The sequence below is a fragment of the Antechinus flavipes genome, chromosome 2, assembly GCF_016432865.1.
Source record: "Antechinus flavipes isolate AdamAnt ecotype Samford, QLD, Australia chromosome 2, AdamAnt_v2, whole genome shotgun sequence".
Classification (NCBI taxonomy): Eukaryota; Metazoa; Chordata; class Mammalia; order Dasyuromorphia; family Dasyuridae; genus Antechinus; species Antechinus flavipes.
The window spans coordinates 415519895-415808252 of NC_067399.1; positions in this window are offsets into that span (position 1 = coordinate 415519895).

A 288358-nucleotide genomic window follows, 5' to 3' on the forward strand; every position below is an offset into this window, starting at 1 on the left:
ATTAGGTAGAATTCAAAAGGGAAGGAACGAGAAAAAGAAACACACACAGAGAGACACAGAGTGACAGACAGAAAGACAGAGACACAATCAGAGATGCTGAGAGAGATAGAGAAATTCAGATAGAAACAGGGAGACAGACAGACAGATGGACAATCATAGAGACAGAGTCAGAGAGAGACACAAAGAGAGAGACAAACACAGAGAAAGATAAAAAGAAAGGAGACAGGCAGATAGATAGACAGATGGACAGAGACAAAGAGACAAGACAGGAAGAAAGAGACAGAGATAGTTGAATCAGTTGAATCAGAGACAGAGAAAAGGAAAGCAGAAGTACAAAGCACAGAGAATAAACTGAATAAGAACATAGAGGCAAACATAAAGACTCATTTCAGAGACCAGAGAATAAGAATTGTAGTTTGGCTAGAATGTGTGCAATATGCAGTAGGGTGATACCAGATAGAAGTTATTAAATACAAAGAAATTTGTACTTCACTCGGTAAATAATAGAGAGACAGTGAATATCTTTGAGCAGAGAAAATAACAAGACCAGATCTATGTATAAAAAAATTATTTGGGGGTAGTTAGATGTCCCAGTGGATAGAGCATCACCCTGAAGTCAGGAGAACCTGAATTCAAATCCAACCTCAGATATTTAATATTTCCTAACTGTGTGACCCTGGACAAGTCATTTTGACCCCAATTGCCTCAGCAAATATATATATATATATATATATATATATAATCTGACGAGAGCATAAAGAATTTATTAATTGAGAATAGAATGATGAGAATAAGATGCCCTTTTAGTAGTTGAAGTTAATGGTAGTGATAGTTTGATGGTAGCAATGGTAAAAGAGATAAAAGTTTACAAAGAAGAGATTTTTGAGGAGAGATTTTTTGAGGAGAAAGAAGTCCTTGTTGATCTGACGGTTAAAAAAGACAAAGGAAACAAAGATAACTTCCAGGTTATAAACATAAGCAATCGGGGTAAGAGAGAGAGAAAGAGAGAGGTAAATGGAAATAGATACAGAGACACAAACGAAAACAGGAAAAATTCAAAAGAATAAATAGTTTAGGAGGAAAGCGAATGGGTCACATCTGGACTCAAAACATTTTTTGAGATGTTGGGACATGGGGGCACTATCTTATGGACTTTAGATTTAGTGCTCAGAAGGGAATTTGGGATGGATATAAAGATTCAGAAGTCAATTGCAGAGAACTGGTGTTTAGTCTTTCATATATGGGTTGACCTGGACATCCACTGAAATCCCTGGTAACCCTCAAATACATTTTGGTGATTCTGTGAAAGCAGGGATTGATTATAGTTGTGAAAGGAGAGAATGGGCAAGAAAGAAAAGACAACCTAGAATATAGTCATGTTTGGGTCAACAAGGGGAAAGAATAAATATTTTGACATGTAGGAGGTAACCTAGAATAGAAATGGAGTCTATTATTGATGACAGGACAAAGGACAAAACAAAACTAAACAAAACTAATCTTGACTACATTCTCACACACACACACACACACACACACAAACACACATACAACACACACACACTTTCACCTATTACCTCAAATTTCCCAAATGTGATCTTCATTTGCTTATATTTCTAATAGCATTATCTGACTTACAGGATTTAGGATTTAGGTTTCTCTTCTTATTAGGCTGCTTAGAGTCACTCAAGGACAACCAACTGGGCAAATTGTGCTTCTCTAAAATCTGCCAATGTAGGCAAGGTTCCCTTAGGTTCAGTTCTATCAGGGACATTTGCCTTCATTTTGCATTGATTTTCAGTAACAACCTGCTGGCAAGCACCTGGCGGTGATTATCAGTAGAAGTTGGCCTGCAGCCAGAGGTATATTTGGGGACAGCTTAGTTTGGGTTGCTTTATGAGGAAGATCAAGATCAAATTGTGTTATCAGAACTGTGGACCAGTTACAATGGGGAGCTATATTAGATCTTTGTATGCTATGTTTCTCTCCTCTGATGCTGAGTTGCTAGTCTGCAGGTTTCATCAACTTCATTTAGGGTTGAAACTCACTCTCCTCTGTCTACCTGTATGGTACTTTTGCCTTCAGCCTGTGGTACCAGGTGACTTCCTTAGACCAGAGAAAAGGAACATGGTGAACATATATAAAAACAAACAAAAAAACACAAGAAGAGAAATAGAAAAAACCCACAAATCCATTGAGTATTAGAACTAATTGAAGGAGAATTTAAATCTCATATAGCTTATCCTCTGGGTTTTACAGAGATGGAAGCTGAGACCCAGAGTAGGGGAAGTAATTTACCTAAGGTTATATACCTAGTAAATGGTGGAGCCTAGGGTACTGGAAATCAGATCTTATAACTTTGAGACTGGCTTTTTTCCATTCTATAAGTACCCTCTAATTTGGTGGGGGTGGGGGTGGGGGTGGGGACTAACAGAGTATACAATCTTTCTTAATGACTGACCAGACAGGTACATTTGACAACAGGCTGAGGAAGAAGAACTGTTTTCTTTAAATTGAAAGTTAATGAAACAAAACAACAACAAAAGAACTTTTTTGTTCTAGGTGTTTGAAGAGGTAATCATAGAACTACTTACAGGGCAAAAACAAAACATATCAAAACATAGTACTCTATTGGAGAAAGAAATAGTTCTGAAGCAAACTTATGGGTACAGGTCTGTCGCAAGCAGAGCAAGGTAGGTAAGTCTGTCTCCTGTCTCCTTGCTTGTCTGCAGAGGAGCAGCACAGCATATCCTTGCAGCTCTTTTCTAGGGAATGATGTGGTGCACTGGTTCGGGGCTTTGTCTTTATTCACAACACATTCATGTGGCTCAGCAGGGGGGTGGGGGGTGGGAGAACTGCACGGTTGCCTGCCAGCCGGTCCTCTTCCACTGTGCGCAGGATAAGCCGAATGATAACTCTCAGAAGAGAGAGAGAGAGAGAGAGAGAGAGAGAGAGAGAGAGAGAGAAGAGGCAAGAGACACAGAGATAAAGAGGGAGTGAGAGAGCACGCAAGAGAGGGAGAGAAGGATGCTTTCTGGCTCATTCATACATTAGGTCTCTTTGCAAAGGCAGGAGGGAGAAGGAGCTGCATCAGCAAGCTTTCCAGCAGTGATTGTAACTATTCCCCATTAATACCATGGTCAGAGCTACTTTGAGGAGGCAATCTATTACTTAACCATAGAGCTCTTCAGCTCTGCTCAGAATTGGAAGTTCAAACACCCCCCCTTGTTTTCTGACTGATAAAGATTTTGCAGCTTTTACAAGCAGACCAAACACTATCAAGACAGACTCTGCCACGACAGGTAAGACGCAGCTAAGATTTATCCATTTGTGACATCATTATAGGCAAACGCCCTATAACAATAATTACTTTTTAATGTAATGCCTGCCTCATGTAGAAGTGCTGTGTACATTTATCTTCATCTTAGTCTACCTGCAAATAAGTAATTTTATAAGAAAACTTGCAATTAAATTAAACACCTACTAAATCTTGCCTAAGCAGAAAACATCCGTGAGTATTTGCATTTACATAAGCTTAGAGTTCACAGCTGGCAACTTGATCTCAAACTGTGACCCGAAATGCATGTCTTGATGTGTTTCTATTCAGAATGTATAGAATAATTTACCGTTATTTTAATAAGCTATAATCATTCACTGGCCACTCTATTAGGTCCAGTGCTCAGTAATGGGTTTTAACTTTTACAGTTTGGGGGCTCCAATGACACCATACTTAACTTGGCTTAGTTTGGGAAATTCATCCCTGCATGGCGGTAATGCACCTGCTTCAAGAGCATAGGTGATGTTCATCTACTTTATGTGCTAGTTATTATGGACATAGGGATGAGTGATCAATGTGAGCAATGTGGGATATTTTTGGAAGAGAAAAGCTACATGTAGTCAGGTTCATATTCTGTAATGCACCTTTGAGATCTGAATTATTTTACTACATGATTAACTTGGTTTTTTCAGTTCCAAAGAAATCTTTACATTTCAATAACTCTTTATCAGGTTAGCTCATTACTGAGGTCATACGATATTACTGATTTTGCTGGATAACAAGCCCTCCAACAAACATATTTAGAATGTATTATCTGCATGACCTGAAAGAACAGGAGAGAAATTGGCAACAGGTTTGTAAAATTGTGCTTTACTGAGTTTTGACAGGAGCAGCTGTTGCAGTTTAAGCCACTCATATGTGCCTAATGTTCAGGTATTCATATTTCACTTTCCTGATCTTTAAAAAAGTAGGCTCAAATTGTTTTTTGGGATGAGTGCGAATAGCTATCCTGAGCTAATGATGGAGCCATTCCTGGGGTTCATCCCTTCTTTTAACTTAAATGAACTTAGTTCAACTTAAAAATAAATCTCTCCCTGTCCACAACAGTAACGTGCTCAGTGACATTTTTTTCCTATTGACAAACACACACACACACACACACACACACACACACACACATACACACACACACATCCGTGTTTGTATATTCATGCATAAATACAGTTTTTTTCTGGTCTGTTCCTCTGATATAATTATTTCACAGCAAATATTTAAATGATAACAATCTAAAGACATGAGGATGATACTGAGTTGGCTTTTGGATATAATACAGACAGACAATAAACTATATAGACAAATGATGAAAGCAGTTTCTAGCAGGACACATGTTTAACTATCAAATCCTGCAGTGAAATATTGTGAAAACAGAAAAAATTGCAAGCAAGGATCCTTAATTATTTTTTTCTCCTTATGCTTTGCTTATTTCATTTTTTAATTTCAGTTACAGAAAGTTTAATTCCTTGGGTAGCTTTTGTGCCATTTTAAAATACTCCATTGAATTAGCATGGTTTGGTTTGCTTGTGTTACATAATTTTGGTTTGGACTCCTCCCCCCCCCAAAAAAAATAACCCAATAAAATTCTTTTAGAGCTTTTAAAGATTGAGAAAGAGAGAAATAAAATATGTGAATGGATACTCTTTGAAGCTCTTCAAGTCATAAAAACGAGTGAATCAAACTGTGAAGATTATAAAGTTTATAACACAATTCTTGTCTTTAAATATGGAAGAGACTGGATTGACAGGGACCCTTCTTTGACAGAAATGATTAGTACATTTGATGATAACATTTCACAGACACGAACTTCAGTTTTTACATTATCATTTAAAATGAAACTCTAGCCTACAAATACTGCATCTTGCTGGATTAATTCAGTTGTCTACAAAGGAGAGGAACAAATATTTAAAGATTTACTGAAATGTTTAAAAGTTCAATAGCTCTAAAGATATATTGAAATGTTTAAAACTTCATCAACTTTAACTTCATCATTCTGGACTTTTTTATTTATTCATTCATTCTTGTTATTTATTTATTTTCCTACCAAGGTCAGAATGTTAGGACAATGGTGAATAAGTCCTTGCACAAAGACTTCTTTTCAAACTAGTTAAATGTTTATCAGTGTTCATCCCCAATCCTCCTTTTCCTCTTCACCACTTCATGTTCCAAAAAGCAAAATAATATTAAGTATGGCAGAAATTAATGTTGCTGCTTAGATTCCATGAAAAAAAATAATTTCCAATTCATGGAAATATATTATAGAGGTTTAATATTTAGGCTTTACTTATTAATAATTATTGTTATAATTATATAATTATTATAATTAAATGTTATTGTATATTTAATTTCTCTTTTATTGCCACAATTTCCCCTCTATATATTTTCCTACAGATATGATACAAGTTTAGAAGTCTCATATGTAAGTTCAAAATTAAAGACAATGATTCTTCCATAGGTCTTAGAAAATAGGAATAAATACTATATGAATGTATATGGATGATCATGAAGCCTGTGCTCATCAGTGTTATGTTTGCAGTGATTACTCTTAAATAACATAAAATATATTGATAGATATATCTTGCCCTCAAGTTGCTTACTACAAAATTTTCTTTTAGTTATCATCTATTCTCAAGAAATCTTAAATTGTGGAGGATCCTTTTGAACATTGTGAAGTTGAGACTTTGTTAGTTGACTTGTTATCCATGAAATGATTGTTATATTCAATAGGCATTTCGAATGATATTTATTTATTTTTGATGAGGAATGTTGCAAAATAACATATATGATGTTTTTTACAGGAAAGGCAAAAAAGGTTAATGATAATTTTATGAGGACATTTAATAATTACCATTATATTCTACTTGTTTTTCACTAGAATTGGCTTCTGGCACTTTTTCTGTATTAAATGTAATGACCAAATTTTGGAATAAATTTCTTAAATATATTTTTACTTCCACATTATGTAACAATTGCTTTAGTCAGACTTTCATATTTTTTATAAGAATTTATCTTTTTACCACTTTGATATATCCCAGCAGTATTTTTATGAAGGTCACATGGAAATTCCCTCTACAAGAACTTGAAAGCAACAACAATAAAAATCCAAAATCTGTCTGTATATTAATAGTGATTTTGAAGTTGGAATAGTACTAGCAAGATATAAATATTTCTAAAACAAGAAAAAATAAATAGTGAGAAAATTCTAGGTAATTTCTAGACTATGAGTCCCATTTAAGAATACTCTTAATGGTTAGATCTTTATGGGGATCTTGAAATCTCTTGCTTTCTCTGGGAGTATATCCATATGCTATTCTACTGTTGCTAATCAGTTTACCCATGGGGATCATTCCTTGAGTTGAAATGGATTTTTAGTTTAGTCATGTTGAACCATACAAGAAGAAGTGATTGCCCAAAAGAGTAATGAAGTATCATCGATTTTATTTCAATATTTTAGATGAAATAAGTACATATTCAATTCTATATCATCATACTATAGTCATTTGAGTTATTCATAGGGGTACAAATAAAATGCATATCTTTAATTCTTTATTGAATTTCATAAACTTTTCATATTTTTTGTACACGTATTTATATGAAAATACAGATATATATGGGGACATAGACAGAAAATCTCTTTTTAAAGAGCTTCCCTAGAGCACTTGAAAATCTTTTCTTTCTGTAAATTTGAAAACTTTTCAAGAATACAAATATTACTTAAAATAAACATGGGCATATGGACTATGGGTTTATATGTACAGCAATTCACTTATTCACCAACAATCACAGTTTTATGAATAGACATATGTATGTATATATGTGTATGAATATTCTTGTACTTTTCTTGGTACATGTGTAAAGGAGTCAAACATTCTAATTTTAATATTTCATTTTAAATTTCATAGGGCATAGAAATATGAATAATAGAGAGGTATACTTGAATGTGGGTGTAGAAAGGTTAAGTTGATAGTTTTGTAGCACATGAAAAGTCAACCAGAGACTAAAGAGTTTTTTTTTTTTCTTTCTTACATGAACTTTCTTTTTCAGATTAAAGGGTTCCTGACATTTTAGAAAAGTTCTGTTCAAATTAGCTCACTGTTTTTTCTTTTAATCTGCACAGGCACATATTCTTGGCTTTAAGGTTGCTCTGAGATGGTGACAGATTCCAATTAATTAGGTCCTACTGTCAGATATGTATATTGTAAATAAAAACCATAGGGTTCCAATAAGGAGGCTAATTCAATTCCTACAAAGGAGAATTAAGATCAATATTCTCTTTTAAGTACAAAGGAAAATAGCCCAAACACCAGGAAGTAATTTAATGAATGCAAAATTTACTAATTGCTGTTAACAGGAACATTGTACTAGCATTTACTGTAGCATTCTACACACATAGATGATTTGGAATTCTTGAGTATTTTACATAAATCAAAATAATCTTTTGGCTTTGTGTATATAAAATCATTATTTTCTTCTAGAAATTATGAACTTATAAACTAGATTGATTGACATAGAAATTAATTTGCTCTTATTTATGTTCAAACACCAGTCATTATATTTAATTACTTAAACTGAGGAGAAACCAAATTACAAGAAATTACCACTAATACCACCTTATATAATACACTCATAACCTTTCCATCACAATGTTTGCCATAATAGCCACACTCATTGGCTCAGTGCTCAGTTTTCCCACAAACTCTAATATATCTTTGTATCACTGCCTTTCCTTTCATTTTCAAAAATAATGATTTATTTAAAAAAAAAAAAAAAGACAACAACAACAACAACAACAACAACCAAAAAAAAAAACATGTGGTGAGTCCAGATGTTCAAATACAATGGCTCCCCAAAGATCTACAATTACAAGTTGACTCAAGTATGGCTATGTCTAAATATACACATCATTTAACTAATTTAAAATGAGGACAGAGGGTATGAATGCAGTAAAAGTAGTTAGACACAATGTTAAGCTGTTGGAATATTTTGGGGTAAATAGAAAATATGTTCTTTACTTCTAGTGGAACACTCAGTTTTCCTATCTATAATAAGAGGATTAATGATCATCACACTCTTTACATAACAATGTTAATGAGAACAATTTTTACTATCATGATAAATATCACACTTATAATAGAAGATATACTAGGATACAGCTTGTTATAGTAATCAATAGTTATTAGGGAAAAATTGTAATGTCCTGGTTAGCTTTCTGGAGTCTAGGGACTAACCTTGGTTTCAGCAGAATATTCACCAAGAGAATAGTCAGGAATAAAATCCAAATATTTATTATCTCCTTAGTCTGTCTCCTTGACCTGGGGCCCGGCTAGCTTTCTGGAGGCCCTTCAAATGGGCCTTGGTTTTTTAGTGGAGGAATGCAGGAGGCAGGAGAGCCACTGGGAGGCTGCTCAAGTCTTCTCTTCTCTCAAGTGCAGGAGGAAGGAGAGCCACCATGAGGTTGATCAAAGATGGAATGTCTGTAGCTGACTTTGTCCTCAGTTTAAATACCCTATTACAATTACATCGGTTGTAGCCTCATGCAATAGTCTATTTCCCTAAGTTGTTAACCCTAATATTAGCAAGAAAAAAACACTTAATTGTTTTCTAAGAATGGTCTTGCATTTTTTAACTAATAATAATTTTGTTGCCTTATTAGCCAATTTAACAAGTAAAATCTAATGTTATTGAAAACATACAGACTGTATGAATGTTAAGATGACTATACTGAGTTTTGCTTATGGGTGAATACAAATTTAAGTAAACTTTTCACTTAGCATTCAGTTTTAGAGATCCAATATATTTTATGCCAATTATTTGTCATTGCTTATTTTCTGTCTTTCTCCCCAGCTTCAATTATCATTCATATACATTATAAGGTTCTAAATCACTCTATTATTTTTATTACTTTTATTTTAAATTCAAATCTTTGCTAGTTTTAACATAACTAAAACAAACTCCTTACATTCAGCTCTTGTAAATCAGAAAACCTATCTCAAGTATTTATTTCTGGGCTAAGAAGAAGAAAAAATAAAGAAAAAGCAAACATTCTAGTTGAACAGTGTGAAAAAAAAAAAAGAGCCATGTTTTAGTTTCCTCAGGTAATTTGGTAGTAATGGAAATGAAAAATGATAATGAAAAATCAGAATCCAGAGCTTCTACAAAATCTCATGTTAGCCAATGTCTTATGCATTCTTTTTAGGAAATATAAGATATTTCTATTTTCCCCTGGCACGCAAAGGAATGGAATGAAGGTCACAAGAAGAAACAATTCACTTCTCCCTACTTTCTAAAGGAGTACACATTGAGACTAGAATACCTGAAACATTTTAGAGCACATACTGTGTCAACCTTTGAACTAGTACAACTTTTAATGAGATTGCATTATGAAATAGTGAAAAATTTCACAGCACAGAATCATTATAAGGAAATATAAGGAAGTTTGGTAATTGTCAAACTAGATCATTGTTCCAAGTATCAAGCCCTGCTGGTGAACATAATCACATTTAGGCATAATTGCCATAGTATAAAGGAGTCTGGTCACATTTTTTTTTTTTTTATTTTTATTTTCTATATGTGATACTGGCCTAGTCACTTTCTTTCTCCAGGGACTCATTTTCCTTCTCTGTAAAATAAAAAAGTTGGACAAGACAAGACAGCTCTAAACTGATGGTGTTTTGATCTTTTTGACACTAGTTTATTGCAATACCCAAATAGTCCACAATGAAAACAAAACAAAGCAAAAAAAAAAAAAAAAAAAGTACACTTCAGGTTCTTTTAAAGTATCTTTCCCTGTTCCTTTTTAGAATTTGTTAAGTTCTTTCCCTCAGCTAAACTCTCTATCCTGGAAATGTCAGAATGATATGATTCCTTCCATGTCATCAAAATGAGTATTTGTAACCCCTTTATTTTAGGTAGTTTTTCAAACCAAACCAATCCAAAACAAAACAAAACAAAACAAATTAAAATAAACCAAACCAAACCAAATCAAATCAAACCAAAACAAAACAAAATAACAACACAAACATGGATCCAGCTTGCCCCTTCAATTCATTATTTTATTAGGTGGAAGAGTCACTGGTCACTCAAACATTAGCATGATTTTTGTGCCTGACCTGAATAAAGGCATTATATTTGTTAACACCTCTGAAGCTGGGGCTAAAATAACTCAGGAAAGTGTTCATCCTCATTTCAGATTGTGCCACTTGATTCAATTTGTAAATCAAGTTACCTGATTGTTAGCAGTTATTAATTGAATCACCTCTATTCACTGAATAAAGCAAATATTTTTAGGAAATTATAAACAATAAAGATTCCCAACTACTTCAGGGACTTAGCATCAACAATTACTACCTGCAGTAAAATTCTACTTAACTACAAGCACTATGATTGTATTTAAGAAGTAAAGGGGCAGGATCTTTTTTGTCAAGTCTCAAAAAATTTGTTATTTGTTTTTATAACCACAAAAAGTGAGTGCTATAAATATTCTTGTACATATTAGATATTTATTTATTTTAGGTATGGCACTGTATAGATAGTCATAGAATCAAAAACTGAATTCAAATGTGAAATTGTGTGTCTGTGGGTAAGGAACTGAAGTATGCTAAAACTCTTTCTTTTATGATAAAATGGGGATCAGAATAGTTCTTATCTTTTAAGGTTATTGTGAGGTTCAACAGAGATTACACATGTTGGGAGCTTTGTAAACTTTAAAGCATTGTGTAAATGCTAACTATGATCTATTTATTTACCTTAGGGTCTCAATCCAATTTAGCTTGTTTGCATCTCTTGTTTTTAGGTGACAGAAAATATCATAAGGCCTAAATAATATTGTTTAATCTAAGTCATTTAATCATGAGATCATGTATTTAGAGAAAAGGAGAAAGAAGCAAGATAAGGGAGAAGGGATGGAAGAAAGAAGAGAAGAAAGGTGGGAGTGAGGGAGAGAAGAAAGAAGAAAGGAAAGAAGAAAAGATGGAAGGAAGAAAAGAAGGAAGGAAAGAGAAAGGAAGTGATGGGGTTAGAGCAGCATCTCCTAATTTGAAATACAAGATGCAAGACATATATGACTGATTCACAGGAGCATTCTCTGTCAAAAGATTACTTTTTTTTTAAGAGAAGAGGTTATAGACAAAATGAAGAGGTAAAATAAGAACCCAGGAGTGTTAAATAGAAATAGATTTGAGAAAGCCATAGAGTTAACAAGAAAAGGGGTTTGAAGAGGCCTTTAAAAGAATATATCATGAGGTTTCAGTATGCCATTGACTGGCAGCATAAATTCAAAGAAAAGTTTAGCAGAATAACCAGAGTTAATTATGTAGTAAAGAGAAAGATGTCATTAAGGGAAATCACTATGAGGAGACGAGGAGTACCTCATAGTGGTCTAGTCCAGAAAAAGTCCTAGCAAAAATTTTCATCATAAATACATACATATATGTCTGTCTGTCTGTCTGTCTGTCTCTCTCTTTATATATATATATATATATATATATATATATATATATATATATATATATATATATAAATACCATACCTCTAATACTACTATGAGCCATATATTAACATATCAACTTAATCTTTGTTTCTCTTTCCCATAAAATTATCTCCTTTATTCTGAATCTTTGCTAAATATACCTGGAGTTTCTCAGGGGAGGAGGAGAAGTACCAGGGAAAAATTGGGGAGATAAAAGATATGTATTAATATTGTGACTGTCTTAAAGATATTCTGGGAAAACTTGATTCTTATCTGATAGTAACAAAATAGTCTGGGGAGTTTCCATCTTAAAGATGCTAATGAAGGCAGTCTATTCTATTTGTTCATTCTATTGGTCATGAGAAATCAATATATTGACTTATCATTTTCTTAACTATGGTAATAAGACAGTCTGGCAAACCAAGTCCCCAGAATTTTAGCATTTCCTGAAAAAGAGAATAAGCTGATTTCAGGATTCACATCAGAAGAAAGGAAAGAAAGAAAGAAGAAAAGAAGAAAGAAACAAACTCAAGAAGGAAGGAAAAAACAAAGAAAGGAAGGAATGGGAAAAGGAGAAAATTAAGGGGGGGAAGAAGATAGGAAGGAAGGAAGATGGAAGGAAGTGATGAGGTGTGGGAAAGTATTAATTCCTGAGAAACTCTAAGGCTCCTGGCCTTGGGAGTACCATAAATAATGCTGGCCAATCTGTTGGTCTGTAAATTGTAGAATTCAAGTATGGGAACTTCCCCCATTGTACCTCTAAGCCACAATATTACCATATCAATCTAATCTTTGTTTCTCTTTCCTATAAAATTATCTCCTTGATTCTGAGTCTTTGCTAAATTCCCTTGGAATTAGCCTGCTGTTAAGCAGCATAATAAATCCTTGCCTCTTTACTTGGAGACAGTATGCTAATACTTTGGCCAAACTCACCACACTGACCAAGAGGGTCCCTAATCTTGTTGGAGTGTTATTCTGCTTTAACATTTTTGGTATCCAAACATGGAACCCCTACCTCCAAATTTTATGTCCTCTTTATCAGAAAGAAGAGAGAGGAAAAAGGAAGGAAAGAAAGAAAGAAGCAAATTCTACTCTCAAGGAGCTTATAAGAAAGGTAGGAAGACAGGTAGAAAACATTTATTTGGTACCTATTCTTTGTCAGGTAGTGTATTAAAAGCAAAGCAAAAATAATTGAATGCAGTAATAATTTTTCCTGATTTTTTCCCCCAAACTTTTAATTTTTTAAGCTAAATAACCCAATTTTTATATAGCATGAATTTAAGGAGGGAAGATAAGAAAAGGGAAGGAAAGAGAACAAACATTTATTAAATGCCTATTATGCTAGGCACTTTATAAATATCATCTCATTTGATCTTCATAATAGCCCAGGGAAGGAGTGCTATCTTTAACCTTCATTCTACACTTGAGAAAAGTGATTCAGATGGAGTTTAAGTAATTTGCTCAGGGTCACACAGATCATAGAGTATGAAACTGGATTTGAACTGAAATCTTCCTGACCCCATGCCAAGTACTCTTCTCTATCCACTGAGCCAGCCTCTAACACCAACACCTCTTTATAAGATCATGAATTGTTAGAAATATATTACAAAGATAAAATATACTTAAGAGTGTATAAAGTAAGTTGGTTTATTCACAGTTCTTGCAAGAAACAGGCATTCAGCCCAGGAGTAGATACAGCACTTTATTTCCTGTCCTGAATAACAAGGTCCTTCCTTCTTCATTCTACTGGATGAAGGTGACAAAAGAACCAGACTTCCTGGTCCATTTCTTCCTCCCCAGAGCACCAGCCCTGAAGTCAGGAAGACCTGAGTTCAAATATGGTCTCAGACACTTAACACTTCCTAGCTGTGTGACCCTGGGCAAGTCACTTAACCCCAGTTGCCTCAGGGGGAAAAAAAAAAAAAAAAACATTTCTTCCTCCCCAACCCCATGGATTGAACCTACAACCCATGTTCAAAAATGGCAGAAAACTCCTCCTTTGGGGAGAAGTTATTATTAACTAACTTATTAAGCATGATAATTCAGTGTTTGAAGATATCTTTTATCCACTTCTTGTTTGGGTCTGATTTTTATGAGCTTATCAGTTGATTGGCTCAATATTTTGCTTTGTACCACTAACTTGGTCAGCTGACATGGCCTTTCTTTAAGTCTGTGTCCCTATTTGTAAATACAATTACATAGGTTGCTCATAGAGCTAATAATTAGCAGAGTTAAGGATATAACCAATACCCCTTGATTACAATGCCAACATTTTCTAATAACTTTTTAGTAGAATCTCTGGGATTCTCTAAGAATACCATCATATCATCAGCAAAGAGTAATGATTTGGTTTCCTCATTGCCTATTATTCCTTTAATCTCTTTCTCAACTTTTATTGCCAAACCTAGCATTTCTAATACAATATTAAATATTGTAATGGTGATAGTGGGCAACCTTGTTTCACTCCTGATCTTATTGGGAATGGTTGCAGTTTGTCTCCGTTATATATGAATGATGGTTTTAAATAGATGCTGCTGATTATTTTAAGGAAAAGTCCATTTATTCCTATATTCTCAAGTGTTTTTAAAGGAATGGATGTTGGATTTTATCAAATGCTTTTTCTGCATCTATTGAGATGATCATATGGTTTTTGTTAATTTGGTTATTAATATGGCCAATTATACTGATAGTTTTCCTAATATTGAACCAGCCCTGCATTCCTGGTATAAATCCTACTTGATCTTGGTGTATTATCCTGGGGATGATTTTCTGTAGTCTTTTTGCTAATATCTTATTTAAGATTTTAGCATCAATTCATTAGGGAGATTGGTCTATAATTTTCTTTCTCTGTTTTCAACCTACCTGGTTTAGGTATCAGTACCATGTCGATGTCATAAAAGGAATTTGGTAGGACTCCTTTATTCCCTATTGTTTTCAAATAGTTTCTAAAGCAGTGGGACTAATTGTTCTTTGAATGTTTGGTAGAATTCACGTGTAAATCCATCTGGTCCTGGGGATTATTTTTTAGAGAGTTGATTAATACCTTCTATTTCTTTTTCTAAAATGGGACTATTTAAGCAATTTACTTCCTCCTCTGATAATCTGGGAAGCCTATATTTTTGGAGGTAGTCATCCATTTTGCTTAGGTTATCAAATTTATTGGTAATGCCAACATTTTCACCAAAACACCCTGTGTGTTTACAGATTACTGGTTCTTAATAGAGAATTTTTTATCAGAAAATTTCAAAATAAATATGCTTAGAATGAAATAAAATTGGAAATAAATTAGAAATGAAGATTAAAATATCCTAGAAAAATAATTTCACAGTAATGACATTTCATTAACAAAATTTAAATTTTTATTTTCCTTTTCAGATACATGTCAATAGAATGTGAGAAATATTTCACATTTTCAAAACTATTTGACAATCTTAGAGTTATAGTCTTAGAATGAAAAGGGGCCTTAAAGGTTCTAGTTCTCATTTACAGATTTTCTGGGGAGTAAGAGATCACATAGTAGTAAACGGCAAGGCTAGGCCTTGAACTCAGATACTTTGATTCAAAATCCAATTCTCTTTTCATTGAACCAAAATATATTTTTTCCTCTTATTGATCTTAGGTTCTAAAACACTGTGGACAGTGGTCAAAATGCCCCCATCAAAAAATACAAACTTGCCACTAGAAAATCTTGCTCAACAAAGACCATTGAGAACAATTAAAAAACCTTTCTTATACATTATTCCTTTCACAAATTTAGTTTTTCTCTGTCTCTGTCAGTCACTGTTTTGTCTTTCTTTCTCTGTGTATATACATATACACCTGTATTCACAAGCACAAAAATAGATGTGTGACTAGATAGGAATATACATATACATGTGTATAAATTTAAAGTTTTGCTTCAGCTGAAGGCAATGAGAAATCATGCTGAATAATACAGTTACCAAGCTGAGCTGAAAGACAACTAGGGAAAGCTATAGCACAAGAAGCCTTGGGAAAACTGTAACATAAGAACTAATCAATCAACAAAAAATTATTACATATCTGTTAGGTGCTAAAGAACATAAATGCAATGAGTGAACCAAACTTTACTTTTGAGGAGCTTGAACACTGAAGTATCTGGATAGCAATCGGGGCCTACAGTAAACCTGATGGAAAATAGAAAGAGATCTTGGAAGTCAAGGCCCTATTGGAGAAGAAACCGCAAGGACATTTTCTGCAGGTGGATATTGGCATGGAGCAAGATAGATCTTAGGTTCACTCTTTAACAATAGAAGAATACTCTCAGGGGATTGAATAAGGGAAAATCACAGAATTTCCTAAGGACTTTGGAAGGATATGATCTCAATTAAGATTTTGATTCCAGCCCTTTCCAGTGGTTAACTCACTTTCAGGGAAGATAAGTATTCATGAAAGGCTGAAGTCTTAAGGAGAGCTAGAAGGTAGGGGGGTGGAGGTGGGAAGAAGAGAATCATACACTTATTATGTTGACTACCTACTTATACCCAGTTACTGCTCAGGGTACACACACACACACATATACACACATCATTACTGAAAAATGTAGAGACAATACCTTGATTTATTTTGGACGAATGTCAACCTAGTTTCTTAGAATTACAGGAAAAAATCTAAGAATCCTACCACAGAGCAGACAAGAAAAATAAAACAGTAAATCACCACAGATAAGTACAGATAATAAAATAGTTTTGAGTGAATTGAATGCATGAATGAACTCAGAAAACTTTTATCAAAATGAAGATAGTAATTTCATTTAGTGCCTGGTACCCTCTCTTTATGTCGTTGTTCTTAATTTAAGAGTCTTTCCTTCCTGCTATTGACTTGATCTTCCCTGAGGCCAAATTTGAGTCTCTTTCAACCAACATTTATAGCACTAACTGGAGGACTCTAGTCATTACCACTGGGATAGTTCTAATAGCTAATTTGTTATGCAATACTACCACATTCCAGAGTTTGACATACACCTGGCAATAACAATAACTGAACTTAGTCTGTCAATAAAGTGAAGCAAGAGAAAATGTCCATTAGCCAAAATCCAAACAAGTGAGATAGAAACATAAGTATTGGGTTATTTATTTACTACATTCACTAACTAAAAAGTAACTAAAATCCTTTTTCTCTATCTATTATTGAAGCACAAGGAATAAACTAAATTATGTGTCCCTGAATAAGTAATTTTTTTGTATTTTCTATGTATTTAAATCTTATTCCCTTAGCATTTTAGTGACTTTTCTTCTCTACTATACTTCATAATTTTTTGTACTGAGATAAATGTTCACTTTTTTTTTTTTTAACTGCCAAAAGATACTATACCAATGTATTTTATTTTCTACTGATGGAAACTAATTTTCACAGCTCATTGTCAAATCAGAAGAATCTCCTACTTCAGGAACTAGATCATCCCTACAGCCATGCTGCAGAAATAGCTATTTGTGCCTTTGGCTTTAAAAAGAGTGTCACCATCTCCACTGGCCATTTCTACTTAATTCTAGTTGATTTTGATTTAAAGAATCTTTTCTGCTTTTCTCAAAGAATAATCAGAAAAAAATAATAGAAGAAAGACAAGGCAAGAGATAGCCATTTGTTTTAATTTCACCTCTTGTCCCTCTTTTATCACATCGTTTGATTTTTTTTTAATAATTAAAACTGGATGTCTACAGGACAAAAAAGTAATCTCCAAAGAACAACAATAGTATTATAGGAGAGACATTTTTGTTGTTTGAAAAATGATATTGAGAAAACAACTTTGAATTATTACATGTATAGAATTATGCTATTCCTAGGTTCAATGATTTAAGATAATTAACCTTTTGGAAAATGAATATCATATTTCAGTAGTGCAAAAACATGACCTATATATACATATGTATGACATATACAATTTAATTAGGAAACTACTGAAGTGCAATGAGCAATCTGATTGGTTAAAAACTGGTACAATAATCTCCTATCAGCAAACTGATTTTTCTTTTAGCTCTTTATATCATCCAAGCTGAGAATACAAGAAGTATAGTATGGGAGAATTTTGCTATCTTGGAGTTCAAGAATCATTCTTTTATAAAACTATAAAATTGATTATAACAGGGTAAAAGAACTGCTGAAAAACTGAACACAGGCTGTGTTAGCTTTAGGTTAGCTACCTATATCACAATCCAAATGTGGAAATACTTGAAAACATAAAATCATTAAATAACTTGTGGATTTAAAATTGAATTTATGAATAATGTAACCAATTCAGTTGAGCACCCCCAAATGTTTGTATGTCGCAGTCATCTTGGGGAGCTGATATGAAAATGTATATAAATTTATAAGAAAAAAAGACTTTATTTGTGAAACCAGAAAAGGTAAATGACTTTTCTAAGCAATGCAAATATGTGTGGATGAAATTATGTTGTCATATGTATTATCATGCATTTTCAGCACCAGTGAATGCATCAAGATCTATAGTTAAATTCACATTTTAAAATATTTTCACATTTATGATACAACTGTTTGGATTTAGTTCACATAAGCCCCATAAATTCTAAATGATAATAGTGTCTAAGGCAAAGCTAGAGTTGTCACAGTAAATCAACAACTTTCTCTGTTGTTACATAAAACCATGATTCCATCATTTAAGACTTTGTCATCAATTTTGGTGCCCCTGACAGAAAAAAAAAAAAGCTGTTATTTTAAATCATGGCAATAACATGAGGTAAAGTTTGCCTTCCATAATGTAAAGTATTTTTCAAATAAAATCTTCTTCTTATTGATACCATACCCCTTTCAAGCCTCAAAAAGGCAACTCTAATTTTTTTCTAATTATTGAAAAAGCTTAAAAAATGGGTATTGTATGGAAATACATTCAAAGGAAATTGCCTTTCCTTTTCAAAAATTATTTATGTAGAAATAACATTTTGATAAAAAGCCGCTTTTCTTGAATGATAGTATATAAGCTATCAGAGCTCTCAAGATAACTGATATTCTGGAGATTCACATATATTTAAAAATATATCTTATGTAGAAAATATGTTTTCTTAAGAAAAATATTAGTAAAACTAAGATTTTGAATATCAGGAGGTTTTGAATGCCCCCTAACTGAAGATCTTCAAATGGATTTTGGATAACTAATGGTTTCAACTGTTAGAGCAGAGGTTTTTTTAGGGGGGCCAGTCTTTTCCTAAAACTCTAGGTTATAATTTGTATTATAATACAGCAATAATTCAATTAAGTAAAATTTTGTTAAATGCCTACTATGTAAAAGTCCCTGAATTGATTTCCAGTGATGCAAAGATGAAAAATGAGTATGTGCCCTCATGAATCTTACAGATAAGACATGTACAAGAGAAAATATGAGACAAGATAGAATAGAATAAATATAAATGGAGACAACATGGCCACTTAAGATAAATGCAAGGGAAAGAATCACTTTCAGCTGTTTAGAAAAAGAGAGGATTCACCCTACAAGTATATGGCACTGGCCTGAGTTGGACTATTAAAAAAATTATTTTTAGGGGCAGAAATATTTAGAGAGTACATTTTAGACAAGGGGCATGGAGAGATGATCTCACAAACTCATTGAGACAGAAGAGGGAAAAATAAAAGTAGGAAACATCTAACAGTGAAGTTTGTCTATACCTAGAGTACATGAAATATATTCATGAGGACTAAGGATGGCCTCAAATATCAGTCTAAAGAGTTTGTCTTTTATAAGACACCTTAGAATATTATATTATATCACCTAGAATAGTTGGTGGCCTGTAGTACATTTCCATTAAATTCTTCTTGATTGGAGGGTTTACACATATCATGGGATGAAATCAGAAAGAGAAGTTTGTTACTTGCTAGGAAATATAGAGGAAAGAGACTGAGAGTCATGGAAGATTTCTTATCTGAGAACTGATATGAGCACAATTGCACATTACATATTATATCTATGGGTATATACAAACACATGCATGTATACATATATATATACACAGACACACAATATACACACATGAATGCATATCCATACATATCTATACATACCCATATAGATTTTTAAAAGCAGAGAACTGAATCAGATTTCTCCATAAAATAGGTCAGTGGAGAATTAGTGTATATATAAATTGTTGATGATGATGAAAATGATGATTTGTATAAATGTTATTTCAAATTTAATCTCCTTTATTTTTTAAATTCTGTAATAGCATTTAGCTATGATCTCTTACATTGCAGCTTACATTGTAAGCATTTAATTTTTTAAAATTGAAATATAATTTGTGATAATATATTTGAAGTAACTTGTTTTATATCATTGGACAATAAACAATAAATTCCATGGAAAATAAGCAATAAATGTATTCAAATAAAAGTGTTGTATTAATAAAAAATTACGTGCAGGATCTGCAAAGAGTATTAGTGAGTAGCCCTGTGTAAACAGATTCAATCCATCTTGACCTAAGATTGTAATGTTCTTCTGACAGAGAGCTAAAGCTGCAGATGAAACAGTTTGTAAACAAATTTGTAAGGAATTAACAATGATACTGAAATTGTATTAAGTAACAAATTAAGAAGTATCTGGTGACATCTGTGTGTATATGTGTGTATGTATGTACATATATATGTATATATATAAGTGTATTTATATATATATATATATATATATATATACATATGTGCATGTATAAGCATATTTGTATAAGCATGTACATGTATACATGCAGGTATCAATTTGTATATCATATGCATAGTTTAATAATTGGAAATAGTGAAGTGATTGAGAGTACTAGTGAAAAAAATATAGTCAGTAAAAAACAGAGACTTGAACAATATTTATCAAGGGATTCAGATAATCTAGTGAAGGGTTCCTTAAAGGAATAGTAAGAAAATTAGAAGACTTGGAGAGGATTATGTCTTGGAATGGGGAGAGAGAAAATATAAAGGAGAGAATGGTTAATAGTGTCAAATTATGCAGAAATAAGCCTAAGAAAGGTCCATTTGAACTTGTCTATCAAGAAATCAATAGATGGATGTGGAGACCAGAGTATAAGAGGCTGAGCGGTTGAAAGAGAAGGAGAAAACAGAAATAGCAAATACACAAAACTCTACTAGTGAAGATAAAGAGATGTTAATTTGAGGGCATAGTGAGGGAAAATACTTTAATAGACGAAACAGTAATGCAATATGCATTTATTAAATATCTCCTATATTCTGAGTGCTGTGCTGTAGAACTCCCTTCCCTTCATGATGTTATAATTGACATAAACATGAGATCTCAAAAGAGGCAATGATAAATAGAAAAGCTTAAATGCCATGTCTTGATGAGATCCTTTCCTGATCTCTCAACTATAGTGCCTCCTCTCTCAATTCAGATCTACTAATTATTTCCCCTGTACATATATATTTTAAGTATATATATTTTCCTGTATACTTGTCTCTCCCTAGAAAATATAGGCTATTTGAGTATTTAATTATCATCTTTGCACAGTACCTAGAATAATTTTGGTGGCCTGTAGTAGATTTCCATTAATTTTTTTCTTGATTGGAGGGTTTACACATATTATGGGATGAAATCAGAGAGACAAGTTTGTTACTTGCTAGGAAATATAGAAAAAAGCTTCATGGGGGGGATTTGCAATCAAATTGGGATTTAAATAAGGTATAGAAATTCATTAGTTAAAAAGAGGGAAGAGACATTTCAGGGAAAGGGAACAGTGTAATAATCATAATAACTAAAATATATTTAAACTAACATTTGTTAAGTGCTATATTTATGTTCTATCAATTGATCCTTACAATAACATTTTTGAGATAAGTGCTGTTATTTTACAAATGAGAAAAATGAGACTGAGGAGTTAAATAAGGCAGGATTTAAACATGGGTCTTTGTTCCTTCTTTAACAAAGACATGGAGACATGTAATCATGTGAACACCCATTCTTTTTTAGGCAGAAGACAGTTCTCTAGTCTGCTACAGGAGCCACGGTAAAGGCATAATATGAGGTAAATCTAGAAAGACAAGTTAGAACCACATTGTAAAGTCTATAAGAAACATACTCAATCCCCTAAAGGGAGAGAGGATACAGCAGTAACTAAGAATTAGTTAAGGCTAAGAATGACACATATGCCCCATCTAGATATGGAAAAGGAAGAGGATGAGGAGGTAGAGAAAAAGACAAAATAGGAGCAAATAAAGAGGTACTAGAATGATTGAAATTGACAGAAAGAACTGTTTTTGACACTGGTTTCTTCAATCCTACCCAAGCTTTAAGTCAGAGAGAATTTGAGGGGTAGGATTATGAGAATGAGGGGACTTAAGATGGATGATCTCTATCTTTTGGGCATGGTAAGAAACAAGTCATTGTGTTGATAAAGTTGGAAGTAGAATGATTTTTAAGTCTATGGATAGAAAAGAAAGTTTAGAACAACATCTGTGGATAATGTTATAGGGAGTTCATCAGAGATGACCTTAAACACAATAAATTTCAAATCTTCATTTTGTATAGTAGTTCTCCATCATGTTTGTTTTCACATGTTAAGGTCCCTTAATTACTTTAACTTTATACATAATTAGGTATCTGAAATTGTGGAGTAGCGTGAGGTGAATGGTAGAGAAAAAAGGGGCAGAAAGATGCAATTAATGCAATTCTGTGGAAGATCGATTAGAAAATAAGATAAAGTGCCTCTGTAATACTAATGTATGCCAATGGAAAATTAACAAATACCTTTTCAGTAATACAACTATTGCTTAAAATGAGTTATGTTTTCATTCACTCTAAGCATTCTATAGTTAGCATATTACCAGGTCCTTCCTAACATGTACACCTAATATAATTCCAGTATCATTAATAACTCTGAATTAATGTGTTTATAGATTATTTCATTTACAACTTTGGCTTTCCATTAGGAGAATATTAAAAGAATAGGTAAGGGTGGATTGTATCATTTATACAAGGTCATTCACTAACACCCACTGCAGATCCTGTATTTAAATGTGTGTTAAGACAGCATCTTTATTTGAATAAATTTATTGTTTATTGTCCTATGATATAAAAAAGTGACCTCAAATATGATATCAAAATAATATTCAATTAAAAAGTAATAAATGCTTACTATGAATAAGGCAGTTCCTAAGTGCTATGATACAATTTTAAAAAGTGTTTCTGCCCTGAAGAGATTATATCTAACTGAGACTATAATATTTACACAAGTCATAATCTTCATCATCATTGACAATTAAGTAGCACTTTAAAGTTTGCAAAATGTGATGCAAATTCATTTCAGGAATAAATGACAAAAATCTGTGCTTTTTATTTTTGATCTTTTAACATTTTAAGTTCATTATGGATTGTAAACTATTTGAGAGCAGGAACTATATTTATCTATGGGAAAATACTGATTAAAACAAAAAAGGAAAACAATAGAATGAGTTGGTTTGAGAAGAAAGTTGCTGAGTTAATTTGGGACACACTGTTCAAGGTTCTGGGGAGAAAATCTTTATTGGAAATTGTGAACAGAAGTAGTTGTTTGAATGGAGCTAAGGAATTACGACAGAGGAAATTCAGTTTTGGCAATCATGACCCCAATAATAGTTGAAAATCTATAGAAGTAGAAAAGAACTCTCATGGAGAGAGTATAGAGAAAAAATAGAAATGGAAAGGAAATTGAAAAATGCCTACATGTAGATAATGGGAAGAGGAAGGTAATCTAATGAACAGATTACAAACCTCACAATGTAGATGAAAGACAGGGACTGGTTCAAATACAAACTCCCTAAGTCCCAGATCACAATTCTATGTACTCTAAGTGGGACTCAATAAATGATTGATGATGATGATAAAATGGTCTCAAGCACTCACACAGTGGGCAATCAGTAAATATTTGTAGAACTGAATTGAATTTAATTGCACTCAACTAGACTGATCTGAACATAATTTGATCTCAGTTTTCTTGGGGGAGTATATCATATTGAATTTATGGATTTGAATTTTAAGTACTCAGAAATCCCTAGCAATTATTGTGAAATATTTTCCTTGATGTAACTAACCATTCTTGGCTTGTGAAAGAGTTAAAGATAAATTTTCCTCATTAGCCACAGAATTAACCAGTCAATGTATGAGATAAGGGAGAAAGAAGAGTCACAATGTTGAAGTTCATAAAGGAGACCCCAAGAGGTTGGGGTTGCAGACCCATATTGTGAGGTGTATCAAAATAATTTGCAGGCTTGAACCCATCTCCAAGTCAAGGGACAAAGTTTATTGTAATTGTTAACACCAATTGAAGAGGGATGAGTTCTAAAAGAATTTAGCTAAGAACAAAGAAGATAAATTTATAGGATAAAGTTAGAGACCAGAGCTTCATGTTACTTATTTGCTAATTTTATGGCTTACAGGTAGCATTGAAGGGTGGTTTGTTCACTATTATCTTAGGAACTTGGTTATTACTGCCCAATAGATTATCTATATAATAATAAGTAATGTTTGTAAAACTATCCAAGGGCCAAAAGACTTTAAAATCACTGACAGACAGATTGTTAGAACAATACAGCTCTAAGGTCAGGGGACCTTAGGATTATTGCTATATTTCCCCTAGAAGCTGTACTCTATCAACAAATGATTCCCAAATTTTGAGCTGGATAACTGAGAAAAAAAATGATTTCCATTTATAGAAACCAATGCTCTGTTGCTGAGGCATCCATTACTTACTACTGCCTAATCTATTTTAATAATATTATGGCTTCAATATGTCAGAAATCAAATTTTGTTGCCTGATCTCTATAATTCTGTTTTATTAATACCTGTTATTGTCCAGGAAAGAAGCAGTGATACAGTATAGAGAGAATTGAATTCAGAATTTGATTTCACATCCTACCTTTAATATGTCTGCTCACAGTATAACTCTTAGAGTTTTGATACTCATAAGCAATTAAAATTAAAAGTTGCAGAATAGTTGCTGATCTATACTGGTAAAGGAATTTTCCTCACTGGAAATTTTCTATACTAATGAAATCATTGATCTGTCTCAAAATAAACTTTTGGTAGATACTTTGCGAGATCCTAGAGAAAAACACTACTTCTTCCCTCTCCTCCCTGTCCCTGCAAAATGCCACCCCCCTTCATCAATCTAGTGAAATAGCATAGTTAAATACTAGAATAAATACCTTCATCCTATATCCCAAAGCCAGCATTATAAAGGAATACCATTGAGTCTTACAGAATATTTCAATTTTTCAGTTTTAAAATAAACAAAGGGCTTATACAGACCTAGAGCACCCTTACAAAACTAGGCCAACTGTGGCTAAAAGTATGATTCCAACTCGACTCATAAGAACTGCCTTACAATTTTATCATAGTGATCAAAATAGTGATTTTCTTAATATTATATTCATATTTTTAAGAAAGGAATACTCGGAGGTTGGCCCAGAGCTAATTATTTTGGTGCTTACTGGCCACAGTTAACAAGGGAAGGATTGGGGCAATTAAATGAAATTTGGAGCCTAAGATGTTTCATGCATAACTATCTCTGCTTTTCTTGTAAAGAGAGAAAGAAAAAGAAGCTGTAAACAAGAAAGTAGGGTTTTATGGTTACTTAACACACATACACACAAAATAAGGAGGCATTGCATACAGAGCAATCTAAGAAACTTCAATAAATAAGCAATAGTGCATATCTATCAAGGGAAAATTCATTGCTTATTAATTATAAAGCAGAGTTATAATGGTTTGTACTTGTTTTAAAGTCCAATTTTTCTAAATCCAAAGTTGGCTCTTTTTCCCTAATTAAGTTGGATTTCTTCCAGTACAGCTCAGAGGAGTTCCTAAGATTTATTCTACTTATTTTTCCTCACATGGGCAGGACTAATATAAATAGCAGATATAAAGATTTTCTTTCAGCTTTAAGATTACAGTGGATGAGACCCTCCCTATATTAATGTATTTCAGCTACTTGACAAGATAATGTTCCTCTGATGTTGTATCTGATCTAACCTTTTGTCTCTGTCAGTAAAAGAAAGAGATTTATCACAGAAGCATATTAGTTTAAAAGAATACAGCTTGTCATTTTAATAATAGGTCAGGGCATTGTGGTGAAGCAGTGCCATGTTTTGGCACAGTCATATAATACTTAAAAGTAAGTGCTTCCTTTATAAATTAATGAGAATGGTTATTAATTTTTTGTTCTTATGTGTAAAAGCAAAAGTCCATTAAAGGTTGTAATGTAATAAAAAAATCACGTTTGGAAATATTGATCTGCTTTTGACATTGATTGATTTGATTGCCTATCATTCATTAGTCACAGAAAGACTTAGGAAGTTTCTGAACTTAATTTCTTAAATGGTTAGAATCATTGTCTATTTTTCATTATACATGCTTGGCTTGCATCTCTGATTGGTAATAGTCCTTAAAGCAAGTCTTCAATAAAAATATGATATTTTACTTAATAGAAACATTCAGACTATGATTCCACTTAGAAGTTAAAGGCTCATCAATTTCTTTTCTTTTCCCACCTTAACTATTAATAAATTAAAAGAAATGGTCATATTAGCTCACTAACTGAAAAGTGGAGGAATAATCCTACACTTTAATGGAAGTAATTATCTCTTTTTCTATCCCCTGTTGTAAAACAAATGCTGGAGATGTTCTCATACTGATGCTATTTTATGCTATGTATTCTATTCTAATAGTCTTTTTCTATCACCATGGTCTTCAAGACTTATATGTGCTTGTTAATTATAATTATAAGGATCCTCTACTTAGAAAAATGTGGCATAACAAATTTTGGTTTTCATAAAGCTAGTATTGCCTTTAAAACAGATTTATTTTTTAATTTCCAGTTTCAAATTCTTTGTGCATTCATCCTGTTCACCACCAATTGGAAAGGCAAGAACTATGCTGTACATGTTCAGGTGCACAAGTGCACACACACACACACACACAGTTATTCAAATATATTTCTTCATTAGCCTTTATCTGGGGGGTGGGGAAGCAAAAAATACAAGGAAAATACATAAATTTGTACTGATTCCATCAATTTTTTATCAGATGGCTAAAATTTTAAATCATGATTACTTTTGAAGTTGTGGTAGATGATGGTATTGATCAGTTACTAAGTCTTTCAGAGTTGATCATCTTTACACTATTGCTGTAATTGTGTAGATTGCTTTCTTCTGGCTTCACTTCACTTTATAGCACTTGATACAAATTTTCTGAAGTTTTTTTGAAACCATTCTTTTATATGTGTATGAATACATATATATATATATATATATATATATATATATACTATTATACTATAAGAAATTACATATATATATATGAAAATTTTTATAGTATAATAGTATTCCATTCACATATCGTGGAACTCAGCAAGATTGGAGAACAACCTGGGATGAACTGCTGCTATCTATTGCTTCCCCAGCTGCAAGCTAATCCAGGAGTAAAGTTACAACCAACATCCTTTTAGAGTGAGAGAAGAAACCTTTGTTCAGAGATTCTCATGAGAAGTGATATACACTGAATGGGACACACACCAAACATAGAAACAGGAGCAAGCTTTATAGTGTTAGTTCAGTTCCTTACCTCTCCCTTCAAGGTTTGTATTAGTTGGATTTACTATCAGAGCTACAATTGGTCCTATTTGCAACCAGAATTACAATCAATTGGATTTAAAATTTGAGTTAAAATTCTCCTTATCAGCCCATTCCATATGACAGAAAATGATGGTTGTCTCCTCTCTCAAGGTCTGTCAGTTAGTATGTATGAAGTAATTGCAAATGGCTTGTGCCTTGTCATTGATCTTAGCCAATTTGCACCAGTTTTAGGCCTGAGCTCTTTTATCAGGAACTTAGTTGTTTAGTCACTTTCTCAACTCACAAAATGTTGGTTGGAGATATTTTAACCAGATATTCCATTTCTCCCTTCATCCTAGTTTGACAAAATCCATGGAAACTCAACTTTTCATACTCTTAACATATACCATACATTTATATGGTATACACTTATATACCATAACTTGATCAACCATTCCTTAAATAATTCAGTTTCCATGTCTTTACCAGCATGAAAAGAATTACTGCAATTTTTAAATAAATATAATATTTTTTAAATGTAGTATTTCTTTAAAAGTACAGGGATAATTCTAGTTTGTTCTACTTAGATAATTGTGATTATCTAATACACATGTATAACATGTATAATTGTTGTAGTACAAATTGCTCTTTTGGCACTGTTATAATTTATTTTCATACCAATTATTCTCTTTAGATCTCTCATCCAAAATTAAGATCCTTGACTTTCATATTTTTAACAACTGAGATATACAAAAAAATCACCTGATATAAAACCCTTATATCAATAATTGACACTAGCATTGGTTGCAAAATCAACATATGCTAATTATGTTAATAGTTGCTCTGTATCAAATTTCATTTGAGGATACAGAAGACATTAAGTACTAATAAAAGTACCACTTTTCACTTGAAATACACCCCCACATACATGCACAAATTCAAGATACAGATACTAATATTTTTATAACTTAAAACATTTTCTTCTCTTTTAAGTGATCATAATGAAGGTCTAAATGTGTAACTTGGATTCAGATCACTGGTTTTGTTAAAGGCTTTTCTATTTGACGAAGTTAAAAATTTAAATGTAATAAAAGGGAAAATTAATACATTTCCATTACTGGTATTCTTGAAAACAAACCACCTACAAAACAGACATAAGGAATAATATGATTAACATCAGTATACCTATAATTCTTGAAGAAATGTTCTTGCCGTCAAGTGAATAACCACTGTGGCTATACGAAGAATATGTACATAAGTATTCAGAATATTTAAGGAAAAGTCTGCATTGGTTAATTGAGTATTCTTTTGTTAAAACATTATTTCCTAATAATTAAAATGTGATATGTATACATATCTATCACAATGTTATATATAAAAAAGGCAATTCACTAAGATTATATATTAAAGAATTATTAGTGTTTCTGCATGCATAGAGGGAGTTTCAATACTGAGATTTCCCCACACTGATGAAATCACAGGCTCAGAACTTGACTGCTATTATCCTCCAACACTGAATACCAAAACTATACTTAGTATATTAATTCATTAAGACATTGATGGTCTTTTACTGAGATAATGCACAGTAAGCATTATCAGATATTACATATATATGTTTAATTTCTGAAATGAAAGGAAGAGAAGAGAAGGGAAATAAAATAAGGGTTTTATGTCAGGTGATTTGTCTACATTTTCACTGTTCAAAACACAGAAGTCAAGGATTTTAATTTTGAATGAGACACCTAAAGAAAATAGCTGGTATCACTTCCGGCCAAGATGGCGGAGAGGAAATATACTGCTGTGTAACCTCCGTGTTTTTCTCTCACTATTCATTTCATTTCATGCCTCTGAATTAATGCTCGACTGAAAAAAAAACTTACAATTACTTACCAAGAGAAACCATCCTTGAGACTCGTCAAGAAAGGTCTGTTTTTGCGCGAGGGCGGGGACGGTATTTGGAAGCAGTCTGCGGGCAGCAGCAGCTGCAACCAGAGCACAGATAGCAGCTCAGAACCGGGTAGAGCGGAGAGGGGGTGGGGCGCGATCGCAGCCGTCTCTGCGGGGAGAGCTTTGCTACAGCAGCAAGTCAGCAGCCCAGCAGAGAAGCTAAAAACACCGGGGGTGAAGAATACAACCCCAAACAGCTGGAGTCTCTCGGGACCTGGCCAACCCTCCCCCACAGTGTCTCAGAGCACTTGGATCTCAGAGCGCTCGGATCTCAGAGTGCTCGGATCTCAGCGCGCAGGCGCCATAGCACAGTAGGACCCGTGCCTCACGTCTACCCTGCCCCTCCCCCAAAGAAAGCAGCCTCCATTCAAGGGGTTTTTTTCCTTCTGTTTCTTTGATAGTTTGTCTTTGATAAATAGACAGAATGAGCAAGAAACTGAAAAAGAATTTAACCCTGGACAGCTTTTATACAGATAAAGAGCAGACTCCAAACCCTGAGGAGACTAAACACAAACAGTCCCCAGGTGAATCCCCGAAGGAGGAGACCTTATGTCCCTCAGCACAGATGAATCTCATGGAGGAAATTAAAAAGGCTCTCACAAGGGAGCTAGAAGAAAAATGGTAAAAGGAGAAGGAGGCTTTGCAAAAGGAGAGGGAGGCTTGGCAAAAGAGCCTGGAGAAGTCAGTTAAAGAGAGAGTGGATAAAGAAACCAAATCCTTGAAAAATAGGATTGGTGAACTGGAAAACAAAATTGGTGAAATGGAAAAAAATTCCACAGAACAAAAGAACTCAATTGGACAATTAGAAAAAGATCTTAAAAAAGTGAGTGAAGAAAATACCTCACTGAAAATCAGGGTCGAACAATTGGAATTGAATGACTCGAGGAGACAAGAAGAATCAGTCAAGCAAATCCAAAAAAATCAAACAATGGAAAAGGATGTGAAATACCTTCTGGGGAAGACAACAGACCTGGAAAACAGATCCAGGAGAGACAACCTGAGAATCATCGGACTTCCAGAAAAGTATGATGAAAAAAAGAGCCTGGACACTATTTTCCAGGAAATTATCAAAGAGAACTGCCCAGAAGTCATAGAAACAGAAGGTAAAATAGACATTGAAAGAATTCATCGATCCCCTACTGAAAGGGATCCTAAAATCAAAACACCAAGGAATATAGTGGCCAAATGCCAGAACCCTCAGGCAAAGGAAAAAATATTGCAAGCGGCTAGAAAAACCCAATTCAAGTATCAAGGAGCCACAATAAGGATCACCCAGGATCTGGCAGCATCCACATTAAAAGATCGAAGGGCCTGGAATATGATATTCCGAAAGGCTAAGGAACTTGGTATGCAACCAAAAATAACTTACCCAGCGAGATTGAGCATCTTTTTCCAGGGAAGAAGATGGACATTCAACGAAATAAGCGAATTTCATCTATTTCTGATGAAAAAGCCAGAACTTAACAAAAAATTGATCTACAAGCACAGAACTCAAGAGAAATCTAAAAAGGTAAAGATTAATCTTGGGAACTATATTTCGGCTGTAAAGATGTATAAAGAATACATGTATACCTTGTTCTAGAAACTAGATGTGGAAAGGACATTGTACTAGAAAAAAGGGAAAGTGGGGGTACTACATTTCATGAAGAGGCAAAGAAAACCTATCATATCTGAGAGAAAGAATGGAGAGGGATGAAAATAGTGAGTATTTTACTGCTTTCAGAATTGGCATTAAGAGAAGAATTTTAGACATATTCAATCTATGGTGAAACTTCTCCCACCTCATTGAAAAGTGAGAAGGGAAAAGTGAAAAAGGAAGGAATAAGCTAAGTGGAAGGGAATACGGTAACTGGGAGGGAAAGGAGCAAGTTGGGGGGGGAACTCTAAGGCAGGGGGAGGGATACTAAAAAGGGAGGGCTGTGAGAAGCAAGGGGAGCTCACAAGCTTAATACTGGGAAGGGGGGTAAGGGAGTAAGAAGGGAGAAAAGCATAATCCGGGGTTAACAAGATGGCAAGCAATACAAAATTGGTCATTCTAACCATAAATGTGAACGGGGTAAACTCCCCCATAAAGAGGAAGCAGTTAGCAGAATGGATTAAAAGCCAGAATCCTACAATATGTTGTTTACAGGAAACACACCTGAAGCGGGGAGATACATGCAGGTTAAAGGTAAAAGGTTGGAGCAAAATCTACTATGCTTCAGGTGAAGTCAAAAAAGCAGGGGTAGCCATCCTGATCTCAGATCAAGCTAAAGCAAAAATTGATCTAATTAAAAGAGATAAGGAAGGGCACTATATCTTGCTAAAGGGTAGCATGGATAATGAAGCACTATCTATATTAAACATATATGCACCAAGTGGTGTAGCATCTAAATTCTTAAAAGAGAAACTAAAAGAGCTGCAAGAAGAAATAGACAGTAAAATTATAATAGTGGGAGATCCTAACCTTGCACTCTCAGAATTAGATAAATCAAACCACAAAATAAATAAGAAAGAAGTCAAAGAGGTAAGAAAAGTTAGATATGATAGATCTCTGGAGAAAATGTAATGGAGACAGAAAGGAATACACTTTCTTTTCAGCAGTTCATGGAACCTATACAAAAATTGACCATATATTAGGACATAAAAACCTCAAACTCAAATGCAGTAAGGCAGAAATAGTAAATGCATCCTTTTCAGACCACGATGCAATGAAAATTGCATTCAACAAAAAACCAGGGGGAAGTAGACCAAAAAATAATTGGAAACTAAATAATCTCATGCTAAAGAATGATTGGGTGAAACAGCAAATCATAGACATAATTAATAACTTCACACAAGAAAACGATAATAATGAGACATCATACCAAAATGTATGGGATGCAGCCAAAGCGGTAATAAGGGGAAATTTCATATCTCTAGAGGCCTATTTGTGAGAAGATCAATGAATTGGGTTTGCAAATAAAAATGCTAGAAAAGGAACAAATTAAAAACCCACAGTCAAACACTAAACTTGAAATTCTAAAAATAAAAGGAGAGATCAATAAAATTGAAAGTAAAAAAAAACTATTGAAATGATTAATAAAACTAAGAGTTGGTTCTATGAAAAAACCAACAAAATAGACAAACCCTTAGTAAATCTGATTAAAAAAAGAAAAGAGGAAAATCAAATTATTAGTCTTAAAAATGAAAAGGGAGAACTCACCAGTAACAAAGAGGAAATTAGAGCAATAATTAGGAGTTACTTTGCTCAACTTTATGCCAATAAATTCGACAACTTAAATGAAATAGAAAAATACCTCCAAAAATATAGCTTGCCCAAACTAACAGAGGAAGAAGTAAATATCCTAAACAGTCCCATCTCAGAAAAAGAAATAGAACAAACTATTAATCAACTCCCTAAGAAAAAATCCCCAGGACCAGATGGATTTACATGTGAATTCTACCAAACATTTAAAGAACAATTAACTCCAATGCTAAATAAACTATTTGAAAAAATAGGGATCGAAGGAGTCCTAACAAACTCCTTTTATGACACAGACATGGTACTGATACCTAAACCAGGTAGGCTGAAAACAGAGAAAGAAAATTATAGACCAATCTCCCTAATGAATATTGATGCTAAAATCTTAAATAAAATATTAGCAAAAAGATTACAGAAAATCATCCCCACGATAATACACTATGACCAAGTAGGATTTATACCAGGAATGCAGGGCTGGTTCAATATTAGGAAAACTATTAGCATAATTGACTATATCAATAACCAAACAAACAAAAACCACATGATCATCTCAATAGATGCAGAAAAAGCATTTGATAAAATCCAACATCCATTCCTAATAAAAACACTTGAGAGCATAGGAATAAATGGACTTTTCCTTAAAATAGTCAGGAGCATATATTTAAAACCATCAGTAAGCATCATATGCAATGGAGAAAAACTGGAACCTTTCCCAGTAAGATCTGGAGTGAAGCAAGGTTGCCCTCTATCACCATTATTATTTAATATCGTATTAGAAACACTAGCCTCGGCAATAAGAGTTGAGAAAGATATTAAAGGAATTAGAGTAGGCAATGAAGAAACCAAACTATCACTCTTTGCAGATGATATGATGGTATACCTAGAGAACCCCAGAGATTCTACTAAAAAGCTATTAGAAATAATTCATAATTTTAGCAAAGTAGCTGGCTACAAAATAAATCCCCATAAATCCTCAGCATTTTTATACATCTCCAACAAAACTCAACAGCAAGAGATACAAAGAGAAATTCCATTCAGAATAACTGTTGATACCATAAAATATTTGGGAATCTATTTACCAAAGGAAAGTCAGGAATTATATGAGTAAAATTATAAAAAAGTCTCCACACAAATAAAGTCAGACTTAAATAATTGGAAAAATATTAAGTGCTCTTGGATCGGCCGAGCGAACATAATAAAGATGACAATACTCCCTAAACTAATCTATTTATTTAGTGCTATACCAATCAGACTTCCAAGAAAATATTTTAATGATCTAGAAAAAATAAACAACAAAATTCATATGGAACAATAAAAAGTCGAGAATCTCAAGGGAATTAATGAAAAAAAAATCAAATGAAGGTGGCCTAGCTGTACCTGATCTAAAATTATATTATAAAGCAGCAGTCACCAAAACCATTTGGTATTGGCTAAGAAATAGATGAGTTGATCAGTGGAAAAGGTTAGGTTCACAAGACAGAATAGTCAACTATAGCAATCTAGTGTTTGACAAACCCAAAGCCCCTAACTTCTGGGAAAAGAATTCATTATTTGATAAAAACTGCTGGGATAATTGGAAATTAGTATGGCAGAAATTAGGCATGGACCCACACTTAATACCATATACCAAGATAAGATCAAAATGGGTCCATGACCTAGGCATAAAGAACGAGATTATAAATAAATTAGAGGAACATAGGATAGTTTATCTCTCAGACTTGTGGAGGAGAAAGAAATTTGTGACCAAAGATGAACTAGAGACCATTACTGATCACAAAATAGAAAATTTTGATTACATCAAATTAAAAAGCCTTTGTACAAACAAAACTAATGCAAACAAGATTAGAAGGGAAGCAACAAACTGGGAAAACATCTTCACAGTTAAAGGTTCTGATAAAGGCCTCATTTCCAAAATATATAGAGAACTGATTCAAATTTATAAGAAATCAAGCCATTCTCCAATTGATAAATGGTCAAAGGATATGAACAGACAATTTTCAGAGCATGAAATTGAAACTATTACCACTCATATGAAAGAGTGTTCCAAATCATTATTGATCAGAGAAATGCAAATTAAGACAACTCTGAGATACCACTACACACCTGTCAGATTGGCTAAGATGACAGGAAAAAATAATGATGAATGTTGGAGGGGATGCGGGAAAACTGGGACACTACTGCATTGTTGGTGGAGTTGTGAACGAATCCAACCATTCTGGAGAGCAATCTGGAATTATGCCCAAAAAATTATCAAATTGTGCATACCCTTTGATCCAACAGTGTTTCTATTGGGCTTATATCCCAAAGAAATACTAAAGAAGGGAAAGGGACCTGTATGTGCCAAAATGTTTGTAGCAGCCCTATTTGTAGTGGCTAGAAACTGGAAAATGAATGGATGCCCATCAATTGGAGAATAGCTGGGTAAATTGTGGTATATGAATGTTATGGAATATTATTGTTCTGTAAGAAATGACCAGCAGGATGAGTACAGAGAGGACTGGCGAGACTTACATGAACTGATGCTAAGTGAAATGAGCAGAACCAGGAGATCATTATACACTTTGACAACGATATTGTATGAGGACATATTTTGATGGAAGTGGATTTCTTTGACAAAGAGACCTAACTAAGTTTCAATTGATAAATGACGGACATAAGCAGCTACACCCAAAGAACGAACACTGGGAAACAAATGTGAACTATCTGCATTTTAGTTTTTCTTCCCGGGTTATTTATACCTTCTGAATCCAATTCTCCCTATGCAACAAGCGAACTGTTCGGTTCTGCAAACATATATTGTATCTAGGATATACTGCAACATATCCAACATATAAAGGACTGCTTGCTATCTAGGGGAGGGGGTGGAGGGAGGGAGGGGGAAAAAAATCGGGAAAGAAACAAATGCAAGGAATAATGTTGTCATTATAAAGTAATCATTAAATAAAAACAAAAAAAGAAAAAGAACATGTCAGCACAAGGATTATCTGTAAATATTTTCAAATGTTTGTGTACTTAAAAAAAACAGAATTTTTGCTGAATTGCTATTATAGTTTGTCATCATATTTGCCAATGGAAGAAAATGCCACATCTATTCCAATGGAAAAAATGACTAGGTGCCTAAAAAAAATAAATCTTATGTTAAATGTGAAAAAAAAAAGAAAATTCATAGATATTGAAAAATCAACCAACACATATTCATTTATTAAATACCAACAATGTGGTAAGTAGATAAAAACTAAACAGCCCAGTCTCTCTCAAGAAACTTACATTATGTCAGCAATTTGATTTTATTAAAAAAAGAGACATGGATATATATGTGTACATACCTACAAGTATTATTCCATTTTTATCCTGATAATATCAATATCCAAGTACAAGTGAATTCAATGTATTTTTAAAGCATCTATTCTGTTCTAGGCACTGTCCTAAGTTCTGACATATAGTAGTTAATATAGTACTTTTGATGTTTAGAAAGTACTTTGTAATGTTCTTCTCTTAAATATAATGTTCTCTGGGAGCAGGTTTCTTGGGGAGCTTCTGGGAGCAGCCTTTCTTTCAGTTCAGTGTAATAATGATCTCAAATGCAGCCAGCTGTTAAAGTCCAGTTCTTTATCGTCTCCTTCAAAATAGTCTAGTTAGTTTTCTTAGAGACCTATCTCTCTCCTAGGTTCTGAGAGTTCTTGTCAGTAGTCCTTTGTGTCTTCCAGCTTCAGCCTCTAGCTCCCTCGGAATCCAAAGCCTCCTGCTTTGACACAAAGCTGGAAGTTGGAATGAATCTGACTCTACCTCTCAGAGAATGGGCTTGTGGGTTTCCAATTTGTGAATCTCCCGAAGTCTCTAGTAGGTTTGTCTTTTAGTGGGCTCCTCCTTATATATGCCTTCTTAAAGGTGTGAACTCTAATGTGTGAACTCTCTTAAAGGTGTGAACTAAATACATAAGCATTGTCTCTATCAATTCCAGTTACTAAGCACCTTGTTTCAAATTCTGGCCCATAACAGTACTTTACATTCATTATCTTTTTTTTTTTTTTTCCCTTCAAGAAACTTTAAAGGATAGGGCTTTTCTGAATTTAGAAGGGAGGAAATTGAGAATCAGGATGGTTAAATGACTTTTCCATGGTCACAGTTACTATGTAAAAGAACTGGGATTTGAATCTAGGACTCAACTTCAAATGCAGTAAGTATTCTGCACTAAAGCAGACCGTGTGTGTGTGTGTGTGTGTGTGTGTGTGTGTGTGTGTGTATGTATTTCTGGTTGGTATCTATCAGTATTTCTTTCATTTTGACAGCATACTGTTCTTTTTTTAAGTGCTTGAGCATAGTATAACTATTTTTATGTATATATGTCTAATCTTCTAAGAAAACTAGTTTGTGATCATTCCCTGAAAATCCTACCCTTGCCAATTACTATTACTAATGGAAAAACCATATCTATACCTGTTAAATAGCTTGTTGGGGAATCAAAGATTCAAGTGGGTTAATTGGCTTCCCCTGGAGAATGAGAGCTGAGATTTCCCCACCAAAGGGGTTAGTTTATTGCTTGGTATATTTGACAACATTTCTCAAGTGATTATTCAAATAAAAGTGGCCAGGGATATTTCATATGGTAAATTTGTAAAAATTCATTACTGAGGATTACACTTAATGAAAGACTTCTTGAGCAGGCGACTATGTAGTAGAGTTTAATATATATAAATTAAATCTTCTCCTGGAAATATACTAATAAAAACAATGAATTAAACATCAGGACTGAGAGATTCTGGCTTATTAATATACTGTAACCCTATTTAGTGAACTCTAATTTGCTGAACACAGATGTTACCAGTAAAATAATTAGTAGAGAAAATGTGTATCCTGCAGAATATCAAATGTATTAAATATTAAATATTAAAATTTAATAAAGATTTAATATCCTATTAAAAGTTAGAAGAAAGAGACACGTGATAACCATTTTAAATAGGTTTTGTGGAATTATAGACATATAAACTCCAGGAAAAGTATTTTACCAAAGTTTAACAGTCAAATACATATTCCTTTACAAGTTTATGCTCTACAAAAATGTCCCATTTCCAAAATATATGTCTTATTTCTTTCTATTTTTTAAAAAGATTTAACATATTGTATTTAAAACTCTCCTAGGGACAAATCTAGTAAGAAGCAAAACACTAATTCCTACCAATAAAATTAAATATTTCTGTATTATAATAGGGCAATAATAATGATTATGATAATAATGAAAACATAAATTTGTTCTCATTCTTCTTTTCTCACCTTTTCTTTTGATGTTTTGTCTACTGATGATTTGAAACTTTATTTGTACATGATGACATGTTCTAGTGTATATTAACATATTAACCTATTCTTCATCTAATCATTTCTTGATATTTGGTCATGGAATTAGTGGGGTATCCCTGTACTTTCTGGCTTCCTACAATAATGAAGAAAATTACACAGTCCTGAAAAACTAATTTTATCATATATTGGAAATTTATACTTCCTAAGCATGGTGTAGAATAAATTAAGTCAAATACATAGAGCCATAAATTTCACATAACTAATTTATTTGGATATCAGTATTCAATTACAAAGTATTTTTATATCCAACAATATGGATTTCCACTAATACTTTTAAGACTTTTGAGAAAAAGTAGATTTGGTGTTGTTCAATGAAAAGACTGATGAATTGGGAATCAAAGGCCCTTAGTTCAAATCACAGTTCTGCCATTTGCAAAGTGGGGAATGAGTCAAATCAATTTATTTCCCCCTCTATTCCAATTCATATTCCACTCAGCTATCAAAGTAAACTTGATGGGTTCTCAGCCCTTGTCTTCAGAATTCCCTCTCCCCAAAAAACAGAAAGGAGGGAGATTCTGGGTCAGAGCTGATGGTCTACTCAAAACTGCACACTTAGCTAAGGAATGTGAGCAATAAAACTTATGTGTTGCTCCTTATTTTGTACTCTGCAAAAACCTCATGTTGTCTGATTGATAATAACTTGCTAAAAGACATCCTGTCTCCTTACTTATCTTCTTATCTTTCTTTTACAAACTTGTAGCCGTTAACCTGTTAGCTAAGCCCTAAAATTTTCTTTATATATAGCCCTCCTGAATTATTTCTACTTTGCTAGACTTCCTTTTGAGGCTAGCCTGTACTATGGAGTAAATAGGTTCTTTTTTGATTTTAAGAGAATCTCTTTGAATTCTTTCAAACTATGAACCATGACTCTCACATACTTATCTTATCACAGCACAAATCTGACCATGTCATTTTCTTATTCAATTAACTCCTGTGGCTCCCTATTACCCCTAAGATCAAATATAAAACCCTCTCTTTGTTTTTTAAGGCATTCATAACTTGGCCACTTTCTATTTTCCGAATTTTCCTTACACTTTACTCCTCTCCACATATTCTGCAATATAATATCTTTGTCCTTGATGCTGTTATTGACAAAATATGTCATTATCTGACTCTGCATTTTTCCTTTGTCCCCTTGTCTGGAAAGCTTTTCCTCCCCATCACAGCTTTTTGAATTGCCTGGCTTTGTTCAAGCATCTGCCTCAAATCTAAGTTCTGGAAGGTTTCTTGGCCACTTTTAATGCTACTTCCTTCTCTCTAAGGTTACTTACAATTTGGCATGAATATATTTTATACATCCATATTTGTCTGTGAGCTGTTTCCTAACATTCTATCTTGAACTTTTTGAGGGAAGTTCTTGGTCTTGTATTTCACTTTATCCTCTGTCATTATTTTTAAAAAATGCATGTTGATTTAATGTGACTTTGCAACATCTCTGGGTCCTTGGTTTCCTCACCCATAAAATGTAGTAGTTGGCTTCAGAGGTGACAGACATGCCTGTAGGCAGCAAATACTAGAATACTTTGAGTAGGAAAAATTCTGGAGCAAATTACAATGTAGTTGGGAAATGTTTAACAATATAAATAAAAACACAGTACAGAACTTCTAGGGGTGGAGCCAGGATGGAGAAGTAAATCCAGGAAGCTGCTAAAGCTCTTCTTGTTTCTCTCAAAAATCACATGAAATCAAGCCTCTGAACAAAGTCTGACAGAATGAAATTATACTCCAGCTCAAAACAGATTGGGTAATCTTCAAGAAAGGTCAGTCTTACTGGGGTGAGAAGAGTGTTCAGCCCAGCTCAGATAGACTCTGAGAAAGCTGATGAGAGGGTCTTAATCACAGCGAATCAGCAACTAAGACCCTCAGTGTTGGCTCAGTAGAGCAGCAAATCAGTGGGGCAACTTTTAGTCCCAGCTCAGAAGACAAACTCTGGGAAACTAGGCTTCTCCCCCCCCCCGCCCCCCGAACAGAACAGGCAGAGTTACCCCTTGCAAATACAAGGAGTCCCTGTCTTCAAAGCCAAGGCTCAGAACTCTACAGGAAGCTTGGGACAGTGCCCCCTTTATCCCAGAAACAGAGCTCGACCAAAAAAAGTTTTTTAAAAAAGAGCAAATGCCAAAAACTGTGGTGTTTTTCTTCTTTATAATATAATGGTTCTTTCTGGGAGAGCAGGTTACTTGAGGAGGTTTTCTGGAGGCAGCCTTAGTTTCAGTTAAGATCAATAATCACTCCAAATACAGCTAGCTGATAAAAGTTCAGATCTTTTATTGCTTCCTCCAAAATAGCCCAGTTAGTTGAGGCCTATCTCTCTGCTTGGTTCCAAGAGCTCTTGCATCTTTGTCTTTTGCTTCTGCCTCTCTTTCTTCAGCCTCCAGCCAGCACCAACTTGAATCTCTCTTGCCTCCTAGAGAGGGCTTCTGGCTCTCAATCTCCCAGAATGCTCTGTGTCTGTCCCAGCGTACTCCTCTCCAATCTAATTCAGCTGAATTCCCTTGACTGGGCTTATATATAACTCTTCTGAGAGAATGGGATTATGGGTTTCTTCCCAGAGTGCTCTCTGGCCCTAAGAGCTTCAAGGGAGGTGTGAATTCACAAAGTTTACTTTGTGAATCTCCCATACTTGTGAACTCCAATGAGTAAAGGTGTGAACACAAGCATTGTATCAATTAGTTCTACTTAGTACCTTGTTTCAGGTTCTGGCCCAAAACATCTTCTTATAAGATCAGATCAGTGATACTGAACCATGCTAAATTAGATAATTATTTTCTCTATCAACTCTAATGACTTAACAATTTGTAAAGATTCCAACAAAAAACAAAGGAAAGAAAATGAGCAAAATCCAGTAAAGAACCCTGACCATTAAAAGATACTAGAGTGATAGGGCAGACCATAACACCAACTTAATCGTGGACAAAATGTGATATAAATTAGTCTCAAGCCCAAAGAGGCTTCTTAGAGTGTTCATAATAGACTTTAAAAAGCAAATTAGTGAAGTAGAAATAAAAATGAGGGGCATGCATGAGAGAATCAATAGTTTGGAATAGGAAAGAAAAAAAAAATGAAGGGAAAAACTCCTTAAAAAGTAGAATTAACCAAATGGGAAAAGAGATACCAAAAAAAATTAGACATTAAAAACTAAAACAGGGCAAATGGAAGCTAATGATTCTGTGAGACAGCAAAAATCAGTCAAATAAACTGAAAAGAATTTTTTAAAAATGGAAGAAAATGTGAAATACCTCATTGGCAAAAATAGCCAACCTGGAAAATAGATTCAGAAGAGACAATTTAAAAATTATTGGTCTACCTGAAGGCCATGACTAAAAAAAGAGCCTGGATATCATTCTTCAAGATATCATTAAGGAAAATTACTTCAATATTCTAGAAACAGAGGTGAAATACTCATTGAAAGAATAGAGAAAGAGATCAATGAACTGGGCATGCAACTAAAAAAGCTAGAAAGAGAACAAATTAAAAACCCTTAATTAAATACCAAATTAGAAATTCTAAAACTGAAAGGAGAGATTAATAAAATTCAAACTAAGAAACTATTGAACAAAGATATAAAAAATTATAATTGGCTTTATGAAAAAAAAAGATAAACTTTGATCAGAAAAAAGGAAGAAAAAACAAACTAACAGCATCAGAAAAAAAAATGCCACCAATGACGAAGAAATTAAAGCAATAATTAGAAGTTGTTTTGCCCAACTATATGGTAGCAAGTCTTATAATCTAATTGAATGGATGAATATTTATAAAAATACAAATTTCCCAGATTAACAGAAAAGGAAAAAAAAATACTTAAACAGTCCCATTTTAGAAAAAAGAAATTAAATAACTAATTTATGAACTCCCTAAGAAAAAATCTCCAGAGCCACATGGACTCATAAATGAATTCTACCCAATATTTAAAAACAATTAATTCCAATACTATATACACAATTTGGAAAAAATAAATAAAGAAGTAGTACTGCCAAATTCCTTCTATGACACAAATATGGCACTGATACCTAAATCAAAGAACCAAAACAGAGAAAAAATACTACAGGCCAATCTCCCTTTAAGTATTGATGCAAAAAATGTAAACAAAATATTAACAAATAGATTACAGAAACTTATCAGCATGATGATACACTATGACCAAGTGGGATTTATACCAGCAATATAGGATTTATTCAATATCAGGAACACTATTACCACAATCAACAAACAAAAGAAATAGAATTTATATGACAAAATATAGCATATATTCCTATTAAAAACACTAGAGAACATAGGGATAAAGTGATAAAGCTCTCCTTAGAATAATAAGTGGTATCTATCTAAAACCTGCAGCAAGCATTTTTTGTAATGTTGAGAAGCTAGATGTATTTCCAATAAGATCAGAGGTGAAACAAAGATGTCCATTATCACAACTGTTATTCAACATTGTACTAGAAATGTTGGTGGTAGCAGTAAGAAAAGAACAAATTAAAAAAAATTAAAATAGGCAAGGAGGAAATAAAAACTATCACTCTTTGAAAATGATATAATGATATACTTAGAGAATTCAAGAAAATCATCCATCCAAAAAGCTACAGGAAAAAAAAATTAACAGCTTTAGCGAAGTTGCAGGATATAAAATAAACCAACACAAATCATTAACATTTCTATATATTATTGGCAAAGCCTATCAGCAAAAGATAGAAAGATAAATTCTATTTAAAATTCTTAAGATTATTCTAGACAAAATAAAATACTTGGGAGTCTATCTACAAAGACAAGAACTATATTTACAGAATTATAAAACACTTCTCAAACAAATAAAGTCAGATCTAAATAATTGGAAAAATATCAATTGCTCATGGGTAGGCAAGCTAATATAATAAATATGACAATTTTGCCTGAATTGGTCTATTTGTTCGGTACCATTTCAATTTACCTACCAAAATTATTTTATAGAACTAGAAAAAAATAATACCAAAATTCATCTGGAAAAACAAAAGGTCATAAATATCAAGGGAGTTAATGAAAAAAAATACAAAGGAAGCTTAACAGTCTACAAACCTAAAACTATAGTATAAAACAGCAGTCATCAAAACTACTATTTTAGTACTGGCTAAGAAATAGAATTGTGGATCAGTGGAATACCTACAACACAACCAAAAAGGACTGTAGTAATCTAATATTTGATAACCCCCCGAACTTTAGCTTCTGGAATAAGAACTCACTATTTGACAATAATTGCTGTGAAAACTGGAAAATAATATGTCAGAAACTCAGCATAGAACTATATCCTACTCCCCATACTCTGGGCATAAAGGATACCATAAACAAGTTAGGAGAACAAGGGACAATTTACCTATCAGATTTTTGGAGAAGGGAAGTACTAGAAAGTACTAAAGAAGTACTAGAAAACATTATGAAAAGTAAAATGGACAACTTTGATTACATTAAGTTAACAAAATTTTTTGCAGAAACAAAACTAAGAGAAACAAGATTAAAAGGGGAGTATAATTATTTCAAAGTCCAATTCTTCTTATGTAGCAAAATAACTGTATGGATATGTATACATATATTGTATTCAGCATATACTTTAACATATTTAACATGTATTGGTCTGCCTGCCATCTGGAGGAGGAGGTGGGGATAAGAAGGAGAAAAATTGGAACAAAAGGTGTTGCAATTGTCAATGCTGAAAAATTACCCATGCATATATCTTGTAAATTAAAAAAAAAAAAAGGAAGTACAAAGTTGGGGGAAAATATCTTTACAGACAGTATTTCTGGTAAAGGTCTCATTTCTAAGATAGATAAAGAATGGTGTCAAATTTATAACAGTATGAGGCATTCCCCTATTGGCAAATGCTCAAAGTTTATGAATAGACAATTTTCACAGAAATGCAAATTAAAATAACTTTGAGGCACTACCTCAAACTTCTCATATTGGCTAAGATGAGAGGGAAACTGATAAATGTTGATGTGGGATGTGGGAAAGTTGAACTACTAATGCATTGTTGGCAGAGTTGTGAAATGATCCAACTCTTCTGGAGAGCAATCTAGAACTATGCCCAAAGGGAATAAAACTGTGCACACAGTTTGATTCAGCAGTGCTAATACAGAGTCTGTATCCCAAGGAAATCATAAAGAGGGAAAAGGACCCACATGTGTAAAAATGTTTGTAACAGCTCTTTCTGTAGTAGCAAAGTATTGGAAAATGAGTAGATTTTAATTAATTGAGGAATGACTGAGCAAGATATGGTATATGAAGATAATGGAATATTATTGTTCTATAAAAATGATGAATAAGCTGACTTTAGAAAGGTTTGGAAAGATTTATATGAACTGATGCTGAGTGAAACAAGCAGAACCAGGAATACATGGTATAATATAGTAGCAAGGATGTGTGATGATCATCTTTGAAAGACTTGGTTCTTCTCAGTGATTCAGTGATCCAAAGAAATCCTAATATACTTTGAATAAAAAATGTCATCTGCATCCAGAAAAAGAACTATAGAGACTGAATGTAAATCAACACATGCTATGATCATTTCTTTTTTCTGTATTTTTATTATCTCTCCCATGGTTTTTCCCTTTTATTCTGATTTTTCTCGCCAAACTTGATTCATAAAGCAATGTTTTAAATAAATTTACTAGAAAAATAAAAAAAATTGACAAAAAAGTTGTTGTTAATTTATGGTTTTCTAAATGAATATTCAAATCATGACAGGCCATGTCATTTGAATTTGACATTATTAATCTAGATGAACTCTTAGGCTCCTTCCAGCTCTTTTCCTTTTTTTTTTTTTTTTTTTTTTTTTTGGTGAAGCAATTTGTGTTAAGTAACTTGCCTGGAATCATTTATTGGGAATGCAACAAATTACCAGCAGAAGATAATTTTGAAGCTTTCCAGAAAAGGTCTGTTTCAGTCAAGCATGGAGGCAAACAGACCATGCACAAGCAGCTGGAGCATGGACACTGAATGCAGGCAGTACAGACCCAGGACAGTGTGGGCTCTGCATACCAGAGAATTTATGGGGAGGGATCTACAGCAGTGTTGGCTATTCTGCCCTGGTTGCAATCCAGTAGATCAGCAGAGAAGTTATGAAACATCCAACACAAACACAAAAGGTAAATAGATAACCCTGAAAGAATTCCATGGAGACCTGGCCTCACTTGAAATCAGTGCAGTTGTTGCTGCTTGCAGAGCAAGCTTGGACAATCTCCCTTGCCCTAAAAGCACATTTCAAAATAAAAAAAATGAGTAAAAATGCAAAAAGAGCTCTGACCATAGATAGTTCTCATGATGAAAGAGAACAGATTTCAAATCCTGAAGAGACCAAAAACAGATTGTCTCCAGATGAAGCACCAAAGGGTGATATAAGTTGGTCTCCATCACACAAGACTTTCCTAAAAGAAATCATAAAAGATCTTAAAAGAGAGCTGGAAAAAATGGGGATAGAAATGAGAACTTTACAAGAGGGTTTGGAAAAGAAAACAGAAATTATCTGAAGAAACTTCACTAAAAATAGACAGTGAAATGGAAAAAGCATATAACTCTTTAAAAACTGATTTGAGAAAATGGAAAAAGAAAACAACTCCCTGAAAAACATAATTTGTGAAATGGAAAAAAAAATCCATTGAACAAAACAATTCATTTTAAAATTCAATTGGAAAATATAAAAAGAACAAAAAAAGTAAGTGAAGGAAATAATTCACTAAAAATCAGAACTGAACAAATGGAAATGAATGACTCAACGAGATATCAAGACTCAGTCAAGAAAGACCAAAAAAAAAAAAAAATGAAGAAATAGAAGAAAATATAAAGTACCTACTTGGGAAAACAACTGATCTGGAAAATAGATCTAGAAGAGAAAATTTAAGAATTATTGGACTTCCTGAAAACCATGATGAAAAAAAAAAAAAAGAAATTGTAAACTAGTATGACAGAAACTAGACATTGACTCACACCTAATACCGTATACTAAAATAAGGTCACTACTTGACCTAGGGGTGGTTGTGGGGAGAAGAGGGGAAAATTGGAGCAAGAGTTAATGGTAAAGAATTGTCCACGCATGTTTTAAAAAATAAAAAGCTTTAAAAAAAAAATAAGTGTCTGAAGCTAAATTTGAACTCAGGTCCTTCTGATGTATTCTATGCACTCCATCAATCTAGCTGCCCCAACAAGCTCCAAATATGTGATCATTATTTTACAGGTTAATGAAGTCAGAAAAGTTAAATTAATTACCCAGGATTATTTAGTTGTTGAGACTCAGAGGTAAGATTTGAATCTAGATTTTGTTGACCAAATTAAATGCCTATTTCTTGAAGGTATCTATCTAGCAATTTACTTAAGACCATATAGAACCTAGTATTTGAAGAAGGCAGTGCTTAACTTTAGGCCTTTTATTTTTGAGTCAAGTGCTCTTTCTATAATATCATCCAATTTTTATTCAATAGTATGATTGATTTTAAGAACAAGGGCCAGAATTAGGAATACTGGCTTTGAGACTGATTTATCCTTGTATAAGCCAGCTTCTATGTTTGCAGTTTAATATTTCTATCTGTAAAATGTTAATAATAACTCCTACTTAACTTAATATTTATTTCCTAAATTTGAGGCTCTGTGATTGAGATTTCATCTTCTGCTTACCCTGATATATGCCTTTATACCTTAGTGTTTCCTGTGTAATCATCTTTTTTATTATACAGTGTTATGGAAATGCTTGTTTTGTGAACTGAAAATTAAATATATTAGTTATATAACTAATTAGCTAAATAAATAAATATAGGAGAGCAGTATGGGGAAGACTGAGAATACAACAGCAACTTGCCACTTAGCAATCCAATCTTATGGCAGGGAACACCTTATTTCAGTCTAGACTAGTCTTTTAACAACAAATAATATTGTACATTACCAGATTTGTACTTGGAGTCTTTCTAGTGTGGTAGAATCTCTTAATGTCCAAGGTGATTTTCAGACTACTGTGCATCACTGAATGTAGAAATAGTCAGAGGATCAAAATAAATAAGCTTCTAGGGATAGGTTATAATACAACAATTAGAAAGATTGGATTAAAATATAATTTATTTTATTAAAAAATAATAGACAAACAGAAAAATAAAACAAAACAGAACATTATTATGTGCCAATAAAGTCCAGGCTAACTCTCTAGAGGGCCTGAGGGTCAGTCAGAGTCTGGATCAATCAAAGTCCTTGGTCTTTAGGGGGAGAAGTGAAGGAGGCAGGCAGGTATGGCAGCTTGCCATGAATCCTGGACTCTGGAGTCCGGAGCATCAAGCTTCTCTCTTCCTCATCCTGCAGCTGAGTGACCCTGACCAGGGAGTATTCAAAATATGTAACAATATATTACCAGTTCAAGAAAGGATATTTAATAGTAGAAGAAATTATATTCATGAGTGTCCATCTTTTCTTTATATCCTTTTAGGTTATTCTTTTGTTCTCTGTTGCACAATTGTTATTATTACTTTTTTTTACTTTTACTTTATGCTTTTTTCCCCTTTCATCCCCAAACAGGATATAGTTAAGTAAGGATAGATTTATGTACACATATATAGATACATATGTACACATATAGATACTTTCTGCCCCCCATCTATCTTTCCTATCCCTGCTCCTTAACTTGTTTTGGTCATACTTAACTTCCTCCTTCTACCTACCCCATGATTCCCTCCCTTATCTTCTTCCCCTGACCTTTGCTATGGAAATAGGGAAGATAAGGAAGGCCCAGGATTCATCTTCACAGGATACTGAAGTAAAAACAAAAAAAAAGGTTTTTTTTGTTTTTTTTTTTAAACTACAAAGTGTAAAATTAAGTGGCTTCTGGCCCAGAGAGAATTTACTATAATAAAACAAACAAACAAACAAACAAAAAAAAATCTGGTTTTCCCTGTTTCCCTATTTTACAGAAACCATAGTTTCTATGGTTGGGTTCTTTCTTTTTTGCCAGTTCATTTTTTTAAATGAAAAGTTTTAGAGTAAGCATACTAATTTTTAGGTGGAAGGATGGTGTATCTGGCTTCATAAACCCTAGAAACCTTAAACTTAGAGCTACCCCCTCCAGCAAGTGCCCAAAGCTAGCAAAGTCCCTGCCTCTGGTGCAGGTTCCTTCTCTCCCAGGGTTGAGTCTCTAGAGCATACCTGGGCCTGGCGTTCCTAAATCAGTTCTGGTTTTCTCAGTCTTCTTGAACTTCAACACCTTAAACTCCACATACAATCTGGGAAGTGAAAGTTTCTGTGGTTCTTGCTGAGGTTCCAGCCAAACCCCAATCTCCTCAGGAGTCTCTGCTTGGTGTTTCTGAGGACCTAGCCTAGAAGTATTTGTGTTTCACACTGGATAATCTCAGTCTGGAGTCTTTCTTCAGATCTTCTTGGCTTGTATCAGGATGACTCTGGTTCTGCCCTGTCTTCTTGTTTTCATCTGTATGTTCACTCTGAGGCATGATTTTTTTTTTTCTCTTTATGGAGGAAATCTGGAGAAATTGAAATTTACTGAACTACTTGCCAAATTCCCAGAATCCTTCCCCCAATTTATGAATATTTTTATGTTGTTGTAAGGCTTTCTCTCCCAGTGTAATGGAATCTCCTGGAGGGCAGTAGTTATTTCACTTGTAGAACTTTTTCCACTACCTAGCACAACACATAGCACATTATAAATTTCTAAGATATTATTACTAATTAGAATCAGTTTAAATTGAAAGTGAAATTGTTAGCTTAGTATCTATTCCATATGAAGGGTGACAGAGAATGATCAAAACAATGAATAAATATGAATGAGATGAAATAATATAAGTGCTTCCTTACTATGCTCTAAGTCCTATACAAAGCACAAGTAATACAAATACTATAGAAAGATAATTCCTGCTTTCACAAAGCTGACATTGTAATTGGAGGGAGTAACACATATAGGGAATTACTGGCCAAGAAAGAGCACTTTAATTTGGAAAATTATAATAATGGTCAGTTGAGCAACAAGGGAAAATACTGACATGCCCTTTTGAGCAGCAATAGCAGTATTGCCTTTTATGTGGTTCCAGAATTAGACGAGGGGAGGAGAGAGAGGTGATCAGAGGGAATATGCATGATGGAAAGACAGTTGATGAAAAAATTGGCTGGAGAATAAGATGAGACATTACTAGATTCCCTCACAGTGTAAACCATATGAAGCACTTATCCATCAAAATAATGGAGCCTCAAGAGAGAAGTAAAATAACAAAGCTGAATTCTGCAATGACTTAGTTTCTGGATCCTAAGTTAAGATAGCTAGTGAGCCATGAAAAAAGAAGGTAATCCATGGAGGGTAGTACCAGGAGGTAGGAGAAGGCAGAAGCTAAGAATGTAGGGAGGGGCTAATGGGGCCAACAAAATACTAGGCTAATTAATGCCTCCTCTGGTTACTGAAGTGTAAATGAATAAATTGAAAACAAAACACAATAACAATACCAAAACATAACTATGCTTAGAGATATCCCTAGATACAGCATTAGGAAAGTTAAAAAAATGTGTGTGTATTTGTGTGTGGATGTACATATATATATATATATATATATATATATATATATATATATATACAGCTGCCCATACATATATGTACCTATCTATCTATCTACAAAAAGTTAACATGATGGCAGTCTCTCTGCCATATGGTTACTTGAAATTCTCTGACTGTTTCAGCTATGTTTGCTATTTTATAATCACTTAGGCTATTATTGTACTTGGGGAGTAGTACATACCATGTCAATGTCCAGGGATTTCTTATTGAATTTTCATTTCCATTGTTATTTCCCATTCTTACTCTTCCTTTTTAAAGAGTACATGTCTGATGTTTCCAGTTGTTGCTAAAATGATGTGAATGTTATTCTGTTCTTTCTCACAGGCAGCAAAGTGCACACATAGGAATGTATATATGTACAAATGTATGTGCACATGTGCTTACATATGTACAGACATATGCATACATGCCTATTTTGTTTTCTTTTCTGGAAGCATTTCTTTCTCAGAAACATCTGTGCATGTGTTTTCTTGCAGTTTCATTATGTAAAAATATAGCATCAGTTTGCTTATATTTCAAAAGATAGTGAAAAATCCCAGTTGAAACTGTGGGCATGGCTCATGAAAGAAGATGGTTTTCTTTTTCATAGATACTTGAAGATACTGATCATTGAACCTTTCTAATGGGTTTCCCTTTATTCAGTGTCTTCTTCCTCTGATAAATTTTGCATATTGATACCAGATTAGTTTTGCCTCATCACTTATTAAGTCAGTTTTCTCCCATATAATCTTAAATACAAATTCCTTGAAATAATTATCCTGCCTAGCTGAGCCTAACCTAGTATTTCAAATTTATTGGTCTTTATTCTCATAAAGCACTGTTTATTAAATACATTTATATATGTTCCCTTTCCTTCCCCATTCAAATCCTATTCTGCTTTTGGGCTGAAATGAGATTTACTTTCTTTTCTCCATTTGCTTTTATTGATTTGACTAAATATTCATAGGATCATGTATTCAAATCTAAAAGGAAAATTAAAGCTCATTTAGTTCAATAATTGTGACTTAAAAGAAGAAACGGAGGTGATAGAGGTTAAGAAATTTACCTAAGATCATACAAATAATAATGACAGCTAACATTCACATATAGCATTTAAGCTTTTTAAGGACTTGCATATGTTACCTCATTGAATCCTACCACACTGCTATAAAATAGGTACAATATTTCCCCCTAGAAATGAGGAGAGTCCAACTGAGAGAACTTAAGTGGTTTGACCAGAGTCCTCAAACTAGCAAGTCTTAAACACAAGATTTAAACTCATATATTCCTAATTTTAAAACTACCACAGCATTACTATGTCATTGTACTACTTACTTAGGGGCTTCTTATGTGATAGAGATATAATTTTAATCTAGGCTCTCTAATGCCATTTTCAGTTCTTTCCACTGTGCCTTGATGCCTTCACTGGTCATTGATTCAATGCTGCCTTGCCTTGTAATATCTATTATATTTTTATTAAAATTCTGACCAATATGTGTCCTTTCTTCTTCACTGAATCGTAAGGTCTTATTGGAAAAGAATGATGTATGCTAGAACTTTCTATCTCCCACAAGGCTTAGCATAATAAATGTCAAACAGTAGACATTAAGATGGGCTGAGTATAGATTCAATGAGGATCACTCTAGTTAAATTAAGAGAAACACAATACTTGTTTTGCCAAAGAGGTAATGGTTTTTTCAGCTACAAAACCTCTCAGAGACTATGAGCAAAATAGCATATTTTATGTCAGAATAGCATGGAGTAACTGACAAAAGCATGGATACTTGAAGCATTAAAGTATTTAGGTTATTAAAATATTTCCTTAACAAATGAGTAAATCTCAAGATGTATCTCAAGATGTAAGAAGTTTTCCTCTCATTGTAGCTCTTTAAGTGAAAAGTACATGCACAAGTGTGGGAAATTTTTTTCATAGGTACACACTGGGCCATATTTCTATATACATCTCCAAATGAAGTGCATTTTTTATGATCTCCCTTTCTTAGATTTTCTTTCTTACTTAGATTTTAATATGATCTCATATCTTTCTTAGCTTTTTTGGTGTCTATTTTATGTTTTCTAAACGTGAATATCCTAATAAGTTGAACTTGTAAAACTCCTAAGTTACAGATGAGTTGCTATTCTGTTTCAGAAGAAGGAATTTCCACATCAGGAATGCTTCACATTGATGAAATCACAGATCTGCACCCCAAATAAATAGAAACATTTTTCATGTCCTTAATGAAATTTTCCCTAATTCTCTCATTTGAAAACAAGATTTCTTCCTTAGAAATGATAACATGCTTTGAGTGCAGTTTTGAAACACTTGCTTTGAAGCACAATGCTAGATCTTAAAAAAAAAAATCTGTGTTTAAGGTCTGCTTCTAGCACATAATAGCTGGGTAAGTCCTCCCAAGAAATTCTAAATGATTATTGTTATAGATGAAGTGATACTCTCTAGGAATTCCTACATCATATGATATCCACATTGATGAAATTACAGGTCTGAATCCAAAACAAACAAACAAAACCTTTAGCATATATTATTTTGTGCTATATATTTGTCAAATAATCTTAGTAGATTGAAAGGTGCATAATGGGGGACTTCCGGCCAAGATGGCGGAGAGGAAATATACTGCTGTGTAACCTCCGTGTTTTTCTCTCACTATCCATTTCATTTCATGCCTCTGAATTAATGCTCGACTGAAAAAAAAAAAAACATACAATTACTTACCAAGAGAAACGATCCTTGAGACTCGTCAAGAAAGGTCTGTTTTTGTGCGAGGGTGGGGACGGTATTTAAATCGGAAGCAGTCTGCGGGCAGCAGCTGCAGCGAGAGCACAGATAGCAGCTCAGAGCCGAGTAGAGCGGAGAGGGGGTGGGGTGTGATCGCAGCCGTCTCTGCGGGGAGAGCTTTGCTACAGGATTAGATACTTTGCTCTGACAGTAAGTCAGCAGCCCAGCAGAGAAGCTAAAAACACCGAGGGTGAAGAATACAACCCCAAACAGCTGGAGTCTCTTGGGACCTGGCCACCCCTCCCCCCACAGTGTCTCAGAGCGCAGGCGCCATAGCACAGTAGGACCCGTGCCTCACAAATACCCTGCCCCTCCCCCAAAGAAAGCAGCCTCCATTCAAGGGTTTTTTTTCTTCTGTTTCTTTGATAGTTTGTCTTTGATTATTAGACAGAATGAGCAAGAAGCTGAAAAAGAATTTAACCCTTGACAGCTTCTATACAGATAAAGAGCAGACTCCAAATCCTGAGGAGACTAAAAACAAACAGTCCCCAGGTGAATCCCCAAAGGAGATCATATGTTTCTCAGCACAGATGAATCTCATGGAGGAAATTAAAAAGGCTCTCACAAGGGAGCTAGAAGAAAATTGGGGAAAGGAGAGGGAGGCTTTGCAAAAGGAGAGGGAGACTTGGCAAAAGCAGAGTGAGGCTCTGCAAAAGGAGAGGGAGGCTTGGCAAAAGAGCCTGGAGAAGTCAGTTAAAGAGAGAGTGGATAAAGAAACCAAATCCTTGAAAAATAGGATTGGTGAACTGGAAAACAAAATTGGTGAAATGGAAAAAAATTCCACAGAACAAAAGAACTCAATTGGACAATTAGAAAAAGATCTTTAAAAAGTGAGTGAAGAAAATACCTCACTGAAAATCAGGGTCGAACAATTGGAATTGAATGACTCGAGGAGACAAGAAGAATCAGTCAAGCAAATCCAAAAAAATCAAACAATGAAAAAGAATGTGAAATACCTTCTGGGGAAGACAACAGACCTGGAAAACAGATCCAGGAGAGACAACCTGAGAATCATCGGACTTCCAGAAAAGTATGAGGAAAAAAAGAGCCTGGACACTATTTTCCAGGAAATTATCAAAGAGAACTGCCCAGAAGTCATAGAAACAGAAGGTAAAATAGACATTGAAAGAATTCATCGATCCCCTACTGAAAGGGATCCTAAAATCAAAACACCAAGGAATATAGTGGCCAAATGCCAGAACCCTCAGGCGAAGGAAAAAAATACTGCAAGCGGCTAGAAAAACCCAATTCAAGTATCAAGGAGCCACAATAAGGATCACCCAGGATCTGGCAGCATCCACATTAAAGGATCGAAGGGCCTGGAATATGATATTCCGAAAGGCTAAGGAACTTGGTATGCAACCAAAAATAACTTACCCAGCGAGATTGAGCATCTTTTTCCAGGGAAGAAGATGGACATTCAAAGAAATAAGTGAATTTCATCTATTTCTGATGAAAAAGCCAGAACTTAACAAAATATTTGATCTACAAGCACAGAACTCAAGAGAAATCTAAAAAGGTAAAGATTAATCTTGGGAACTATATTTCGGCTATAAAGATGTATAAAGAATACATGTATACCTTGTTCTAGAAACTAGATGTGGAAAGGACATTGTACTAGAAAAAAGGGAAAGTGGGGGTACTACATTTCATGAAGAGGCAAAGAAAACCTAGTATATCTGAGAGAAAGAATGGAGAGGGATAAATATAGTGAGTATTTTACTGCTTTCAGAATTGGCATTAAGAGAAGAATTTTAGACATATTCAATCTATGGTGAAACTTCTCCCACCTCATTGAAAAGTGAGAAGGGAAAAGTGAAAAGGGAAGGAATAAGCTAAGTGGAAGGGAATACGGTAACTGGGAGGGAAAGGGATAAGTTAGGGGGGGGAACTCTAAGGGGGGGGAGGGATACTAAAAAAGGGAGGGCTGTGAGAAGCAAGTGGTGCTCACAAGCTTAATACTGGGAAGGGGGGTAAGGGAGTAAGAAGGGAGAAAAGCATAAACCGGGGTTAACAAGATGGCAAGTAATACAGAATTGGTCATTTTAACCATAAATGTGAACGGGGTAAACTCCTCTATAAAGAGGAAGCGGTTAGCAGAATGGATTAAAAACCAGAATCCTACAATATGTTGTTTACAGGAAACACACCTGAAGCAGGGTGATACATGCAGGTTAAAGGTAAAAGGTTGGAGCAAAACCTACTATGCTTCAGGTGAAGCCAAAAAAGCAGGGGTAGCCATCCTGATCTCAGATCAAGCTAAAGCAAAAATTGATCTAATCAAAAGAGATAAGGAAGGGCACTATATCTTGCTAAAGGGTAGAATGAATAATGAAGAAGTATCTATATTAAACATATATGCACCAAGTAGTGTAGCATCTAAATTCTTAAAAGAGAAATTAAGAGAGCTGCAAGAAGAAATAGACAGTAAAACTATAATAGTGAGAGATCTCAACCTTGCACTCTCAGAATTAGATAAATCAAACCACAAAATAAATAAGAAAGAAGTCAAAGAGATAAATAGAATACTAGAAAAATTAGATATGATAGATCTCTGGAGAAAATGTAATGGGGACAGAAAGGAGTACACCTTCTTTTCAGCAGTTCATGGAACTATACAAAAATTGACCATATATTAGGACATAAAAACCTCAAACTCAAATGCAGTAAGGCAGAAATAGTGAGTGCATCCTTTTCAGACCATGGTGCATTGAAAATTACATTCAATAAAAAGCCACAGGAAAGTAGACCAAAAAATAATTGGAAACTAAATAATCTCATACTAAAGAATGATTGGGTGAAACAGCAAATTATAGACATAATTAATAACTTCATCCAAGAAAACGATAATAATGAGACATCATACCAAAATGTATGGGATGCAGCCAAAGCAGTAATAAGGGGAAATCTCATATCTCTAGAGGCCTATTTGTATAAAATAGAGAAAGAGAAGGTCAATGAATTGGGCTTGCAACTAAAAATGCTAGAAAAGGAACAAATTAAAAACCCCCAATCAAACACTAAACGTGAAATTCAAAAAAAAAAGGAGAGATCAATAAAATTGAAAGTAAAAAAACTATTGAATTAATTAATAAAACTAAGAGTTGGTTCTATGAAAAAACCAACAAAATAGACAAACCCTTAGTAAATCTAATTAAAAAAAGGAAAGAGGAAAATCAAATTGTTAGTCTTAAAAATGAAAAGGGAGAACTCACCACTAACGAAAAGGAAATTAGAGCAATAATTAGGAGTTACTTTGCCCAACTTTACGCCAATAAATTCGACAACTTAAATGAAATAGAAGAATACCTTCAAAAATATAACTTGCCTAAACTAACAGAGGAAGAAGTAAATATCCTAAACACTCCTATCTCAGAAAAAGAAATAGAACAAACTATCAAACAACTCCCTAAGAAAAAAAAGCCCAGGACCAGATGGATTTACATCTGAATTCTATCAAACATTTAAAGATCAATTAACTCCAATGCTAAATAAACTATTTGAAGAAGTAGGGATTGGGGACTTCCGGTTAAGATGGCGGAGAGGAGGCTCACAGCTGCATAAGCTCCACGCTTTCTCTCACTATCCACTTCATTACAAGCCTCTGAATCAATGCTTGACTGAAAAAAACCCACATATAGTTACCAAGAGAAGCCATCCTTGAGATCTGCCAAGAAAGGTCTGTCTTTACTGGAGGGCTGGGGCGGTTTTAGATCGGGCGCAGGCTGCGGGCAGCGGCAGTGAGAGCACAGGAGCAGACTGGAGAGGGGGTGGGGAGTGATCGCAGCCATCTCTGCGGGGAGAGCTTCGCTACAGGTTTGGATACTTTGCTCCGGCAGCAAGTCAGCAGCCCAGCAGAGAAGCTAAAAACACCGGGGCTGAAGAATACATTCCCAAACAGCTGGAGTCTCTCGGGGCCTGGCCGCCCCCCCCCCTCCCCCTTGTCCCCCCACAGTGACTCAGCACGCTCTGGCAACACAGTCCTGCTAGTGCCTCACTGCTGCCCCTGCAGTCTGTAGAGGAAGCTCGATAACACACCCAGCCCCCCCCCCCCAAAAGAAAGACTCCAGTTTTTTCTGTTTTTCTTTGGTAGCTTGTCTTTGATTATTAGACAGAATGAGCAAGAAGCTGAAGAGGACTTTAACCCTTGAAGCTTCTATACAGATAGAGAGCAGACTCTAAATCCTGAGGAGACTAAAAACAGGCTGTCTCCAGGTGAATCCCCAAAGGAGGAGATCATCTCTTCCTCAGCACAGATGAACCTCATAGAAGTGATTAAAAAGGCTCTCACAAGGGAGCTAGAAGAAAAATGGGGAAAGCAGAGTGAGGCTTGGCAAAAGGAGAAGGAAGCTTGGGAAAAGGAGAGGGAGGCTTGGCAAAAGAGCCTGGAGAAAGTTAAAGAGAGAGTGGATAAAGAAGTAAAATCCTTGAAAAATAGGATTAGTGAACTGGAAAACAAAATTGGCGAAATGGAAAAAAATTCCACAGAACAAAAGAACTCAATTGGACAATTAGAAAAAGATTTTAAAAAAGTGAGTGAAGAGAATACTTCACTGAAAATCAGAATTGAACAAGTGGAATTGAATGACTCGAGGACACAAGAAGAATCAGTCAAGCAAATCCAAAAAAATCAAACAATGGAGAAAAATGTGAAATACCTTCTGGGGAAGACAACAGACCTGGAAAACAGATCCAGGAGAGACAATCTGAGAATCATTGGACTTCCAGAAAAACATGATGAAAAAAAGAGCCTGGACACTATTTTCCAGGAAATTATCAAAGAGAACTGCCCAGAAGTCATAGGAACAGAGGAAAAAATAAACATTGAAAGGATTCATCGATCACCCACTGAAAGGGATGCTAAAATCAAAACACCAAGGAATATAGTGGCCAAATGCCAGAACCCTCAGATGAAGGAAAAAATATTGCAAGCAGCTAGAAAAACCCAATTCAAGTATCAAGGAGCCACAATAAGAATCACCCAGGATCTGGCAGCATCCACATTAAAAGATCGAAGGGCTTGGAATATGATATTCCGAAAGGCTAAGGAACTTGGTATGCAACCAAAAATAACTTAACCAGCAAGAATGAGCATCTTTTTCGAGGGAAGAAGATGGACATTCAACGAAGTAAGCGAATTTCATCTATTTCTGATGAAAAAACCAGAACTTAACAAAAAGTTTGATGTACAAATATAGAACTCAAGAGAAATCTAAAAAGGAAACAACAAACTGGGAAAACATCTTTACAATTAAAGGTTCTGATAAAGGCCTCATTTCCAAAATATATAGAGAACTGACTCAAATTTATAAAAAATCAAGCCATTCTCCAATTGATAAATGGTCAAAGGATATGAACAGACAATTTTCAGATGAAGAAATTGAAACTATTACCACTCACATGAAAGAGTGTTCCAAATCACTATTGATCAGAGAAATGCAAATTAACACAACTCTGAGATATCACTACACACCTGTCAGATTGGCTAAGATGACAGGAAAAAATAATGATGAATGTTGGAGGGGATGCGGGAAAACGGGGACACTGATGCATTGTTGGTGGAGTTGTGAACGAATCCAGCCATTCTGGAGAGCAATCTGGAATTATGCCCAAAAAGTTATCAAACTGTGCATACCCTTTGATCCAGCAGTGTTTCTATTGGGCTTATACCCCAAAGAGATACTAAAAAAGGGAAAGGGACCTGTATGTGCCAAAATGTTTGTAGCAGCCCTGTTTGTAGTGGCTAGAAACTGGAAAATGAATGGATGCCCATCAATTGGAGAATGGCTGGGTAAATTGTGGTATATGAATGTTATGGAATATTATTGCTCTGTAAGGAATGACCAGCAGGATGAATACAGAGAGGCTTGGAGAGACCTACATGGACTGATGCTAAGTGAGATGAGCAGAACCAGGAGATCATTATACACTTCGACAACGATATTGTATGAGGATGTATTCTGATGGAAGTGGATTTCTCTGACAAAGAGACTTAACTGAGTTTCATTGGATAAATGATGGACAGAAACAGCTACACCCAAAGAAGGAATACTGGGAAATGAATGTGAACTATTTGATTTTTGATTTTCTTCCCGAGTTATTTTTACCTTCTGAATCCAATTCTCCCTGTGAAGCGGGAGAACTGTTCGGTTCTGTAAATATGTATTGTATCTAGGATATACTGCAACATATTTAACATATATAGGACTGCTTGCCATCTTGGGGGGGGAGGAGGGAGGGAGGGGAAAAAACCAAACATAAGTGATTGCAAGGGATAATGCTGTGTAAAAATTATCCTGGCATGGATTCTGTCAATACAAAGTTATTATTAAATAAAATTAAATAAATAAATAAATAAAAAGAAAGGTGCATAATGGATAAGATCAAGTTATTTTTAAGATTAAATGTCTTTTACTTTTTTCAGGATGTCAATGCAATTTTGCATAATCATTCTTCTCTGATTCTCTTTATATGGTATCTAGCTGATTCAGTGACACATATAATTAGGCTATTGAATACTTATTGATTTCATTTTTGTGAAATTTGGAGTCTAGACACTAAGAATGCTTTTGAATCTTTACATGTCCTTGAAGTTTTTTGACTAAAATTAGAATCCTGAAAAGCACATGCAATAAAAATAGGACAGCCATCAGATGAACTGATTTTTGTTTATGAAATTTGTATGGTGGAATATCTGTGGAGATTTAAGATTCCCAAATCTCTACAGAATGTATTTTTGTCTGTATTCAAACTTCTATGTGGCTTGTCTGATATGACTCTATTAGACCTTTGATTGTGAAGTAAAATGAGTAAAATCAATGTTAAACCATTCTAATGAGCTTTCTTAATAGTGCATAGATCACAAAGTTTTGAGCAGGACAGGATTTGTTTTATAGAAATTACAAATGGATATTTATTAGATCATATTCTTCTCTGTGATCTGTGATGCTGCTTCAGTTTCTTTATTAATGCTTTCTGTTTCTTTAGAGGATACATGAAGTAAGTAATTTAAAAATCTGGCAGAGTTAATTTAGTTTGTGTCTGTGCGTGTGTGTATGTGTTCTAAGAATAACATAAGTAGCTGGGGCAATATAAGTATGTTAGATGTTGTCTAAGAGGGATCATTGAGCTAGATATGCTCACACTGGTTCAATGAGGATGAATGTGTGCTCTGGTTGATTGTTGAAGGACTTCAACTCTAAACTGACATAGTTATCTTTTTATCTCCCAAACTTACCCATTTCTGTCAAAAAACATCAGCATGTTTCCAGGATAAGAAATTCATAATTTTGTCATTATCCTAGATACCTCAATGAATGTCATCCCACATATCTAATCTGTTGACAAAACTTGTTCTTTTTACCTTTAAAACATCTCTCACTTTAGGTTTATTTTTCTCTAATCAGTTATACTCTACTTATTTTTCAATCATATCTGATCTTCATGACCTCATTTGGAGTTTTCTTGGTCAAAATACTGCAATGGTTTTTCATTTTCTTCTCCAGCTCATTTAAAATTGTCTGAGATCAGATTTAAACTCAGGAAGATACGTCTTCCTGAATCCAATCTTTCTTTCATCCACTGTGCCACCCAGCTGCCCCATCTACTCATAAACTTAGTTCAGCTCATTATCCCCTCTTGCCTGGATTACTGCAATATCCTCCTGAATGGCATTCTGAATAGTATTCACATTATATTGATACCCTATATATCTTTATAAGTACTTGTTTGTCCTTTGTTCTGGAAGAAGATCAATGAAATAGGGAAGGTGATGTCTTGGCTTTCAAAGGAATGGGATTTAAATGATTAAAGGCTATGTAAAGTCAGCAGTGTCACTCCTCTAGAGCTATTTGGGCCCAATGAAAAGGTATAGATTAGGATGACTAGAGATGACCATGGATGTAGGATATGGGAGACCTTGACCTTGTTAAGCTTTGCTACTTTTAAGTTTGTCTGAGACAATGTCCACTGAGTGATTAAAGCTAGGGAAGAAATGAGGCCTCCTTAGCCAAAATGACCTCTTTTAACTAGCCAAGAACAATCTATCTGGGAGGGTAAGATCTTCAGTATTTCTGGTCAAAACAGCAACAATTGCTATTTACACTTATTCTGAGAAATCAAAACTCCAGCAATGATCAAATGAGTCTTAGGCTGGGACCTATTGTTGATCAATCAATGAGAATCAGAATGATATGGATTTAAGTATAGTGTTGTTATTGTTTTAAATGATAGAATAATTAAGTAAAGAATAGGGGGAAAATAAATATATAGTCTGTAAGATTTCTTGAAAAGTTTCAGTGATCAAAATGTATATTCCTTTGAGCAGAACAAATATGAGCATAATTTTCTATGTGGATAGAGGGAGAAGAGGAAGAGGAGATCAAAGAAAGAAGCAAGGAGGAAGGGAAGGAAGGAAGGAAAGAAGGAAGGAATGAAGAAGCAACATTACCAAATTGGAATTGGCTAGTTGGGTCCCTAGTGGAGCAGTTACTATAACTCACAGATTGTTTTTGTCCTTCAGTCTTGTAAAAGACCAATGAGGGCATCAGGAAGTTGATATCTAAATTGCAAGTGAATTTGATTTATATGAGTTTGGGCTATGCTAAGTCACCAGTCTCACTTTCTCCTCTGGAATCCTCTAGATCCAGTGGCAAATTATAGATCAGGCTGGTTAGAAATGAGTATGGATAGAATAGAAACCCCTGGTCTTTTTAAGCTAAGGTCTTTCCCATGTCTTTTATATGTTCTTACTCATATTGTGTATATCTATATCCATAGCTACTTTTCTGTTATATTATCATGAGAATTTTGGATATGGATTAATTTGTTCTTTGTATTTGTATTCCCAGTATCTAGGACAGTTTGTAGCACAAAGTAGTCTCAATAAATTTTTGTCGATTGAATGATTAGGGAATCAGGAAAAACTTCATGGAAAAAGTACTATTTAAATTAAATCTTGAAAGTACTATTTAAATTTTTAAAAAAGCAGGAATTTCAAGAGGTAGAAGAGAGTGGGAGAGTGGGTAGAAAATTGTAATCAATGAGGGATGCGAGTGGAATGGAATGGAATGTGGATGGAAGATGAAGCATCATGTATGCAAAAGAGCAAATAAGTTAATATGGTTAGTGTACAATTAGACATAGAAGTGGAAGGGAGTGATGTGTGAGAAAACAGGCAAGGCAAAAAAGTAGATATATACTAATCCAATCTAATTCTAACACAACGATAAATTATTGTAAATATTGGTAATACAAACACAAAATGAAAAACAGCTTCTACCCTCAAAGAAACTATAGTTTATTAGATTTGGGGAGTTTATTTTCTTTTTCCTGAATAAAACGGCAAGTTCTCACATTTGCATAATCTGTTATGAAATTCATATTGGTCATTCTTTTTGTCCAAGTGGCACTAAGTACACTAAATACTAAGTTCCTTTAAGGTCTATAATACCTCTTTTTTCATTTGGTGGGAATAACTTTAATGCTTTAAAAAAAGAAGTCATGTGTGTCTTTCCTCTGGCTGGATTTTCTGAGTGCAAGACCTATATATTTCCTATATATTATCACATTTTTTTTCTTTACCCAGGAATTGTTTGCTCATATATTTTCTCTCCTGAATGTAACACAGAATTGAGTATATAGTAGTTATCCTTTAAATACTTATTATTGTGGAAATAGGATAATAGAGCTTAGAGAAATATTAGATAATAGTTTATCCAGTAGTGTTACTTGACAGGTGAAGAAAACACATAAATGCAATGGTTTTTCCATTTAATTCTGTAGCAAACCCAAACTTAATTGCCTAGTTTTGTGTCAAACATGCAGTGAGTGTTTACTAAAGTTTATTGACTGATTGAATCAAACAAGGTGAAATTTGATTGAAACAAATCAAAATCTGATAGTTGTGTTCAAAAGTCAATATATCATATATAAGATGAGTGATAATTAATGGATAAATAATGTTGTTTTTTTTTTTTAATTTTGTTTTGTTTTGTTTTTGTTTCTGTATGAACTTCAAGATCAATATGAATTAACCAGGTGCTATGTCAGTTTACAAGCAGTTCTTTGAAGCAATCACCAGAAATAAGGAAATTCAAAATCCCACATTTCCATGAGTAGTATTTTGTTCAATTTTTGCATGAAGTTTTAGTGAAGGATTTGCCCTAAAGGGCAACCAAAATGGGGAACAGCTTTTGAATTCATACCATCTGAGGACTATTGAGGAAATGAGAATGTTTAACATCGAAAAAGAGAAATACTAAGAGACATAATAGCTATTTTATGTGCTTAAAGAATTGTTGATTAGACTTATTCTGTTTGTTTCTAATGGGCAGAACAGGAAATAATGTTGAAAAGAGGAAGAGGTAGACTTAATGTATTAGAAAAGCCCTTTAAAATAAAACAAATTAATAAACAAGCAAACAAACAAAATCAACTCTTCTTATTAGATCAACCAATAAATAGAATCAGTTGCTTTAGGTGACAGTGGATTTTCACTCATTGGAAGTTTTAAAACAAATGCTTAATTATAATGTGTTAGGCATGGTTTAGAAAAAAAAATAAATTGTCCATATACAGATTAAGCTAGATGGCTATTGGTGTCTTTTCCAACTTTGACTTCTGCTATTCTTTGAAGAAAGTAAATTTTGATGTTTAGTGCTAGATTTTTTAAAGTCAGACTTGCCCAATTCAATTTAACAAGCATTTATTAAAAGTACTTAACTATGTAACAAGCAGTAAGAACATTTTTTTTAAGAGCATAATTCCTGCATTAAAAATCTACAAGAATCTTACAAGAAAATTTTCCTCCAACTTCTATACCAATGAGAAAATTCACTTGCAAATTCCCAATCAGTCTGCCAAACTGAGAGTCTCTTAGATAAAAAGTCAATCAAAAAAGTTTAATTAGCTTAATTACATTAAAATATGATTTTTGAAATATTTAAAACAAAATATATAAAATAAAATAGGTTATAAATAATGTTAATATGGAATTTTTATTCCAATATATAGCCCTCAGGGATACTTATGTGCAATTTATGTATATATTTATCCTTTGTACAGCTGCCATTTCTATTTTATTTTGACATCACTGACATATAACATTGCCCATTTATTTTGTTGTTACTCATAATAAAGGATCTTGGATGTAAGAAAGAAAATATCTTATCATAACTGCACTGAGTCGTTGAAGAATGTAGGAAAGATTTCTTTTACATTCTTGAAAGGATGGGTACCTGAGTAGACACACCTTTGAAACTCCAAAGGCAGCATTTTATTTTCTATCTTGAAGTACAAGTTCCTCCCCTGATTCCCCATTAACTGGATGGTACAGAAGTTACAGATATGAATCTCCATCCCTCATTACATAGCTAGTCCTGTTTCCAAGAAGCTTACATTCTAGAAGGGGGAAGGCAATAGAAAAAGGCGAAAGACAAAGAACAAAAGATTCTTTTCAAATCTCAGGCCACTACCCCTGACCACAAAAGTCTGTGTCTACCCCAAAAGGAAATTACATTATTTTGGGGGAAGATAACCTCCACTTTTGATTATTTTCCCCAAGTCCTATATCTAGGTGCAGATGGTTCTCATCATTACAAAATTATTGGAACTGGTCTGAATTGCCTCATTGATGTGAAGAGCCACTTCCTTCAGAATTGATCATTTTACAATCTTGCAGTTACTCTGTACAATAAAATCCTGGTTATGTTTATTTCATTTGGCATCAGTTCATGTAAGTCTCTCTAACCCTCTCTGAAATCATTCTGCTAGTTGTTTCTTACAAAACAGTAATATTTCATAACATTCATATACCATAACTTATTTCAGCCATTCTCCAATTCATGGACATTCATTCAGTTTACAATTTCTTGCTACTACAAAAAGGGCTGCCACAAACATTTTTGCACACGTGGGTCCCTTTCCCTCCTTTAAAATCTCTTTGGGATATAAGCCCCGTAGAAAAACTGCTGGGTCAAAGGGTATACACAGTTTGAAAACCTTTTGAGCATAGTTCCAAATTGCTCTCCAGAAAGGCTGGATCCATTCACAACTCCACTAACAATGTATTAGTGTCCCACTCACCTCCAACATTCATCATTATTTTTTCCTGTCACTTTGGCCTATCTGAGAGGTGTGTGGCACATCAGAGTTGTCTTTATATGCATTTTTTTTTCTGATCAATAGTGATTTAGAGTACCTTTTCATATGACTAGAAATGGTTTCAATTTCATCATCTGAAAACTGTCTGTTCATATTCTTATGCCATTTATCAATTGAAGAATGGCTTGAATTCTTTATAAATTTGAGTCAGTTCTCTATATATTTTAGACATGAGATCTTTATCAGAATGCTTAATTGTAAAAATAGTTTGCCAATTTATTGCTTTCCTTCTAATCTTGTCTGCATTAGTTTTCTTTATACAAAACCTTTTAAACAATATAATCAAAATTATCTATTTGATGTTTAATAATGAATTCCAATTCTTCTTTGGTCACAAATCCCTTCCTTCTCCACAGATATGAGAAGTAAATTATTGTATGTTCTTCTAATTTGTTTATAATATCACTTTTTGTCTAAATCATGATCCCATTTTGACCTTATGTTGGTATAGGAAGTTAAGTGTGGGTCAATGACTCATTTCTTCCATACTAATTTCCAGTTTTCCCAGCAGTGTTTGTCAAAGAGTGAGTTCTTATCCCCAAAGCTGGGGTCTTTGGAATTGTCAAACACTAGATTGTTATAGTCATTGACTGTTTTGTCCTGTGACCCTAATGTATCTTAGCCGTTACCAAATGGTTTTGATGGCCACTGCTTTATAATATAGTTTTAGGTCTGGCAAAGCTAGTCCACCTTCATTGGCATTGTTAAAATTAATTCCCTTGAAATTCTTGACTTTTTGCTCCTTGAGATGAACTTTGTTGTTGTTGTTGTTGTTGTTGTTGTTGTTGTTTTTCCCTAGATTTATAAAATAATTTCTTGGGAGTTTGATTGGTATGAAACTAAATAAATAGATTAATTTAGGTAGTATTATCATTTTTATTTTATTAGCTTGGCTTACCCATGAGCACTTGATGCTTTTGCAACTGAGTAGATTTGACGTTATTTGTGTAGAAAGTGTTTTGTAGTGTTTACATAGTTCCTGACTTTCCTTTGGCAAATAAATTCCAAAATATCTTATACTATATACTGTTACTATAAATAGAATTTCTCTTTGTATCTTTTGCTGCTTGACTTTTTGGTAACATAAAAATGCTGATGATTTATGTGGATTTATTTTGTATCCTGCAACTTTGCAAAAGTTGTGGATTGTTTCTAGTAGTTTTTAGTTGATTCTTTAGAATTTTCTAAGAATACCATCATATCATCTGTAAAGGATGATGATTTGATTTCCTTATTCCCTTCTCTAATTCCTTTAATCTCTTTTTCTTCTCTTATTAACAAAGCTAGCATTTCTAATACAATACTAAATAGTAATGGTGAGATTGGGCAACCTTGTTTTGTGCCTGGTCTTACTGGCAATGGTTCTAATTTATCCCCATTACATATGATACTTGATGATGGTTTTAAATAGATGCTACTGATCATTTTATGGAAAAGTTCATTTATTTCTATACTCTCTAGTGTTTTTAAAGAGGAATGAGTGTTAAATTTTATCAAATGCTTTTTATGCATTTATTGAGATAATAATATGATTTTTGTTAGTTTGTTTTATTGATATAGGCAATTATGCAAATAGTTGTCCTAATATTGAACCAGTTCTGCATTCCTGGTATAAATCCTATTTGGTCAAAGTATATTATCCTAGGGATGACTATCTCTTTGCTAATATTTTATTTAAGATTTTTGCCTCAATATTCATTAGGGAAATTGGTCTATAATTTTCTTTCTCTGTTTTCACCCGATCTGCTTTAGGTATCAGCACCATATCTGTGTCATAAAAGGAATTTGGTAGTATTCTTTCTTTCCCTATTTTTTTCTTCAAATAATTTATACAGTATTGGAATTAATTGTTCTTCAAATGTCTGCTAGAATTCACATGTAAATCCATCCAGCCCTGGAGATTTTTCTTAGGGAGTTGATTAATAGCTTATTCTATTTATTTTTTCTAAAATGGGACTGTTTAAATAATTTATTTCTCTTCTGTTAATCTGGGCAATCTATATTTTTGTAGATATTCCTCCATTTAATTTAGATTATCAAACTTATTGACATATAGTTGGGCAAAATAACTACTAATTACTGGTCTAATTTCTTTTTCATTGGTGGAAAGTTCTCCCTTTTCATTTTTGAGACTGACAATTTGATTTTTTTTCTTTACTTCTTCTAATCTAATTTGATTTAGTTAATTTACTAAAGGTTTATCTATTTTGTTGTGTTTTTCATAAAACCAACTTAGTTTTATTTATTAATTGAATAGTTTTCTTTCAATTTTATTAATCTCTCTTTTTATTTTTAGAATTTCAAATCTAGTATTTAATTGGAGATTTTAATTTGTTCTTTTTCTAGTGTTTTTAGTTGTAATCTCAATTCACTGATGTTCTCTTTCTCTATTTTATGCAAGTAAGCACCTAGAAATTTAAAATTTCCCCTAATAATCACTTTGGCTTCATCTCACAAATTTTGGTATGCTATCTCATTGTTGTCATTGTCTTGGATGAATTTATTAATTATGTCTATAATTTGTTGTTTCACCTATTCATTCTTTAGGATTAGATTATTTAGCTTCCAATTAACTTTTGGTCTGTTTTCCCCTGGCCTTTATTTACATGTGATTTTTATTGCATCAGTTCAGTAAAAATGCATTTACTATTTCTGCCTTTCTGCACTTGATTTTGAGGTTTTTTGCCCTAATACAATGTTAATTTTTATATAGGTTTCCTGAACCACCAAGAAAAAAATATACTCCTTTCTGTCTCCATTCAGTTTTTTCCAAAGATCTATCATATGTAACTTTTCTAAAATTCTGTTTACCTCCTTATCTTCTTTCTTATTTATTTTGTGGTTGGATTTATCTAGTTCTGAGAGAGTGAATTTGAAATCACCCATTTGTATACTTTTGCTGTCTATTTCTTCTTGAAGCTCTCCTAACTTCTCCTCTAGGAATTGGATACTATACAACTTGGTGTATATATGTTTAGTGTTGATATTACTTTATTATCTGTGGTACTCTTTCGTTTCCTTCCTTATCTCTTTTAATTAGATGGATTAATTGGAATTAATCAACTAATTGATTAATTCTCTCCACATTGATAGATCTATCCTGGGAAACAACACAGTCAGTAGTGCTATCTTCAAACAGGTAATGATTCAGAATTTTCAAACATTTGACTGAAGGCCATAGCTATTTCTAAATATATGTAGTTTAGGGACTAAGTATTAAAATTTTCCATTAAACATCCACTTATGTCTACTCTGATCCTCATATAGCTTGAAATCCTCATCATACAGGTGGTTATATATCCATTCTTTTTTTTTTTTTAACTTCCCCTGAAGCATAATAGATTCTGCTCAGCCTTTTGCCTTTCTTCTGTATCTATCACTCTTCTTTACATGTGTTTCTTGTAAACAAAATATTATAGGATTCCAGCTCATAACTTACTATCCAATTCCATTTTATTGGAGAGTTCATCTGATACACATTCACAGTTAAAATAACTAATTCTGTATTTTCTGCCATCTTATTTACCCCGTTATGCTTTTCTTTTTCCTTTCCCTCTTCCCTCCTTCCCAGTATTTTGCTTCTGACCACCACCTCCCTAAAACAGTCCCCTTTAACAGCCCCTACCTCTTTCTTACACCTTTCCCCTACTACTTCTGTTTCCCCTTTTTTTTTTTTTTGCCTTCCTCTTTCTTTTCCCCTTTCATCTACCACTTTCCTATAAGGTGAGACAAGTTTTGTAATGGGCTGAGGCTTGAGTTGAAGCACTGAGGTCCCAAGCACGTGATGCTAAATAGTAATTGGACCATATTCTATTAATATTCTATTAATTCTATTAATATATATGCTTATATCCTTTAATACTCAATGTCAGACAATCACAGAAAGAAGAAATAGGGACATTAAGACGCTGCTCCAAAAACAAAAGAAAGGGGGAGCCACAGGTAACCCTAGAGAACTTCTACATCTAACCCTTTATACTATTAACTTCTTGATTTTTGACAAATATGCCCTAGCTCTGGCAGACAGGTTTTATAACCCACCGGAAGGGCAGTGTCCAGTGGGAGCAGCTCCACTATTTTTAGATAATTGCCAGGTGATGTGGAGAGACCCAGAAAGTAGTGAATGGAAGGGACCAGATAGGCTAACTGCTTGGGGGAGAGGGTTTGCTTGTATCTCTACAGGTGGAGAAGGAATCAAATGGGTGCCAATGAGCCATATTCGCCTTATCCATCACAGAGAGATTAAGCAGACCCTTGAAACGAAGGAGAAGACCCATGAAATATTGGGTGGTTCTGTTGCTGATTGTGTTCACCATTGAAAGAGCATGGCAGTTATGGCATTTGATTCATGGACATAGAAAATTGTTGGACTTCAAAACCCTCAGGAATCATTGGATTCTCTGAGACATAAGATTGTTGTAGGGCTTGAAAACCTTCAGGAATCATTGGATTCTCGGAGACATAAGATTGTTGTAGGACTTGAAAACCCTCAGGAATCATTGGATTCTTTGAGACATAAGACTTGAAAGCCCTCAGGATTCATTGGGATTTTCTGAGAAATGATAAGACTCTTACAGGACTTCAAAATCTGCTGGGATCATTGGATTCCCTAACACATAAAAAGACTTTTGCAGGACTTCAAAAACTTGGGGGGATCATTGGATTCCCTGATATGTGAAGCAATGGACAGTAGATTGGTTTTGGACTATCTCTTGGCTGCTGAAGAAGGCATATGTGTGACTACTGCTGTTCACATGGAACCCTTCTCCACTTCAGCCTTCAAAGTTCTCGTTTGAATATTTGCTACTACCACCAAGATCTGCACCCGCAGTGGCTCCACCCGGGCCCATGCCCTGGGCTTCCAGGCCCACCTGGCAGCCCTCCTACTTGTCGCAGCCTAGCCCCCAAGGGTCCCTTCAGAACGGCGCTCGCCTATGTCTCAGGACTGACTGACCTATGTTCAACTGCTGTTCACATGGAACCCTTCTAGGACTTCTAGCAATCTTTTACAACACTATGTTGATTTATATTGTTTGTTATACTGTTACTTGTGTGTACAATTCATGACACCACATCAAGCCTGCACTGACTGTGGGGAGAGTCATCACTAACAGCCTACGTGTTATTGCTATGTGCTTGTGTAATACCTCCCGTGCTGGTGGGTTTGTACATACCTGTTTCTAATAATTCCCTTCAGCCCAGAGACCTGCTAGCAACCCCCACTTCCCTTTGGTGCTTTTCATCTCCCTTCCTGAGATGTCAGGGAGGATGTGATTATTTCCTTTCAGTGCTTTCACCTCCCTTCCTGAGAAGTCAGGGGGGTGTGATCATCTCCTTTTTGGTACTTTCACCTCCTTTCCTGAGAAGTCAGGGAGGGTGTGATCACCTCCCTTTGGGTGCTCTGACTCCCTAAGGAGTCAGGGATGGCATGACCACCTGTGTTCTAAAACAAAAGAAAATGGGAGATATAATGGATGCACTGAGTCTCTCTACAGGTGGAGAAGGAATCAGATGGGTGCCAATGAGCCATATTTGCCTTTTCCATCGCAGAGAGACGGAGTAGACCCTTGAAATGAAGGAGAAGACCCTTGTTGCACTGAGTTGATCACTGAGGTCCCAAGCACGTGAGGCTAAATAGTAATTGGACCATACTCTATTAATATATATGCTTGGAGAAAAAATGGCCCCCACCCACTCTTTGTGCAAGTCCTGATGTGTTGTATAGCAAATTATGTTTTTGGTGGGTGGAGGCAGGGGAGAGGAAAGGGAAGCGGAAAGAGAAACTGCTGGCTGGTGTCTTGTCTCAGCTGCTCGCATTGTTATTGCAACCACCCTTCACCTCTGATCCCCCTCTGCTAGCTGGTTTCCTGTCACAGCTGCCCATATTGCTATTGCAATCCTTCTTCACCTCTACTGAGAATAAAGATGGAAGATATTTCCCTTAACCTGAATTCCTGTCTCTGGCTGATTTTAAATACGCAGTCATGACAAAGTTTCTTTGTGAAACCAAATATGCGTCTCTTTGAGGCAAATCTGATGAGAATAAAATTCACCCTCCTCCCTTCTTTCCCTCAATTATAATAGGTCATCTTCTTTGCCTCTTCATGAGATATAATTCCCCTCATTTTATCTCCATTTCCCTTTTTTTCCCAGTACTTTCCAACTCTAGTTTCTTTTTCATATTATCATAATAAATTCAAATTCTACCTGCACTCTCTAAGGCCAAGGTAGGCTAAGAACCTTACAGAAGATTCCTGATATGCAAATGCTACAATGCTCTGGCTTCCTGTTCCAGCTTCTTTCCCCTCAGTCCCTATACTGTGAGTCAGACAGCTTGGCAGAATGTTCCCTTGCCCATTGAAACAGACCTGTTCTGAATTTCTTCCAAAGTATCTTCTTCTGGTTATTGTGCTCCAAATATTTGGGAGTTCTATCATTTCAAAACCAGTTCAGAGGTTTGAAAGAAGGTCAGAGGAGGTCACAGGAAGTCGTGTATGCTCTCTTCCATCTTGGCTCTGCTCCCCCAAATACTAAGGTTTGTTTTAAAGAGCATAGTGGGAATGTTTGAATCACACTACTATAAACAAATGCAAACACAATTCTTTCCACATTGATAGAGTTGTCCTGGGAAACAACACAATCAGCGGTGTAGGTAATGATACAGAATTTTCAAACATTTGACTGAAGGCCATAGCTATTTCTAAATATATGTAGTTTAGGGACTAAGTATAAAAATTTTCCATTAAACCTCCACTTATTTCTACTCTGATCTTCATATAGGTTGAAATCCTCATCAAGCAGGTGTTTATATATCCATTTTAAAGCAAAATTGCTACCTCAACAATATGTCTTAGAATATAACTCCAAAAATATCAAGAAACTAAATATTATCATTCCCAGAACAATTATAACTTTTCCCCTTGTTCACATTTTCTCATTTATGTTTTCACTTTAGATAAGATACAACTCAACTGAATCTTTTTTGAGCATTTGTTTTTAATGCAAATTTTGGAGGAAAAAAAAAAACACTAATTTTTATTCTAAGTCTGAATAATTTCCCAAAACTTTCTTTAGCAAGTTTGTGGTTGTTTTTAAGATAAAACATCAATGAGACATAAGGAGTCTAAACTTACAAATTAAATTTGCCCATACACAAATATTCAAATCTCATAGGTAAATATTTCACAAAATGTGATTTCCTTTCTTTTAGGAATGAGAAAAAAATGTTGTAATTGTCACCCAACTCTACATTAAATCCTTAGATATTATTATTATTTTTTACTTTTGTTGTATGTGTGGTACAGTAGCAATCACAAAAACACTCAGAGACTCTTGAAGTAAGAAAAAGCAAAACGGGATTTATTACAATCTCATGAAAAAAAGGCAACTGCTAATAAACAAAATCTCTTCAGTATAGGAGTGCAAAGCACAAACTGAAAAACACAAGACTAAATAGACCAGAAGCCCCCACCTCTATGAACAAACTAAACATGAAAATCTAAACTAGAATTTAAATTTCCCTAGAGAACTGCTATGCAACCAAGGTACTCTGTTACATGAATTCTTAAAGACATCATCACCTTTAAAAGAAGTACTTAAATACTAATTAAGAGGTAGTAGGAAACAGGAGAGGAAACTTTCATCCAAGACAATTTAACACCTGCAGCTTTTTAGCTATAGCTCAACTTGTTATTGCAAAGTTTCAAGTCACAATTAGAGTATAGCTCAAAGCCACATTCCCATGAGAAGTCTTCACTCAATTTATCACATACATTGTAAAACTTCACATTTTTTTATATGCTTAAAAAGACTCTTGACTTCTGCATGTGTATGTGCAACAATACCAGTTCCCAAAAGGTCAGAGCAATGAATTCACAATGTCTTTGTACAGAATTTAGCTAAATCCCAAAGCATCTTTATGATTTTAGAGCTCTGTCCTTCAATGTGTGAAATATACTCCAAGAAATAGTTAAAGTGCCTGTGTTGTTTTGGAAGCATTTTGTGTACTGAAAATGCAGTTCATAATGGGATATTCTAATTTTCTGATGAAAAGCCTCAAAACTATTCCAACTAAAGGTTGTGAATTCATTGCCTGAGACCCCAGAAAGATCAGACATCATAGCTGTTTAGAACTTGAAAATATCTTATAAATGAATGTAGAATCAGAGAACCTCAGTCTGAATTTCAGTTTTGCTACTTATTATTTCTGTGACTTTGGGTAAACCCTTAAACACTCTGGGCCTCAGATAGTCTGCATCTGTAAAAAGAAAGAAATTAGACCTGACAACATGATTGCTAATGCATTTTTTGACTTTAAGGTGTATATTCTGTGATTTTGCTGGTGGAGGAACTGCTTTCATTGACACAGATCAGATCACTGACTCTGATAATGAAAAAGGTGAAAAAGCTGAGATTCAGAGGGTGACTTGCCCAACATCACACAGCTAGTATTTATTAAGATCAGTATTTGAAATTAGAACTTTCTTACTCCAAGTTAAATAATACTTATATCTACTACACCATGCTCCTGATCCAACAAGTTTTAAAGGATACCCCAATCTATCTATAGTTCAAATCCAAAATTATATACATTTAAAAATATTGAGTTCAGTGAATAGAGATGTATTTAAGGTAATGCAACTCAGTGGTATATGCTGAACAAGAAGCCAGGTCTTTTAATTCCAAATTTGGTATTTCTCTTCCATACAATGCTGCCCCTAACTATTTTTAAATAAGTAAACCCAAAATACAAGTAAATAAAAAAAATAACTATTACATAATGGAAAGTTCATCTTGAATTAATTTCCAAATCTTCTATTGGAATTTAAAGTAAAAACAAATGTCTTTATTTCCCAAGTATATAATGAAAATTTTAAGTAGTTAAATTGGCGGGTAAACCACATAGAAATGCTAGAAAATTTCAGAGGAAAATAATTGCCTATTGAGTCAGCTACTTTGTTTTTCATTTTCAAAAATGAATACATATGTATTTTAATGGCAGAATTATATTAATTGTCAGTAGAGATTTGCAGGGTTTTTATTTTTAATGGAATTGTACTATCATCAGACACTCTGCACATCAAGCTGGAAAAGAGAGGCCAAAGAGGATGAGATAGTCTCAAAATTGCTATATCAGCTCCACAGAGACATTACAGTTTAGCTGATAAGTGCTAAGAGTAGTATTTTGCATAAATATTCCACAGTATTGAATAGATTTTTGTGTCTATAATTAGAGCTTTGATTTATTCTGATGGAATTAATTATGGGATAATGTCCTATAAAGTGTCTATTGTATTTTATGTGGACTTTTCTTCTTTCCTGATCAAATCAAAGGTGCATTTATGCTTTTTTAAAATAAAAGACACACATTTATTAATGTCAAATGTTAACTAAATGCACATTATAAACCAAAACAACATCAACTGATGGCAAAGTCAGCTTGAATTTTCAGATCCATACTCACAGTTAAATACACCATTTAAACAAGTTAGCAATTCTTTTGAAGCCAAATTGTTAACTGCTATATTCTGGGAGCAATTGTTTTCAAATACAAACAATAAGTGCCATATTAGTTCCCATCTACATTTGACACCATAAATAGAGTGCCAAACCTGTAGTCAGGTAAATTCAAATTGTCTTTAGACACTTACAAGCTATGTGACACTAAGTAAGTCACTAAACTCTGTTTTCCTCAGTTTCTCCATTTATAAAATGAATTGGAGGACATGTCAAACAACTGTAGTATCTTTGCCAAGAAAAGCTCAAGTGGAGTATGAAGAGTTGTACACAATTGAAATGACTGCACAACAACAAAAACCTTGCTGAAGGGAGTGCTATAGGTTTATAAAAATATTTTATTAAATGTTTGAGTTCTAACGCTAGCAAATATATTACAAGAGAATCTTCAAAAAAGTTTAAGCTATCACATAACCTGGATTCTCAAAGGTGTTTCCACTAGTTGTTTTTTATACTGCTATTGATTAAATAAAAGTCATAGTTTCCAACTTTAGCCAGCTCAGATCCCTTTAAAATTAATTGGTGCTATGTTTAAATGAGTGGAATATTTTTCACTGATAAAATTAAGATCTCTCTTGACAAATGATATAGGGTCTTGAGCTATGAATACATCTCTTTCTTTGCCACTATAAGATTTTACTTATCTGAAGCATCTGATAAATTTATCTGATACGTTACATAGATAGGTAACTAGTGAATAGAATACGGGGCCTGGAGTTAAGAAGACCTGAGTTCAAAGTCAGACCTAAGTACTTAGTAGCTATTTAACTGGGTGAGTCATTTAACCTATATTTCCCTCAATGTCCTCATCTGCAAAATGGGGATATGAATAGCAGCTCCTTTCCCACAGGGTTATTGTAAGGATCAAATGAAATCCTTTTGTAAGGATCAAATCGGTATAAAGGGTTTAGAGTAGTTCTTGGCATACATAACTGTTCGCTATTATTATATAGGAAAGAAAGCTATAATAATCATATTCAGAATCCTATATAATAATAGCGAACAGTTATATAGTATACATCATTCATCCCTCTTCTTTATGCTTTGTCCTGAATGCCCCTCTGCCTGAGATGAATTTCATTCTCTTTTCTTCCTCACAATTCTTTAATTCATTTAGCTGCAGCTCCATATGAAGTCTTTCAATATTCCCTTTACAGCTATTACTTTTTGATCTAAAACTACATTCATTTATTTTATATATGCCTGCATGTTAATGCTGCTTCCCTCACCAAAAAAAAAAAAAGTTCCTTGAAGTCATTCATAACTTGTCATTTTATCCTTACCTTTTTAACCCTAACACAACATCTAACACATGCCAAAAATTTAATAAATATTTGCTCATTGATTATGCTTCTAAGATATTATAAATTAAGAAAATAGTTCTTTTCTGTGAATTTAGTTCTTCCAGCTTTCTAGCTACATTGCTTCCTAATGGTTTCTAAGAAAATAGTTCCTTTCTGATGACTGCAACAATGGGAAAGAGAGTGTGATGCACATAGAAGAAATCGTACTGGTTATGGATATGGATATGGATTCTGATGCAGTTTCAACTCCTAGCACTGATACTTAATTTGTGACTAGAAATACATTCTATCCTTGAAACTTCAGTTTCTTCAAATGTACTATGGGAATAACAGTTCTTTTATTTAGCCCAAGCTAAAAGGTCAATATGAAGAAAAGGCTGCATAATCATTAGAATGCCATCGAAATCTAAGTTTTTATATTATACCAGTATGTCAAGATTTGTGTGTTTTAGCTGCCATGAAAACTCTTCATTTTTAGTTTGGACTGCTACTTTTTCTATGCCCTATTAGATTATGAGTTATTTTTATTATGTTTCTATTCTTTCTATTATGGAAAGAAGCACTGTTATATAGTATGTTATCCTCCATTTAAAATGATGAGAGCCTCTCCAAAGTCACCTCTTTGCTTTGGATCTTCTCTATATAATCTTAAATGTTATAACACTATCACATTTAAATTAAAAAAAAAAAAACTTTGAAAGACACCTTTATGCATATGATATTTAATCTCATTTTAGCTTTATTACACAAAAAAAGTAAAATTCATTAGTTTTATGACTTCTTCCAAAGCACATTTAACATGTCAACATTTTGGTATGCTGTTGCCAAAAAATTAAAAAAAAGAAAATTTATCTTCCTGCAACCAACCTGGTGATTAACTTATAGAATCCATGTTGGTCAGTCCTTAGATGACTAATATACAGACTACATACAGGCTACACCTTCACTCAAAGGTATGGTAACTTGAACCAGTTTTATGCCATGATGAAGTATATAGAGAAAAGTCTTACTTAATAAGAATACTCAAAATTGTTATTCTATTTTAATGTATAGAGATCAACTCTATGTACACTGGAGGCAAGTATAACTTTTAAAATGTATGATTATTTTAAGGTATACATTATACATATACATTTATATCATTTGAAATACACAACCCTGTGCAATTAATTAATCCCTTATTACTTGCTATTAGTAGTCTCATACCACACATGAGAAAACTGAAGTTCACAGAAATTAGATGACATGCCTAAATTCACAAAGTAAACTGACAGTCACACCTAGAACCCAGATTTTCTTATCTCTGCATTTCTTATCATTTAGCTATATTTCTTCTTTACAATAACTCTATAGGAATGATATTGAAGAAATTGAGTTCCAGAGAAATTAAATGCATTTGAGTTTGCCAAAAATTATTATGGAGGTTTTGATTTCCAAATTTTGAAAATGTTAAGGATGAATATCAACCATTTGAACAACCAGAATTTAATTCAGTTTGTGAAGATTAGATGTCACTTGGACATAATGCAGTATTTATTCAAATAGTGATAAGATTGAATGAGGGAGTAATATATCAGATGTAATTTCATATATTTATATTTTAAAAATATAAATCTAATAAATTCCAGAAAATCCTAAAATATCACAAATTGTATTTGTGTTTAAGAAATATTATAAATATGTGTGACGACCATGCTAGCACTCAGGATACCTTAGAATCAGCCGGAGTCAGGATAAGCAAAAGTCCTTAGTCTTTATTCTTAGTCTTACCGGGTAGAAGTGAAGCAGAATCTCCACAACCTTCTTCTTCCTTGTCCACTGACAAAATGCCTGTGGCTAGTCTTACTCTATCCCCAGTCCTTTCTACATTCCTCTGTATACACCAATCATTGAGCCAGCACAGGATAGTGAGAAGGGCCATTTTCCAAGCATATGCCCATAGAGTATTGTCCAATTGGTAGTTAGCCTCAAGTGCTCTGCTATCCTGACCTCAGGACATCGATTCAAGAGTTTCAGCCCTCTACAAATATGAATTATTGAACCTATTTTATTATTTTCTTATATCAATGAGGTAACTTGTTAATGCACAGTTTGGAATACATGTCTCATATGTTCAAAAACTCTGTCTGAATAAAATGGTCACTTCTTAATCTGACATTAATAGCTCTCTTGATCCAATGATTAATCCCACATTTATTTCCTCCTCCCCCTTCTACTCACCTTTTCATCCCTCCTCAAACTTCCAATGTTCCCCAATATCCATTCAGAAGAGAACCATGATGTCATTACCATCATCCTCTTCTTATTTCTCAGATAATGTTTTTCAGATGCCTTTTACCACAATTTCTTCCTTCACCTGTTTCTTGTAAAAGAAGTTGCTTTTCTCACTGCAATAGTAAACTGCTCTACAAGCACAAGTGATTCTTTTCCATCTCATTGTTTTCAACATATTCTTCCTTCTACCATTTCTATTATCTCATTAATATTCAAATACTCCCCGTCTACTGATTGCTTTTTTTTTTTTTTACTACTACATATTTGCCCATCTATCCTCCATCCTAAAAATAAATAGTAATTAATAATAACAAAAAAACTCAATTGATCCATTCATTTCCACTTGCAAACAAACGTCCAATGTCTCTACCACTTTTGTGGCTAAAGTCCTTTAAGAAGGCTGTTTGTAAAAGGTGTCTCTACTTACTTTCCTCTCATTTTCTTCTTAAATTTTCAGTCTGGTTTGACCTTTGTTCAACTGAAACAGCTCTCCCCAGCTCTCTACACTAATCTCTTAATCACCAAATCTAATGGCCTTTTCTTAGTCCTTATCCTTTTTGACTTCTCTAAAAGGCTTTGACACTATTGAACACTATTTCTTGATACTCTCTTCTCTTTAGGTTTCTATGAAAACTAATCTCTCTTGATTCTTCTGCCTGTCTAACTGTTTACTTTGTTTCATCATCTACATCATATTTGCTAACCATGGGGGCCTCAGTCCTCTATACCAGGCCCTTTTCTCTTCTTTTTGTTCATTTGTTTCAGTAATGTCTAACTCTCTATGACTCTGTTTGGTTTTTTCTGGAAAAGATACTAAAGTTTTTGGGTTTTTTTTGGGGGGGGCATTCCTTTTCCAGTTCATTTTACAGATGAGGAGATTGAGGAAAGTGGTACTAAGTGACTTGCTCAGAGTCACAGAACTAATGCCTGAGGTCAAATTTGACTCAGGTCTTCCTGATGCCAGGGCTGGCACTCCATACATTGAACAACTTAGCTTCTCTCTTCTCTTCTATCTCAATACCATTTCACCTGGGAATATTATCAGCTTTCATGATTTCAGTGTCATTTTTATGCACATGACTCTTAGACATACTTATTCAGTCCCACCCTCTCTCTCTTCATTCTAGTCTCACATTTTCCTCACATGCCTCTTAAGCATATCAAATTTGATGCTCTATAGACAACTTACATTTATCATGTCTAAATTGAACTCATTATTTTCCTGCAAAATCTTCTTTTCTTCCAAATTTCCTTATTGCTATTGAGCATAGCCAATATTTTCTATGTACAAAACCTGGGTGTCTTCTTTGACTCCTCACTCTCATAAATTTTTTTGCCATGGCCTGTAAATTTTCACCTTTTCTATTTTGCCATTGCCATCACTATAGAACATACCTTCACCACTTCATTCTAGGACTAATAGCTTGCTGTTGTGCTTTCTTGCTTCAAATGTCTCCACAATCAAAGCCTATTCTCCAATCTATTGTTAATAGGATCTTCTAAAGCACAGATCTTATCACATCACCCTCCTTTTTACTAAACTCCAGGCATTCCTTAATACCTCTAGGATTAAATGGCAGATAGTCTTTTTAGCTTTTGAAGCTCATTATAATTTGGACCTTTCCTACCCTTCCAGTCTTATTGCTCCTTATTCCTCTTCCTAGACCACAATCTGGTGAAATCCCCCTCTTGGTTTTTCCTCAAACAAGACAATGCATCTCCTGAATCTAGGTTTTTGTATTGATTATCTTTATGCCTGAAACATGCATTCTCATTTCATTTTCCCAGCATCCTTGACTTTCTTCAAATCTTGGCTAAAGTCCTATCTTCCATAAGAAGCCTTTTCTATTTTTCTTTAAAAGATAACCTTACAGAGAAAAGGTACCAGCTGCTGGGAGAATGGAAATGACCTCCTACAGAAGTTAGAGTTTAAGCTGTCTTGATAGAAGATAAGAATTTTAAGAAGTTGAAGAAAATGGAAAGCATACTGGGCATGGAGGATAGTGACAGTGAATAGAAAGGCATGGAAAAAAGTGGTGGTACATCATGTAGAGGAACAGTAATTGGGTCATAATTATTGGCTCATATTGAACTCTAGTGTACATGAAGAGGATACATACATATGTACATATGTGTCTATGTAATTAGAATAGGAAGGATCCATGTTAAAAAGACAAAATAAAAATGGAAAAATATTTAAATTTGATTCTAAAGGAAAAAAATGGATCTTTCAATATTAGGGTCACACAGTCCTATATTTTAGGAAAAAATATCACCTTACTGACATTATGGAGAGAAGGTTTTGAGTGGGGAGAAAATTGAGGCAGAAAGACCAATCAATACTATGTTGGAAAGTCCAATTAAGTAAAGTTATGAGGTAAAGAACTATTGTAGTCAGTGCAAATAAGGGGAATTATCTAACATACTGAAGAAAGAAATGACAAGATTTGGCAACAGTTAATTAGATTCATGTAGTGATTAAAAGTGAGGAGTTACAGATAATACTAAGCTTATAAATAGGGTGAATGGGAGGATGTTACTACTCTATCTAGCATTAGAGAAGTTAAAGCAAAGAAGAAGGGAAGATAATGAATTCTATTCTGATTATAACTAATTTTAAATGTCTATGGGGTATCAAGTTCAAAATTGTCCCATAGGCAGCAGCTTCTAAATTGACTGGTTAAATAATTTTCTCCAATGTCCGATAGAGGTGTCATTTGTTACATGAAATCTTCAAATTATCAAATGATATAATATATAAACTTTTCAAAGCTTAAAGTGACATAAAAGCTAGCTAGTTTTTAAAAAAAATTTTCCCACTTAATGCCATACTCACTTCTCCTGTGTATACAATTATATTATTATTTACATTATTGCTATTTGTGAGATGTTGAATTTCCTTTATACATACATACATATTTCAAATGGATTCTACTTTCTTTGAAATGAGGCAATATTTCAACTTTCTACTTTCTATCCAGTAAGCAAAATCACTATCTTCTTGTTTGTTGTTTATGAAAGTTTTCATAATCATGAAAGCCTTTCACTGTTTTCTTATTATATGAAACCATATTAAGCTATAATTTTTATACTACCAAGGTATAATTTTATACCACCACCACCACTACCACCAACATCTATACTCTTCACTGTTCTCCAATTCTTTAATGATTTCTTATTGCATCTCAAATAGAACAAAATCTCGTTAGCCCAACAATTTGACATTAAAAGCACCCACCTTGTTCCCAGTCTGACTCAGGTCTACTTACCAATCATATTCATAATTCTCTCCTTTACATTGTCCATTTTATTTGATTGTTGTCCTACCAACTGTTCCTAATTTACTTTTGCACAAGTGTTTGCTATGTCTGAAATACATTTTCACTTCACTGCTACCTTTTATAATATCTAGATTCCTTAAAAGCACAATTCACATGCCATCTCCAGTATGAAACCTTTGCTGATGACTCCAAGAATTCATTATTTTTCTCTTCTCTTTCATTTTTTCTCTATTAAATGACTTTAAATTATTTTGCATGTCCTGTTAAGCGCAGTGCTGAATCCCCACAATAGAAAATGTGATTTCCTTATTTAGATTTCCCATAAGCATCTCAAACTCAACATGTCCAGAACAAAAATTAACATATCCAAAAGAAATTTCCTTTTAAATGGTTTCCTTTACAGAGCTTCATTATCTTTGTCAAAAGTACTTCCATCCTTTCAGACATTTAGATTCACAAGTTTAATCTCAGTTTTGATTCCTTCATCCACAATCCAATCAATTGCTAATTCAACTAAGTTTTTTTCTTGACATTATCTTTCACCTACATCCCCTTCTTTTCCCTCACATAGCCACCACTCTAGTTCAAGCCCTTTTCATCTTTCACCTGTATTCTTAATTGGTTTCCCTGACTCAAATCTCTTGTCATTCCATTCTATCCTCCTTGCAGTTGCCAAATTGATTATCTTAAAGCAAAACTCTGACACTTCCAACCCCATCAATTTCAATGGCTCTTTATTATTTCTAGGATCAAATAAAACTATTGTCTTTGCTATTTTCAGCCTTATTACAAATTATTCCCCCCTGCCAATCTCTTGTCCAGTCAAAATGATCATCTTATTTTTCCTCTTATAATACATCCCCATCTATAGCATTGCCATTGCACTGTTATCCTTCATTTCCAGGATACTTTACTTCATTTTTAGAACACTGAATCCCTTTAAAATAGAGGTCAAATGCCACCTGCTTCAGGTGGTTATACCTAATTTGAAATGTTTATAGGATATCAAGTTCAAAACTCTTCCAACTTATAGTGTTTTTCCCTTTAAGGTTAAATTTCATTTACTCTTGTTTTAAATATTTGTGTAAATAGACTCTCCAGTGTTACAAAAACATCTTACTAATAAGAATTGTTTCATAATTTGTACTTTTATCCCAGCACTCAGTCAGTATGGAGTTATTGGGAAAGAAGTATGCTGAAAGTAGAACATTTACTTTGATTTCACAATTGAAACAAAATGAAGCCAAATAGGAGATTTGCTATGGCCTGACAAAACAAGCTATATAACAAGGATCCAGATTATTAGCTTCTTTACTCCATCTCCTCTCAGTCTTTGTAAGAAAACACACTATATTGTCAGAAGGACAAGAAATGGCCACTTCCAGTCTTCAGAAACTCTTTAAGTTGTAGATACTCAAGTTCCATATAAATCAGGCTTTTTATGCTTTTAGCTGATCAGGAAACTTCAGCCAATAAAGTCCAGGGGACAGTTTTGTTGCCTTTGGGGGAAAACTAATTCCTTTTGTGAGCAAAATAGTAGACATTTTTATACCCTACATATTATGCTGTTACAGAATACCTCTTTAATTAATGCTTGTTGAATTATATAGATCTTGTCTACACATATCTGTGAATATATGGTCTCCTGTGTTAAAATAGATGCTTCTTAAGGTTAATTATCTTTTTTTTGTTGTTGTTTTTTCCCCTTCTTTTTTCCCCAGAGGTTAACATAGTTTCTGACATATAGTTAATTTTTAATAAATACTTATTGAATGACTGATTAAAAGTGAGGATTATTTTGCTTTGTTTGTTTTTGTATTATCTCCAGAATCTAGAGTGTTCTGTGAATGTGTGTGTGAGTAGCATGAGTACACATACATATGTATATTTATATATATGTAGATATCTATACATAAACACACACACACACACACACACATATATATGTATAGGTACAATTAAGGCATTTCTTAAATGTTTTTTAAATCGAATTTGTTGAAATAAATATGATAAAACTTGCATTATAATGATTGTCATTCCCACCAAAAATATATTCCTAGAAACATCTATCTATAAAATATGATGAAATAAATTTTGTATTCTATCTGGTTACAAGTTGCAATGCATAAAATGTCAAACTCCATTAAAAATTTCAATGAGATAAAAGAAAGAAGGTAAGCAGATCCTCTAGAGACAGATCTAGTCCATGCTGCATACTTTAAATAAAGGCAACAAATTTAAGCACAGCTGAAATGGGACCTTGATTTGCTTCACTCACTATCTCCTGGCAGCTACAAATGATCTTAAATCCCCAAGTGCAGTAGAATTGCCAATATGCCTTTTTTATACAGTGTAACCTGCTTGACACACCATCCAAGAGGATGAAGAAAGATAGAGCTCAAGACCAAATTTGCTGAATGTTGTCAAGCTTTTTTTTTGCCAGAAGAAAGCAACAAGCTGTTCAACCTTAAAGACACAAAAACTCTTCTTGATTTAATTCTGAATCATCTAAGCTCTTTGGCATAAAGAAAGTCTTTCATGGGCTTCCTATGACAACAATCACTCCCCAATTTTGCTATAATCAGAATTCTCCACAAGACCTCACAGAGATTATAAGCATTTACAAATCTACCCTGAAGAGATATGCATTTTTTCTGGATTCAATCTGGGAAGTATCATACCTGCACTTTTCATTATTACTTTTGCATCTTAAAATAGAAAATGGAAGATTTAAACATTTCTGATCTGTTGCCTTTTATACTAGAGTTTTACAATGTACTTACTGTGTCTTTAAAAGGAGTATCTGAATTCAAATCCTAATGAGTGACATTCTAGAAATTCATATTAAATTTCAATGTATTTTAGATATTTGATGCTTGAATTTCAAAAAGAACAGAGTTAGTCCTGTATATATTATGAGCAGAGCAAAATAAATTCATAGTCATAAGAGAAGATGATCCACAGGAGAAAGTGGTGAAAAAAAAGAAAGAGACAGAAAGGCAGAGAGACAGAAAGACACAAAGAGAGAAAGACAGAGAGAGAGACAGAAACAGAGACAGAGACACAAAGGGAGAGGGAGAGGGAAAGAGAGAGAGAGAGAGAGAGAGAGAGAGAGAGAAAACTGAAAGAATGTAAACATTTACTCTGAGAGAAAAAAATATCAAATAATATAATGCAATATTAAAAAGAGAGGAAAAGAGAAGATTCTGATAAAATCTTAGAAAATATGTCCCGACAATGAGAATTAGATTTTGAAGTACTGTCCTAAGGGAAATTGTAGAAATCCATTATTCAGCACATGTGTAACAGGACAGAACCAAGCACTAGAAACTGTGTGCAGTACTAATTCCTTTGGGAATGGAATATATAGCCTTTTCGGTCTGTCTTGTTTTTGCCATTATTTTTGTCAGCTCCAAATAATTTGACCATTTTTGTTTCAGAAAGCCTAAAAAAAGTTAAAACCTGTAGAAATGTGTTTGTGAAAAGTCGTGTATGGTATTCTCAGAATTAACCAGTTTTAGAAAATGGAGGAGGCAGGTTGAAATAAAGACAGGATTGAAGTATATATTTTTATTTTGTAAGGTAATTTCAGATTTTATTCACATTTGAATAAACCAGTCAACAATCATTAAGTTGGTTCTATAGTCCAGGCACTAAGATAGATAGATGCTAGGTCTACTGAAGCAAAAAGCAACAATCTCTTTCCATGAGGATCTTCCATTCTATTAAGAGATATTGTACAGGTGAAGAATGTTCTCCCATTTAATGTCTACACAGTGACCTAGCTTACTAGGCATATGTCCCATCTGTTGTGGAGAGTTGTCTGATATGAGTGGCATAATTTCTTCAAATGAAGAGAGGATTTTTGCTTAAGTGTCTTCATAATTCTTTAAAAATAATTACTTTAAAATTCTAAATTTAAATATTATGAAAGTTTTTTTCTATATATAATTCAGAACAAAAAATTGAGATTGTGCATAAAAACTTAAAAGTATAAAATAAAATCCATACATTACTATCAGAAGTGTTTTGCTTTTCTCTCTCTTTTTTGAACTTTATTCTATTCTTTTCTGCTCATTAAAAAAAAAAAGATTCAATCAGTCTTTTTGTTGTTGTTTTAAGTATCACTCATGCTATCAACCCATTTGTGCACCCCATTCCCTATTTTTTAAGAATTAAAAAAAAACTTTAACAAATAAAAATGATCATGTATAACAAATTCCCACGATATCCTTATACAAACATGCTTGTTTCTGCATCTTTTGTCTATCACTTTTTCTTTCAGGAAGTGGATAACATATATCATCCTAGATTCTAAGATGTGGTTAGACATTGCACCAATAAGAATAGATATTTAAATCTTTCAAAGTTATTTTTTCTTTAAAATTTGTCGTCCTTGTATAATTTATTTTATTTTCTTTGAACTACTCAGTAAACCCTGTGTAAATTTGTGCTTTTCAGAAATCTCTGATTGGTTTGTGAGGTAACAATATTCCATTTTATCATTACCTTTGTTCAATGATTTGCCAATTGAAGGACATCACTTGGATTCTAGGCTTATTTTTTTCCTAATTTTCTCCCCTTTTTCAGATTCACAAAGTTCGATTTGTCTGTAAATATCCTGTTTCTGGTACTTTCCTTCATTTTAGCCTCCTCTCTTCCATAAAACTACTTATTTAATTGTTGCTTTTGATGTATTTCTATACCCAAATATGTGTATATAGCTGTGTGTTCAACACTGGTGGCTATTTTCTTTGACTTTCTCCTCTATATAGATCCTGAAATGGAACTATGTATGCCAGTCTCTTCTGTAGTCTCCTTGCTTTCAGGGCTGATCATTATTTTTGAAGTTAAGCTCCCTAGATTTTTGAGGCTCAGGACACAAAAACTTCTAGATGCCCCATGATATTTTAGGACAGAGTACTCAGAATCTTAGGATTCTTAGGACAGAGCTCCCAGTCAGCTGGGTTGTCCTGGTCTAAGCATGGTCATGCAACAAGTGAATTATTGTCACTCCTTAGGGCTTCTAAGATCTCCATCTTTTGGATTTCTATCCATCCTCGTGTTTTCTATCTTCCCTGAAATTTTTCTCAGTGACAACTATGTTCTTGCTGTCTTTGGGGCCAGAACCTACCTCTATTGAAAGCACCACTCTTTTCCAATTTTCCAAATTTATAACCTAAGAATTCTCTTCAAAACCTTATTATTGTTACCCTTCATATTCATTCAATGGCCATTTCAATCTTCCAAACATCTTTCCCTTGTGGATATATCACTCTACTCTCAAAGCCAACATTTCCATTGAATTCCTCATCACTACTTAGATTATTGTTATAACTTTTATTATATGCTAGTCTTCTTGCCTCAAGTTTCTCCAAGATCCAGTTCAGCTTTCATGGTGCTGCCAAAATTATTTTCCTTAAGTACAGTTCTGACCATGTGACTCTCCTAATCCAATAATTTTAGTTCCTCCCTTGTTGACCTTAGGACCACTTCTAAACTCATTAGCTTTTAATGTCTTTTATATAATTCACTCTAGTGTTATTTTCAGCACTGTTGTATATTATTCCCCCCTTACATATTCAATCAACTATCCAATTAAAGTGATATCTCTGTTTCTTAAACATGACCCTTCATCTCCTATCTCTGTGACTTTCTACTGGCTGTCACACACACACACACACACACACACACATACACACACACACACACACATACACACACACACACATACACACACATACACACACACACTACATATGCATCAACACAGCCTGTCTTATTACCAATAGCTCAAAAGCCTAGCCATTGAATGATAAGATTTTTGACCATGACAATTCAGGAAATGAAAAAAAAAAAACACACAATACTCAGAAAAAAAGATATATATCTATATCTATATATGCTATATACGATGTATGTATGTCTGTACATATACATATATACATACATATATATACACACACATACATATATATATAAGTGTGTGTGTATATATATGTGCATATATATACATGCACATATATATACACATATAAGTGTGTGTGCATATATATGCACATATATATACACACACACTTATATATGTACTTTTTTCTATTTAAATGGTGATGGGTACTATAGAATTCCATTGACAATCAGAGTAAACTCTTTTCAACATCCTGCTCTTGTTAAGTAAACCCCAAATTTGCAAGGAAAATTCAAAAATTCTATTGACAAGCATCATCTTTTCTTGAAAAAAAAAAAAAAAACACTGCTGCATTTCCAGACTTAGGAAATTCTGTGTGTCTTGGGTAGCTGCATTTCGAATGAAATGTATCAATATTCAAGGTATAGAGAAAAGTGTCTCGTGTTATTGAGAAGATAGGGATTGTGGTTCAGGACAGGGTCTAATAATGAAAACACATATAAACAGTTAGCATTCTTGTCTGGAAATTAAAAAAAAATGAAGTAGGGATTTTTGAGTTCTATGCTTTTATAAAGTGAATGGAGAAGGTAACAATTACATAGTAATTCATTAAATTCTGTTAAACTAGAACTAGGGTCACCCTTTGAAGCCAGAGGAAAAAAATAATTAATTAAATTTAGAAGACATAAAAGGAAACTTCAGTAGGTAACTCCACCCAGTAAGTAACCAATCTGTGAAACTCATTACTCCAAGAAGTGATACACAATGAAAATATAAGTACCTTCAAAAAGATTCATAAATTCATGGATGACAGAAATATGTGAATAAGGGAAACAAGAAAGAAATGCTTCTGATTGTGTGGGGGAAGGCCTACACCTATGTTCTGAAGTTGATATGAGAGAATTCACCTATATCTACTTATTTTATGCACCAATGCATCCTTTGTAGTCAATATTATTGGACTGAATTGGAAGGCTTTCAATTCCAGTTGGAGTATTTGTGTGTGTGTGTGTGTGTGTGTGTGTGTGTGTGTGTGTGTGAGAGAGAGAGAGAGAGAGAGAGAGAGAGAGAGAGAGAGAGAGAAAGACAGACAGACAGGCAGAGACAGACAGACAGACAGGCAAGCAGAGAGAGAGAGAGAGAGAAAGGGGCAGACACAGACAGACAGACAAATAGGCAGGCAGACATACAGATAGACACAGAGACAGACAAAGACAGAGACAGACAGAGACATAAAAGCAAAGACTAAGTGAGAAAGGAAAGTAGAGGGGAATGGAAGAAGACAAGGAAATAGAACAAGCTATAAAGATCACATTTACCATGGAATGTTAAATCTAATGCTTCATATCCTGTTGGTCCATAAGCTTGATTGCCAAGACTCTCAAGGTTGTAAGTTCTGAATTAGATATAGAATATATGTTTTGTCATTGTATTTCATTCAGAACTACATTATCTTTTTTTACTCCCACATTTTAATTTGAATTTCCTTATTACTTTTTAAGTAGCTTGTCATGGATTATTGAGTATTTACTGTATGTTTATACTGTAATTCTCTGAAATGGCATACAGTAATTGCTGTAGCTACCACATCAGATGTTTAATTACTATAAATGCATGTAAAGAAGTAATTAAATATAAAAAAATAACTTTCCCCCAATCTTTACATTCCAGAATAAATACAAAATGCTTGGTCATTTTATTTTTAATGTAGACTTGCAATTCCATTACTATGGGGTGTTCCCAGTTAGGAAATTCACTTTATCAGAGAAAATCATAAACTGTGATATAAACGATAGATGCAGAGAGTTATCTGGGTCAAAGGTAACAGTATTTTTTAAAGGCAGGGCTTATCCCCATAGTTTTTTTGACTCTTAAGGCAGCATTTTGTTCATTTTCATCTGGAAGTATCAAACTCACAACCAGCAAAACTCCAGAGTGCTTCTGAATCAGATTAAAATACAATTGGGAAATGTTTCACAAAATAAATAAAAATACACTATAGCATACATAATGTTAATATATGATTTTTCTAAGTTAATATGTGGGACAGGCAGGTGACTCAGTCTTTAGAGCACTGGGCCTGAAAAATCTGAGTTCAGTTCTGGCCTTAGGTACTTACTAGCAGTGATCTTGGCCAAATCATTTAACCTTTATTTGTCTTAATCCACTGCAGCAGGAAATGACAAACTATTCCACAGTTTTTGCCATGAAAACACCATTGGATAATATTGATGTGCACAGGGTCATGGAGAATGGGGAAAAGGGAACATCAGTAAAGTCAATATGCAGCCTGAAGGCATGCATTTCCATTTAAGTTTGATACAATATACTATCTCTTCAGTTTTCATTTTCTGAATTTTATAAAACACATACATACCCAAATGCATATATCATAGAGTTGAAAGATATTTCAGACATCATATATATGTTCTAATTAAAGGTAGACTGGAGAGGGCAGAATCAAGATAATCAAAAGACTCAAGTTGTCATCTCTTCCATAGACTGGAATGAAACCCAAACTTCCTCTATTGAGAAATGTTTTCTCTTTGTCATTCCACAAGAAAAGGGGCAATCTTGAGATAGTTTGTGAAGAACTATTCTGTAGGAATTTCTGGCACTGTTTGAAATCTGAAATACTTGAAAATGATACAAGATACCCTGCACTAAGTCTCTTCTCATTTTGCAAAGTCATGTAGGTTGGGAAATGATATATAAACCACTCAGAATTCAAACATTCATGGGTCTTTTGTAGGTCAGATCAAGTATTAAAAAAATCCCCCAAAACAACAGACTGATAGAAGCCCCATTCTAGAAACCCAAAGCGAAAGTATCAGGCACAAGTCTATTTTAACATCAAAAACAACAGCAATGTACTAGTTGGATAAAGACCAAAAGGCTTCAAATGGAGTTTTTTCCCTATAAAAAAATCACAGTAGGAAGGACGTAAAGCAAGATCAGAAATTAAAGGGCATTTTATTTCTCTCATCCTTACAAGGGCAGTTGAACACAGAGGGGCCATTTTCTACCACTGCGATAATAATAAAGATAGACACAAAGAACTTGATGTAATCTTGCTGCTCTAAAGTTTAAGTCAATACAATCTTTCTCTGACCTTTTGAGTTGTCAATTGAAAATTCATGCATACACACATGGCCCTCAGCAGAAAGGAAGTTGGGTGTGAGCTTTGGATGACCTGAGTTCATCACCTTGGTCAAGAAGTTTGAGGGAAATCAAAGGATAAGGCATATGCTCTACTTCTCCAAACTGGGCCCTTTCACTGCTGTGCTTTTGTGCAGAGCTTGTTCATTGTTTAGGTTCATCATGTTTTTGTTATGTTCTTTAGCCATAAAAAAGACTATGTAGGCAGTGACACAGAGTAAAGATGTGCAGACTAAAACACCCAGAGGCTCTATTTATCAATCCCCATTATTAGTCCCAATCGGTCTGATGTTTTGTTCTCACTAGAGGTAGAGAGTCTGAAAATTAATATCAGAAGACTTAGTTTATGCTATTTAAATCAGAGAATTCTGGTTTTGGTTGTGTCCCTTTTTACTAAAATATTTCTCTCAACTTCAGGGTCTAAAACTTCTTCAATGTCAGTTTTTTAAAAATTATATTTTTATGTTTAATTTATGTAAATACTTTTGGATAAAATAAGGATACTAGATAGCATAGTGGGAACAGTAGTGATTCAGGAATTATACAGTATGGATTCAAATAACATCTCTTATAATTAACATTATGTGGCATTAGTGAGTCACTTAAACCTAACTAGACTCATTTTCTCTAGGGACCAGATGGCCCCTGAGATGTCCTTCCTTTTCTAGATCTTTTATGGGCTCATGATTGAACACTTCACACTTTAGAAGATAGCACTTATTTTTTTTTTTTTTTTGCATGAGATGTGTTTAATTTTTTTTTGTTCATTCATTTATTCATTTATTTTCTTTCTTTTTTTAAAAAATAACTTTTTTATTGACAGAACCTATGCCAGGATAATTTTTTACAACATTATCCCTTGCACTCACTTCTGTTCTGATTTTTCCCTTCCCTCACTCCACCCCCTCCCTAAGATGGCAAGCAGTCCTATACATGTTAAATATGTCATAGTATGTCCTAGATACAATATATGGTTGCAGAACCAAACAGTTCTCTTGTTGCACAGGGAGAATTGGATTCAGAAGGTAAAAATAACCCACAAAGAAAAACAAAAATGCAAACAGTTAACATTCGTTTCACACTGTTCTTTCTTTGGGTGTAGCTGCTTCTGTCTATCGTTGATCAATTGAAACTGAGTTAGATCTTCTCTTTGTCAAAGAAATCCACTTCCATCAGAATACATACACATACAGTATCATTGTTGAGGTATATGATGATCTCCTGGTTCTGCTCGTTTCACTTAGCGTCAGTTCATGTAAGTCTCTCCAAGCCTCTCTGTATTCCTCCTACTGGTCATTTCTTACAGAACAATAATATTCCATAACATTCATACACCACAATTTACCCAGCCATTCTCCAATTGATGGGCATCCATTCATTTTCCAGTTTCTAGCCATTACAAACAGGGCTGCCACAAACTTTTTGGCACATGCAGGTCCCTTTCCCTTCTTTAGTATCTCTTTGGGGTATAAGCCCAGTAGAAACACTGCTGGATCAAAGGGTATGCACACTTTGATAAGTTTTGGGGCATAATTCCAGATTGCTCTCCAGAATGGTTGGATTTGTTCACAACTCCACCAACAATGCATCAGTGTCCCAGTTTTCCCACATCCCCTCCAACATTCATCATTATTTTTTCCTGTCATCTTAGCCAATCTGACAGGTGTATCACTTAAAATTAATTGACAGCTGAGAGCCTTGGAACTGAAAGTCACCAGAAGTGGAGGAATAGGTAGTTGCAGTAGGATGTCCTAACCAGGTAGAACCATGACAGCAGTGGGCACCAGGAATCTTGTAGAAAGAGCTGCCATGAAGGAGAAAAGGGATGTCAAAGAAAGATGGAAAGATAAAAAAGGAAATGACTTCATATCTTTGCCTAGGACCAGTTCTAGATAGTGCAAGTATTGACCAATATAATCTAATTTTTTGCTGTTTTTAAACTGAACAGTAATGTCTTCCTGATCTTGGCTAGAATTCTGGCCAGACATAGGAAAAAAAGTGTGGTCACAACCTTAGCAGGCTGAATGCATCTAACTTAACTATGTCTGCATTATGAATGGCATTGAGCCACATTCTGGCAATTAGAGCTCATCAATCAGGCTACCATCTTCCCATTGCAATCTGGTCATACTGCATTTAACCTCATGTGAAAATCTGAGTGCGTGAACTGGACAGTACATACTTCTTCTTGCCCTGGAGTTTAAAAATTGAATAGTGGCAGTAGCAAGCAGACTACTATTGGGATATGTGTGTATATATATGTATGTGTGTGTATATATCACATTTAAAAACAATGTAAATGTATCCAATCTGTAAAATAAATAGCCAAAGCCCAAAGAACCTGGTGTTTTTCATGAAATACAGAACAATAACAACCACCGCAACAAAAATAAAAGCATTGGCAAAGACAAAGGAAAGAATCACCAAAGCTAGAATCATGGAAGCATGAAAGGAATATCCCTTTCTATTCCCTGAATATGCTAATATGGGCAATGATTTGACAAACTAGCAAGGCCACATTTAAGCAAAATTCTAGTGAAGTATAGAAAGAAGGTGATTTTCTCTCTTTTTCTCTTTTTATTCTTTTTTAAATAGCATTTTATTTTTCCACATACATGCAAAGATATTTTTCAGCATTTCCTTTGCAAAACCTTGTGTTCCAAATTTCTTTCTTTCTTCCCTCCCTAAGACAGCAAGCAATCTGATACAGGTTAAATGTGCAATTCTTCTAAAAATATTTCTATGTTTGTCATGCTGCACAAGAAAAATCAGATCAAAAGGGAAAAATAGAACATGAGAAAGGAAAAAAAAAAACACAACAAAACCAAGTAAACAATAATAACAAATAAGGTGAAGATACTATGCTCTGATCTACATTCATTCAAGGAGGTACTTTTCTAACTTCATTTTTTTTCCACATGATTTTATATCACTTTCATGTTTCATGACCATCTAGCTTTTGCTTTATTTTGATGAAGTCAGTTTATATAATGCTTGTTAAAACAGTTAAATCCCAATCTCCTCCTTATTTTCCTGGCACTCATCAAACTTACAGGTGGTGGTTATCACATTGCCTCCTATGCTAATAGCCTGTTCTCATTTGACCTCATTGGGAATATTGTCTTCAATTCCAAATACCACAGTTTCAGAAGCTATGGATAATCTGAAATGTGTTCAGAGAAATACTTGGATGATGATGGACCTTGAGTCCATATCATTTGAATGCATAGTATTTGTCATGTGGGAAAGATTCCTTTCTAGATTCCCACCCTGTCCTATTGAACGTAATTACCCTTTAACTCACAAATCCTGGTCCCTTTGAATTCCAATAGAAGATCTGGACCTGTCCCAGCCCCACCAGGATCTGAGCCAACTTTGGGGCTATACCCAAAAGCCTCTTTAGCTAAATCTCCCATTATAAAAGGGCCACACTGGAAACTCTCTCTTTGCAGAGATTCCAAACATGCTAGCCATGTGAGGACCCTCTGTCCACTGGACCCTCTGTCCGGTGCCCTCCTTATCTCTTCCTTCACCTATCTCCTTACTTCCAAACCCAATAATAAATCTCTTTTATCAATCTAGCTCTGGGGCCAATAAATGACTTTATTGGCTGCTACTAGACCTCATTTACCACCGTATCCTTGCACTGAATCCAAGAGTTTTGCAGCCTGTTTGATTCCCTGTACCCGGAACCTGTTACTAGACCTCAACTAAACCCTAATCTCATTTAGGTATCCCAAATCTAGACCTCAACATTTGAAGGAATAGGTAGGTTTGTTTTGAAGAAAAGAAAACTCAAGGGAAGTCATAATAATTGTGCTCAAGTATTCAAGGGCAATCCCATGGAAAGAGGGATTAGACTTATCCTGTTTGTTCCCAGGGAGTATAACCAAGAGTAGTAGGTTAAAATAACAGAGTCACATTTAGATTTATGTCAAGAAAAGCTTTGAAAAAAATTGAGCTGTTCAACTATTTTTAGTATTTAATAATGAGAATTACTTTTCCCTATGAGTTGGATTAAATGGCTACTGATGCATGTTCCTGCTTTCAAGTGATGAAACATTTCAAGCCTCCAAATGGCAGATGAGGATACCCAGAGAGGTTAAATGACTAAAATAGCTAGTTAGTGGAAAAATTAGGTATAAAGCCTAGGTCTTAACTACAAGCTTAGTCTAGTTCTTTTCATTCCTCCCTCCCTTCCATGCCCATATCTATGTATAGTTTTTTGCTAAGTTTCATTAGTGTTAGAGTGGTTTTTGCAGATGATATAATTGAGAATCAATATCAATGACTTGCCTATAGTCACACAGTGATTATCAGAAATCAATTTTGAATCCAGAACTTCCTAAATTTAGATACACTATAATAGTCAATATGTCCTGTGTCCTGAAAAGAAGAATTATTGTTGTAGATGCACACATCAGTGCTATTGGAGCATCCTGTCTCTTTCTATCCATGAAATGTTATTGAGAATAAAAAATAAGTTTGGTATGGGAGAAATTTGGGTGTTATAGCTTTCTATTCTTTCATTCTCAACTTCATTCAGGAAATACTTTTATAGATGTTAAGGAAGATTAAGAAGTAGAAATAAAGGATACATATGAACAAGAAATTGAAGGAGGATAGTGAGGAGGAAGCAAATAATTAGAAAATAGTTCAAAGGAATATTTAAGAAAATATTTCAATAATCTAAATATAAAGTAACAAAAGTCTAGGCAAGGATTGTTTAACTGGGACTGGAAAGGAATGAATGGTTTTGAAACATACACACAGAAATTACAGTTCTTACTCAAGGGGAGTTGAGAAGAATGTACAACCATGTATTAAATAAGAAATTAAAAGTTCTACTGTTAAAATATAGGAATCAAGGGTAAAGCCTTTAATTTTAAAATCATCAGCATTACCACCACTATCACCACTATTGCCATCATAATTGTTATCACCATCATCATCATCATCATCATTATCTCCAGTACCAAAAAATTCTATAAGCTAGTTTATGAGCTGATTTAAGATTTTTCAAAGTAATTTCTTCACAATAACCTTGTGAGCTAAGTAGTAAAGGTATTATTATTTACATTTGAATATATGGAAAAAGTGGTGATCAGAGAGATAAAATGACACATAGGATTTTATAACTAATTAGGCAAGATTCAAATCCTGATTTCTAGACTCCAGTGTTCTTTCTATCATACTGACCTTTAGCTAGATTAAACTTTGTATGATGATAAGACAGTAAAATGAAAAACAAGAAATATAGAACTAGCTCTCAGGAGAGTCATTATGACTACAGATTTGCAGTTAAGAATTAATTGTGTGAAAGTGGAAACTGAAGCCAAACAATGGACATATTTGGTTAAAGGTTAAAGAAGGAACATACATAGGTTGCTGAAGCTTGGGAAATTCTTGCATTTTGGGCATAAGATAAGATAGAAGAGCTACTTAGAAGATGTAATCAGAAAGGTATCAAGAAAATTTGATTTCTAGATATATTTTAGAGGTGATTCTAGGATGTGCATTAGAGTAGATGGCGTATCAGGCCATAATAGATAATTTTCTGTTCTGAGAATCTATGTAATGTCTCTGATATTGAAAGGGGAAGCATGGCAGGAGCACACTCAAATGGTTCATCAAGATAAAAAAAAATGAGAATGGAGAAAAGAGTGCTGGATTTGGTAATTAGGAGTGACTTTTGGAATGCAATTTCATTGAAATATAAAATTTAAAAGCCAGAATGCAGATGGTGAAAAAAAGAATGAGTAATAAAAACACTAAAGTCTACAGGGCATAGTGAGAAACAATATGTGATATTATATATCACATAAAAGAATCAGGAAGACTTGGGTTCAAATCCTGACAAGGAGCAAAGTAATCAATCTCTTTGACTCAGCTTCCACAACACATAAATGAATATTCATTTATTCATTGGAATTTGGCTTTATAAATGCTTTCATTTATTAAGTACTTATTATGTGCAGAAAAAACTAGAACCAGAGGTATAAATAGAAACGTAAAACATCTTCTGCTCTCAAGAATTCCATTTTTTAGTGAAAGAGATAGCCTATAAAGGTTCCTTCTAGCTCAGAATCTATGGATTTGTGGTACTGACCAGATATGTTAGAAGTTTGGTATTGGGAAAAAAAAATGTAAATGGCATAGTAGCTGGAATGTTCAACATAATTATTCTTTATACTTTATTGACAAAAGTGTCCTAGAAGATGATTTTCCTCCTGACTATTACTATTTAGGGATAACTTTCATTTTTTACAGAGAGCCTATAGACTTACATGGTAATTTTATGTGATACCAAAGTCCTTTTTGAAAGGAATTGAAAAGTTCATTACTGAATATATCACTACCATAAGAAGTTATTGTGACAAGCAGTCATAACAAATTTGTCCTACCAATGGTATTAAACTATGTTATTTCCTCAAAGATATATTTATGCAAGTTGTGAAATATAAGGAAACTACTTATACTGTCTCAATTACTAAGTTAATTTTCTTGATTGTGAGCAAGTGAACACGACTTTGAATAAAAGTGTTTGTTAAGAAAAGAAAGTATCCACTGTAGGTGCTTCAAAATCAGTGATGGGGTCTGTGCATATCTCATATTTGTTTATTTCAGACTTGTGATTTCATCAGTGTGGACAGTTCCCAGCATAGAAATTTCTTTAGCAATAAAGGCTAGTGACTCAAAAAATATGGTTTTAGAATTGTCTAAGGACAGTGAGATGACATATTTAATAAATGTCTACTATGTGTCTAACTCAATTCTGGAGATTTAAAAACAAATGAATTATCTCATATACCTGGTATGTGTCAAAGGCAGAATTTGAACCCGGGTCTTTCAAAATATGTGCTGGCTATCTAATACACTGCTATATCTCATGCTTTCCTTTTACTTATATTTTTATATTTCTAATTTAATGAAGAAAATCAAGACAGAGTACATTGATCTGGCCTTAGAACCAGAAAAATCTAAGTTCAAGTCTTTCCTATACAAATCATTTAACTTTTCAGTTCTTTACAACTCTCATAGGACTTTAAGATGCAAATAAGGAATGAACTTGCACTGGTAGAAAGGTCAATCTCATCTTGAAGTTCCAGTGAAAGTATAGGTATAGTCCATATTTTTCTATAATTTAAAGATGAAATCATAAGTTCAGAACGAATAGCTAGAGGTCACCACATAATTTTTACCTGATTTTAGGAAGAAATGTTTTCAAACTGTGGCAAACTGCATGGATTTCAGAAAGTACATTCCACTATCTTCTCCCCTATTCCAGTGTCTCATCCAAATGCCTCCTGCTTTAATGGAAACCTATCTCCTGAGCTATCACTGCTTCCATAAAATAGATTTCCTGAAATTTCCTGCATCATTGACTAGATTGGACAGTTAGAGACTTCATCTCTGTGTTTGTATAACACATTCCTGTGGAGAGATACTGCCAAGCTGAAAATATAGTAAACATTGGAGGCTTATTTTTTCCCTGCTGAAACTCCAGAGGCAGCAATCTTATCTCTAAGACTCTAAAGCAGGCAAATTAATCTGATTTACATGTCATCTAAATGAAGAGTGGATTCAGATAGCTTTGAATCATACTTAAATTAGAGTTTGCATTTTAGGTTGTTGTCTAAATGAAGACAGTTCATTATACATAAAGTAACTTAAAATATATCTCATGTCTAGCTTAAGAGTATCTATAATTTAAAAACAGAAAAGTTTATATGCATGTGTGTGTCACAATGAAAAAGCCTTTTAAAGGAACTCCCATAATGTTAATATAATCAGAGAAGCAGCGTGGTAAAATGTATATAGAGAACTAATTTAGAAGTTGTACAAACCTAAATTCAAGTCTCAATTCTGACATATATTGGGTATGTGATCCTGACCAAGTCACCTAATTTCTCAGTGTTGCTGAGGAGGTACTGACCTGAATTGATAGAATCTCACTATGAGATGTGTTTAACATTTGACAATCAAAAAGAAAAGCATCATTATTATGATCATTCACTTGTCAAAGTTTATCCTTTCTACTTCACGATTCTGAATCTATTTCTTCTGTATTCATAAAGATGCAATTCTAGTTTAGTCAGTCAATACACGTTTATTAAGTATCTACTATATGCCCAGCTAGACTCTATAACTATAGATACAAAGAGTGGAACACATTCGTACACACACACACACACACACACACACACACACACACACACATATATATATATATATATATATGTATATATATAAAGAGAGAGAGAGAGAGAGAGAAAGACTGAACTTGTGATTTCTTTAATACACAGAACTGCCTGAATGAAAGAATTCCCATTACCAAGGCAGGTTAGAATCTTTGCTGAAACTTACAGTTTTATAAAGTTATCCAGAACATTGAGAGTTTAAGTGAATTGGTCAGAGTCACTCAGCTAGTAGGTGTCAGAGGCAAAACATGAACCTGAGCTTTCTTGGTCCTGAGCAAACTCTCTAATACAATTCTCACTCTTACAAAGTTCATATGAGACAATTAATGAGAGCAGGCTCTAGCAGGTTGAGATTAGGAAAGACTACTTATAGAATGGTGTACTTAAGTTTCTTCTTAAAGAAAATGGTATTTTATGAAATCCACTTCATGACTATGAAGTCAAGATGAGGAAGTGTATTTCAAGAATAAGGAGGATATGTGTGGTCAATTTGAAGGCACAAAAATGAAAGTTGTAGAAAGATAGGTTGGGACCAGATTGTAAAGTATTTTAAAAGCCAAATAGGAGAATTTCTATTTTCTTGAAGGCAGTAGGTAGCCTCTGGAATTTATTGAGTAGAGGAATGAAATGATCATTTAAAGAAACTACTTTGGTCCCTGTATTGAGAATGATTGGGAATAAGGAGGTATTTGAGGTGGAACAGCCAATTAATACTCTAGTTAATAGGTTAAAAATGTAGCCAAAATGAGAAATAACAAGACCTGAACTGAGATGGTCAGTGTAGAGAGAGAGAGAATGGGTTGTATTCAAGAGATGTTGTAGAAATAGAAATGGCAAGATTTTTGAACTGAGTGTATGTGTAGTAAGAGAGTGAGAGGTCAGAAATACCATCAAGGCTATGAACAAGGGAGAGTGGAAGAATGATAATAACTGACAAAAGTAATACTTTAGAAAGAAAAGAACTATAGTTTATGACCTTATCACCTCTTCTAGATTATTACAACAATTTGGTAATTGGTATCACTTTTGCTAATTTTAATTCATGTTCTTCTATGCAAGAAACAAAGTAATTTTCCTAAAATTCAGGTCTGACTATATCACATGTTTATTCATTGATTCAAATAGCTCCATATTACTTCTCAAACAAGATATACGTCTCTGTTTAGATTTTAAACACTTTCATTACTTTATCTCACCATATATTTCCAGTTTTGTTATATATTGCTTCCCTTCCATACTTTATGGTCCAGCAAGTAACTACTTTCTGTTCCTCATAATCTATCCTCAGTCTCTGTGCTTTTTAACTTACTATCCCCCACTACTATAATCCACTTTCACCTGTCCTTATCTCTTATATCCCTCATTTCTTTCAAAGTTTTCCTCATGTTGCATCTTCTACATGAAGTCTTTCTATAGCCTTTGAGTTACTACTGTCTTGCTCTCATTTTTCTATTATTATTTTTAAGTGCTTATATTTTACATATATATTGTCTCCCCTGACTAAACATAAACTACATGAAATCAGGAGTGATTTAATTTTTGCTTCTGTTTTCTGAGTAAATAGGTCAGTGCCTGATATATTAGGTGTATAATGCAAACTTAAGTGACTGTAGGTGATTCTCATAGATAGTTGAAGTTTACAAAATGCTTTTCATATGTTTCAATGAAATAGTTAAATACAACTCATCTCCATTTTATATATATATGTGTGTGTGTGTGTGTGTGTGTTTGTATGTGTGTATGTGTATAAATATATGATACATTATATATATATATATATGTATATATACTAAAACTAAATTCTTTAATTAAGTGATTAGTATGTGAGTAACAAAGCTATTAAGTGATGATGTCAGAATACAACAACAGTTTTTTAGACTTAAAATTCAGGTTTCTTTCCACTGAAATATGCTTCCTTCCTAATCAAGAAAGTAATAGGCATGAAAGGCAACTTTTTATGAAGTTAGCTTAAGTTTTATCTTCCAGCTGTTCTCCTTATTACCAATAGTTAAGGAATGAGCCTTAAAAAATCCTCAAGGAATTCAGGGAATTGAATGAAATTCAGTTTCATTGAATTTGAATGAAAAATTCAAATTGAATGAAAAATATATATTTGTATGCTATTCCTTTCTTTATTTAAGTTCTGTTAAAATCAGTGGGGAATTCTGTGTGTATTCACTGAAGAGAAGTCATGGTGTTTATGGATTTTTTCAATATTATTCAATATTATTACATAACAACATTGTGAGACTATTCAAAAATATTTTATATGAACTTTGGTCATTCTTAATGTGACAAAAGAAATTTAATAGATGGTTCTCATCTATAATGTAATTTCACTTGTCTGAAGAATGCTCAATAATCAATCCCCAGAGTTTTCAGATTTGAATTTCTTACACATAAGTATCTGATACATCCCAAATATGAACTCCTAAATTCTGATGAAGCCAAAAGAAAAAAAAAAGTAATGCTAACGTAATAATTCATCTTTGCAATATGGGTAAATCTGAGTCACCTATTGAAAAATAAGATTCTCATACTCTCATAAGAGTAGTTTTTCTTTTTTCTATTGTTAATATTGAAAAAATGAACACCTAAAAAGTCAAGATGTCAACATCTATCAACATATTTTAATGAAGGTAAAATTAAAAAGGCAAACAAAACCCCCCAAAATAATTGTACTTTTTCCTCTTGCTCTTGGAGGGTCCCATGAAAGAATAATAGCTATAACATGCCTTACAGAATCAGTAATAGTATAAATACATATAAGTATTCAAAATGAAAGAATTAAGAATTGAATATCTATACAGGACAAATGTTTCTTATTTTAAGAAATGAAAATAAGCAATAAAAATCTAATAAATCTTATATTATTTTGAGGTTTAATAAGATGTGTAATATTTCCTTAATGGAAATGTAAAAGGGTATTATTTAAACTCTTTGCATTAAGATCATTTTAATATTGTGGTTTTATGAATTGAAACAAAGATACTTTGTTTTTTCAGGAAATAAAGTGAGTTTTAAGAGCAACAGTAGCTTTGGCCACTCTCCAACCAATTCTGGTTCACACTTTTCTTTGGTCTATGATCCAGGGCATATTTAAGTGACCGATTTTTATTCTTTTTTTCCCCCTTGTGGTTTTGGAGTAGCCAAAACAGTACTGCTAGACACCAAGGAAGGTCCTCTCAAGGGCTATGTGTGTATATGGCTACTAATGCCATTCTTGTTTGTTATGACTATCAATGACATGGACGCATTTTCATGCCTCTTTTATAAAGAGGAGACATAGTTCTCCTCTTTTACTCTTTTCTCAGTGTCTCAGAAGGGTAATATCCCTTCAGGGTCCCCCTTCCTTTTTTTTTTGGTCTTTATATTCCTAATGTATAGCATAGTATCTACAATTTGAAATGGATTGAATTGAAATTCTTGCAATGTAAAGAGACTTGAGAAATTAAAAATAACATTTGCTCATATTAATTAAGCTATTAGAGAAGTCTCATTTTCAATCTTGGGGAAAGATTTTGCATTTATCAGAATTCCTTTTTTAAAAAAATAGATCATGTTGGTATACTAACTTTTTATCCTACTTTCATCTATAAACCAGTAACATTTGAGATGTAGCTAAAAGTCTGCTTACACTCGTTAAGTCTTAAGTAAAACTTAAAAGTTCATTGTTGAGCAATTCAAAGTGGATTGTTAGAGATGTTAAGTTTTTTCATCACATAGGATTGGACCCCAAGTGCAACTCAGCTTTTGCTATGAAAAAGAATGATAGACATTGAGCCACAGAATTTCAATAATTTTTATGGAATCTAACTCATCTATTTTCTACTCTTCATCCTTTTACAGTATTGTAGAGATAATCTGTGTACAATTACTGAGTAACTAATATATACAAAACTCAATTGATTGTATTGAAAACCAGGGAGTTTTTTTTTTTTTTTCAGAGAGTTTAAGAGGTATATGATAAAAAAAAAAAAAACACAACAATAGCCATAATTACATTAACTCATTTATTCATTCATTCATTTCAGAAGCAGCATAGCATATTGCATAAAATATTGAACAAAAAATGAGGAAGATCTAGTTTCAACTACCACTTCCAAAATGTATTTCCTGTGTGTCTGAGAAAACACCACTTAATATGTCTGCATTCTGATTTTTCATAATAATATCGATAGCCCTCCTTATAAGGTTGTTATGAGACTCAAACAAAATATATTCATTATAATTGACAAACCTTAACACATTGTATAAAGTTAATTAGTATTAATTAAAATATTGATTTTATTTTATATCTTTTATATGAAAGGAATTTTTCTAAAACATATTGGGGACTACCAAGAGTCAAACAATGTGGGAGAAAAGAGTACTCAATTTGAAGTCATGAGAACCTATGATTCAAATACCAGTTGGGCCACTTATTAATTATTTGTATTATTTTGGGCAAGTCACTAAACCTCTCTGCACCCTACTGTTCAGTCTGTATGCCTGATTTCTAATGTTCTTTCTAGCTTTTAATCTATATTACTGCTTTTTATTCCCTGTCCCAAGAAGCTAAATGTGCAATGTATCTACTGATTTAAACTATTTTTGTGACCTGATTTACTAAAACTTGATTATTTCATTTAGTTGTTCAACAAATATATCTTAAATGTTTAGCATATGCTAGGCCTACACTAGGAAAAATATTAAGTGATTTAGTAATATGTTTTAAATTACCTTAAGCCTTTAAAACATATTTCTAATTTTAGTTATGAACTACTTATGAAATATAAGTAACCTTTAATTATAATAAGGCTATAAATGGGGAAGTGATTAAGTTTTATATAAGTTCCCCAAATTCATCCCCATTTCAGTAATGCATTTAATTCATTAGCGTATGACACATTATTTTTCCCCAACTATATCGAATATAAACATTTTTCCCCATGGCTAGAAGCAGGAAAACCATAAATATTGCTTCTGATTTTTCTTATTGCTGAATTTTGCAGACTGAAATTAAAAAAAAAATACTTGAGTAGAGAGCTTTTTTCCCCATCAAAAACATGTTTCAAATATATAATCTTTTGACATCTGCCCTTCATTGCAAATTAAAAGAATGATGAGCTGATTTACCCCCAACTGGATAGCAAGATTTGAACTCAAATCTCCATATACATAATATATTAAGCCACTGTACTCTTTGGTACAATGGGCTCTATGTCTAATTTGGGACATTCACAATCATGTATAATATTGAAATTTTCTGCATTATTCAGCACTTGAAAATCAGTCATCCTGACAAATTACATATGTAATCTCCATTAATCCAAATGTATTTAGATAATGAAAATGATGTTAAGGAAGACAGAACTCACAAAGGCATAACAATATGACATTATAAAGGCAGAAAGTTGCTCCCCTGTTTAAAGAAAAAAGGAGTAAAAGGATAAGTGTGGGAAAGCAAGTTAATCAAATGGAGAATCTAGAAGACAAAGTAAAAAGAAATGGAGAAGGATACATATTTATATGTCCTTGAAATTTTGCGGTCCACTTTTTGTTTATTGAGAGTTTATGTTCATAATCAAAAGAGCAATTTTCAGTTGTAGCACAGCTTCATTGGCTGATCATCAGTAAAGAGAATTGAATGCCAAAAAGATTAAAATGAATTGCACTACTGACACTGAAAGAGAGTCAATTATGTCTGAAAGAACATTTTTGAGATAGTCTCATTTCTTGTTTGCTTTATACATGTTTCTCTGTTCTTATGCCCTCTCTCTTTCCTAACCCTCCTACCCTCATCCCTCTGAGCCATTAGATTAAAAACTATCAGTTGCTACAGTTTTAGTCAGTCATGTTTCTAAATAACTTGAAAGTAAATATTCTTTGAATGTTCCCTCTGATTGCCTATCCAACATATTTCCAGTATGGCTTGACAAGCAAGTAATTGTGTATTATTTCTCCTTTGACTTCATTATAGCCAATAAAAGTAAATACTTTCCCCTACATACTTGAAATAGAATCAATGGCTGGTTTTATTATCTAAAAGTAAAACAAAACAAAAATCTCTTCATTAACTATTTTAGTTATCTATATTTAACATGACATATACTATGATACTGGATATTCTGAAGGTAAATTATTGGTGCAGTATAACAAGTATCAAAAGGATGTTAAGAGACATAATTAAATAACTTTAAAGATTCACTGACAAAAATAGTTATATTAGTGAAAATACAGGAATTGCAATATCATGGAATTCCAATGTTTGAAGGAACATCAAAGAATATCCACTTGAACCTATATCTATAGAAAATTTCAATTATCCCAAAGAGTAGACAATCAATCATCTTTGAAGGATTTTAATCATGGTTAAAAATAATACTTCTGAAATTATTTTGCATTTATTTCTATTGGAGTACATTATTAGAGTTGCTTTTTCAAGTTGTTTTTCAGATCCAATGCTAATATTCCACATATAGATGAGTATTCCAAACTTTATATAATATTCTGATTTGATACACATAATATTCATGACTTTATATACAAATTGAATAGAACTGTTAAACATACATACACACACACACACACACACACACACACACACACACATACACACACAGAGACCACGTTTTCTTTTCTATATTCCCAAACATCAGCCTATCTTTTAGAATTTTTTGATAGAAATCAAAGTTTACCTCACAGATCTTCAGCTTCCAAATTCCACTCTGCTCCTAATTTATTATTTGTTTTTAAATTAAAATTTGGTCAAAATTTTCAGTTCTTCAGTACATCTTTCCCAGTCCCTTAATTTTTCAAGAATCATTAAATGATATTTATTAGTAACATCGGTTAATTTCTTCAGAATCATGGTATGTGATTTCTTTAGGACTAGTTGACAAATACCAAGAGAGCAAGTTGTTATATTGCTATTTTCTTATTTATGTTGAATTTTCAGTTTTGATTTTGATTTTTGTCATAGTCAATCTAACTATAATTTTACTTTGTAAATAAACTAGAATAAAAAGCAAAGTTGAATAATTATAATACTAAATAGCAAATAGTCATAATAGCAACAATAATAATAGCTTGCATTTACAATGTTTTATGGATTTATTATTTTACCTTCATAAGAAACATTACATGTAGGTGTTTTTATTATTCCTATTTTATAGGTGAAAAAACTGAGACAGGAGGTTAAGTAATTAACATGAGTCTTGACAATTTCTAAAGCTTGATTTTAAATCAAATCTTTCTGACTTCAGGTTTAGCATTCTAACAACTGTGACTTCATTTCTTATTATATTTCTTTCCATTCTTGTTAGCAGTCCTTTACCTTCTTTGAACCTTTGATATTTCTCAATAGTTTAAAATATAATTTTCCATAGCACTTTTTTTACCATTATAAAATAAATCTGACCTTTAGAATTAAAGACTTTATTCTTATAATATCATGCTGTGTTTTATTATGCATCATTCATTATCTATCTTTACTTCTGATATAAGTTTCATCTTTAAGGTTCATTTTCAGGCATATTATAATTTGATATTTGCTTTTGTTTTCTCCTCAGGTTGTTCTTTTATTTGCTTATTTCTTTAGAATTTCATTTTGGGATCTATTTATCCCATTTTGGTCAATTACCCCTGAAAAATTTTAACAAACAGGCTCATACCTATTTTGTTAAAGCTTATCAAATCAGACATCCAAAATCTAGAGTGTATTTTAGATTATGGTCAAGTTATATATTTGAAACATGTTTTTGATGGGGAAAAAAGCCCTCTACTCAAGTATTTTTTTTAATTTCAGTCTGCAAAATTCAGCAATAAGGAAAATCAGAACTATATAGTTCACTATATAGTGAACTTCTATATTCTAGTAACTATCTGTACCCACCAGAAAACTTTTTTAAAAAAATTTATTTCTTTTTCATCAATAAATTAATTTGTGTTGGTAAGAATTGGGTTCAGAATTCCAGTTCCAGTGATTGCTTCTACCAACCTTTAAAAGATGAAATTAAAATTTTGGAAATTATCATAGCTATTCCCTCAGAAGTTCAGATAATTAAAATTCAACATCACTACTATGCACATTCCTATCAAACTAAGAAGAAAAAAATTGCAGGTTTTGTTAATGTCAGGCTTGTTAGTCACCAAAGTCTCCTGCTCTTGCTTTTGATAATCTGATATTACATTTTAAAAGTAATTAATTTCTACAATTCTCAGACCTCGTTTATTATTTATCATTTTCTGAGACTTCTTGCAGATGAAAATAAATTAGATTTGAAAATACTTCTTATTTTGTTTTAATAATTTTCATTCTTTATACTCAATAAATAAAGTTACTTTTTCTGTATACTTTAATTTTATCTTTAAAAATATTAAAGTGAAATTGACAGTAATAATAGTTCATATTAATTCCTATGAAAAGTAAAATAATCTATGTCTCATCTTTTGGATAAGTTCTTATTTTTGTTATTTAAAATTAAATGAAATTTCAAAAAAATAATTTGGGGAGAGTGTTATAGTTTAAATTATAGCCATATGTAATATGTATATATCATATATTATACATATGCTATAGCTACATAAAATTAATTTATTTTCAGGTCATTAGTTAGTTTGAATTTATCAATCTTCTATATTTGTCCCATTGATAATAGGTTTAATCTGCAGCAAAATAGGGTGGAGGCGAGGGAACAAATTTTTATTAAATGTAACAGTATGCTACAAGTACTGTTGTACTGAGTACAACATATACTTGTACTGAGCCCTTTACAAATATTTTCTAAATAGATCCTCACAATAAATCTGTGGAAAAGTGTTATTATCCCCATTTTTACTACTGAGGAAATGGAAACATTTGGACTTTAAGCAAATGCCCAAGTTCACACAGCTAATAAGTGTCTGGGATCAGATTTGAATACAGTTGCTCCTAATTATAGGCCCAGTGCTAAATTCACTACACAACCTATCTGTTTTAAAATAGATTTTTTTTAAAAGTGTGATTCACAGAAATTGGGATAAAGTGCAAGCAACATTTTTGGAGAACATATCCAAATGGAGGAGATCCCAGAAAAAAAAATAGTATTGAATTATGCAGAAACTCAGATAACAATTACAAATAGAAAAATAGATGGATTAGTGATATAATGAAATTTCAGATCTATAATCAAAATTTTAAATATTTGAATCTCTTAAAATTAAGAAAATATGGGGAAAAGTGATCATGGCTTGCTGAAAACCATTTTAACCAACTTTCCAAACATTGGAAATAATGATATTCTATTTCAACACTATGGGGTGAATGTTGACATGAGGATGATGAACCTGTAAACTAAACTAGTCCATATTGGTCAGTCAGCACTAGCACCATATTTATTTAATTCCAATAAATACTCTCAAAAAAGGATATGGGATAAGGTCTTAGAGTAATTTATCTATCATCTGCATCAAATCAACCATGACCAAAGAAGAACTAGAGAACATTATGAAAGGCAAAATGGACAACTATGATTACATTAAATTAAAAAGGTTTTACACAAACAAAACCAACAGAAACAATATTAAAAAGAAAATACAAAGATGGGAAAAAATCTTTAAAGCCACTGTTTCTTATAAAGGTGTTATTTCTAAAGTAAATAAAGAATTGCATCAAATATATAAGAATATAAGTCATTCCCCAATTGATAAATGGTTAAAAGATATGAACTGACAGTTTTCAGATGATGAAATTAAAGCCATTTATAATTATATGAAAAAATACTCCTAATCACTATTGATTAGAGAAATGCAAATTAAAACAACTCTGAGGTATCATCTCATACCTCTCAGATTGGCTAAGATAACAGGAGAAGTAAATGATAATTGTTAGAGGGGTTATGAAAAAACTGGTGCATTGTTGGTGGAGTTGTGAAATGATCCAACCATTCTAGAGAGCAATCTGGAATTATGACCAAAGGGCCATAAAACTGTGCATATCTTTGACCCAGCAATGCTGTTACTAGGTTTATATCTCAAGGAAATCATAAAGGAGGGAAAAGGACCTACATGTGCAAAAATGTTTGCAACAGCTCTTTTTGTGGTAGCAAAGAATTGGAAAAGTTGTGGATGTCCATTGATTAGGAAATGGCTGAACAAGTCATGGTATGTGAAGATAATGGAATATACATTTTTTAAATGATGAATAAATTGATTATAAATAGGTCTGGAAAGATTTACATGAACTGTTGCTGAGTGAAACAAGAAAAACTAGGAATGCATTGTACACAATAACAGCAAGAATGTGCAATGATCAATTATGAAAGGCTTGGTTGTTCTCAATGGTTGAGAGATTCAGAGATTCATAGCAAACCCAATAGATTTTGGACAGAAAAAGCCACCTGCATCCAGAAGAAGAACTAAGGAAACTGAATGTAAATCAGTACATGCTATGTTCACTTGTTTTTTTTTTCTGTTTTTTTTTTTTTAATCTCTCCCATTGTTTTTCCCTTTTGCTCTGATTTTTCTCTTTCAACATAATTCATAAAGCAATGTATATTTAAAATATAATTAAAATAATAATATAATAGTTTTTAAAATAGTGAAAAAAATAAGATTACAGACATATAGAGATGCTAAGTGACTTGAACTAAGACAGGTAGTCAAGAAAAGGGCTAAATCTGGAATAAAATTCAGATCTCACTCTAGATTCTGGGTTCTTTCAATTGCATCTTAACTATTCTTTTTCATTATGCAGCAAGTCCTTAGATACTTCTTAAAAAAAACAAAAAACAAATGTACAACACGACATTTTATTTTCTATTGCAGTATAAGCAGCTGGGCAAGATTTTTTACAAAGGAAAAGTGTATGAATTTGAGCAATTCATTTTGTTTAATAATATTAATAAATGCTTATACACAAATCATGCACATGGAATTGTCCTATGTCCTTAAGTATTATAAATGATCTAGAAAACAACATTTTAGGGGCCCTGCCAGGCTCATATTATATGAGTAGATAGAAGATTCTTGCAAGTTTCACTACTTGCTTACCACACCAATAATATATAATTAAAGTTGTCTTTGTGTTTCAGTTGTCCTCAGGTCCCTATTTGCCAAGACTAGGGAAAATCACAAACAGTGGTAAATAAAATTATGGTCTTCCTTATGGTAGTTATTTCCCCCAAACAAGCACATCTGTTATTTGAAGTTGGCTGCCAACTGAGAGAAAATATCAGTTAGTGAAATACACAAGGGACATAAAACCTTGTCAGAGGAAAGTGATTTGTTAAATGTAATCCAACTAGTGGACATGAGGAAAATTAGACAACTCTAGGTATGATATTTGAAGGGTTCTTAACAATCACTGAAATGGATATAAGAAGATAGTTGTTCATTAAAGCAATGGGTTTCTTTTTTTTTCTTCAATTATGTGTGGATAACCTTGCATTCAGAATAAAACTATACAATGAAAATATGTGTTTGTTGGAGGAAAATTAAGTGAATGAGGGTAGGAAGAATGTATAATAAAGGGGAAAGAAGGAAGGAAGAAAAGATGGAAAAGAGTAAAGAAATAAATAAGGATGAACAGGAAAAAAAGAAGAAAAATCCAAATATTCAGTAAAAATAAATGTTGCTTTATGAAAAGAAATTCCTTTTAGATCACATAATCTTAATTGGGGAAGACTTTTGAATTAATATAATCTAACCCTTTTCATTATTCATTAATTTTTTTCAAAGCATATCTGACAAATGCTTACCCAGATTCTTTACAGAATGAGAGAGTTGGAAAGAACCTTAATGACCATTTACTTACATCCAATTTAGGGGGAAAATTTTACAAAATACATTGTAAGTGGTCATTTGGCCTTGCCAAAAACTCAAATGAGGAGTTTCCTATGTTTTCCTAAGACAGCCCTTTTCATTTTTGGATCTTTAATAGGAAGTTATCAATTATGACAAACTTGAATCTATTTCCTTGAATCTTCCATCTCTTTTCTAGTTCTGTTTTTTTGATGCTAAATAGAACAAACCTAATTTTTCTTCCACATGACAGGTCTTTAAAAATAAATTTTATGTTTGTGGCAGCCCTGTTTGTAGTGGCTAGAAACTGGAAATTGAATGGATGCCCATCAATTGGAGAATGGCTGGGTATATGAATATTATGTAATATTATTGTTCTGTAAGAAATGACCAGCAGGATGAATACAGAGAGGCTTGGAGAGACTTACATGAACTGATGCTAAGTGAAATGAGCAGAACCAGGAGATCACTTTACACTTCGACAATGATATTGTATGAGGATGTATTCTGATGGAAGTGGATTTCTTTGACAAAGACTCAGTTTCAATTGATAAATAATGGACAGAAGCAGCTACACCCAAAGAAAGAACACTGGGAAACGAATGTGAATTATTTGTATTTTTGTTTTTCTTTCCGAGTTGTTTTTACCTTCTGAATCCAATTCTCCCTGTGCAACAAGAGAACTGTTCGGTTCTGCAAACATATATTGTATCTAGGATATACTGCAACATATTTAACATATATAGGACTGCTTGCCATCTAGGGGAGGGGGTGGAGGGAGGGAGGGGAAAAATCAGAACAGAAGCGAGTGCAAGGGATAATGTTGTTTAAAAAAATTACCCTGGCATTGATTCTGTCAATATAAAGTTATTATAAAATAAAATATTTATTAAAAAATTAAAATAAATAAATAAATAAATTTTAAGCTTTTCATGAAAGGGAAATCATTACCTAATGAGGCAGGGAATGCTATTGTATTTTCTTTTTAATTGTGAGAAAGTTATTCTTTATATTAAACAAGTCTGCTTCACTGTCAATTTTACTAATTTGTTTTAGTTTCCCCACTGAGGCAAAGAACAATACAAAAGAATAGTTTACTGCAACTTAAAACAAGATATTTGGTGTAAAATAGTACTATTTTACTCTTAAATAAATTTGTTTTTAATGTATGTAAAGATATTAAAAGCTCTAGAAAGAGGCACCCTCTGTATTTAATCACATCAACTATTGTACATATGGCATAAATAAAACATTGTGCTAGAAAGTCTTGTGAAGTGATATGAAGTAAAATAATGGTTTCTTCCCCCCAAAAGTTCACAGTGTATTAAGCCAGTTAACTATATGTGTGTGTACATATGTATGTGTATATATCTTTGTATGCAATGTGTATACCTATGAAATTTATATATGCATACATATAATATGTATGTCTATGTATATACTCATACATCTAAATATGCAAGTAATTTGGAATAAGTATAAGGAAATATTGGATAGTTATTATTAGATCATGATAAAATTACCACCAATTTAGAAGTATGAGCTATCAGTTCTGCTTAAGGAGAACAGAGAAAATTCATTAGAGCAGATAGAATTTTAGCTATAGCTTGAAGTGGACTTGTCCTTTTATTAGAAAAAATTATAAGGGAAAGATATTCCAGGAACAAAATGATCTGTGTGCTATGATGGGAGAACACAAAGTATATTTAAATATTCCTGAATGAACAAACTTGAATGGAATAAAATGACATGTGGAGTCCTGAGAGTTAGCCAGAAAAGGTAAGTCAGCCCAAATAGTGGAAGCCCTCAAACCACTAAGGAGTTGAGACTTCATTTACTAGGTGCTAAAACAGACAGACAGACAAAAATAAAACAAAAAGAAAACCCTGAAAGTTTCTGAGAGGCAGAGATAATAGAAAGTGATTATAAAGGAAAATTATTTTGGTAAAAATGTACAGGATGGATTTGATAGGGAAACACTGACAAGAGGAAGTGGAGTGATAATGTTTATATCAAACAAAGTTTAAATTATTGAATATCCCTGTAACTTACTAAATCTGAATATGAAAAATTAGTTTTGAGAGAGTGAATATGGCATAGTGGACAAATTATAATATCTATGGTCAGGAAGATTTGGGATAAAACTTTACTTTTGACACAAATTCTATTATTTAACTTTTTGGAGATTTGGCTCCCTGATAAGTAACATGGGAATAATAATGTCTGCATTCATTTTTAGCTTGCCCTTCCAATTAGGGTAGGTAGGCAACAATTTCACTAAAAGGTATCTAAATTGGAACTATATATATGAAAAAACAATAGAAGCAGCTCAGATGGCTCAGTGGATAGAGTATCAAACTTGGGATTGGCAAGAACTGAGTTCAAATTCAGTCTCAGATCTTTTCAACCTATGTGTTGGAAAATACTTGTTGGAAATACAAAATAAAAGTAATTAACTACCTATTAAATTCTTCAATCTTACTATCCATTATTATACTCACCTTTGCCCTAATCTATAACATCACTCTCCCACATAAAACCAGTAACTTCCCCTTACTATGTAAAAACACAGTTAAATTTGTTTTCTTTACCAAACTCCTTCCATTAACCCTATTTATCTACTCAGGACAAGAAGCCACAATTACAAACTGACAATGATTCTCAATAAGTACATTTAACCTAACAATAAACTTCAAACTAGACTACTTTTCCATCATCTTCATCCCTATTGCACTGTATGTCACATGGTCTATTCTAGAATTCTCAATATGATACATACATGCCCTGGGGAAGTCATTTAATTATAGCAGGCCTGACTTCACTAGGAAAGGAAATAGCAAAATCCAGTATCTTTGCCATTGTCAATATTAGAACACTATGGTACACAGGACATAAAGAATCAGATATGACCAAACAACTGAACGACAATGACAATGTGAAAATGATTCTAGATAACACAAATCAGAAGAATAGGAATAAAGGAAATAGGATAATTGAGGTCTTAATCTATTTCCTTTAAAAACAAAACAAAACAAAAACTTTACTCATCAAAATGTTTTGTTTTATTTTCAAATTTTCCACAATTTAATGAAAACAATCTTCATAGGCTTAGTGATTGACCTTGTGATTTCACTGGAGTAGGAAGATGCAGAAGATAACAATAGTCTTTTTACTAATGTTTCTCTGCAGCTTCTGATCATACTTAGATACATATACTTAGAAAACTACTTCAAGCATTGAAAGGGTAAGTTAATTTCCCAGCAATAAAGAGCTAATGCATGTAAAATGAAGAAATTTGAACACTTCTTTCCAAAACCAGCTTTCTATACATTATGCTATTTGTCTTATCAACATTATTCATGTTGTTTTTTTTTAATAATAATTCCTTTTTTAAATGATTTCTATTTTATCATTGAAATAATGAGGTAAGAAACCATTGTAATAAAGTTATAGATCAGGCCAATAATGTTACAAGGAAAATAAAGAGTAAAATACTTAGCTGGGCAGAAGAGAGAAAATAAACAAATTCTGAAGTCTTAACATGTGCATTTGTTAATGCAAACATTAGTTTTCCCAAATGGTCTTGAAATTTCTCCCTGATCACCTCCATATGTCAATTCAAGCCACAATAAATGGACATCTTTCTGTAAGGACGATTGGCAAAAGCCCTAATCTGACAACAAGTTTGAAAACACTAGCTATTTTGTTAAAGCATGTTGATTTTGTGTAATTCAGTGACAATTTAGCATGATACCCACTGACGGCCTTATGTTCCTGCATCTGCTGTAAAGATGAAAAACACAACACTTTTCCCTTAAAGAAGCATCCACCATACTAATTGCTTTCGCTCTCAGTTTATGTTAAGCATTAGATGAGCAATTTATCTTTCAAATCAGGTGAACAAAATAATTTGACTAAAGCAATGCCTTTCTTCTCAGTGAAATCAAATTAAAATCATTGTCTAAATTGTCAGGTCACTGAGATCACTGCTCAACAGTAGGTCTCTTATCTTATTGAAAAAAGATACAGCAGCACATAAAATACTTATAAATATTCATACATGTATATGGACAAGTATAAGTATTGGCCCTAAGAAGTTAAAAAGTGGTCAAGGTTAAACACAATCAATATGTGTAGGAGGTGAGGCTTGAACCCAAATCTTCTTCATAAGAAGACTAACTTTTTATTTTCCAGTCTCCAACCTGCCTCTCGTAGGCCAGATTTACATAAAGCAAATATGAAAAATTTGGTAAAGCTTTTTTTTGGGGGGAGGGGGTCTGTAAGATGCAAATGAACTAATATTAATTTAGTAGATTGCTCTGTCACTTAAGACATAAGCACATAAAGAAGTCTGTGAAGTGATATGCAAATTTTTTCATGCATTTTCATCATCAGTAATAACTTTTATTTAATAGTTCAGGGATTTTGAATTTGCTTTTAAATAACATCAAAAAAGCTCCTTCCTAGTTGTGGCCAGAAAAATAAGTCATGACTCTGATACCATAAGATGTAGGAAAGAAAAGAGACAAGCCAGAAAAGGTGATTAAACAGGAGAAAAAGAAAAAGTGGATTATAGTAACTGGAATGAGAGTAATATCTATTTATGCTGTAATGTTTTTTAATTGTACTCTATTTGCCAAATAATATTTATCTTAACTTAAATAAATAAGATATGCATTCCCTCAGCAAGACTTCCATGGCATAAGAAATGGAAAAGGCTGTTGTTTGGGGATTATTATCTGGCCAGGTATATTAAAATACTAATATAACATCAATTAAAATGTTATAGATTTTTAATGAAATAGAATCTTGAAGCTGTGGAAGCTGAGGCACAAATTGTCTTAAGCCTGTGACTGTTTCTGCTGTATTATATTCCCTCCTCCATAACTTATTTCAAACTATGGATATAAAGTCATTTTCAATTATGAGTTTAATTATGATTTACTTCATGTTCCTTGTGAATAAAATAAAATCTATATTTTAATACACGAGAAATACAATGCATGTTTGTTGCTCAGTTGTTTTTAACAGCAATATCTTATGTTACCACAATAAATTCGTTAATTGCTCTCTATAATTACATAACTTTCTACTTTGAAGAGATAATTGATCTCCAGACCTTTCACACAATCAAAAAAGTATAAACGAAGTTGAAATACTTTAATTGTACAGTTTGAATTTGAAAGCTAGAAGATAATAGTGATACCTGATTCAAAATATGATCCATTCCAAGCTATTTACATTTGAATAAAGCTGTTCAGTTCAAATACTTCCTTTTGGCCCCCATGATCTCTGTGAAAACCATAGATACAATCATACATATTGACTTATGTATAATTTATTTAATTCTTTGTGACATTAAAAAGGCCCAAAGTGGAAAAACTTCAGAAAAACTAAAACCTACAAATTAGCTTATTGAATAGCTCAAATCCTAAAATGTTTCCAGATTCTGTTAATATGGATGTTCCATTCAACAATGACGTATTCATTCATGGATGTGTGTTTAGCTTGCATAATTCTTATCAATGCTTTCCCATAAATTTAGCCTTTACCGATATTGTCCAATGGTTTCAAGTGATTGAACATTATATTTTCCAAAGAATTCTCAGTGAATTACATCTAAAGAGAGCAAAGGAAAGGTATGTTGCTGAGTGAAATATCTGAAATACACTTAAAAAAAAAAGTTGTGACAGAAAATGAAAATATAAGATGTCATCAAAGAAAAGCAGCTCAAGCCAAGAGGGGAAAAAGAAAAAGTCAATGAATATGTCTTTTAAAAATATTAGCACATCCCTTCTTTTCTGGGAAAGAAATTAATAAATATAATAGCTAAAAGTTTGATCTGAAAGTTTGAACTTTATTATCACCAGAGGTTTTTGTTTGTTTAATTTTTCTTTTATAAAATCCCCTTTCATGTTATTATCAGTAAGTTCAATAAGTATGAATAATGTTTAAATTGGATGGCACAAAAATCATTAAGATTCTTCCCTATTGGCAAATACTCTAATGGGATCCATCATAACCAATTAAAATCCCAGGAGTTATGAATCTTTTATAGCTTTATCATGAGATAATTTAACTGTGATTTTCTTTGTGTTCCTGATGGAAAGACTTTCTCTTTGTAGAAGCCAATAACCTCTTGGTATCATAATTCTAGGAATGTAATATGAAATGTTATTTTTGCGAAATTGCTGTATTCCTGCCATAAAATGAATTTTGATTACACTTTCTATAATTTTATTTTATTTACCAATACATGAAGATATGTTTGAGGCAACTAGGTGGTACAGTGAACAAAATAAAGGGTTCAGTCAGGAAGATTTAAATTTAAATCCAGCCTCAGACACAATAGTTTTGTGACTCTGGATAGCTCATTCAATCACTGTTTGTTTCAGCTTCCTCATCTGTAAAATAGGGATACTGATATAGTACTATTGTGAATATCAAATGAGATAACAATTATAAAATGCTTAACATAAATAGTGCATAGTAAATGTGATATAAATGTAAGCCATTATTAAGTTCCAGTAAGTATAGCAATTCACTTTTATAATACTTCCTACCACAGAAGGTTTAGTCTGGTGGATCAGCTAAGTTTAGGAGTTTTGAGCTAGAGTTAGTGCCCAAGTCTGGCACTTATAGAATAAGCCCCTGGGAGCAGAAGTCCAACACTCTGCTTAAAGAGTGGTGAAGAAACACATGTGGGCAATTGACAATAGGTAAAATTTTTGTACTAATTAGTATTGATATAAAACCTCTAAATGACTGCTATGCTTCTAGACTGAATGAAATAGGGAGATACTATTTCATACATAAATGTAGCAAATAAATCAGATAGATAACAGAGAGATAGAGAAAAATAGATGAATAAATGAAATAACAAATGAAGGAATGAATAAATGCATGTTATATATATATATATATATGTGTGTGTGTGTGTGTATATATATATATATACACATATATATGTGTGTGTATGTGTATATATATATATACATATATATATATATGTCAGTGTGTATGAGTGTATATACATCTATATTTGTATCTAAACTCACAAACTCATTTTCCTTCCTTGGTAGACAGGTGGGAGAATTGGGGATCAGAATGTCATGTACATTATTACATATATTCACATTATGTTAACTTAAATTTTAAGACATTTTTCAATATATTGTTTAATGGATGCTATTTTATAACTACGAATTATAGAGATATTACATAAAGAAATGTCTTAGCTAGAGAAAAAGAGAAGAGTACAAAAAAGAATATTAATGGAATTTTTTGGGGGGATGTGAAAGGATATTAGTGTAAAAAATTGGCAACAAAAAAGAAAACCTAGGTGAAGATGAGTCTAGTTGACTATGATGAAAAAAAAAGTAAAAACAATCAATCATAATTTAAAAAAACACTTGGTGGAAACTTGTTTTCTTTGTATAATAAACAGAATAAGATGACAATGACTTTATGAACATGGCTGTGTCTCACTGGTCTTTTACTCAGTTTGTGCTTGTTTTTTATATAGCTATAGCTGGATTTGTAAAGTAATAATTCATATAAAAATTTGTTCTCTTGAACTAAAATATAGTTATATTTTGCACAATTTGAGATAATTTGAAGCAGAGGACATGGCACTTTAGTATGTTCCTTCTACTCTGTAAGAAAGAAATGCTAAAACAGTCTCTTGTGGTTAATATTCAGAAGTCCACCTTAGTCTATGAAATTGTATTAGTCGTTTTCCATTTTTTTGAAATAAATTAATACTTCTTCCAGGGATTTTAAATGTATGGTCTTCTGGTGATAAAGTTATCAGGATAATCATTAGTTGACTTTGAAATGTCCTAGACTGGAGACTTGAAGGTAAGAAGGGGTAACATATATAATTAGAACTTATTTCTGTCATGTTTTTTTTTTTTAGATATAAGGGTATTTTAAAATGTATATTTTAGTAGTTACGATAAGAGTTGGAAAGTCCTGTCAGCAATGTTTGGCTGCTCCCCACTCAAGCTTATCTTCATCTTGGATCTTTTCTTTTTTGCTAATTTAATTCAGTAATACACATTTACTAAAACTAAAACTAAATTTGATAACTGACCCTAGTATTCCCCCTATTCTTTTCTCATTAATCTACCCATGTTATTTCTTTATGCAATATAAGAAATATAAATATATATAATAATGTAACATATGAAAAACATTATGTAATATAATTATATAATATAGTTTTATGTAATGTAATTATATAATATATGATGCATATAACAAAATTAAGATGCATAAAGATCTATTGTTATAACAAAAAGAGTACATCAAATTGGCAATAAGTTTAATCTACCTATATAAATAATTTAGAAGGATAAGACAATACTTTGGTCAAACTTTACTACCTTAATGTCTTGTAATTCTCCAACATTTATAAAGTTTCCTTCTAAAAGATAATCTGATTTCACCAGAACTAGAATCTGTAGTCCCATACAATAGAATCTCCTTGAAGAAAAGAATTCTTTCAGTTTTGCCTTTAGTACCACAAAGCCTAGCACAATGATTTGCATATTATAAACACTTAATAAATTCTTACTGAAGTGACCTGAATAACAGTTGTGCTATGTTTGAATAAATTTTATTTACAGATGCAAAATGAATGTTTTAAGTGTCATAGGAACCTCTAATTGAGAACTAAATAATTTTAGAATGGTGAATTTATTACTCTTGTTCTAACTTTCATAATTTTTTTCTAAAAGCATTTCTGAAAATTATCACTAAACTGTCAAATAGCTCTAAAAAGAATTGGTTTCTTTTCTAATCATTTCTTTATGAAATGATTTTGTTTCTTCTGTTAACTTAGCACAGCATTGTTGGTCATAGCACATCTGAGTTACATTTTATTAGAAAGATTGATTCTTCAGGGATATTTTGTTAACTTCTGGTTTGTCTAAAAGCCAACTAATTTAAGCTTCAATATATTACTGAGACTATTTTCTGTGTAACTAAAAGCTATGAAATGAGATAAGCTGCTTGAAAATTTTAATTAAAAATTCCTTTCAAATCTGTAAGCATCAACATTTCCAGGGATTGGAGAATAGGGAAAGGATTCGGCTCATGTCATCTAGACTCTAAAACCTCAGAACAGGAACAGGGGCCCTTTTAAATTTCTCCCATGGGGGGAAAATATTTGCTCAAAAATTGAAGGATTATAACTGTGCTGCCTTATGTCATAGCATCTGATAGAACAGCAGGAGCAGTATGGCCTGCTATCTTAAGACAAACAAACTGCAGTGTAGACTTTATCCAAAATCTCAGGTGCCTAAACTTTTTTCCACTCTCTCCCTCACAATGATTTTCAATTATGTTGAAAATGAGTAAAGTTTTTACATTGGATAGGCTCTTAATATATTGTTTATCAAACTAGTACTTATATGAATACCCACACACTGAGATATATATATATATATATATATATATATATCAGTCAAATCAATGAAGAAATTGTCCCATTTCTTCCATATATCTGCTTATCCTATTCTAATATACTTATTAGCAAACTACTTAGATTTACATACCATGATTGGAGAAGTAAAAGTAGTTGACCTTAAGGTACTTACAAGTAATAAGCATAGCAAAATGAGGAAATCAGTCAAATGAAAAAGCATTTATAAAGACAATGTCATACAAGGGAGTTTGGATTTCCCAATAGACATTTACTGATTATGTGACTATAGACAAGTCAATTATCTTCTTTGCAAAATAAAAGGGTTGTACTTTATCTTCAAGCTTTATAATCAATGAATCTATGCAATATCTGCTATATGTAAAGCATTGTAGAGACACAATAGAAATAGTGTATCAGATACATTGCCTGTCCTCTTGACAATTAAAATCTAGATTTTTAAAATGGAATACATAAATACATATATATACAAGTATATGTGTGTATGTAATAATCAAGGTAGCATATTAATAAATATGTAATTACAAAAATAAATAAATTCATTAGAACACACAGAGGCACATATAACAATAAAAGATGTAGGTTTTTTTGTTTTTTTTTGTTTACTTGTTTTGCAAAAGAAGTTTCTCTTGCAAACCATGGATACTATATGGTAGGAAATATAGCTGAATTTTAAAAGACTCCCTAGAAGAATTTTCTGACTTACTAAGCTACTCTTCATTCTCCACAAGAGAGAGAGAGAGAGAGAGAGAGAGAGAGAGAGAGAGAGAGAGAGAGAGAGAGAGAATAGTCAATAAAAAATTAGAATAAAATTTGTCAAAAGATAAGTTTTTAAAAATCATTAAAAAAACAAAAGATATTTAAAGTATTAAAATGTCTTATTTAGCATTTGAGGGCAGAAAGTATTAGAAGACATGCATATTTTAGTTTATCCATATTGAGCACTGGTTGTAGTCCAAGGACCTGAGTTTAAATCCTATATTTGTTGTTAACTCTGTGGGTTATCTCAGATTCCTCATTAGTAACAAAAGTTAAAATAGATCTAATTAAAAGAAATAAGGAAAGAAAGTATATCTTGATAAAGGATACCATAAATAGAAGTAGTACAGTGTGGTGAGCTTTTTCTTCTCAAAACTCAGCCAGGTGATAAAAGTTCAGATCTTTTATTATCTCCAATATAGCCCGGTTAGCTTAGAGGCCTATCTCTCTGCTTGGTTCCAAGAGCTCTCTCCGAATGTCGCCAAATCCAAAGGTCTGGTCCTTCAGCCTCTGCCTCTGCTTTCTTCAGCCTCCAGCCAGCTCCACTCTTCATGTCATTCCGGTGAAATCTCGACTTGTAGCTTCTTCACTCTGAAGAACTTCTTTGACTGGCCCATTGAAGCTCTATTTATGCTCCTTCAAGAGAGGGATTGTGGGTTTTCTCCCATAGTGCTCTCTGGCCCAAAGAGCTTCAAGGGAGGTGTGAACTCATTGAACTCCAATGAGTAAAGGTGTGAACACAAGCCTTGTATTAATTAGTTCTACTTAGTACCTTGTTTCAGGTTATGCCCAAAACATCTTCTTGTAAGATTAGATCAACTCTAATTAGTTAGCAGTTAGTAAGGATTCCAACAGTACAGATATTAAATGTATATGCACAAAGTGGTATAGCATACAAATTCATAGAGAAGTTATTAAGAAAGATACAGGAAGAAACAGACAGCAAAACTATATTAGTAGGGGACATCAACTTTACTCTCTCAGAATCAGACAAATTGAATCACAAAATAAACAAGAAATTAGGGAGGTTAATAAATTCCTAGAAAATCTAGATATGATAAACCTCTGGAGAACATTGAATAGAGACAGAAAGGAATATATATATATTTTTCTCAGCAGTACATGGAAACTACACAAAAATTGACCATATATTAGGGCCTAAAAACCTTACAATCAAATGCAGAAAGACAGTGCATGCTTCTTTTTCAGACCACAATACAATAAAAATTATATTCAAAAAAAGGCCCAGGGAAATAAACACTAAAATCCAATTGGAAATTATATAAACTAATCCTAAAGAATGAGTGAGGAAAACAATGAATCACAGAAACATTCCATGGTTTCATCTAAGATAATTATAATAATGAGTATACACGTACCAAAACTTATGGGATGCAGCCAAAACATTTCTTAGGAGAATTTTATATCTCTAAATAGTTACATGAATAGAATAGATAAGGGGAGCTCAATAAATTGGATATGCAACTAAAAAAGTTGAAAAAGATCAGATTAAAAAACCTCCAATTTAATATCAAATTAAAAATTCTGAAACTCAAATGAGAGATTAATAAAATTGAAGCTAAGAAAATGATTGAACTAATAAATAAAAATAAGATTTGATTTTATGAAAAAACAACAAAATAGATAAATCTTCTGTTAATTTGATTAGAAAAAGGAAAGGAAAAAAAAAAAAACAACCAGCATCAAAAATGAAAAAGATTGACCTTGCCACCAATGAAAAAGAAATTTAAGCAATAATTAGCAGTTATTTTGCCCAATTATATGGTAGCATACCTGACAATCTAACTGAAATAGATGTATATTTACAAAAATATAAATTTCTCAGATTAATAGGAGAGGAAATAAATCACTTAAATAGTTCCACTTTAGGATGTTTAACATAAATTTAAAATCAAAATCTCCAAGACATGTGATAATATATTTCAGCATTAACTACTTGTTATGAAACACAATGTTTAGATATATATTTCTTCTTTATTTTTTTTTCTGCTTGAACAATGTCATAATATTTTGTCTATATAGAGATTTTAAAAAGAAAGAAAAATCTTGAAAATTTATGGGAGAATGATGCTGATCTACAAATTATAAAAGGCACCTTTCCAGTCACATTCCACCAAACAACTGACAACTCTCAAAACAAGCAAGCATACATGGTTTCATTGAGTGATAAGCAATGATCTAGTAACAAAAACTGAATGAGAGGCATTGTTTTCTACTTCAATGCATCTGTACCCTGGGACAACCAGAAATAATTATTGAAACAAGCCACTTGTTAATAATAATTATTCTCCCTTCTATGAACACAAGAACAAACAGCAATTATCTATAATTTCTCATTTGCAAAGCACTCTCATTATACCAAGACTCCTTGTCTCTCTTTGATAATATTATTTTGCTCTTGTTGATAAAACTCTGTGATTTTTATTTTGATTCTAGGGCTTTTTCAGTTTTAACATGTTCCATGAAAAACAAACCTGTGAGTTTCCTGCTGTAAGAAGAGGAAGCTTTTACTTGTTGCTTTAGTCATTAAAGAAGTTATCCACTTTGGAAGTCTTTCAAAGATTAGATGTTTTGTTAGAATAAATAAGTGACATATCCTCTACTTCCTGCCCCTTTTTTCATAGAAAATAGTTTAAGGATAGAGAGATTAGATTTTGATAGATTTTGAAAAAGACATCGGAGAAATCTTTGTGAAGAAAAAAAAAATGCTGTTCTATTATTCTAACTCCAACCTCTCTTTTCATCTTGTTCCTTTAGTACTCATGCTTTTTGTTGTATATTAAATTGCTTTGTTTTCTGAACTTTCTTCATTTGTGTCTACTGTAACTTCCTCAAAGTCAAGAATCAGTATAAATATAGATGTTATTGTTTTTAGTCTTATTGGTTCTATTTATTACACATATAATTCAAAGTAATAATCTGCACACAGATTTATTTATTTTTACTTGACTTCACCTTAAAATTGGCTAACTAATGATCCATCAATTAACTTTTAGTTGTAGTTTTCATTTCAGGTACACAGATATCTCAAGCATCTAAAAAAGAGATGCTTCATGGCCTTTCTACGAGGAATATGTAATCAGTCAGAATAGTTGAATGGCTCCTCATTGACTCTAGAATGTAATTATCTCTTTTTAAAATTTCTACAAATTATAAAATATATTTTATTACACTAATACATACAATTTTAAAATAATATGATAAAGTTAGGTGGGAGGAGGAGAAAGAAGAAGGAAAAAGAACAAGAAAAAGAGACAAGAAAAGAAGAAAATAAGAAGGAAGAAGGAGAGGATAAGGATGAAGAATTTGGAGATGACAAATTTGGGAAACATATTGGTTTTTCTGGACCTATAAATAGTAGCAGATGGGCTAAAAAACAATCTATAAGCTTTGCTTTATGCATAATGTCATATATACCTAACAGTATCATAGAGACTTTTGTTATATGTAAGTAGAACCTGCTAAATGCATAATATTAGTGCTTTGGATGCAATTTTCAATTTCCTAACTGCCATTTTCACTTTTCCTTAACTCATGTCACATAATGGATAGAAAGAAATACTTGAAGTTAAGTAGCCCTGCATTAGAATCTTGTCTCAGTTGCTTATTTACTAGTTATCTATGTGTCCTTGGAAAAATTACTAACTGCTCTGAACTTCATTTTTCTCATACTTTCCTCAGTGGTGCTTTCCTCATGTTGTAAATGAGACAATATACAATAAAATTTATTTTGTCATTCATTTGTCATTAATAATAGCAGATTTTGCTGTATATTGTCTCACTTGAATAATAATAACTACTGCTGTTTATATAGTTCCTTAAGATTTGTAACGCACTTTACAAACTTCATTTTTTTCCCTTATCCCCACTCCACAACAAACCTGAGAGATAGGTGCTATTATCCAATTTGTCAATGAAGAAAATAAGCCAGTCAGGTATTGATTCCAGGACAATGTTCTATCCATTGCACTATCTAGCTGCTGCATTTTGCAAAGTTGAAGCATCTCTTTAAATATCAATTGTAATTGCAAACATTAGACTCTGTTATAATTTATAAAGCCAAAATGTTATTGTTATTCTATAGAGCTGGCAACATCCTACTTCACTACAATTAATTTAAGTAAATTAATCTTAGAACATCACCATATATATTTATCAGTAGTATTTTTACTTTTCTAGAATAGTGATATACTTATTTTTTAATCTGTGTACAAATTTTATCCTCCACCCTACTCCCCCCAAAATGAAAGATATATATATATATTATACCTATATGTATAAATACATATATGTATGTGTGTGTGTATGTGTGTGTGCACCACAAATTTGGTAATTAGGAAATCATTTGTAACTTTACGGAGACCTATTTCTTCTGAGTAAGCATGTTGAATTCCAGGTTACAAAAGTCTGAGAAGTGAGTGAGGGGTGAGAAAAAGCTGAGGCAAAGAATGCAGATATCATTTTTGCAGTGATAGAGAAAGGGGAAGAGAGATACAGGATGATACTTAGAGGGAGCAGTAGTACCCAATAAAAATTGGGATGAAGGATATTTAGATATGTTTCTAGATAACAGAAGTAACAAGTAGACTAAACATCAAAGATTAGAGAGAGGAAAAGAGTTGATGGTGTAGAAAATCTTTCAGAAAAAAATGGGAAGAGTTGTGATCAAGGGTACACATAAACTTTTTGACCTCGAAAAGGAGAAAGATTAACATCATCAAATTAACAGAAGAGAATATGAATGATCATGTCAAGGAATTATGAAAGGCAAAGAAGAGATGAGGGGACTTAAGGCAAATGGTCTATTTTTTTAGGAGAATGGGTAAAGTTTAGAGGATTGGAGTGAATTGGTATATGGGACTGAGAAAAGAAGAAAAAAATTGTCCCTCCATTTTTTGGAAAGTTGAAAGTTCTCAGATTCAGTTAATTGGCTGTTTTCACCATAATGTTTTATTTTTTCTTTTTTTTTATTGTTACAAGAGATAAAAGAAATCTCTCTATCTGTCTTTCATAATAATATATAAATTGCTTCCTTCTCTCTGTATTATATGAGAAAAAACAGGAGAGCAAGCAATATAAATTTCATTTTGGAATAAAGGAGATGTCAAATCAAAATCTAACAATAATTTTTTTTTTTTTTAAGTAGTGCAAACAAAGAGAAACTCTGGAGGACTGTTCTAAAAGGCAAAACATTGATAATAGAATACTTGACAGAACTAGGAAAAAATATATTGATTAAGGGCTTACTATTTGCTAAGGATTGTGGTAAGGTCTAAGGATACAAATATAAAAGAGCTACAGTCCCAATTCTTAAGGAGTTCACAGTCCAATAAGGAGTGATAATACTTACAGCGAATTGGTCTCTAGAGAACATGTTTATATTTTGTTGCTTTTTCTGTGAAGTTCAATGGCTCATGACTGTAATCATAGGGGAATTGATTAAAAAAAAATGTTTCATAGAAAAGGTAATATTGATTTGATTATTGTTCTGTGATAAGAGGTAAAAGGTGGGAAAAGTACACATTTTATTGGCTGGATTGTAACCAGTGTGAAGTATGGTGGTGGTTTTGAGACTGGCTGGATTCAGAAGACTACAATAACTTGTTCTTACACTGTTTCTAATCAAAGTGAATCAGACACAGGAGGGTAGTTCCAAAGCTGATTGATTGGTTTAGTTTATTGAAGGCATTTCTTTTGAGATTAGAAGATCTAATTCTGAGGCTATATAATAGCAGCTATGCAGAGGATGACATGGGTTGTAGACAGGGAACCTGAGTTCAAATACTGGTTTTACCATTTATTATCATTGTGATAATGAGTAAGTTACTTAATCTCTGGTCCTCTGTTTTGATAAAATAAGGAATCTATAATAGATGATGTCTAAATTTCCCTTCAGCTGGAGTTTATGTTCATGAGATATGCAAAAGTCATACTGAATCTGAATTTCTATAAGTCAATACATATCAAAACAGCAATATACATAGTATGTTTATTTATTTTTTTGAAAACAAACTCTTTTTAAAGCATCACAGTTCCCTAGATACATAATGTTAGTGAATGTTACTGAACCTTGTCAGAACTTGTTTTAAACTTTTAAAAAATCTTATCTGGCATGTGAGAATCAAGTGCTCTTGAAATGTTTCTATATCATTCATTGGATTAAGAAAAATCCCAACTTCTTTTTCTGGAAAGTGTCAAACTACAATCAGTTTTACAAAGGCAATGTAAACTTCTAGAGGATAACAATGCCATCTTGTGGCTTTTATTCTATTAGTAGGAATAACTTTAGAGACTTGTTGCATTTTTGCAATTGTAGGCATAATTTAGATCACCATTCACAATTGCTCCAAATATCTGAAGAAAGAAAATCCATAGGTAAATCCTGATTTTGAATTAGAGATTCACTATCCCTACCATTGCTTTATTTTAGTGAATGGATTAGGCTAACTGTTGCCCAGAATGACATTTTTAGATAAAGAGAAGGAAATGAATTACATTTTTAGATTCATGGAAGGGAAAGTTATCTAGAAATTAGAAGAAATGCAATTACAAAAGTTGTTTTATCACAATTAGTATTTTCTATCCCTAATTTTAATAAATTATCATGACTGATTTTATATATATATATTTCCCCCCTGAGGCAATTGGGTTAAGTGACTTGCCCAGGGTCACACAGCTAGGAAGTGTTAAATGTCTGAAGTTAGATTTGAACTCAGGTCCTGACTTCAAGGCTGGTGCTCTATCCACTGTGCTACTTAGCACCCCTGATAAAATATTTCTAAAGATAAATAAAAAACACCTAAGACCAATTGAACTCCAACAGTAAAACATTATTTTAATATATTTTAAACAAAACATCTTTATACAATTTTTATGGTGAGGCAATGGAACTTAAGTAACTTGCCTAGGGTAACACAGATATTAAGTGTTAAGTGTTAAATATCTGAGATCAAATTTGAATTCAGGTTCTCCTGACTTCAAACCTGGTGCTGTATTCTCTGTGCCATCTAGATGTCCCTTCTTATACAATTCTTAGCAGAAATATAACTATTTCAGATTTAACTTCCTCATCCTTCTTCCTGCTCCCAATTTTGGGCAACATTTTTTTAAATTGTTATTTTAGGCTGTGATAATACAGTGATTTTTTGAAGGTTCAATGTGGGAAACCCCGTTTATTTTCAGATCCCATTTCTGATGTTCCAAAGTCTAGCCATTTACACTACCAATATCCATAGCTTTGTAAATAATTCAGGTTTAAAAAGTAGTTTTCAGTCCTCCTATTCTTCTTTGAAAGAACCTCAGTACTTGATGTTCATTCCTCATAAGTCATTCAGATTTCTATCAACCAGTAACTTCTCCCCCAGACCATAAAATTAGTGACAAACTGCTGTATTTCTTTAAAAAAATGATCTAAGTCTTTCAGAATGTCTTCTAATTTTTTTTTCCAGTCAGTATTGCTCTGAAATCCCTTTTAAGCCTATTTTCAGGGGTTAGTCAAAGTGAGCATAGAATGACTTACATAATGTATAGGACATGGACCTGGAGGGGTGGGGGGAAGAGAGGGAGGAAATGTTATTCCAAGCACTTCATTTTTCAGGAATTTTAGAGTGTTGTTTATCAATATCTTAGAAATGCAAAAAGTCTCAAGACTGTGAATATTTCAACTATTTTCCATTTGAACTGCCCTGTTTTCCCCAATCTTGGAGAATCCCAACTTCAAGAAAAGGATAAAGTAACATGATCTGAAATTTAACATTGATGGATGATGGATGGTTCATTTTACAACAAATTATCTCAGCTAAGACCATCTATAGTTCCCAATAAATTGTGCACACACACAAACACACAATACACACACACATACACACACACACACAGACATGCAAAATGAAAGACACAGAGAGAGAAACAGAGACACAGAGACAGACAAAGAGACAGACAGAGAGAGAGACAGAGAGAGACAGAGAGAAAGAGAGAGAAAGAGAGAGAGAGAAACAGAAAGACACACAGAGAGAACATAAGGCAATATTGAGTCAAAGATTGTAAAGGGAAAACACATTTGGAAGCACACAAATGTTCTTTAATAAAATTATATTCATTTCCCTAGAGATTCAATTTTAAAACCTTATCCATATTTTAGTGAGACAATGAGGTTTTAATTTTTAAAAAATCCCCCAAAATGCTGTTTTTTGCATAGTTTTTCTATTGCTTTTCTCCACATATTTTTGTCCAACTCCACTTTTTAACTGGCAAAAGTGGATCCTGTTCGTTGTTCTTGATAGCATCGGTTCTCTTTCAAAATTAAAAAAAAAAAAAAAAAAAAAACTACACATAATTTGCTTTGGTTTTAATCCCCATCTATCTTCCTCTTCCTCTCGTCTCTATCCCTTTCATTTAGAATGTCTTCCATGTTATTGATATCTAATAGGATATAGTTTCATGAAAAATTGATAAAAAGGGGAAAAGAGAAAACAAAAGAGTGTGTGCGTGTGTTTGTGCGAGAGACTTACTAGTTTCAACAATCTAATAGTTTTATTTTTTTTATTTTTGATATAATTATAAAATATATACCCAATTTAAAATGAAGTCAAAATTTAGTTTTTAATTCCTTTTAGCCCTGGTTGAATTCCATTTTTAGGTGAAGACAGTTTATGTTTGGTTTAACTTATATAATAGTAGGCTTTTGCATGGCAAAATATTCACAACAGCAATTATTTTACAACTCATTTGCTTTCATCGCTTATGCCTTTAGGCTAACAAACAATCTAAGTTGGTTAAATCTTAATTAAACTTTTCCCTCAAAAAATAACTTGCTCCACTGGCAAATGAAAAATGTTTTGCCTTTGGTCACACATATGAATTAAAATGCTGGGTGTTGTGAATTCCTGAAAGGAAAATAAAATGCTTGAGATTTCACAAAATAAACAACTTTCCATGTGCATGTGCAATAATGTCTTTTCTAGTCTATGTACTACATGATAGTTGGAGTGGTATTCTTCTTTTAATCAGAGAATTAATCTAGGAGATGGAGTATAGATATGAAAATAGAAAACATAGACCCAAAAGAAGAACTCCAGGTAATAATGACCATTAGAAAAAATCATTGTATAAGTCACCCAGAAAAACTAGAGGCAAAATAAAAATGGGCAAAATAAATTCATAAAATGCTCTGCTCAAATGATTCTTTTTGTGTGAAGCCTTCCACGATTCCCCTACAATTGCATTACCTTCTTTTTGTTTTGTCAATACTTTCATGTATACTTTTATCACATATATCTATATTCAATCTATGTCAATATCTACTTACATATACCATCTACATAAAGATTAATTCTTATTACGTATCTGTCTTTATCATTCTACTCTGATCTTTCTATCTCATCTCTGTCTGTCTCCCTCATCTGTCTGCATGTTGTCCCTTTAGATATGTTTCATAAGGATAGGGACTATTACTTTTTTGTTCTAATATTTCCAGTATCCCAGTATCTATTATATAAATGTGTAAGAGGGAATATAGATATTCTGTGAATATTGCATTATTTCTGGAATTTGTTCATTTGGATATTGTCTCTGTTATCTATTGATTATAGCAAATATTCTATAATAAGATATATGTTCATTGAGAGTGCTACAGCTAAAAAATAACATAGCATTGTGGCTCATTTAATGATGTTCCTTTCTGAGGGGACATCATTAGTTTGGTCCTCAGATGTCATTCACAGAAGAATATTACCAAGCCTCTACTTCAAATTATTTTTGCATTCTAAGGACCTGCCAAAAGTTTCACCATTTAGATGAATTTAGGCATTCAGGATCATTTCCACAACAAAATAGCTATCAGAATAGGAACTTAAATAAAGGGAAGCTAGTTCCTTTGGCAGTGTTTCACTAACAAAAATTCTAGGTTTTATAAAATCCAATAATATATTCTATTTGAGAGACTGTAATTTTCAGGCAAGCTCTCTGGAGGTCCTCCAGATGGGCCTTGGTCTCAGCAGGATAGACACCACAAGAATGGTCAGCAAGAATGGTGAGTAATAGAGTCCAAAGTCTTTATTGTCTCCTTCACAGTCTTTATCTGCCACAATCTGACCCAGCCCTGATCTTAGTGAAGGAGTACAGGAGGCAAAAGAGCCACTAGGAGGATGGTCAAAGATGGAATGTCTCATTTCCAGTCCTCTCAGCCCTTAAATACCTCAGCATAATTACATTATTATAGCATACAAAATATGTATAAACTAGAGAACCATTACATCATCATGCTAAGTGCTAAGTATATCTATAATAAAGAACCATCATTTCCACTGAGTTAACCTTGTTGTAAGTATCCTTGTTTCAAGTATACTTCTCCAGAGTTCAGGCTCTCTACAAGAGATAATTGACTTGAAACTTGAGTAAAGAAGACATTATATTCTAAGGGAAACCAATATTTGAATTAAAAAGTGCACTAAATTTGAAGCCAAAGGAACTAAGTTCATCTTCTGATTCTGTTACTTCATAGGTAACCTTAGGTTACTTCACTTCTCAGTTGCCTCATCTGAAAAGGAAGTGACTGGACTGGATTTTTTTTTCAACTTTACTACTTTAAGAACTATGAATATTTAATGTACAGGTTTTTAGTCTTAAAACAAAAACAATTCAGCTTTATCCTTTATGAAAGTGACATTGAGTATGGTGATAAAAAAGTTTGAGAAACATAATTTGGGGGCAATTTTTAATCATTTCATTTTAATAACAGGATGATCATTTGGCTGTCTCTCTCTTAGACCAGACAATTGTGATGGAGGGCTCAAGTTTATATGGACCTGGGAAGAGGATGGTCCTTAGTATGACAATGGACTATGATTAGTTTATAATTAGTGAAAGCATGAATATAACAATGAGGGACTTATCTGAACTTTGATTATAGCATTTACTTCCAAGTTACCACCCTCCACACCCTCCCCTTTGGGTAAGCTATTTAAAGAATTTATTCCCTCCCCACATCTGAGCAGAAGGGAGTTTCACCTTAGAATAGAAATCTGATCTATTTGGGTGGAGCAACAATATTCAGAAGAAAGAAAATGTTAATTCTATCTTCCATCAGCTCGGTCCTTAAGATTGGACAAGGAAGTAAGGCAGGAAAAAAAAAAAAAAAAACAAAGCTGAGGTCTTCCCCAATTATAATAATCATCTGCTAAAATGAGAAATAAATAATCATTTCTCTCATGGGCAAATTATCTAACCTTTAGGGTATTATTAAACTAAGAGGACACTAGGGTCTTTATTGTATCTGCCTTTTACTGCTGCTGTAAAATTCTAATGGGTAATTTGGAATTCTTCACTTGAAGCCTTAAGAAGCTGGTAAATGGAGTTACTTGTAATCTCTACTTGGCAGGGAAAGGGAGATCCCACAGATAAATTGAATTAAAAAATACACTGAATTTGGAGACAAAGAAACTAATATGTGTGTGTGTATGTGTATATGCATATATATGTGACTGTGGGTATATATGCATTTATAGGTATATGTGTGTGTATATGTACATATACATACACACACATTCATAAACACACACGTATTTCTGTTTCTGTTTCTCTCTATCTCTTCCTCTCTGTCTCCATCTCTATCAGTCTCTGTTTATGTCTCCTCTCTCTTCCCCCTTTTGTTGCTATAGAGAGAGCTTAAGACAACAAGACTTTTCTCAGAAAATACTTATTGTCAATTATTGTCATATCTTATTTATTCTTCCTTCTAATTTAAGTAATCAAGCCTAATTTTAATGTCTTCTTTGGCTATTTTAATTTTAGATGTGAAAATTAGACAAATTTCTAAGAAAATGGATTGATCTTTATCATGTGATATTCTTTATATATTTTCAAATTTAGGCATCAAAAATATGTTTTTTTTTTAAAGTTGCATTCATGACTTTCCAATAGTTTGAGACATTTCTTATATGATTATGCTGATTTATTTGTAAAAAATATTTTTTCAATGTATGTAATAAAAGTCATTTTCAAATATCTGCCATACATAGTTGCAAGAAAATCAAGATTAAAAATATATTTATGGGGCTAAAAATCAAGTTGACTCTTCCTTATCCAGCATATAATCTCAAATAAAATAGTTTAAAAAAAGTAGAAAATCTATTAATCTTGGCACTACATACTGGAAAAACTATTTTAGTCTGTGCATGGAGATTTCAATGGATTTGGAGCTTATATCTTTAAAAATTCTGGTTTTTCTGCCTCTTTTTGTTAAGCTTATAGAAATATCATAATTAGTAGTATAATGGTAGATGGAGTTTTATATTTTAACAGCTTTAAAATCTTCTTTTATGTAGAAAGGTGCTTTTGAAAATTGAAAACTGCAACTGAAACCTATACTAGGGAGGGTAAATGTTCATTTTATACAAAATGAAGTAATTATTTCACTCAAATAATCTTAGTATTAAAGATACCTTGGAGGTATCTAGTCCAAAATGATAATCAAAAGAGGGGATTTTCTATATATGTCATTCCTGAAACATAGTTTAATTCTTACTTGAACATTTCTTGAAGTTCATCAGTTTACTAAGCAGTTTGTTTCATTGCCTGACAAATTTGATCCCTATCCTAACTACTACATTGTTAATAACAATGGTAAAACATAAATGTTTCTGTACTGAATCATGAAGAGTGAGTCATGAAAAAATATCCCTCTGTTGTAGATAATTGATTAATACATCAACATTTATCAATTTTCAAAGATAAAGAATTGGTAAAAGTGATATTTATTAGATTGTGCATTTAAACAATTAGATTTGAAAGTTGGAAATAGTTTTTTTTTTTTAAGTCTAGGAAGAAATTTCCACCATAGTTGATCAAGTGAACTAATTTCTTACTTTAATAAAGAGCAAGAAATGTTTTAAATTAAAATATGCTGTGAGGAAGCTTTTGGTAGCATGTTAGCATTTCTAAAGATAATAGGGTCTCATCTATTGTTGGCATTCTTATTAATAGTAAACACAATCACTTCCCATATTTCATCTTCTTCCTCCTCACCATCATCAAGTTTAATGTTTTTCATATTGGCATTAAATTCTTAACCTCTTTTGTCCTCCTCCTGCTGATGTTCTTCATTTTTATCATTCTTAGTAAAGTCTTGAGTTTGAAATCCACCTCTGACATTAATGAGTTGTGTAACTTTGACCAAGGCTTGAGCCTCACTTTTCCTATCCGTGAGACAGAGATGCTAATAGCTATAATGACTAAAAGATTATTTTGACAATAAAATGGCAGAATGAATAGAAAATAATACTCAATAAATCTTAAAAGTTTTGCATAAATGTATTTTTATTATTATTTATTTTATTATGTACTGAATATCTGTTTTAGGTAGGAACAAGGTATCCTATTTATCTTCATATATTCCCAATTCAATTTAAATCACTAAATATTTATTAACTACCTCTTATGTGCTAGGCATTGTATTAAGATCTGACCTTCCATCCAAAAAGAGAGTACTTTCCCTCAAGAGCTTAAAATTGAATGAGAAAGACAACAAACAAAAGGAAGCTAGGAAAAAAAAAGGAAGGGGAATGGGCAGGAAAGTGGAGTGGGGTCAATCTGATTTGTGGAATCGGCCTTGGGGGCATTTTGTTTCCAGGAGTTGAAACCAAGTAAAGCTTCATATAGAAAGCAGAGTAAACAGAAATGTCAAAACTCTCCTTCTATAAAACGAAAGTTCTAGAAATTGTTTAAAGTTCTATCCTCCAGTCAATAGATGATCAGAGGAGAGAAGAGGCTGTGGGAACTGGAAAGGTATTTAGTATCCAACAATGTTAAAAGCATGGTGATTAATTTATCCTGGGAAGAGCATCTTATTCCATGCAGTTGAAAAGAGGGTTGAAAATGGAAAGTGGAATGAGCTGAAAGATCACTTACCAAGTCCGGTATATTAAGCATTATAAGTACACTAATACATATTTTATTAAAAGAATAAACAATTGAATGAATAATTGTATTTTAGCTCCTAAACCATGCCTAAACATTTGGCTGAAAAGGCAATATTTTGGAAAACGTATCCATGTGAAAATAAACATTTGGATATTTAAAAACAGCTGCCAGGATTTCCAGGGTCAAAGCCAAGTTGGTGGAGAGCAGACACATCTCTCTGTAACCTCCTCTGACCTTCTCTCAAACTGTAATGCTGGAGAAACTGAGCAAGATAGAGATTAGAGAACAATTTAATAGTTTATTAAATGGAGAGATTTACTGGGATCAAATGGATCCATGGTTTGATCCCAGGGCTGAACAAGACTATCTTCTTAAAGAATCTAGCACTAAGTATCAGACAGCAAGCTTTTTAATAGGGATACAAGATTGATGACAAAATGGGGGAGGTACCTGGATGGGGATGACCTAATGGGGGGAGGAACCTAGGATGAAGATGATATAATGGAGGCAGGCATCTAGAATGACCTAATGAAGGAAAGTACTGGAGAGGCTCCTGATATGCTAATGATGTCTAAAAAAGATAAAGACCTTTATCCCATTAAACATTAAGAGGGAATAAGTATAGCCTGAGGTCTAAGCTATAAGACCTTTATCCTATCAAAATTAAGAGGGAATGGTTATAACCTGAGGGAGAGTAACTAAATAGAACAATTAGGGAAACTGGGTCAGGACATTAAAAGAGAACTGTGGTACAACAAAACCAACAGCTGATTTAGCCTCTAAATTGGTTTTGAAATCAAAGAATCCACAACTATTTGGAGTACAACACATTTCTAGGAAAAGTACCTTGGAAGAACTTCAGAACAGGTCTATTTCAATTGGCAGGGAGACAGTCTGTTGAACCCAGACTACAGCACAGGGAGACTGAGGCAAGAATCTGGAGGGGATAGTCAGAATGTTGTAGCTTGCCCACACCTGGGAATCTTTTGTGAGCCTCTTAGGCCACTCTGTCCTGGTTACAAGCAGGTAGTTTGGCAGATTTGCCTTTTGTGAAAGAAAAATTGTAAACCAATGAGACCCAGAAGAACACTGGACCAACCCATTATTAGTAAGCACTGGAAATCAATCAGCAGAATTGTCTCAGGGTAAATTAAAGCAGCTGTCAGTCCTTTGTATTGAATAGACCTCAAGCCTTAAAAAAAATGAATAAAAAACAAAAAGAACTCTCACTAGACAGCTTTTATGGAGAGAGAGAAAAACAGACCTCAAATCCTGAGGTTCCGAAAGGCAAAGAGGTTCCAGAAGAAGAAGTCCCAAAGAGAGACATGAGCTGGTCCCCATTTCACAAGGCTTTCTTCAAAGATTGCATAAAAAAATCTTAAAAGAGAGTTGGAAGAAAAACGGGGGAATGAAATGAAATCATTGCAAGAAGGAATGGAAAAAATGGAAAAAGAATGCAATGAACAAAAAATTTAATTGGCCAATTGCAAAAGGAGCTAAAAAGGGTAATTGAAAAAAATACACTAAAAATTAGAATTGAACAAATGGAAGTGAATGATTCAAGACTTCAAGAATCAGTCAAACAAAAACAAAAAAAAAATGAAAAAAAAAATAAAAGAAAATGTGAAATATATCCTAGGAAAAACAACTGACCTGGAAAATAGATCTCAGAGAGATAATCTAAGGATTATTGGATTTCCAGAAAGCCATGATGACAAAAAAGAACCTAGACATTATCTTATAGGAAACCATAAAATAAAACTGCCCTGATATTTTAGAATCAGAAGGTTAAATAGTCATTGAAAGAATCCACTGATCACCTTCTGAAAGAGACCCCAAAATTAAATCCCCAAGGAATCTCATGGCTAAATTTCAGAACTATCATACCAAGGAAAAGATATTGCAAAGAACTAGAAAGAAATAATTTAAATACTGAAGATTACCCAGGAGAAACAGCTTCCACCTTAAAGGATCAAAGGGCCTGAAACCTGATATTCCCAAAAGCAAAGGAATTAGGATTACAGCCAAGAATAAATTTTCCAGCTAAAATGAGCATTATCTTTCAGGGAAGAAGATGGACATTCAATGATAAAGATGAATTTCACCTATTTCTAATGAAAAGACCAGAACTGAACAAAAAATTTGATCTCTAAACATAGAACTCAATAAAACATTAAAAGGTAAAAACTAAAGAATGCTTGAGAACTACATTTTTTGTTATGGGTACACTTAGAGAATGTAGCTATAATTTGATTTCATTATAATAATATGAAAAAGAAACTAGAAGTAGAAAGAGGATCGTACTGGAAGAAGAGGGAAAATGAGGTTAAAATAAGGGAAATTATATCTCACAAAGGGGCAAAAAACCCCAACATTATAATTGAGGGAAAGAAGAGAGACGGATGATCATTGTGTGAATGTTACTTTCATCAGATTTGTCTCTAAGAAAGAATATCAGACATATTTGATATCATAAAGAAACTTGTCTCACTTTATAGGGAAGTAGGAGGGAAAGAGGGAAGGGAAAGGGGAAGACTAAAAGAAAAGAAAAAAGAATTAAGGAAAAGGTGTAAAAAGGGGCTCTAAAGAGGGAAGACTGTTTGAGGGAGGTAATTATCAAAAGTAAACTACTGGGGAGGAGAAATGAGGAAGAGGAAAGAGAAAAGCATAGCCTAGAATAAGTAAAATGGCAGGAATTAAAGAATTTGTTATTTTAACTGGGAATGTGAATGCAATGAACTTCCACATAAAAGTGGAAGTGGATAGCAGACTGGATTAAAAGCCAGAATCCTGCAATATGTTGTTTACAAGAGATACATTTAAAGCAGAGTGATACACACAGAGTGAAGGTAAAGAGCTGGAGCAGAATATATTATGCTTCAGGTGAGGGGGAAAAAAAAGCAGGGGTAGCAATACTGATCTCAGATCAAGTCAAAGCAAAGATAGATCTAATTAAAAGAGATAAGGAAAGAAACTATATCTTACTAAAGGGTACCATAAATAATGAAGCAATATCAATACTAAACATATATGCACCAAGTGATATAGCATGGAAATTCCTAGAGGAGAAGTTAAGAGAGATGCAAGAAGGATAGACAACAAAACTATACTAATGGTGGATCTCAACCTTGCTCTCTCAGAACTTGTTGGAATCCTTACAAACTGCTAACTAATTAGAGTTGATCTAATCTTACAAGAAGATGTTTTGGGTAGAACCTGAAACGAGGTACTAAGTAGGACTAATTAATACAAGGCTTGTGTTTACACCTTTACTCATTGGAGTTCACAAGTATGCCAGCTTCACAAAGTAAACTTTGTACCTTTATGAGTTCACAACTCCCTTGAAGCTCTTTGGGCCAGAGAGCACTATGGGAGAAAACCCATCATCCCTCTCTCTCGTATCCCACAATTCCTCCCTCTTGGATAAAAGAAAGAGACAGAGGCTCTCGGTGAGATTTCACCTGAATGACATGAAGAGTGGAGCTGGCTGGAGGCTGAAGAAAGCAGAGGCAGAGGCTGAAGGACCAGACCTTTGGATTTGGCGACATTCGGAAAGAGCTCTTGGAACCAAGCAGAGAGATAAGCCTCTAAGCTAACCGGGCTATATTGGAGATAATAAAAGATCTGAACTTTTATCACCTGGCTGCGTTTTGAGAAGAAAAAGCTCACCACAAGAACTATATAAATAGAACCACAAAATAAGAAGTTAAGAAGGCAAACAAAATGTTAGAAAAATTAGGTATGATAGCTCTTTGGACAAAATTAAATGGAGACAGAAAGAAGTTTACTTTTTTCTCAATAGTTTATGGAACTTGTGCAAAAATTGACCATGTATTAGGGCATAAAAACCTCAAAATCAAATGCAAAATGGCAGAAATAGTAAATGCATTTTTTTCAGATCATGATGCAATAAAAATCACATGCAATATAAGACCAGGAGAAAATAGACCAAAAAGTAATTGGAAAATAAATAATTTCATCCTGAAGAAAGAATAGGAAAACAGCAAATCATAGACACAAATAATAATTTCATCCAAGAGAATGACAATAATGAGACAACATACCAAAATCTGTGGGATGTAGCCCAAAGTGGTAATAAGGGAAAATTTCTATCTCTAGATGTTTACTTGCATAAAATAGAGAAAGAGAAAATCAATGAATTGGGCTTGCAACTAAAAAAATATTAGAAAAAAGAGCAAATTAACTCCCTTCCCAATCAAATACCCAACTTAAAATTCTAAAAATAAAAAGAGATTAAAAAAATTTAAAGTGAAAAAAAAAAAACTATTGAATTAATAAAACTAAAAGTTAGTTTTATGAAAAAACGCAACAAAATAGATAAACCTATAGTTAATTTGATTAGAAAAAGGAAAGAAGAAAATTAAATTGTTAGTCTTAAAAATGAAAAAGGAGAACTTGCCAGTAACGAAGAGGAAATTAGAGCAATAATCAGGAGTTACTTTGCCCAACTTTATGCCAGTAAATTTGATAACTTAAATGAAATGAATGAATGGATGAATACCTTTAAAAATATACCTTGCCCAGATTAACAGAGGAAGAAGCAAATTGGTTAAATAGTTCCATTTTAGAAAAAGAAATAGGACAAGCTATTAATCAACTCTCTAAGAAAAATTCCCTAGGACCAGATGGATTTACATATGACTTCTACCAAACATTTAAAAAACAATTAACTCCAATTCTATATAAACTATTTGAAAAAAATAGGGATTGAAGGAGTCCTACCAAATTCCTTTTATGACACAGACATGGTACTGATACCTAAACCAGGTAGGACGAGAAAAGAGAAAGAAAATTATAGCCCAATCTCCCTAATGAACATCAATGCCAAAATCTTCAGTGAAATATTAGCAAAAAGATTACAGAAAATCATCCCCAGGATAATACACCATATCCAAGTAAGATTTATACCAGAAATGCAGGGCTGCTTCAATATTAGCAATTAACAAAAATCATATGATTATCTCAATAGATACAAAAAAAGCATTTGATAAAATGCAACATCCATTTCTATTAAAAACACTAGAGAATGTAGGAATAAATGGTCTTTTCCCCTAAAATAGTCAGTAGCATCTATTTAAAACTATCAGCAAACATCATATGTAATGGGGATAAATTGCAACCATTCCCAGTAAGATCAGGGGTGAAACAAGGTTACCACTATCATCATTACTATTCAATATTGTATTAGAAATGCTAGCTTTGGCAATAAGAGAAGAAAAAGAGATTAAAGGAATTAGAGTAAGTAATGAGGAAACCAAATAATCACTCTTTGCAGATGATATGATGGTATACTTAGAGACTCCTAGAGAATCAACTAAAAAAGTATTTAAAATAATCTACAACTTTAGCAAAGTTGCAGTATAAAAAATAAATCCACATAAATCATCAGCATTTTTATATGTCACTAACAAAATCCAACAGCAAGAGACACAAAGAGAAATTCTATTTAAACTAACATAGTATAAAATATTTGAAAATGTATCTGCTAAGAAAATCCAGCAACTATTTAAGTAAAACTACAAAATACTTTCCACACAAATAAAGTCAGATCTAAGCAATTGGATAAATATCAAGTGCTCTTTGACTGGTCAAGCAATATAATAAAAGATGACAATACTACCTAAACTAATCTATTCATTTAATGCTATACCAATCATACTCTCAAGAAATTATTTAGCTGACCTAAAAAAAAAAAAATAACAATACAATTCATCTGAAAGAACAAAATGTCAAGAATTTCAAGAGAACTAATGAAAAGAAAAACAAACAAAGGTGCCCTTGCTGTGCCAAATCTAAAGCTATATTATAAAACAGCAGTCATCAAAACCATTTGGTATTGGCTAAGAAACAGACTAGTTGATCAGTGGAATAGGTGAGGTTAACAGAACAAAATAATTAGTCACTATAGTAATCTAGTGTTTGACAAACCCAAAACCCCCAGCTGTTGGGATAAGATCTCACTATTTGACAAAAACTGATGTGAAAATTGGAAACTAGTATGACAGAAACTAGGCATTGACCCACACCTAATACCATATATCAAGATAGGTCAAATTGGGTTCATGATGTAGATGTAAAGAATAATATTGTAAACAAATTAGAAAAATATAGGATAGTTTACCTCTCAGATCTGTAGAGAAGGAAGGAATTTGTGACCAAAGAACTAGAGATCATTATTGACCACAAAAAAAGATAACTTTGATTATTTTAAATTAAAAAGGTTTTGTACAAACAAAACTAATGCAGACAAGACTGGGAAAACATTTTTACATCTAAAATTCTGATAGATATCCTCATTTTAAAAAATATAGAGAGAATTAATTCAAATTTATAAGAATTCAAGCCATTCTCCAGTTGATAAATGGTCAAAGGATAAGAACAATTTTCAGATGAAGAAAGTGAAACTATTTCCAGTCATATGAAAAGGTGCTTCAAATCACTATTGATAAGAGAAATGCTAATTAAGATAACTCTGAGATATACCTGTCAGATTAGCTAAGGTGATAGGAAAAGATAATGACAAATGTTGGAGGGGATGAGGGAAAACTGGGACACTGATTGTTGATGGAACTGTGAACAGATCTAACCATTCTGGAAAGCAACTTGGAACTAGGCTTAAAAATTATCAACTGTGCCTTTGATTACCCTTTGATCTAGCAGTGTTTCTATTAAGCCTATATCCCAAAGAGATGTTAAAGGAGCAAAAGGGACTAACATATGCAAAAATGTTTGTGGCAGCCCTCTTTGTATTGGCAAGAAACTGCAAACTGAATGGATGTCCATCACTTGGAGAATGGCTGAATGGTATATGAGTATAAGTTATGATATATGAATGTTATGGAATATCATTGTTCTGTAAGAAATGACCAGCAGGATGATTTCAGAGAGGCCTGGAGAGACTTACATGAACTGATGCTAAGTAAAATGAGCAGAACCAGGAGATCATTATACACAACAACACGAGTATTCGATGATCAATTCTAATGTTCGTGGCTCTTTTCAACGAGATGATTCAAACCAGTTCCAATTGTTCAATGATGAAGAAAGTCATATACACCCAGAAAGAGGCCTGTGAGAAGTGAATGTGGTTCACAAGATAATATTTTCACACTTTCTGTTGATGTTTGCTTGTATTTATGTTTTCCTTCTCAGTTTTTTTCTTCTTTCTAGATGTGATTTTTCTTGTGCATCAAGATAACTGTATAAATATGTATACATATATTAGATTTAACAAATATTTTAATATATTTAACATGTATTGGATTACCTGCCATCTAGGGGATAGGGTGGGAGCAAGAAGGGGAAAATTTGGGTCAATGTTGAAAAATTTCTCAAGCATATGTTCTGTAAATAAAAAGCTTTAAAAAAACAGCTGCCTTCCTTCTTCTTTCCTTCCTCCTCTCCTTCTTCCTTCCCTTCTTTCTTCCTTTCTTCCTTCCTTCCTTTCTCCCTCCTTCTCTTCATCCCTTCCTCCCTCTCTTTCTTTCTTTCTCTTTTTTATGCAACACTAAAGATTTTTACTTTAAAGCTTGACTGACAGATTGAATGATAGCCTGAAGATAAATGTTACTAGGGCACACAACTAGCTATATTCCATCTCTGCCAGATAGTAGCATAACTAGGATAGGGTGATCAAGATTTTGCTAGAGAATAAAATTTAGAAGTAATATAAAATGTCACTAAACACATACTTTCTTTCTTTCTTTCTTTCTTTCTTTCTTTCTTTCTTTCTTTCTTTCTTTCTTTCTTTCTTTCCTTCATTTTATGCTTATGACATAAAAACAGACATTTAAGGACAATCAGAAAAAAATACAATAAATAAAAATCAATGAACGCATGACATATATAAAATGAAACCAATAGGAATATACTGGAAAATGAGCCATGGAATCTTTGCTTTTAACCAAAGTGGAATTGAGGGATCACTGATAAATTGCTGCAGAATGCTCCAAAAAGGATTTGGGAATCAAGAAGTTCTTAAAATGATAAGAGAAAAACTATTTCTTAAGATGTTTATTTCATGTTTTCTGGCAAATAAAAAACAATGTTCTCTTTTTTGTTCAGGAGTTTAATTTAGAAACTTGATAGAATTTCTTTGCATTTGAACCAATTGAAGCATAAAAAAAGCTCTATTGCAAGGTAAATATTATGACTGAAGAGCAATAAAATAGAAATAGTTCATGAAATTTCAAAGGGCCAATGAAATTAATGTCTTCAAATATTTTAAATGTCTTCAACAGCTTGTAATAATACTTATAATTTATAGGTCATATACTGCCCTGAGATGTGCATGTCAACTACATGTGAATTTACTGATGCCCCTATGTAACGGTGCAGAGAAAGCTTCTAATCTATTAAACTTTTTTTTTCACATTTTCAAGCATTATAAATTATAACCTCTTCTTTTAGATGATTTTTCTGATTCATGTATCAAAACATAAGCCATTTTCTAGATTTCATTTCTTCTCTTTCAAAGAACTCACATATTGGATTGAAAATCTAAACAATATCTCCTAGAAAATATATGATGATATACTGTAGGATTTTTCTAATTCTAACAATAACAAGTGAATATAAAGAGATATCCTGAAACTGTATGGTTCAAATCAACATGAATTAATTATATATCTAGTATGACCAAGACTTAATGTTAGGATCAGATAATAAAGAACAGTCTCTGTCCCCCAGTAGTTTGCATAGGTACATAGCCACATAGCCATAAAAGTAAATGAAAAAAGTAAAGTGTTTTCAAGAATTCTAATAATTAAGGAAGAGAAGAGGTATCAGAAAAGACTATTTGTAAGAAACAGCACATAGGCTATGCTTTGAAGAAAGTTACAAATTTTATGAGGTTTTTTCTGATTCTGATATTAGGTGTAACACACATGGAAGACTTCTGTACACCTTATGCACTAATACACTTTACAAAACTTTGACTTACGGCTCTAGATGCTAAATTAGTTAGCACTTGTATAAAATAAAAGAATAAATGATGAATTAATTATGATGAACTGTTAAATATACGGAACATTTTGGTTAAAGGCATTATGGAATTATAGCAAGCTTATCAACATACTTTAGATTCACGACTCCAAATATTTGCCTTGGCTTTGATGCAGTTCTTTCAAGACAATCTTTGCACAGCATTTTCAATGAATCAAAAGAATAACGACTGTATTATGACTATAAAATTTAAGAAAAATAATAATAAAAGTTGAGGGTGGTAAAATCTGGAAATGGAGCAACAAGATGCAGTGTCTTTTTATTTAACCAATTAGAACTTGATGAAGGGCTCTTTCCGCCATAAGAGCAAAATTGTTCTTCAAGCATTGTCCAAAACATTTAGCAAATATTGAACTTTCTTGTGAAGCATTTTATTTAATAATTTATTTACTTGGAGAAAAATGCTATATCTGAATATCTTATGACACTTGTTTATTCCTCTCCTTGTTTTAATATATTGCTTTTCCATCAAATCTTCATCTGCCCACAAAGACAGAAATAAAGTATTGAACTCTTAAAAGGTAGTTGATTTTAAAAAAATAGCATCTTTTTCTTCATTTTTTTTTCTAAAATGTTTAAGAGACATACAGATTAGTATAAATTACTAAAACAGTCTTACCTGCTCTGCCTTTCAATATAATAAAAAAGGCAGTTTTATTTTTCCTTCCGTCATTCCTTCTGAAATGTAATATATAAAACTAAGGAGTTTGTCAAAAGGAAATACATAGCATCTATCCAGCAATTACATAATACCTTCTTAAAAGTATACAAATTCTGGGACAGCTAGATAGTACAGTGGATAGAGCACTAGCCTTGAAGTCAGGAGGATCTGAGTTCAAATCTAGTCTCAGACACTTAACACTTCCTGGCTGTGTGACCCTGGGCAGGTCACTTAACCCCAATTGCCTCAGCAAATTAAAAGTATACAAATTCTGAACTGAATTAGTGCTTTAATCAATTTGAAAGCCCATTCTGTGAAGCTCTTGTCAATATTCTCCCATAAGTTTACTATAAGGGCTCTTCCTCACATTGCAGAGGTCTTGGTCCATTTCTATGGATAACATGAAGGTGCCATTAGAATACTCTGGATGATTATTTGTCTTTTAAGTAGTCTCTAAATAATGAATGAGATCTGTTTATTTTGTTATTGTGTATTTACTTATGAATTTAATTCACTTTTTTTCCTTTAAGTAACTCATTCAGTACTTAGATTCAAAAAGTATAATTTTAAAATCTTTTAAAATTTATTAGATATTCATATTCCTCTAATCAACACATCTTCTGGTATTTACTGTTGGTGTGGAAGTGAACATAGAATACAACAATGACAAAAATCAGTAGAGACAAAACACTAAAGGTTTTTACTTTAAAGCTTGACTGACAGATTGAATGATAGCCTGAAGACAAATGTTACTAGAGCACACAACTAGTTACATTCTGTCTCTGCCAGATAGTAGCATAACTAGGATAGGGTGAGCAAGGTTTTGCTAGAGAATGTAAAATGTCACTAAAATATTTTAATCTTATCAGCAATTCAAAAACAACAGTTTTTAGCATTTATGCAGAAAGAATAATTAATAAAAATTGGATGTTTTCTTTAGTTTTTATTGAAGCTTTTTATTCTCTAAACATCTGCAAGGATAATTTTGTTTTTTTTTTTACCACTGACCTTTGCAAAACCTTGTTTTGCAATTTCTGCTCCCTTATCCCATTGCCTACCCTAGAAGGTAATTAATTCAATATATGTGAAACATGGTAAAATATATATGTAAATCCAATATAGGTATATATAGTTCTATAATTATTTTGTTGCACAAGAAAAATCAGATCAAAAAGAAGAAAAAATGAGAAATAAAATAAAATTGAAGCAACAACAACAAAAGAAGTGAAAATGCTATGTTGTGATCCACATTCAGTTCCCGCAGTGCTTTCTGTGGGTGTAAATAGTTGTCATCATCATAAGATCATTAAAACTGGCTTGAATTGACACATCATTTAGAAGAGCCATATCCATTAGAATTGATTATCATATAATATTGCTGTTGCCATGTATTTTTATCCCCTGGTTCTGCTTATTTCACATAGCATCAGGTCATGTAAGTCTCCCCAGGCCTCTCTGAAATCCAGCTGACCATTTTTCTTTTTTTTTTTTTTTTAATTTTTATTTAATAATTACTTTATATTGACACTCGTTTCTGTTCCAATTTTTTTTCCCTCCCTCCCTCCATCCCCTCCCCTAGATGGCAAGCAGTCCTTTATATGTTGGATATGTTGCAGTATATCCTAGATACAATATATGTTTGCAGAACCGAACAGTTCTCTTGTTGCATAGGGAGAATTGGATTCAGAAGGTATAAATAACCCGGGAAGAAAAACAAAAATGCAGATAGTTCACATTCGTTTCCCAGTGTTCTTTCTTTGGGTGTAGCTGCTCTTGTCCGTCATTTATCAATTGAAACTCAGGTCTCTTTGTCAAAGAAATCCCCTTCCATCAAAATATGTCCTCATACAATATCGTTGTCGAAGTGTATAATGATCTCCTGGTTCTGCTCATTTCACTTAGCATCAGTTCATGTAAGTCTCGCCAGTCCTCTCTGTATTCATCCTGCTGGTCATTTCTTACAGAACAATAATATTCCATAACATTCATATACCATAATTTACCCAGCCATTCTCCAATTGATGAACATCCATTCATTTTCCAGTTTCTAGCCACTACAAACAGGGCTGCTACAAACATTTTGGCACATACAGGTCCCTTTCCCTTCTTTAGTATTTCTTTGGGATATAAGCCCAATAGAAACACTGCTGGATCAAAGGGTATGCACAATTTGATAATTTTTTGGGCATAATTCCAGATTGCTCGCCAGAATGGTTGGATTCGTTCACACCTCCACCAACAATGCAATAGTGTCCCAGTTTTCCCGCATCCCCTCCAACATTCATCATTATTTTTTCCTGTCATCTTAGCCAATCTGACAGGTGTGTAGTGGTATCTCAGAGTTGTCTTAATTTGCATTTCTCTGATCAATAATGATTTGGAACACTCTTTCATATGAGTGGTAATAGTTTCAATTTCATCCTCTGAAAATTGTCTGTTCATATCCTTTGACCATTTATCAATTGGAGAATGGCTTGATTTCTTATAAATTTGAGTCAGTTCTCTATATATTTTGGAAATGAGGCCTTTATCAGAACCTTTAACTGTGAAAATGTTTTCCCAGTTTGTTGCTTCCCTTCTAATCTTGTTTGCATTAGTTTTATTTGTACAAAGGCTTTTTAATTTGATGTAATCGAAATTTTCTATTCTGTGATCAGTAATGGTCTCTAGTTCACCTTTGGTCACAAATTTCTTTCTCCTCCACAAGTCTGAGAGATAAACTATTCTATGTTCCTCTAATTTATTTATAATCTGGTTCTTTATGCCTAGGTCATAGACCCATTTTGATCTTATCTTGGTATATGGTGTTAAGTGTGGGTCTATGCCTAATTTCTGCCATACTAATTTCCAATTATCCCAGCAGTTTTTATCAAATAATGAATTCTTTTCCCAGAAGTTAGGGGCTTTGGGTTTGTCAAACACTAGATTGCTATAATTGACTATTCTGTCTTGTGAACCTAGCCTTTTCCACTGATCCACTAATCTATTTCTTAGCCAATACCAAATGGTTTTGGTGACTGCTGCTTTATAATATAATTTTAGATTAGGTACAGCTAGGCCACCTTCATTTGATTTTTTTTTTCATTAATTCCCTTGAGATTCTCGACTTTTTATTGTTCCATATGAATTTCGTTGTTATTTTTTCTAGATCAATAAAATATTTTCTTGGAAGTCTGATTGTTATAGCACTAAATAAATAGATTAGTTTAGGAAGTATTGTCATCTTTATTATGTTCGCTCGGCCGATCCAAGAGTACTTAATATTTTTCCAATTATTTAAGTCTGACTTTATTTGTGTGGAGACTTTTTTATAATTTTGCTCATATAATTCCTGACTTTCCTTTGGTAGATAGATTCCCAAATATTTTATGGTATCAACAGTTATTCTGAATGGAATTTCTCTTTGTATCTCTTGCTGTTGGGTTTTGTTGGTGATGTATAAAAATGCTGAGGATTTATGGGGATTTATTTTGTAGCCAGCTACTTTGCTAAAATTATGAATTATTTCCAATAGCTTTTTAGTAGAATCTCTGGGGTTCTCTAGGTATACCATCATATCATCTGCAAAGAGTGATAGTTTGGTTTCCTCATTGCCTACTCTAATTCCTTTAATTTCTTTCTCGACTCTTATTGCCGAGGCTAGTGTTTCTAATACGATATTAAATAATAATGGTGATAGTGGGCAACCTTGCTTCACTCCAGATCTTACTGGGAAAGGTTCCAGTTTTTCCCCATTGCATATGATGCTTACTGATGGTTTTAAATATATGCTCCTGACTATTTTAAGGAAAAGTCCATTTATTCCTATGCTCTCAAGTGTTTTTATTAGGAATGGATGTTGGATTTTATCAAATGCTTTTTCTGCATCTATTGAGATGATCATATGGTTTTTGTTTGTTTGGTTATTGATATAGTCAATTATGCTAATAGTTTTCCTAATATTGAACCAGCCCTGCATTCCTGGTATAAATCCTACTTGGTCATAGTGTATTATCCTGGTGATGATTTTCTGTAATCTTTTTGCTAATATTTTATTTAAAATTTTAGCATCAATATTCATTAGGGAGATTGGTCTATAATTTTATTTCTCTGTTTTCAGCCTACCTGGTTTAGGTATCAGTACAATGTCTGTGTCATAAAAGGAGTTTGGTAGGACTCCTTCAATCCCTATTTTTTCAAATAGTTTATATAACATTGGAATTAATTGTTCTTTAAATGTTTGGTAGAATTCACATGTAAATCCATCTGGTCCTGGGGATTTTTTCTTAGGGAGTTGATTGATAGTTTGTTCTATTTCTTTTTCTGAGATGGGACTGTTTAGGATATTTACTTCTTCCTCTGTTAGTTTGGGCAAGCTATATTTTTGGAGGTATTTTTCTATTTCATTTAAGTTGTCGAATTTATTGGCATAAAGTTGGGCAAAGTAACTCCTAATTATTGCTCTAATTTCCTCTTCATTAGTGGCGGGTTCTCCCTTTTCATTTTTAAGACTAACAATTTGATTTTCCTCTTTCCTTTTTTTAATCAGATTTACTAAGGGTTTGTCTATTTTGTTGGTTTTTTCATAGAACCAACTCTTAGTTTTATTAATCAATTCAATAGTTTTTTTACTTTCAATTTTATTGATCTCACCTTTTATTTTTAGAATTTCAAGTTTAGTGTTTGACTGGGGGTTTTTAATTTGTTCCTTTTCTAGCATTTTTAATTGCAAACCCAATTCATTGATCTTCTCTTTCTCTATTTTATACAAATAGGCCTCTAGAGATATGAAATTTCCCCTTATTACCGCTTTGGCTGCATCCCATACATTTTGGTATGATGTCTCATTATTATCGTTTTCTTGGGTGAAGTTATTAATTATGTCTATGATTTGCTGTTTCACCCAATCATTCTTTAGTATGAGATTATTTAGTTTCCAATTATTTTTTAGTCTACTTCCCCCTGTTTTTTTGTTGAATGTAATTTTCATTGCATCGTGGTCTGAAAAGGATGCATTTACTATTTCTGCCTTACTGCATTTGAGTTTGAGGTTTTTATGTCCTAATATATGGTCAATTTTTGTATAGGTTCCATGAACTGCTGAAAAGAAAGTGTATTCCTTTCTGTCTCCATTACATTTTCTCCAGAGATCTATCATATCTAACTTTTCTAGTATTCTATTTACCTCTTTGACTTCTTTCTTATTTATTTTTTGGTTTGATTTATCTAATTCTGAGAGTGCAAGGTTGAGATCTCCCACTATTATAGTTTTACTGTCTATTTCTTCTTGCAGCTCTCTTAGTTTCTCTTTTAAGAATTTAGATGCTACCCCACTTGGTGCATATATGTTTAATATAGATAGTGCTTCATTATCCATGCTACCCTTTAGCAAGATATAGTGTCCTTCCTTATCTCTTTTAATTAGGTCAATTTTTGCTTTAGCTTGATCTGAGATCAGGATGGCTACCCCTGCTTTTTTGACTTCACCTGAAGCATAGTAGATTTTGCTCCAACCTTTTACCTTTAACCTGCATGTATCTCCCCGCTTCAGGTGTGTTTCCTGTAAACAACATATTGTAGGATTCTGGCTTTTAATCCATTCTGCTAACCGCTTCCTCTTTATGGGGGAGTTTACCCCATTCACATTTATGGTTAGAATGACCAATTCTGTATTACTTGCCATCTTGTTAACCCCGGTTTATGCTTTTCTCCCTTCTTTCCCCTTTCCCCCCCTTCCCAGTATTAAGCTTGTGAGCACCACTTGCTTCTCACAGCCCTCCCTTTTTAGAATCCCTCCCCCCGCCTTAGAGTTCCTCCCCCTATCTTACCCCTTTCCCTCCCAGTTCCCGTATTTCCTTCTGCTTAGCTTATTCCTTCCCTTTTCACTTTTCCCTTCTCACTTTTCAATGAGGTGGGAGAAGTTTTACCATAGATTGAATATGTCTTAAGATTTTTCACTTAAAGCCAATTCTGTAGGCAGTAAGATACCCACTATATTCATCCCCCTCCATTCTTTCTCTCAGATATAATAGGTTTACTATGCCTCTTCATGAGATGTACTACCCCCACTTTACCCTTTTTCTGATACAATGTCCTTTCCACATCAATTTCTAGAACAAAGTATACATGTATTCTTTATACATCTATATAGTCAAAATAAAGTTCCCAAGATTAATCTTTACCTTTTTAGATTTCTCTTGAGTTCTATAGTTGTAGATCAAACTTTTTGTTAAGTTCTGTTTTTTTCATCAGAAATAGATGAAATTTGCTTACTTTGTTGAATGTCCATCTTCTTCCCTGGAAAAAGATGCTCATTCTCGCTGGGTAAGTTATTTTTGGTTGCATACCAAGTTCCTTAGCCTTTCCGAATATCATATTCCAGGCCCTTCGATCTTTTAATGTGGATGCTGCCAGATCCTGGGTAATCCTTATTGTGGCTCCTTGATACTTGAATTGGGTTTTTCTAGCCACTTGCAATATTTTTTCCTTCATCTGAGGGTTCTGGCATTTGGTCACTATATTCCTTGGTGTTTTGATTTTAGGATCCCTTTCAGTGGGTGATCGATGAATCCTTTCAATGTTTATTTTTTTCTCTGTTCCTATGACTTCTGGGCAGTTCTCTTTGATAATTTCCTGGAAAATAGTGTCCAGGCTCTTTTTTTCATCATGTTTTTCTGGGAGTCCAATGATTCTCAGATTGTCTCTCCTGGATCTGTTTTCCAGGTCTGTTGTCTTCCCCAGAAGGTATTTCACATTTTTCTCCATTGTTTGATTTTTTTGGATTTGCTTGACTGATTCTTCTTGTCTCCTCGAGTCATTCAATTCCACTTGTTCAAGTCTGATTTTCAGTGAAGTGTTCTCTTCACTCACTTTTTTAAAATCTTTTTCTAATTGTCCAATTGAGTTCTTTTGTTCTGTGGAATTTTTTTCCATTTCGCCAATTTTGTTTTCCAGTTCACCAATCCTATTTTTCAAGGATTTTACTTCTTTATCCACTCTCTCTTTAACTTTCTCCAGGCTCTTTTGCCAAGCCTCCCTCTCCTTCTCCCAAGCCTCCCTCTCCTTTTGCCAAGCCTCACTCTGCTTTCCCCATTTTTCTTCTAGCTCCCTTGTGAGAGCCTTTTTAATCACTTCTATGAGGTTCATCTGTGCTGAGGAACAGATGATCTCCTCCTTTGGGGATTCACCTGGGGACTGCCTGTTTTTAGTCTCCTCAGGATTTAGAGTCTGCTCTCTATCTGTGTAGAAGCTGTCAAGGGTTAAAGTCCTCTTCAGCTTCTTGCTCATTCTGTCTATTAATCAGAGACAAACTACCAAAGAAAAACAGAAAAAACTGGAGTCTTTCTTTGGGGGAGGGGTTGGGTATGTTATCGAGCTTCCTCTACAGACTGCAGGGGGCAGCAGTGAGGCACTAACAGGACTGTGCTGCGCCTGCGCTCTGAGATCCCAGAGCGTGCTGAGTCACTGTGGGGGGGAAAGGGAGGGACGGCCAGGTCCCGAGAGACTCCAGCTGTTTGGGGTTGTATTCTTCAGCCCCGGTGTTTTTAGCTTCTCTGCTGGGCTGCTGACTTGCTGCTGGAGCAAAGTATCCAAACCTGTAGCGAAGCTCTCCCCGCAGAGACAGCTACGATCACTCCCCACCCCCTCTCCAGTCTGCTCCCGTGCTCTCACTGCCGCTGCCCGCTGCCTGCGCCCGATCTAAAACCGTCCCAGCCCTCCAGACCTTTCTTGGCGAATCTTCTTTTGGTAACTATATGTGGGTTTTTTTCAGTCAAGCATTGATTCAGAGGCTTGTAATGAAGTGGATAGTGAGAGAAAGCGTGGAGCTTATGCAGCTGTGAGCCTCCTCTCCGCCATCTTAACCGGAAGTGACATCGACCATTTTTCTTAAAGAAAAATAATATTCCATAATATTCATGTACCATAACTTATTCAATTATTCTCCAACTGATAGGCATCCACTCAGTTTCTTGCCATTACAAAAAGGGCAGCCAAAAACATATTTGCACATGTGGGTCCCTTTCCCTTCTTTAAAATAATTTTGGTATATAAACCTAGTAGAAATACTGCTGATCAAAGTGGTTTGATAACCTTTTGATCATAGCTCTGAATTGCTTTCCAGAATGGTTGGATCAGTTCACAATTCCACCAGTAATGTATTAGTATTCCTGTTTTCCCACATACCCTCCAATATTTTTCATTATCTTTTCCTGTCATCTTAGCCAATCTGAGAGGTGTAATGATACCTCAGAATTGTCTTAATTTGCATTTCTTTGATCAATAGTGATTTTCATATAACTTGAAATGTTTTCAATTTCTTCACCTGAAAATTGTTTGTTCATAACCTTTGACCATTTTTCAATTGGAGAATGAATTCTTATAGATTTGAGTCAATTGTCTGTATACTTTAGAAATGAGGCCTTTATCAGAACTCTTGAATGTAAAAATTCTTTCCCAATTTATTGCTTCCCTTCTAATATTGTCTGCATTAGTTTTGTTTGTACAAATTTTTTTTAACTTAATATAATTAAAATTGTCTATTTGGTGTTCAATAATGAGCCCCAATTATTCTTTGGTCACAGATTTCTTCCTTCTCCACAGGCCTGAGAGGTAAACTATCTTATGATCTTCTAATTTGCTTATAATATCACTCTTTATGTCTAAATCATGAACCCATTTCGACCTTACCTTGGTATATGGTGTTAGGTGTGAGGTTAGGTTTTATCATTGATAATGATAAAAGGTTGGGATGAATATCTTTCTACTAAGCTATACTCTTGATTTCCTTACAAATAGAGACTGCTTCATATTGTTGATTTTTTTGATCTTTGAATCATGTTTTGAATAACTTAATTCCAGTTACAACTCTTTTGCCCAGATAATAAGATTTTATTTGTCATTTTGTTTACCATAGTAACTCATGATACCACTTAGGCATGAAAGTGTAGGAATAGAAATAAAATCCCTTGCTCATCAAGTCTTGAGTCATTGGAAATAATGAAAATATGTTGTGAGTATACAAAAAAATATAGCTGTACCTATATGTGTGAACTACAACACATATCTCAATTTTACACCAAATTGAATGTTTTCACCATCTCATGATTTTTGTTGCATGCCTCAAATTTCCATACCAAAATTTTTGGATAAATTACAATTTTTCAGGTTCAGGGAAAAATAACAATGATCTCTTCTTCTAATTCAAGAATTCTAGTATTTTAGCTAATTCTAATTCTAGTATTGTAAACATGCCAGTATGTTACATTTTTATATTCCTATTTATTAATTAAAATGCATCCAAGCAAGCACACTAATATCAAAGATTTAGGAAACTGTATCATGCAATGGCCAGTTGAAGGAACATTTAATATATAGCCTTGAGAAATAATAACTTAGTAAAAAAGATAGTTATTATCAAATATCTGAAGCAATATTGTGTAAAACCTCCACTAAAATCATATATGTCATGGAATAACACTAGTGTGATTAATGAAAAGTCAGAGAGATGTAATTTCTGGGTAATTAAACATTTAATTAATTATGGCTGGAAAGTAATTAATAAAAAGATAATCATTTGGCATTTTCTAGTAAACCAAAAGATCCTTCTGAAGGCCTCTAAATGCTTTTGTAATCTTAGAAAAGTGGATATTCTCCACACCAAAAACAATAAATTCTGATTGGTTGAAATTAATGAGAAAAATATTATAATGAAAAGTGGGGTTATCTTAATGAGGAATGAGAAGATGTGACATTGATTATATCACCTTTACTTTCAGACCACCTCCAACCTCAGCAATCTAGACAAGGATTTATCCCATTCCTCCCTCCCCCCTTCCCAAACCTGAGTAGAACACAGTGAGCCAGAATTCACCTAGATTAGTTCCTCTTAGTAATTTTTTTGTAGGTGGTTGAGATAACAATTGCAACTAAATAAGGTGGTCTATGTGTGAGAAATTTTGAGGCAAGATCAGTAATGTCCTTCAATGACTGACTATATTATTAACTTATGGGGATTTGTTTCTAAATGAGGAAATAGAAAAAAAAAGTCTTAAGAGAAGCCATCATTTCTCTCACTAGAAGGAACTTGTTTTTGTTGTTTTTGTTATTGTTGTTGATCAATCTTTTTTCAGTTGTATCTGATTTTGTGACCTCCTTTGGGGTTTTCTTGGGAAATATACTGGACTGCTTTGCTATTTCCTTATCCGACTCATTTTACAAATGATGAAACTGAGGCAAACAGTGCTAAATGACTTCCCAGGGTTGCATAACTAGGATCCAGACTAGATGTAAATTTAGGAAGATGAGCCTTTAAAATCTATACTTAGTGTTTGCTCATTGTGCACCATCTATCAGCCCCTGGAAAGGACTCTAGAATTCATCTAATGTAGTATTCTTATTTGGCTGTTGAGAACATTGAGACATAGAGAAGTTAGGTGGCTTGTTCAAGGTCATTCATTCAGTAGTAGATCCAGATTCTCTACCTCTAAATCCAACACTCTTGCCAGTATGTCAATCCTATATCTCTGCAAAGAATTGAAATGGCACTAGATTCCTAATTATCATATCAAAGAAGTAGAAGCTTTGATAATTTTTACCATGCTACATAGGTAGTCTGAGCTCTACTCTCAGTCTTACAAATGATACTATAGGGAAAATTACTGTCTTGGAATCTCATCTATAAAATGAGATTATTGGATTTGGTAATCTCTGAAATCTCCTTGAAATATAAAAATTCTAGTACCCTATAAAATATATTTCTTTGCTACTTAATTCACTTAATTTCTGAATTCATCTTTAATGTTTTCTCATTAATTTAGTTTTCTATGTAATTTCAGAAGTTACCTCTTTTAAAGTCTTAGGTTTACATGGCTATCCTGTTGAAAGGAAGAGATAATATTAATTTTTAAGATAAACCATGTTACAGAATAATTGTATATCTAATAATAAAGTAATCATTTAAATCCAGAGGACCTAGACACAAATACTGTCACTATCATATGTGTAATTTTGGCCAAGTCATTTATTAGATTGGGTCTTCATTTTTTCTTATTTTTTATATTTAATATTTTATTTTTCCCTGATGGCATATAAAACTATTTTAAACATTTGTTTTTAAAGAATTGAGTTCCAAATTCTCTTTTTTCCTCCCTTCTCCCCTTATTGAGAAGGCACAGGTGAAGTAATGCAAAACATTTCCATCATCCATCACTCATGTTGTGAAAGAAACAGATTCCCTGTCCCCCCTTCCCGCCCCCCCCAAAAAAAAGGTCTCAAGAAAAAAATAAAGTTTTTTTTTTTTTTTTTTTTTTTTTTTTTTTTTAAGTGTGCTTCAAATACACAGTTCTGTCTCTGGGTACAGGCAACATTTTTCATTATAAGTCCTTCAGAATTGTCATAGATCATTGGATTACTTAGAACAGTAGTCATTCACAGTTGATCATCCTACACTATTGCTATTACTTTTTATTTAGTATATTTCACTTTGTATGAGTTCATGTAAATCTTGCCAGATTTTTCTAAGAGTATACTGCTCATGATTTCATTTTTCATCATTATTATTTTAAGATTCTATTTTCTCCAGTTACATATAAAACATTTTTTTTAAACATTTGTTCCTAAAAACTTTGAATTCCAGATTCTTTCCCTTCCTCCCCGTTCCCATCATTCATTAGGAAGGCACATATGAAGTTACACAAGACAGTTCCATGAAAGTCATATTAGGAAAGACCTCTCCCCACATAGATCTCTCTCCACAAAAACAAACAAACACATTACAGCAACAATAAAAACCCTCAAGAACTGACTTATTGTCTCTCCTGGACATTTCCTTAATATTAGTACAGTCTGAGGCAGTGATTTAGAAAACCACAAATCACATTATGTAGGTTACAAGAAATATAAAGCTTAAAAAAAAAAAGTATGATTCAGTCTGTATTCAGACACAATCAGTTCTTATGGAAAACATTTTTTATCACATGATCTTCAGAGGAGTCTTAGATCACTGTATTGCTGAGAATAGAAAAATCATTCACAGCTGATCATCCCACAACATTGCAATTACTTTATACACAGTGTCTTTCATTATCCTTGAGCTCATGAAGGACTTTCCAGGTTTTTCTGAAGGAATCCTACTTATCATTTCTTATAGAACAATATTTTTTGTCATAATTACATACCACAAGTTACTAAATCATTCTTAATTGATGGGCTTCTCCACAATTTCAATTTTTTGCACTGAAAAAGATGCTATATAAGTTTTTTTGTGTCTTTGTTCCTTCCTTCCTTCCTTCCTTCCTTCTACCTTCTTTCCTTCCTTCTTTCCTTTCTTCCTTCCTTTTCTTCCTTCCTTCCTTCCTTCTTTCCTTCTTTCCTTCTTTCCTTCCTTCCTTCTTTCCTTCCTTCCTTCCTTCCTTCCTTTCCTCCTTCCTTCTCTCCCTCCCTCCCTCCTTCCCTTCTTCTATTCTTTCTTTCTTTCTTCTTCTTTCTTTTCTTTCTTTCTTTCTTTCTTTCTTTCTTTCTTTCTTTCTTTCTCCATTTCACTATCTCCCTCTCCCTCTTCCTCTCTTCCTTTCCCTCTTTCTCTACTTCTCTTTCTCCCTCTCCCTCATTCCTTCTTTTTTTCTTTCTCCTTTCATCCTGTACCTCCTCAAATCATTGTGCACCACCTACCAACTGCTAGAAAGGACTCTAGAAGTCATCTAATGTAGTATCCTCATTTGGCTGTTGAAAACATTGAGACATAGAGAAGTTAGGTGGCTTTTGGCCACCCCCACCAATCGCCCTCTCTTCTATCATCCTCCCTCCTTCTTATATCCCCTTCCTCATCTACTTTACTACAGGCCAAATAGATTTTTAAAATATATAAATAAAGATATGTATGTGTGTATACATAAACACACACACATAAATTTGAATTATATTGCTTTAGAAATTTTGTTGGGAGAGAAAAAGCAGAATAGAAAGGTAAAAGGGAAAAACCATGGGAAAAAAAAAACAGAAAAAAATAAGTTAACATAAGAGGTATTGATATATACTCAGTCTTCATAGTTCTTTTTCTGGTTGCAGATAGCATTTTTTTGTGTGCATGTATGTATATGTATGTGTGACATACACACAGATGTGTGTGTGTATAAACACACAGACATACATTTCCTCTTAGTGTCTATTGTAGGGCATTGTACTGGTAGACAACTAGTAATTATAGTTAACTTGTTTCTGGGAGGCAAATTCTGTAATTTTTCATACCTATTTGGAATACTAGCTATTCCTTCAATGATATGCCTCAAAAAATTATTTTACTTTCACCATTTCCCTAAATTTAATGCTTCAATTAAACTAGATTCCTTATCCATACATATTTATTTTGTCAGCTAAGTCATGTTTTTCATGTTCTGAATTTTCTATCTAGTCAATTTCTGACCAATTATTATTTCACATTCTTATGCACAATATACTGGGTAGAGTACAGAAGTTTAAATGTTTAAATGCTAGTTAATTAAATAGTAATGTCAGTGATTCATCTATAATATCAAACTGTATTCTGCAACCCAAAGCACAGTATATGCAATGTTTAAGTCTTCAACAGATTCTTTAACTCTTCCTCAATGTGGTTGTTAGATACTGTCTTCCTCTGATAAAACATGATCATTCAAGAGCAGATGAAGCTGTAATTACAATCAGAGTTCAAACTAGCAGGAGATGGGGTAAAAATTAAAAGTGCTAACTCCATGACATGTTGATTATCAGAAAATTCCCCCAATCTTGCAGACGACTGTTAGGGGCACATGACAACATTTAAATGTGGTTCTAAGAGGCTCCTTGGAAATCAAATCATAATTGTTCAGGGCTAGGTGGCAGAAGTAGTTGCCAATTTTCTACTCCTCATGAAATTCCAGACTTTGATTAGGAAGGGAAAAATGAATAATGGGCATTTTCCTCTTAAGCATGTGGTCCAGGGAAATAAAGGTGAGCTATTTTTCCCCTAATGAGTTCTATATAGGAAAAAGATAGATTCAGCACTGATTTCAAAGGATGGTGGAGAATTCTGGACAGAATTACATGATCTTGGTTATTATTTTTTTTAAAACTAATGTGAAAATATTGCTTTGGTTAGACAAGTGGCTCCTTCAATTAAAACTCTATTGTGTGAAATAATAAATCAGTATTCATGAAATTTTGTTTACTTGCTGCACATCATAGAGAAGTCTATTCTTTCCTTAGCTAAACAGAATGATATAAGGAACAATCACTCAAGAAAAGAGTCATCTACATTGTTCAGACCCTATTATAATAGAGAAATGGATGTGAATCTCTTACAGATCTTATGTTCTTCTTCTATGGGTCTGTGATATTATTAACTAAAATACTAGTTGACTGGAACAGTATATGCTTTTTTTTAGTTGTTTATTTTGTTTAGTTTTTAATAAGTAAAATTACAAATAAAGAATCCCAGTATAGTTTACTTTAATCAGCTTTCTGTGGTCTAATGTTGGATACAGTATTTTTTCTAAAATGCAGGTATGACCACCTCACCTTCCTACTCAGCAAAATCCATTGATCCTCATTACTATCAGGGGCAAATACAAAATTTTGTTTTGTGTTCAAAACCCTTCAAATCTTAGTCCTCTCCTACCTTTCAAGTCTCCTAATACCTTAGTTTCTGCGCTCTCTCTCTCTCTCTCTCTCTCTCTCTCTCTCTCTTTCATATATATATATATATATATATATATATATAATATATATATATATATATATATGTGTGTGTGTGTGTGTGTATATATATATATATATATGTATATATATATATATATATATATATATATATATATATATATATATATATATATATAATTATAACTTTTTATTGGCAGAACCCATGCCTGGGTAATTTTTAACATTATCCCTTGCACTCACTTCTGTTCTGACCTTCCCCCTTCCTCCCTCCATCCCTTCCCCCAGATGGCAAGCAGTCTTATACATGTGAAATATGTCACAGTATATCCTAGGTACAATATATGTGCGCAGAAACAAACAGTTCTCTTGTTGCACAGGAAGAATTTAATTCAGAAAGTAAAAATAACCTGGGAAGAAAAAACAAAAATGCAAACAGTTTACATTCATTTCACAGTGTTCTTTCTTTGGGTGTAGCTGCTTCTATCATTGATCAATTGAAACTGAGTTAGATCCCTTTGTCGAATAAAATCTACTTCCATCAGACTACATTCTCATACAGTATCATTATTGAGGTATATAATGATCTCCTGGTTCTGCTCATTTCACTTAGCATCAGTTCATATAAGTCTCTCCAAACCTCTCTGTATTCCTCCTGATGGTCATTTCTTACAGAAAAATAATATTCCATAACATTCATATACCACAATTTACCCAACCATTCTCCAATTGATGGGCATGCATTCATTTTCCAGTTTCTTGCCACTACAAATAGGACTGCCACAAACATTTTGGTACATGCACATCCCTTTCCCTTCTTTAGTATCTCTTTGGGGTATAAACCCAGTAGTAGCCCTGCTGGAACAAAGGGTATGCACAGTTTGATGACTTTTTGGGCATAATTCCAAATTGTTCTTCAGAATGGTTGGATTTGTTCACATCTCCACCAACGATACATCAATGTCCCGGTTTTCCCGCAGCCCCTCCAACATTCATTATTATTTTTTCCTGTCATCTTAGCTAATCTGACAGGTATGTAGTGGTATCTCAAAGTTGTCTTAATTTGCATTTCTCTGATCAATAGTGATTTGGAACACTCTTTCATATGAGTGGAAATAGTTTCAATTTCATCATCTGAAAATTTTCTGCTCATATCCTTTGATCATTTATCAATTAGAGAATGGCTTGATTTCTTATAAATTAAAGTCAATTCTCTATACATTTTGGAAATGAGGCCTTTATCAGAACCTTTAACTGTAAAAATGTTTTCCCAGTTTGTTGTTTCCCTTCTAATCTTATTTGCATTAGTTTTGTTTGTACAAAGCCTTTTAATTTGATATAATCAAAAATTTCTATTTTGTGATCAATAATGATCTCTAGTTCATCTTTGGTCTCAAATTACTTCCTCCTCCACAAGTCTGAGAGGTAAACTATTCTATGTTCCTCTAATTTGTTTATAATCTTGTTCTTTATGCCTAAATCATGGACCCATTTTGATCTTATTTTGGTGTTAAGTGTGGGTCTATGCCTAATTTTTGCCATACTAATTTCCAGTTTTCCCAGCAGTTTTTGTCAAATAATGAATTCTTATCCCAATGCTCCATATTTTTCACTGCAGGAACATTTGTCTCTTTGTATGTTCCATGAGTAAAATATATCTTCTCTGGGCACTAGGCATTTTCTCTGACTGCTTCTCAATCTTGGAACATTTTCTTTTTTTTTCCCCTGCCTACTGTGTTCCCTGACTCTCTTTAAGTCCCAACTAATATCCTATATTCTAAGCCACAGGAAACCCTTCCCAAACTCTCTTAATTATAGTGCCTTCCCTCTTTTAATTATTCCCAATTTATCCTGCATGTTCTTTATTCATACGCAATGGATTGCTAGTTGTTTTTTGATTGCAAACTTTTTGAAGGCATCTGTTTGTATTCCCAGTGCTTATTACAATTCCTGTCACACAGTAGGCTGACATTCAATAAATGCTTATTGACTATCTTACTACTGACTCCCTGATTTGTAAAAATGACTAACAATTAGTTTTTCCAATGAAAGCAGGAAAGACACTGTGCATCACTATGTTGAGTAGCCCAATAAAACTTGTCCTATTATCTAAAATGAGTGATTTGGATCTGGAAAGAAAATCTTACCTAAATTCTAATCTAATATTTTCAACTAAAATGAGTTGAGACCAATGAGGTAAATGACTTATTCAAGGCTACATAGGTTGCAATAATGTTTTAGATTGAATCTCAGTTTTGTTGATTTCAAATAACAAGAACAACAACAATAATAAATAAAAATTTTTATAGTGCTTCATACTATGCTAAGCACTATAAAATATTATTTTTATTAATGGGAAAAACAATTCTTGGAAGTAGGTGCTTTAATTCCCATTTTATAGAAGAGGAAACTCATATATGAAGAAGTTAAATAATTTACTGAGGATCACACAGTTAATAAGTATATGAGACTGCGTCTGAACTTTGGTCTTCTTGACTCCAGGACTCCTGATTCAATGCCTATCCTCTGTGCTATCTAGCTATTTTATTTCCTTTATTCAATCACTGCACCTCAATTTTCTCATCAGTAAAATCGTGATAAGTGTTTTCCCTAAGATTATGGAGATAAGAGTTACAGATGCAAAAATAACTTAAGTGAAAATTATCATACAAATAACATTTTACTACTAATTTTTAACAAAACTTAATTCAGTTATCCATCTCAACTTCAAAATGAGGAAGTTGAACTAGATAAACACAAATTTTCCTTTTAGTTCTACAATTGTATGATACCCCAAAAAGTCCATTTTAGATGAATAAATATCTAATTAACTCTATCTTCATCTAATACTCAAAACAAATTTTCTTATGATTCTTGCTAAGGTTGTATTTTCTGTAATGTCACACTTTTGTTTCCTGATAGAAAGAAGGAAATTTTAATGTATAAGGCATAGTTATCATTTCAATAAAAAAAGAAAACTACTACCTACATTTTCTAATTTTTCTAATTCAGTTGTTTGGAGGGCAGTATTATGGTTTGCACTAGCTAACTAAGTTATAATTAAGGCAAATTGAGAAATTAATGTCTTCTTTCAGGTGAGGATGGAGATTTTGTATTTTACATTTAATTTAATCTGTAATCTATTTTATTTTGTAACCATACTTTGTATTCTTTGTGACATATGTAAGATTCTTCTCTATTTCTGAATGAAGAAATGTGAGTTTTAAAATTGTTTCCCTCTCTGAAGTTAGATATCAAAGGCTTAAGGTTTCCCACAATAAATATTAAAGAAAAACGTGTCCAATATTTTCATTAAAAATCTCAGTGTCACCTGCTTGATTTATGTGTTATCTTGGAGTAACTGTTCTTGTCTCATCTTTAGCATTAAAAAGGTAGTCCTATTGAGTCTCCTAGACACCAGTGAGTTGACATCCTTAGGTTCTTTTCAGTGATCTAAAAAAGTCTATAGTCGGAGGAATTGGGTTCAACTGCCAGCTCTGTTGTTCACTATTCATACAAAATTGGGAAAATTATGTTATTTCTTTGGGCCTTGATTTTCTCATCTGTTAAATAAAATTGTTGAACTAGGTGATCTTTAAAGTTATAATTCACTAATTTTAGATGATAGGAAAAGTTTAATTGGACTACACAACCTAGTGATGTATTTTATTTTCCTTGCTTTCACTGGAAGAATTAATTGTTAGTCATTTTTAGAAATCAGTGAATCAGTAATAAGACAGACAATAAGCATTTATTAATGTCAGTCTACTGTTTGTAATAAGCACTGGGGATTCAAAAAGATGCCCTCAAGAAGTTTGCCATCTAATGGTGGAGACAACTGACAATTCATTATGTAGGAACAGAGAAAATGAATTGGTAATAATTAAAAGAGGGAAGACACTATAATTAAGGGGGTTGAAAAGGACTTCCTGTGGTTTAGATTATAGGACATTAATTCGGACTTGAGGAGAGTCAGGGAAAACAGTAGGCAGAGACAAAAAAAAAAAAAAAAAAGAGTATTCCAAGAATAAGAGGCAGTCAGAAAAAATACCTAATGCCCAAAGAAGAACTATTTTGCTCATGGAACACACAAGGAGACAAGTGTCCCTGCACTGAAAAATATGGAACAGAGGCAGAACCAAGATGGTGGAGAGTAGACACATCTATATCTGACCTCCTTGGAGCTTCCCTCAGATCAACAGCAGAAGCCTCTGAACTGATTTTGGAGTGACAGAATCCACAAATATTTGGACTATAACAAGGTTCCAGAGGAAAGTATTTCAGAAGAACTTCAGAAAAGTTCTTTTTCAAACGGGCTTGGGTAAAAGCTGCTAAGCACAGATTGCAGTGCAGTGAATCTGGGGCAAGGAGCTGGGGCAGGAAGCAAGGACATTGTAGTGTCCACACACTGGTGTACCTGCTGGGAGGCTCTTAGGCTACTCTATCCTGGTTACAAGCAAATAGTTATCAGATTCTCTGTGAGACACCCAAAAGCAAATACAAAAGGCAAATAGTGAGCCCCTGAATCCCAGAATAAAGGAGGACTTATCCACATCTACCCAGCACCCGAATTCAGTCAGCAACACTGCCCCTAGGTCAAACTAAAGTGGCTGTTGCCTCTTTCTTTTAAGAACAGTCTTCAACTTTAAAAAAAAAAAAAATGAGAAAAAAAATCAATAAGAACTCTGACCATAGACAGCTTTTATGGAGAAAGAGAAAAAACAAACCTCACATGCTAGGGATCCTAAAGGCAAATCAGCTCCAGATGAAGCCCAGAGAATGATATGAGTTGGTTCCCATTTCAGAAGACTCTCTTGGAAGAATTCATAAAGGATCTTAAAAGCGAGTTAAAAGAAAAATAAGGAAAGGAAGTGGTATCTTTGCAATATGGAAAAGGAAAAACATAAATTAATTGAAGAAAACTCCTTAAAAAAAAAGATTTGATGAAATGGAAAAATATAATTACTTACAAAGGAAAAATGAAAAAGAAACCAATTAATTGAAAAACAGAATTTATCAAATAAAAAATGCAGTGAACAAAACAGCTCAATTGGCCAAATGCAAAAGAAGATTTAAAAGCTAACTGAAGAAAATAATTCACTAAAAAAAATTAGAATTGAACAAGTGGAAATGAATGACTCAATGAGACTTCAAGAATCAGTCAAACAAAACAACAACAAAAAAAGAAAGAAAAAAAAATAGGAAGAAAATGTAAAATACCTAATTAGAAAAACAACTGATCTGCAAACTAGATTTAGGAGAGACAATCTAGGAATTATTGGACTTCCTGAAAATTATGATAAAAAAAAAAAGAACGTAGACATTATCTCTCAGGAAATCATTAAGGAAAACTTTCCAGATGTCCTAAGAACTAAATGGTAAAATAGCAATCATAATAATTTGCCAATCACCTACTGAAAGAGATTCCAAAAGGAAAACTCCAAGAAATATTGTAGCTAAATTTCAGAATTATCAAATCAAGGAGAAAGTATTGCAAGCAATCAGAAGGAAACAATTCCAATATTGATGAACTACAATCAAGTGTTACCCATGCCCTACCACATTCAACTTTAAAAGACTAAAGGGAATGAAATCTGATATTCTCAAAGGCAAAGGAACTTGGATTTCAGCCAAGAATCAACCATCCAGCAAAACTGAGAATCATGTTTCATGGAAACAGATGAACATTCATGAGCAGGCAAATATCCTCTATTTCTGATGAAAAGATCAGAATGGAATAGAAAATTTGACCTTCAAATACAGAACTCAAGAAATACATAAAAGGTTAAAAAGGAAAGAAAAAATAACTTTCTTTTAAACATTAAAAAGCTTATATCCCTATATGGGAAGATATGTTTAATGCTTGAGATCTGTATCATTGTTATGGGTATACTTAGTGTAGATATAATTTGATTTTTTTGATGATTTTAAAAAGTAGAGGAGTAAACTTGGTTCTAATGGAAGAAGAGGAAAATTGAGTTAAAATGGGTTAAATTACATCTCATGAGGAGGCAAAAACAACTTATTAAAATCTAAGGAAAGAGAGGAGAGGGATGGGCATTGTGTGAAGCTTATTTTCAACATTTTTGGCTCAAAGACAGAGAATATCAGATACACTGAGCTTCACAGAGAAGCTTGTTTCATGCTATAGGGAAGTAAGAGAGGAAGGGGGAAAAAAGGGGGGGAGGTGTACCACATGGTATAGCATCCAGATTCCTAGAGAAGAATTTAAGAGAGCTGCAAAAAGAGTTAGACAGCACAGCTATACTAGTGGGGGATCTCAAACTTTCTCTTTCAGATAAATCAAACCATAAAATAAATAAGAAAAAAGTTAAGAAGTTAAATATAATTTTAGAAAAGTTGGGGATGATATATCTTTAGAGAAAATTGAATGAAGACAGAATGGAATATCTTTTTTTTCTTGCCAGTACATGGAACCTATACAAAAATTGGCCATGTATTTTGGCATAAAAATCTTAAAGTCAAATATAGAAAGGCATAAATACTAAATGCATTTTAGTCAGATCATGATGCAATAAAAATTACATGCAATAAAAGGCCAGGGGAAAATATATAAAAATTAATTAGAAACAAAAAAATATATAATCCTAAAGAATGAGTGGGTGAAAAACAAATTACAGATACAATTAAAAATTTAATTCAAGAGAATGACAACAATGAGACAATGTACCAAAATTTGTGGGATGCAGCCAAAGTGATTATTAGGGGAATCCACATATCTCTAGATACTTATTTGCATAAAACAGAAAAAGAGAAAATCAATAAATTGAGATTACAACTAAAAAAACTAGAAAATTAACAAATTAAAAACCTTCAATTAAATACCAAATTTGAAATTCTGAAAAATAAGAGATTAATGAAATTGAAAGAAGAATACTATTGAATTAATAAAAATAAGAGATGTTTTTATGAAAAAAATAACAAAATAGATAAAAATTTAGTTAAATTGATTAGAAAAATAAAAGAAGAAAATCAAATTGTTAGTATCAAAAATGAAAAGGGAGAATTTTCCACCATTGAAGAGGCAATTAGAGGAATAATTAGGAGTTATTTTGCCCAATTACATGTCAATAAGTTTCATAATCTAAGTGAAATAGAGGAATAACTTCAAAAATATAAATTACCCAGATTAACAGGAAAGGAAAAAATATTTAAATACTCCCACTTTAGGCCTCATTTCCAAAATATATAGTGAACTGATTCTAATTTATAAGATATCAAGCCATTCTCCAATTGATAAATGGTCAAAGGATATGAACAGATAATTCTCAGATAAAGAAATTGAAACTATTTCTAGCCAAAGAAAAGATGCTCCAAGTCATTATTAATCAGAGAAATGCAAATTAAGACGACTCTGAGATACTACTACACACCTATCAGATTGGCTAGAATGACAGAAAGATAATGTGGGATGTTGGAAGGGATGTGGGAAAACTGGAACACTGATACATTATTGGTGGAATTGTGAACACATCCAGCCAATCTGGAGTGTGATTTGGAACTATGCTCAAAATTGTGCATATCCTTTGATCCAGAAGTGTCACTACTGGGCTTATATCCCAAAGAGATCTCAGAGAAAGGAAAAGGACCTGTACGTGCATGAATATTTGTGGCAGGTCTCTTTGTAATGGCCAGAAACTGGAAACTGAGTGGATGTCTATCAATTGGAGAATGGCTGAATAAATTGTGGTATATGAATATTATGGAATATTATTGTTTTCAGTAAGAAATAACCAGCAGGATGATTTCAGAAAGTCCTGGAGAGACTTACAAAACTGATATTGAGTAAAATGAGCAGGACCAGGAGATCATTATATATTTCAACAACAATACTATATGATAATCAATCTGATGGACGTGGCCCTCTTCAACAATGAGATGAAACAAATTAGTTCCAATAGAACAGTAATGAATTGAACCAGCTAAACACAGTGAAAGTCTGAGAGATGACTATGAAGCAATACATAGAATTCCCAATCCCTCTATTTTTGTCTGCCTGCATTTTTGATTTCCTTCATAGGTTAATTGTGCACTATTTTGAAGTCCAATTCTTCTTGTACAGCAAAAAAAAAAAAAAAAAAAAAAAAAAAAAGCAAAAAACAAAAAAAACCCTGTATGACATGTATATATATATTGTATTTAACATATACTTTAACATATTTAATATGTATTGGTCTACCTGCCATTTAGGGGAGGAGGAGAAGGGAAGGAGAGGGAAAATTGGAACAAAAAGTTTTGCAATTGTCAATGCTGAAAAATTACTCATGCATATATCTTGTAAATAAAAAGTTATAATAAAAAAATAAAAAAAAATAAATGCTCCCATTTTAGAAAAAGAAATAGAACAAGCTATTAATCAGCTCCCTAAGAAAAAAATCTCCCAGGGCAAGATGGATTTACATGTGAATTCTACTAAATATTTAGAGAATAATTAAGTCCAATACTATGCAAATTATTTAAAAAAAATAGGGAAAGGAGTTCTACCAAATTTCTTTTATGACACAGATATGGTGCTAATACTAATATTAGGTAGGGTAAAAGCAGAGAATTGAAATTATAGTAGATTTTCCCTAATAAATATTTTTGCAAAAATCTTAAATAAAATGTTAGCAAAGAAATTACACAAAGTCACCTCCAGGATAATACATCATAACCAATTAGCATTTTTACCAGGAATGCAGGATTGATTCAATATTGGATAGATTATTAGTAAAATTGATTCTTTCAATAATCAAACTAATAAAAATCATATGATTATCTCAATAGAAGCAGAAAAAGCATTTCATAAAATCAAACACCCATTTCTATTAAAAACATCAGAGAGTGTAGGAATAAATGGAAAATGATCGGTAGGATTTATTTAAAACTATTAGCAAGAATGATATGTAATGGGGACAAACTAGAACTATCCCCAGTAAGATCAGGAGTGAAACAAGCTGGCTCACTATCACCATTATTATTCAATATTGTATTAGAAATGTTAGCTTTGGTAATAAGAGAAGAAAAAGTGATTAAAGTAATTCAAGTACATAACAAGAAGAAAAAATTATCATTCTTTGCAAATTATATGATGGTATACTTAGAGAATCCTAAAGAATCAACTAAAAAATTACTAGAAATAATCTACAACTTTAGCAAAGTTGCAGGATACAAAATAAACTGACAGACATTTTCAGCATTTTTATATATTACCAACAAAGTCCAAAAGCAGGAAATATAAAGAGAAATTCCATTTAAAACAACTGTCAATAATACAAAATATTTGGGAATCTATACCTGCCAAGGCAAAGTTAGGAACTATATGGACACAACTACAGAAGACTTTCCATACAAATCAAGTCAGGTCTAATCATTTGGAAAAATATCAAGTTCTCATGTGTAAGCCAAGAAAATATAATAAAAATGACAATGCTACCCAAATGAATCTACTTATTCAGTACTATTCCAATCAAATTCCCAAGAAATTATTCTACAGATCTAGAAAAAATAATAACAAAGTTCATCTGAAAGAAAAAAAAGTAAAAAATTTCAAGGGAATTACTGAAAAAAATGCAAATAAAGGTTGCCTCCTTGGGCCAATCCTAAAATTATATTACAAAGCAGCTGTCATCAAAACCATTTGGTATTGGCTAAGAAATAGAATATTTGATCAGTGGAATAAGTTAGATTCACAAGACAAAATAGTGAATCATTATAGTCATCTAGTATTTGACAAATCCAAATACCCCAGCTTTTGGGATTTAAAACTCATTATTTGACAAAAACTGCTAAGAAAACCTAACACCATATAACAAAATAAGGTTGAAATGGGTTCATGATTTAGACATGAAAAATGATATTATAAAAAATTAGAAAAACAAAGGACAATTTAAATCTCAGATATGTGTAGAAGAAAGGAATTTGTGGCCAAAGAACTGGAGTTCATAACTAAACACAAAATAGATAATTTTGATCATATTTACTTAGAAAGGTTTTTATGCTAACAAAACCATTGCAGACAAGATTAGAAGAGATGTAATAAACTGGGGAAACATTGTTCAAATTCAAAGATGTCATTTCTAAAATGTATAGAAAATTGACTCACATTTTTAGAATTCAAGCCATGCTCCAATTGATAGATGGTCAAAGGATATGAAAAGCCAATTTTCAGATGAAGAAATTAAACCCATTTCTGGTTATATGAAAAAGGTGCTCTAAATCACTATTGTTCAGAGAAATGAAAATTAAGACAACTCTGAGATACCACTACACACTTCTCAGTTTGGCTAAGATGACAGGAAAAGATAACAATGAATGTTGGAGGGCATGTGGGAAAACTGTGATACTGATACATTGTTGGTGGAGTTGTGAACTGATCCAATACATTCTGGAGAGCAATTTGGAACTATGCTTAAAGGATTATCAAACTGTGCATACCCTTTGATCCAGCGGTGTTTCTATAGGATTATGTCCCAAAGTTATCTTAAAGGAGGGAAAGAGTCCCCTTTGTGAAAATATATTTGTTGCAGCTCTTTTTGTAGTGGCAAGAAATTGGAAACTGAATGGTTACCCCTCAGTGAGAGAATGACTGAATAAGTTATGGTATATGAATGTTATGGAACATTATTTTTCTATAAGAAACTATCAGCAGGATGATTTCAAAGAGGACTGCAGAGACTTACTTGAACTGAGGCTAAGTAAAATGAGCAAAAACAGGACATCATTGTACAGGGCAACAATAAAATTATATGATAATCAATTCTGATGGAAGTAGCTCTTTTCAACAATGAGATGTTCCAGGCCAATTCCAATGGTGTGTATATACACACATACATAAATATATATGTATGCATATATTGGATTTAACATATATTTTACCATGTTTATCATACATTGTATTGCTTGCCATTTCAAGGAGTGGGTGGGGGAAGATGGGGATGGATTGGAGCACAGGGTTTTTCAGGGACTAATGTTGAGAGATTATCCTTGCAAGTGTTTTGAAAATTAAAAAAATAATAATAATAAACAAAAAGGAAGGGAAAAGAAGATTCACCATACCAAAAAAAAGAAGAAGAAAAAAAGAAAGAAAATATGGAGCAGAGAATAAGATATGAGGAGACATGAAAAGTAGGAGAGGAATACAGTTTGAAGTATTTTGGACACAAAATAAGATTTTGTATTTGTCCCTGATAGTGAAAGGGGTTACTGGATTTTATTGAGTAGGAGAGTGAGGTGGCCAGACCTGAACATTTTTGAAGGCTAAATGTAGTATGATTTCGAATCGGGAGAGAGTCAGCAGGCTATTGTAATAATCCAAGGTTGAGTGGTTATGAGGATCTACACAAAAGTGGTGACAGTGTTAGAGGAGAGAGAGTTCAACTGTGACAGAGGTGAAATTAATAGGACTTTGCAATAAATTGGATATATATATAGAGAGAGAGAGAAGCAAGAGACAGTTAAGTGTTGAAGTTGCTATGTGGGTAATGGACCAAAGGGAATAGGGAAAATAATGTTTCTTTTTGCAATAATAGGAAAACTAGACAGTATGGTTTATGGGATAAATGAGCCCTGCTTTGTACTTGTTGAGTTTAAGATGTGGGTGTTGGATTCCAGTTTCAGATGTCTGAAAGCAGTTGAGATACAAGCCATGCAATTACCATTAAGTAGAGAGGTTAGCTCAGGATAACTGAATTTGAGAAACATCAGTATAGAGGTAGTAATTAAGTCCATTACTGAACAGATCACTAAAAAAAAGTAAGATAGATGGAGAAGAGGGCTCAGGGCAGAACCCTGTGGAACCTGTATGATAAAATGGTATGTTCAGGATGAAGATACAATAAAGGACATTGAAAAGGAGAAGTTTAAATAGGTAAGAGAACCAAAATAAAGTTGTGGTCCCAATATCTTGAGAGACAAGAGTTTCAAGGATAAAAGGGTCATCAAGAGTGTCAAAGACAACAAAAAAGTTGAGAAGAATGAAGATAAAACTTTTATTATAAAAAGAAGAGAATGAAAGCTCAGAAGGGTACCCATGGTAGATGTCTTTTTCAAGGAGTTTCACTACAAAGGGCAGAAGAGATATAAAATGAGACTTAGCAAGGATGAAAGAAGAACATGATTTTTTTTTTTTTTTGAGAATAGAAGAGTTATGGACATTTTTGTATGCAGTAGGGAAGGAACCAGTAGACAATGAAAAGTTGAAAACAAGTGATAAAATGAGTACAACATAGGGAAAAATCTGCTGGAGGAGACAGGATAGAATAGGATTACTTGCACAAGTAGACTAGTTAGACTTACTATTAAATAAAGCCCCCTCAACAAATGAGACAGGAGTGAAGGAGAAAATTATGATGGAAGGTATTATTGATATAAAATGAAAAAGAAGAAGAAAAAGATCAAGACAAAACTTTATTTTTTCTGTAAAACTATGAGAGAAGTTTCACAATTAAAAGGGTTCAGGGAAGCTAAACCACAGGAAGTTTGAAGAAATATGTAAAAATTCAGAATAACTACCTTGTATTTGAAAGAATATCACCCAAAATGTACCTTGGTTAGAGGAAAAATTAATTTCTCTCTGCTCAAATTAATTGATATACTTAAACTCTCTTCTACCACCCCCTGATACAAATTAGTGAAGAAGCACTCTGCCTTATTCTCATTAAGAAAAATGAAAATGTCATCAAGTTCCATGATGCTATGGAGACATACCTAATTTGAATTCTCCTGCTTAGTTCATATTTGGGTAGTGAAAAGATTAGCAAGAAGTTGGGTAGGCAAAGACAGTGAATATGTTGTTTTCAATCAACATGATTAAATTTATCTTTTATTAAAATTTCTTTCATTAATGAAGCATTTCTATTAGAAAGTTTATTTTGCATGTAATTAAAAAGATTGTAGCAGAAATTTTACAACTTTATTTATATCTTCCCAATAAAGATCAATTTTTCTTTGTGATTTTAGAATATTTTAAGAAAGGCTATGTCATTTCCCCTTAATTAAATGAGACAAAAGCAGCTAAAATGAATATTTTTATAAATAGAACAAGAATATGAAATTATAATTATAAGAAGAGACGTGCTTTCAATGCCTTGCTATAAAATCTCTAGCTGAGCCAGGTCACTAACACTCTAAAAACAAGTAGTCTTTGAGAGATGAAATAGTCAAAGAATTCATCACTTGGTAATAAGTCTTGCAGAATTTAACTAGGCTCATTCTTGATCCACAAAAACTTGTTTGTCAATAGGCATATTCAACATCTTTCCAATTTTGATAGGACCTAAAACATCTGGGATAGCATGCAAAAAATTGAAGGTCACCTTTCCCCATAATCTGTTACTTAAGTAGGACTTTAGCCAAAGAATTGCCATATTATAATATCCTTTTAAACTTAATTGTTACATTTGTTTCTCTCTGTAGGTTAGATTTATATGTGACCCACATTCATAGCACCTGACTGGTAAAATCCACAAAATTTAGAAACACAACAATTTACCAGCTGAAGATAATCTGGAAGATACCCAGGAAAGGTTTGTCCTGAGGGGCCAGGATCAGACCAGCGCAGGCAGAAAGAGACTATAGTCCAGAGCAGCCCAGGGACAGGGGTGAACTCTGCGGCTAGAAATGATTCTGCCATAGGCTAAGTGTTCTGCCTTAATTATAAAGCAGTAAACTGGCAGAGAAATTAAAGCCAAAGACAGAGTACTCTCAAAAATTGCCAGAACTTAACGAGATCTGGCTTTAACCACCCAAAACCAGAAGTGACTCAGCTCAGACCATAACACAGCTCTGCAACCACATCCTGTAGTACAGGACTTTTGTAGGGGCAGTTACAAATCTGCAAAGCAAGGGGGCACAGCCTGGGGCAGCCTCTAATCTGCACAGTGTGGGGTTTGACCTGGGGCAATAGAACTTTCACAGCTAATTGTACTTCCCTGGGTAAGGACATTTCTGGTCCCTGTGGGAATATTCACTAATACCCACATCTCCACAGCTGGTTTTGGCCTGGGATAGTGACATTTTCACTGCCCAGCTTCTAGCCCCAGGGCAGTCCTTAACTCGCACAGCGGGATTCTTTGCAAGGCACTTCTTTAGATCCACAGTGCAGGCCTGAGTTACTTCGGGGGAACTCTTTCCCAGAGCACTACTGTACTTCGCTACTCTTTGTAGCTGGCTGGCAGGACAGCTACCCCCATACACCTATCACTGCTCTGCAGAGGAAGCTGGTAACCTCCTGGCCCTAAAGGCAGACCTTATAGGCTTTAACAAAATGGGTAAAAAAATCAAAAGGACCATCAATAGCTTCTATACAGAAAGAGAACAGTTTTTTTAACCTGGATGAGGCTAATAGCAGATAGTCTCCAGACAATTGTTGATCCCCAACACAAAAGGCTTTCCTAGAAGAGGCTATTAAAAACTTTAAAAGAGAACTAGAAGAAAAATGGGGAAAGGAAAGAGAAGCCATGCAAGAGAGCAACAATTCCTGAAATGTGAATTGGAAAAAGTAAAAAACTCCCAAGAAGTGCAGGGAAACAGAATTTATGAAAAGGTTAAGAATTCCCAAGAAAGTAGGATTTGTGAATTGGAAAAAGAAAATAACTCACTAAAAAAATTTAGTGAATTGGAAAAAAATTCCATAGAGCAAAACAACTCATTTAAAAACTCAATTGGACATATAAAAAAAGAAGTAAGAAAAGCTAATGAAGAAAATAACTCACTAAAAATCAGAACTGAACAAATAGAAATGACTAATTTATTGAGACATCAAGAACCAGTCAAGCAAAACCAAAATAATGAGAGATTAGAAAAAAAAAGTCAAATATTTACTTGGGGAAAAAAAAAAAAAACAGACCGAGAAAATAGATCTAAGAGAGACAACCTGAGGATCATTGGACTACCTGAAAATTATGAGGAAAAAAAGAGCCTAGATACTATTTTACAGGAAATCATCAAAGAGAACTGTCCAGAAGTAATAGAACCAGAAGGTAAAATAGACGTTGAAAGAATTCATTGAATACCTTCTGAAAAAGACCCTAAAATAAAAACTCCAAGGAATATTGTGGCCAAATTTCAGAACAGCAAGACTAAAGAAAAAATAACACAGCAGCCTCAAATACCAAGGTGCCACAATAAGGGTCACTCAAGATTTGGCTGCTTCAACATTAAAGGATAGAAGGGTCTGGAATCTGATATGCCAAAAGGCAAAAGAACTTGGAATGCAGCCAAGAATAAACTAGCCAGCTAAGCTGAGCATTTTTTTCATGGAAGAAGATGGACATTTAATGAAACAGAGGAATTCCATTTGTTTTTAAGGAAAAAAAAAACAGATTTAAATAAAAAATTTGATCTCCAACCATAGGACTCAAGAGAAGCAGAAAAAGATAAAAGGAACACTTGAGAACTGTATTTCTGTTGTGAATATACATAAAAACCACATGTATAATTTGATTTTACTGATATAACATAAAAAAGGGAAGTAGAATGGAAAGAAGATAGTGTCAGAAAAAGGAAAAAGAGAGATAAAAAGAAGGAAATGCATCCCACAATGAGGCAAAGGAAACCTATCATATCTGAGGGAACTTAGAGAGGAGGAAGAACATTGTGTGAATCTTACTCTCATCAGAGTTTAACCTAGCACTTAACATACTACATGTTTAATAAATATTTATTTACTAAGTGGGGTTTTTAAAAAAGTGATGACAGTTCTTTTATAATGATATTATCATTAAAATTATTTGGTAGTAGAATAATAGAAAATTAGATTAGGAAAACAAGATAAATACATAAGCAACCTAAACAATGATATATAATTTAAACTTCAATAAATCTAAAAATATGAACTTTATCCTTTTAGCAAACCATCATTTCTTGGCTCAGCTCCAATATACTTCACCAAATCAAAACAAACTAAACTAAACCAACTGAAAACAAAACAAAACAAAACAAAAACAAAAACAAACAAATAAAACCCTTCCCTCTGACCTACTTTTCTATTGCTGTCCAGGGAACTGTCAGGTTTATATTCAGTGTTTTATTAGGCTTACATTCATCTAGTATAATTCACACTTACTCAATCTATCCAGCCTGTTGTTAAATCTCAACTTTTACAATATTTCACGGATAAGTTTCATCCTTTTCACCTACATAACCACCATCCTACCATGTCATTACTTGGCACCTGGAATCTTGCAATAACTGTTAATTGGTGTCCCTGGTTCTAATATCTCCCAACCCTACTACAATCTATTAAACTGTCAAATTTAAATTGTAGGCTTGACAGGTCAGATAACCACATATGAATAAGTTCCATTGGAGCCCTAGAATCTCCATGATGTTCTATATTTATCATTCAAGGTCCTTAAACAATCTATCACCTTCCTTCTTTCCCAATCTAATTACACTTTGCTTCCCTTCACAGGTGCTAAAACAATATGCGTGGCTTCTTGCATACCATGCACCATCATCCATTTCTGTTTTCTGTGACTTGATCTGCCAGTTAACTTCCACTTCTTAGACTTCCTAGCTTTCTTCTCCCTTATGCCTCTGTAGACACTCAACCATCTTATTACATGATGATATGGAAAGTGCTATCACCTTCAATTCACTTTTTATATGTCATATGTGCATAGTAATTTACATGTTTTATTCCATATTAGAATGTGATTTGTTTGATGACAAAAATTGTTTTTGCCTTTGTACTGTCACTGATTAATAAGTGTGTAGTGCAGGATAAGTACTTAATAAATGATGATTAGCTTTATTTAGGAAAGAGTCTATTTTATAAAATCTTTGATAAAAATTGTGAAATAGTTTAGAAGAAACAAAAACAAAAAGAAACAATAACAAAATAAACTTGTTCTGACCTTCATGTCATAATATATGCCACAAAAACTTCTAAATAGCTAAGATAGAATAAAAGGTTATGTCATTAAAAATGTATAGAAGAAATCACAAAATATATAATAAATTATACAGTTAAAAGCTATGAGCTGAATTCCAATAGAAAATAATTAAATGCAAATGAAATTATATATATATATATACATATATATATATATATAATATTTTATGATCAATGCTATTCCCCTATAGAACAAAAAACCTTGACTCCTTTACTCCCCAACTGACCATTGAAAAAATGTCTTCTCCTATTTTTTGTTTTAATTTTAGTGTGACCGCTTATCTTAAGGTTGCTTATCCCCTCTATTTGAATCTTATTTTGGTATATGTGGTAAGCTGCTAATCAAAGCCTAACTTTTACCAAAATGATTTTCATTGTTCTAGTAGTTCTTATCAACTAGGGAATCCTTTTTCAGGATTTTGTCTCCTTGTATTTACTGAAGACTAGATCACTATTTCATTGCTTCTGGCTCATTCTTAATTAGTCTATTCTATTGCATTGGTTTTATTCTTTTTAAAATAAGAGTTTTGTTGATTACTGCTTTATAATAAATTTTAAGCTTTTTTTTTTCCCCCTGCTAGAACCACTTTAATTTTACTTTTTTTTTTTTTTTTTCATTATCTTCTTTGAGATTCTTGACCAGTTGGGTTTTGTTATGCTTTTGTTTAGTTTGCAATTAGAAATTATTTTAAAATTATAAAATACTTTGCTAATTTGATAGGATAGCTTATATAAGAACAGAAGAATGGGGAAAAAGAAAAGGAAATTATGATTAAAGTGAATATTTGCATCACTTATGCTGCAAACTATCCTTACTATTTCTCATCTGCTTACTTTGATTTTAAAGTAAAGATAGTTAAGAGTAAAAAAAAAAAAAAAAACATGAAGGCAAATTATATAGATTTGTTTCCCTTTTCCCTAATCATCTTTGGAAATAAGATAAGTAGTGGTATTGTTGGATCACAGATTATAGGCAGTTTAATAACTGTTTAGGCAAAACTCCAGAATGCTCTCCAAAATTGGATCAATTCACAATTCCACCAACAGTGCATTAGTCTTAATTTTTTCATATCTCCTCCAACATTGGTTGTTTTCCCCTTAAATCATTTTGGCTAATCTGAAAGATGTAGAATGATATCTCAAGGTTGTTTTAAGTTGCATTTTTTCTAATCAATAATTATTTAGCGTTTTTAATATGCTAATAAGTGGTTTTGATTTCTTCATTAGAAAACAACCTGTTCATATCCTTTGATCCCATTACATCAACTGTTCAATGATTTGTACAAGAGTAAATATGGTAGAGATGAAAAAAAAAAATTATATTATTAACCACAAAAAGTAAGTTCATTAAAGCCATTTACATAGTATCTATAATGATTAATTTTCATTTTAATAAAACTGTGATCATGGTAATGAATCATGCATCTACGTAGTACCCCACACTACACAGAGTAGTTTCACATACATTATCTCATTTGATTTCCTTATTGAGAGACAAGGCAAGAGCACCATTTTAAGAGGGGAAAGCTGAGATTTAGTGACACCAAGTAGCTTGTTCAAAGGCACAGGCTTGTAAGCAGAAGAGTCAAAAAATAGAGACTGAAATGTTCTGGCTTCTAACTAAGGAATCTTTCATGCTGTTCTCACTTATATATTATCACTTGTGTGCTTTGAGAGCAGGGATGGCCTTATTTTTCCATTTGTATCTCTACTCTTTAGCAGAATGCTTTACCTATAGTAAACTTAATAAATGATTAATTGAGTGATTCATTCATTTGTGAAAGAGATAACAAAACATTTTAGTACTAATGTTAAAGCATTTCACCAGAAATACTAATAGAAACATAATTTAAAATTAAGTTTAAAAAACAATACAAAATATTGAATTATCAGATAATATTTAAATTATAGAAATTTTTAGAAGAAAAATCCACAAATGGCCTTTGATGAAAACATAATCAAGAAAATTACTTATAACTTTATCTTGTAACATTTTAAGTTAATTTAAAGTAACTCATTTTTCTAAGTAAAATTATATTTCTGGACAGGCAGAAATAGCAGACAGATGCAGGAAAAAAAAACACCAATTTTACATTGCAGTAAAATATTAAGACTGGTGATATTTTTGTGTTTGAATTAAATTTCAAAAAAATCTCCTGAAAGTACTGAAACAAATGTTATGTTTAGGATTATAAAAATCTCACTCTCACTCTCATTCTCATTCAGAATTATTTTATATTCATTTCTATTTTATTTCTATTTATTATGTTTATATTTTATATTCAAACATTCATCTTTTTTTCTTACACTAAGAAAAGCATATTTTTCCCCCACAGGTAAATATTTTTAACATATGCTCAGAATATGTTTCAAATTTTTTAAAATATTTGAATTATTTGGAATAAAATTAACTGTGGAGATGTCTAGAAATCAATTGTTTTGCCAAATAATCAAATAAATGGACTTAAATTATAATAGAATAGAATATATTTTTCTTCCCATTATTTTACTTTCTTTTTAATTACTTCTTTTTTCTTGTAATGCCGGAGAAACTGAGGCAGGAGAGAGATTAGAGAGTTTTAATATTTTATTAATGGGAGAGTAAGATTGACTAGACAGGACTCTCATCTCAAATTATCCAGTTAGACAGAGATAAAGATATACTGGGACCAAGGAATCTATGTTAGTCCCAGGACTGGAGGAGACTGTCATCCCAAAGAATCCAGCATCAAGCATCCAGCCGCCAGGCTCCAGCTGCTAGCCTCCAGCCATGAATGGAGGAACCCCAACTTCTTAAATACCTTTTCTCTGAATAAAGGAAGAGGTGAGAAGTGCGGGAAAACTGTCAGGATGGGAGAGGTCATAAACCCCAAAAAACCCAGAGACAGGATTCCTGAATACATAGAGATAAATTGAAATATCTTGGAATATTTTAGAGGGATATTGTAAATTCTTGAAGACAGAAAAGAGTCAGGAGGTCTACTCTCTTGTTTATCTTGCTTGGGCTAACAATTTATAACCTTAGAGTAATTGGTCCTCAGTAATGGACCGGGAGGTGGGGGGTGGGGGGTGGGGTTTATAACTTAGGGGATTGACAAAGAACAGTTAAAGAAACTGAGACAAAGGAAACTAGTGCAGGGAAACTGAGTCAGGACAGTTAAAGAGAACTGTGGCATAACATTCTGAACTGAAGAAAAAAAAATAAGAAATGAAATAAGCATTTCCATAACAAAGCAGAATAGAAAAAGGAAGATTATAAGAAAGGGATGAAAGGGAAACACATGCTCAAACATAAACATCCTCAAGATACAATTAACCTAATTCACAATGTATGGCTCAGAAATGGTGAGGGATGACCATTTAAAAAAAATAGAAGAGGAAGTAAGATTCAGATGCTGGGCCACTGAGTTAGCACAGCTTAAATAGCAGTACTAGCAAAAGATGTATAGAATAAAAAGTAGGCATAAAAGTCTTAATTTTTTTAAAATGTTCTATTTGCTGAATGAATGATAATTATTGTTATATGAAATTATAAATGCTGCTTTCATAAGATAAACAACTTTAACTCAGTTTAATTTTTGATATCTAAATTTAAGCCAAAAAACACAATAAAACAAAACAAAACCTTGCCATTGATGTGAATTTAAAGGTTAAATTCTATTACTTAAGGAAAAATAAGCCCCAAAATGGGTTATTAGGATTATTTAAGTAGTATTACTAAATCTCCTTCTTCCATTCCAGGTATCTTCAATAAAACTGGTTCTTTGTTTGGGTGTTTGTCAAGATACTTGATCATTATCAGATTTTTTTCTAATCAAACTATTTTTAGTCTTATGGAACTCCAAGCTCATTTAGAAAAGGTCATGATTTTTGTTAATCTCCATTTACATTAAATAAGGTTCTTATTCAACTGTCTGGCATACTCTTGAATGGTTTTATTCATATTCACCAGAGTAGTTGCAGAAAAGACTTGTTAAAAAGGTTAGTATTTGAATCAGCAGCTGAACTACCCTCTGATTTTTAATAGGACTCCAAGGCATTTAGTCCAAGCGACTCTATTTTACACTTATCATCTTCTATCCTTAGTTATCTTCTTCATTGGAAAAAAAAATCATTCTATTTTAAACAGAGATGAGGGAGGAGTACAGGGGAGAGAATCCACATTATATTTTCTTCAGAATTTGTCATTTCCAAAGGCAAACCAGCAAAAATAATTCTTCAGTTATTAGGAACTAAAAATTCCTAGTTCTAAACTGGTCCAAGATTTTTAGATAAGTTTTCCTAGTTTTCTAAAAAATTGAAAATACAGTAATAAAAATATATTAAGTACCAATCATTCATTATGGGACACTTTAGTAGTTTTTCTTTTTTTATCAGACTCTATTATCCTTCACTCTTTATTAATTAGTATTAAATTCTAATTAAAGGCCTACTACTACTAGCACTATTAATACTTAATACTATCCACTTTTCTACCTACCTAAAATTTAAATAGAATTTATGTTCTTGTCACTATGCTATTTGCTTTTCAATAATTATTTTATTTGATCTTCACAAGAAATCTGGAAGATAGGTGCTATTATTACTTCCATTTTATGAATAAGGAAACTGATGGAAAAGAGGGTGTGACTTGTCTGGACAAGTCTATACAAGTATCTGAGGCAGGATTTGAACTCAGAATAATAAAACATTTCAGAAGTAACATTAAAGTCTTCAGCCAGAAATACTAAAGGAGATGCAATCTAAAATTGAAATAAAAAATTAACATAAAACACTATATTATCAGATAATATAGAAATCATTGAAAATTTCAGGCAGAAACTTTATGAATGTTTTTTGATGAAGTCAGAGTTGAAAAAAATACATATGACTATCCTGCAAGTCTATTAAGCTAATTTAAAGTGCTCTGATTCCTTATTGACTTATTTTCATAAAATAAAGCCATATTTCTGGACAGGCAGGAATAGTAGACAGGTTCAGAGAAAAGCATCAATTTTATATTCAGTAAGATAACTAAGCCTGCTGATATTTTCAGATTTGAATTAATATCTCCTGCAAGCACTGAATCAAATGTTACATTTAGGATTTTAAAAATTAACTACTCTTATCCTGAATTATTTTATATTTAAACATATTCTTCACCTCTTTTTTCATACACTAGGAAAAGTCAATACCTATAATTTGACCAAAATCTAGAAAAAAAACACAAATCTAACAAATAAAGGTTAGAACAGACTGATACAAAATGTGAAGAGGCCAGTGTGAATTAGCCTGAAGCTTAATAGGTTTTTTCCACAGGATAGGAAAATGGCTGTCAACTATAGTCCCAATAGATAAAATGGCATTTCGGCTTTTGTCCTTTCATTAGTTAGAAACCTTAAAAAAAAAAAAAATCAACTTGAATATCTAGACACAATATCCAGTAACAGATAGATGACCAGACTAAATACTTATTTGCCCAAGTAGTTAGGATATAATGATTATATATAAGGTATGACATAATTGAATTGCATTAACAATTTCTATTGACCATTGCTCTGATCATAGAAATCAGTCACAGGAGAGAAAAAAAATGCAGGGTCGCAACTCTAACATTGCATAAGCAGTTAAAACTCAACTTTTTTAATATTCTGGAATGCCTGGAGTTGTGCTAACTGGCACACAGAACCAGATTGTCAAAGGAGATATCCAGGTAGTGCCAACTACTACTTCTCAGAATTTAATGCCCACCAGCACTTCATTATTCTGAGAATCCACATGCTACCACAAACAGACAGAACAAAACAGGTCCTGAGACATCCAGACTTACTCTCCTATGGCTGAAATGGAGTGTCCATCATTGGGTTTCAGGCACAGTTGTGGCTGGAAACTGCTCTCTTTCCCAGAAACTCTGGAAAAAATCTCCAGGCCAAGAACTCAGATCTCCAGTGCTCTGAGGCCTAAGGGGGAGACCTGAATGTCTCTATTCTCTAATCCTGCTCTCATTTTCTAATATCTCGGTGGGAAGCCTCTAAAATGTAATGCTGGAGAAACTAAGGCAAGATAGAGATTAGAAAATATTTAATATTTTATTTGAAAGGGAGATATTTACTGGGACCAAATGAATGCATGGTTTAATCCCAGGGCTGATTGAGACTATCATCTCCAAGAATCCAGCAAACAATGTGAGTTCTCAATGATATATATATACACACACAGGCTCAGACACAGGGCACAGGGGGTAGACCAAGGCAGGAGCTAAGTCAGGGGGCTGACTCGGAACTCTTGACAGGGTGAGGTGAGCCATCGTAAATGGGGATGACATAATGGGAGGAGGACCCCGAAGATGGGAAAGTTATCTGATATTCTAATGGGGTAAAATAACTGATATTCTAAAAGATTGGGAGGGGGAGTGGCATCTGATATTCTAAAATATAAGATATTTTATCCTTATCAATTATTCTGATGATCAAGAGGGAAGGGAGGTATGATAGCCTGAGGTTTGGGGCTGAATAACTGAGGTAAGGTAATTCAAGGAGACTGTGACATTACATTGAGTACCGATCATTCATTATCCAGTAAACTATAGGGTGTAGTTTTCCACCCAAATCCCTCATCCTCCAATTTTCATTAATTAGTATTAAATTCTAATTAGACACAACTACTTGTGTTGGTATTACTACCAACATCATCAGCAGCACCAGTACCACCACCACCACCACCACCATCACCACCATCACCACCATCACCACTACTACTACTACTACTACTATCGTTACCTACTTACTTAACATATTTTAATAGCATTTGTTATGTTCCAGACACTGTCCTAAATAATTTTTTACAATTATCATTTCATTTGATCCTGGGAGATAGTTATTTCTATTATCCCCTTTTTACAAATAAAGAAATGAGGCAAACTTGCCTGGAAGTATACAGCTAGCAAGTGTCTGAGACAGGATTTGAATTCAGATTTTCTTAACTCCAAGCCAAGCATTTTATCTACAGCATCATTACCTGCTTCTAAAAAAAAAAAAAGTATTCCATGGGAATTTTAGCCATTATAGCTGCTTGAATTCTGAAGTTAAAATAACTTAATATCTATAGCCAATAGCTATATGAGTGCCAATTTATGTATTATATATACACACACACACACATATGTGTCTACACATATATATGTGTATAGGTGTTAAGACTCTATAAACATATCTATACATGTAGGTATCCACACATGTTGACATTTCTGTCTGTCTATCTCTCTCTCTCTCTGAATCTCTTTTTCTTTCCCTTTCTGCTTATCTAGATATATTTTTCTATCTATTCAAATCTCTGCCATTAAGATATGTAAAGAGTTATCTATAATTTCAGGTCTTTAATAATATGGAAGACCATTTGTCAGGAATATCATAGGGTTGGTCCATAATCTGAAAGTTTATGATTCTGTTTTAATAGTTTCAAAATTTTATTTATTTGAAATTTTCCTTAGTTCCATTTAAAACAGTTTTTACATTTATTTTTTAAAAGTTTTGAGTTTCAGTTTCTCTCCCTTATCCCCAACTTCAGCCTCCATTAAAAAAAAAAAAAAAAAACAAACATATATGTAGTTATGCAAAACATTTCCATAAAAGTCATGTGAAAAAAACCATAGATCTTCCACCTTAATTTTTAAAAAACCCCAAGAAAAATAAAGTTAAAGAGATAGACAGAGAGTAACAGAGACAGAGGGAGACAGAGAGAGACAGAGAGACAAAGACAGAAAGACAGAGAGAGAAGAGAGCATCCAGCTCATCCTTTCTTATAGAACAACAATATTTAATGACAATCACATATTACAGTTTACTTAGCTAATCCTCAATTCACAATTGATGGGCATTCTCTTAATAGTGATATTTTTTAACCCATTCTACCTACTATCTTATCTTCTATCCTCCCTTCACCCCTTTTCTTATTGTTTCCCCTAGCATTTCTGCCCTCCCTTCTATCCTATCATAACCTTTTCATTTCCTCTTTCTCTTCCTATTTCTTTATAGCATTAGATAAATTTCTATACCCACCTGAATGATTAAGTAATTCCCTCTTAGAGCCAAAACTGATGAGATAGAGCTTTAGACAATGCTCATCCCTCTCCCTTCTTTCTCAAGATTTTAATTGGTCTTTTGCATCTCTTCATGTAAAGTAATTGTCCCATTATACCTTCTCTTTCTTCTTTTGCCAGCACAGACTTTTTACTTGCCCCTTAATGGTTTTTTCTTTGGCGTTATCACATCAGATTCTATTCACAAACACACCCTCCATCCAAGTGATACCCTCTTCTTTGCACCAGTAACTGATAAGTTTCAGAGTTATATATATAGTTTTGTTATGTAAAGATCTATTTTCCCACTGTTTACCTTTCTATGCTTCTCTTGAGTCTTTTAATTGTAGATTAAATTTTCTTTTATTCTGTTTTTTTTTTTTTTTCAGTAGAAATGATTGAAAATCTCTTACTTCATTGAAGCTTCATCTCCTTCCTAAAAGATGATGCTGAGTCTCACTGCATAGTTAATTCTTGGTTGTAACCCCAGATCCTTTGCCTTCCAGAATTTGGTATTCCAGTCCCTCCAATTCTTTATTATGGAAGCTGTAATTCTGACTGTAGCTCCTTGATATATGACTCGTTTTTGCCTGGCAGTTTGCAGCATTTTTTCCTTGAGATTGTACATTTGGAGTTTCAAGATAATGCTCCTTGGAGTTTTCTTTGTGGGATCTCTTGGGGAATGCTATCCAGGCTCTTTTTTTGGTCATCACCTTCAGGCAGGCCAATAATTTTTACTCTTCTGGATCTATTTCCAGGTCAGCTGTTTTTCCAAGGAGGTATTTTACATTTTATTTCATTTTTTCATTCTTTTTAGTTTGTTTGACTGATTCTTCCTGTCTCACAAAGTCATTGCCTTCCATTTGCCTTGTTGTATTTTTAATGTGTGATTTTCTTCAGTTAGCTTTTGTATCTCTTTTTTCCATTTGATTAACTCTACTGTTTAAGGAGTTGTTTTCTTCATTTTTTTTCTTTCTTTTTCCAAGCTATTGACTCTCTCACGCACACCTCTCCTTTCCTTTCTCATTTTTTCTTCCACCTTTCTTTTTTGCCTTAAAGTCTTTTATAAACACTTTCAAGAAGCCTCTTTGTACTTGAGACCAATTCATTTCACTCTTTGAGATTGTCTCTGTAGATATTATGTCCTTGTGTGAATTTGTTTAGGGTCAAAGTCTGTCACCAAAGTAGTGTCACCATAGTAGTTTTTTATAGTCAAAGTTCTTTACTGTTTCTTGCTCATTTTCTTCCCTTTTCTTTTGGTATTTTCTCTTTTATGGTTGAGCTCTGCTCCTGGGATAAAGGTGGTGCTGTCCCAAGCTTCATATGCAGCTCTGAGCCTTGGCTTTGAGCACAGGGGCCCCTTGTGTTTGCAAAGGGTAGCTTTGCCTGGTCTTTTCAGGAAGCAGCCTTATTTCTGAGTTTGCCTTCTGAGCTGGGACTGGGAGCTAATGCACTAATTTACTTCTCTATTGATCCAGCTAGTGTCTTAGCTGCTGATTAGCTGTAATTAAGACCCTCTCACCAGCTTTCCCAGAATCTACCTGAACTAGATTTTTACCCCAGTGAGGCTGATCTTTCTTGAAGATTTTTGAATCTATCTTGAGCTGGAGAATGTTTTCATTCCATCAGACTCTTTTCAGAGCCTTGGGTTTATGTAGTTCTCAAGGGAAACTGGGAGAGCTGGATCAGCTACTTGATTTTACTCCGCATCTTGGTTCTCATCTCATCTCATCTCATCTTATTTTATCTCATCTTATCTTATCCATCTTACCTGAGAGTTCATTCATATATATATTACCATTAAAACAATAAAGCTGAAATTTCTAGATCAGTGTTTAAAGAGAGGGAAAAAAACCTGTGGGCTGAGGACTGGATCTAAAGGAGCATCAATGTTGGAGAAAAGAGGAAGAAAGCAGAATTTTATGATTTGGCTAACACTCTTTCCTAGGAATTTTCATGACTTTTTTTTTTTTAATTTTAAAATACATCCTCCATGAATTAAGACAAAATCCTACTGCAACCATTTTTCATATTAGAATTTTTTGTGATACTTTGAATAAGATGGAAATATAAATTATATTAATTTATTTGTTTTTTCTTTCTGTGAAACTGAAAGTTTCTTATGGAATGGGAGTTGAATGACCAGAGTAGAATAAGAGATGTCTTGAAAAAAGTCAAAAGCATAAAGAGTAGTCAAAAACTTTGTGCTTTTCTTTCACATCTATTATCTCAATAAAAGAGACAAAAAAATAACAATTATCAGTATTACAGGATAATGGAAAAACAAACACATTAAGAACACTTTGGTGCTGAAACTAAATAAAATGTCCATATTTTGTTACCCCAGAGATCCCACTGATAGACATCTTCTTCAAAAAGTTTCAAGGGGAAAAAGGTTTTGTTTATCTAAAGATATTAATTGCAGCATTCTTGTAATTGCAAAGATCTGGAAGTAAAATCTACATTTGTCATCTGGAAAATGACTATTTTTTGGTACATTAATCTAGTAAAACATTATGTCATAAGACATGATGAACTTGATCATTTTGTGAAATATTTGTGGGCAGATTGGTACAACAGCAACAACAACAACAACAACAAAAAAGTAGTCTATAGATTTAGGAGACCTGAGTTCAGATCTTAGTTATGATATTTTTATGTCATTGTTACCTGGAATCTTTCAAACTTTTCATTTTCTTTATCTATAAAATGAAGGAATTGAAGAAGTTGGCCTCCAACATCCTTTTTATGTCTAGATCTATAATCATATAGTGTTAATATTTTCCTTGTGTGAAATGATACAAAGATACATTATCATCACCAGAAAAAAAATAAGCTTAATGACTATAGAAATGTAAATGGAGAACAACCCACCCCCAAACTGGGTATTTGTTGTTATATTGCTTAAAGTTGTCTCCCAAAGTAAAAATGATAACAAATAACTCCCTCTTCTACTTAGAGAAACTAGGTAATGTTAATGCAGACCATTTGTATATGCTATTGCAACTCATTTATTGAGTAGTTTACTTTTTGCTGAATGTTTTTTTAAAAAGAGAAGAGGAGCATATATTTGGTCAGAAAGATGATTTTTAAATAAAAAAATAAGAAAAATTGATAAGCCAAAAAAGGAGACCAAATTCAAAATGTAGCAGATGAACCAGGAAAACCATAACAGATCAGAGGAAAAATATTAAATATCAGTTATTAGTACCAAATGAATGAAAATGTTGAGAATTAAATTGCTAAATTAATGTGAATGCAAAATTTGAGATAGGGCAGAAAAATAGAAGGTGGGCAGGCCTGTGGCACAAGACTTCAATCAAATGAGAACTAGAAGGGAACAAATAAGTACAAAACACTATATTAAAATTGGAAAATAGCACATTTTTCAACATCTCACACAGTACTTTGGTTGTGATTCAGCTGTTTTTCAATTGATCAATTCTGGGTTTTTTGTTGTCAGAGATTCTGAAGTGGCTTGTCATGTCCTTCTCTAACTCATATTACAGATGAGGAAACTAAGGCAAACAGGGTCTTGCTCAGGGTCATACATCAAAACCCATTTGTGTGCTTAGATATAAAAAAATAGGAATATTAAACATATTCTAAAACAACTTATACAATAAAAATGAGAATGCAATCAATACAGACCCAGAAGTAGACTAAGTGATAAGCTGAAAGAATATGGATAATTAACTACTAATATAAAACACCCAAATGGATAAAATAAGCAATGGAGATGTTAAAGAATCTTAGGAATTCAGCAAATCAGAAGTCATTTACCAAAATGGGGAAAACACTGTGGACAGATATTTTTAAATGAATTCAAAGAAATATTTAAAGAAACAGTACAGATTTCTTCTTAATCATGGATAAAGATTGCATTCTACTAAGCTTTTCTTTTTTCTGTGACAATCATTGTTTTGACAACCAAAGCTGGGGGAAAATAAAGAAAAGAAAAAAAAAAAACCTATAGACTAGTTATTTCACTAATGAATGTTGTTGCGAAAATCTTAAATAAAATCTAAGCAAAGTGAAAAAAAAATTAATGTGAATGAAAACATGGAATGGATGTTTAATAAAGGCTTAATAAATAACATAAAAAATGGTGAAACTGATAAAATAAATTTTCAATTTTAATCTCGGGAGAAAAAAAAACATAAGAAATTTCTTTCTTCTCACCAGACAGTGGGAACTAGGGTGCAGTGTTTTGCATATACTATTAAACATTATTAGGGTGTTCTGCTAAATTCTTTCTTATTTAAAAGAGGGAGCCTAAAGAAAAGTTTTATTAAACAGATATATCAGAAAAGAATATAATTTACTTCTGATCTTCTTTACTATTTATTTTGTTCCTTTTATCACTAAGCACATATTTATTATATAACTTGCAGTATTTAAGATGCTTTCTATGGCCAGGGAATCTTCTACTAATTAATACTATTTTCCAATCAGCTACTATCAAATACCATAATTTCAATAAATATCATTACTTGTAATTACAGGTTTTGTGTAATTTCATTTTACCCAGATGTTTTAGTGAGAAAAATCATGAAACAACATAAAACAAGTTTATGCAAGGTAAAAATATATACAATCAAAGCTTCTTAAAAGCTTTGCATCATCAGACACTATTAGCTTAAAAATACTATTACTCTCAAATATGTAATATTTGATACATCTAATTTTCAAAAGGAGAATTACTGAAGCTAAATTATTGAGCAGCAATGACCACAGATTCTAATTATAAATGGGAGAAATCTGGATCACTGGAAATTGTTTCCAGCAGAAAATAGATACTGTTCCAACACAATTTCTATAGGAAGACAACTTTGAAGATATATAAAATCACCATAATTCAAAATTCAGTTCCATATTTTTTTGTTTGTTTTTAAGAGTCTTAGAGATAAAATGGGTGTTATAACATTTATTCCTAGCAGAAGAGATTCAATTAATTACATAGTGACCAATACCACAGCTAGCAATCTTGCTAAAATCTTAATTTGGCAATATTTCTCTTACACCATTTCCATTTCTGAGCTGTAGAATTAAGAGCAAGCACTTTAGGATGACTTCTTCCTGACTCATCACATGAATCTCATGACATTCTCTTGTCTTTTCCATCATATGCAATTTTTGCTTACTTATCTCTGCTTATTGAATATTGCAAGACATTGTCTCTAGGCAAGGACCAAAGTGTTAGTCAGATCTCTGCCTTTTTTTTCTGGGTGTGTGTGTCTATTCTGTCTGTCTCTTTCAGTCTCTCTATCTGTCTGTTTTTCTCTCTGTGTTTGTCTCTTCTTGGTCTATTTCTTTCTCCTTCTCTGACTTTTTTCATCTCTGTCTGTCTGTCTTTCTCAAAACCAACGCTATTTGATTTTTTTTTAAATTGTAACTTTTTATTGACAGAACATATGCATGGGTAATTTTTTACAACGTTATCCCTTGCACTCACTTCTCTTCCAACTTTTCCCTTCCCTCCCTCCACCCCCTCCCCTATATGGCAAGCAGTCTTATACATGTTAAATATGTTATAGTATATCCTAGATACAATATATATGTGCAGAACTGAACAGTTCTCTTGTTGCACAGGAAGAATTGGATTCAGAAGGTAAAAATAACCTGGGAAGAAAAAAAATGCAAACAATTTACACTCATTTCCCAGTGTTCTTTCTTTGCAGCTCTATTTGATTGAAAATAATTTTGTATTTTCCTACTTCTTAGAAGGAAATTCAAGGTGATTATTACTAATAACTTTGGGTTAATTTTGACATATAGGGATATTTAATTTATAGAATCAAGTTCAGATATAGGGAATCCTTGATAACTAATTTACTGTTTTCTCCAAAGGACTCATAAGAACAATCAATAGAAACACTAATAAAATCTAATCTTTGATTAGTTAACTTTTCAGCTTTAAATTTCAGTGAAAGAAAAGATTTCCAGTTTGACAAATATTTTCACAAAAGCAGACATGAAAACAACTAACCATCTTCCTAAAATCTTTCTGACTGAATTTATTGTAGTATGTGAAACATGTTCTTTTTCAAATTATTATTAATTTTTGCAATATATCATAACATTTTATGCATTCTTTGTTGAGTTTTGTGTTTTATCCCAAAGTTTGATGAAGAAATGATCCTATTCATATTTCCATACATTTGCAAATTTTCCTCTGATTCTTGGGGATTGTTAACTTGAACATGCATGAATGGTAAGAAGAAAGAAAGGACTCCCTCTTTCCTCTCCCAGGAACCTAAAAAGAACTTACAAACACAAACTTTTCAATAAAGTGATAATTCACATTTACACAAAATGCTAATTAGCTCATGCAAAACACTTTTCACATATGCTTGTGATTTGGTGCCTTTATGTATGTATGATTAATAGATAGTCATTTTTCATGCTGATTATTGTTCTTTGCTAAAATATATATATATATATATATATATATATGTATGTATGTATATATATAATCATGGACTTCAATGCTCAATGCTCAGTATAATTCAGTGGCGGAAAGGATAATACTAATTTCTTTTTTTCCTTACTTCAGGTTGGTTCAGAATATAAATTGAATGAGGCTTAGTGGAACTCATACTTCAATTGGCCTTGCTTATTCCCAGGACAACCTTGAAATGAATTTATTGTTTTTCATTTATACTTAAGGTCAGATGAAAGATAAGTTAGGATCTATTGCAGTGGCTGTAACAACCAATAAAATATTTCATAGCTGTCTGGGGAATACCTAGTAGCTAATCAGAATCAGTAGGAAACATTGTCTTTTTTCAGAGGTTACTAGAATTTGGATGAATAAAGGTTTTATTTTATTTTTCCCTACTTCTATAGCTGAAGTTGAAATTAAGGAAGTAAATACTTTATGAATTCTACTAGATGCATTACCTAGTCAATTGGAGAAAGGTAGAATAGTAAATGAAAATAAAAACTACTTTCCCTTACCAAAAATGTCTAATACATTTGTTCCTCTACAACATGGATAACTTTAGCAACAAAGACCTACTAAAAAAAGTAGAACCCAGTTATTTGGGCAGGGACAAGTACGTGAACAATATTTAATTGGTGCCATCTGCATTATTTTATAATTTTTGAAATGGAAGGCATGCACATATGAAGTTGCTAGCCTAATATATCAATTGCTTTCATATAAATTGATAATATATATACATACATATATATACATATATATACACATATATACAGAACATACATTTCTTTTCAAAAAATTGGAATTCATTTTCATTCTAAAAATCTATAAAGTTGTTCACATGAATGGAGAAACCTTAAAGCATTGCAAAACTACCAAACAAAAATGTGAAACATATTTTAACTATATCAAATGTTCAAATGTGACCTAAACCATTAGGTGTAAAACCTTGAGCAATTCACTTAATCCTGTTTGCCTCAGTTTCCTCATTTGTAAATTGAGCTAAAAAAGAAATGAGAAACCACTTGAGTATCTTCTGAGAAAACATCAAATTGAGCTGTGAAGAGTCAGATACTGGAATGTCTGAACAACAGCTTATTATGTAACCAACACACACACACACACACACACACACACACACACACACACACATACACACAATGTATTTATTCTGTGTGAATCTGTCATCTCTCTCTCAATCAATATTTGTTTGAATATGTGTGTGTGTATTCTATTGGAAATAGAGAATGAAAATATATTAAAACACTAAAAAACACAAGACATTTTATGCATGGAAATACTAGTAGCTGAAAGTAACATCATCTTGTGTCACTTCTTACATATAAGTATCATATATAATATAATATATATGTGTATATATATTATACAATACACATACGTACGTGTGTATACACACAATACATATGTGTGTATATATAGATGATGGTTACTTTCTCTAAATTCCTAGTATTTCCCCACATAAATTACTTTATTGTTCTTATTGGTTTTATATTCCAAATGTTTTCCTTCCATTCCTTAAAGATTGTGTGAATTTGTTTGTACACATACATATTCACACACACACACAAACACACATACATATATAAATATACTTGTATTTATATACATCCTTATGTAATATAATGGCATCTATCTCTATCTAATCATTACCACAGTTTCAAGGATTATCATACACACACACACACACACACACACACACACACATATATATTCTTTTATTTTTCCAATTACATGTAAAAACAATTTTCGATATTCATTTTAAAAATGGATTTCAAAATATTTTCCTCTCTCCTTTATAATGACCTTCCTAATTTGATAAACAATTTGATAGGAATTATGCATATAAAATCATGTAAAATATATGTTAATCTTAAACATATTATGAAAAAAATGGGTCAAAAGAAAATAATAACACATACATCCAACAGTGAAAATAGTGTACTTCAAACAGCATTCAGACTCCATCAGTTCTTTCTTTGGATGTGTACATTATTTTCCATCACTAATTCAATGGAATTGTCTGGAATCATTGTATTGCTGAGAAGCACTAAATAGTTCATAGCTGATCATTACATTGTGTTGCTGATGCTATATACAATGTTCTGGTTCTCTTTGCCTCACTTTCCATCAGTTCATGTAAACCTTTCCAAGATCCCCCCCTTGCCTTCCCGCCCCTGAAATTTGTTGCTTGTTATTTCTAACAATACAGTAGTATTCTATTACATTCAAATACTTCCAAGCCACTCTCAAGTTGATGGGCATCTTCTCATTTTCCAGTACTTTGCCACAACAAAAAGAGCTGCTATAAATATTTTTATATATTTAGGTCTTTCACCCTCATGTGTGTGTGTGTGTGTGTGTGTGTGTGCATGCACATGTGATTGGGATACAGATTAGAAGTGTAGTATTATACATGTAAAAAAAATGCACAGTTTTATAGCCCTTTGAGTATAATTTGAAATTATCCCCAGAATAATTGGATCATTTCACAACTTCTCTGTGGATTTCTTTATGGACTAAAGAACTCTTTGACTGATATTCAGTCACAAGGTATCACCTGACCTTAAATTAGGCCAGCTTGGATAACAAACATATAGTCTATTATCAGCTACATTTTCAACTTGTTCCCATGATTACAAAGAAGGACAAACTTTTTCTTTTAGAATATTTTATTAAAAGTTTATTTTGTTTGATAATCTAAAAAATTTACTCTAAAGTAGATTAAATAAGGGGATATTTGCCTTTATGAAAATTAACTATTCATAAAATCCATACACTAAGTGGCATATTTTCAAATAGCTGGTTCTTAACTTTTAAAAATATTAGAATTGTTTTTTTTTTCCCCATTTACAACTGGTTGCATTGCAATTTTCACAGGTGCAGATGATGACAAAGGGATTTAAATTGAAATAAAGCTAAAGCTCAAATCAGTATTCTGGAGGCAGATATTCCAATTTGCACTTTTTGAATATGTATGCCCAAACAAGAATCATCCCCCAATTAAATCCCAAGATTGAGGATATAGTTTAAATATGGTTTCACATATTTGGTAATTTTGAAGTGCTCCAAGTTGTCTACACCTATGTCAATAATTTTGCAGATTTGTTGAATGAAAATGAATTCCAATGTACTTTGAAAGAAGGCATATCTATATTTAGCTACCTATCTATGCACAAACACACACACACACACACACACACACACACACACATATATATATATATATATATATACATTATATATCTATATATACACAAATGTAATATAAGATGATGTTTCTTTCAGCTACTATTGCCTTCCCTCCTCTTTCAAATTACCTTTTTTGTTTTATATTTCATTATAGGCATATATACCATTTCCCAAAGGAATATCATCCCCTGAGTGCAGAAGCAATTTCATTTTTATCTTTGTATCCCCAAAGCCTAGCAGAATGTCTGATACTCATTAGTATATTCAAGCTAGCTTAGTGTAAGCAGTAAGTTACAGAGAGAGAGAGAGAGAGAGAGAGAGAGAGAGAGAGAGAGAGAGACAGAGACAGAGACAGAAGAGAGAGGGTTCGATATGAAAACCAAGTAAAATTTCTACTCTTACCTTGACCACAATCTCCTTTTATGCTCTCATGTGCATGATCTTAAACCCAGAGTCCAAAAGGCTTATAGTAATATCTCACAGAACTTTAGTCCTGCTTTCAATTCAGTTCTCAATGCCATTAATGTATAGAGAAATCTTTATGGAGATGGGTACACTTTCATCAGCACTTGCAAGAACTGCTGACCAATGGTTGCCAACAAGTAAATGATCACAGGAGACATTAGAGAGAGTTATCACCTTGACTACTATCTACCTTTAGACTGTGATAGGGACAGCCCAGGACCCTGAATCCAAGACTCTTGCAAATAGCATTGCTTCCATCCTCAATCATCATTCTAGGAAGTAAAATCTATGATACAATCTGGCAATTTTTCCTTCAGTTATAGAAGGCCAGAAAGAAAAAAAGTTCATGCATTAGAAACAAACAGGATTTTATCATTGCAAATAATATTAAGGACAAAGTGCTAACTTTTTTTTTTTTTTTTCTGCTTCTGCAGCCTAAGTATTATGGGGGACTTTTCATTTGACTAAAAGATGAAATCTTTCATATGGCCTATTTCCCACTTCCTTCACCCCATTAAAATATGAGTTCCTTGAGAATAGAGATTCTTTCTTTTCCATATTTATTTCCAGTACTTAGCACAGTAAATTACATATAGAAACCACTTAAATACTTCATTCAATCTATCATTCATTTAATAAATACATTTGTGTTCATCAATTGATTAGGAGATAAGACAAAGTTATAATTTTGTGTAGCGATTGTTTAAATAGAAAAAAAATCTTTCTTAAAATTCCTTTGTAATTCTAGCTGCTCAAGGAGAAATATTGTAATTCAGCCTACTCCTAGAGATTGTTTTGCCAATCTATATCCAGGCAATAGCCCTACTGCTCCAGAGACCTCTCAGAACACTCTAGAGACTCAGATACTATCATACTCTTCTAGAAATTTTACTACCCAACACCCAGAGCCTGGTTTGATAGAAAGAAAAGTTAGATAAAAGCATATCTCATGCAATTCTGGACCCAACTGAAGCCTCAAATAACTGTCATTCTCCTGAGAAAACTGAATATTTTGTCTTCATTTCCAGATGGAGGAGGTTTGACTAAGGCTTTGAATTGAAACTCTAAAAGCTTTTTGAGATATTTCTCATTACAAATTATAAGGAATGAAATAGCAAAATTTCTCCTAAATTAGTTCTATTAATCGCTACCTTTGCAACTGAATCAGTCCTAGTTTTACTGTGCTCTTCCCTCCTCTCCCTGCCCACTCCAAGAAACATGCCATTCCATAGTACAAGATATGGAATCTAAAAATTTGACTTGCTTAACCAATTGAATGATCTAATTGTATGAGCATCATTAAGCATTTTAGAATTCATAATTATTATGGCTTCTCTGCTGGGTGACTCTTTCTTCAGTTCAAAGCTTGTTATGAAAACCAAATTCATTCTCTTATCTGCTTGATCTCTATTTCCAGCTACTGCATGAGACCACTATTGTTGAAAATGCTGGAGTCAAGAGCACATTGATCTCTCATAGTAGAAGCAATTTCCTGCTTTCAAAAACTTGTAATGAGATAAAAAAAAAATACAAACAAATCTAATATATCCACACAGGAGATCGCAAAATTGGATACAGACAAACAAGCTAGTGTTTAAGCTGTTATCCCTTCTGTAACTTTCTGGTGCTCATTTGCCATTGTGGTTATTGTCAAGGAAAGAGAATGGAAAAGAAAATCATATTATTCTTAGGAACATAAACAGGGAATTGAGGCATACAATAAGTTATTTATAAAGGTCTATTGTTTCATTTTTATTTTAAGACTTACCTTTAAGAAGCAGAATTGTATAGTGAAAGCACAGTGAACCTAAAGATCTGGGTTCAAGTAGGAGGTTTACTATGTTACTTTGTTACTTTGTTAGCTATGTGACTTTGACTACCTCATTTGATCTTTCTAAAGCTTGGTGTCTTCTATACATTTAAGAAAATAACACTTGCACTGCCTAGCACATGAGGCTATGAAGAAATATTTTATTAAATTTTACTAAAGCATTATGTTGTTATTTAATGTTAATGAACATTGGTAAGACTAGGAATTTTGCTCTTGGAAAGAAATACTTGATGACTGAGGGAAAAACCACATATCAGGTAAAATTATATTGAGAATAGGAAGGTCCAACTCCCAGAAAGTCAGAATAAGTCTTACCAAATAATGCCAAATATCCACTTACCAAAAGGGTCCAGAAAATATTCTGCTTAACTGAAATTATCTCCTATCTTTACAATTATCCCACAACTGATTTCCTCTTGGTTGATCCTATGTTAACCAGTTTTCTAAATCCAATAGATTTCCTTGTTTCCAACCAATTATAAAATTCTCTCACTTTCCTCCGTAGTTGTTTAGACTCCATGGCTAGCTATTTCTACAATTCTGTTCAAATCTTTGAAGTGTTCATTACAACTTTGCTCAATCCATGCTACTTCTGAGCTTATGAGAACTACCCCCCAGGATAAATATATAAAATCCATGAAACTTTACTAATTAAGTTCATTTTAAATGTTTGCAATCTAAATTCTGAATTTTATTGACTTCTCATAGTTGCATGGTACTTTTCATCCATCTACACCATCCCCCCCAAATGTTCTAAACTATACGTTTCTCAAACTTTTACTCCCTGCATCATCACCATAACATTTCTTACTTTCAGTAAGTATGTCCTCACTTTATTTTACTTTAAATAACCAGTGTTATCTCCCTCTACTTCATCCTTTTCATCCAAAAGCCTCCATATGTCTTCACCAGAACTTTTTGTTATTGTTATTGTTGTTAGCATCAATTCATGTAAGTTTCTCTAGGTCTCTGAAACCATCCTGCTAGATTTGAACTCAGGTCCTCCTGACTTCAAGGCTGATGCGCTTATCACCAACTAGCTGTCCCTAACCAGCCAGTTCTTTTTATTTTATTTTATTTTTTATTATAGCTTTTTATTTACAAAACCTATGCATGGGTAATTTTTCAGCATTGACCCTTGCAAAACCTTCTGTTCCAAATTTTCCCTCTTTTCCTTCACCCTCTCCCCTAGATGGCAGGTAGTCCAATACATGTTAAATATGTTAAAATATATGTTAAATATGATATATGTATACATATTTATACTGTTTTCCTGCTGCATAAGAAAAAAGTGGATTTAGAAATAAGGTAAAAATAACCTGAGAAGGAAAACAAAAATACAATGAACAATAACAGAAGAAGTAGAAATGCTATAGTATGGTCCACACTCATTCCCCAGTATTCTTTCATGGGGGGTAGCTGGCTCTCTTCATTATTAAACAATTGGAATTGATTTGAATCCTCTCATTGTTGAAGAGGTCCACTTCCATCACAATTGATCATCATATAGTATTGCTGTTGAAGTGTATAATGATCTCCTGATTCTGCTCAATTCACTTAGTATCAGTTCATGTAAGTCTATCCAGGCCTCTATGAAGTCATCCTGCTGGTCATTTCTTACAGAACAATCATATTCCATAGCAATCATATACCACAACTTATTCAGCCATTCTCCAATTGATGGGCATCCACTCAGTTTCCAGTTTCTAGCCACTATGAAAAGGGCTGCCACAAACATTTTTGCACATTGGGGTCCCTTTCTCTTCTTTAAGATCTCTTTGGGATATAAACCCTGTTAAGATTCTTATAAGGTACTAAGACAGTGGAATCGATAGAGACAACAATTATTTAATTTAGCATGGTTCAGTATGATTGATCTGATCCTATAAGGAGATGTTATGCGCCAGAACTTGAAACAAGGTACTAAGTGGAATTGAGGAGACAATGGTTAAATCTAGTTTGGAATTGATTTAATCCTACAACAAATAATGGTTTCCCAGTGATATAATGATTGGTGTATACTCAGTGTGGGCATATAAGCAAGAAGCTCTCAGGGCCAGATACACAAGCCCACTAGAAGCTTGGAGCCTCAGCCAGGATTCAGTCGAGGAGATTCAGAAGGCAGAAAGCAGTCGGGCAGAAATGAAGGAAGACAGAAGTGGTGGCAAGTGGAGAACACTGAAACCAAGATCTGGAAGGCCTCCAGAAAACTAGTCGAGCCCCAAGTGAAGAAGATAAAATTTTGAAAGAGACAATAAAGAATTTGGATTTTAACTCCTGGCTGCATTTGAGGTGATTATTATGGATAATATTTGAATAATTGAAAGAAAGTCCCTGCCTCTCCCCCCAAGAAACCTGCTCCCAGAGAACATTACATTTTAGAGAAGAATATTACAAGCCCAGTAGTAACACTGCTGGATCAAAGGGTATGCATAGTTTGATAACTTTTTGAGCATAGTTCCAAATTACTCTTCAGAATGCTTGGATCCGTTCACAATTCCAACAACAATGTATCAGTGTCCCAGTTTTCCCACATCCCCTCCAACATTCATCATTATCTCTTCCTGTCATCTAGCCAATCTGTGGGGTGTATACTGGTATCTCAGGGTTGTCTTACTTTGTATTTCTTTGATCAGTAATGATTTGAAGCATCTTTTCATATGACTAGAAATAGTTTCAATCTCTTCATCCAAAAATTGTTTGTTCATATCCTTTGACCATTTATCAATTGGAGAATGGCTATTATAAATTTGAGTCAATTCTCTATATATTTTGGAAATGAGGCCTTTATCAGAATATTTGACTGTAAAAATGTCTTTCCAGTTTGTTTCCCTTTTAATCTTGTCTGCATTAGTTTTATTTGTACAAAAACTTTTAAACTTGATATAATCAAAATTTTCTATTTTGTGATCAATAATGATCTCTAGTTTTGGTTATAAATTCCTTCTTTGTCCACAGATCTGAAAGATAAACTATCCTATGTTCTTCTAATTTATTTATAATGTTATTCTTTATGCCTAGATCATGAACCCATTTCAACCTTATCTTGGTGTATGATATTAAGTGTGGGTCAATGTCTAATTTCTGCCATACTAATTTTCAATTTTCCCAGCAGTTTTTGTCAAATAGTAAGTTGTTATCGCAAAAGCTGGGGTCTTTGGGTTTATCAAATACTAGATTGCTATAGTCATTGACTATTTTGTCCTGTAAACCTAAACTATTCCACTGATTCAACTAGTGTATTTCTTAGCCAGTACAAAATGGTTTTGATGACCACTGCTTTATAATATAGTTTTAGATCTGGTACAACTAGGCCATTTTCATTTGCTTTTCTTTTCATTAATTCCCTTGAAAGTTTTGACCTTTTGTTCTTTCAGATGAATTTTGTTATTTTTTTCTAGGTCAGTAAAATCAGTTTTTGAGGCATCTGATTGGTATAGCACTAAATAAATAGATTAGTTTAGGGAGTATTGTCATCTTTATTATATTCACTCGACCTATCCAAGAGCAATTAATAATTTCCCAATTATTTAAATCTGACTTTATTTGTGTGGGAGTGTTTTGTAGTTTTGCTCATATAATTCCAACCAGCTAGTTTTTTAAGCCTTGTCTCTATTATTTACAAAATGAGAAAGCTGAGATAGACAATCTCCAAGATCTCTTCAGATTCTACATTTTTTCTCAACTAGAAAGATACTTTGCTTAGCAGTAACAAGAATAATCTTCTACATCAGAGCTTTCCCCATTTTCCCCAAAAGCAAGCTCCAAATCTCCCAAGTACAGCCTGAACTGGATTATAAAGTGATTGAGAAATGGCGAACAAAAAAAATTAAAACAAAATGCAATGTAAAAAAAAAAAAGAAAGAAAAAAAAAAGAAATCATCCTGCTAATCATTTCTTAAAGAACAATAGTATTCCATAATTTTCATATACCATAACTTATTCAGCCATTCTCCTTATGATGGTCAGCCACTCATTTTCCAGTTTCTTGCCACTGCACAAAGGGCTGCAGCACATATTTTTGCACATGTAGGTTGGTCCTTTTACCTCCTTTAAGATCTCTTTGGGATATAAGCCCAGTAGTAACACAGTATAGTTGGATAACTTTTTGAGCATAGCTCCAAATTTCTCTCCAGAATGGTTGTATCCCTTCACAGTTCCACCAAGAATATATTAATTAGTGTCCCAGTTTTTCCACATTCCCTCCAACATTTGGCATTATCTCTTCTTGTCATTTTAGTCAATCTGAGAGGTGGTGTATCATGGTATCTCAAAGTTGTCTTAATTTGCATTTCTCTGATGAATAATGATTTAGAGCACCTTTCCCTATGACCAGAAATAGTTTTAATTTCTTTATTTGAAAATTGTCTGTTCATATCTTTTACCCACTTATCAGTTGGAGAATGGCTTGAATTCTTCATAAATTTGAGTCAATTCTCTATATATTTTAGAAATGGAAACTTTATCAGATCCCTTGAATGTAAAAAAATGTTTTCCCAGTCTCTGGCTTATTTTTAATCTTGTCTGTATTAGAAATTATATCTTTCTTTTAAAAAAAATCATCAACCCAGAAATTCTGATACTATTCTCAAGCTAACTAGGAAGTTCATCTCTCCCCTGGACTGGTATACACATGCATACAAACACATATACAAAGGCATACAAATAATATATATCTCTCTCTATACACATATGCATATTATACAATGAAAATAAATATACATATATGCATATACATACACATGTGAATGTGTACATATGCACATATGAATCTATATATATTGAGAGAGATGGAAAATTACAAGGGAAAACACATTCTATGTAAAAATAAGATTAGAAATAAAATAAATAAATTCTACCAAATATAATTACATATTGATAAAACCAAGTATTTAAAAGAAATGAAGTATTTGCAATATTTTTCAAATGTCCAAATTGGAAGAATATGAATTTAAGTTCTCAAGAACACAATATCAAAATGAAAATGAAAAAGTCATAAAAACATTGAAAAGGGGAGGAAAATAATTGACTCAGAAAGATTTTCAGGAGCATTTAATCAAATGTTTAAAAATGAATGCTTACATTAATTATTTATCCTAAAAATCAAGAAGAAAAATATCCTTCTGCTCTGATATTCTGGAACCATAGAATAAGGTAGTCATTAAAAGAGTACGCTGAAGCCCATAAGTTAGGGAATAATGTGGGGATAAGTTTTCGTATGTGAATCTAATAGAAAATTATTGTTCTATAAGAAATAATGAGCAGGCTGATTTCAGAAAAGCCTGATGATACTTATATGAAGTGATGCTGAGTGAAGTAAGCAGAACCAAGAGAATATTATACATAGTAACAACAAGATTATACGATGATCAATTATGATGGACTTGGCTCTTCTCAGCAATGTGATGATTCAAGACAATTCCAATTGATTTGTGATAGAAAATGCCATCTGCATCCAAAGAGAGAACTATGGAGACTAAATGTAGATTGAAGCATTTTATTTTTTGTTTGTTTACTTGTTTCCTTTTTCTTTCTCAGTGTTTTTTTCCCTTTTGGTCTGATTTTTCTTGCACAATATGACAAACATGGAAAGATGTTTGAAAGGATTGCACATATTTAACCTATATCAGATTGCTTGCCCCCCATATTGAGGATGGAGGAGGGAAGAGAAGGAAAGAAAGGAAGGAAGAAAGAAAAATTTGAAACACAAAATCCAACAAAAATGAATGTTAATAATATCTTTACATATATTTGGAAAAAGAAAATACTATTGATATAAAAGAAAAAAAAATCATTGCTCACGTCTTAAAAGATATCCTAAAATAAAAACTCCAAGTAATGCTATCACCAAATTCCAGAATTATCAGGTCCCTAGAAAATACTGCAAACAGCTAGAAAGAAACAATGCAAATATCAAGGAACAACAGTCAGGATTACATAACATTTAGAAGCTTCTATATTAAAGAATTAGAGGACTTGGAATATAATATTCCATAAGGCAATACGGCTTAGATTACAATCACCAATTAACTGTCCAGCAAAATTAAGCATTATCTTTCAGGGGTAAATGGATCATCAATGAAACAGGAGACTTTCAAACTTTTTGTATGAAAAGAACAGAGATAAAGAGAAGATTTGATCTTCAAATACAATGCCTAGGGGAAACACATAAAAGCAAACAGAAAAGAAAAACAAACAAACAAAAAATCATATAATCTAATAAGATAAAATGGTTTGCATCTCTAGGTAGGGAAATGATACTTGTAACTCTTGAGAAGTGGATATTTATAAAGGCAGTCAGAAGTATACTCAGAGAATGTGTGTATAAATTCATTTTTATTGTAATTATATAAAAATAAAGGGTGAAAAAAGTGTATTTAGAGATAAAGAGGACAGAATAGAGTAAATTATACCATAGTTAGAGGCACACAAGTCCTATTAATGTAGAGGGAAAGGAGATAATTGGTGAGCAATATTTGAATTTTGCTCTCATTAGCTCAAAGAGAAAATAGAATACACACTCAATTGGGTATAGATATTTATCTTTTCCTATAAGGGACTAGGAGGGGGAAAGGGAAGCAAAAAGGAAGGGGAGTGGTATTAATATAAGAAAAGGAAGAAGTAGAAGGAGAAAGAGGAAAGAAATATAATATATATATATATATATATATATATATATATATATATATATATATATATATATTTAAAAGAAACACCTTTGAAGGAGAGAGATACACAAGTGTAAAAACAAAAAGATGGAGCAGAATATATTTTACTTCAGCCAAAGGTGTTTGTGAGGTGAGCAAAAGGAGAAGAAGGGGTAGCAATTTTGATGACAGACAAGCAAAATCAAAAACTGATTTAAGTAAAAGAGAGAAAGAAGGTCACTACATCTTGCTAAAGGGAACTAGATAATAACATAATATGCATACTAAATATATGCACCAAATGGTATAACATCGATATTCTTAGAAGAGGAATGAGTTACAGGAAAGAACAGATAACAAAACTATATTAGTGGGAAACCTTAAGCTCCCTTTCTCAGAACTAGATAAATCTAACTACAAAATACACAAGAAAGAAGTTATAGAGGTGAATGAAATTTTTAAAAAAGTTACATATGACAGGCCTCTGATTAAAATTGAGTGGTGATAAAAAGAAATACACTTTTTCCCCCTCAACAAAATTTGAACATGAATTAGGGCATAAAAACCTTACAATCAAATAAAAAAAGGAAGAAATAATAAATACACACTTTTAGATCATAATGCAATAAAAAAGTATGTGTAATAAAGAGCCTTGGAAAGAGATTAAAATTAGTTTTCAATTAATTGAAAATTAACTTCTCTATTCCTAAAGTCATAAAAAGAATTAATAATTTCAAAGATAATGATAGTAATGAGAAAACATACCAAAACTTAGGGGATATAACCAAAGCAGTTTCATATCTCTTAAGTATTTTCATGAATGAAATGCAGAGAAAGCAAGACAGTGAATTGAGTTTGTAAATGAAAAAGTTAGAAAAAGAATAGATTAATAATATTCAATTAAATAACAATTTTGAAATTCTGAAAATCAAAAAACAAATTGATGAAATTGAAACTAAGAAAACAATGGAACTATGAAACAACTAGAAGCTAGTTCATGAGTGTGATGTTTTTTTTTTTTTTTTTTTTTCTTTTTCTAATATATGATGGTTCTCTGGGAGCAGGTTTCTTAGGGAGGTGTTCTGGAGGCAGCCTCAGTTTCAGTTGAAAGTAATAATCACTTCAAACACAGCCAGGAGTTAAAATCCAGTCATTTATTGTGTCCTTCAAAGTTTTGAGCTTCAGCCCCTAACTCCCTCCGAATGTCTCCAGCCAGCACAAAGGTAAAATATGGAATGAAATTGCCTCCACTTCCCAGAGTGGACTTCTATGCTTCTGTGTCGGCCCTGAAAGCTTCTTGCTTGTATGTTGTACACTGAGTACACACCAATCATTATATCACTGGGAAACCATTATTTGTTGTAGGATTAAATCAATGCTAAACTAGATTTAACTATTGTCTCCTCAATTCCACTTAGTACCTTGTTTCAAGTTCTGGCCCATAACATCTCCTTGTAGGATCAGATCAAACATACTGAGCCATGCTAAATTAGATAATTATTGTCTCTATTCTAATGACTTAACACTTTGTAAGGATTCCAACACATGAGAAAAAAACAAACAAACAATAAAATGCATAAACCTTTGAGAAATTTGATTAAAATAAAAAAGAAAGAAAATTATGAGTATCCCCAATGAAGAGGAAATTAAAGCAATATGAGAGACTATTTTGCCCACTGTGTGCCAATAAAATCTAAGTGAAATGAACTAATATTTAAAAAAAATGTTGCCCAAATTAGCAATGAGCAAATAAAATAATTAAATAATTCCATTTTAGAAAAATTAATTGAACAAGCTATGAAGGAAGTAAGAAAAAAATCTCCAGGGCTACCTGGATTTACAAGTGAATTCTATAAATGTATTGGCTAAGAAATACTGTAATGGACCAACAGAATAGGCTATGTATACAAAAAGAAAAAAAAAAAGACTATAGTAATCTAATGTTTGATGAATCCAAAGACTCCAACTTCTGGGATATGAACTCACTATTTGACAAAAACTGCTTGGAAAACTGGAAAATAGTGTGGCAGAAACTAGGCATAGACCAACATTTCACATCATATATCAAGATAAAGACAAAAAGGGCACCTGACAGGAATAAAAGTTGATACCATAAGCAAACTAGGAAAATAAAGAATTTATTAGCTGTCAGATGTATAAGAAGGGAAGATTTTTTTTATCATACAGAAGATAGAGAACATTATGAAATGCAAAACAGCTAATTTTGATTACTTTAATATGTTTTACACAAACAAAACCAATGCAACCAAAATTAGAAAAAAAAAAAAAAAACAGAAACTTAGGAAAAATGATCAATGATAATAGAATATGCTCTTCTCAGCCATACAATAATCCAAAACAATTCCAATAATAGACTCATAATGTGAAATGCTATCCACATCCAGAGAAAGAAATATGGAGTCTGAATACAAACTGACGTGTACTATTTTCAATTTTTTTCTTGCTTTTTTCCCCTGTTTGTTGTATCTTCTTTCACGACTTGTCTGATGTGAACATATGTTTAACATGATTGTACATGCACAATCTATACCAGATTACTTGCTGCCTTGGGGAAGAAAGAGAGAGAAAAAATTGTAAATTGAAATCTAACAAATATGAATGTTAAAAACTATTTTTATTTTTAATTTAAAATAATATTTTATGGAAAAACATATCCTTGAAAAATTTGAAGCAGTTTACAAAAATGCCGGTTAACAATAATATAATACAGCAGAATATGTTCCTAATAATACTCAACTTAAATATCAAAGGTGACATTATGAAAAAAGGAGAGGAAAATGAATAAAAGTGTTTTTATTTTTTATTATTTTTTTATTTTTTAAAAATTTAATTTAATTTAATTTTATAATAACTTTTTATTGACAGAATCCATGCCAGGGTAATTTTTTTTTTACAACATTATCCCTTGCACTCGCTTCTGTTCCAATTTTTCCCTCCCTCCCTCCACCCCCTCCCTAGATGGCAAGCAGTCCTATATATGTTAAATATGTTGCAGTATATCCTAGTTACAATATATGTTTGCAGAACTGAACAGTTCTCTTGTTGCACAAGGAGAATTGGATTCAGAAGGTAAAAATAACCCGGGAAGAAAAACAAAAATGCAAGTAGTTCATATTCATTTCCCAGTGTTCTTTCTTTGGATGTAGCTGCTTCTGTCCATCATTTATCAATTGAAACTGAGTTAGGTCTCTTTGTCAAAGAAATCCACTTTCATCAGAATACATCCTCATACAATATTGTTGTTGAAGTGTATAATGATCTCCTGGTTCTGCTCATTTCACTTAGCATCAGTTCATGTAAGTCTCTCCACGCCTCTCTGGATACATCCTGCTGGTCATTTCTTACAGAGCAATAATATTCCATAACATTCATATACCACAATTTACCCAGCCATTCTCCAATTGATGGGCTCCATTCAATTTCCAGTTTCTAACCACTACAAGCAGGACTGCCACAAACATTTTGGCACACACAGGTTCCTTTCCCTTCTTTAGTATCTCTTTGGGGTATAAGCCTCGTAGTAGCTCTGCTGGATCAAAGGGTATGCACAGTTTGATAACTTTTTGGGCATAATTCCAGATTGCTCTCCAGAATGGTTGGATTCATTCACAACTCCACCAACAATGCATCAGTGTCCCAGTTTTCCTGCATCCCCTCCAACATTCATCATTATTTTTTCCTGTCATCTTAGCCAATCTGATAGGTGTGTAGTGGTATCTCAGAGTTGTCTTAATTTGCATTTCTCTGATCAATAGTGATTTGGAACACTCTTTCATATGAGTGGTAATGGTTTCAATTTCATCATCTGAAAATGGTCTGTTCATATGTTTTGACCATTTATCAATTGGAGAATGGCTTAATTTCTTATAAATTTGAGTCAGTTCTCTATATATTTTGGAAATGAGGCCTTTATCAGAACCTTTAACTGTGAAGATGTTTTCCCAGTTTGTTGCTTCCCTTATAATCTTGTTTGCATTAGTTTTGTTTGTACAAAGGTTTTTTAATTTGATAATAATCAAAATTTTCTATTTTGTGATCAGTAATGGTCCCTAGTTCATCTTTGGTCACAAATTTCTTTCTCCTCCATAAGTCTGAGAGATAAACATAGGATAGTTTATTTGATTTTTTTTTCATTAATTCCCTTGAGATTCTTGACTTTTTATTGTTCCATATGAATTTTGTTGCTATTTTTTCTAGATCATTAAAATATTTTCTTGGAAGTCTGATTGGTATAGCACTAAATAAATATATTAGTTTAGCGAGTATTGTCATCTTTATTATATTCGCTCGGCCTATCCAAGAGCACTTAATCATTTTCAAATTATTTAAGTCTGACTTTATTTGTGTGGAAACTTTTTTGTAATTTTGCTCATATAATTCCTGACTTTCCTTTGGTAGATAGATTCCCAAATATTTTACGCTATCAACAGTTATTCTGAATGGAATTTCTCTTTGTATCTCTTGCTGTTGGATTTTGTTGGTGATGAATAAAAATGCTGAGAATTTATGGGCATTTATTTTGTATCCTACTACTTTGCTAAAATTATGAATTATTTCTGATAGCTTTTTAGTAGAATCTCTGGAGTTCTCTAGATATATTATTATATCATCTGTAAAGAGTGATAGTTTGGTTTCCTCATTGCCTACTCTAATCCCTTTAATCTCTTTCTCGACTCTTATTGCAGAGACTAGTGTTTCTAAGACAATATTGAATAATAATGGTGATAGTGGGCAACCTTGCTTTACTCCAGATCTTACTGGGAAAGATTTCAGTTTTTCCCCATTGCATATGATGCTTACTGACAATTTTAAATATATGCTCCTGGCTATAATAAAAGTGTTTTTAAAAATTATAGTTAGAGAGACATTTTTAACTAAATGAAGAATTTAGATAAAAAAACTTTCCCCAAAATTGCAATGAACAAAATCAACAAAAAAGCAATAAAAATGGAAACTGACAATTGGAAAAATAATCTGTACATTAAGTAGTTTTAATCATAGTCTTATAGGAAAAAAAGTCACAGTAACATTGTATCTATGTTTGTGATAGTAATGGAAGCTATAGATTCTACATAAAGTTTAATACATAAAACTTCCTCCTCTGAAGAACATCAAAGCCCTTTCTCTGAAATGTTTTAATCTCAGAGAGTTACTGAAAAGTTGAATGAATTATAATCAGTAAATGTCTTAGGCAAGATGTAAACCCCAGCTCTTCCTGACTCTGAGATTGGCTCTTCAGCCACTGTGACACACTGCCTTACAAAGAAATAGAAATGAAGTAGATATATATATTTGAAGAGTGGCTAAACAAACTGCGGTACAAGAATATAATGTGATATCTATCACTACAGTAATAGAAATGACAAATGTGAAGAATTCAGTGACATCAAAAGATATCTATGAATAATAGAGACCATTACCAGAAAAAAGTTTATAACTGTTTTAATATAAATAAAACAAACAAACAAACACAATATCATACAGCAAAATTATAAGAAATAATTTTGGTCCCATAGCAGAATTGATAAAATCCTCTAATCCCCCTTCATTAAATAGGTGAGGAACTATGAGTGTGAAATAGGAACTATAATGTCAGTATATTTCAATATATTGATTGGTTTTGCTGAACTATTTTAATTAACTATTATCATTATTTTCTAGTTTGAAATATTTATTACAGGATAGGAAAAATCAGTAAAACCTATAAAGAAAACTATCAACCAAAGAAAAGAAGAAAAAAGCTATTAATAAATCTTAGAACTCATTTAGTGAGTTGACTTAGATGTCATTTTCCACTGGGAGTATTGGGAAAGAATTCATGAAGAAGATGCAACCTGAACTAAGTTTTGAAAAAAAGTGAAGGATTTCAACCTGCAGAAAGATAAAATGAATGAGTTGTGGTTATGGAGGAGTTCTATATGAGTATAAACACAGAGAAATAAGTCAGACTGATATCAAGGAACAGTTCACAGACAAGTGTGACTGGAGTCTAGATAGGAGAGATAAAGTAGGATGAAAGAAAATATTTTTGAGGTGAATTATTGAGTCGAAAGTTTCCAAATTTTATCCTACAGTTGATTGGGAATCACTAAAGCTTTTTTGAGAAAGGGGAACCTTTTCTTAAAACAGCCAGTTAACAAAAGCTGGCATTTTAATAGCACTTTAACATTTGCAAAGCACTTTACATATATTAATCTCCTTTAATCTTCACAAGAGAAATTTGGAGTAGGTGTTGTTTTTATTCCTATTTTATAAAGGAAACTAAGGGTACACAGTATTATCTGAGATGCAATGTGTAGTCAGGTGTTAGGAAATGTCAAGATCAGCACCCGGTCTATAGTGACACCTAATTGACTTCCTCAGACCTATTGATTGCCCTATTTGTTATTGGCCTAGATCAGGATGAGAGTATTCTATAGGCCTCAAATCTGTTGGTGAGTAAGGAGGATGTCTATTCCAAGCATGAGAGTACTTCCTTTGGTGAAATGGGCAAATGAGGATAATAATTGTTCCACTGGCTATGAAGGCAGCTAAAGCAAATTCTGTGGAACATATAGAGTTTGATCAGACATTGACAATTCCAAGGTCATCAGTTGCATCCTTGGCCATCACCAATTGTTATATCTTTCATCTTGCCACTGGACTTTGGTGATTCAGTAAGAGAGAGTAAGTCTGATGATTTTATCCAATTCTGTTATTTAAATATGATTCATGCATGAGTTAAGACATCACCCTGCTATTTCATTGGTTCTCTTTGAAAAATAAAACATAAACAACTAGCCTCTCTCAAATAAAACCTCACAGTAAAAAAGATTACTTTGGCACCTATGTAAATAATTGATTAGAAAGGAAAAAGACTGGAGGATGAGGGATCAGTCAGAAGGTTGTTATAATAGTCTAACTGAAAGGTAACGAAGGTCTCAGGTTGGTAACAAAATAAGTGAAGAAGAGTGGATGACACTGTAGTAATAGGATCAACAACACACGGCTATAAATAACTTACTTCACCAGTCAGTGATAATGACTTTTCCTAGACAGGTTTTAGCTTTTAAAAAGATGTACAGATGATATTCTATGGAAATTCTGAGTTGTTATTTTTAAGAAATTCCCCCCAATTTCCTTTACCTCATCTAAAGCTTCAAATTGTATCATAAAAGCCATTAGAGTCTTAGCTCTCATATGTGAAATCTTTTGTAATGTTACATTGCAATTGTTGTCCACAAGACTATTTGCTCAAAGAAAGTGGCTTTGTCAGAGTTTTCCAACATCTTTTTAAGCAAAATGAAATGCAGAAAGCCATGATTTAGTGTTCCACATTGATTGGCCAACTCTAGTTTAGATTGGAACTGTCAGCTAACCCTATTTTACACCTGTGACTTCCAACATATAAAGTATAGCCATATTGCTACTATATTTACATTATTATTTTTATAGCTTTCAGGATAAGCTTAGGCTGTCCTTGAAAGGATTCTTAGTATTTGCTACACTTTCCTGAGGGAGGATACATTGACTGGTGAGTCTACATTTTAACTCTGAGAAAATTCAGCTTCATTGTACAATATAAAAATTTCCATGAGGCATTGCTATATGTCATTGATTATGCACTGAGAATTAATTATGTTGTCACATAGTTTATTTATATCCTGCATGGTATATTAGCTTGTTGGTTTTAATATGGTCAGTGGGTGCAGCGATGCAATTTGCATCAAACCACATGCTGCTATGAGACTCAGTCTATACCTGGAAAATAACTAGTTGAATAAGCGAAACTCTAATTACTTAGCTATTTTATTTCCATGGTGATAGCTTGACTTTTCTTTTTTCTTTTTTTCTTTTCTTTTTTCTTTTTTCTTTTCTTTTTTTTTTTTTTCTTTTTTTTTTTTTTTTTTTTGGTCTTTCACTAATAGCTCATTTTTGCAGGCAATTGACCAGTTAGCTTACCTTCATGTGGATATAGTTATTGATACTTCTTAGAAATGCAGTTTTCTCCTTTCCCTACAAGTTATCAGGGAATAAAAAGTGTAACCATTTTTTTGGCAGGAATAATTTCTTTTGGGAAATTATTTCTTTCCTAATTCAACACTTTCATTAAAATAATACTAGTCTTCCTATTAGTCATTTTTTGGGGAAGACCAGTGAACCTTTAAAGAATTTTGTATTTCAGTTTATTTCCATTATGCTACTTTCATTTATGGCATTTCTACTGAAGTTAATTATAATCACTGCACACATCATAATTCTATAGATCTAGATTCCTGGTGCTTTTTTATTGTTCTGCATATAACAGTGACACAATATGGTCCCTTCAATTTTCAAGCTGTTTTTGCAGTTTTCTGCAGAAACAAGCATTGTTATAGCTACTTAACATATCTGTAACATATACAGTCCTTAGACATCTTAAGAACTAATTATCTAACCACAAACCAATAAAATATGAGATTTGGTCTTAGAATGAAGTTAGCCCAAGACTCTGTTGTCATTCAAGATGCTGGAATTTTTATAATAGAGAGCTTACATTGTAGAGAAATGCATTTTTTTCCCTCTTGTTCTTTTTCATGCCCTCCATCTCACAGAAACTAATTATCCAATACAAAATCCCACCACTCCAAAGAAGGGGTTCTATTGTGTAACTCTCTAAGAAGGACAATGAACACTACAAGACTTTCAAGGTTATACTATATAATAATGAAAGTTTCCATGACAGAAACCCAGCAACACATTTGTTGAGTCTCTCTCTTTCGAACTGATTTAGAAACTTTTTTTTTTTTCCTAAGTAGTACTAATGGTTTTGAATACTTGTCAGTGCATGAACTTTTGCGGCTTTGATACCTTCTTCGTGTAGCTGAATTTTAATTAGAACTTTGAGTTATGTGAGGGAAAAACAATTTGCCACTGATTAAACAAAGCCAGACATGGTACAAAGGGTTAGATCATAGTAACGAAGCAAGGAGATTCAATGTAAGTAAACTTGAAACAGCTTTTGAGAACAAAACAGTAAAACAAAATGAAATTGGTACTAAACCTGTGACCCTAAGCTATGGATATTAGAACAATTACTTTGGGCTCTTACCACAGGCTTATTCTTAATGCAATCATCCTGAAATGTAAAGTTGTTTCATTCTTTTCCAAGATTTTATTTTTCCAAGGTTAAGGCATAAGTCTTTCCATTTATAATATATTCAGGAGAGAATAGTCTAATGAGAAGAATTTATCTATACCAAAACACAAAAGTAATAGCTCATTAAACAATGTAAGTTTTAAAATGATGTACATGTATAAATTCAGTTGGATTCACAAGTTCTGACAGTATAACTGTTGTCCAGATATGTTATAAATAATTTAAAATTGTGTTTAAAAGTTATTTTCCTGGATGTGTCTACCTCAATTTCTCCATAGGCTTTTAGCTCTGAAAGAATCCCACTCCCACTTCCTCCATGAAGATATCTCTATCTATGGCAACTCTCACTTGACTTTTCTTTCATTAAATGTTGAATATATATGCAAGCTAAGCATCTCTCTGATGTTTCACCAAGACTTCAAACTTTAAAAGTCCCAAATATTCCAACCACTAAGTATACATGAATTTTCAATTTTTTTCATTTGTCTTCTATTGGTGAGAGGGTAAAGGTAGAGGTAGAGGACTTGACTATACCTCAAGTCTTTGGCTTCTTCTGTGGTGTTCTTTTTCTTTTAAATATAATAGTTCTCTCTGTGAGAGAAGGTTTCTCAAGGAGATTTTCTGGAGGCAGTCTTAGTTGCAGTTGAAAGTAATAATCACCCAAATGCAGCCAGCTGGTAAAAATACAAACATTTATTTTCTCCTTCCAAGCCTTGTCTCTTTCCTTGGGCCTGGATAGCTAGATTCTTAGAGGCCTATCTTTCTGCCTGGTTCCAAGAGCTCTTGCAGATTGTCCTTTGCTTCTGCCTCTGCTTTCGTCAGTCTCCAGATCAGCTCCACTCTTCATGTAATTCCACTGAAATCTTGACTCGTAGCTTCTTCCTCTGTAAACTCTTTTCTCCATGTAATTTGGCTGAATTCTGTCTGAGAGCCTCTCTGTTTCTTTTATACAAGAGAGAGGAATTGTGGGATACCAGAGAGAGGGATTATGGGTTTTCTCCCATAGTGCTCTCTGGCCCTAAAAGCTTCAAGGGAGGTGTGAATTCACAAAGTTACACAGTTAACTTTGTGAACTCCCATACTTGTGAACTCCAATGAGTAAAGGTGTGAACACAAACATTGTATCAATTAGTTCTAATTAGTACCTTGTTTCAGATTTTGGCCCAAAACATCTTCTTGTAAGATCAGATCAATAATCTATCAACTCTAATGAGTTATCAGTTTGTAAAGATTCCAACTTTCTTCCCTTCCCCCCTTTTTGTGTGTCTTTCGCTGAGTGCAGATGAACAAAAAGTAATCCTGTATAAATATTTATTATAACCTTTCTGACTTCTTTATGAATTCAGGACATTGGGAATTCTTGGTTGTGGGTACTGGTTGTGGGTATTGCTCTCCACAATAACTTGAGAGAGAAGATGATTACCGAATTCCCTGACAAAGATGAAACTTGAGTGAGTTGCTCAGTGTATATAAAATTAAGTTGGAAAGCTATCAGAAAGTAGTATATGATGCTTCTCCCTTAAAGTATTTTAAATGAAAGCTGTATGATTACTTGTTAGTAAAATGGTGGAACAATATATCTTTTTAATTACTCAGTTTTTGCACATTGAAAATTATCAAAAATTTGTATCTGCCATATTACTGCACTATTTGGGTCACTTTCCTTTATCATTTGCCCTGTTGCTCTTCTCTGAACCACTGGGGCTTGCCAACTGGCTATTGTTAAACCCCAAAGTCTATCAAGCCTTTTCTGTTACTATTTATGCTGTTTCTTCCTGTTCTTTCCTTGATAGTAAGGACTGTCTCAATTTTATCTCTGTATCTCTAACATTTAGGAACTGCTTGACAAATAATAAGCATTTAATAAGTACTTTGTTAAGTCACTCATTCAAAAACTATCATCACCTGTATCAAAACTTCCTAACATGTTTCTACTTCTTTGGCTACAGCATTATCCTCTTTGTTAATGAAACTGTGATAATGTAGAAAAAGTCCTCTCCTTGAAATCAGAAAACTAGGGTCAAGATCTTGATTCTGCCTGTTACTACTTGTCTATAGCCAAATTATTTAACTTCTCACGATTCTCCATTCCCTTCAATCTGTAAAAAGAGGGCATTAGAATATGCCCGATGTCTATCTGGTTGTAAATACTAATAACCATAACATGGCATATGTGTACTAACAATAATAACAATTTGCATTGCTAACTATTTTTTTTTTCCTAAGGGACATGGATAGGTTGCCCTGGGATTGGGATTGGGAAACATTTGGTGCAGTTTGTAATAGGCAACCAAGCACCAACCCTCCTCTTCTCCTCTTCAGCTGGTCTCTATCTACACACAAAACCAATACTATTTTCATTGAGGCAGGGAACTAAGACCAAGGAAGTGGATCATGTTTAGCTCTATTCTGAGGTAGGTGAGAAGGTGTCTTGGGAGGTCTCCTTGTCTTTTCTTTCCTTCTCTTCCTGTTTTTTGAATCCCCCACCTCTCACTTTACCCTCTTCTCCATCCATAATAGCTTCATTGCATTCTGGAAAATGCAAGATAACCACCATAGCCCTTTCATCCAGTTGGAGCATCATGGGCCCTGCTGCAAGTAGTGCAAGCCTTAAGCTAATTCCACCACTATGATGTAGTTTTTTTAAAGATGTTGAAATGGAACATAAGCAAAAGCAAAAAAAGCAAAATGCAAAAGCAAATGCAAAAAAAAAATCATTATGTGCAAACTCTCTCTTAATGTATCAATAGGAGTGAAGCAAATTTGCATTTCCAAAATAAATGTTATAGCAGAATTGCATTACAAAGGTTTTATAATGTCATAATTTATACATTTATAATATGAGATAGTATGCACATATTCTAGAGATGTATAATACCTCAAAAAGTTATCAAGTATAAAATATGCATGGGAGATAATCATAACACTTTACAGGATCTCTGACCTCATTTATATGGTATTCTTTCCATGTATGCAGTTTACAATTTTATATTCTTCCTTATTTAATGTAATTCTTATTTACATGTCTAGCACATAAATGTATGAAATGCATTCTTAAGATTTTCTTGGGGGGAAAAAAGTAGCACCTTGCTTTTTTACATTCCTTCCAACTTGATATTTTAGTAGCTTTTCTAATCAAATAAAGCTTTTATGATTTGCCTGAGCTGTAGGAAGCTATATAATTTTCAGATTATTGTTCTGAAAGTTTCGCTAGGTAGTATCATAGAGTTAAAGTTAGAAGGAAAGTTAAAGAATATTGAGTCCAACCCCCTGTTTTTTGTTAATGAGGTAGCTAGTGTTGCAATGGATAGAGTGCAGGTAAGTCTGGAGTCACAAAGACCTGAGCTCAGAGCCAGCCTCAGACACTAGCTGTGTGACCTTAGGTAAGTCACTTAACCCCATTTGCCTTAGTTTCCTTATCCATAAAATGACCTAGAGAAGGAAATGGCAAACCATTCCAATATCTTTGCCAAGAAAACACCAAATGGGGTCATAAAGAGCTGGACACAACTGAAATAACTGAACAAAATATATAGCATATAATTCACAGAGTTCATATGATATTTAAATGAAATAATACTTTTCAAGAGAGTTTAGTACCATGTCTGGCATCTAACATATAAATGCTTATTCTCTTCTTCATTTTCCTTTTTTTTTAAACTGAAAAAACAGATACTAAGTGATGTATTTACCCAATGTCATAGGGTGAGTAAGGATTTAAATCTAAATTTTCTTGGCTCCACATTCAGCACTCTATCCATTGTGAAACGCCTAAATCTTTTTGGTTTATTAATAATAGAAATAAACACCGAGTCACTGATTACTAAGAAAATGCAATTAATGTAAGATGATGATCAATATTAAAACTTATGTTTGGAATGAATTCTTGTCTATACATTCATATAACCTAATTTCTATTCTTTGATAGTTGTAAGTACTGGGTCAATTTAGGGTAAGTATCAATCAATTCTCATTACCAGTGCCAAATATCCATTACCTATCATTTTGCATCAAGAATTAGATAGACTTTCAGGTATACTGTAAATTAAACATTGCTTAACTTTTATTTTTTTTAACACAAAATAAAACTTAAAAAAAAATAACCTGAGCATTTGGGATAGTAATTCTTAATGAAAATATATTTATACTCAACTATACTTATACTTTCTTTTCAGGTTTTGACTTCATTTATTCATTGTTCGTGTAAAACCCTAGGATATTAGGATTAAGACCACTTTTTCTTGATAATTTCTTTCTTCTAATATGAATATAGTAGCTAGCTTATTATTATTAAATATATTGATAATGCTGATAATGGTGAAATTAAAATAGAAATTTATTAATCATTTTATTTTTTAGTTTTCAAGGTGCTTTTATATAAAATACCTTATTTGTTCTTTAGATGTCATGTGAAAGTTCACAGCCTAAACTGAATAACATGCTAACAGTTTAATAAGATTCTAAACTAAGTGATGGATGAAAGGACCTTTTTCTGTACTTTAAGAGAGCTTTTGAGAAAATTAAATAGAAAAGTATACTTTCCTCCTTATTAACTGCTTCATTTTGAAATAAGTATTCATCCATTTAAAAATTACTTCGCTGCCCCTCTCTTTTGAAGACTAGGTCTCTCCATCTTGCTCAGACTGGAAGCATAATACCTGCTGATGGGCCTGATTTCACTCACTCTGTTGACTCACTCCTCCCTAGTCAGTCCTAGTCCTGGGGTTTGTGTTGAGGAGGAAAAGTAGGGAATGAGAGGACTCAACACACTGATGCCATATTTATTACAGACACCTGATTGGCAGAGCCTACTGCACTTTATAACTCCCAAACTCAAGAGACTTCCCAATCTCAGTCGCCCCAGCAACAAGGATTATAGGCATAGACCCTTACAAATAACCCATTTAAAAATTCTAAAAGTATGTCTGAAGGCCTCCTGTTTTTAAAACACCTGCCTTATGTGATAAGTGAATATTTCTGTCTTAACAAATTATTGTATTAGGGCCAAGGATTTTTCCCATTTTTACTTCCCCAATCTCCTTTAAAGATTACACAGGTAAAGATCCAGTAAGACAATAAAAGAACTTCTAAATTCCAGCTAATGGATATATTCTTGCTCATTGTATTTACTCAGACAAGCCTGGGAAAATGTTGAATTTTTTCTATTTTCAAAAGAGGTGATATGGAAATTGATATCTATCTGATCAAGATTTGAGTGATCTAAGTCATGAATCCCAAAATAGTCAATCTCTCATTGTATCAACAATCAGAGATGATTAGGAATCCCTCAGGAAAGCCTTCACTGTGAAGATTACAGAGATTCCACTACCATTAGGGATATTTGATCTAAGAAAGATGGACAAATTACCATACTTGTATTAATGCCCCACTGGGTTTAATAATAAAATAATTGCCAAGAAACTATGTCTCTTAAACCTTTTTAATTGTTCCACTTAATAAACAATTTTCTCTTTAGGTCAACTGCACTAAAATCAATTAATAGTAAGAAATGCATCTGCTTGAGGATGTGATTGGTTTTATAGGACATTTTATGATGCTTCCTTTTTTTCCTCTTCCCTCTTCTGAACTAGCTATGCTGCCTGCCTCTGAAGGGACTTTTCAGGAGTCCTAAAGAACTGCATTTCTGTCATATGGAACCTGCATGCTAATTACTAATCTGACAAGATATAATAGCAATGTAAAAGCATCAGCAGAGAAAAAAATGAGCAGACTATGCAATTATTTTATAAAAGAGTTTCTTTCCTTGGGGGAGAAATCTGCACATTTGCCATCTGCGACAAAAAGGATGTTGAACTGCATAAGTGAATTACCCCCAACTCTGTACATGTGTCTGTGAAGCTGGATGAACTTGAAATGACATTAAGCAATCTGGTTATTGCAAAAAACACTAAGGTATTGAATGTCAAAGATGCATTTTGCTATTCTTCAAAGGGCTATAGTAATTTGAGAAATGAATGATATAAAGTAGGAATATATATTTCCCTGGAAGTATTTTGTTTGTATTGCATAAACTTTACATTTTCTTTATAATATATAGGAACTAAAAACCTATTAAATATTGAAATGGGTCATTTAAATTAGAAGTTTTACATTTTTACTAGATTGGCAGGAGGAAAGACGAGAAGGGAAAATAAAGATAAGAGGAACAGAAAGAGGGAAAGGGAAGGAGGAAATTGGAGAAGAAAAAAGGAGGAGGGAGAGAGAGGAAAATAAAGGGAAGGAAGCATGGAGAGAGGGAGAAAGGAGGTGAAAGGAAGAGGAGAAGGAGCATAATGGAGGAGGAAAAGCAAGGAGGAGAAAAAAGAGGATTGAGAAAGAAAGGAGAAAAAGAAAGAAGAGACAAGAAAATATCATTTTTAGAAATTCTATAAAAGTAATAATTTTCCAGGACATATAAAAACAAGTATTAAGCAAATATTTACTATGAAATGTAGTTGTTTTATTATCATATATTAGACTTGTAATTGCAATTCCAATAGAGTAGAAAATCTAGACACATGTTAGGAATGGCTTTTAACAAGTTTCAGAATTGCACTATAATTAGTTAACAATGTGGAATCACAAGTTCTATCCCATGCCTTATCATCACCAAAAATTGGGGATTTGGGGAGGGCATCATATTATATATTATCATTTAATTTTATTTTTCTGAATCAGATTTTGAAAGATAAGAATATGTAACAATGCAAGTTATCATGGCAGATTTCATCACTCAAATACATTCAATAGCTAATTAAAAAAATTAATCTAAAATGTATCTATTCAGAATAATGAATTCGCATTATTCTATCTTTCTTAAGTGAAAACAATGACAACAATATTTTGGAGAGGAGTAATTTCTTGGAATCCCTACTTCCATTTTCTCAAAGTAGAAAATAACTTTGACTCACATACATATGGGGCCATGAATACAAAAATTAAAAAAAAGAAGATATACATTGATTTCTAGGGTTATCTACTGTACTAGGATCTATGCTTCTTTCTGACTCTTTTTTTCAGACAACCTAAGAGTTTTAAAAACAGCAAACAACTTATCTTCCTCCAAGTCTCATATTACTGTACAGAGACCTCCCAGCTGCTGCTATAATATAATAGCATAGATATGGAGCAAACCCAATATATTTGTCAACATGTTGGAAGCAAACCCCTGTTTCAATCAGCAACTGGAAGCTACATCCCTCCTTTTTGTTCCCACATGAAATTTCACATGGAGTTCCACAGACTGCTTCCCCTGCCTAAGAGAGAGAGGACTTTCCTTTTCTAATGCAGATTGTTGATGTGTGATGCTAAGTTCCAAAATACTTTTGATAACCCTTTGATTTTTAAGGTTATCGACCCAGTGAATGTGTCAATAGGGATAAGAGATCAAAATAGAATATCAATTACTTTCAGATCCAAAATCCTAACTTGATTTTAAATAAAATAATCTCAATGGGCCATTTTTTTTGGGGGGGAGGGTTGGCTACTCATCAATTTCTGATTATTAATTATTATTACTGTTAATATTATTTTGTTGTTTTGATTTTATATCACTTTCATTTACCAATGCATTTCTTCATTCCTCTCTTGGAAAGTGAGATTATAATAAGAAAACATTTTAGCAAAATTGTTCATCAGTAAATTCTGACAAAGTTACCCATTTCTACAAAGAAGAGAGAAAACTCATTTATGTTACATATCCTACATATTTTCAAATGTTGCCGTGGTAGAGCCATTAAGTTACCTAAATGTGGATAAAAGCCTTTTATTACTATTTTAAAGTTATTCAATTTCATTTAATTTTTTTCCGAATTTTAACGTGCTATATAGAATTCAAAAATACTAACCTAGGACAGAACTTGCACATGTATCTAGTTAACCTCTCATTCATGGCTGAAATACCTTCTTCAGAATTCCTGAGGCACAGCTATCTATACATTTGAGTCAAAATATCTAATTTCACTGAATCAACTAAACAATTTGCAGATATTTATTAATTGCTTTCTCTGTGCCAGAGAACTCACTAAATACTGTTTTTAATTGTTAGAAGTCTCTTGATAATATGTTAAATTTTGGCTTTCTCTAGCCTCTATAATTTTCCCCCATAGTTTCCTCCCAAAATACACAAAATAATTTTAATCCTTCTTCCCTGAGATTGACCTTCAATATTTCAGCATACAATCTTATTATATTTTGTTATGCTGTTACACATTGGTATATTTTTAAAAAATTAAGATACAATGTGCCTTCATGGAGAACTTTCCCAGACACTAAAATCAATCCCTTAAAATAAACATTTATTAGACATCTACTATGTAGCAGACATTGTGTTAATTTCTGGGTATATAATTAATGAAAAGAAAAAAAAAATACTCCTATTTTCAAGGAGCTCACGGTTGTGTGTGTGTGTGTATATGTGTGTGTGCGCATATGTGTGTGTGTGTGTGTATGAGAGAGAGAGAGAGAGAGAGAGAGAGAGAGAGGGAGAGAGAGAGAGGAAGAGAGAGAAAGAAAGAAAGAGAAAGAAAGAGAGAAAAGATGGAGAGATGGAGAGAAAGAGAGGTAGAGAGAGACAGAAACAGAGACAGAGAGAGAGAGACAGACACAGAGACAGACACAGAGACACAGACACAGATATACAGAGGCAGAGACAGAAAGAGAACAAAGATATAAAAGAGCAAGGAAAGTAAGGCTAAGGGTGAGGTAAATATTTGGGGAAAGCAAATATGGGAGCATCTTGTTCTGTAAGAAACCAGGCAGGACAGCAACTGCCATGGAGAACCCAGTTTCCATCTGTATAAAGGAAGACATTAGGAAAAGTGTGATACTCTATTCTCCAATCAGAAGGGACAGGAAGCTGAGGGAAGTGATGTCAGTCAAATCTTGAGTTAGTAGTATGATGTTAGAAGTAATGAAATTATCCAGTGGGGGGAAAAATCATCATAAATCTAGAAAAACTTAACCTTAGGAAGTATATGATTGAATTTTTGTTGTATTTATATCTCTGAAACACTACTATATGTGTCAGCCACATATTTATGTAATCTATTATGGAAATGATATACAGAAACTGTTTATAAAGAAAAGTGGGGTGTCCCTTTTACCACATCTAAACCTTTACATATGTTTCCATTCTTTGCATAAATTGATATATGTGATTCTCATCGAATTAGCTAATTATGTTTGCTCAGGTATAAGATTGTAAGTTCCTTCATTACTTGAGTTATGTTTTCTTTTTCTGTAATCTTCATAACTAAGATAGTGCCTTGTATATGATGTAGGACAAATGATTTATGAACATTTGTTGCACAACTAGATGAACGAGGATGGATAGATGGTTGGATAGATGGATAGATAGATGAATGCGAAAAACAAATATTTTTACTAAGTACAAATTTAAATTCAGCTACATTCCATAAACCATATCTCTAAAGGTTCTTACATTCTTAAATTATTAAATTTAAATTATTAGATTAGGGTATATCATATACCCATACAAAAAGAAAATACTATATGAATTTTGAATGCATATGACATTTTTACAGTAACAAATGAAGTTGACAATTCATTTGCTTAAAATTAGGTAAGTAGGGATGTTCTATAAGTTAATTAGCATGCAAATAAATGCATGTTTTATTGTGTGCTTATGAGCTTTGAAATTTGGTTTACACATCCTCTTTGTGAGCAAAAATGGTTTGGGGAATGGTAGTACTTGCCAATTCTGTCAATGTCATGGCAGATGTTGTACCTTGAGGTTAATATCTGACTTGTTTTAAATTCATGTGGGAAATTTGAAAAGTTCCATTTCCTATCTTGAAAATCAGTGGAAACTTAATCAGAGCTACTAAAAAACAAGTCCCAGTTCTTGTGTAACAGAGAAAATAAACAAGCTACAAAATTAAAAGTGACAGAATTCTTTACATGAAGGACATAGTGCATTCTTCCAACTAGATGCTAGCTTTGTTGTTTGTAATAGGAGCTTCCCATCTGAATAGAATAGAGTCATCCCCATCTGCTCATTTCTGTCCTTAGGGACAGAGAGCACCTTGAAGGTGTCATAGAAACTTCAACATTATATAAAAACAGTTATTCAAATCATTGGGTTTAAATTAAGCAAATCATTTGGATGCCAATGGAAAAATCATATTAGGGATGCTCATTCAACATTGCATTTTCAAAATTTAAATTCAACAAGCATTGATTCAGTTACTTAACTATGTCTAAGGCACTGTGCTAGGTATCAAACATTCTAACATTTTAAATGGCACAGTCTTTGTATTCAAGGATGCTACATATAGTACAACAGGGTTGGGCTAGAAGTTGGAGGTGTTTCATATTTATACATTTTAGATAGGCTGTTGTTGCTTGTCCTTCATTCTCAAAAAGGACCATGACATCAGAGAAGTGATGACATAGCATACAAATGAATTGGATTTGAGTGAAGGAAGGCTAGCCATGTAAGGTCACCTGCTTAATTTTCCCCTTTACGGCTAAGAGTTCAGTAGCCAGATATAGATTAGTGTGATTAGAGTTGGCCCTCACATTTTAGGTAGATATATATAGATAGATAGAGATATAAATTAAAATCCCTGGAGTTCTTACTTATTATTGAGGGAATATTTTTGGTTAAAGAAGATATTGTTTCCATTGAAATATTGAAGAGATTGGTTGGAGTGGAAGTTGGAGAGATAAAGTTTCTATTTTCATTGCTACTATGGTCAGATGCTTAAAATAAGAAAATTTCATGTCACATTAATATTTTTAAGTAGTTTGGCTACATCATATGCCTAAATCTGTTCTATTTTAAGAGATTCTGAGAGTGGATGCTATTACTCTTACTCTTTTCCTAGTCACCATGTTGTAATTTTAATTCTACACAGAACATACATAAAATTCATGAGAAGCAATTGTTTTATAGAACATGGAAAACTAGCCCTCAAACTAAGGACACACTTGGGTTGAATTCCCATCACTGACACATACAGTGTGACTATTGGCAAGTCATTGCTTTCAGTGCTCTAGGAAAACCTCTAAAACTAATTTGTAATGGTGCTACCAACATGGGGATTTCCTCATGTGAGAATTCCCATATCAATTAACAAGACTATGCCCAGTCCCAAACCCATTATAACAGATAGAAAAAAAAAAAAAAGACTGAGGATGAGCTATGAGATAGAAAATGGGGGTGAAGGAGGAGTAATAACTAAAATCAATTTAAGGATTAAGGAAAATATGCTAATACCAAACATGGGAAAAAATGAAACGTGGAAAATTTTAATGACAAGTAAAAGTAGTTTATTTATTATTATTATTATTATTATTGTTTTGTTATTTATTATTATTATTAATTGGGTTTATCCCCAATTTTTCTACTCCCATGTGTCATAATTTTCTGATGTTAATTCTTTTAAATCAACTCATTGAAGTTTTAAAATCTTCAAAAATCTAATTTGATCAAATAATTTGGCAAGTTAGTGCAAATGTCTATGTTGCCAAATCCCACATCTGTGAGAAGTAACTTCAAATGATCTAGCTTTCTTGTAAAGAGGGATCTAGGAGAAAGTATTTTGACATTAAAATATCTCTGAAGTACTGGGAACAATTTTAACTCCTTCTTCGACAATATTCTGGGTTTTTGAAGAATACTTTAATACTCTTTATTCCTCTAGAAATCAACATGTGGTCTTAAAAGGGAAATTATGTATTTCCATATTCATTTCAATCTAACAAATATTTACTAATCTCTTATTATGAGAAACATGAATAGTAAAGTAGAGTACTGGATAGGATACCGGATGTCGTGTCAGTAAAATTGATCTTCTTGAATTCAAATCTGGACTCAGGTATTTATAGTTGTATGACCAGTTACCACTGCTCTCTGCTTTGAGTTTTCCTATCAGAAACTCTCACATAGAGCACAGCTTTTGAACTAAGGTTTTGCAGATGAGTAATATTTTGATGAAGGAAAGAAGGATATCTAAGTAAAGGGTATTTTAGAAAAAAGCAAATGGTAGGAACAAAGATATAGCATATGTCGGAAGAACAGTGAGCAATTAATACAATGAAGGAATAATGAGGGATTGAACTAGTACAGTCTCAGAGGATGAGGAAAACAAAGGATAAAGAAGAAAAATCCTTTGGAAGCTTACCCAATTTAGTGAGTTAACTGATTAGTTGTGAAGGTTAAAGGAGAAGTAGGTTTGATAAAATAAAGAGAAAAGCACAGAATTTGGCTTAAGTAGAGCTAGATTTGAAATTCAGCTACCTGACTTTTGTCTACTTGAACATTGGGAAATCCATTACAATCTTTCCAATTTTGTTTTGTCATCTATAAAATAAGAGGACTAAATGCTATCTAGAGTACATTCCAAGAGTGAATATTAGGAATCTGTAAGAATATAATGAGACTAAAACTGACTGAGATTTCAAGATTAGTTGGGAAGAAGAGAATAAGGGGGAGTGGGAAATAGTACAGATTTGTTATCAAGGGTCCTGGGTCTGAATCCTGGCTTTGTCGTTTACTTTCTATGTGACTTTTGGCTGTATTCAGGCTTATGGGACTCAGTTCCTGCATCTGTATAGATGATATTTTAGGTCCTTTGTAGCTTTACATTAATGATATATGACAAAATATTATTTTGCTATTAACAAATATATACAAGTCCCAGTAGAAAGGCTGAGGGCTTGTTTGGAAAGATGTTGCCATTGAAAGGTTTAGAATGGAGTAGGGAACTTTTTTATTTTTATTTTTTATTTTTTTTGGTCAAGGGCCATTTAGATATTTGTAACATTTTTCTTGGGCAGTATAAAATTATCAACTCCAGTAGTGGGAGGTTTGTGTACCTAGCTTTCAGCTCATTATTGCCTTTGATTCATTATGCAAATGATTTCTCAGGTCTTATTTGTTCCACCTGCAGAGCTACCCCATTTCTGCTTCAGAATGTTCTGCTTGAATTCAATAAATGTTCTTGTAAAAGAACATGTGTATTTTGCTTCGCTTTGGTATGTTGGATGGTGTATGCATGGAAACTGAATAAAAAGAAGAACAATGACACAAATTCTGATTTTTGATATATATGAAGATATGGAAATGCAACAACTGGAATTATTTCCCCCGATGATATTCCCATAGGATTTGTAGCATTTCTTTGTTTGTTCTCTTTTCCCTTCTCTTTTCATTGTATTTTATACACAGTATAGATCCTGATGGACCCCCTAAGCTCATATCATCACAGGCCTGTGCAAAAGTGACACCTTGTGTTGCAAAGATACATTGCAATTCTCATTTTCCTTGTCATGTTTCCTCTGTTTGAGAATCTGATCTGTTTTCAGTTTGCCAATTTAACAGAAAGAGGGGGAGGGGAGAGAAAGCTAAACAAAAGCAGCCACAATGTAAAGGAGATGACCCAGGTTAGAAAACCATTAGGCTGTGCTCTGTCTGCTTCATAAATTATCAACCGGTGACAGGAAAATCATTTCAAGACCTGAACTTGCTTCCTGCTATTGAAAATGATTCATGAGTCTGATAGAGGAGAGTTTGATTTTCACAAGATTGGGTGGTTATTTATGAAAATGATTTTATACAGAAAAATCTTGTAATATAAATTAGTTTGAAAATAAGATGACTTCTAAAGTTTAGTGATATATGTGTATATATGCACAATTAGGAACATACAGACTTATCTATATTTTAATGATCTACAATATATAAATAAAACACATTTAATTTAATTATATTTATATATATCTTCAATTTATATTCTTATATATGTACATTTATATCATGTAGCTATCTTATATGTATATATGGATTTATATATTTTATATACATATATTATGTATATACATATATATGAATATGTATGATTGCATGCACATTTGCACACATATAAAAATGTACACACCTATATGGATTGATATATAACTACTATTTATAGGACAATTTGTTTTGCACTGATATGGATAGAATAAGTTATTAAATCTACCTGTTTTTTTAAAAAAAAATCTACCTATTTTTAAATGCATTAAATAACATGTTTCATGCGGTACTCCTGATGTCCTTTTACCCCTTTTCCTCCTTTACATAACTCCTTTTGTCTTTTGTGTGGTGCTTCCTCTACTGGATTATGAGTTCCTTGAAGCAGGGACTATCTTTATTTTTATTAACTATAACCCCAGCACTTAGTACAGTACCCAGCACATAGTAGGTACTTGAAGATTTGGATTGGATTGCAGAATTGGAAACTAAAGTCCATAAAGAAACTTGGGCAGAGCTACACAGATAAAAAGTCAAAAACAGCAATCCTAACAATTAGAGTTATACAAAGATGTAACTGACTACCTTGGGAGATATTAGGTTGTCTCTTGCTATAGACCTTCAAGCAAAGGCCTGAAAACTAATTGTCATTTTTCCAAGAGGATTCCTGTTCAGTTATGGGATGCAATAGATAATTCCTGAAGTTTCTTCCAGTTTGAGAGACTATTATTTTAACCCTGGTCCTCTGATGTCAAAGCCAGTCTTCTTTCTACCTTGCTGCAAAGATGAACTATGTCATTCAGCTCTGTCACTCAATCTTTGCAATTATAGTGGAGTAAGCAATTATCATCTATAAAGAAACATAGGACATTAGATCTGAAGAGAATATGTAAAATCATGTAGAGGGACACTTTACTTGGCAAAAGAGGAATCAAAAGCACAAATAAATTATTTTTTTTTTTTTGTAATGGGAGAGGGACAAAGACTCATTGAGAGATATTGTAAGTTGTACAAGGTCAGACCTGGACACTGAGGCAGAACTAGGATCAGGGTTGATATCTTCTGACTCAGAAGCTAACATTCATTTCCAATACTTTTTGAAATATTCATTTTAAGGAATCAAGAATTGTAATTCATATTTATGTTTTGTTGTTTGCAAAGGACTTTCATTACAACTTAGTGAAGAAATTAGAGTTCAGGGAGGCCATAACTTATTCAATGTGCAACAGCCTGGTGATAGGCAGGACTTAAATGCCTGTTGTCTTACCCCAAGACCAGAGTATTATACAGCCATCATAGGAGAACTCTAAGTATAGACTAAAATATCTTTTAGAAAGATTACCATGAAATAATAGTTTTTAAAAGTCCTCTTTTATACGTGATAAATTACTAGAAAACAAAACAAAATGAACCATTCTTTAAAAACAGCAAAACTACAGTTCCCTACACTATGGTATAATGATCAAGGCATGAGTACAAATTCTGCCTCCAATACTAACTAGCTGTGTACCTCTGGGCAAATCACTTAACTTCTTCATTCTTAGTTTCCTCATCATATAAAATAGAGATTATAATAGGACTTACTTCACAGGATTGTTGTTAGAATTCAAATGAAATAATACATGCAATTTTATTGCAAAACATAAATTGCTACCAAAATTACATTTTTATTAATTACTAATTAATGATAAATCCATTCCTTGTATTTGGATCTTTAAAAAAATTATTTTCTTTTTTTATTTATTTTTTTTTTTTGTTATAACTTTTTATATACACAACATATGCCTAGGTAGTTTTTCAACATTGACACTTGCAAAAACTTCTCTTTCAACTTTTTCCCTCCTTCCCTCCAATCCCTCTCTTAGATGGCAGGTAGTCCCATACATGTTAAATATATTAAAGTATATATAAAATACAACATATGTATACATATTCATAAAGTTATCTTGCTGCACAAGAAAAATCAGATTTAGAAAGAAGGTAAAAATAACCTGAGAAGAAAAAACAAAAAATGAAAGAAAACAATAACCAAAAAAGTGCAAATGCTATCTTGTGGTCCATACTCATTTCCCAGTATTCTTTCCCTGATTCTGTTCATTACTGATCAATTGGAACTGATTTGGATCCTCTCATTGTTGAAGAGATCAATGTCCATCCGAATTGATCATCATATAGTATTTTTGTTGAAGTGTATAATAATCTCTTTGTTTTGCTCATTTCACTTAGCAACAGTTGATGTATGTCTCTCCAAGCCTCTTTGGATTCATCCTGCTGATCATTTCCTATTGAAAAATAATATTCCATAACATTCATTTACCACAATCTATTCAGCCATTCTCCAACTGGTGAGCATCCATTTAATTTCCAGTTTCTAGCCACTACAAAAAAGGCTGCCAACAAAATTTTTGCACACACAGGACCCTTTCCCTTTTTTAATATCACTTTGGGATATAAGCCCAGTAGTAACACTTCTGGATCAAAGGGCATGTACAGTTTGATAACTTTTTGAGCATAGTTCCAAACTGCTCTCCAGAATGGTTGGATCTGTTCACAATTCCACCAATAATGCATCAGTGTCCTGGTTACCTTGGTGTTCTTTTTCTTTAAAATATAATGGTTCTCTCTGGGAGCAGGTTTCTCAGGGAGGTTTTCTGGAGGCAGCCTTAGTTTTAGTTAAAAGTAATAATCACCCAAATGCAGCCAGGTGCTAAAAGTTCAAATCTTTTATTGTGTCCTTCAATATAGCCCAGTTGGTTTTCTTAGAGGCCTCTCTCTCTCCTTGGTTCTAAGAGCTCTGGCAGCTTTGTCCTTTGCTTCTGCCTCTGCTTTCTTCAGCCTCCAGCCAGCACAAAGGTGGAAGATGGAATGGATCTGACTCCTCTAGCTCAACTCCGAATGTCTCCAGCCAGCACCAAGGTGAAAGTTGAAAATGAATCTGTCTTGCCTCCAAGAAAGGGCTTCTGGCTCTCCCAGAGTGCTCTGTCTGTGTCCCAGAGTGCTCTGTGTCTGTCCCAGAGTGCTCCGTGCCTGTCCCAAAGTACTCTCTGGCCCTAAGAGCTTTTTGCTTATACGAGCTCTCTAAAGGTATGAACACAAGCATTGTTTCTTAGTACCTTGTTTCTTCTGGCCAATAACATCTCCTTGTAAGATCAGATCAATCATACTGAACCATGCTAAATCAGATAATAATTGTCTCTATCAACTCTAATAACTTTATACTTTGTAAGGATTCCAAAAGTTACCCACATCCCTTTTAACATTCGCCATTATCTTTTCCTGTCATCTTAGCCAATCTGAAAGATATGTAGTGGTATCTCAGAGTTGTCTTAATTTGCATTTCACTGATCAATAATGATGTGGAACACCTTTTCATATGACTAGAAATTGTTTCAATTTCTTCATCTGAAAATTGTCTGTTCATATCCTTTGACCATTTATCAATTGGAGAATGGCTTGATTTCTTATACAGTCAATTCTTCTATATATTTTGGAAATGAGGCCTTTATTAGAACCTTTATCTGTACAAACGTTTTCCCAGTTTATTGCTTCCCTTTTAATCCTGTCTGCATTAGTTTTGTTTGTACAAAAGCTTTTTAACAATATAATTGAAATTTTGTGGTCAATAATAACCACTAGTTCTTCTTTGTTAACAAATTCCTTCCTTCTCCATAGGTCTGAGAGGTAAACTATTCTATGTTCTTCTAATTTATTTATAATCTCATTCTTTATGCCTAGATCACAAACCCATTTTGATTTTATCTTGGTGTATGGTGTTAAGTGTGGGTCAATTCATAATTTCTGCCATACTAATTTTCAATTTTCTCAACAGTTTTTGTCAAATAGTGAATTCTTATCCCCAAAGCTGGGGTCTTTGGGTTTGTTAAACACCAATCTAGCAATCTACTATAGTTATTGACTATTTTGTCCCCTCCCCCACCTTAGAGTTTTTCCCCTTATCTTACTCCTTTTCTTCACAATTTCTGTATTTCCTTCTGCTTAGCTTACTCCTTCCCTTTTCACTTTTCCCCTCCCACTTTTCAATGAAGTGGGAGAAGTTTCACTATAAATCAAATATGTCTGATATTTTTCTCTTTAAGCCAATTCTGATGGCAGTAAGATACACACTATGTTCATCCCCCTCCACTCTTTCTCTCAGATATAAGAGGTTTCCTTTGCCTCTTCGTGAGATGTAGTGCTCCCACTTTATCCCTTTCCAGGTACAATTTCCTTTTCACCTCTAGTTTCTAGAATGAAGTATACCTGTGTTATTTATATAACTTTATAGCAGAAATATAGTTCCCAAGATTTCTTTTTATCTTTTAAAATTTCTCTTGAGTTCTATATTTGTAGATCAAACTTTTTCTTTAGTTCCAGTTTTTTCATCAAAAATATGTGACATTCACTTATTTCATTGAATGTCCATCTTCTTCCCTGGAAAAAAGAAGCTCATTTTGATTGGGTAAGTTATTTTTGGCTGCATACCAAGTTTCTTAGCCTTTCAGAATATCATATTCCAGGCCCTTCAATCTTTTAATGTGGGCACTGCTAGATCCTGGATAATCCTTATTGTGGCTCCTCTATGTTTGAATTGATTTTTTCTAGCTGCTTACAGAATTTTTTCCTTCATCTGATAGTTCTGGCATTTGGTCCCTATATTTCTTGGTGTTTTGATAGTAGGATCCCTTTCAGTAGGTAATCGATGAATTCTTTCAATTTCTATTTTACCTTCTGTTTGTATACCTTCTGGGCAGTTCTCTTTGATAATTTCCTGGAAGATAGTGTCCAGGCTCTTTTTTTCATCATATTTTTCAGGGAGTCCAATAATTCTCAGGTTGTCTCTCTTATTTTCCAGGTCTATTGTTTTCCCAAGAAGGTATTTGACATTTTTTTTTTCCATTGTTTCATTTTTTTGGTTTTGCTTGACTGATTCTTGGTATCTCCTTGAATCATTCAATTCCATTTGTTCGATTCTGATTTTCAATGAAATATTTTCTTCGCTCACTTTTTTAAATGTCTTTTTTCTAATTGTCCAATTGAGTTTTTAAGTGAGTTGTTTTGTTCTATGGAATTTTTTTCCATTTCACCAATTTTATTTTTTAGAGAGCTATTTTCTTTTTCCAGTTCACTAATTCTGTTTTTCAAGGATTTGATTTCTTTATCTATTGGAATCTTTACAAATTGTAAAGTCATTAGAGTTGATAGAGACAATAATTATCTAATTTAGCATGGTTCAGTATGATTGATCTGATCTTACAAGGAGATGTTATGGGCCAGAAGAAACAAGGTACTAAGTAGAAGTAATAGAAACAATTCTTGTGTTCACACCTTTAGAGAGCTCATATAAGCAAGAAGTATTTAAGTACCCATTGGAGTTCACATATTTGGGAGATTTCAGGATTTAGTATGAGATATCCGAATTCAAACCTCCCTTGAAGCTTTTAGGGCCAGAGAGCACGCTAGGAAATATCCCACAATTCCACTCTTGGAGAAGGAGCATAAATAGAGCTTCAGGGAGCCAGTCAAGGGCGTTTTACTTCTGAACATTCCCAGGGATTGGAGAGGAGCACTCTGGGACAGACACAGAGCACTCTGGGAGATTGGAAGCCCACAAGCCCTCTCTCGGAGACAAGAGAGATTCAGTCCATTTTCCACCTGGCTGGCTGGAGGCTGAAGAAAGCAGAGGCAGAAGCAAAGGACAAAGCAGCAAGATCTCTTAAAAACTAGGAGATAGAGAGCCCTTTAAGAAAACTAATCAGGCTATTTTGGAGGAAGCAATAACAGATCTGAACTTTTAACACCTGGCTTCATTTGGGTGATTATTACTAACTTTTATTTATTTATTTTATTTATTTAATTGAAACTAAGGCTGCCTCTAGAAAATCTCCCCAAGAAACCTGCTCTCTCCCAGAGAGAACTATTATATTAAAGAAGAAAAACACCACATTTATCCACTCTGTCTTTAAATGAGTGGGATGACTTTGCCAGACTCTCTTGCCAAACCTCCCTTTTCTTTTCCCATTTTTTTTTTTAGCTCTCTTGTGAGAGCCTTTTTAATTTCTTCTATGAGATTCGTCTGTGCTGAGGACCAGATGATATCCTCCTTTGGGAATTCACCTGGAAACAGTCTGTTTTTACTCTCCTCAGGGTTTAGAGTCTGCTCTCTATCCATATAGAAGTTATCAATGGTTAAGGTCCGTTTAAATTTTTTGCTCATTTTGTCAGAGAAGAATCTAAGGAGACAAATTAGCAAAAAAAAAAAAAAAAAAAAAAAAAAAAAAAAAAAAAAACCCAAAAAACAAATGCAATTTGCTTTTTTTTTTTTTTTTTTTTTTTTTGGGGGGGGGAAGCGGTGGGGAAGGGGAGGCTGGATGGTGTTACCAAGCTTCCTCTACAGACTGCAGGGGGCAGCAGCGAGGCACTAGCAGTTCCTCAATGACTGAGCTGCATCTGCACTCTGAGACTCTGAGAGCATGCTGAGGCACTGTGGGTGGGTATAGCTAGGTCCTGAGAGATCCTAGCTTTTTGGGGTTATAGTCTTCACCCTCTGTGTTTTTAGCTTCTCTGTTTGTCTACTGGCTTGCTGCCAGGGCAAAACATCCAATACTATAGTAAAGCTCTCCCTGCAGAGACAGCTGAGATCACACCTCACCCCCTTTGATCTGCTCAGCTGTGAGCTGCCTGCTGTCCTCTTACTGCCACTGCCTACCTTCAGCCTGTGCCTGATCTAAAACCTTCTCTGCCATCGAGCAAAAACAGACCTTTCCTGGCAACTTTCAAGGATGTCTTCTCTTAGTAATTATTTTAGGGTTTTGTTTTGTTTTGTTTTTTCAGTCAGGCACTAATTCCAAGGCTTGTCATGAAATAAATTCTGAGAGAAAATGAGGAGCGTAATTAGATGTGTACATCCTGTCAGCCATGTTGGCTGGAAGTTGGTAAGAAGATTCATTCCCTATTTTTTCAAGTAGTTTATATAGCATTGGAGTTAATTGCTCTTTAAATGTTTGGTAGAATTCACATGCAAATCCATCTGGTCCTGGGGATTTTTTCTTAGGGAGTTGATTAATATAAGGTTTTTATTTTCAAAATATATGCATAGATAGTTTCCAGCTTTCATCCCTTCAAAACTGTCTTCCAAAATTTTTCTCCCTCTTCAGAACCCTTCTGTTCCACAATTACATCAGTACAAAAAAAACAAAAAAAGAAAAACAAAAACAAATGAAAAAGTGAAAAAAATGAAGAAGAAAATAAAATGCAAATAAACAATAACAAAAAAGTGAAAATACTATGTTATGATCCATACTTAGTCCCCACAGTTCTCTGTCTGGGTGTAAATTAATCTCTCCATTACCAGTCCATTGGAACTGGTCTGAATTACCTTGCTGTTGAAAAGAGCCACATCCATCAGAATTGATCATTGCATAATTTTGTTGTTGCTGTGTACAGTGTTTTCTTGGTTCTACTCACTGCACTTAGCATCAATTGATATAAGTCTCTCTAGGGCTCTATGAAATCATCCTGCTGATCATTTCTTATAAAATAGTAATATGCCATAAAATTCATAAAACATAACTTATTCAGCCCTTCTCCAACTGATGACCATCCGTTAGTTTCCAGTTCCTTGCCACTATAAAAAAGCTGGTATAAACATTTTTGCACATGTGGGTCCCTTTCCCTATCTTATGATCTCTTTGGGATACAGGCTTGATAGAGATATTGCTAGATCAAAGGACATACACAGTTCGATAGTCCTTTGGCCATTGTTCTATATTGCTCTCCAAAATGATGGGATCAGTTTATAACTCCACTAACAATGCCTAGGTATCCTAGTTTTCCCATACCCTTTTCAACATTTATCATTTCCTTTTCCTGTCATTTTAGCCAATCTGAGAGGTGTTTAGTGGTATCTAAAAATTTTTATTAATTTGCAGTTCTTTACTCAATAGAGATTTAAAGAATTTTTTCATATGAATAGAAATAGTTTTAATTTCTTCATTTAAAATTATCTGTTCATATTCTTTGATCATTTATCAACTGGTGAATGACTTGTATTCTTATGAATTTGATTCAATTTTCTATATATTTTAGAAATATCTTTATTGGAACTCTTGGATAGATTTTTCCCCTAGTTTACTACTTCCCTTCTAACCTTGTCTGCATTGGTTTCATTTATTCAAAAACTTTTTAACTTAATATAATCAAAATTATTCATTTTATGTTCCAAAATGTACTCTGGTTCTTCTTTGGCCACAAATTCCTTACTTTTCCACAGATCTGAGAGTTAGACTATCCTTTGTTCTTCTAATTGCTTATAGTATCATTTTTTATGTCTAAATCATGAACCCATTTCAACCTTATCTTTCTATAAATTGTTAGGTATGGGTTAATACCTAGTATCTGCCATAATAATTTCCAATCTTCTCAGCAATTTGGTCATATAATGTGTTCTTATTCCAGAAGCTGGGGTCTTTGGGTTAATCAAAGATTAGATTACTATAGTCATTGACTATTGTGTCTTGTAAACTTCACCTATTCCACTTATCAACTACTATTTTTTTTTTTTTTTGAACGAGAGAATTCTTCAATCAGTATTCAAACATAATTAGTTCATTCTTTGGTTATGGATAGAATTTTTTTTTTTTTCATTTTAAGTCCTTCAGGATAAGGCCTGAAAAAAATATTGCTGAGAATAGCAAAGTCATTTGCAGCTAGTCATCCCAGAATATTGCTATTACTTTGTATATGGCACATTTTATTTTGCTTGAATTACTGGAAGATTTTTCAGGTTATTGTTGCTGTTGTATTTCTGAGAGCATCCTACTCATCGTTTCACCTAGAACAATAATATCCTGTCATAAACACATATTACAGTTTATTGAGCCACCCCAAATTAATGGCCATCCCTTTGATTTCCAATATTTTATGCCTGAGAAGAGAAATATTATGAATCTTATTTGTTCATATATATTATTTTTCTTTTTAAAAAGATTTTTATTTTCATAACATAAGCATAGACAATTTTCAATATTTATCCTTGCAGAACCTATTGTTCCAAACTGTATTCTTCTTCCCTTCCTCTTCCATGCCCTTTCTAGATGGCAAGTAATCCCATATATGTTAATCATATGTAATTGTTATATATATATATATTTCCACATTTATTATGTTGCACAAGAAAAATCAGACCAAAAAGGGAAAAAATGAGAAAGAAAACAAAATGCAAGCAAACAACAACAAAAAATGAAAATATTATGTTGTGATTCACACTCAGTTCCCACAGTTCTCTCTCTGGGTGCAGATGTCTCTCTCCAGCAAAAGACCATTAGAACTGGCTATAGGCCACCTCATTGTAGGAAAAAAAAATGTCCATCAGAATTAATCATCATAAAATATTGTTGTTTTGTGTACAATGTTTTCTGATTCTGCTTACTTCTCTCAGCATTATTAATTCATGTAAGTCTCTCCAGGCTTCTCTGAAATCATCCTACTGGTTGTTTCTTATAAAACAATAATATTCCAAAACATATCTTATTAAGTCACTCTACAACTGATGGACATCCACTCAGTTTCCAGTTCTTTGCCACTACAAAAAGGGCTGCTATAAACATTTTTATACATGTGGATCCTTTTCCCCTTTTAAAGATCTCCTTAAGATGTAGGCCCAATAGAGATGTTTCTGGATCAAAGGTTATGAACAATATGATACCTCTTTGGGCATAGTTCCATGTTCCATTCCAGCTCTCCAGAATGGTTGGATCAGTTGACAACTTCACCAACAATATATTAATGTCCTGAATGTTCTATTTCTATTTATTTAGATTATCAGATTTATTGACATACAGTTGGGCAAAATAGCTCCTAATTATTGCTCTAATTTCCTCTTCATTGGAAAGTTCACTTTTTTCATTTTTAATAGCAGTAATTTGACTTTCTTCTTTCCTTTTTCTAATAAAATTCACTAAAAGTTTATCTATTTTATTAATTTTTATTAAACCAACCCTTAGTTTTGTTTATTAGTTCAACAATTTTCTTACTTTCAATTCTTTCCTTTTATTTTCACAATTTCAAATTTTAATTAGGGTTTTTCATTTGTCCTTTTTAAGCTTTTTTACTTGCATGCCCAATTCATTGATCTTCTCTTTATCTATTTTATGCAAGTAAACATCTAGAGATATAACATTTCTCCTGAGGACTGCTTTGGCAGCATCTTATATATCTTGGTATGTTTTTTCATCATAGTCATTCTCTTGGATGAAATTATCAATTGTGTCTTTGATTTATGGTTTCACCCACTCATTCTTTAGGATTAGAATATGTAGTTTCCAATTAATGTTTGCACTATTTTCCCTAGTCCTTTATTACATGTAATTTTTATTTCATCATGATCTGAAAAAGATGCATTTACTATCTCTGCCTTTCTCCATTTGATTGTGAGTTTTTATGCCTTAATATGTACTCACTTTTAGTGTAGGTTCCATGTGCCACTGAGAAAAAAGTATATTCCTTTGTCTCCCTATTCAATTTTCTCCAAAAGTCTGTCCTGCCTAACATTTCCAAAATTCTATTTATCTCCTTAACTTTTTACTTACTTATTTTGTGGTTCAATTCAGTGTATCTTACTGTTTTGTGTACAATGTTTTCCAGGTTCTCACTTCTCTCAGAACTAGTTATGATAGAGCAAGATTCAGATCCCTCACTAGTATAGTCTTACTGTCTATTTCTTCTTGCAGTTCTATTAACTCCTCTAGGAATTTGGATGCTATACCACTTGATGCATATATGTTTAGTATTGATATTATTTCATTATCCATGATACCCTTTAGCAAAATGTAATTGTTTTTCTTATTTCTTTTAATTAGATGTATTAGATGTATTTGTTGCTTTTGCTTAATCTGAGATCAGGATTGCTATTCCTGCCTTTTTTTACTTCATCTGAAGCATAATAGATTCTGCTCCAAGCTTTTCCTTTTACTCTGTTTGTATCATTTTGCTTTAAATGAGTTTCTTGTAAATAATATACTCTAGAATTTTGGCTTTTGATACAGTCCCCTATCCATTTTATGGGAGAGTTCATCCCATTCACATCCACAATTAAAATTACTAATTTTATATTTCCTACCATCACATTTTTCCCAAGTGATACTTTTCTTTATCCTTTCTTCCTTTTCTTCCTCCCCAGTGCTTTGCTTCTGACCACCACCTCCCTCAAAACACCCTTCTCTTTTACAGCCTCCCCTTTCTTATGGCTTTCCCCTTCTACTTCTATTCTCTATTTTATTAGCCTCCCCTTTCCTTTCCCCTTACCCGTCCTACTTCCTTACATGGTGAGAAAAATTTCTCTATGAAACCAAGTATGTCTTATATTCTCTCTTTGAGTCAAATCCAATGAAATAGAGGTTCACAAAATGCTCATCCCTTCCATTCTTTCCCTCAATTGTTATAGTTCTTTTTTTGCCTCTTTATGTGATTTAATTTATCCAATTTATCTTCCCTTTCCTCTTTTATCAGTTCAATTACTTTTCCATTTCTAGTTTTGTTTTTTTTTTTTTTTAACACAATAAAGTCAAGTTATACCTAACCCCTCTAAGCAGACTTCTAAAAAACATAAAGTTCTCAAGAGTTAAACAAATCTTCTCATATTGAAATGTAAACTTTTTAAACTTTAAAAAACATAATTTTCTTTACTTTTTACCTTATTATGTTTCTCTTGACTTTAATATTTGAAGATGAAATTTTCAATTCAACTCTGTTCTTTTCATCAAAAATAAATGAAATTCATCAATTTCTTTGTAAATCCATCTTTTTTTTTTCCCTGAAAAAATAATACTTAATTTTAATGGATTTTTCTTGGCTGCCATCTAAGTTCCTTTGCTTTTGGAATATTACATCCAGGCCTTTCAATCCTTTATAGTGGAACCTGCTAGGTTCTGGGCAATACTGATTATGACTCTTTGATGTTTGAATTGTTTCTTTCTGGCTGCTTGGAATATTTTCTCCTTTATCTGAGAATTCTGAAATTTTGCTATGATATTTCTTGGAGTTTTCGTTTTATTGTTTCTTTTAGTAGGTGATTGGTGAATTCTTTCAATACCTATTTTACCCTCTTGTTGTAACACATCAAAGTAGTTTTCCTTGATGATTTCTTGAAAGATGTTATCTAGGTTCATTTTCTTCATCATGGTTTTCAGATGAGGTATTTTACATTTTCTTCTATTGTTTTCATTTTCTTTGTTTGTTTTATCTCCCTTTGTATTTTGCCAATAGAACTTTTAAATGAGTTATTTTGTTCATTGGATTTTTTTTCCATTTTACATCTTCTGTTTTTCAAAGAGTTGTTTTTTTTCCTATTTCATCAAATATATATTTTTAAGAATTTTTTTTCATTTAGCTAAATCTATTTTTCAAGGAGTTTTCTTCAGATAATTTCTGTTTCCTTGTCCAAACTGTGCTGCAAAGTTCTCATTTCCTTTCACCATTTTTTTTCTAACTCTCTTTTAAGATTCTTTTTGAATTTTTCCAAGAGAGTCTTTGCAGCTTCATCTGAAGAGGTTTTGCCTTTAGTGTTCTCAGGGTTTTATGTCTGTTCTTTCCTGGCTCCATAAAAGCTATCTATGGTTAGAGCTCTTTTTGCTTTTTTTTTTTTTTTTTTTTTTTTGGGTGAATTTTTAAAGGACAAGTTTTTCTCTTAAGGCAAAGGGAAAGATTGTCCCAAGCTTCCTCTACAGGAGACAGCAGCATCATGCTTCCCTGGGGCTGATCCTACTAATTTCCTACCCATGCTGAATGTGTGTGGGCAAGTCCCAAGTTATTCTGGGATTTAGAGGCTCATTATTTTCCTTCTGTCGTTGCATTGGAGGTCTCATAGCTTGGGTTCCAATAATAGATTTTGTTTTTGTTTTTATTTTTCTAATTCTGGGGCCCACTTAATGTTACAAAAAGAGCAGGTCAGAAAGGGCTTTATTGAAATAGAGACCCATGAACATTACAAGTCACATCAAGGCAGAGCTAAAAACCAAAAGGCTCTCCTTTACTCTTATTTCCTGGCCTCATGGGCTCTCTTTCTCACTCATTAATTCTTCTCCAGGTACAGCTAAGATACTTTGTGCTCCTTCACTTACTCATTTCACTCTCATTTTAAGAGAACTGGTAAAGAGTAGCATTATCTTTCTTTTAGATTCTGCTAGTAATCCCAGGACTGTAAGTAGTGAGAAAAGCTCCCATAGTCATCCACATCACACTCTTTTCATTCCTTTATGCCCATTTTAACCTAAATATATTTCCAGATTCTAAATTCAATATATGATTGCAGTGTAATGTCATAATAAAAAATCTATGTAATTTTGAACTACATTAATTCAGGCATCTAGTGAGGAAATAGGCTTATTGTACCCTAGACTCTCTATTTCTAAAATTTTATGGTCAGTCTAGGGTGTCAAACATTGGGGAAAAAAGATATTAAAAAGCTTACTTGCATCTAGAGAAGATTGATCAGTTTAGAGACATCATTTACAATCATGCTATAGATGGTTAAAAAAATTAAAAGAAGAGAGAACTTGGTGGGGATATGCTTAATGTCTTCAAATTTTAGAAGTATTTTGATGTGGAAAAGGAATTAGGTTAATATGTTTACTCCCAGGGAGAACTAGAAACATGAGTGGAAGTCACAAGGAAGTAGGTTTCACCTCAGTATGATGAAAGAGATAATGTGGACCCTGCATGATCTCATTTCAAATCCTAATTGTGACATTCTGGTTATAAATGTTAGTGGCAGGAGAGATTCTGGACTGTTTATGGAAAGGGAGTTGTCTCATTGAAAGCTACATACACTGATGATGAAATCATAAGTCCAGTCCAAATAATTAAGGACAGTTAGATTTATGCAGAAATATCAAGTGGTCTGCTATGGGTGGGGGGGTAGGGAGGAAAGGATCATTTCTTAAGAATGTTGTATATTACATTAATATTTTATGTAAGGGTGGAACAATTGAATTCAGAAGTCTTGATTTTCTGAATCCATAATATTTTTATTATACATATACAGACACTAATAAGTATATCTACACATGTAAGTAGACATATATTTGGGAAACTGGTACCTTATTCCTTAAGAATTTCAGATGAAGGGTTTTGAAAACAATTATTTTCATGATTGCTTATCCATTTATATTATATACCATTTATTCCACATTTAATAGTTTTTGTTATTATGCTATATTTTAGATCAATACAAATATTTTATCTATTCATCATTCAATTTTCCTTTTGAATTTTAAATTTGCTTTGAATGTGTAATGTCTTTTATTTGGTAACTACATATACATTAAAATTTAAGGAGATATTTATATTAGAGTCTTTTTTCTTTTTTTATTATAGCTTTTTATTGACAAAACATATGCATGAGTAATTTTCAACAGTGATCCTTGCAAAAACTTCTGCTCTAACTTTTCCTCTTCTTCCCTCCACCCCCTCCCCTAGATGGCAGATAGTCCCATACGTTATAAATATGTTAAAGTATATGTTAAATACAATATATGTATATATATTTATGCTGTTGTCTTGCTACGCATGAAAAAAAAAAGATTTAGAAAAAAGGTAAAAATAACCTGGGAAGAAAAACAAAAATGCAAGCAAACAATAACAGGAAGAGTGTAAATGCTATGTTGTGATCCACACTCATTTCCCAGAATTCTTTCATTGGGTGTAGCTGGTTCTGTCCATCATTGATCAGTTGGAACTGAAGTGGATCTTCTCATTGTCAAAGATATCCACTTCCATCTGAATATATCCTCATATAGTATTGTTGTTGCAGTGTATAATGATCTCTTGGTTCTACTCATTTCACTTAGCATCAGTTCATGTAAGTCTCTCCAGGCCTTTTTGTATTCATCCTGCTGGTCATTACTTATAGGACAATAATATTCCATAACATTCATATACCACAATTTATCCAGTCTTTTTTCCAATTGATGGGCATCCATTCAATTTCCACTTTCTAGCCACTACAAAAATGGCTGCCACAAACATTTTTGCACATACAGATTACTTTCCCTTCTTTAATATCTCTTTGGGATATAAGCCCAGTAGTAACACTGCTGGATCAAAGGGTATACACAGTTTGATAATTTTTAAAGTATAGTTCCAAATTGCTCTCCAGAATGATTGGATCTGGTCATAACTTCACCAACAATGCATCAGTCTCCAAGCTCCCCCACATCCCCTCGAACATTCGTCATTATTTTTTCCTGTCATCTTAGCCAACCTGAGAGGTGTGTAGTGGTATTTCAGAGTTGTCTTAATTTGCATTTCTCTGATCAATAATGATTTGGAACATCTTTTCATGTAGGTGGAAATAGTTTCAATTTCATCATCTGAAAATTGTTCATATCCTTTGACCATTTATCAATTGGAGAATGGTAGAGCCTTTTTTTTCAATGTTACTATAACCCAAGTACTCAATAAAGGCTTCTGATAGCTTTCTGGACTCATTCTATGGTTCAGAAAAATAGCATCAGTGTGGAATATGAGGGAAAATTCTTTCCAGCATGCTAATGTAGATTGAGTTAACAGTAGGGTAAACAGCACAGACTCAAAATCAAAAAGAGAAATCTAAGAAAAATATTCAGTGACAATGAGCATACAAAGGAGCAAGTATGAGAGAAAAGCCTGAAGCATAAAACTAAAAGAGAAAGACAGATATAAAACCCCCAATTTAAAAAAAAAAAAGGGAACTGCAGGGAAGACATACTCTGAAGAAGAAATGGGCACCAAAATCAAAGACAAAAGATGCATCATTTTAAGAGATGACAACATGAATAGTTGTAAGAAAAAAGATATCTATAGAATTATGAATGAATAATTTGAAGGTCAAAGAGCGTGCTTAGAATCTGAGCTTGGGATATCATAGGAGTAGCTATATTGAGGAATGTATGAGAAAAATTATTTTCTTTTATAAAATTATGTTGAAGTAAATTATGTTATGCAAATACTTAATATTCACTCTCCATTTATTGATACAGTTAAAAGTAATAATACCTTAATAATTTATGGTAAGAGAATGATTATTAAATTCTCTAATTAACTCAAAGTTATACTTAGCAATAGATAACTATACTAGAACTGGATAATATGTAGAAATGGAAAGTCATTTCTAGTCAAACTGATTTAGAGTGATCTGAACAAGAAAAATCAATAGTTACCTCCAGTTCTATCAATAATTCAACCAAAAATGTTTATTATATCTTTAGCATGTACCAGGTATTGTTTAGACAATGGGGCTGCAAGGATGACATTAATAATGAGAAATATTAATTCACAAACACTTCCATACTCAAATGTAAAATAGTTAAATATTGTAGTTTGGAAGTCAGAAAACTACCAGTGGGGGCCTGAGTTGAGTATTAAAGGCATGAAGAATCACTTGGTCACAGGAGGACAAATTGTTCCCTTGGAGTAATTCTGGCTATGACAGAGTTTTTATATTTTCAGAAGGCTCTTTCTCTTCTGAGGCCAAGAACTCTCTTTAGACTCAGTGCATTGAAACTAATCCCTGTCCTTTTAATAGGGCCTCAAATTAGCATTATTAATATCTTTCCATTGGTTAGACAAAAAATATGGCATCATTCCTTATTTTCTAGTTAAAATGCTTAAAATCAATTGTGGTCCTCTGGTTCACATGAAATAATTTGTTAGATTAGCTAGTTTTCAAATTACACATTGGAAAACATTAAAAGGTGGAAAGAAGTTCAAGAGGACAAATAAATTAGGCAAGGAAAGGGAAACCATGGGGGAAAAGAAAAGTATAGTGGCATCTTTTTGGCTTTAATACATTGAAAAACATGCTCTAGCATAAGAACATGAAAGAAGGAACAATAAGAGTAGGGTGAGGACAGAACAATCATTTTTTAAATCACATTTTGTCACTGTACAATTTTCCTTAAGGCTTCCTCTATTCAAACTGAATCTTAGGCTACTTTATGATGAAATGGTCCGTGATATCAAAGTCCATGCTACGTCTACAGTAAATTATTCTTTCACAAATACAGTCTTGATGTTACCCTTTCCAGCTTGCTTCAAAACCTCCCATGAAATTCAGTACCTATCTGAAAAGTGTAAAATTTCCCCCACTTATTTTTAAAGCATTATTTTTTCCTCCACTGTTCTGCTGCAGATACCCAATTTTTTTTTTCCTATGCAACTATTAAATGTATGCTAAATATACCTTGCAATTCTTATCTCTATCCCTTTGCTTTGTTCTCTCTACCTGAACCATCATTTTATTCTAGCTTAGCATTTTAAATTAAATTTAATACTTTTAATTTTATCTACCTTCAAACCCCAGGTAATGATGCTTTTTATTTTTTGAAACCTTTTTTTGATTACTGAAGTTATGATTAATTGCTGCAATCTGTGGATTACCCTAGTATTCTGTACCCTTTTAATCTCACTTTGACATCAAGTCTTATAGATAGTTAGGTTTGTGTGTGTGTATGTGTGTGTGTGTGTGTATGTTTCATATGTATCATTGCACTATCGTGCAAATTTCATGACATAGGAATTTTGTCTCCCTGTCAAATGCCAAATAGAGTATAGTACATAACAGATGATCAAAATTTGCTGAATGAATAAAAATATAGTCCATTTCTCATAATCAAAGGAGCAAAAATAGATTGGATAAGGAACATATTTTTATTTGGCCAGGTTTTTTGACCATCATGCTTAAGACTGAAAAAAAGCTATTATAGAATCTGGTATAATATCTTAACTGTTTCCAGGAAACATTTCTTGGTGGATGACAAGTGTTATTAATGATTCTGAGACAGTAATTTAAGAGATCCTGTAGTATGATAACTATGCTCTGTAAGACTGATATCATAGAACAGCTCAGTGTCAGCAGAAACTTGAAAATTATGATGGTGATAGGTTAAATGCAAAGTTGCACTAGGAAAATGCTATGAGCAATTAAAGACACTAATGTAATAAAATAGAAGATGTCTGACCATTCTACTGCTAGGCAGCTTCATAATCAGATGAAGAAGAAGTAAATTTAAATATTTGGATGTCCTACCAGACTATGCTGTATGGATTCAGTATAAGAAAAAAAGAGGTCCAGCTACCCACAGGGATCTATAATACAGGGTTAAGGTACTGTTTTTTAAGTATGTGTCAGCTATTATAAACTTAAAAATTAATCAGTGTCATTAAGTGACAAGCAACATTAAAGAGCAAGTTCTTGAATTTCCTGACTGAATCTAAATATCTGACTACTATTGCATCAAAACTGAGGAGGTAACTATACTGAAATAGAAACCACACTGGATTTGGAGTTTGTAGTTTGAATACTGACACTGCTAATAACCTTGAACAAACATCAATTTCCACATTTGTAAAATGAAAATGTTGAACTACATGATCTATAAGGTCCTTTCTGATTCTTATATATATATGTTTTATATCTTCTCCAGATTATCAACTCACTTTATATTTTTAAAGTTATCAGTGACTCAAAATAATTGTGTGTGTGTGTATATAATATATTTTTGTTATTAAATATAATTTATATATTTTCTAGGATTTTTAAGATAAATTATGAGAATTAATTATTCTAATTATTGGAAAAAGTATAAAAGAGAGATAAAATTGATAGTCAGAATTTGTAGATCTGTACAGCATCTGTAGATGCCATGATGATATGGCATCAGAGAAGATCATTAATATAGACTACAGATAACAGATAACTATATTAATTCCATAAAGGCAATGTAACAAAGATGATAAAATGCTAAACTTGGGAATCAAAATGACTTTGGATTAATTCTGGATTCTTACACTTTAGGACAATATGACCTTGGGCAAGTTGTTTAATGCCTATGTTCCTCATGGAATTTCTTAGGACTTATTTATAGTAACTTAAGTCATTATGGGGGTTTCCATCTTCATTAAGAAAGTTCCCATGCCAGGAGCTGTCCAACCTGAAAAATTTTCAAGAATTTTTTTTAACAGTATATTTTTATTCTATTCCCACAAATTTTATTTATCAATCTTTTTTTTTTTTTTTTTTTTTTTTTTTTTTTTTTTATAACAGCTTAGATAGATGCTGTTTGGTGAAATTTACAGTAACCTGAGGACAATTTCCTCCATCTGTGAGCACTAAAATTTTCAATTGCTAATGTCATGCCAGCAAAGTATTCAGAAATAAATTTTGCCCACAATAATATCAACATTACCATTTAAAGTTCTCTTTTTTTAACCTTAATGAGTACTGGAATTAGTAGAGTACAAAATGTTCTTTATCAGTTGAAAATCTTCTCACAACTCAATTTAATTTAATTTGAAAATAGCTATTTTACTGTCTCTCAAACTAAATCTAAGAAATCAAACAGAGCATTAACATGTTAATTAATAAGTGGTTCAGAGGAAGATAGGAAGTGATTAGTTGCATTAGGATTCCTTCAGATTGACTCTGGGAACATCATTAAAGAGCTCTTCAGAAATGCTTTGCCTCAAAAGTAGTCAAACACATGGCACATGGCCTTCATGAATCTCTAGTTGCATAAGAGATATTAACCAGCTCTCTAATGTGTGGTCCTTTATATTTATTTCTAACTGAAGAGAACATTTTATAATGTTTTGTTTTTCAACATTATAGTATAGAATCCAGCTATGAATTCTATATCTGGAATAGGTAATATTTTCAATTATGTAATATATACCCAAGGTTAATTGTGTTTTGTCAGTAACAGAACCAATTGCTAATTACCAATATGCATTTATTTTTAGAAGGCTGATTAGAAATGGGAAAAGTATATTTTTTTTTGGTAGGGGGAAAGGAAGTATTGTCATTAAGTGAAATGTATTTCTTGATCTTTATTTCAGTTCATTAGCTACTTAGTCTTAGTAAAAAAAAGAGTGCGGAAGAGTTACTGTCACTATCTAATACAGCCTGCTAATGCACACAGACCCTATCTTTACTTCTTTAACCACTACGAAAGATATGTCTTCAGATAGGGACTGAATTAGGCTTGAGTGCTTCCTAGGACATAAGAATGGTATGTTGGTACCACTATAATGCATTACACTGATACTAATAAAAATAATAAACTCCTCAGGTGAATTTAAATGTTAGACTATAAATTATATTTGTATTATACCTTATACTCTTTCAGAATTTATTGTGTTTATATTTGGGTTCCTACATTTCTAGGTTAGATGGATAAATAGACAGAGATATAGATAAAAATACATACACAAAACTACATAGAAAAGTACCTAGCACTAAGACAGATGTTTATATATATAAGTGCTACCTATTTATATATCCAGATACCAATCTATATAACATATATATGTAGATATATATATGGGCACACTCATGCATATATATATAATATATACACACATGTATACTTCCATATACATGTATCTGAGAAAGGCCTACAGGCTTCAAAAGACTTCAGAAGGAATGCATTATATTCAAAGTGTTAAGAATCCCTCTCCTAGAAAAGGAAAACTCCTTTTCTCACAGTCTTATGTGAATAGTATAACAAATCTTTATGGCTCAAGGTGAACTAAGTCTGGTAAGGAAAACTAAGGATCATAAAACAGGATGGGACAACTGTTCGGGATAACATGTTAACTGACAATGAAGAAAAATTTGAGTAGCTAACCTCTTATTTTACTTGTATTTTTTTTTTCCTTTCAAGGAGAATGGTCTTTCTTCTGTCTTAAAAAGATAGCACCAAAATGACTAATTGGATTGATATCTTCATTCTTAAGGAATAAGCAAGTGAGTAGTTGATCAGTGGAATAGGTTAGGTTTACAAGTCAGTGACTATAGTAATCTAGTGTTTGATTAATCCAAAGACCCCATCTTCTGGACAAGAACTCACTATCTGACAAAAATTTAAGGGAAAATTAGAAATTAGTATGACAGCAACTAGGCATTAAGACATACTTAACACTTTATACCAATATAAGATTTAAATGAATCCATGGTTTTGATATAAAGAGTGATACTATAAGCTCTGTTTGGAATGAAGGAATTTGTGGCCAAAGAATAATTAGAGTATATTATTGGATTCAAATTGGATAATTTTAATTATACTAAGTTAAAAAGTTTTTGTACAAACAAAACCAATGCAGCCAGGATTAGAGGAGAAGCAGTAAACTAAGAAAAAATTACATTATAGGGATCTGATTAAGGTCTTATTTCTAAAATACATAGAGAATTGACTCAAATTTATAAGATTATAAACCATTCTCCAATTAATAAATGGTCAAAGATATGAACAAAAAATTTTCAGTTGAAGAAATTAAAACCATTTCTAGTCATTTGAAAAAATGCTCTAAATCTCTATTGATTAAAGAATTGCAAAATAAGACAAACCTAACATACCACTTTATACCTCTCAGATTGGCTTTTATGACAGAAAAAGATAATGAATTTTGAAGGAATGTTAAAAAAATGGGATTCAAATGCATTGTTGATGGAATTGTGAACTAATCTAATCCATTTTGGAGAGTAGTATGGAACTATACCAAATGGCTATCAAACTGCGTATGGATGCCCATCAGCTGAAGAATGGTTGAATAAATTATATGTGAATGTTATGGGATATTATTTTTCTATAACAAATGATCAGCAGGATGATTTTAGAGAAGCCTAGAGAGACTTACTTAAACTGATGCTGAGTGAAGTGAATAGAAGCAATAGAATATTGTATACAGTAACAAGAAGATTATACTATGATCAATTCTGATGGACATGACTCTTTTCATCACTGAGGTGATTCAGGCCAGTTCCAATGTTTTTTTGAGAAAGCCATCTGTGCTTAGAGAGAGGGGACTGAGTGTGCATCACATCATATTTTCACTTTTTTTTGTTTTTTGCTTGCATTTTGTTTTTGTTCTCATTTTTTCCTTTTTGATCTGATTTTTCTTGTGCAGCATGATAATTGTGGAAATATTTGTAGAAGACTTACACACATTTAACATCTATTGGATTACTTTCTGAAAGTGGGGAAAAAGAGGGAGAAAAAATTTGGAACATAAGGTTATGCAAGAATGAATGCTGAAAACTAAGCATGTATTTTGAAAATAAAATGCTTTATATAAAAAAAGGAATAAGCAAGTGACCAATTACTTACCTTTAATACATACAAATCATGTCATCACAATGAACTATATACCCTATAAAATTTGGAAAACAGTGAAATAAGCTTAGTTGGAAATGTATATGCAATTTTTTTTTTTATTTCTATTGCTGAAAAAACTCATTTATGCACTTTTTTGCTTGTTTCCACACACACACACACACACACACACACACACACACACACACACACACATCATTCACACACAAACCTCTTCAGATTCCCTCCTGCTCTACAATTTTATGCTATGGTTTATACATAATCATATACATAATCATATTTGTCATCAGTGAACTAAATTAGCTTTTAATCTCCAATGAACAACAAGTGCTACCTTAAAAAAAAAAAAAAAAAAAGTAAAGGTAAGAAGTAAATTTTGCCTTTTCACAAAATGTAGTGCTGATTTAAAATCTCCAAACAGTGGTAAGTTCCCTTCTGAAAATTTCATTTTTTTTTTTTGCATTTATAGAAACAAAAAAGACAGACATTATTGTGTTGTCAGTCTACTTCCCATACAATATTTGAGAGGCTATTCCATTTCACTAAGAAAGGTTCCACAATCTGTCTTTCTCTTTAAAGCTTGAAATTATTAAGTGTTAAATGATGAAAGGTATTAAAAACATTGTAATTGTATTAACTACTTTCAGTCTAACTGCATGGGACCTATATTAAGCTTGAAATTGATATAGTTTTGATCATATTTATCAACACCTTGAAATGATAAAATGAAATGTTTCAGTTCAACTTGACAAGGTTTCAATTTATGAAGGGCACAAGAAGATAGACCATTCTTTAGTATTTACCCAAACCAGCAATTTTGGTGTAAAACTCTCACTTGCAATGAGTGATAGGGCTGAGGATAGGTTTACAACCTACTTTGCTCACAAATTGTAATTTGATAAAATGGAACAATTTGATAAAATCTCATCTAGAAAAAAAAATGTCAAAAATTAGACCATGGAGAAAAGACAAGAGGAAAGACAAAAGAAAATGGGGTCACTGAAAATGCTGCCCTGTGTAACTGGTGTCTAACATGTCCATCAAGCTAAAGAGCAAAGATCTTCACATTTCCCACACTATGAACTAGAATCAAGGAAATATTTTTAGTGCTGCATAGCCTTTTTAGTTCTAAAAAGAGCTTTTCCTCCCCTTTTATTTAATCTTTCATTTAATTTCTGAGAAAAAAAATCTAAAAGGAATATTAAATAAGTAACAATTAAATTAGCATTATATATTGCCCTAACAAATATTCTACAAACACTCATATAGACATCCATGTATGCATTTAAGTAGGTAGGTATGTGTAAATATATTTCTTTACATAGGCTGTTTCACATGTTTAGAACATAATCCCTCTTCATAGTTTATAATTTTTTCTATTCCTTTAAAGCTCTACACACTTGTTACCTTTCACAGAAAAAAAAAAAAATCCTCATCTCTTCCCCTTTCTATTCACCACTAATAGCTTTTTTTTCTCTATAAATTATTTGGTTTTGAATATGTAACACTCTCTTCAATTCCCCATGCTAATCTGATACACAGTCATCAGACATTTGTTTTTCCCCTGGGGGAGGGAGGGTAATAGTATGGCTCAAAGAAAATAACATTCCAATTTGAGGGAAATGATATAGAACATGATCAACCTAGGGTAACAGTGATTTAGAATATGGGTAATGTGGAAGTTTGAAGGGAAACAAGAATGTTGAATAACAGACATCACGGTGCCTACACTACTATGCATCAAGGTGCTGAATAGATCAAGGAACATGGGCTTTTAAAGCTTGTATCTCCTGAACTCATTGGCATATACCAGAACAGAAAAGAGGAAAACAATTTGAGGTACCAACCAATTTGAGAACCTAGAATAGATTTCTTAACTAGGTGTCCATGAATATATATTTTTTTAAAGTTTTGATAATTGGAATTCAATGCAATAAATTTCACTAAAAATAAGCCCAAAATACATTATTTTGAGAAGGCATCCGTTTATAGGTTTCACCAAACTATCAAATGGGGTCCAGGCAAGGATGGGCTAGACATATTTAACAACTATTTCACTGAAAATAAATAAATAAATAAAATCTCTGCATCACTATCATTTTCTTAAATCTAAATGACCATGAAAATAATAATTTAAGTTTGATTTTGTAGCATTTGTTGATTTCAGAATAAATGCTTATACTTAATATGGAACAATTGCCCTTTAAGCTGAATTCCAAAACACTTTTGAATCTATGACTCAACAAAAGTTAAGAACATTTAAAGAATTTCTTCATTTAAAGATTTATGTGTCCTAAAACCATTTTCATAATACCACCTTAATAGGAGTAGGAGGAAGAAATTTAATTCTGAGAACTTCCAACTAAGTTTCTTTGAATTATTTTCATGGGATTAAGCTAAGAAGCTAAAAGGTTTGAGACAGTCTGGATCTGGGATACTCTCTCCCCATTCTCTCTCTCTTACACACCCCCCTATCCTCACTCCCCTTCAAGGGATAATCATTTCAGGTTTTATTTTTGTTTTCCTTTTCCTTCTATGATAATGAGTAAAGAACTGCTAAGTCATTCTTCTGTAATTCACTTCCTTGAAATGATGTAAAAAGAGAAAATGGGATTTTCTCCTGTTATTTCAGACCATAAATCATATCAGTTTAATTGAAAAGAAAATCATTTAGACCACACCACTAGAACAGGGAGAATTGTAGAAATCTTGTTGTCACAACAGAAAATCCTAAGGAGGTGAGCTAAGTATTGAATTATCAGTCCTTGCCCCACATCAGAAATGGAATGAAACAATTAAGCAACAGTACACAGTGATATTTACATATATATCTTCCAATGTGTAAAAGAATCCAAGCATAGAAACTTATTATGGCGATAAGGAATACTGGGATTTTTGTAGTGAATAAAAAGTCTATTCTACCCCAAAGAATAACATTAAATGTTTACCTGCCCATAAAGGATTTATAGAAGGCCTTAGAAAAAGTTTTTTAAAGCAAATGAGAGAGGTTAAGGAAAAACAAACCAAAAAAAATTAAATCTAAGAAAAACAAGATTGTGGAAAAAAAGCAAATCGACTAGAAAGGAGATAGAGTGTTAAAGAAAAAAAAAAAAAAACTTTGGGAATTAGAATTGGGAAGCGGGAAGCTAATAATATTGTAAGAGACCAAGAAATAACAAAACAAAATTTAAAGAATGAAAAAAATAGAAGAAACTGTGAAGAATCTTAGAAGAAAAGCAAAAAATCTGGAGAACAAATTAGGAAGAATGGAAGAATAATTGAATTACCTAGAAGCTGTGGCCAGAAAATTACTAGCACATTTTTTTTCTTCTTAGTAAATTCTACTCTTGATCCTTGTAATGTTTCTGTATATATTTTATTTCCTATCCCTGCCCACTCTTTTACTTTAATTCTGCTCCTTAACTAGCCTTGCAATTACTTAATCTCCACTATAAGTCCCTCTCTTATATTCTCCCCCCACCTTTTTCTTCCCTCTTCATCTCATTTCTATTATTCTACATACTTATTTCACTCTTGTAAATCTAATCACTCTTTTGATCCTCCCTTACCCTATGTCACCCTATGCTACCTTTGTTTATCCCTTTCCCACTAATCTACATAACTTACCTCACTACATAAATCTACACACTTTCTATACTCCACCTTATCATATTCCCTCCTCCCTTATTTCTTTATAGATTTTGGAGGATGCTGTACACTTCATGGTATGTATATATGTATATATATATAAACTGATGTCAGTCTTAAACATGTGGTATACATTTCCATATAAAAAACAAATGTTTTTATGTTAATGTTAATTGTTCCTTGTTAAATCAAGAGATTGTATGAAGCAAAATCATCCATCATAATGAATGAAAAGAAAATGGATATTCAGACAACTAGCAGATTTTGAGGATTTTATTTCAGCCAAACCCAAACTGAATACTTCTCCAAATAGCTGTTTTCAACTGGTATGTCTATGATATAAATCACTAAGAACATAAAAACACAATTATAAATTTTATTTCTAGTTTTCATGAACAACAAATGAATACTATTTTGTATATATCAAACAACATGTATTTAAGAATAAGGGAAGCTTAATGAGGAGTTTAGCAAACACCATCTTCAAGTCTTTCTGAGTAAATAACCTTTGGAACTCCCTGAGATTAGTTAATATTTTGTAGTCCAAACTACTATTGAGTTCAATAACAATTCTGGGAGCAACCTCAATGAGTTAGTATGATAAGATTTACCTAAAGTATGATTCAATTCAGAATCTCCATTTTTTTCTATTCTGGAGGTAAATGTGAACTATCCTTAATAGTTATATATGTACAAAATTGTTTAGTTAGGAGATACTTATGGTTTTGATATTTAGCTTACAGTTTTGACGATAAACAATTTGAGTTACAGGAGCCCTTGTTTATGAAAATACACAAACCAACATGAAAGTAACAGAGAGAATGTCTCCATTTAAAAATTATTCCTAGGGAAATTATTGCTAAATATAATACTTTTATCTCTACTAATCAGTGATTTAGGAATGTTAGGAAGGACAAGTTCTTGAAGGACGATGGTTTGATAATGAATCTCTCAGAAATGTGATTTTAAAAGCTTGAACCTCTAAAATTGCACATGGTATTTGCTAACTCCAGCCCCACAAATAATTTTTCAACAAGGACAGGATGACAAAAAAAAAGTGTTTCTGTGATGTTAATATAGGATACAGGTTGAACTTACAGATGGGTTTTGTTTTAGAGAAAATGAGAGTGGCACTCTTAGAAAAGCATTTTAAAATGTTACCTGAAGCTAAATAAACACCACTTTTTCAAGGTGCTTCATCATAAACCTTGTATATGTGCAAAGGGAGAACAACTACAGCCAACAGCAATAGGCAGAATACAAAAAGAGTAAAGAAAGGAAAAGGAGTTAGAGACTAGCATCATGTTGCTGTTCATATGCATGTTTCTGTTGTATTCACAGGTTATTTCATAATCAATAGTGAAGTATAAAAAAAAATCCAGTTGTTTTTTTTTGTTTGTTTGTTTGTTTGTTTGTTTCTGAATTACATTTTAAGGTGGAAAGAAGAGAGTATTAACTAGATTAACATAACAAAAAAGAATTACCACGTAAAGTCATATAGGTAAATACCTTTATAAAATTCTAGACTTCAAATCCCTTTTTTTTAATTGTCAAAAATGTGGGACAACAAAGGAGTAAAACTAGAAATGGGAAAAATAACATGGAAATTTTAGTTAAGTATCACCTACTCAGTAGTGTGAAATGGCTGATAAATAGAGCCAATATGAACCCAATTTCTATTAGCATTACAACATTTAGAACAAATTGTTCAAACAAAAAACATTTATTAAATGTCAACTATGTGTCAGGTCTTATGGTAAGCAGTTGAGATACAATGAGAGGAAAAAGACACTTTTTGACCTCAAGGGCCTTACAATCTAATGGATTAAACAATATGTGAACAAATATATACCAAGCAAGATATGTAAAAGATAAATAGGAAATAAATAAAAGAGGGAAAGCACTAGAATTAAGAGGGATAAGGGAAGGTTATTGTAGAAACTGATTTTAATTGGGACTTACAGGAAGCAAGGAAATGAATGCTCTCTGGTGAAAGTATACTGTTGAGGTACGATTATATCTAGATAATTGTGCTCAATTATTTGTGTCACATCATAGGAGTAACTTAAATTACATAGGATGGCAAAGGAATTAGAAATCATGTTTTATGAACTAAGAATGTTTTGTTTATAGAAATTTAACCTTTAAGTAATTGAAAAGTTGTCTTGTGGAAGTTTAAAAAAAAAAGATTACACTTATTACACTTGCTCTTTTGAGTCCCTAGAGAATCAAACCCAGGACAAAGATTAATGAATGAGGGTTGCAGAGAGGAAAACCGTGGTTAAATCTAAGGAGAGATTTCCTAACATTAGAACTATGATATAAGTGGAATAGGCTGCCTGAGAAGAAACTTGGTTTTCTTTCCCTAGAACAACTCAGTTTGGAAACTGAATAGTCACCTACCCAGGGTGTTATAAATAAGGATTCCTATTCAATTATGTTCCATATATACTATTTGACCTCTGAGATCCCTCAACATTTGATATTAAATGATGAAGAAGATAAGAGTATTTAACCTGGAAAAGAGACCAACTTAATAAGGAAGACACATCATTTTATTTGAAGTATATCATATGGAAAAGAAATTGTACAAATTTTTCTTACTTCCAGAAGGCAGAACCAGGACAAAGGAGTTAGAATTTCCAAGAAGACAGATTGAAACTCAAAATAATGAGCTTTATAACAAAGAGGGAAAAACAGTGAAATGGACTCTCTTTGAGTTCTCTTTCAGTGGAGATGTTAAAACAGCAGCTAAATGATCATGTGTCAGGTATAATGTAGAAACAATTCATATTTCAGGCAGAAGTTGGTCATGGTGATTTCTGTGGTCTTTTTCAATATAGAGAATTCTCTGATATCAGTGCTATATCCACCATACCAGAAAACTGTAGAACAAAATCAAACTTCAATTCACAATTTTTGCCCAATTTATTTAAAGGATTATTTGAAAAAGTAAATAAATAAAATGGTGAAATAACTAGAGAGTTAGAATGGTTCTTTGGGGTTTGTTATATTGGCTTTGACTGGTAGCTCAACTTAGAGTTTCTGAAAGTTAGTTGTCATTCTTCCATATTACGTCTTCTATATAAGCTACTTATAGCTTTTGGATGTTTTCAAGGATGAAGTGCTAATATGTGAAAAGTATTTTCTTTGCCATATTGATGATGGTGCCTCTCAAGGAAATGACTGTTGCAGTGAGATAATCACTTTTCTATCCTTAAGGAGGTCTATTGTGAAAGAGCTGCTATTGCTACTTACTGTCTATTACATGTTGCTGACAATGCCCCTTTTTGCTGCTCTTTAAAAAAAGACCTCTAAATTAAACCTATTACACCTTGGATCCCAATTACATGTTAATGCACAACCTTCCTGAAATGTGGCTAAGCACCAACATAAAGATCCACTCCATTCAATATTTTTACTAACTGGTTTAGGGTCTTGACTTTGCATGCTAAGAAGATTAGAGAAGTGCCTGAAGGACAATTCTAGGTATAAAACCAAATGCCCCCATGTGAATTACAATTGCAAAAAAAATCCCTTTCATCTTATTATTAATTGTATAATTAATGCATTCTGTGTACTGATAAGAATAATGCCATGTAATTAATTTTTAAGAATTAAAAACTTGCCTTTATCCAGTCTTATGGTCTTCTTTCATGTTTATTACTGTGAATATAAATCCTCTTATCTAATTATAACATGACTGGTTTCATTGTCAAAATGAAACCAGTCTTTATTATTTATTATTTGATTATGTAATATTTATTTTATTATATTAATTATAATCCTTCCAGGGGGAAAAATAAGATGGGAGGACTTAAAATTGTAAGACTTCCAAAGCTTATCAGAAAAATGCCATGCTGGTTTGGATAAGGTATGATATTTCATTTGTTTTCTATGTCTGTTTTTGTCTTTCATGATTACCCATTCTGTTTACCAAAAGGCTCAATTAGCATTTGAATAGTGAGCCAGAGAGCAGACAGGTTGAGAATTCTTATAGAACTAATTTGGCAGGCCTTCTTCCTTTTTCCCTCTCCCTTCATAGCCTTTTCTTTGCCTCTAATCAAGCTGCAGTTATTAAAGCTAGAATAAAAGACCTGATTTTCCATTACATTGATGCATGCTGAACGGAGCCTTGATTTGCTTTTTCTTTCAGCAATGCTAATTGGACTCAAAGGAAATATTTAGTTTATAATAGCAAATGAAGAATTCATTTAATCCTAGGAAAAAGGCGAAGCCTAGCAATAGAACTGACCAGTAGTTTTCATCTCCTTCTAGGATTTTTATATTAATGTGTCTTACAAATAGCATTATTTAATTATTGGTTCTAGTTGCCATGATTTGAATAATTTTAGAACTGAAGGGGAAAGTTTCTGAACTTATCTGAGAAAATAAATGTAACCTATTTAAAGAATGTTTTAAAACTTAGTCCTGAATTCCTTGATCAATATTCAAGATTATAGGTTAATCTGTGCTCAATTTCCCCCAAAACCTTGATAATAACTAAGAATGCTAAACAGTACAGCAGATACTTCAAGAATTCTCTCTTTAGCAATTAGGAGGAAAAGGGCATGGTTTGCCAGGATTCAGATTACTTAGACTGAACAAGTTCAGTATCTTTACATTGGAAAGTTACACACAATGACTCATGGAAATTTTATTTTGAGTTCTTTTTTGTTCTCCCCTTCTTTTCCCCCAGTTTCAGTATTATACTTTCTTTTGAAAAGGCTTACATGAATACTATTTAGTCTAACTCTACAAATAGTCACAGCTAGTTAAACTAAAAGAGAAAACAAATAGAGAAGTCGGATATCTCTGACATCAAAATTAGAGATAACCTGATGCTCACCTTATTCCAGAAAAAACCTCAGGGATTTTGTTTATTTGTATACCCAGCATTTAGTACAATGATAGGCACATAAGTGGCATATAACATATATTTCATTAATTTATTGGTTAATAAATTAATAGATTAGCTTATATTACATGAGAAATTATATAAAATTTATTTTTTCAAAATGTCCAAATCTGATATGTTGAAATCTTATATAATTTGTTTCTACAGTATTATTTGATAACTTTTTCGGTGAAAGAAGGATGAAATTGCTCATTGTCAGCTCCTTCATAGGGTCAATCCAACATTTAAGCATCACTACCACCATGCAATAAAAGAGAAAGCCTTGTGTTTTGAGTTCTAAGTGAAATTTTTGTTCTCTTCATTGTAATATGACCCAGGTGGTGATTGAGTTCAGCACTGTGTTATTGAGATCTTCACAAGTCATCTTCTCAAATAGAATTATGTAGAAAGGTATTCATATTTGTCTTCGTTCTAAAATAAAAGAATAAACACTCTGAAATATTGGAAAAATCACTAAATTTAGAATTAGAAGACTTTAGTTAAAATCCCACTTCAAGTACTTATTATATACTTGTGTGACCTTTGAAAAAAATTGTTTAAACTCTTTATTTTCCTTACTTTAAGGTGAGAGAGTTAGAATAAATGATTACTGTCTGTCAGCTTGAATTGCTATGATATAATATATCCTAGATTGTGTGAGTGGCAGAGAAAATAACAGATGATTGAATGTGAAAGAATAACATATACATGGGATCACATTCAAAATAAGTTTGAAGGAACAAGTTATAAGAAACAGAGGTCATAAGACAGACTTCATAAAGGAGATGACACGAGCTGAACTTTGAAGGAAACTATGGGTTCTATAAGGCAGAAATCAAGCATGACAGGTATAAAAAATAGCCAAACAATCATATGTATGGATTTTATGTATCTTAGTTTTATATTTTTAGATATATTAATAATTGAACTAATTTTAATGGAAAGTAACTCTTGACACATGTAAAATTCAGAACTATTTCATGGCAAACAACCAAGTTAAAAGGAAGCCCTTATCCATTCATAATCTCTAGTCCTTGTCTCATTTTAGAGAAATCCTGATCCAACTAGCCATTCTGCTATTTTGTGAAGTTAATCAGATGTTATTTGGAAGGTACATAAGGATTCTGGTGCCCAAAGTCGGTCACTAGATCTGTAGAGAAGTTACCAGGAGTCATGTAATTCACTTTGCCCAAGTTTTGATTCCTGTGTTAATCAAGAAAATACACGCTAAGGGGAAAAAAATAAAAAAATTATATTGAAATAAATGAAAGAGACCCTAATGGGTTCAAAGAAACAAGGATTTTCACTTAATGATTGAAGAAGGAAAGGGAAAATAGCAGAAGTTTTTTTAAAGCAGGATTCATATCTGCAAACATATCTCTTTTGATACATTCCAATCCCATTATTGCTAACTGATAAAACTAACCAATATTGGATGGAGAAAATGTCATATTAGTAAATAGTCCTTGGTAGAAATATTTCTTCCTCTTCCTGGTAGGCATCTTTCTCAGTTTTCTTCTGTAATCATCCTACCATTTTCTTCAACCAAAAGAAAACACATCCTTTAAAAATTCAAACATATTTAAGCTTTAGACTGAAATTGTAACCTTGAGATTATATTTACTGTAAATATTACAGGTTATCAAGCAGGGTTGAAAAAAGAAGAGGATACATTGATGCTATAATCTGCTTCATTAGAAGGTGATGCAGGTCATTAGTGCTAGTTCTAACTTGTGTAATTTAGGTGTTTGTTTAGAAAACTGAGAATTACCAACGTATTCTTTGTGCTAGAACCATAAATTGGGAATTTGGCCTTAGAACTATAACTAGAAACTGCAGTACCACAGCTCCCCCTGCTGCTCTGATAGACACTCTCAACTGACTGAGACAAAATGATTTTTGGGTCTTTATTTCCTCCCCTGACTTACCTTCTTGTCTTTAGTATCTGATCCCTAAGCTTTCTTTTGCTTTGTGGTTTTCTCTCAGCTCTCTCTATGCCATTTAGCTGCCAATGTAAGACTCAAAGCCTTTGTCTCTGGCCTCTGTATTATTGTCATCTTTCAACTTCAAGCCATCCCTGGAATTAGTCCACTTTCTTTTAGGATCATTCATACTACTCTGCTTGAGCCCTTTAGATCCTATGTTTCTTTCCTCTGAAATGTACTTTCTCCTTTGCACACTTAACAAAATCTAAAATCCACCAGGAGCAGAAATAGTTCATAAAAACAAAAAAATAGAAATGAAAATAGTCAGGAAACATAGTTTAAATATAAATTATTCTGACTTTTGCAAAATTAACACAATCTCAAAGTAAAATAACTTTATGCATTTAGTGTTCATATATGTATTATTCTAAAAGTCTTAAACATCCTAATCAAGCCTTTTTTTAAACTCTAGTTTAAAACCTTAGAAGATTGGCATGAAGAACAAATGATATACTGGATATGAAAACCTTTATAATCCTTCAAATGCTATATAACTGTTTGCTATTATTTTTGTGGACAAACTATATATAACAGTCATGGTTATCATAATTGTACATTTTTGTATACATACATAGATAGCAGTAATCCTGAGTTATAGATGGAAACTTTACTCTCTGGACATATGAATTTTGATGTTCAAATCTTTATATTCTATATTCCTGTTACATTTAGGGTACAGCTTAGCATAAATTGTAGTTGTGGATCCTTGCTGATGTGGGCACTAACTTTCTCTAGTAGATAACTTAACTTACATATTATATTAACTTTTACCACACTGGTGATTTAATGTGTTCATTTGAAATAGAAATAATAGTGGTTCCTACTCTCCTGCCAATGAAATCAGGAGATTTTTTTTGCTATTACTTTTGCAATATTTCTGGTCCATGATGACTGGTGAAGGAGGTGAACAGAGTCACAGTAAACCCCTTGCCAAATCAGCATCAATTATAGAACTGAAACAAATGCCAACATATTCTAATTAATGGACAAATTGAGGAGAAAAGAGGATGGCAAAAGATACATGGTACAGTAAAGAACTTTGAATTAGGAGAAACTTTGTGATGCTTGAGTTTGGCTAAAAGTTTTGGAAAATATACTAAGAACTAAGAATGACTTTAACAACTACTTGAGATAAATAAAATCTGAGCAAAATTATTTAGGAATAGGACCATTAGTTTTCATTTTACTTATTTTCTATTGCAGTTAATCAACATCCATCACTCATAACATTCAAAACATTGTATTAAGAGCTATATTTAACAAACAACATAATAAAATATGTAATTCTTGCCCTCTAAGGTTTTTAATTTGTTTGAGAAAAAAATTACTTATGCACAACAATATTAAACAAAGTAGAAAACAACACATTACATTACAAAGCAACACAAAACAAATGAACAGAACAAATACAATTAGTCAAAATCATGTAAAAAAATCATGTATTTACTGAGCAACTACTGAATACTATGCTAGACTCTATTTTAGATAAAATATAATTAATCCTAATGTTATCTAGAAAAGAGCAAAGTTGAGAATTAAGTTCTGGTTCCTCACCCTAGTGAAATATAAGCACTCTGAAAGCAGGAAGTATCTTTTTTTAATTTTTTTATTTTTTAACATATCTTCAATACCTGAAATAAATTAATAAATGTTGACTTAATTGAACTAAATGACCAAATGAAATCAGTCAAGGAAAGATAAATGGAATTCTCTGAATTCTGAAAAAAAAAAAAAAACTATTTGAGGTTCTGAGAGACTCTTATGGCATCTTAATCCAGATGAATTACTCAAAGACACTTTGAATTGATAATAGTCTACCAGAAGCTTCTCCTTTCTAGGAAAAAATAAATGATTAGTGAGATAGGTTATATTAACCATGTTTATGGCCTGCCTAATTCCTTACTGCTCTAAATCTGTGATTCTATTATTTCATATGTGTAAGACATAGAGTTTGCATCTTTTAATGATATTAACTTATTAGGTAATTGAATGTAATTTTAATCTAAGATTTCTCCTCAGTGGTAGAAATTAATAATTGTCATATAATGCTCCAATAAATAAGCTTGTCTTTTTATTATAAATATTTTTGGTACAAGCTTTCTATGAAAAGTATAAAAATGAAAAAAAATGAAAACGTTTTGTTCCTCTTCCATATGATGGCCCTTGAAATGCTTGTACACTGTATAATTGCAGTTCTCCAGACTAAATACCTCTAAATTCCTACCACAAGAGCTTTAAAATCAAAACAAAACAAACTCTAAGGTTATTCTTTAATACATTTTGAATTTTATCACCATGCAATTCATCCAGCCCCAACAAAACACACACACACACACACACACACACACACACACATGCACATCTGGCACTGTATTTACTCCATTTTCTCAATATCGTTTCTGAACTTTTGCACCCCAAATAGAATAGAACTTTTCAGATATGGTATGATTAGAACAGAGTACATCAGAAGTATAATCTTTCTTTTTCTGGATGCAATACTTCACTTACGGATATCAAAGTGGTTTAGTGGAAAGAATAGTGAGTCTGGAGTCAGGAAGATCAAAGTTCAAATTTGACATCAGTCTCCTACTAGCTATGTTACCCTAGCTATATAACCTCTCCCTCAATTTCCTCATCTGTAAAATGGGAATCATAAAAATAGTTACCTCCTCAAGTCATTGTAGGAATCAAATGCGATAAGATTTGTAAGTGCTTAGCACAATGCTTGATATATGGGAAGAACTTTATGCTTATTCCTTTCCCTTTTGTCCTCCATTCCTCTAATCCTACCTAATACTATATTAGCTTTTCTTTTTGGCTTTTTGTTCACATTATTGATAATATTAAGCTTTAAATCTACTACTTATTCCTCAACCCTTGTCTCTTTTAAATTGAACACTATTTGTCCATGAGACATTCATTTTAGAGAATGAACTCCTAGGACACTTGATTTTTGGAGGAGATAGATAGAGACAAATAAACATACAGGTTACATATATGTGAGTGTGAGCCTACATGTGTGTGGTGCATATATGTGCATACATATATGCATATGTACATATACACATACATTTGTTTATAGGTATACATGTATGTGTATATTTTCAAAAATTGATTTAACTTTGAGTATAAATATTTTTCCATCATCATTTTAATGATTGGGGAATTTTTGAATTCTGGTTCTGTTATGAAATGTTTTAGCTATCCTTCTTAGCTTTGTATCATCCAAAAACTTGAAGAGAATGACATCTGTGCCTTTATCTATGACACTGATAAAATGTTGAACTTACTAGGCCAGAGACAGAGCCTAAGGCACTCCACTAGAAGTCTTCCCTCCAGGCTGACAGAGATTCTTAATCTTTGGCCTGGTCAGTCAACCACTTCTGAATCCATTTAACTATATCAATGTGTATCTATCATGCTCAATAGAAAATCATGAGAGACTTTGTGAAATGTCTTGGTGAAATACGGATGTATCTTTTACTGTAGCATTTGTCCTACTTCTCTTCTCAAGTCAGTTCTTTAGAATTCCTAGTTTACTTTGAAGTTCACCTTTGATGTCATCCTTACAGGAAGTTTATTTGGATTGCATCTATCTCAATATCCATGTTCTTCCTCCCAAAAAAAATTTTGCATCTAATTTGACTCCAATTTAATTTACTTTTCTGCATTCATGTTGTTTAGTTTTTTTTTGTTGTTGTTGTTGTTGTTTGTTTTTTCATTTTTTGTTTTTTTTTTAAATAAGCTCCTTGAGGAAAGAAACTGATTCCCCCTCCCCCCCCCCCCCCCCCCCCCCCCCCCCGTTCTCTTTATAATCCTACTGCCTCATATAGTGCCTGCTGGCACATGGTTACAGAATGAATGAATAAAATACTATACTTCAGTATAAGTAAGCATAGTATAGTATAAATAAGTATAATTTATATAATATGATATATATGTATAATTTGTTCATATATTATATACAAATATAATATAAGTATAATTTATAAATTTAGTAGAAATAAGTTACTATACTTTAGTAGCCCTGTCAAGAAAAAAGGCAGCATCAGTTTTTCAAGATCTAGTGCTAATAAATTGTTGCTATTAATTCTCTTTGTACCTTCACAAAAGCAATTAATGAATTATATTACTATTAAATTATTTTTTTAGTTGTCTTACTCTTAATAACTCCCTTTTGGGTTTTCTTGGGAAAGGTACTAAATGGTTTGAGTTTTTTTCTCCAATTATTTATAGTTGACTTTAGTGATTTATCCAGAGTCACCTTTCTAGCATCTGAGTCCAGATTTGAAATCAGAAAGAGTAATGTTCCTAATTCCAAGCCCAGTTCTCTATTTACTTTCTCTGCCACCTAATTGCTAATTATTGGATCATGTAATTAGAAATGAAAAGGGATCTTTTTCTCAAAATTCCCAAAGGCCAGGGGTTTTCTTTTTAATTATTTATTTAGTTTTGTATTTTCTCCAATTACATTTAAAAACAATGTTGACCTTTTTTTTTTTTAATTTTGAATTCCAAATTCTCTTTGTACCTCCCTTCTTTTCCACATTGTGAAGGCAAGCAATTTGATATAGGTCATCTATGTGGAATCATGCAAAAGCATGTTTTCATTTTAGTTTTGTTGTAACAGAAAAGATAGGCAATATCTGTATTTGTTCAACATCAGTTCCTGCACTCTCCTCTTCCCAGGGTCATGGACAATATCCTTCATCATAAATCCTCCAGGATTTTCTTGGATCATTATATTGCTGAGAATCACAAAGTCATTCATTGCTGATTGTCATTTATCTTACAATATTGCTGTTATTATGTACAATGATTTCCTGACTCCATTAATTTCACTTTGCATCAGTTCATGAAAAAATTTCCAAGTATTATTGTGAGCATCTTGTTCATTATTTCTAATAGCACAGTAATATTCCATCACAATCATACAACTCAACTAGTGAATCCGTTCCTTTATTGATAGATATTTCTCCACCTTCAGTTCTACCCTACCAGAAAAGAGCTGCTATAAATACTTTGTATGAATAGGTCCTCTTCCTTTTTGTTTTTATCTTTTGGCTTACAGGCTTAGTAGTTGTATCATTGATCAAAGGATATGCATGGTTTTATATTTCCAAATTGTGCTACAAAATGGTTGAATCAGAACACGACCACAGTGTACTAGTGTCCCATTTAGCTCATATGTAAGTTTTCCTTTTCTGTCTAATTAATCAACCTAATAAGTGTGAGATAAGACTTAGAATTTTTTAAATTAGCATTTCTCAAATCAATAGTGATTCAGAACATTCTTCTATATGGCTACAAATAGTTTTGATTACTTCATCTGAAAACTGCTCACATTTCTTGATCATTTATCAGATGGGGTATGGCTCTAATATTTTTTATAAATTTGACTGAGTTCTGTACATATTTGAGAAATGAAACCTTGATCAGAGAAACTTATTTCAATTTTTTCTTCACCTTTATGATTGCTGACTGTATTTACTTCCATCCTATCTCTCCATTCATTCTATTCTCTCTTTCTCTCCTTTTACCCTGTCCCTATGCAAAAAATGTTTTGCTTCTGATAACCACCTCCATAAATCCAACTCTTAAATTTTAAAATGAATTGAGAAAAACTTTGGGGGGGAAAACACCTACAAACCAAAAACAATGATTTGTTGGATGTCAGACAGACCATAAATAGCAGAGAAGAATTTTAACTAAGTCCTCTGACTCATATCATTTTTACTCAATAACATATTGCCTTTTATAAGGATGCATTCTAGAACTTGTGAAAAGTTGAATTCAACTATAAGCCTTTGGGCTTATAGATTTAAGTATTAACTCAAGCTCAATTGAGGAATATTTGTAAAAGACCTACTTTATTGAATACATTCTTCCAGGAACTCTGTTTTTGATGGATTTCTGTATTTACATGGATGTTGCTTTCAATGATATTGATTGCAACCAATCTATGCAGTCTTGTTCTTTGTCCTACCACAAATCTATTTTGAGAGGCCCATTAAATATGCTATAAGTTTTATTATAGATTTTTTAACAATATGGTCATATTAATTACTTATGTAAAATTTTTGTTGATTATCCCTCCTTAGTTCACATCTGTTTATATCCTTTCATGATCATACATTTATTTAATGACATCCCTTATGATACTTAATGTATGCAATCTGTCATTGAAAATGATTTAAAATCTAAACATGGCCACTATGAGCTTCTCATTTGTCTTATATAAATCTCAATTTTAATTTTTAAAGATGTATTTCGTGTCTCAGAGCCAGAAGCATCATGGAAAAATATTGTTGTTAAAATATGGATATTAAGAAATATAAAAAGAAAGAAAGGAAGAAAAAAGAAAGAAAGGAAGAAAAGAAAAGAAAAGAAAAGAAAAGAAAAGAAAAGAAAAGAAAAGAAAAGAAAAGAAAAGAAAAGAAAAGAAAAGAAAAGAAAAAGAATCCTGGAATCTAAAAGTATTGTACAATCTGGAACTATGCCCAAAGGGCTATCAAATTGTGCATGACCTTGAGTCTGTATCCCAAAGAGATCATAAAAAAGGGAAAAGGACCCACATGTGCAAAAATGTAGTAACCCTTTGTGTAGGGTCAAGGAATTAGAAACTGAGCCCAACAGTTGGAGAATAGCTGAATAAATTATGGTATTTGAATGTTATGGGATATTATTGTTCTATAAGAAATGATCAGAAGCATGATTTCAGAGAGGTCTGGAGAGACTTACATGAACAAATGTTAAGTGAAGTGAATAGAAACAAGAGAACATTGTACATGGTCACAATGAGATTATATGATGATCAGTTCTGATGGACATGGCTCTTTGCAACAGCAAGGTGATTCAGGCCAGTTCCAGTTGTCTTGTGATGGAGAGAAACATTTATACCCAGAGAGAAGATTGTGGACTTATTGGATCACAACATAGTATTGTCACCTTTTTTGGTATTGTTTGCTTGCATTTTGTTTTCTTTCTCTTCTTTTTTTTTTTCTTTTTAGATCCAATTTTTCTTGTGCAGAATAATAATGTGGAAATATATATAGAAGAATTACACATGTTTAACATATATTGGATTATTGTCATCTGGGGAGGGAGTGGGAGGAAAGGAGGGAGAAAAATTTGTAATGAATGGTTTTGCAAGGGGGATGTTGAAACCTATTTATGCATATACTTTAAAAATACAAAGCTTTAAATTAAAAAAAAAATAAAAATACTGCTCAATTTCTCAATTCACTTCAGCATACTTTCTCCTTTCCATTCAATTCTGTGCACTTTATGGTTTATGTCATCTATTCATGATACAAATACAGAACTAGTGGGATGATTGTATGCTTCATTCAATATCTCCATTTGGACAAAGTATTTTCTTCATCTACTTAGTTTTACAAATATGAGTATATTGAAAGTTTTGCTTTATGAGCAATGTAATTTTGGAGGATCTTTATTATTCTGGGAATTAATGCATTAAGCATTATATTATCCACAAACAGGAGAATCAGGAGGACTTCGCCAGCTGAAAGGAATCCCTTCATCTATACTCTATTGGACATCACCCATTATATTGATCAATAAAATTGGTAAGCATACACTTCTATTTTTTTTTACTCTCTCAATATTAACTATTATTTCTGAATAAAATTTTCTGTCGTTTCAACTTTTGAATAACATTGAATAATTTTGAGTTATACGTGGAAGATATTTTGTTGAAGAGGAGCCTTGTAAATAGTGTCTTGTTCTACACCATCAAATGCTTCTTTAGAGTCAACAAACAGGAAACACAGTAGGATCTTCTTTTTTTTTTTTATTAATTTGAGTCATCTATATGATTATGAAGATATCAGTTGCAAAAATATGATCTATAAAAGCCTGGCTATTCCTTTTTACACTTTCAACAATATTCTTGTGCCCTATGTAGATTCTTTTTACATTAAGTAATATTTTAAAAAGGAAGAACAGTTCCATTAAATCAATTATTATTTGTAAACTCTCACTTACCATTTAGGATAGTAATATTCAAAACTTTTGTATCCAGCTCAATTCCAGGTATTTTGAGATTACATTTTTTAACATTGTGATTTCTCCAGCTCAGAACTCTGAGTATCTACTTAATCAACATGTGTCTAGTTATGTGTACCTAGTTAATTAATCTAAGTACTATGTATTAGATTTTATTAAGTATTAGGTACTGCAGAAAAGATTTAAAAAAGAAACAACCCCTGGTCTCAAGGAGGTGGTATTTAATTTGAAAAGATGAAATAAATGCATATATCCTGCAACATATACACAAAATAATTGCATAATTACAGTATAATTGATTGATGACATGGAATCTAGAAGCAATTAAGAAGGTCTCATAGAAAAGCTGATTCTTAAGCATTGAAAGAAACTTTCATTGTGTATTGCCAAAACTGTGTAGTAGAAACCTGGTAAATATGTGTAAAATTAAATTGAAGTGAAATGAATATGAATTTTTAAAGAGGCAAGTAACTGTAAAGGAAAGTTCAATGGATTTGGAATCAGACAGGGTCTGGGTTTAAAACAAAGTTCTGCAGCTTATTAGCTATGAAACATTGAGTAATTCATTTAACTTTTCTCAGTCTCAATTTCTTTCTCCATAAAATAAATGAAAGGACTACAATAACAAATAGATAAGGTCTCTTCAAGTTTGTAATATATGAAAACAAAACTTATTTCTTCTTCTCCTTTCCCTAATACTCTTCATTCTCTTCATTTTCTTTTCCCTTCTGCTCCTCCTGTTCTTATTCCTCCTCTTGTTTCTTCTCCTGCTTTTTCTCATTTGGACTAAGCTCCTTTGACAGTCAATATCTTATTAATTATAATTTAATATGATTTGGGGTAATTATATAAATAAATTAGATTATGTTTCTAGGACACCATGTATATATAGTTCCTAGGATGCCAGATATGCATATCAAATAATTTTTGAAAATATTTGTTTGTGTACAATGCACAAAATAATGTTCAATTTTTAATGTTCATTGAAATTTGAACATCACAAAGACCAGCTTATTTTCTCCCTTTTCCCTCAAAAAATTACATGATATTATTTTTGTTTAATGTATTCACTATAGATGAAGAGGAAAAAGAAAGGAATTCCCTCTCTTCTCTTGCCTTTATGCCATCAGAAAACAGACTTTATAGTAGAGTTTATAGAACATTAAACTCAAAAACATTAAAGTCAACTTCCAGAGTAGCTTCTATTCACTGTGGGCAATGCATTCAAATTCTCTGATCCTCGTTCTTCCATTAGTAAAATGGTGAGACTGTGACATGATTTCTAAGGCCCTTTTAAGCCCAGAAAAAAAAAAAATATGAGATGCAGAAAGTAAAAAGTCCACTCTAAATATTCATATAGACTATTTGTGTCTGACCTGTGGCAGAGCATTCCAAGGTCCAATGATTTGATCAACCAGACACATTTATTTGCCTCTAACATTATGGTGTTATTTTGGTCTTCTTCAAAAACCAGTCAATCAACCAACTACTTTGTAATGGAGTTTTATATTTGGTAATGCTAGGTTACATTCTTTCACATAATTTTTTTTCATCGATTCCTTGATACTCTTGACATTTGTTTTTCCTGATGAATTTCATTATTTTTTTCTGCCTCTGTAGAATTTTTTTCTTCAAAGTTTGTTTGGTATGACACTGAATATGTAAATTAAACCAGTAGAATTGTCATTTTTATTACAATGATGTATCAAGGAGGAACTAATATATCTTCAATTGCTTATATCCATCTTTATTTGGATGAAAATTATTTTGTAATGTTTATATAGTCCCTGAGTTTATCTTTGTAGGCAAACTAGCAAGCATTTTATGATGACTATTATTTTATTTATTATCTATTATTAAATCTATTATTATAACTATTATTATTATCTACATATGCACATTCATTCAATTACAAGCACACACACACACACATATATATATATATATATATATACATATATGCACATATTTACATATATGTAGACATGCATCCAAAACAAAATCCAATTAATATGGCTGACAAGTTATATAGATTACTTTCTTGATTGAGTCTTCAAATTTGACTTTGTTTGAGACCAATGATTAATAGCCCTACTTTTTTCCCCTAATAAATTCTATTTCTGGCCCTTATTGTATTTAGGCATATCTCATTTTTTTTCTGCCAACTCTTTTACTTTATTTCTACTCCTTAATTTGCTTTATTATTACAAAACTTTTCCCAATTCATAGATCCCTCTCTTATTTTTTCTACTCATCCTTTACCTCTTTCTTTATTCCTTCCTCATTAATCTACAAACTTTGTCCTACTGCCCTAAATCTACCCACCTTTCTATATTCAACATTATTCTATTCCCTCCCCCTTTATTTCTTAATAAATTTCGGCAGGTATTATCCACTTCATGATATGGATATATGTGTGGCAATGGTTGGGGACTGTTGATTGATATTCACTTTTTTCCCCCTGTTTAATATTATGGGTAATTTTGCTGAATATGATACTTTTGTCTGTAGATCTAGTTATTTAGATTGTTGAAACATAAGATTACAGGATCAGTGGTCTTTTATTGTAGTTGCTGATATATCATTTACAATACTAATTGTAGCTGCAGCATATTTGAATTTTACTTGTGTATTGCAAAGTTTTCCTTTTGATCTGAGGATTTCAATATTTAACAATAATGTGTTTAACTTGTAAGAGCTTTCTGAGGTGGTGATCAATGGATTTTAAAAAAACTTTACTTCTACTTTTCCTCATGTACTCATGTTTCTCATATACTTTAGGAAAATTTTATTTGATGATTTATTGTATTATTGCATCAAGGTTATTTTTGGGTCACAGCTTTCAAGTAGTACAATTATTCTTGTGTTTTGTCTTTTTGATTTATTCTCCAGATCTATTTTTTTTAAAAGATGTTTCATATTTTATACATTTTTTTCATTCTTTACATTTTCTATTATTTCTTGGTCTCTTATAGTTTTACTAGCTTCCCCTTACTAAATTCTAATTTTCAAATAATTATTTTCTTCTTTAATATTTTGGAGCTCCTTTTATAATTGGTAGACTTTTCATAATCATCTTGTTATTCTTGGATGGTCTTTCTCCCCCCCCCTCCTCCTATTCATTTTTTCTTTTTTTTCTCAATTTCTTTCATTTGATTTTTAAAGTGTGTTTTGAGTTCTTCTATATATATGTGTATATATTTTTCTGGACAGGTGGACATTTACCATTACTCTTTGGGTAGAAGAAACTTTTACTTTAATAAGGATGTACTTCTGATAATGAACACCATCCTTCTCTATTCCCATAGTAATTTTTTTTTTTTTTTTATGTTTAGGTCCTTCTTTGCCTGCTACATTTTTTTTTATTATAACTTTTTATTTACAAGATATATGCAGGAATATTTTGTCAGCATTGACAATTGCAAAACCTTTTGTTTGATTTTTTTCCCCTCCTTCCCCCCACCCTTTCCCCCAGATGGCAGGATGACCATTACATGTTAAATATGTTGAAGTATAAGTTAAATACAATATATGTATACATGTCCAAACAGCTATTTTGCTGTTAAAAAAAAAAAAAAAAAAGAATTGGACTTTTAAATAGTGTACAATTAGAGTGTGAAGGAAATAAAAAATGCAGGCAGACAAAAATTGAGAGATTGGGAATTCTATGTAATACTTCATATTCATCTCCCAGAGTTCTTTCACTGGGTGTAGCTGGTTCAGTTCATTACTGCTCTAATGGAACTAATTTGGTTCATCTCATTGTTGAAGAGGGCCACGTCCATCAGAATTGATCATCATATAGTATTGTTGTTGAAGTATGTAATGATCTCCTGGACCTGCTCATTTCACTCAGCATCAGTTCATGTAAGTCTCTCCAGGCCTTTCTGAAATCAACCTGCTGGTCATTTCTTATAGAACAATAATATTCCATAGTATTCATATACCACAATTTATTCAGCCATTCTCCAATTGATGGGCATCCACTCAGTTTCTAATGTTTGGCCACTAAAAAGAGGCCTGCCACAAACATTCTTGCATATACAAATCCCTTTTCCTTCTTTGGGATATAAGCCTAGTAGTAATACTTCTGGATCAAAGGGTATGCACAGTTTTATAACTTTCTGATCATAGTTTCAAATCACTCTCTAGAATGGCTGGAAGTATTCACAAATCTACCAACAATGTATCAGTGTCCCTGTTTTCCCACATCCCTTCCAACATTCTGCATTATCTTTCCCTGTCATTCTAGCCAATCTGACAGGTGTGTAGTAGTATCTCAGAGCTGTCTTAATTTGCATTTCTCTGATTAATAATAATTTGGAGCATCTTTTCATATGGCTAGAAATAGTTTCAATTTCTCCATCTGAGAATTGTCTGTTCATATCCTTTAACCATTTATCAATTGGAGAATGGCTTGATTTCTTATAAATTAGAGTCAATTCTCTATATATTTTGGAAATGAGGCCTTTATCAGAACCTTTGACTGTAAAAATGTTTTCCCAATTTATTGCTTCCCTTCTAATCTTGTCTGCATTAGTTTTGTTTGTACAAAAAATTTTCAATTTAATATGATCAGAATTTTCTATTTTGTGATCAATAATGATCTCTAGTTCTTCTTTGGTCATAAATTCCTTCTTCTTCCACAGGTCAGAGAGGTAAACTATCCTATGTTTTTCTAATTTTTTATAATCTCATTCTTTATGCCTATGTCATGAACCCATTTTGACCTTATCTTGGTGTACACTGTTTAGTGTGGGCCCATGCCTATTTTCTGCCATGCTAATTTCCAATTTTCCCAGCAATTTTTGTCAAACAGTGAGTTCTTTTCCCAAAAGTTGGGGTCTTGGGGTTTGTCAAACACTAGATTATTAAAGTTATTGACTGTTTTGTCCTTTGAACCTAACTTGTTCTGCTAATCAACTAGTCTATTTCTTAGCCAATACCAGATGGTTTAATGACCTGTAAGAGTAACCTCTGCTTTATAATATAATTTTAGATCTGGTACAGATAGGCCACCTTGATTTGATTCTTTTTTTCATTAGTTCCTTTGAAATTTTTGACCTTTTGTTTTTTCAAATGAACTTTGTTGTTATTTTTTCTAGGTCATTAAAATAGTTTTTTGGGGAGTCTGATTGGTATAATACTAAATAAATAGATCCGTTTAGATAGTATTGTCATCTTTATTATATTTGCTCACCCTATCCAAGAGCATTTAATAATTTTCCAATTGCTTCGATCTGACTTTATTTGTGTGGGAAGTGTTTTGTAGTTTTGCTCATATAGTTCCTGATTTTCCCTTGGCAGATAGATTTCTGAATATTTTATACTATCAGTAGTTACTTTAAGTAGAATTTCTCTTTGTAACTCTAACTGTTGGATTTAGTTAGTGATATATAAGAATGCTATTGATTTATGTTGGTTTATTTTTTATCCTGCAATTTCGCTAAAGTTGTGAATTATTTCTAATAGCTTTTTAGTAAAATCTCTGGGGTTCTCTACGTATACCATCATATCATCAGCAAATAGTGATAATTTAGCTTCCTCATTACTTACTCTAATTCCTTTAATCTCTTTCTTAACTCTTATTGCCAAAGCTAGCATTTCTAATACAATATTGAATAGTAATGGTGATACTGGACAATCTTGTTTCACTCCTGATCTTATTGGGAATGGTTGCAGTTTATTCCCATTACATATGATGCTTACTGATTGTTTTAAATAGATGCTACCGATTATTTTAAGGAAAAGTCCATTTATTCCTATACTCTCAAGTGTTTTTAATAGGAATGGATGTTGGATTTTATCAAATACTTGTTCTGCATCTATTGAGATGATCATATGGTTTTTGTTGATTTGATTATTAATATGGTCAATTATACTAATAGTTTTCCTAATATTGAACCAGCCCTGCATTCCTGGTATAAATCCTACTTGATCATGGTGTATTATTCTGGGGATGATTTTCTGTAGTCTTTTTGCTAATATCTTATTTAATATTTTAGCATCAATATTCATTAGGGTAATTGGTCTATAATTTTCTTTCTCTGTTTTCAATCTACCTAGTTTAGGTATCAGTACCATGTCTGGGTCATAAAAGGAATTTGGTAGGTCTCCTTCATTCCCTAATTTTTCAAATTGTTTATATAGCATTGGGGCTAATTGTTCTTTAAATGTTTGGTAGAGGTCACTTATAAATCCATCTCATCCTGGGGATTTTTCCTTAGGGAGTTGGTTAATAGCTTGTTCTATTTCTTTTTCTGAAATGGGAATATTTAAGCAATTTACTTCCTCCTTTGTTTATCTGGGAAGCCTATATTTTTGGAGGTAGTCATCCATTTCACTTAGGTTATCAAATTTATTGGCATAAAGTTGGGCAAAGTAACACCTTATTATTGCTCCAATTCCCTCTTTATTGGTGGCGAGTTCTCCCTTTTCATTTTTAAGACTAACAATTTGATTTTCATCTTTCCTTTTTCTAATCAAATTTACCAAGGGTTTATCTATTTTATTGGTTTTTTCATAAAACCAACTCTTAGTTTTATTTATTAACTCAATAGTTTTTTTTTTTTTTACTTTGAATATTATTAATTTCTCCTTTTAATTTTAGAATTTCAAGTTTAGAAATTGATTGGGGGGTTTTAATTTGGTCTTTTTCTAGCTTTTTGAGTTGCAAGCCCAATTCATTGATCTTTTCTTTCTCTATTTTATTCAAATAAGCCCCTAAAAATATAAAATTTCCCCTTATTATCTTTTTGTCTGCATCCCACAAATTTTGGTATGATGTCTCATTATTGTCATTATCTTAAGTGAAATTATTAATTGTGTCTATAATTTGCTGTTTCACCCAATCATTCTTTAAGATGAGATTATTTAATTTCCAATTACTTTCTGATCTATTTATCCCTAACATTTTGTAGAATGTAGTTTTTATTGCATCATGATCTGGAAAGAAAGCATTTGCTATTTCTGCCTTCCTGCATTAAATTTTGAGGTCTTTATGTCCTAATAGATGGTCAATTTTTGGATAGGTTCCATGAACTGCTGAGAAGAAAGTATACTTCTTTCTGCCACCATTCCGTTTTCTCCAAAGATCTATCATACCTAATTTTTCTAATACTCTATTTACCTCTTTAATTTGTTTCTTATTTGTTTTGTGGTTTGATTTATCTCATTCTGAGAGTGCAAGGTTGAGATCTCCCACTATTATAGTTTTGCTGTCTATTTCTTCGTGCAGCAATCTTAACTTCTCCTTTAGGAAGTTAGATGCTACACCACTTGGTGCATATATGTTTAGTATTGATATTCCTTCTTTGTCTATGCAACACTTGAGCAAGATATAGTTCCCTTACTTATCTCTTTTATTAGATCAAGATTTTGCTTTTGCTTGATCTGAGATAAGGATGGTTACCCCTGCTTTTTTGACTTCACCTGAAACATAATAGATTCTGCTCCAGCCTTTTACCTTTACTCTGTATGTATCATCCTGCTTTAAATGTGTTTCCTGTAAACAACTTATTGTAGGATTCTGGCTTTTGGTCCAGTCTGCTAGCTGCCTCTGCTTTAGGGGAGAGTTCATCCCATTCATATTTATGGGTAAAATTACTAATTCTGTATTTCCTGCCATCCTATTATCCCCATATTATGCTTTTCTTTTTCTTCCCCCTCCCCCCAAATCCCCTTTCCTAGTATTAAACTTATGGACCCCACTTATATCATGCTGCTCTCCCTCTTTAGGGTCCCTCCCTCATCCCTTGGAATCCCATCCCCTTTCTTGTACCCTTCCCTTATTACTCTTTTCCTTTTCCCTTTTCCCCTTCCAATTTTTAATGAGGTGAGAGAAGGTTCTCTATAAAACAAATATGTCATTTATTTTCTCTTTGAATCAACTCTGAGAGAGTAAGATTCACAGAATGTTCCTCCCCCTCTATAAGTTCCCTCAGATATCATAGGTTTCCTTTTCCTCTTCATGGGATGTAGTTTCCCTCTTTTTAATCTCCCCTTTTCCCTTTTTCTGAGACTATTCCCTTTCCATTTCTACTTCCCTTTTTTATATTATATTAGTAAAATCGAATTATACATGTGGTGTTTATATATATCCACAATAGAAATACAATTCTCAAGAGTTCCTTTTACCTTTTTTCCTATGGTAGGAGATAAATGTTTTTGTTTAGATCTGGTTTTTTTTTTCCTTAGAAACAAATGGAATTTATCTATTTCATTAAAGTCCATCTTCCTTCATGGAAGAAAATGCTCAATTTAGCTGGGTAGTTTATTCTTCACTGCATTCTAAGTTCTTTTGCCTTTCAGAATATCAGATTCCAGGCCTTTTGATCCTTTAATGTTGAGGCAGCCAGATCTTGAGTGATTCTTATTGTGGCACCTTGGTATTTGAATTGATTTTTTCCCTGGCTGCTTGTAATATTTTTCCTTAGTCTGATAATTCTGAAATTTGGCCACAATATTCCTTGGAGTTTTTATTTTAGGGCCTTTTTCAGAAGGTGTTCATTGAATTCTTTCAATGCCTATTTTACCTTCTGATTCTATTATATCTGGGCAGTTCTCTTTGATTATTTCCTGTAAAACAGTATCTAGGCTCTTTTTTTCATCATAATTTTTGGGAAGTTCAATAATCCTCAGCTTATGTCTCCTAGATCTATTTTCCAGGTCTGTTGTTTTTCCAAGTAGATATTTAACATCTTTTTTTTTTTTCTAATTTTTCTTTTTTTTTTCTTTTGGTTTTGTTGACTGATTCTTGCTGTCTCAATGAATCATTCATTTCTATTTGTTCAGTTCTGATTTTTAATGAATTATTTTCTTCATTAGCTTTTTAAATTTTTATTATTTTTTTATATGTCCAATTGAGTTTTTAAATGAGTTGCTCTATGGAATTTTTTTTCCATTTCACTAATTTTTTTAACTGAGTTATTTTCTTTTTTCCTATTCACAAATCATACTTCCTTGGGAGTTCTTTATCTTTTCTAGTTCACAAATCCTACTTTCCTGTGAGTTCTTTACCTTTTCCAACTCACAAGTTCTCTTTCCCTGCACTTCCTGGGAGTTCTTAACCTTTTCCAATTCACATTTCAGAGAGTTGTTACTCTCTTGCATAAGTTCTCTTTCCTTTCCCCATTTTTCTTCTAGCTCTCTTTTAAGATTTTTTTATAATTTCTTCTAGGAGAGCCTTGTATGATGGGGACCAAGTTACATCCCCCTTTGTAAGTTTTTTTCTGGAGGCTGTCTCTATTATTAGTCTCCTCGGAATTGAAAACCTGCTCTCTTTCTGTATAGAAGCTATTGATTATGCATTTCATTATTTACTCATTTAAAAAAAAAAAAGTTTTAGGGTCTGCCTTCAGGGCAAGGAGATTGCCAGCTTCCTCTGCAGAGCAGGAATAGATATATGGACAGTAGCTATATGGACAGTAGCTATCCTGTCAATGGACTGTAAAGAGTGGCCAGGATACAGGAGTGCTCTGGGAAAAGCTCCACAGCAGAACTGACTCAGGCCTGGGTATCATGGCTGAGCTGCAAATGTGCCCTGTTAAGAGGCCCGCTGTGTGGATTAGCGACTGCCCTGGGGCTAGAGGCTCAGCAGCTAAATTGTCACTACTCCAGGCAAAAGCCCACTGTGGGTATTAGCAGTTGCCCTTCCCCACCCAGTACTGGAAGTGTCTTTGCCTAGGGGATCACAGTCTCACTGTGAAGTTCTGTTGCCCGAAGCTGAGCCCCACACTGTACAAATTAGAGGCTGCCCCAAGCTGCACCCCCCTACCATGCAGATTTGTGACTGCCCTGAACAAGTCCTGTGCTGCAGAATGAGACTGCACAGCTGTGCTGTGGCCTATGCTGGTTCACCTACTTCCAGTTTTGGGTGGGTATAGCCAGAACCTGTTAGGTTCTGACGTTTTTTAGAGTACCCTCTATCTTTGGCTTTAATTTCTCTGCTGGTCTACTGCTTTGCAGCCAAAGCAGAGCAGTCAACATATGGTAGAGTCCTCTCTGTAAATTTTCCAACTCCCACCCAGTCTGCTCAATATGCTAGCCTCTGGTTCTATTTTTGCTTGCACTGGTCTGCTCCTGTCACTTAGGACAAACCTTTTCTGGTGATCTTCCAGATTATCTTTGGCCAGTAAATTGTTGCACTTCCAATCTTTGTGAATTTTGTCAGTCAAATGCTATTTTTGAGACTGAATTTAATAATTAGTAGTGAAGGTATGAAAGAAGCTCAGAAAGTCCTGTGTGTCTTCTCTGCCATCTTGGCTCCACCCTCTACATCTTTTCATTTTTATTTTTCCTCTTATGATTTTTTATTTTTATTTTAAAAATTTATTTATTTTTAATACACATTGCTTTATTCATCATGTTGGAAGAGTAAAATCAGAGCAAAAGGGGGAAAGCATGGCAGAAAAAAAAAAAACAGAGAAAAAGGAAGTGAACATAGCAAATGTGAATTTATATTAGATCTCTGTAGTGCTTTTTTGGGATGCAGATGGCCTTTTCTGTCCAAAGTCTATTGGCCTACTATTTTTTTTAATGAAAAATTATTAGTCTAAGCACTTTCAGTCCTGGTGTGAAGGATGGGGCTTCTGGCTTCAGTTCATCTCTCCACTCTGACCTAGAAAGCCAAACCCAGAGCTCCAACCTCATGAAAGTGCCTGCAACCAGCAGCATTCTTGTTTCAATGCTTCTGCACTTACCAGCTATGCTGGTTTTCTTTTGCTCAGTGCCTCATCTCAGCAGGACAACTGGACCTAACATTCTTTACCAATTGAGGTTCCCTCAATCCTCCCTGATTCAGAACCCCAACTCCCCATGTTGTCTGGAAGGTGAAAGTTCCTGTGCTTTAGGCTACAGACACCTTTATCCCAGCTAGTCCCAGTACTCTCAGTTTGCCATTTCAGAAAAGTAAGCCTGGAGGTATTCACATTTTGCAATTTGCAAAACTGGGACTTTATTTGGATCTCCTGGGGTGTCTCAGGAGGAACCTTGTTCTTTCCCAAGTCTTATTTGTTTTTCACAGATCTATGCTCACCATGAGATCACAATTTTGTTTGTTGGTTGGTTGTTTGGTTGTTTGGATTTGTGGAGAAAATCTGGAATTTTCCCCCAGAATCCTGCATACATGTATGTATGTATGTATCTTAAGGAAGATTGGTATATCTCCTTATATATTGGTATATTGTTTCCTTTTTCTTTTCTGTTTTTATTCTCCCTATTTAGGTATCAAAATATTTTGCATTATAAAAGAAATTTGGTAGGACTGCCTCACTCCCCCCACCCCCCAAAATAGTTTATATAGACTGGGATTAATTATTCTTTAAATATTTTGTAGAATTTATGTTTTTTGTTAAAGCTTTTGATTTTCAAAACATTCATAGGTAATTTTCAAAATTCACCTTTGCAAATCTTTTGTTCCAATTTTTTTTTTCATTCTCTATCCCCCATCCCCTCGCCTAGATGGCATGTAATACAGTAAGTTAAATATATGCAATTCTTCTACACATACTTCTACACTTATCATGCTACACAAGAAAAATCAAAGAAAAAAAGAAGAAAAATGAGAAAGAAATCAAAACATACAGAGATTACAATTATTACCCCTGCCTTCACTTCAGTTGAAGCATAAAAAATTCTATACTAGTCCTTATCTTTACCTTGTGTGTAGCTCTGTTTCAAGTGTGTTTTTTGTAAATAACATATTCTTGGATTCTGTTTTGTAATCCATTTTGCTATCTGCTTCTGTTTTGTGAATGAGTTAATTCCATTTATATTCAGAGTTATGAATATTAATCCTATTTTGTTTTAGTCATTTTTTTTTCTCTCTTTTTATTTGGTTACTCTCAAGTCTTTATTTTTTTATTTTTATTTTTTTATTTCTGATTACTGCCTTTTAAAATATGACTTCTCTTTTATCTCCTCCTCTCCCTTTTCTCTTTTCCATTCCCCTTTTACTTCTTTGATGAGCAAGATATTCTTCTATTACTGTGTGGGTATTCCCTTTTTGAACTAATTTAGCTGTGAGTGAGGTTCAATTCATGCTCCCTTCACACAATTTTCTCCTCTAGTATAAGAGGTTTTTCTTGACTACAAAATTAAAGATGAATTGCTACATAATGTTAATCAATATTCACCTAAGTTGAGGAAGGCTATATGAAAATAAAACATCACACAATTTAATAGATGGGGCCAGTATATAATTGCTGTACCAGGCAGGCAGCCAAAAGTGCAGTGAGGTGGTAGCTTAGAGTGGTGGGCTTGTAATCTTGAAAATTTAAGTTAAAATCCAACATCACATACTTACTAGTTGTATGACTAGTTACACACATAAGGTTACTTAACCTCTTGTTGCTTTAATTTCCTCAACTGTGAAATGAGTTAATGTTTATAAGGTAGTTGATATTATTATTATCATTATTTTAAATTTCAAATTCCCCCTCAAAATAAAGAGGTTTTAAAAGATCATTTTAACTTTAAAATGACCATAGTAAGATGCATTAAAAGTTAATAGACACTTCACAGAAATATCTAGCCTAAGTCTTTGCCTTGAAACAGGATAATCTGTTATTTTGCCTTCCTCCTTTCTTAGATGAAAACCTTATAGAAGACTAAATTATTTTCCCAAGTCTCCAGAGCTTAAAATTGACAAAGGATAACAAATTTGTTCACTTAATTCCTACATTATTTCTCTTGAAAAGAAAAGAACAAACTCCATAAAAAGATAGAATAGATGGAACTGTAATAGTGTAAAAGATAGTTTTTTTTTTTTTTTTTTTTTTTTTTTTTTTTTTTTTTTTTTTTTTTTTTGTGATCTTATACAATTTAAAATTTCTGGAATTCTTACCTTCCTTATCTCTTATTAGAATAGAGTTGCATTCAAGTCTCAACTCATATGGTATCTCCTATGATAAGATAGTACTGATTCCTCTACTTTATTCTCCCCATTCATACATGTAGGTCCCATGTACCTGAATTTGGAGTTTAAATCATATCTGAATCCAAATTCAATATTGTAGCTACTATTTTACTATTTTATCTCCTTGTCCCAGTACAAAAATATACTTCAGCTGTTTTTTAAGATAAAGTCTTATGCACAAGCCATTTTGTAAATCTTTTGTTCATAAAGGCTACATATTGACTTAGAAAATCATACATGTTTATATGTTTTTTATTAATTTACCAACATGTTAAAATCAAACAATATCCACATTTTAATCTGAATCAAGCTACACCTGGGAGAGTTAAAGATATTGGGCATATGTTTGATAATTATGCTCTATGCTATCAAGTTCCATTTTCTCAAGCAATATTCTGAAAGCTCAGTTTCAGGAGAAATAAAATTGAAATTGATTGAAAGTACATTATAAAAGAACATTATAGATATGAATTATTCTTGAATAGTTGAGTGGGGCAGTGATTTCTTGTAGCAGAAATCATCCTCATTGTGAAGAAAATGTGAATTTGACTCCTGTCTCTCATGGATCCAGGATATTCTCTGTACTATAAACTGTAGACAAGGATTGACCTGATGTGGTAGAGGTAGTACTGGGGGTTTTAGGAAAGGGAGGAGAGGAAGGAAAGAGGGAAGGTGTAATGTCTGGGCTAACTTTCTGGAGGTCTTAATGACATTTAGAATGAGATTCTTGGGCTGCCTGAAATAAAAGAGTATTGGCTAACATGGTCAAAAGGTGACCTGCCTTTGAATTTCCATAAAAATAGGACCTGGAAGTCCACTATGAGAGTGGACATGCAAGATATAAATCTTACCTGGATGCTTTCTCACTTGCTCTTGAAGTTCTTTAAAGAGCTGACATGTATTAGAAGCTACAGATTTTATTTCGTCTGTGGCAATTCTTTGTTCACACTTACTGAATAGGCCAAATCAGATATTATATTTTCATCTCCTAGATAATAAGTAAGAGCTAGCATGATTGTATACAATTCATTCTGCTGAGTGGACTGAAAAGGAGTTCTGACTACTCTCTGTATAGTTAAGTCATGAGAATATATAGTACAAATGTTATGTTTGGATGCATCTGTAAAGATAGTTGATCCTTTAAGAGAAACCTTAGAAACCATTGCCAATTGGATTGTCTTTAATGGAGACCTGTGTGTAAAATGTGGAGCTGTTACCAATAACATTTGCCATTCTGGGATGGTTTCACAGCATACATTAATTTGTGCATTGGTATAAAAGGTGTATATCTTATCAAGTCTTATCCCAGATAATTGTACTACTTGCTTAATGGGCTTTAATAAAATTCTAGCCACACACACTGGGTAAGGAGTAAGGCTTTGGTCTGGTTGTACTGGGAGGTTCACCCACTCTATCATATTGTCTCCTTGATGAAGGACTGCTGTGGGTGCCTTTTTTGTAGCAATATTAGTGAGCTGATATTTCCAAGGGTTTTTGAGTAACTCTTTTAGTCACATTGGATAAAGGCAGTTCAACTTCTCTCAAAGCTTCTTGAGCTTCTTTCATAAGCTGGCATGGTGAGTTTAAAGCGCTGTCTCCCCTTAAAATATCATATAATGGTTCAATTGATAGGTAGTCAAGCCTAACACTGGACACATACATTTAGATATCTCCTATCAATTTCTGTAAGTCATTTAAGGTGTTCAACTTCTCTGTTCTTAAAGAAAGTTTTTGTACTGTAAACACCTGAAGATATACTTTATATCCTAAGTATTGAAAAGAGGTGTGTCTTTGAATTTTTTCTGAAGCTATATGCAATTTGTTGTTTCTTTGTGTTTCTATGGTCTTTTGTAGACATGCTTCTAACATTTCCTCTTCAGAGGTACATCCCAAGATATCATCCAGGTAACATAACTTTTGAAAATGCTTTTCTTACTGGAGTAAGAGCAGCAGCAATATATATTTGACACATTGTAGGGTTATTTTTCATTCCCTGTGCCAAAACTATCCATTCATAAAATGCTGGGTACTGACAAGGTAAATCTTTTCATATTCTCCTTATCTAGAGGGTTAGAACAGAAACAATCCTTAATGTTTATAACCCAAAGAGGCCATACTCTAGGCAACTGAGTAAGAAATAAAAGTCCAGGCTGAAGAGTTCCCATAGTTTCCATCTGTTTGTTTACTTTTCTTAAATCAGTCAACATCCTCCATTTTCCAGTTTTCTTTTTTACAACAAATACAGGGAAATTCCAAGGACTTAAAGAAGATTGAAAGTGTCCTTGGTCAAGTTGCTTTTGTTCTATAGCTAATAAGCCCTGAATTTTATCACTTGCTAAGGGACACTGTTATAGCCACACTGGTGTATCAGTTTTCCATTGCATAGGAACAGATGAAAGTGCAGGCAGGCTTTCAACAGCCGCCCTGCTAAAAAGCCAGAGTACTCAATTATAATCATAACTGTTTTAAGATATTTCTTCCCCATAAATTGATAGGGATGTTTTGTACCACAAAAGGAGTAAAAACTCCTGTTTCATTTTCAAAAATCCCTCTCAAAGGGGTAGCACTAACTTCAACTGTTATTGATCCTCCTACACCAGACACATTGATGTCTGCCTTAATCTTTGGCCAATGACTAGGCCAACTGGTACCTCTAATGACTATACAACCTGCACCTGTTTCTATACACCCTTTCAATGGTATGCCATTTACATAGATAGTGAGCATAAGATGGTCAGCTGTAACAGCTGCAGTCCAGAATGTTCCTTCATTCTGTTGTTGGGAGTTAAAATCTGAACAAATATCACCAAATTGCTTGTTAGGAGTCTGTATCAGTAAACATGATGCTACTACTTCTCCTGGATGATAAGTCACACCTGTATTAGTTATTGGCATATTAGTTACACATTCCCCAGTTTCTCACATCAGTATATGGATAGACACTGTTTTATAAGCACTCTCAGGGGATGAAATGGTCAAGTCTACTATGCCTGGAGGCAAAAGATCCATAGGCCAGACAGTTCCATAAGCCTCTGTTGCATTTTGGACATATAGTTTTGGGTCTTCTGCTCCCACACTATTTTTTCGCTCTATCTTTATGCCAACATTGAGCTTAAAATGCCCTACTTTACGACATTGAAGGAATTGATAAGTCTCTCTGGAAGTCCCTTGACAAAAGGGATCCTGTCTTCCCATATTCACATCTTAAGAAGTCTGCCTTATAGCCTGTGTTTAAAAGGTATTTTTGCCCACTGTGGCACAGCATCATATGATCTCCTCTAAAGGAGCATCCTTGTGTAGTCCTAGTACACAAACCTCATTAGCATTTTCTTTAGCTAGTTGTCTTATCATAATTTCTATTGCTATATTTTCACCAATAGTTCATATGTGAGCTGTCTGCAGATGTCCCACAAAATCATCAAAGGTTTCATTTGGACCTTGTGCTATTTTTGTGAAGACTTCCGAAATATCTTTTCTTCCTGGGAGGGTTCCCCCTGCTTTGATAGCAGCAGAATCAATTTGTTCATATGCTATCAAAGGGTAATTAAACAGTGCTAAAGTGTCTGCATAAGGACCTACACCTGTTAGTTATTCAGGGTTGCCTATTTCATTGGCCTTGTATCCTACCGAGTTCACTATACTCATAAAACCACAAGAAGTTTTGTCAAGTTCTAAACATGTTCTTGCTATAGATTTCCAATCATTAGGGGTTAAGATTTCAAAAGCCAAATTCTCTAATAATATCTTAACTTAAGATAATGTAGACCCATAAAGAGTACAAGATTTTTTTAGATCGTTGATAATTTCTAGATTAAATGGAGTGTAATTTCTTTTTTTTGTGACCTAAAGAGTCAAACACATCAATCACTGGGTTTGCTTCTTTTTTTTTTTTTTAAATCACATATATCTTATCCTTCATTTTTAGCTTTAATTAGTTCTCTTTATAATTGTGTCATAGGGGATGGGCAAAGTTCCTGTATGGGTGGTGCTGATAGTGTCACTACCCTTCCCCCTCCTCCTCCTCCCTCCACCAAGAAGCCAAAATGGGGGCAGGGGGAGAGGTCAGGAGATGGGGGATGCTCTGATGGTGCCTGCTCAGGTGTAACTGAGCTGTGAAAGTGAGAAACACTACTCTCTTTAAGTTTTTTGATATGATATTTAAGCTCCAATTCTCCAGACCTTTCAGCTGCTTTATCAGTACCATCCCCCTCCTCCTCTTTCTTCTCACACTTCCTTGTCTGGCTGTTCTCCTTATAATTTTTCCTTTTTTTTTTTTTTTTTTTTTTTTTTAGAACTTGTGTGATTCTCTTATGCCAGTTGTATTATATTGTACATAAAGAATGTTTCTTCAGGAATTGAATCAGGACCCATAGTTATATAATATTCAATTAGTTGCTCTCCTACTAGTTCCCACATATCTGACTCTAATTTTTCTTCCTTAGATAGCCAAAGAGATGTGGACTCTAATATATTTAAAAGCCCAGTGATCTGCTTCCAAGTTACCAATGAACCTTGCTTCTTTATTAACCTAAGTATGCATTCTGAATATTTCCCTTGGGGTGGGGGAGATTCTTTTCTTAGTATTTGCCCCATTTCACCTAAAAAATGAAAGTGACTACTTTTGCCTTTACCAAAGTTTCCTGCTTGTCTATTTTTATACTCACCCTCTTTCCTGGTCAAGGGAACTTCTCCCCTGAACTCATGATCATGTCAATTGAACTGATGAGTGTAGGTCCTTACATCCACATTCGGTGCCAAAATGCAATGTTCAGGCCAGCTTTCTGTCATAGTTAGACCCAGTATTTGTCTGACCAGTCTCCTCTAGCAGTCTGACAGTCTGCCCATCTCAACCAGTCTCCCTCTGAGTCTGACTTTGTCCCCAAATTTAAAAACCCTATTACAATTACATCATTACAGTATACTGAGTATAAGCCAATCTAGAGTGATTATATCATTATATAATACTAGATATATGTGAACTAGAGAACCATTATCTCATCAGTTCCACTGAGTTAACACCTTACTTTAGGTATACTTCTCCAAAGTTCTGCCCTATACAGGAAGGGATGGAAGGAAGTAGGAAGGAAAATAAGCAACATTTAAGTGAAAGGCACTCTATTAAACATAGGATATAGAAATACAATTAAAAAGAAAGTTCTTTCCCTCAAGGAGATTATATTCCTCAAGGAAACACATAAAAGGAGACTGAAAATCAGAATGAATAAGAGGGAGGAAAACATAGCTATGAATTGTAGAGAAAGTCAGGAGCACCATTGGAAAGAAAATAAAGAAAAGCTGGCCTGGGAACATCTAAAAAATATTGGCTCCAGGAAGAACTCATCAGTGGGATGAAGGAAGTGATACTTAAAAAGGATAAAATGGCCAGTGGACAGTAGGGTAGTTACAGAACAAGCAGATCCTAGTACTGAGAAAAATACTCAGGTGAGGCAGGATTATAGATGACATGATTCTCAGGGGAATGTGCATACATGTTATGACATTAAAATCACAGATTGCATCTTAAGAAAGTAAACAGTAAGTAGTAGCATATTAGTAGCAATAACTTGAGGGCAAAAAGTAGTATTAAAACTATTACAGAGAACTTGTATAACTAGAACAATCTGTTGGCTGGCACTGAAAATGAAAGATAACAGATGTACAATCACATAGTAAAAGAAGCTATGATTAGGGTGCAGTATGACACAAGAGCAGACACAAGAGCATACTAAGATGTATAACAGTCAATCTAAAAAGCCCAAATTAAAAAAAATACTTAAAGAGGTAAAAGAAAAAAGTATTAAACAAAATAATTATTGATAACTGAATTATTAAATAATTATTGATAACTTAGAAATATTCTATTATTACATATTAGAGACATTCAGAGCATATAATTATTTAATCATCATAGACAACCATGTTTTCCTGGTTTTGACTAGGGTATTAAGACAATCCAGAGGAATTGGGTAGACTTTTGTCTCATACAATGTATATATTCTTGTTTCAACTTTATTTTTTTAAAATTAGAGGTAAGTATTATAACTAAAGTCTCATAAATTTTACTATAATAACTAAAATTGAAAAGGACAAATGACAAAGGAAATTAAATAATTAGAAAGAAAATAAAAGTAAGTTTTTCATAGAGCTCATATTATAAAGGAAACTTGTCAGCAGAAAATTTTTTTTAAAAGGCTATTCATTCTTCCATATCTCTCATATTAGGCAGATTAATCTCTAAACATGATATATAAATAATTCCCCTTATTCATATTTTCAGAAAGCAACTTCAGTAAAGCTCTGATGAAATATGCCACCTCTTCTAAAGCTTTATAGCTAAGAAAAGATTCCTATTCAGCAGAATAGAATCTAATTGGATAGGAGATTGCAGGAATATACCAGTAATTATGCTTATGGAGCTTCTATGTATATCCATAACAAGTACTCTGAATTCTTGAAACAGTAAAAATTTCCACAAAAATGCTTTGAAAATATAATACTACTTGGACTGATTGGATCAAATGTTTGGCAGTGCCAATACAGAGAAAATTAGCCATTTTAACTTTAATTCAATACAGCTAGTATAGAATGAATTTTCATCCATTTTTTCAAGACCTGCTAAAAGTTATATTGCCTTACTTACACTGGCTCATCTGTGTGTTTGAGTGTCATTGAGACCAAAATAAGCATAGTCTAAGGTACAGATTTTTTTCAGGGCAACATTAATTGTTCATTAAACAATGATGATCTATTTAAACCCCCAACCCCATATTGTAGCCAATGTCACCAATAGGTCAGGAATTTGAAAATATAAAATAATTTAGAAATTAAAAATTTGAATTGGTCACTGTGCTCAAAGAACTAACTTGTGATTGGAGCTGAGGGGGTGGATTGAAGATGGGGAGCAACTTTTGAATAACTAATAGAGTCTATTATTGAGACCATCTATTAAGCTTTGCAATTTGACAGATCCTGCAAATGCTTGAATTCTGCTAAAAGAGCTTTTGAGAAGAAAGAGCTTTGAGATATGAAAATTTAAAAAGTCATTGAAATAAATCAGACCAATAAATTTAATTGATCCTACTTGGAAGAATTTGAGATGATCACTGAAAAAGAATTGCACAAAAGAAGGCAAACAGAATGTGTCTACATTGATGAGTTCACAGATAGAATTGAAAGGAAAGTGTTAAAATGTGTCAAACAGTTTAAATTTTCTTTTAGAATGTCAACATCATAGGAACATAGAATCTCACAACTAGAAATATCTATCTATCTATCTATCTATCTATCTATCTATTTTTTACATGATAAAAGATAATATGCCAAGTATAAAAGTTGTATAGTATGGAAGAATTGTACTACTATATTATAATGTTTGGGCTAGTTTTCTGGAGGTCCTTTGGACAGGTCTTGCTCTCAGCAGGATAGACACCAAGAGAATGGTCAAGAATAGAGTCTATATTCTTTATTCTGGCCCAGTCTTGATCTTAGTGCAGAAGGCATGAGAGCCACCACGAGGCTGGTCAAAGATAGAATGAATCATTTCCAATTCTTCTCAGCCCTTATTTACCTTAGGACAATTACATCATTACTGCATACTGAATATGTGTGAACTAGAGTAGAGAACCATCACATCACCATGCCAAGTACAAAGTAGATATGTGAACTAGAGAACAATCATCCAATCAATTCCACTGAGTTAACATCTTGGTTCAAGTGTACTTCTCCAGAGTTCTGGCCCTTTACATTATATACTTTCAACTCTGAAGAGATAAGCAAAGCAGAACCTGTTCTGTGAATATTTTAATGAAAGGATTCAACTAGTGATTATATTGACAAAGGGGCTTTCCAAGGAACTTAACTTCCTTCATCAATGAAAGTTAGAATCTCCTCTATAACATGATTGAGAATTTCTTAATAGCAGTAAGAGGTTTTTGCCAATATGGATTTTGCAAATGATGAAAAAATATTGCTTCAGTTTTTTCTTCACTATGCTTTTGATATCTCCAATTTCTTTTACAAATATACTGCCTATAAGATCAAACAGACAAAATATAAACACTTCTTGGGTGAACAGAATAGTATGGATTTTGATAACAAAATGGATAATCTTACTAATAGAGTACAAACATAATTAACTACATTTTCACTCATTATACTACATCATTTTATTATATCTACTCAACCTGGAAAAATTACTTGTACTTTCATTTTTGTGCTACCTAATTTTATATATGTCATATGTGTGTATGCATATATGTATATAAATACATATTTATATAAACATTTCACTTAACTTATTGCTTAGGAATAGGTGTACTTTTGGTAGTTGCAAAATATCAAATATTTTATGGAAAACAGGTATACCAAGTCAGCAGCAAATGTATTAGTGAAAACATATTAATATTTCCTTTTCATAATAAATTTCTATAAAAAGTATCTTAGCTTTTTATATGTGATATTTTAATATTTTTATCCAATTATGCCTTAAAAGGCACACATATTGCCCTTACCATATGAAGTATAACATCTAATTTTAAATGGTCTCTATTTATATTGAATTATTATTTATTATCAGGTTGTTGTAAATCATTCTTCTCAATATTTAAGGTTTCTGGAAAAGCCAAACTTTAATGACTATATATGAAAACATTTTCAATCTAATGTTTAATACCCCAGGAATAAAATCTAAGAAACAGATTAAGTATCTAAGCAATATTCAATCTGTTTATGAGACACATTTTTTTATCCCTTCCTTGGAACAGAGAATATCTTTATTTGAGGTTTGCTGTAGTTCCATGCTTATATTTTTTATGCACTCAGATAATACAAAGATAATACATCTGTAACAAAATCTAAGGAGAATCCTCACTTACATCTTGACTTGTTTTGCTTTAACTAACGAAGAACAAAGTAAATTATCCTCAACTGGCCTTCCATAATCTGGTTCTTTGCACATAATATAGTAATGATGGTATCATTTTTCTAAATGTGTTTCAGAATTATAAGAAAGTTATGAGATCAGGTAACAAATTTTTATTAAAGCTCATGTAATCATGAAACCATGCACAAAATAATTAGCCATATACATGAATTTAGAAACCTAATTTCTTTTTTTGTTTGTTTGTTTTGCTTTGTTTTTGAGACCTAGCTTCTGATCATTATTTTCTATAGTACTAGCGAACAAATGAGGGGTTTGCACTTCCAATATTTGTGGATTCTGCCAATCCAGAGCTAATTCAGAGGCTGGATTTGTTAATTAGTCTGAAGGTTGTAGGAAAAAGTCAGAAAGAAACATGTGCCCTCTTTGTTATCTTGGCTCTCAGTACCAAATGATTTTGATGACTGCTCCTTTATAATAAAGAATTAGGTTTGGTACTGTTAAGCCACCATCCTTTGTGTTTTTATTTTTCATTAGGTCCCTTGATATTCTTGACCTTTTGTTTTTCCAGATGAATTTTGTTATTATTTTTTCTAGTTCTATAAAATATTGTTTTGGTAGTTTGATTGGTATGGCATTGAATAAATATGCTAATTTAGGCAGAATTGTCATTTTTACTATATTAGCTCAGGCCAGCCATGGGTAATTGATATTATTCCAATTGCTTAGATCTCACTTTATTTGTATGAGAAGTATTTTGTAATTGTGTTCATATAGTTTTTGGGTTTATCTTGGCAAATAGATTCCCAAGTATTTTATTTTGTCTACAGTAATTTTTAATAGAATTTCCCTTTCTATCTCTAAGTGATGAGGTTCGTCAGTAATATATAAAAATGATGATGATTTTTATGGGTTTATTTTATATCCTGAAATTTTGTTAAAGCTGTGAATTATTTCCAGTAGTGTTTGCTTGATTTTCTAGGATTCTCTAAGTGTATCATCATATCATCTGCAAAAAGTGATAGTTTTTTTCCCTCATTGCCTATTCTAAATCCTTTAATTTCCTTTTCATTTCTTATTGCCCAAGCCAAAATTTCCAGCAACATGTTGAATAATAGTGGCGATAATGGACATCCTTGTTTCACCCCTGATCTTATTAGGGCTGTGTCCAGCTTTTCTCC